We start from the raw sequence: 249,135 nt of genomic DNA, 5'->3' as shown, positions 1-249,135 counted from the left end.
ATTTAAACAAGAAGCTGAGAATAAATATAAAATAAGAAAGACAAAAGTCAGTAGGAAATTAGGATGACAGGAAGGAATAAAAAAAAAAAAAACACACAGAAGAAAGACTGTAAAGGAAAGTACCATACATGGTTGGAATTCTAAGTTTCCAATAATTACTCCCAAACTCCAGCAAGCCTCTGCTGAAATGGCCTCATTTTAGATAACAGGCAAATAGAAAGCCTCCAAATGACAGTCAAATAAATATATACATAATCCACTTTATCTGGATTGCCAAACAATAGTGACAATGTCTACCTATATAGACAGAGGGCAGGCATTAAAAATTACATGACGTGGGAGTTGACATGAACAATAGCCAGATATTCCAGGCTGAAGGGCAGAAAGTAAACCTCAGATCTGGGCCCATGCATTGGGAGAAGGAAAAGTAAGACCAAAAGCAAGTACCTTGAGTCATTCCTCCTGAGTCCCATTTCCTAAATTTAAAGTTGTTTCTTACAGATCATTGATTTCCCTCAAACAAATATTTGGAAATTGCTGACTTTTAAAATTTTGCATGCATTAACTTATGCTGTTTTTATCTTTTCTTCATGAATATTTTCTATCAATTACCAGGGAAGTGACCTGTGTTCATTAAATAATTAAGGCTTCCCCTAGATATTTTCTTGAATCAAATCTGTTCATCACCTGAGAGATTTCCACATTTATGTGGATGACCCATTCAGCACCCTTCCTTAACTTCTACCATGATGATCTTGATCATTGCTCCACTTCAGTCACCCAGTTCAGGGCCAGCATACCCTAGCTGTTGAAATACTAACATATATGTGTTTAGTTTGGTTCCTTTCAGTCGCTCAGTCATGTCCGACTCTTTACGACCCCATGGACTGCAGCATGCCAGATTTTATTGTCCATCATCAACTCCCAGAGTTTACTCAAACTCGTGTCCATTAAGTCAGTGATGCCGTCCAACCATCTCATCCTCTGTGGTCCCCTTCTCCTCCCACCTTCAATCTTTCCCAGCATCAGGGTCTTTTTACATGAGTCAGTTCTTCGCATCAGGTGGCCAAAGTATTGGAATTTCAGCTTCAGCATCAGTCCTTCCAATGAATATTCAGGACTGATCTCCTTTAGGATGGACTGGTTGTATCTCCTTGCAGTCCAAGGGACTCTCAAGGGTCTTCTCCAATACCACAGTTCAAAAGCATCTTCGGTGCTCAGCCTCCTTTATAGTCCAATTCTCACATCCATACATGACTACTGGAAAAACCCATAGCTGTGACTAGACAGACCTTTGTTGGCAAAATAATGTCTCTGCGTTTTAATATATAGTCTAGGTTGGTCATAACTTTTCTTCCAAGGAAGAAGTATCTTTCAATTTCATGGCTGCAGTCACCATCTGCAGTGATTTTGGAGCCCAGAAAAATAAAGTCTGTCACTGTTTCCAAGGTTTCCCCATCTATTGCCATGAAGTGATGGGATTGGATGCCATGAACTTAGTTTTCTGAATGTTGAGTTTTAAGCTAACTTTTTCACTCTCCTCTTTCACTTTCATCAAGAGGCTCTTTAGTTCTTCTTCGTTTTCTGCCATAAGGGTAATGTCATCTGTATATCTGAGGTTATTGATATTTCTCCCAGCAATCTTGATTCCAGCTTGTGCTTCATCCAGCCCAGAGTTTCTCATAATGTACTCTGCATATAAGTTAAATAAGCACAGTGACAATATTGTCAATATAGCCTTGACGTACTCCTTTCCTGATCTGGAATCAGTCTGTTGTTCCATGTCCAGTTCTAGCTGTTGCTTCCTGACCTGCATACAGATTTCTCAAGAGGCAGGTTAGGTGGTCTGGTATTTTTATCTCTTTAAGAATCTTCCACAGTTTGTTGTGATCCACACAAAGGCTTTGGCATAGTCAATAAAGCAGAAGTAGATGTTTTTCTGGAACTCTCTTGCTTTTTTGGTGATCCAGCAGTTATTGGCAATTTGATCTCTGGCTCCTCTGCTTTAACTAAAACAACGTGAACATCTGGAAGTCCATGGTTCATGTATTGTTGAAGCCTGGCTTGGAGAATTTTGAGCATGTGAGATGAGTGCAATTGTGCAGTAGTTTGAGCATTCTTTGGCATTGCCTTTCTTAGGGATTGGAATGAAAACTGACCTTTTCCAGTCCTGTGGCCACTGCTGAGTTTTCCAAATTTGCTGGCATAATGAGTGTGGCACTTTCACAGCATCATCTTTCAGGATTTGGAATAGCTCAACTGGAATTCCATCACCTCCACTAGCTTTGTTCATAGTGATGCTTCCTAAGGCCCACTTGACTTCACATTCCAGGATGTCTGGCTCTAGGTCAGTGATCATACCACTGTGATTATCTGGGTTGTGAAGATCTTTTTTGTACAGTTCTTCTGTGTATTCTTGACATCTCTTCTTAATATCTTCTGCTTCTGTTAGGTCATACAATTTCTGTCCTTTATTGTGCCCATCTTTGTATGAAAAGTTCCCTTGGTATCTCTAATTTTCTAATTTTATCTCTAATTTTCTAAGAGATCTCTGCTGCTGCTGCTGCTGCTAAGTCGCATCAGTTGTGTCCGACTCTGTTGGACCCCATAGACGGCAGCCTACCAGGCTCCTCCGTCCATGGGATTTTCAGGCAAGAGTACTGGAGTGGGGTGCCATTGCCTTCTCCAAGAGATCTCTAATCTTTCCCATTCTATTGTTTTCCTCTATTTCTTTGCATTGATCACTGAGGAAGACTTTCTTATATCTCCTTGTGTACTAGATGCTAAACACTGTCTGCCCAAATTCTTCCTACCCATCTGCCATGCCCCTCTGTTCCAGTGGGACCTCTCCAGAACACTCCACAGCCCAGCAATAAAGGGAAGATCCTTGATTCTGAGGAACAGCAGGACACAGCTCCAGTTTCAGGGGCAGCCTGATCTATCTATACTCGTCATGAAATGGTTCAAATGTGAGCCCTGTCCATGGCCACACACACAATTTTATCAATATCTGAGACTACTTCACCTCTGAAATGATACACCCCTAATTATACTCTAATTTATACTCTGATCCATTATTTTTCTTATTTTTTTGCTTTTCTTGGCCTGTTCTTCCACCTGAGTGAGCCTGCCACTCCTTTGAGTGTTCAGTTTGCTCTTAGATTACCAGCTTCTCTCCACCTCCACTTGCTTCACTTTTAAACTTGGTCTACAGTGGGCTGCCATCTATGGGGTTGTACAGAGTTGGACATGACTGACGTGACTTAGCAGTAGCACGGTACTATAACGCCATTGTCTCCAACACCCTCTTTTTATGGCCTTGTGCTTCTATCACATCTGCTCTGTAAAATGCAAATTAAGTCCACAGTCCATCTTCTTTGATCTTACAACCACCCACACTTTTAAGAGAGCTAGAGAAAACCAAATTCTAAGCGCACAGACCATTGTGTGCCTCCATGCTGCCTGCTGGCTCTGACAGTCCTTGGCCAATTTCCTTGTTCCTTGTTTTTTAGTACAAATTTTTAGCTCTCCCCTCTAGTGCCTACCCCACCTCTCAGGATAGACTCTTCACTTTCATCAGAGATTTTCCTTAAATTTTATAGAAAAACTTGATATTCTCTGGCAGGAATATAATCATCTTTATATACTGCTACCTCAGGCTTCTAGAATATTGGCCATTTGTTTAAGTATTTCTTTTGAGGGGCAAGGGAAGATATTTCCCTTTATTGTCCAAGACTATTCAGAAAACTAAGATCATGGCATCTGGTCCCATCACTTCATGGGAAATAGATGGGGAAACAGTGGAAACAGTGTCAGACTTTATTTTTTGTCAGACTTTTATTTTTTGGGGTTCCAAAATCACTGCAGATGGTGACTGCAGCCATGAAATTAAAAGACTCTTACTCCTTGGAAGAAAAGTTATGACCAACCTAGATAGCATATTGAAAAGCAGAGACATTACCTTGCCAACAAAGTCCATCTAGTCAAGGCTATAGTTTTTCCAGTGGTCATGTATGGATGTGAGAGTTGGACTGTGAAGAAAGCTGAGCGCCAAAGAATTGATGCTTTTGAACGGTGGTGTTGGAGAAGACTCTTGAGAATCCCTTGGACTGCAAGGAGATCCAACCAGGCCATTCTGAAGGAGATCAGCCCTGGGATTTCTTTGGAAGGAATGATGCTAAAGCTGAAACTCCAGTACTTTGGCCACCTCATGTGAAGAGTTGACTCATTGGGAAAGACTGTGATGCTGGGAGGGATTGGGGGCAGGAGGAAAAGGGAATGACAGAGGATGTGATGGCTGGATGGCATCACTGACTCGATGGACATGAGTCTGAGTGAACTCCGGGAATTAGTTCAGGGAGGCCTGGCGTGCTGTGATTCATGGGGTCACAAAGAGTCGGACACGACTGAGCGACTGAACTGAACTGACAGAGGCCCCATTTAGAACTTTTTTTTTTTCCTATTTCATCCTTCACTATCACCCCTTAGACTCTCCTCCATCAATGATTCTTTTTTTCCTCTGCACTGAGTCATTTCTCTAAGCTTGAAAATGTGCTCATGTCAATTAAGGAAGCGTGCTGAATGGGTCATCCACATAAATGTGGAAATCTTCCAGGATGATGAACAGATTAAAAAAAAAAAAAAAAACTCAAATTTTTTCTAATGAAGACTCTCCTGTTTCTCCTTTTACACAATTTAGTTATTCTCTCAGCTCCTGCTCACTCTTCCACATCCTAAGAAAGAGACTTTTGCCCAAGTCACTGAAGTCATTCTAGTTAAGGTCACCAATGTCTTCCCATATGTCAAATACAATGGACAGTTTTTGACTTGTACTTTACTTAACTTTTCTGAATCATGTAATACTGTTGACAGCTTCCTCTGCCTTAAGTTGCTGTACATTCTTAATCTATAATATCTTCTGCTTTCTTTCTGCATAACTATTCTTCAGCTTTATTGTGTTCATTTGTCAACTAAAGTATTTGTATTCTCCTGGATCCTATTAGTTCTTCTTCAAATGTTTCTCTCTCCAGATAATCTTATCTATTAAAAAGTTTTCACAACCATCTGTATGATAGTTTTATCTGTTTATGGAATGTCTCCAGCTAGCTAGTGATGATGACATTAAAATTAATAATACTTATTAATGTATTAACATTAATTAATAACTTTCAGGTGCTGTTAAGGTATTCCTATATTAACTGATTTACTTAACAAAATTCCTAATTTTGCCCCACTCTGATATCAGAATGATATCAGAGGGCAACTTGCTCATATCACATAGAAATTCAGTGGCAAAATAAGATTTCAAACCCAGCTTATCTGACCCCAAAGCCCATGATTTTAACCACTTTACTAAACCTGATGTATCCAAAATTTAATGCATATTCTTTAATTACTCATCTCCCTATATAATTCATTTCAACAAATATAGTCATCTAGAGCTAAACCCAAAACAGAAAATTAGAAGTCATGCTGGATTCCTCCCTCCTCCAAGCTTAAGACACAGGGCTGTACTAAATTTTTGTTACCTCTTCCCTGCATTCTTATCTAATGGTATTTAGTTCAGTGGTTTTATTACTTCCCTGCTGCCCCACTGAAGGCTTCCCTTGTGGCTCAGCTGGTAAAAAATCCACCTGCAATGCGAGAGACCTAGATTTGATCCCTGGATTGGGAAGATCCCCTGGAGAAGGGAAAGGCTACCCACTCCAAATTCTGGCCTGGAGAATTCCATGGACTGTACCATCCATGGGGTTGCAAAGAGTCAGACATGACTTGAGTGACTTTCACTTTCACTTGCCCCACTGAAAAAGCTTCATGATTGGATTATGCACATCCTTCTAGTCTTCATGTCCTCCAATTTATCTCTCTCTGGGAGATATTTATCTTCTTATACCATATATCTGATTGCATCACTCTTCTGATAAAATGAGTCCTAGTGCATTTACTGCCACAGTTTCTTAGAGTTTTGCATATCCCCTTGCATCAGATCACGTGGAGAGTCTGTTAGCAAGAAGAGGCTCAGGAATCACCCCAGGATTTCTGAGTTGGAACTGACAGTGGAAGGACCTAGACTCTGTGTTTTTAACAAGCTCATTACGTGATTCTTCTTCACCTAAAATTTGAGCGTGCCTTTCCTCCATATCAGGTGCAAACACTTCAGAATTGCTGCTAAGTACCACCTGACTCCGGCTTTTTGCCTTTTTTGGGTCTCAGTTCTTTCTGCTGCTGCTGCTGCTGCTAAGTCACTTCAGTCGTGTCCGACTCTTAGCGACCCCATGGACTGCAGCCCACCTGGCTCCTCCATCCATGGGATTTTCTAGGCAAGAGTACTGGAGTGGGGTGCCATTGCCTTCTCCGTCAGTTCTTTCTACTCCTCCACTTATTCTCTGCACTCCAGGTACGCCAAAATTTTTTCAGGCCCCCTCCTAATATCAAGCTTTCTCCAATGTTGGTAACCTCATATGTGTTGTGTCTTCTCCTAAATGCTCTTTTCAGGTTGCTTTGTGTGTGTTCATGTGAGTGTGTGGATGTTTGTGTTGTGTTCCTTGAGTCCTCATTAGACTGAATGTTTCTTCCAGGACAGTGTGAGCTATTTAGTCATAGGAACTTTGCATCTTGAAATCTTTAAAAGAAAATTCCAAGTTTAGATTCTGTGTAACACTGCATTATAGTCTGGGAAAACAGAATTAATGTGAATTTCATATGTGCTCAATAGGTAGATACTTGAATATTTTAGTAATTTCTCTGTGGTCCATGACTGATCATTTGATTGGCAATTCATATAAGCTAAAAAGCTTATATGAGGGAAATTTCATGTTTGTTGGTATGGGCACAGCAAATAAGCATACTAATAGAAATGGAATTCAAAAAAGCTATTTTCGTCCTCTACAGAAAGCTCTAATCAGAGAAAACTTGGAAGGAGTAATTGCATTGAAATCTCTCTATGATCTGTTTATATCACTATTTCCCACCCCTATAACATGAATAATCCAAGAGATGGAGGGATATGAACAGTTGTGTTTATGTGTGAGGTGTTGAACTAAGTATTACTCTTCACAATTTGACTGTAAGTGTGTAATCCTCCTTTTGTAGATGAGAAGACTGTATTTAGAGATATCAAGGGACTTGAAAGAATCACCAAGCTAAGAGGAGACAAACTTGAAATTTGCAGGTACCTTTTGTTCCCTTTCTTCTATTATACCTATGTTGTTTTATTTTGGAGTACATGTGTATGATTTTGCCTAAGAAAAAGTTGGTTCCGTTTTTTTAAAAATTTTTTCTGTGAAAAGTGGAAATATTCTATTGGGTTTTTCTAATTAAAAAAACAAAATACTCACCATGTAAATTAGATTATTTCTCCAAGTCCTAGAAAAAAAACATTCTTTAGGCCTTCAATAAGCACAGAGTAGAGTAATACACTGCCCATTATTTAGTGAGTGAGCCATTTGATGCTGACTGCCAGATTGGTTACCTGACAGGTGGTGACACAGGTGGAAATGAAATTTGGGGGCTACAATCAAGGATGTCCCCAACCCCTTCCATTCCCCTCCTTCCCAGCATCATGTCTTGTCCTGCGCCCCGTCTCCAGGAAACTGGGACAGCTGGTTATCCATTTCACTTCCCTGACAGTTGCAGGCTGACTGTTACCAAGCTGCGCCTTTGCTACAACAGTGTATTTTCTTTATAAGACTGATGAGGAAGAGAAAAAAGTACTGTGCATTGTTTCTCTTAAGACTCATCATACTGTGTGTGTGTGTGTGTGTGTGTGTGTGTGTCTCCCCCAAATCAGGGGAAACTATTAGGGGAGAGCCAGATCTCTTTAATGAGCCTAGAGGTAATGCAAAATTCATGTGCTTTCACCTGTGCCGGGGGAAGCCTGGTGCACAAACAAAAAGGAGGAGGTGGGAAGAGCTGGTTATTTACACTTTTGCTGAAGCAGGTACCCTGGCTGCTACTGGGCATCCTGACCCACTTGTTCATTTTTTAGGAAGAAGTGGATACTTTCAGTGGGGAAAAACTCAAGCATCAGATTTGTTCCTTGGAGCATTAATAAAAGGGCTCAGTTAGCTTCATCTCATTATTTTACTATGAGTATTGACTTTGGCCTAGAGTCATGTACAGATAAAATGGTGCAAGGGCTTGTCCTAAGTGATTACTCAGAATTACAAATCATTTCACGTGTAACTGAATACTGCAGTCTAGCTGGCACCCTGCCCCTTGCTTCTCCCCCCTCCCCTTTCTCTAATAGGAGCGCAAATCCAGCTTTGTCTGAAGAGGCAATTAATCTTATTCACTGAAAGCTGAATTTTAATTCACCAGCATGTGGAGGACATATTTGCCTATCACACAAAATTAGTTTAACAGAATTCAGAAGAAAAAAAAATATTGGAAGTCTTGGCATTCTAGGGGAGGCAAAGTATCTTGTAGGTGCATTCCTTTATTAGCCATCTACATACTAAGGATAAGCTCTTCTTGTAAAGATAACTTTATTAGGGTAAACTGGGTTTATTTTGTATTCAAGAGTGGCTGATAACATTTTATTTTTTATAAAGCAATCCACAAGACGTGTGTTTTGGAAGAAAATGGACATAAGGTAAGAAAGATAAATTTTAGTTTTATAGAGATTCTAAAAGGCTATTATTTTTAAGGGCACAGTTTAGAGATGATCAGAAAAAAAAGGGGACACATAAAAATCCTAGACAGCCTACATACATCCAAATCAAATCACAGGGGTAAGTAGTGAGGTACAAAGTAGACCGTGCCTTGGAGACTTGAGTGAAATCTGGTAGGCAAATGCTGGGTTTCTGCAGTGCTTCTGCTGTGCTGTGTTTTAACAGTTTTCCCCTGAGGAAGACCTCAGTCTTTTGTCTGAGGTTTGTTTCCCATGTAGACAAAGTGTTTGAAAGAAACAAAACAAAAAGACTTCCTGCAGCAGTTTCTTAATTCAAGAGATTTGGACAAGAATATGATTTAATGCATGTTCGTGCTTAGTTAGATATCAAATTCCCATAAGGTCAGAAAACACATGGGCTTGGTTTTGTACTTCTATTTAACACAGCACTCCTCAAAGACTACTTGAAGGTACAGGCAGATATCAAAACATGTAGCAGCTTCTCCCCAGTGCAAACAGGGAATTTAATAATTGTAAAAAGTACAAATGATCTTCTATGCCAAATAATTAATACAGTATAAATCTTCAAAGAGTTTAAAAGGTGCCATTGGTTTTTCTGTGGCTCCTTCTCCATTCTCCACTTATGACTGTCTCATACCCCTGGAATTAACCTCCAAATATGATTGTTTCCATTACCTCTTCCAAGGATGCACTGTTGAATACTTAATAATGAGATGAGGACTCAAGGAACAATGGAAATCTTCAAAAATTGTCCTAAAGTTCTGAGAGTATTTTTTTTTTTAAACTCTTGGTGGGCGTGAAGTAGGAGTGGACCAAGTACGGGGAAGCTATCAAATTAAGTTTGCCTAATGGGCACCAAACGCCATAGCATAGCTCTTTAAGCACAGGCTGTAAAGTCACAAGGCTTTATTGCCTTGTCAAGACATTTGCAGTGCTAAACCAGGCAATTATTCTTAAAGGAAACATTTAAAATCCAAGGTTTTTATATTATTACCAGAAAATGTTGCTTTAAGTAGTGTGAGTGTCATAAAGGTAGACTTTTGGAGTCCACATGTAAACACTGCATTATCTACATAATGTTTAGAATTTAAATTATGCAAAATTGGAACTTGGAGACATGAAACCCCAGAAACACATATTTGCAAATAAACACTTGCAAATATTCTAAGACTTGAAGGATGCACTGAAGGTATGGCAGTGTTTATCCATTACGTGATTTTTTTTTTTTTTTTTTTTTGGTAAACTCTGCCTCTCTGCTAGGTGCTTAAGCTTATTTTGAGAGGAAAGTCCCTCTTCTGCAATTCTTTTGTCTATTTTGTGGTCAGATTTTTAACTATATTACCTGGGGGGGTGGAAAATCAAAGATGAGATGAAATCAATGAAAAGGCAGAGCTTTCAATATATCTTGTTGCTTCTCAAAGTAAAAAAAAAAGTTCTATTTCCATTTCTCTTCACAGACATAACAAGAAACACACACCCTTTAGGGGAGGTTCTGGGTGATGCTCAACCTGGCTGTCTCACCTCAGCTTTGCAGGGCTCATTAGTAGTGTCTTTTTTAGTACAAAGATGAAGAAGCCCTCCATCTACACTCCTTTTCAATAGAGGGCTTTTCTCTCCCATCTCTTTCAAAAGACACAAGAGTCTGTTCACAATTCTTAATGATGCTCCAAATAAGTAGGTATATTTCCATGCAGAATCATTCCTTCAAAGCGTATCATTCTCTGTCTGGATTGTCCAGAGCATTCCCAAAGTCTGTCTTTTGGCAGCTTGTCTGTCAAGGTAAATTTAATGGAAGTTTTAATGAATATAGAATAAGTTTACTGAAGTCAAGGCTAGCTATGTTCCATGTATAACATTGTTAGGTAATTTCTATTACACCCACTGACAGATGGGAAACAGGCCTTAATAGTTTTTAATACATGTGTTATATACAATTTGCTCAAGGTAGAGAAGATCATAAAATTTGAACAAGGACCTTCGATTGCAGAGCCTATGCTTTAAGTTAGTTTGCTGTTTTGCCTTTTTATAAACTACAGAGAATACATAATTTCAGTGGTTTAAGAAATTAAGGTGTCAAAATGAAAATCAGAAAGCAAACTAAAATGAAGAGAGGAATTTCTTTCTGTCTTAAAATCCTAGACCCCATCTCTGTTATAGCAGTAAGTAAAGATTTTTAGATAATTGCTTAAGCCTCTTGCCAAGCAGCCCTAGGAGTTTAAAGGCCTCAGATAAGGATCAGATGCTGTAGTATTGAAATAAGATTCCTAGGTGCAGAGTAAGGAGCGTTTTTAAAATTCATTTTGAGGAATGTTAGGACGTTTTAGGTTGCAATTTGTCAGAAAACTCAACATATCTCAAACAGGATGGAATTTTTTTTAAAAGTGTTATATGCTAAGTCAGAAGGTATGGAATCTCAGGATTGGGTAATATAGCAGTTTATTTGCGTTACCAAGCATCCTGACCCTATTCCTTTTCCCACTCTGCTATCCTCAGCATAGCTGTTATCCTTGTTGGTCTCAAGATGGGCACTTAATCCCAGGTATCATATCTCCATATACCAGCACGAGAGCAAAACTGCAACTGTCTGTATCTTGTGTGTTTTTGTTGAACCTTTCCTAGAAATGCTTCCAAACTATTTCCCGGCACATATGACATATATCGTCATCTACAACTTGGCTGCATGTCTACTCCAAAACCAATTACTAGTAAAGGGAATGAAATGTACACACACACACTTTAATATGAGAAGATGAGGATGGAGTAGAGGAATTATTTTTCCTAGGAAAATAAGTGGCTTTATGCCAAAGTCCAAGTAATGATGAGTTCCCAGGATATTAATGGTTAAAATATAGTTCAGAGAGAGAAAGAGAGGGAGTTTCAGTGTGTACTGGATATTTCATTTGAGAGGCTTAATATCCTCAAGTGTATCCTAAGTCCTGTTCCCCCTGCATCTGTGGAGAGAGGATGAACAGGCAGCATGCTAAAGTTTGCCATCTATTCCTTCTGTCTTCTTAGTAAATATTGAGCGTAATGCCTCCATATGCTATGTGCTGTTTAGGTGCTGGAATGAGGAACAGTGGGAGTGAGGATAGAAAATAGTAAACAAGTCAGAAACGTGGATAAGACTCCATGTGAACTTCTGGGCCTTTGTTCTGTGGCAAATCAGGCAGGCTTTGCTGAGATCAGTGAACTGTAATGCATTAATATATGGTACTACTTTTTTGGGAGATCCAACTGGAAGCAGATGGAAGGGGATCATGCTCTCTGTTGTAGTTCCATGCTGTTATCATTTCTATAATTGAGTCCTCTTAGGGAGGAGCTTCCTAGTGGGCAAGATCCTCATAATCTATCTTCTCTACCTTTCTTAAGGATCTTCACGCCATAAAAGAGTTACGAAGACAACTCCTTTTTTAGGTAAATGTGGTTGTGATCAATTGTTTGGTTCCTTAAGACATATAGGAATTCAGTCCTTCCACCAAAGGAAGGCAAGTTCTGCCAGATTATCTAAGCAGAACCATATTTCTATTTAAAAGAAGACAACTTTAAAATAAAAAAAATATATATATATAAACTTCTGACTTATGGTAAAGTCTAAAACCTGCCTTTTATTCAACTTATTCCCTGAACCATTTTCAAGTAAAAATGCTCACATTTATCTAAAGAATTACTTTTAAAAATGTATTTTAAAAATAAGTAAACGTGTCATAGTACCTAAACATAACTTCAGAAGAGAAGTATGAATTTTTTGTTTGTTTCTTGTATCTTTTTTTGTTGGGATAAGTAAGTATCCTACAAAGGTGATTATTTTGAATACTCCTCTGTGCAGTTAAATAACAACAAAAAATGATTGACGTACATTGCTCTTTAAGCTAATGCTTCATATAAAGCAGGTTCCTTTTCCCTCTATATCAGTGCCTGGTTAATGATCCAGCTGACAGTGGTTGGAATAAAACTTGTTGGATGCCCAGCATTTGAGGAAATGAAATATGGAGAAATGGGATATCTATCATACTATCAGTAATTTTTTTTTCAGCAAGCAAAAGGTGAGTGTAGAGGGGGAGTGGGAGATGAACAAGAGGAAAGGTAAGGGAGATGAAGAAGATAAAGAAACAGGAATAGAAAAAAATAGGAGAAACATATATCTGAAATCTCAATGGATTATTATAAAAAGTACAAGGATAACTACAGAAGTCTAGATATTTGAATAAAGAGATAATATACAAGGTGCCTTTTGAGAATTAGAATTGCTGACAGAAGAATTTATACTGATGTTATACTTATTGTGAAATTGCATTGCTTCTACTTATTTCATAAAACATATGCCTTTAGGGACTCTGGTTAACATAGTTTGGTTGATTATTGTGTTGTTTTAACATCCTGTGGTGAAAGCAGTCTGGCAAACTAACCGCATTGCAGGATAGATTCTAAGGAAATTTACCAAAAGAAAGAAATCTGTCTGCTTCAACTCTGTTTATACTTGGTGGCTCTATTGAGAATATGGAGACAATTTTAAGAGCTTCAACTCTCTGAAATAATATTGAACATTCAACTACATGATGCTTGATACTTGTTATTGTCAACTTGTAAATATCATTCATGAAGCTCTGGTTTCTATTTTATACATGCTGGCTGAAAAGGTTAATAAAATATAAATCACTCTTCCAAGGTGCTTATAGTCTAGCATGCCAAATAAATATTTAGGCTTCTATAAGAGGAAACAAAAACCGTAAGTTATGCTTCTATGATTATTATGGATTCAGTAGGTCTTATAGATTTGTTTTTCTATCACCTTAACAATTTGAATGTGGCATATTACTTACTTAACCCTGAAGAACTTTTTTAGTTTCTTGACATTGGTCTGAAATATCCTGACCTGAGATTATCATAACAATAATTTAGGAGTGAACTATTGGCAGGGGAGTACAAAAGAGATTTTGCTTTAGTAAATTTGACAAAAATTTTTTGAGCCTTACACATTATTTATTAATCTTAGATCGGATATCTGTTACTCTAGCCCAGAGAGTCATAAAGACGTTGGCAAGAGGTATCTTGAGGGACTCTTGGACGGAAGTGTGTGGCCTAGATGATCTGTTAGATCATGAAGATAAAGGTCTTGACTGACCAAGAGGTTATTGCCTCTTTAGAGCAGGCCAAAGTTCTAATTCATCAGAACTTTGATTCCTAGAAGGAGTGCAGGGGGGGGAACAAGTTTTAAAATTAAGAGTTATTAAAGATGACCTGTTTATTGCTCTTCTGGGTAGAGAATGCATATTTATAAATTGCTTATAAGTGTGTTTTTAAACATTTTAGAAAAAACTAACATAAACAGCAGATCCCTATTAATGAATCTGCACCTTGTTTTTCTGAACACTGGCATTCTTTTATTTCATTGCTACTTTGGACTTTAAAATAAAAATAATATGCATAAGGGGCATTAATTATGTACCCAATAGTCATATAGTTCTAATGAAGATATAAATTGTTCACTAAATGTAGAGGGAGAAATCCAAATAAATTTCATATAACACAGGAAAATGAAAATGTTCTCATATTTTTTTAAAGATTAGTAAGATGCAAAGCACCCTAAATTCCTGTCTATTTTTTTCCTGTATCTTTGCCTTTCTCCTCCAAAGAGCAGGATCCAATGTGATTTCAGCCATGAATACATTTCCTCTTGTTTTTGTAAGGCTGAAGACAAAACACAGGTTAATATAGTAGATATGTTAGAAAATACAGCTGCTGCTAAGTCGCTTCAGTCGTGTCCCACTCTGTGCGACCCCATAGACAGCAGCCCACCAGGCTCCCCCATCCCTGGGATTCTCCAGGCAAGAACACTGGAGTGGGTTGCCATTTCCTTCTCCAATGCATGAAAGTGAAAAGAGAAAGTGAAGTTGCTAACTTGGGTTAATTTTGTGGGTCTATTTTTGCAAAAGAGTGTATTTTGAGGTGCTGCTGGTCTTTAAGAATATTTACTGAGGCTATGCTATGCTATGCTAAGTCACTTCAGTCGTGTCTGACTCTGTGTGACCCCATAGATGGCAGCCTACCAGGCTCCCCTGTCCCTGGGATTCTCCAGGCAAGAACACTGGAGTGGGTTGCCATTTCCTTCTCCAATGCATGAAAGTGAAAAGTGAAAGTGAAGTCGCTCAGTCGTGTCCGACTCTTAGCAACCCCACAGACTGCAGCCTACCAGGCTCCTCCATCCATGGGATTTTCCAGGCAAGAACACTGGAGTGGGGTGCCATTGCCTTCTCCGTTACTGAGGCTAAGTCCCTGTTAAATCAAAGTTTCATTCATAACTATGAAGTTCAAACATAGCATACCTTGGTGATGATACATAGTAACTATTGTGTAAGCATAAATTGGATTAATTGTCTAAGTTATAAGAAACAAAATATAGCTCAATTCAAATGAACAATTATCTATTTGAAAAGACATGGAAGTTTTCATGTGAGTGGCTGTTCCTCAATTATGTAGATGAGTCCAAATTTGTCCTGTGGCACAGCCACTAGACAAAAACACGCTAATTTTTATTTAACAATCTAAGTTATTTAGCTCCACCTGCCTGAGTTATAGCTCAATGAAAGGTAATCTTGAAGATGTTTTTCTTTTAGTTTCATGTTTGAAGTAAATACTATGAACCTTTTATAAGTGTAATGATTTTTTCTCTTAAAAACTCACTAATATCTAACTATACTAATAAACGCATAATGTATATTATTAGGTCTGAACTCTTGGTCATGGGTATCTGTGCATTTTAGAGATGGTCTGTGCACAAGTGTCATAAATGACCATTTTATAGATAGATAATGTTCTTAATCCATAACTCTTTATTGCTGATGGTTATTGCATTAGATGATGACCCATAGCTATTAAGAGTCAGTTTTTAATATCACAACCATTTAGAAAGGTTAATGGACTCGGTTTTGAGATTTAACCTTTGAATGCTTCAGGTTAAGAGGTTATATTTGTGCCAGAAAATATCTACTTATTTTCATTTCACTGTGTACTTTTAGTAGCGTGGTTAGGTCCAGTTACTGTTATTTACCAAGCAAACTGAAAGTGTGTGACGCATAAGATAACAAGTTTCTAGAGCAGTGAGATTCTTTCAAAATATACATTTCATATTTGGCTTTATTATTTTTCATTTAGACACAAAAATTGGTATGTGAACAGATGTAACCTAAATCAGTTGAGGAATATTTATTAAGGTTGTTCAAGAAAAAAAAAAAAACCAAGATTATAATTCATAGATTTCTTGACTAGTCTGAAAAGTTCACATGCATATAATGGGGAAACTGGTCATTTAGGAAAATCATGAATCCTTTCTGGATGATCCCTAACTATAGCCCAGAACTTTCAGAGGAATAAAATAGTGTCTATAAGGATTCAGATAATTTCACTTTAAAAATCTAAATAGGGTTCTATGGTGGTCGTTTATCACTTATTTTGCTATCCATTACCCATTTTCTTCTTAATATCACCCTATTGCCTTTCATTCCATTATTTGTTCATTGTGAGTAAGCTTTGTGGGATGAAATTACAGGCATTTCCCTTCTATTATGGAAGCCAGAAGCTGAATATATAAATATAGTAATGGCTCCCAGTGAATTACACTTTTTGTACCCATTCTGTTGTGTCTCCCCTCCACACTGACTCTAGGCATGACCATATGGCCTTATGTTTTGGCCAATAGGATATAAGTAAATATGATGCAAGCAGAGGCTTGGAAAGCGCTCATCCATTAGGTTACTGTTTCTTGTTTGCTCCTTTTAAAACCTATCCACAATGTGAAAAGGCTTATGAGGTATGAAGAGAGACCCCTGAACGAGTGGCTTCTTTGCAAAATTATGGAGGTTGTCTAGAACCAGACAATTCTCAGCTTATCTGCCTGTCCCCATTTTCTGTTACCTATCCTCTCATGGGCTCTCTGAGCTTCTTCACAGTTTGCTAAGAAATTACATTCTACTAATTTACCTAAAATTAGTTGCTAATGCAACCAAGAACCTGAAATAACATAGGGAGTTTGAAAATGCAAAGGATTACTTGAGAATAACATACAACCACCATGAACACCCTTAAACAGATTCACTTAGAAGTTATGAGTGGAACACATGTATGTTAGTTTGGGTTATAAATATTCCTTACCAGAAAGTGATTGATGGAACATTTTATGAGACAGACAGTGATATTAACACAACCACTTCTAGACTCAGGAATCTGAGTCTCCATTTCTCATTTACTTTTTATATACAATGTATGGATCTCAGTCTAGAAGTTACTCAAAGAATAATCACAGTATTTGAAAACTTTGTCCTAAGCAGTATTCTTTTTTCTGGTTTCATTTCTGTAATTGTTATAGAATATTGTATTCATTTAAGATGTACTGTGCATTCCCTCTTTATTTCTGTATTCTCTTGTATTGTTGGTGTGTCTGTTTTTCCCTTTGTCCCATGTTTCTGCATCCTCTTCCCCATATCATCAGGGAATTCTTTTATTGCAAATAGCGCCATCACGTGCCTCCCAGTGTGGTTCTGACATTCGTGGTGTGCTATTGCTTTCCTTTCAGGTTTACTCAGCTCGTCGTCTCCTTTATGCTATTGGACACTTGGTGTAAAATTCACATACAACATGTGAATTATCTTAAAGACACAATGCATTTTTTCCCATCCATAGCTCTTCTCAAATGCTGAACTGTGTAATTATTGATACGTGTTTCCATCTTTACCATTTTAGGGACAGTCGCTCATTGTCATTTTATTGCATCAGTTCTAACCTGGGGTTAATGGATAGCTAACTTGTGGCATGTGTGGATGTAGGCAATTTATAGTGAGAAGGTCCTGGTTCTTAAAGCTGGCTATCACCACAAAAAGGCAAAGAATCATGGTGCTACTGCCAGGCACACTGCTTTACAGGTTGCTGTTGTCAGTCACTAAGTTGTATCTGACTCTTTGCAACCCCATGGACTGCAGCATGCCAGGCTTCCCTGTCCTTCGCCATCTCCTAGAGTTTTCTCAACTCACGTCCCTTGAGATGGTGATGCCATCCAACCATGTCATCCACTGTCACCCCCTTCTCCTCCTGCCCTCTATCTTTCCCAGAATTAGGGTCTTTTCCAGTGAGTCAGCTCTTCACATCAGGTGGCCTAAGTATTGGAGCTTCAGCATCAGTCCTTCCACTGAATATTCAGGGTTGATTTCATTTAGGATTGACTGGTTTGATCTCCTTGCTGTCCAAGGGACTCTCAAGAGTCTTCTCCAGCACCACAGTTTGAAAGCATCAGTTCTTTGTGTTCAGCCTTCTGTATGGTCCGACTCTCAATCCATACACACTACTGGAAAAACCATAGCTTTAAGTAAATAGACCTTTGTCAGCAAAGTCATGTTTCTGCTTTCTAATATGCTGTCTAGGTTTTGTCATAGCTTTTCTTCCCAAGGAGAAAGCATCTTTTAATTTCGTGGTGGCAGTCACCATCCGCAGTGATTTTGGAGCCTAAGAAAATAAAATCTGTCACTGTTCCCAGTTTTTCTTCATCTATTTGCTATGAAGTGATAGGATCAGATACCATGACCTTAGTTTTCTAAATGCTGAATTTTAAGCTTTACAGGTAGATGATGTTTAATAAATGTTCATTGACTTGAAGTTAAATAATTTTCCAAATTTGGAAAATTGGTCTTCATTCTGGAACAAAAGAATCCATTGTTTCTGATATTGTATAACTACTTCCATGGTAAATGAAAAGTTATTCCCTTTTGATACACATATAAGCATTCAGTCATAAAAGAAAAGGGGCCATGAAAAGACAGAAGAGGAACATGAAATCTAAAATCCAAGAGAAAAAGAGGCCTTGGAGGTTAACATTTCCCTTTTCTTGCACAGCACCATGCCACCAAAGCTGTCACAACCTATTCAAAGACTGTAAATTTGGAATTTTTGTACATTAGAAGGTACATTCAACTGACAATGCTAGGAAATCCATTTTTACAACTTAACAATTTCTGTCAACGTTTAAAAAATGTTTTCTGTATCCATTTCTTGAGAGACTCATAAAGCTGACTTTTTGGAGTATTTTTGGTTTCTGGTGTTTGTTCATTCTTTAACTATTTTTTCCTTCCATTTCAAGAAAAAATGTTGGCCATTTTCTCACCTTCTTTGGCTTAGACTGCAATGCTAGATGATTCCAATACAATTAGGTGAGATTTTTATAGGCCCTCAAAGGCTAACAAAATAATAAATGTGGCAGTTCAAATAATAGCAATCATAGCAGGTCAAGCAAAAAAAAAAAATCCTTTGAACTGAAATTGACAAATCTTAACATCACCAGAGTCTGGAAATGCAACACTCTTTCCTTATTCTTAGTTTTTAAAAACTTTTCTTTTTTTAGTATTGCATAAGGATATTTTCATTCTGCCTCAATTACTACTGATGTCTTTTAAAATGTTCAATGCATAGATTCTGCTTACCAAGAACGACTCAAATATTACTGAAATATGAATTAGTTTCCTTGATTATTTTTTTTGACTATTTCAAGAATACTTCTTTGCCTAATAATTCTTATAAAGCGAGATGTAACAACTTTCTTTGAAATGCTTTTCTATTTGATTTTAAAAGTAATGTAGAAAATTAAACCACAAAAAGGCACAGTGGAATTAGTATTTTCCTAATGGTAACTAGCATTGTCCTTTTATTTTGTATCTTTCTCATCTTTTTTTTCTATGACTAGATATACATGTGTATATGACGTATATGTGACTGGAATCATACTTTTTTGAGTAAGGAGTATGAAACACAAATTTCTTGACAATAAATATAAAGGCTTATAAAACTTCAAATAGAATTTTTTCATAATTAAAAATATGACAAAAATCTATCAAATCGCTATTGTTTGGGTGGGAGTACAATTACTTCTTAGGTACAAATAGCTCTCACTGTTTTAATAGGAGCTTGTCAAAAAAATTAACTATGGCATATGTAAATTAGAGATTTCAGATGGCACTACAAACAATGTCCCGAGATCAATTTTAATATTTATTTTCCAAATAACTTTGCTTGCCTCAGTCGTCACCTGGCATTTTTTTCTCATGAAATTCAGCAATTACATATAACTGATTGAAATAAGCAAAAATAAAGCTCACAGCATTTTACCTTTTAAGCATAGTTTTATTCGTTTTTTTCATCAACCCTTAAAAATGTGACCTCTGAAAGATAACAACAAGACATGGTTTCAGAGCACACCATAGCCTCTCTCAGTCTCCCACGCTCAGTGCTAACTCTTTTGTTTGTACAATATTCTTTTATTCTGAGCAATATAACATTTTAGTTCTTGTAATAAATGCCTTCATGTGAAGCAGTTCAGCTAAGAGAATGTTATTAGACTGTGCTCCCAGGCAGTGCACCTCCGCACGATCAATACAAAGCTGGGCCTCAGCTCATTCCCTCTTTGCTTAAATTCCCTGCAAATGTGCAAGAGAAGCAGCAGAGGGTGTCATCAATCACAGGCCACTGTGACATATGCTGAAACCTGACCAGGGCCGAGATGTTTTAATAAGGCATCCATTAAAACCCTCAAATAAATTGCAATTTGAAAACAGAACATAATACCAGCCAAGTTTTCCTCATCCATCTTGTGGCATGTCATGTAATGTAATTGCGTTGTTAATTTATCCAAGAACTTTCTCAGTACACTGTTTTGTTGGCACCGCTTAATTTCCCCGTAGACCGTGTGTGTGTGTGTAGACGTGCACACGGGTGCATGTGAGACAGAGAAAGCAGAGTGAGCAACTGGAGGAGAAAAAAAAGAATCCGTGTTTATTTCTGTATGTTTGTGTGTCTGTTGGTTCCTTGGAGGAAATAAGTCATGTTTCTGCTTAGCATGGCATTAACCAGAGAGCTAGTCAGAACTTTGAAATCTTTGACGTTTTGTCAATGGCCCCTGAGCATCCTGTTACTGCCTCACCAGCTCTGGCCTACAGCAGGACCACTTTCCTCCCTGCTCAACTTGCCATGGGTTTATGCCCTTCCAGTGTGGGATCACTCAGAGTGCCTGTGGATCCCATCAATACATATCGATGAAAGTGTTTACAGGCTACTTAGGATCACCACACAAGACACTCAGAACAGTACTGATTTGGGTTCCCTAGCTCTTGGGTTATAAGTGAAAAGTTTTGACATGTGTAAGAAAAGTAAAAAAGTTATCAATCGAAAGGAGAGAATGAAAATGTACATCTCTAGTATATATCAAAGTGATTGCATTATGTATTATATATGTGTGTGTGTGAATATATATGCATGTGTTTAAGAGTTTAAAGGAAAGATGCAGGCAGGGGCTCAGATAGATTTCTTTGTCTTCTAAGCATAAATCTAAAAATAAGTAATGCAATTCTTCATGTAGGGCTGCATCAGCAGATTCTTCACCTTTATTTATTCTTCTTGGTTTTCTTAATCTGTTCTTTTATTTCTGTAAGAGAAGCCAGAGGAAGGCAGAGGGAGAATCTACCTCACACATTCCATCTAGATCTAGGATGTCACAGTAATCATGTCGACAGTCAAATATTAGTTTAGAAGTGTCAAATGTCTTTCCTAGGCCTACTGTTTTGAAGTGATATGTTGCTGAACTAATGACAGAGGAGACAAGACAGTGTGACGAAAGGGGGGAAAAATACACCATGAATCTACTTGTGTAGCTTTTGTCTTACAAATATTAGTGAGTAAAATAGTTGAGACCCAGTTTTTTTTTTTTAAATGATAACTAAATATAAATCATGCTAGTTAAAACATGAACAGCCACCTCCTCTCTATAGATCTTTATGTCTGAAGTTGCATTTTAAGTTGGCTCTAAGAATGTGGTGGCATTCTAATATGCAGCCTGCACACAGACCATTCTCCAAGGCTCTGCCTTATGACCATGCAAAGTATTAGATGATCACGGAATATGAAAGATGCCAGGGAAAGCCAAATTAATTTCTGCCTTCTGCTAATGGATGACCTTTGTGATTTGGATCAGGAGCTGAAATTCACTTAGTCAGAAAGGCAGGAGAGTAGGGAAAACACCTAAAATCATTTTCTCTCCCTATAGAGGAGATGCCTGCCTGCCACCTGCCCAATAAATGTCAAGTGGGTTATTTTTTTTTTTTAAATAAGCAGCCTGATTCAAAAGCATGGAATGCTTCGTTGAGACGTTCAGGGCAATAGGAGTAAGACTGCTTAAAAATATAAAATAAAAAAATTAAGCATTTATATATAACATAGAAGAAAGAAAAATATTAAAAATTAGACATGAGGATGGTTAGTTCTTTCCTAGGGACTTTGTTAACACCTCAGGGTTCTATGTAGATCCTTAAAGCTTTACTGAAATTTGAGCTGATTTATTATGCTTAGGAGAAATCATGTTTGGTTTCTTATAGTTGAAAATATTTTGAAGTTTAGCTGAAATTTGTTTGAAATTGGGAGTGTAATACCCCAAGCAACATTCAAGGGATCAAAACCAACAGGAACTGGAATATACAAAAACACAGTTTCTTTAGCTCCACGTGAGTCGAGGTTGCCAACTTTCACATGCTTCTAATGTTAGCTCAAGCTTTCTGGCAGTCCCATTGTAAGCTGCATTTCACAGACATCCTCTGCTATTTTGGCATTTTAATGTCGGCCTTACTGCTTTTTATTTCCTTGTCCAGGAATATAGTCATTTTAAAAACAGCATAATTATTATTGGATGTGTATATTTTTTAAGTTCCAGCTTGAGACGAATTCTTTCTTGCATTTAGCTACTACCCTTGAAATGCACAGAAGGAATAAAACATTAAAGACACCAAGGACATGGACCTTTAATTCCTCTTGTGTATTGCAAGGGCAAGAATGAAATGTCAGTTCCCAAGGTGATTATATAGTGCATGTTGGCAAGAATGGAATAATTGTGTCCTACCCAGGGTGTGAGAAATGTATACATGGGGAGATAAAATTGTAAGGGGGCAGACAATATAGGGTAAGCACATGTACAGCACAAAAGAATTCAATTGGGTGGATGACACAGGTCTTTGGCCTTTGTGGAAATCAATGAACTGCTGTTTAGGTGTCTTTTTCAAAGCACAGGGATGTTGAAAGGATAAAGCCTTGACTCTCTGATCCACTGAGGCTTGCTCAGTTAACCTTAGGATATTTTTAAGAAAGTTGATTTGTTTCTCTTTTTCCTTTTTCTCTTGGCTTCCTTGAACTGATTTACAATTCCTGCATCTATTGCCGCCTTTAGCTATGCGCTCCATTATTCAGCTACCCTTTTTGTAATTAAATTCTGCTTGAATTGCTTATAGGCCTAACCCTCCTTAACTTCTATTTGTGACCTCTTGTTTCTAAGTTAGTTAGTGACATTGTATTGGACACACCATGAATAACCTTTCCTGGCTGCTAAAATACCCATGTCTGAATTTAATTTGAGGTTTCTTTGTACAAAATTCCCTGCAAACTTGCATACAAATTCAAAGCCTGATCCATAAAAATCTTCTAGCAATATCATTCTAATTTCAGAAGCCTAGAGAGATGAAGCCATGTGTTATGTTATAAACACCCCAACAAAAGAACTGTGATCTTACCATGTTATTTTTTTCCCCAACGTAATTTTGTAAATGTTGTTGATTCTGCCTCACCATTTGGAGACTCTTGCATGTGTTACTCTTCCAAATTCCCTGCTTTAAAATTCCCTAGAGCCCTATAAGTGCTGGATTTCTTAAAGAAATAGGTTACCTTCACCCCTACCGCCCACACTCCCCACTCCTCCAAAAACAATCCCCATACAAAAGTGCCAATAAACTAACTCAGCCGCATACAATGATATTGTGAAGAAAACCTCAGGAGAAAACCATTTAAATTTCATGGCATAAATCTGAGCTCTTGGCCAACCTTCCGTTAGCAAGTAGCAAGCACAAGTCTCATGCTAATTCTCCACCAAACCTCGAGTTTTATGAAAGCTACATTTTATCTGTTTGGTTATTTGCAGTCACTCGAGAGTTGGAAGAGGAATATTAGCACCACTCACATTTTATTGTGGAAGTCACAGTACTTGGTTGACCCCCTTTTCAGGTCCTATTGAATTTCCTATACAAAGGAAATGAAAATGTTTTATATTTAATACAGCAGCACATAACGAAAGGCTTAGTTATTACACAGAGAGATGCAATTTTCTGCCTTTGTTTCAGCTATTACTGTGGAGCTGAAATTTCCAAGCACATTTTTTATGATTTGTTTATTGCTGACTTTAGAGATGACAGTGAGGGGAATGCCACCTTTATGCTACCTGAGCTACAGTTAAGGGCTTTCTGTTCGTACTTATTTATCCCACAAAAGAATGATGCAGCTTTTTATTGATGTCCTAGTTTTGTTGTTTTTTTTTTTTTTTAGACGGATCAATTTTAAAAAGTTAAAAAAGTGAGCTTGCATAAACCATGGATTGAACAGAGAGCATATTCCTGATTTCACTCCTATGTGCTCTGAGACTGTGAAGGGGCAGGAACTCCAGTTAGACTACTGGCATGGTGCTAAGCACGTCACCTTATGATTCAGTTATTACAATAACAACAGTGCAATAACAGGTGGGTTTCCCTGGTGGCTCAGATGCTAAAAAATCTGCCTCCTATACAGGAGACCTGGGTCTGATCCCTGGATTGTAAAGATCTCCTGGAGAAGGGAATGGCAACCTACTCCTGTAATCTCACCAGAATCCCCATGGATAGTGGGGGCAGGCGGGCTATAGTCCATGGGGGTCACAAAGAGTTAGATACAACTGAGTGATTAAGCACATTATTATAATTATTAACTTCTTTCTGTAGATGAGGAAACTTAGGTTTAGGGAGGTTTTCTAACTTGTCTAACATTGCCAACTGGGATTGGAACCTGATCTGTCTGATTCCAAAGCCTGTTCCTCCCTCTTTTTTTTTTTTCTGATACTGATAGTCATTCTATTTTAAAAATTTACTTTCTTTCCTGATTCTTTAACATTTAAAATTATTTTCTTTTAAAAAGCAGTATACAACACACACATACCCTTCAGCTAGATTCATCAATGCTGATAATCTGTTTTTTCCTTCCCTTCATACCACACACACATATTTAAATACATACACACATATAAGTATATTCATACACACATTTGTGTATTAATTCACATGGCTAAACCATCTGAAAGTAAGTTACAGTCACTATGATGCTTCAAAAAATAAAAACATTCTCCCATTTAATCACAATGCCATTCTGCATCATAAAAATAAACATTTATTCAATAACACCATCCAATAGTCTACATGCAAATTTTCCAGATTGCCCTCCAAATGATTTTTTTTTTTTATTATTTACTTGCATCAGATCTTAGTTGTGGCATGTGAGATCTTTGTGGCATCATGTGGGATCTTTCGTTGCAGTGCACAGCTTCGCTGGTTATGGCACTCGAGCTTCAGAGCCCATGGGCTCAGTAGAGTAGTTTCGGCATGTGGGCTAAGTTGCCCAGTGGGGTGTGAGATCTTAGTTCTCTGATCAGGGATCAAACTCACATCCCCTGCATTGTAAGGTGAATTCTTAACCACTGGGCCACCAGGGAAGTCCCCCAAATGACTTTTTGACCCTATTATTTTTGACCCAGGGTCTCATCAAGGAAGAGCTTGCCCTCTTTACTACTCTGTCTACAGCCTCTCCAGAATACTGGATGTGGAGTGAGATCTTTATAGGTTAAAGGAATTAAGTACAAAAGCTTGTGCCAAAGCGCAGCCATTATATTGATCTATATATTATCATAGTAGGTCTATATGTTCTAAAGGTCCTTTCTACTCTGATATTCACGAATCATGTGATGTTGTCACACTACTATCCAAAGAGTGGAATATTGGAATAGTTTGGTGATTCCCTAAGCTGTTCTACAGTTATTTATTCTCAGAATTACTTACAGCTTCCATGTTCAGCCTCTTGTCTTTACTTAAATGATTCTAAACCAGACTCAGCAAGACTGTTCTTAAATAGGTAACTCCTGACACTCCAGGATTCAAAACATCATTATTAAGGGATAATAAAAGGAAAAAAAAATAAGTAAGAAACGAGAAATGGAGGAGAAATAGGGAGAGAATGTAAAGAGGGGGAACAAAAAGTAATCAGAATCAGGTTGATTAAATTTATAATTACAACAACATAGCAATAAACAAGGCAAAACATTGAGTGCTTAGCATGCCTGGCAGAATGAGGATTTTCAATGTAGTGTTTCATTTAATCCTTAAAAATAATGTTCCAAAATAGGTTACTATTACCCTTTCACCATTTTATGGAAGAATTATTGAGTCTCACAAAGGTTAAGTGTCCTGTCCAAGGTCACCTAGATAATAAAACGCAGCTGTGCTCAAACCCAAGCTGAAGAAAGAGTGGGGAAGGTGGAGGTAAGGAATGGTGACATGGGCAGGGGTGAGTGGGCATCTTCCCCTCGTACTGTGCCCTCTCTCCCCTCAAGTTCTTAGTCATCATGTCCTGTCACTGGTCGAGAATCTCATTTTTTCTCTGTGTCTTCTACCACTGCTTTAATTCAAGCCAATGCCATCTCTTTACCGGATGCCTGCAATAACTCTTAATAGACTCCCTGCCACCCGTCTTCCTCCTTTAGTCTCTAATATGCTGGTCAGACGGTTCTTCCCAGTGATCTTTCTCAACATGTCACTCCTTTGATTGAAATTCTTTGACTGTTCATCACTTAGACTAGTGGTTGTTAACCCTGCCTGCACATGAAAATCCTAGAGAAAGCTTTAGGAAATGCTGGTGGCCAGGGCCCCACCTCAGCTTCTGATTTTATTATTCTGAGGGAGTAGGTCTTCCAGAAAAAAAAAAAAAAATACAAGATACCCAGGTAACTTTGAATTTCCAGTAAATATGTACTGGACATACTTGCAAAAACATACTATAAATTGCGTTTATGTAAAATCCTGATTTAACTGGGTATATTACATTTTTATTTGCAAAATCTGGCTATATGTTTGCATTTGTTGTGAGGAAACTGAACATGTGTGTGTGTGTGCGCGCGTGTGCGCTCAGTTGTGTCCGACATAAGTATTTTAAAAATTTCCCTAAGTAATGGCACCCCACTCCAGTACTCTTGTCTGGAAAATCCCATGGATGGAGGGTCCTGGTAGGCTGCAGTCCACGGGGATGCTAGGAGTCAGACACGACTGAGCGACTTCACTTTCACTTTTCACTTTCATGCATTGGAGAGGGAAATGGCAACCCACTCCAGTGTTCTTGCCTGGAGAATCCCAGGGACGGGGGAGCCTGGTGGGCTGCCGTCTATGGGGTCACACAGAGTCAGACACGACTGACGCAACTTAGCAGTAGCAGCAGCAAGTCATGTACAGAATGGAACCCACCAACTTATAGGAAAAAAATGTGAATGAAATAGTGTCTAAATGTCGTCTTATGGCATAAAAGACTCTTCAGACTTTGGCCTCTGCCTCTTTTTCAAGTTTCACTGTCCCCTCCCTAATCATACCTTACCTTCACCTTCCTAAATGCTATATAGTTTTATCTCCATATCTTTGCACATGCTGTCACCCAAGCCCAGGATTTCCTTTCTGGGCTGTCTGATGCATTCCCAGTCATGCTTTAAGACCAAAATCTGACTTCCTTAGGTGAAGTGAATTGCATAGCCTTCCCTACTCCTGCAGTTTTGTGTGTAAATCTACCATTCTGTCTATTCCTGCTACTAATAGTTATATGCACTGTTTATCTATTTTTTTTTTTTACTATGTACTGCATTAGTTTTGCAAATTAACATGTATTTTACTTTTAACTTTAGTGTATTCTAAGATAACAATAATATTAAATACAACATATACTAGAATTATATACCTTTTGCCAAGATTCCTTTCTTTACCTCTTACCTACCAGCCAGATGAACAGAACAAAGCAAAACAAAGCAGATTAGACAAACACTTGTATCCATGGCTTCAACATTTAAAAAGATGTTTATGTTTCTCATCTCCTCAGCTACCATTTCCTAGTGGCACTACAGTTTCCCTCAATGACATTTTAGTAGTAGTGTTAGTCACTCAGTCATGTCCGACTCTTTGCGACCCCATGGACTGGAGCTCACCAGGCTCCTCTGTCCATGGAATTCTCCAGGTAACAATACTGGAGTGGGTTGCCATTCCCTTCTCCAGGGGATCTTCTCAACCCAGGGATTGAACCCATGTCTCCTACGCTGCAGGCAGATTCTTTACTGTCTAAGCTACCAGGGAAGCCCAAATATAATGCAAGTACTATGTAAATAGTTGAAGACGAGTGGCAAATTCAAGTTTTGCTTTTTGGAATTTCATGGAATTTTTTTTTCCAAATATTTTCCATTCTTTGGATGAATACCATGGATATACAGATATTGAAGGGCCAACTGTATTTTCTTTTCTCTAAATATCAAATTCCTAGCAAATATATAATACCATATACAATTCCAAATTACAGTACGTTCACAGGTTTTTTTCTGTTTGTTTGATTTTGCTTTAACCTGTCATGTAACATACTGCCATGAGTCTTTGGATGTGGCATCTAACCAAAAAAAGCTACATATGGTCACTTTCTGTATGAGAGGTATAAATACATAAGGTGACAACATTTTTGTGGACAATTTTTAAAACATGATAAATAGCACTATCAACATTACTGATTTAAATATTATGTATACGTTAGAGATCATCTACATATCAATGCTTAGGTAAGGGGAGCACTAGAAAATAAATAACATTTGGGGGTTGTCATGTATTAGCTTATGTAAATCTTTGTTAAATCTAATTAAAATGTTAACCATACTTGGTATTATGTATTTTGATGTATTTACCCCACAGCTAACAATGTTAACATGTCAATAGTAAAATTCCATTATTTTGGATTCTATTATTAATAATAGATTATCATTTTGGAAAAGACTGTGTTGGGGTTACTTTTCATACTCAATGTTCATTTTACCAGATGCTGCCTTTTGGAGTTGGAAGCAGGAAGAAAGGTAGAAATGTGAGTTGTTTCATAGTCCGTAGGTTAAAACCTAACATAGGCGTTCTGTTGAGTAATGGGAAAAGAGCCCATTGAAGGAGGGAAGTCAGGTGGTCACAGTTGCACCAAATGTGTCATTTATGTTTGCATTTCCCATTTGGAAGGCAGGTTGGAATCTTCAGAGCAAGAGGATGGCCTTTCCTAGTTGAGCTCTGGGATTTAGAGAAGCTGCTGACAAAATTGGCTTTTGATAAATTTTTTGTTAACTGCTTTATGACCTCGCAGTGTTTCTCATCACTTTACATAGCAAACCCAAGTTTACAAAGTGACCCAATTTTTTATTGTATAGGCGTCACATATTTCCCTTCCTTGCAGCAGGGGAATAATGGCTTGCTTCTAAGAACTTTCCTCTGTCCTGTTTTCATCTGGAGTTGGATTATGGCCACTTTCTTCCTTGCACTCTTAGCTAGGATCAGGCTTCTCCTATTTGATATTAAGCCTTTCTAACTTCACTTATTGATTAAATGCCTGCCTCCTCACTAGGTGATGACCTCCTTAAAGACAGAGACTATCATTTCTTTTCTATCCCAGTGCCAAGTATTGTACTACCCCAAACCACGTTTTCACTATATTAGTTTGTTCAAAAGTTGACGTGTGACGTTTGCTGGAATACAAACTGCAGCTAACAATGTTACTTGTCATTAACTTGAAATAACAGATCAACAAATGATTGCATTTTAATTATGAGAATTTGAGATAGTCAACATAAAGTACCACATAAAATGCTTAGCAAAAAGCAAATACACAGTGCATACTATCGTTAATAGGAATAGTCAGAATAGTAGATGTGCATGCAAAACCCTGCAGGAAAAGTAAGGACTGTACATTTACTTTGGCTAGGGAAGTCAGATTTGGGTCTTTAAGGACAAGTGGGAGTTCATCAAACTCAAAGGAAATCCCAGGCTTGGGAGATAGCACATGCAAAGACAAGAAAGTGTAGAGCATTTAGGGGGATAGGTATGAGGTGTGGAGGGACAGAGGAGATAAGGCTTAGAGTCAGCAGAAAATGAAGACATGAAAACGGCCAAAAGGTACATGAATAGAAGCTGAACACCACTAATAATTGGCAAAATGCAAATCAGAAGGAGATACCACCTCGTACTTGTTAGAGTGTCAGCAAGACCAGAGATAACAAGCATTGGCAAAAAAGTAGAGAAAAGGAACTCCTGTACACTGTTGCTGGGGATGTAAATTGGTATAGCTCCTATGGGAAACAGCATGGAGGTTCCTAAAAAGAATTTTTAAAAGAACTACCATATATGATCCAGCAATTCTACTTCTGGATACATATCCAAGGGAAATGAAAACATGATCTCAAAGAGATACTTGCACTTCATGTTCATTGCAGCACTGTTCACAATAGCCAGGACATAGAAACAACCTGTGTTCACTGATGGATGAATGGATAAAGAAAATGTAGTGTGTATGTATAACAAAATACTATTTGGTCACAAGAAAGGAAAATCCCGCCATTAGCAACATGGATCGACCTTGAAGGCATTATGGCAAATGATATGTCAAAGAAAGACAAATACTGTAAAATATCACTTGTATGTGAATCTGAAAAAGGCAAACTCATAGAAAGCCAGTAACATGGGGTAGTGAGGTGGCAGAAATAGAGATATCAGCCAAAGGACATCAGTTATAAGATCAGTAAGTCCTAGGGAATCTAATGTACAGCATGGTGATTTTAGTCAGAAATACTGTATTATTATATACTTGGAAATTGCTGTGGGAGTAGACAAAAAGGAAATGGTAATTGTGGGACCTGATGGAGATGTTAGTTAATGCTACAATGGTAATTATTTTGTAATGTATAAGTGCATCAAATCTATACATTATATACATTAAACTTAACAGTGTTATGTGTCAGTTATATCTCAATGAAGCTGGAAGAAAAAAGGATGCAGGGCCGAAACTCTGAAGGACATTTTATGTCCTAATAGAAACTTTAGATAATACTTCATTTGTAATTTTTTTCTATTAGCCAGTGGTTTTAAACTTGCATGCCCACTCAACTTACTTGTGTGTGTTCATTCACTGTATGATTAAACACTGATCTCTTTCTAGATCCACGGTGTTTATTTTCACATGACCCATCTGCCTAATACTCTGATGGTTTTTAAAAATCTATTAAAATAATATCATTTCCATTTGCACAGTACTTCATGTCTTGTAGAACAGATAGTTTCCAAGGAAAAAATAACTTATTTTGATCCTCACAACAACTTTGTGAAATTGATAGGACAGGTTTCCAATTAAAAATTTTAATTATTTTCTGATTCAATATAACATGCAAGAGTACTAATAGTGACCATCTCCTGCCTTATTGTCCTTTCTTGTCTATTCTTTGCTTTTTTCCAACTTCATTGAGATATAAATGATATATATAAATTTGAGCATCTTTTTTTATCATTTTATTGACATATAATTGACATGCAGCACTATGTAATTTATGGTATATAGCATAATGCTTTTATTTATATACATAATGAAATGATTGCCACCATAAATTTAGTGAACTCTTAATATCTACTGAACTTTAATGCAAACAAACACAGACTATTTTATTTTCTTAGTAGTTGGTCTGAGAATTCTTTGAAGGGGAAAGTCCACATTTATTAGGGCCCTTCCAAGATGAGCCCCTTGAGATGAGCCTAAGACTTTTAAGTTCAGTCCAGTTTAGTCGCTCAGTCGTGTCTGACTCTGCGACGCCATGAATCGCAGCACGCCAGGCCTCCCTGTCCATCACCAACTCTCGGAGTTCACTCAGACTCACATCCATTGAATCAGTGATGACATCCAGCCATCTCATACTCTGTCGTCCTCCTCTCCTCCTGCCCCCAATCCCTCCCAGCATCAGAGTCTTTTCCAATGAGTCAACTCTTTGCATGAGGTGGTCAAAGTACTGGAGTTTCAGCTTTAGCATCAACCTTCCAAAGAAATCCCAGGGCTGATCTCCTTCAGAATGGACTGGTTGGATCTCCTTGCAGTCCAAGGGACTCTCAAGAGTCTTCTCCAACACCACAGTTCAAAGGCATCAATTCTTCGGCGCTCAGCTTTCTTCACAGTCCAACTGTCACATCCATACATGACCACTGGAAAAACCATAGCCTTGACTAGACAGATCTTTGTTGGCAAAATAATGTCTCTGCTTTTCAATGTGCTATCTAGGTTGGTCATAACTTTTCTTCCAAGGAGTAAGCATCTTTTAATTTCATGGCTGCAGTCACCATCTGCAGTGATTTTGGAGCCCCAAAAAATAAAGTCTGACACTGTTTCCACTGTTTCCCCATCTATTTCTCATGAAATGATGGGACCAGATGCCATGATCTTCATCTTCTGAATGTTGAGCTTTAAGCCAACTTTTTCACTCCCCACTTTCACTTTCATCAAGAGGCTTTTGAGTTCCTCTTCACTTTCTGCCATCAGGGTGGTGTCATCTGCATATCTGAGGTTATTGGTATTTCTCATGGCAATCTTGATTCCAGCTTGTGTTTCTTCCAGTCCAGCGTTTCTCATGATGTACTCTGCATAGAAGTTAAATAAGCAGGGTGACAATATACAGCCTTGACGTACTCCTTTTCCTGTTTGGAACCAGACTGTTGTTCCATGTCCAGTTCTAACTGTTGCTTCCTGACCTGCATACAGATTTCTCAAGAGGCAGGTCAGGTGGTCTGGTATTCCCATCTCTTTCAGAATTTTCCACAGTTTAGTGTGCTACGTACAATATATAAAGACTACGGATTTTGAAAGCAGGAAAACATACCACCTGTGTGACCAAGGAGACCTGATTCCTAAATCGGAATAATGATAGTTAAACAGGGGATGATCTCAAGGTTTAAACAGTGATAAAATATGTATGGAAGGTATTGGAAGCTAGCCTGAGATTACCCTATAGCATGCAATAAATCATAGCTACAATTACTGATGCAAATAGACTCATCTAAATTGATAGGAAATAGAAACTCACATACTGATGTCAAGAGTCCCCTGGAGCTGGAAGCCATGGTACATAGTAGTCCTGGGTAGAATGAAACAGTCTAGGTTCAGTGAACCATTTTTATGTCATTATTGCCCTCTACCTCCATCAATCTTTATATGTTCTCCACTCTTACATTTTCTTAGACAAGGATTAAAATCTCATTTACACTGAGGTTTTAAGATACAAGAGACTTACAGGGTTCAATGATATCTTTCTAGGGGTTGAAAGAGCATTTTATGGGTGATGAAAGTAAAATGAATCTTTGATCATGGAATTTCAGGCATCAAAAGCTGAGGCAGAGGGATTGAGAGAGAAACAGTTCAAGTTCTTGAATTCATACTAAGCTGATAGTCACTTACTCTACTTGTGCATAAGCTCTGCACAGTGCCTTTACTAAGATTACTTTCAGAGGGTCTTAGAGTCCTATCTGTTGTTGTTGCTCAATCTCTCAGTCATGTCTGACTCTTTGCAACCCCAAGGACTGCAGCATGCCAGGCTTCCCTGTCCTTCACCATCTCCCGGGGCTTACTCAAACTCATGTCCACTGAGTCGGGATGCCATCCAACCATCTTGTCTTCTGTCGTTCCCTTCTCCTTCTGCCTTCAGTCTTTCCCAACATCAGGGTCTTTTCCAATGAGTCAGTTCTTCACATCAGGTGGCCAAAGTATTATAGCTTCAGCTTCAGCATCAGTCCTTTCAAGAATATTCAGGATTGATTTCCTTTAGGATTTCCTGTTTGGATCTCCTTGCTGTCCAAGGGAATCTCAAAAGTCTTCTCCAACACCACAGTTCAAAAACATCAATTCTTAGCCGTTGAGCTTCTTTATGGTCCAACTCTCACATCCTTACATGACTACTGGAAAAACCATAGCTTTGACTATATGGACTTCTGTTGGCAAAGTAATGTCTCTGCTTTTTAATATGCTGTCTAGGTTGGTCAAAGCTTTTCTTCCAAGTAGCAATCATCTTTTAATTTCATGGCTGCAATCCATAGTTAGAGTGTCCTATAACCTAGCAATATTCATGCAAGATACATGTACTTGGGAGGCATGCTTTTCCAAAATTACATAGCAGATATAGTTTTAAGGAAGTCAGTTTCCTCATCTTCAGCATCCACATGAACTTTGTCTGATACTGGGTCTGTGGCTGAGGCATCACCCTGGTTCTTTTTTCATATCTCCCCTTTGACAATTGTCCTCTTACTTCATAAAAGAAAGTCATACCACTCACCAGTTTGGCCCCATGTGTAAAATGGTCCAGCATACCAATAAGGAATTTTTTTTTTTTAATTTTAAACTTTTTTTTTAATTGAAGGATAATTGGTTTACAGAATTTTGTTAGTTTCTGCCAAACATTCGCATGAATCAGCCATAAGGGAGGGATAATTTTTAATATGGTTTGTCTGTGAAACTTCCTGTAACCAAAGTGAAAGTGAGTTACTCAGTCATGTCCAACTCTTTGTGACCCCATGGACTACACTCCAGGAATTCTCCAGGCCAGAATACTGGAGCGGATAGCCTTTCCCTCTCCAGGGGATCTTCCCAACCCAAGAATCAAACCCCTGTCTCCTCCATTGCAGGCAGATTCTTTACCTGTGAGCCATCAGGGAATCCTAATAGTATGTGTATGTTAATCCTAAATGCCTAATTTATCCCTCCTTTTCCCCTTTGGTAACCATAAGTTTCTTTTCTATGTCCATGGGTCTATTTCTATTTTGTAAATAAGTTCATTTATATCTTTTTTTTCAGTTTCTACATATAAATGATATCATAATATTTGTCTTTCTCTGAGATAGCATATTCTAAGTATATTTGTAAAATAGGTAGCAGAGGTTATATCTTCTTCCAAGAATCTTGTCTTTTTCCCCTGAGAACTATTGTCAAAGAATGAATGAAAATCATCAGAGAGACCCTTGGGAGCAAAGCAGAGAGAAACTATGAGAAATATGAAGGGTTATGAGGTTATTTATAGCAAATCTTCATGCCTGATCTATCTTTAAAACTACTTACTTACCTACTTAATGTATCTTAGAGCTAGGATTTAGGAGTGAGATCTTCTAACAGGGCAACATAATAACATCAGACTTTTTTCTATTTAAAGTAAATTTAATTTGATTGATTGGTTAGACAGTGAGAACTGTCTTTGCCAAGTAGGTTAAATGGCAAACATTTCCAAAAAACGGTTTGAAAATCTTCAGCTCTAAGTTTTGACAAAAATATATTGAAAGCATTGATAACAGCATTGTATTTAAAAATATATTTGCAAAGATGCACTGAAATTAACTATATTTTAATTTCCCAGCCTTCTTTTGAGTGTATTAGAACTCACACAAAGTGCTTCAAAGTAAACAAGTAGCAGGAATAATTAATAGTTATTTGATAGGTATTGATAAAAACCTTCTTGGTTTACTTCCCAGAAACTGTGGCAATGAATAACTCTAATGACTGGGTGACAAAGCCTTTTGCAAAACAGGATGTTTATAAATCTTTGTTTTCAGTAAATTTGAAGGAGCACCTAGTCAAATTGTTAGCTGATAGAGCACTAGAAATACTTTTTGATGATAGGTCATTATATATTTTGGCATATAATTCAGAGGAATACCAAAAACTTGAGTGACAATGCTATAACAAAATTCTTTCCATCTACATTTACCTGTTTGTGTGCACAGGATTTTGCAGTGTTTGTATCTATAAATGAGGAAAGGAACAGAATTGATGCTCAACTCTGTTTCCTTCTGGCAGTAATATTTATCCATAAAAACATGAATCAATTGAAAATTAAACCAGCCCCATCCATCTCATTATGAAAAGCATTTCCAATGAAATTTATTATACATAATTATTATTCAGATTTCTATCTTATTTCTACTCTCTTCATCCTTTGTTTACCAGTACCAATAATATTTGTTATAATAACCAAACTAGAAATATATTTTTGTAGTCTTACACGAAAGGGAAATAAATAAGGTTTTAATTTACATACATTTTTTATTACAGAGAAGTAACATAGAACAATCAATAAAAGACTTTCACAATTAAAAATGTGTGTACTGAAAAATTTATTTGGGAAATTGGAATAAATGTACAATTTTAGAAGAAAGAGGAAGGCTATAAAACTCTCAATTTTTAAAAGCAATCTCATTTATTTTTTAAGTAGATTATGATAGGCTAAAATTCCAGAAGTATTTAGGGATTTTTTAATATGTCAGTATTAACAGAAAACCAGAAATTTTATACTTTGACTTTAACTTATTATGAAAAGTTTTAGATAACAACTTTAAAGAGATTTTCATAATTATTTCAGGAATCAAGAGAGCACAAAAAGAAAAAGAAAGAAATATCACCTTAAAGGGGAAGAGACAGTTGTGAAACAGAGCCATCTCCTTTTGCCTGTTAAATGAGGTTCTCTATCTACAGCCAACTGCTTGTAAAAAGCATTTCAAATGCCCTTTCTGCTATGAGAATGTGTGGTAAAAATGCACCTGGTAGCCATATACCAGCACATTTGTAAAGGTACCCAAGAGGGACGGAAAAAAAAAATTTCTGATGTCGTTATTTCACATTCAGATACAAATATTGCTAACGTAGAAGCTTAGACCCCAAGTGTTCATTGTTTAGAAACATAAACATATGAAGATACTTCCCTACCCAGTTCCTTTATCATTCTTTTCAAGTTAATCCAATGAACATGATTGATATAAAGTTAATGGGGACTTGGCCACAATCCAAATATACACTAACCAAGGGGAACCTGGGACGACACAAGGCTGATTCCACAGAAAATCCTTTGCTCCTATGAAGAATAGTTGATTTGGGGGATAAGGATGAGCAGCTAAATTTTATCCAATGTATTGGAAATGGTATTTTCATGAATACAGATGCAACTAGAAGTGGTCATCTATAAAGAGTTTAAAGACTGCATCAAGATACATAGCCTTGACTAAAGACAGATCAATGAACTAAATGATCATAATAATTAACATTCTTAAAAATAATAATAGGATGGAAGTTTGGGATTAGTAGATGCACACTACTAGGTACAGGATGGATAAGCATCAAGATCCAGTGTATAGAACAGGGAACTATATTCAATATTCAATAAACCATAATTGAAAAGAACTTGAAAAAATACATATGCATAACTGAGTCACTTTGCTGTACAGCAGAAATTAACACAACATTGTAAATAAGCCTCGATAAAATTTTAAAAAATAAATAATAGCCAACTATTTAAGGTCTTACACTGTGCTTGTCCTCAGTGCTTATCAATGCTGTTTTGAAAACATAACCCACATTACCTGACATAATTCTCATAATAACTCTAAGTTAGATGACTGTCACCCTCATTTTATAAAATGAGAACCCAAGGTACAGAAATGTGGAATACTTTTAAAAAAGGTCACACAGCAAAGAAGTAGCAGACCTGGGGTTTGGACTTAGTCTGTGCGGTTCCAGAGCCTTGCAGTTAACCCCTCATTTACTCATTACTTTAAGAAAATTCTGCTGAATAGACAAAGAAATTTATACTTCTTGAAGGTGGGTTTTTTAAATTATGGCAAGGGCAGATGGAGGAGGGGGTTTGGGATAGTTTGGACCTCTGCCTAGAATTAAACAGTCGCTAATTTTCTTTTGCTCTCTCCTGTTTCTAAGTAAATTGCTATGCACACTTATTTTATTATCATTATTTCTATCTGACATGCTGTGCAAGAACATCATGATTTAAAATATCTTAAAAACAACTCAAAGAAAGAGACTTAAAAGTAAAATGTTCAGAGGAAAAACAGATGGCTACTAAGTGCAAATTCTGAGTTCTTATATTTTTGTATGGGGAGTAGATGTGGTTGGTAAAAGGTTATGCTAATAAGCAAAATGTTCTTGTATTGTTATGAGCTTATTATTTAAAATCATTTCTGTGATCTGTAAAGTTGTTTAAATAGTAACCAAAGCAGATTCTGGCAAAATAAACTTCAAATATTCTTAGGAAGATGATCTGATTTAAGCAGATTGTTGGGACTCAATTAAAAACTCATCAATAGATGAAACAAGGGTGATTCAATGGAAGTCTGGCTATTTGCTCATATTTGAAAATAACAAGTGCTTGTAGAAATCTGAATTCCACGCTGAAGCTATTTTTAAATCTCAATAAACTTCCTGAGGAAAAGCTCAGTAAATAGGGCCAGGAAACTTGAATCCAGGATCCAAACTCTTGAGGCCTCTCTCGGTTGCCTTTGAACCCTGTCTTGCTGTACCACAGTGCAGCCACCTCCTCCCCTAACCCTTTCAATGGCTGGCAGGAGTCTCGACTTCATGCAGGTTCACGCCCTAGTTCAAGAGTCCCACTGTCCTCTTTTTCACCCTTTTCTGGATGACAACTGTTTCCTTCAGTTTTGGCTTTGGAAATAGTGATTTTGGATTAAAAAAAAAAAAAAGTCATCTGCAACCCCCCCTGCCCCCCCGCCCCCATACAATTCTACAAAAAGGATTCATCCTTATTCCTGGTCTGGCCTGGGTGTTATCCTCCTAATCCAGCTGTAGTGATGTATTGTACTGGCTGCCTGCCACATGCAGGATTCTACCTCAGGACATCCTTCCAGAGGCAAAAGGCCAGTCTGCCTGTTTGTCAGCAGCTGGTTTGACCAGCCTATCCCCTTAGGACAACAACAACAGTATATGTGTGTATGTTTAGAAACTCACATACACTCCATGTGTACTTGTGTGTGTGTGTGCATACACACACATACATGTATATAACTGTGCCATATATGCTGTGTTTGCATATATACATGTATATACATGTACTTAAAGTCCAGATGTGCATTTCATCTTCTATTTCTAATATGAAGTTCATATGCCTCCAAACTTACCCTTTGTCCCTCTCAGTCTAAAACAATGTTTCTTATCCTTCAGCGTACTCTCAGAGCACAGCTCTATCCTATATAGTGTTGACATGCTTTCACTTTGGGAATCTTTAAAGTACTAACATACCTTCTGACTTGCAACTGGCAGGTGTAATGTTAAACATTATGTTTTGTATTTCTGGGTTACCCATTCACACATCATTTTATTTTTATAGCAAGGAAAGGAAATACCAATCCAAATAGATATCAATATAAAGCTTAAATTTCCAGACCTGAAGGTTTAACATGGATTTCCCTCTACTCTATAAATCACTCTCCTAGATTCTACTAAATCTAGCTAAGCAAGCTCTATCAATATTTTGTCTGACAACACAGATGCAGTTTAGAAACAAATGAAGGAAAAAAGAGGTTACAAGTCCTGGAGATTCTTGAACATTTCTCTAAATCTCCTATGCAATTAGAGAACACAAATTTGGATAGATTTTAACAGATTGAAAAGAGAATTGTAATGAAGCCAGGATTTCTTCTAGAAGGATTTTGTTCAAAAAGGGTCTGGGATAACTGTGAACTAAGATAGCAATATGTTTTTAAAACAGGAAGCAAAAGTTAGGGACAGAAGAATGAAAAGATATATAAAATATCTCTTTCTTGGAAAAACAAGATTATTCAGATGTATAAATATACACTATTGTTTGGCTGAAAGTTTTACTTTCATTTTAGGTTCCAAGGATTGATAAACAAAAGAAATAACTTGTTACATGCAAATAAGGAGAAGCTCTATACAGTCAGCAAAGATAAGACCAGGAGCACTGTGGTTCAGATCATGGATTCCTTATTGTCAAATTCAGACTTAAATTGAAGTGAGTAGGGAAAACCACTAGACCAGTCAGTCAGTTCAGTCGCTCAGTCCTGTCTGACTCTTTGCAACTCCATGAACCGCAGCATGCCAGGCCTCCCTGTGCATCACCAACTCCCAGAGTTCACCCAAACCCATGTCCATTGACTCAGTGATGCCATCCAACAACTCATCCTCTGTCGTCCCCTTCTCCCCCTCCCTCAAACTTTCTCAGCATCAGGGCCTTTTCAAATGAGTCAGCTCTTTGCATTAGGTGGCCAAAGTATTGGAGGAGTTTCAGCTTCAACATCAGTCCTTCCAATGAACACCCAGGACTGATTTCCTTTAGGATGGACTGGTTGGATCTCCTTGCAGTCCAAGGGACTCTCAAGAGTCTTCTCCAACACCACAGTTCAAAAGCATCAATTCTTCAGTGCTCAGCTTTCTTCACAGTCCAACTCTCGCATCCATACATGACTACTGGAAAATCCATAGCCAGGATTACCAGCTGGAAATACCAGACCACCTGACCTGCCTCTTGAGAAATCTGTATGCAGGTCAGGAAGCAACAGTTAGAACTGGACATGGAACAACAGTCTGGTTCCAAATAGGAAAAGGAGTACATCAAAGGTGCATATTGTCACCCAGCTTGTTTAACTTATATGCAGAGTACATCATGAGAAACACTGGGCTAGAGGAAGCACAAGCTGGACTCAAGATTGCTGGGAGAAATATCAATAACCTCAGATATGCAGATGACACCATCCTTATGGCAGAAAGTGAAGAAGAACTAAAGAGCCTCTTGATGAAAGTGAAAGAGGAGAGTGAAAAGCTGGCTTAAAACTCAACATTCAGAAAACTAAGCTCATGGCATCTAGTCCCATAACTTCATGTCAAATAGATGGAGAAACAATGGAAGCCAGTGACAGACTTTATTTTGGGAGGCTCCAAAATCACTGCAGATGGTGACTGCAGTCATGAAATTAAAATCGCTTGCTTCTTGGAAGAAAAGCTATGACCACCCTAGACAGCATATTAAAAAGCAGAGACATTACTTTGATAACAAAAGTTCATATAGTCAAAGCTGTGGTTTTTCCAGTAGTCATGTATGGATGTGAGAGTTGGAGTATAAAGAAAGCTGAGTGCTGAAGAACTGGTGCTTTTGAACTGTGGTGTTGGAGAAGGCTCTTGAGAGTCCCTTGGACTGCAAGGAGACCCAACCAGTCCATCCTAAAGGAAATGAGTCCTGAATATTCATTGGAAGAACTGATGTTGAAGCTGAAACTCCAATACTTTGGCCACCTGATGCAAAGAACTGACTCTTTGGGGAAAAAATCCTGATGCTGAGCAAGATTGAAGGCAGGATAAGGGGACGACAGAGGATGAGATGGTTGGGTCGCATCAACGACTGGATGGACAAGAGTTTGAGTAGGCTCTGGGAGTTGGTGATGGACAGGGAAGCCTGGCGTGCTGCAGTCCATGGGGTGCAAAGAGTCAGACACGACTGAACAACTGAACTGAATGAAACAATTTCAATTTTATATAGAATATTATTTGATTTCATTTCAATATGTAGTCATTAAGAGAAGATAAATAGAAACAATATATAGAAGCAACAGCATATACATTACCAAATTGGGCTGACAACCTGCATCCAGACTTGAAGACTGCTGGGAAGTCCCTCTTTAACAGCATCTGGAGTCTCAGTTGGGAAAGGATCCCAAGCAGTGCATCCACACCCAAGGGTGAGACTTCAGATTGCAGTTTTGTGGGCTCCCGCTTATAATCCCAAGCCACACACTGGTATTATCAGTTTGCATGCACAAATACAGCTCTGGTTTTAACCTTTGCAATGCTGTTTGTTTCACCTCATGAGTCATACTGCTGCTGCTCAGTTGTGTCTGACTCTCTTTGTGACCTGATGGACTATAGCTCTCCAGGCTCCTCTGTCCATGGGATTTCCCATTCCAGGAAATACTGGAGTGGGTTGCCATTTCCTTCTCCAGCAGATCTTCCCAACCTAGGAATTGAACCTGTGTCTCTTGCATCTCTTGCATTGGCAGTTATTCAGCAGGCTGGCCAAGGGCTTAAGGGATTGCAAGACCCATTCCCTTTCTTATCTAAAGTGCTTCTTGATTTGCTGGTAACAGTTGGCATGCTATGGGCAGGCATGTAGTCCAGGAAAGGTCCAGGCTCGATCAGAATTCAGTCAGAGGCCTGCTCTCCTACTTTTGAAGCCTGAACAAGACTATCTCCATTTTAATTTCCCTACAACTAGAAATACTTTAAATATCAAGTCTTTGAATATTTAAAGTTATTTGAATAACTTTGAATGTATCAGGTGGCTCTAAAAATTTTGCATCTCAACACATAGTCTCCTTTTTTTACTGCTCTAAATTTAGCAACTCTTTCTGAGACTATAATCTTATGACGAATCATTTCATTCTGGATTTTTTCACCTAGAAATAATTTACTGCAGACTTTGGCTTTACTGAGGCACACTTTTTTTATGTTTAATTGGAGGATAGTTACTTTACAATATGGTAATGATTTCTGCCGTACATCAGCATGAATCAGCCACAGGTATACATACGTCCCCTCCCTCTTGAACCTCCCATTTTCCTCCCCACACCACCCTTTGAGGTTGTCACAGAGCACCAGCTTTGTATCCCTGTATCATATGGCAAATTTCCCCTGCCTATCTGCTTTACATATGATAATATATGTATTTCAATGCTACTCTCTTAAATCATCCCTCCTTCTCCTTCCTCCATTGTCTCCAAAAGTCTGTCCTTTATGTCTGCATATTCTTTGCTGCCCTGCAAATAGAATCTTTCTAGATTCCATATATATGCATTATATATGATATTTGTTATTCTCTTTCTGACTTACTTCACTCTGTATAATAGGCTCTAAGTTCATCCACTTCATCATAACTGACTCAAATGAGTTCTTTTTTATACCTGAGTAATATTCTATTGTGTATATGTACCACATCTTCTTTACTCATCTGTTGATGGACATCTAGGTTACTTCCATGTCCTAGCTATTGTAAATAGTGTGGCAATGAACATTGGGGTATATGTGTCTTTTTCTGTTATGGTTCCCTCAGGGTATATGCCCAGTAGTGGGATTGTTGGATCATATGGTAGCTTTAATCTTAGGTTTTTAAGGAATCTCCATACTGTTCTTCACAGTGGCTGCAACAATTTACATTCCCACCAACAGTGCAAGAGTGTTCCCTTTGCTCCACACCCTTCCCAACATTTACTGTCTGTAGACATTTTGATGATGACCATTTTAACCCATGTGAGATACCTCTGATACCTCGTTGTAGTTTTGATTTGCAGTTCTCTAATAATAAGCAACGTTGAGCATCTTTTCATGTGTTTATTAGCCATCTGTATGTCTTCTTTGGAGAAATGTATGTTTGTGTCTTTTGCTCATTTTTTGATTGGATTGTTTGTTTTTCTGGTATGAGGTGGTTGTATATTTTGGAGATTAATCCTTCATCAGTTGTTTAATTTGCTATCATTTTCTCCCATTCTGAGGGTTGTCTTTGCACCTTGCTTATAGTCTCCTTCACTGTGCAAGAGCTTTTAAGTTTAATTAGGTTCCATTTATTTATTTTTGTTTTTATTTCCATTACTCTAGGAAGCGAGTCATAGAGGATCTTGCTGTGATTTATGTCAGAGTGTTATGCTTATGTTTTCTTCTTAGAATTTTGTAGTTTCTGGTCTTACATTTAGGTCTTTAATCCATTTTGAGTTTATCTTTGTGTGCAGTGTTAAGAATTTCGCTATTCATTCCTTTATGCACAACTGACCAATTTTCCCAGCACCACTTGAGGAGACTGTCTTTTCTCTATTGTATATTTTTGCCTCCTTTTCAAAGATAAGGGCCCATAGGCACATGGATTTGTCTCTGGGCTTTCTATTCTGTTCCATGGGTCTATATTTGGAGGCACAAAGTTTGAATCTCATGCTCATGCCCCTTTTATACTCCAGTAATAAAATGAAACACAAGTTGTTATGAATGGAGTTTCGAACAGCATTTGAGGTGTTGGTTCCCAAAATAGTTCAGTTTGGGACAGAGCGAGTACTTTTAGGGAGAAAAACATGAAGCACTTTGAAGAACTGAACAATTAAAAATATAGAAATAGTTACCTATGTGTGAGTACAGTAGAAACACACAATACAGGATGATCAAAAGAGTGAGTCAAGGAAACTTGGAAGATACGAGGTTTTGATTTGGACATGATATCCTAGTCATATCCATCCTTAAGGCAGTTGTCTGTATAACGCAAAGTATCTCATTTAATCATACATAGTGAACTAAAATGGATTTGTCCAATGTCAGTCCATAAATTCTCTCTCCTGAAAGGCCTTCTAATAGAAGGAATCACTCCTCCTGTGCTAGTTCTGTGCTCTTTGCTTACATTCACTGTGCACACATCACCCTCTGTTATAACTTTGCTTTTTAATGGAGTTTTCCTATGCTTGACTTTGAACACCTTGAGGGCAGAAACTATCTGTGAATCTTAGTACTGTGTCTTAATCAAAATAAATGCTTTATGAATTGATAGATAGTTGATGACTAGGTAACAATGTTAAACTGAATACTTGACAGTAAAAGTTAAGACTTTAAAAAAGTATTTTATTGGCATTTGTTTTTATTTTTCTTTGTTTTTAATTGAAGGATAGTTACAATATTGTGTTTGTTTCTGCCAAACATCAACATGGATCAGCCGTAGGTATACATAAGTCCTCTCCCTCTTGAACTTCCCTCCCACCTTCTACCCTATTCGACTCTTCTATATTGTCACAGAGCCCTGGTTTGAGTTCCCTGAGTCATACAGTAAATCCCCACTGGCTATCTATTTTACATATGTAGGTGTATATGTTTCCACGCTACTCTCTCCTTTAGTCCCACCTGCTCCTTCATACCCTCCACACACATGTCCCCTGTATCTGCGTCTCCATTGCTGCAAATAGGTTCATCAGCACCATCTTTCTAGATTCCATATATATGCATCAATATATGATATTTGTTTATCTCTTTTTGACTTACTTCACATTGCATAATAGGCTCCTAGGTCCATCACACTATAGCATTGAGTCAAATGAGTTTCTTTTTATGGCTGAAAAATATTCCATCATATTTATGTACCTGGGCTTGCCTGGTCGCTCAGATAGTAAAGAATCTGCCTAAAATTCAGGAGACCTGGGTTCAATCCCTGGGTCAGGAAGATCCCCTGGAGAAGGGAATGGCTACCCACTCCAGTATTCTTGCCTGGAGAATCCCATGGGGAGTCTGGCTAGCTGTGGTCCACAGGGTTGCAAAGAGTAAGACACGACTTAGACTCAGATACAGCTGAGCACAGCTTCTTTATCCATTCATCTGTTGATGGACATCTAGGTTGCTTCCATGTCCTAGCTATTGTAAACAGTGCTGCAGTGAATATGTTGGTACATGTGTCTTTTTCAATTTTGGTTTTCTCAGGGTATATGCTCAGCAGTGGGATTGTTGGGTCATATGGTAGTTTTATTTCTAGTGTTTTAAGGAATCTCCACACTGTCTTCCATAGTGGCTGTATCAATTTACATTCCACTGACGGTGCAAGAGGGTTCCCTTTACTCCACACCCTCTCCAGCATGTATTGCTTATAGATTTTTTTGATGATGGCCATACTGCCTGATATGAGGTGATATTTCATTGTAGTTTTGATTTGCATTTCTCTGATAAAGGGAGATGTTGAGCATCTTGTCATGTGTTTATTAGCCATCTGTATGTCTTTAGAGAAATGTCTTTATGTCTTTTGCCCACTCTTTGTTGGGTTCTTTGTTTTTCTGATACTGAGCTGCATAAGCTGCCTGTATATTTTGGAAATTAATCCTTTGTCGATTGTTTCATTTGCTATTATTTTCTCCCATTTTGAGATTTGTCATTTCACCTTGTTTATAGTTTCCTTTGCTGTGCAAAAGCTTTTAAGTTTAATTACGCCCCACCTGTTTGTTTTTGTTTTTATTTCTATTACTCTAAGAGGTGGGTCATAGAGGATCTTGCTGTGATTTATGTCAGAGAGTGTTCTGCCTAAGTTTTCCTCTAAGAGTGTTATAGTTTCTGGTCCTATGTTAAGGTCTTTAGTCCATTTTGAGTTTAACTTTGTGTATACTCTTAGGAAGTGTTCTAACTTTGTTCTTCTACATGTAGCTGTCCACTTTTCCCAGCACCACTTATTGAAGAGACTCTCTTTGCTTCATTGTATATTCGTGCCTTCTTTGTCAAAGATGAGGTGCCCATAGGTGCATGGGTTAATCTCTGGGCTTTCTATCTTGTTCCATTGGTCTGTATTTCTGTTTTTATGCCAGTACCATACTATCTTCATAACTATAGCTTTGTAGTATAGTATGAAGTCAGGAAGTCTGATTCCTCCAGTTCCATTCTTTTTTCTCAAGATTGCTTTTGCTATTTGGGATCTTTTGTATTTCCATACAAACTTTTTGTTCTAGTTCTAGAAATTTTTTGTTCTAGTTCTGTGAAAAGTGCCATTAGCAATTTGATGGGGATTGCATTGAATCTATAAATCTCATTTGGTAGTATATTCATTTTCACAATATTGATTCTTCCAACCTAGGAACATGGAATATATCTCCAGCTACTTATATCTTTTTTATTTCTTTCATCAGTCTTATAGTTTTCTATATACAGCTCTTCTATCTCATTAGATAGGTTTATTCCTAGGTATTTTTTTTTTTTTAAATGATAAATGTGATTGATTCCTTAATTTCTCTTTCTGATTTATTGTTAGTGTACAGGAATGCAAGTGATTTCTGTATCTTGATTTTGTATACTGTGACTTTACTAAATTCACTTATTAGCTCTAATAGTATTCTGATAGTGTGTTTAGGGTTTTCTGTGTGTAATATCATGTTGTCTGAAAACAGAGTTTAACTTTTCTTTTCCAATCTGGATTCCTTTCATTTCTTTTTCTTCTCTGATTGTCATAGCTGCTGCTGCTGCTAAGTCGCTTTAGTCATGTCCAACTCTATGTGACCCCATAGACGGCAGCCCACCAGGCTCCCCCGTCCCTGGGATTCTCCAGGCAAGAACACTGGAGTGGATTGCCATTTCCTTCTCCAATGAGTGAAAGTGAAAAGTGAAAGTGAAGTCGCTCAGTTGTGTCTGACTCTTAGCGACCCCATGGACTGCAGCCCACCAGCCTCCTCCATCCATGGGATTTTCCAGGCAAGAGTACTGGAGTGGGGTGCGATTGCCTTCTCCGTTGTCATAGCTAGGGCTTCCAAAACTTTGTTGAATAATAGTGAGCATCCTTGTCTTACTACTTATCTTAGAGGGAATGCTTTCAGTTTTTCACTATTGAGAATAATGTTTGCTATGGGTTTATCATATATGGCCTTTACTATGTTGAGGTAGGTTCCTTTGATGGTGTTCTTTTTTTTTTTTTTTTTAAGAATATTTATTTGGCTTCATCAGAACTTTGCAGCTTGAGGTGGTGCTTGAGGCTATAGCATGTAGAATTTTAGTTCCCTGACCAGGGATTAAACCTGTATCCCCTGCATTGCAAAGCAGATTCTTAACCACTGAAACACCAGGGAAATCTCAAAGAGACTTTGGACTTCTGAGACACTTCATATCAGCTGTTTCACTAGGGCTTCACCTTATCACCTTTTCCTTCAAGTGCATTCAAGAGTAGTGATTCTGAACTTATACAACCGAATAAGTTGCTTTTTCCCTTTCTGTAAGGTTAGGAGTAAGAACCTAGAGAGTGTCATGCTGAGTGAAGTAAGTCAGAGAAGGAGAAATATCCTATGATATCCCTTGTATGTGTAATCTAAAAAGAAATGATACAAATGAAATTAGTTACAGAACAGAAACAGACTTAACAGACCTACAGGGCTTATGGTTGGGGGAGAGGAGGATGAAGGGGAGAGAGAGAGTTTGGGATGGACATGTAGACACTACTATATTTAAAATGGATAACCAACTAGGACTTACTGTATAGCACATGGAACTCTGGTCAATATCATGTGGCAACTTGGGTGGGAGGGGGATTTGGGGGGAGAATGGATACATGTATATGTGGGGCTGAGTCCCTCCAAAGACTTTTTTTTTTTATATTACTACATAAGGTGTCATGAAGTAATTTGAAGAATTTTATCCTCCTTGTCAAAATTAATCCCTCCAATGAGGTGAGGACCCACCAAGAAATGTTAATGGCTAGGTGAGAACTGCTAAATAGATCTTAGGTAAACTGTACAGATGCTATGAAATCTGACTCTATGAGTATTATTTAGAATATATCAATTCTGTTTTTTCTATCTCAGTAGTTTATGATATCCATCATAATAAAAAATCTTTTAACTTCTTTCAAACCAAAACTGAGGGGGAAAAAATTCACTAATCTTGGGAACTGACTTGTGTGTGTGTGTCTATGGCCACGCTGAGTGGCTTGCAGAATCTTAGTTCCCTGACCAGGACTTGAGCACACGGAGGTGAAAGTGCCAAGTCCTAATTGCTGGACTGCCGAGGAATTCACAGGGGTTGATTTTAGAAGTGATGTATAGAGCACAATAGCACTAAAGAACCTGTTTTTGACCTGTTAAGCCATTAAGTTGTTAGAGTTTTGTAATATTCATGTTTATAAAATCATGCCTTTGTTTATAATACATTTATTTGTAAAATATTACTCTTCATTTCTCTTGTATATTTGCTGCAAATTGGGGGGAAAATGGCAATCATTTTACTGGCAGCATCATACACTTTCATTACTATTGTAAACATCACTGTTGAGAACGAATATATCATTACTAATTATTGAAGATGCATGTTTCACCGAATGTTGCACAATAGTTAGCTGCAAAAATAATGAAAACCTAAGTCTTCCTTCCAGCAAAATACCCTAGTATAAATTATTTGACCTTCAACTGATTGGTAATCTGAAAGCTGTAAAGAAATCTGTAAGCGTTTTATAGAATTGTTTCCAAATAGAAAAAAACAACAATCAGGAATCAGAACTTAGTAAAATTCTCCACACTGCCTGCTAACTCAGTTTTTTTAATCTGCTTTACAGTTATTTCAGGTTTCTCCTACTTTCTTCAAGTTCATACTCCAGCCTTTCAAAGAATATGTTCAATTTATAATTCTGCCAAGGCATCTTCACCTCTCAAATCTTGATCTAAGATTATATCCTCTTACTCAAGGCAGAAAATGGCTACCTACTCCTTAGATCCCATGTCTAACCCCAAGCCAGTCCCTAATTCCCTCAAAGACTTCTGTCATAGTTCATATTTATCTTCAGCCTCAGCTTTCACCAGCACATTGATGTTTTTATTTCTTTCTTATTTTAAAATTTCTCTACCCTTCTGCATCACCACTTCACTTACCTTCACAGATAAAGTATTTGAAAGAACAATGTCTATTACATCCCTTACATTACCATCTCTTTATTCCTAAAACACATTGCATTATGGTTTCTGACACCATTAGTCCTAAAAAACTAGCTTCACCACCGTAGTAAGGACATTGTATGCTTTTCAATGGTTGCCCTGGCTATAATAGAACTGGAAAAAGTCACTCAGTTCTTGAAGATCATGCTTACTTTGGGCTATATGATTAGTGCTGACATTCTTTCCCAGTTTTTCTCTTACTTCAATGTGCTATGACCTCCTCTACTCATCTTTAAATGCTCTTCAGTCTCTATTTTTACCTTTCTTCTTACTATATAAGTTACCCTTCAATAAACCCATCCATTTCTGAGATTGATGGACTAATTGACTTCATAGATATATTTGTTGAGTACTCTCTGTGTGCCAGTAAGCTACATACCTCCATCGCTAGTCCTGACCTCATTTCTGACCTCCAAACCCATTTCATATTGCAGTCATCCTATTTCATAACAACATAAAAAAAGCCAAAAACCTCAAGCTATTAAGCCCTTAATGAATGCAGGCACAGAATAAAGATTCAAAAATTGCTTACTGCTGCTACTGCTAAGTTGCTTCAGATCAGATTAGTCGCTTAGTCATGTCCAACTCTTTGCGACCCCATGAATCACAGCACGCCAGGCCTCCCTGTCCATCACCAAGTCCCGGAGTTCACTCAGACTCATGTCCATCGAGTCAGTGATGCCATCCAGCCATCTCATCCTCTGTTGTCCCCTTCTCTTCTTGCCCCTAATCCCTCCCAGTGTCAGAGTCTTTTCCAATGAGTCAACTCTTCGCATTAGGTAGCCAGAGTACTGGAGTTTCAGCTTCAGCATCATTCCTTCCAAAGAAATCCCAGGGCTGATATCTTTCAGAATGGACTGGTTGGATCTCTTTGTAGTCCAAGGGACTCTCAAGAGTCTTCTCCAACACCACAGTTCAAAAGCATCAATTCTTCAGTGCTCAGCCTTCTTCACAGTCCAACTCTCACATTCATACATGACCACAGGAAAAACCATAGCCTTGACTAGACGAACCTTTGTTGGCAAAGTAATGTCTCTGCTTTTCAATGTGTTATCTAGGTTGGTCATAACTTTCCTTCCAAGGAGTAAGCGTCTTTTAATTTCATGGCTGCAGTCACCATCTGTAGTGATTTTGGAGCCCCCAAAAATAAAGTCTGATACTATTTCCACTGTTTCCCCATCTATTTCCATGAAGTGATGGGACTGGATGCCATGATCTTCATTTTCTGAATGTTGAGCTTTAAGCCAACTTTTTCACTCTCCACTTTCACTTTCATCAAGAGGCTTTTGAGTTCCTCCTCACTTTCTGCCATAAGGGTGGTATCATCTGCATATCTGAGGTTGTTGATATTTCTCCCGGCAAACTTGTTTCCAGCTTGTGTTTATTCCAGCCCAGCGTTTCTCATGATGTACTCTGCATATAAGTGAAATAAGCAGGGTCACAATATACAGCCTTGATGAACTCCTTTTCCTATTTGGAACCAGTCTGTTGTTCCATGTCCAGTTCTAACTGTTGCTTCCTGACCTGCGTACAAATTTCTCAAGAGGCAGATCAGGTGGTCTGGTATTCCCATCTCTTTCAGAATTTTCCACAGTTTATTGTGATCCACACAGTCAAAGGCTTTCACATAGTCAATAAAGCAGAAATAAATGCTTTTCTGGAACTATCTTGCTTTTTCCATGATCCAACGGATGTTGGCAGTTTGATCTCTGGTTCCTCTGCCTTTTCTAAAACCAGCTTGAACATCAGGAAGTTCACGGTTCACATATTGCTGAAGCCTGGCTTGGAGAATTTTGAGCATTACTTTACTAGTGTGTGAGATGAGTGCAATTGTGCAGTAGTTTGAGCATTCTTTGGCATTGCCTTTCTTTGGGATTGGAACGAAAACTGACCTTTTCCAGTCCTGTGGCCACTGCTGAGTTTTCCAAATTTGCTGGCATATTGAGTGCAGCACTTTCACAGCATCATCTTTCAGGATTTGGAATAGCTCGACTGGAATTCCATCACCTCCACTAGCTTTGTTTATAGTGATGCTTTCAAAGGCCCACTTGACTTCACATTCCAGGATGTCTGGCTCTAGGTCAGTGATCACATCATCGTGATTATCTGGGTCATGAAGATCTTTCTTGTACAGTTCTGTGTATTCTTGCCATCTCTTCTCAATATCTTCTGCTTCTGTTAGGTTCATACCATTTCTGTCCTTTATCGAGCCCATCTTTGCATGAAATGTTCCTTTGGTATCTCTGATTTTCTTGAAGAGATCCCTAATCTTTCCCATTCTGTTGTTTTCCTCTATTTCTTTGCATTGATCGCTGAAGAAGGCTTTCTTATCTCTTCTTGCTATTCTTTGGAACTCTGCATTCAGATGTTTATATCTTTCCTTTTCTCCTTTGCTTTTTGCTTCTCTTCTTTTCACAGCTATTTGTAAGGCCTCCCCAGACAGCCATTATGTTTTTTTGCATTTCTTTTCCATGGGAATGGTCTTGATCCCTGTCTCCTGTAAAATGTCATGAACCTCATTCCGTAGTTCATCAGGCACTCTATCTATCAGATCTAGGCACTTAAATCTTTTCTCACTTCCACTGTATAATCATAAGGGATTTGATTTAGGTCATACCTGAATGGTCTAGTGGTTTTCCCTACTTTCTTCAATTTAAGTCTGAATTTGGCAATAAGGAGCTCATGATCTGAGCCATAGTCAGCTCCTCGTCTTGTTTTTGCTGACCGTATAGAGCTTCTCCATCTTTGGCTGCAAAGAATATAATCAGTCTGATTTCGGTATTGACCATCTGGTGATGTCCATGTATAGAGTCTTCTCTTGTGTTGTTGGAAGAGGGTGTTTGCTATGACCAGTGCATTTTCTTGGCAAAACTCTATTAGTCTTTGCCCTGCTTCATTCCGTATTCCAAGGCCAAATTTGCCTGTTACTCCAGGTGTTTCTTGACTTCCTACTTTTGCATTCCTTCCAGTCCCCTATAATGAAAAGGACATCTTTTTTGGGTGTTAGTACCAAAAGGTCTTGTAGGTCTTCATAGAACCGTTCAACTTCACCTTCTTCAGCATTACTGGTTGGAGCATAGACTTGGATTACTGTAATATTGAATGGTTTGCCTTGGAAACGAACAGAGATCATTCTGTCATTTTTGAGATTGCATCCAAGTACTGCATTTTGGACTCTTTTGTTGACCATGATGGCCACTCCATTTCTTCTGAGGGATTCCTGCCCGCAGTAGTAGATATAATGGTCATCTGAGTTAAATTCACCCATTGCAGTCCATTTCAGAGTCGTGTCCAACTCTGTGCGACCCCACAGATGGCAGCCCACCAGGCTCCGCCATCCTTGGGATCCTCCAGGCAAGCACACTGAAGTGGGTTGAGATTTCCTTCTCCAATGCAAGAAAGTGAAAAGTGAAAGTGAAGTCGCTCAGTTGTGTCCGACTCTTCATGACCCCATGGACTGCAGCCTACCAGGCTCCTACATGCATGGGATTTTCCAGGCAAGAGTACTGGAGTGGGTTGCTGTTGCCTTCACCAGAACGATTGCTTACTGAAGGAATTAGTAAATTTCCCCTGACTCATCCCAGGAATTTCAGAATACTCAGAATCACAAGACTCAATATTAATGAAAGAGAAAGGGTCAACGTATATAAACACATGTTTAGTTATTTAACTTCTATGCAGAGTACATCATGAGAAACGCTGGGCTGGAAGAAGCACAAGTTGGAATCAAGATTGCTGGGAGAAATATCAATAACCTCCGATATGCAGATGACACCACCCTTATGGCAGAAAGTGAAGAGGAACTAAAAAGCTTCTTGATGAAAGTGAAAGAGGAGAGTGAAAAAGTTGGCTTAAAATTCAGCATTCAGAAAATGAAGATCATGGCATCTGGTCCCATCACTTCATGGGAAATAGATGGGGAAACAGTGGAAACAGTGTCAGACTTTATTTTTGGGGGCTCCAAAATCACTACAGATGGTGACTGCAGCCATGAAATTAAAAGACGCTTACTCCTTGGAAGAAAAGTTATGACCAACCTAGACAGCATATTGAAAAGTAGAGACATTACTTTGCTAACAAAGGTCCATCTAGTCAAGGCTGTGGTTTTTCCTGTGGTCATGTATGGATGTGAGAGTTGGACTGTGAAGAAGGCTGAGTGCTGAAGAATTGATGCTTTTGAACTGTGGTATTGGAGAAGACTCTTGAGTCCCTTGGACTACAAGCAGATCCAACCAGTCCATTCTAAAGGAGATCAGCCCTGGGATTTCTTTGGAAGGAATGATGCTAAAAGCTGAAACTCCAGTACTTTGGCCACCTCATGCGAAGAGTTGACTCATTGGGAAAGACTCTGATTCTGGGAGGGGTTGTGGGCAGGAGGAGAAGGGGACGACAGAGGATGAATGGCTGGATGGCATCACTGACTCGATGGACGTGAGTCTGCGTGAATTCCGGAGTTGGTGATGGACAGGGAGGACTAGCGTGCTGCGATTCATGGGGTTGCAAAGAGTCGGACACGACCGAGCGACTGAATTGAACTGAAATAAGCCTCAGATGAACACAAGGTGCATATTTTATGGCCTTGCATTTTAAACATATGTCAATTTCTAGTTCCACCTCTTGCCAACTAGGTAACCATAGATAAAGTACTTGATTCATTCATTCAACAACAAATAGGATAATAATACCGACCTTACAGAGTTTTGTGAATATAAAACAAGAATACGTGGGGTTCACCTAATACATAGTGCCTATAATTAAGCAGGTTCTCAGTAAATGGCATCTATGACTATTTCACTTATGTAAAAAATTCACCTGTGCAATTCTGACTTTGGCTCTAAATGACAAATCCTTACTATACTAGGTCCTTGAAAGCTTCAGAATGGAGTAAAAATTATTAAACTTTTGGGAGTTACCATTGGATTTTGTTGGTTATTTGAGAATTGTTGGCTGCCTATTTATTATATTATTATAATCTCTATTATTTACTCTGTAAAAATTTAAATAACTGTAATGGTAGTAATACAAATGATAATAATACCTTCTACTTATTATAAATATCCCATGGGTCTTTCCTCATGTTTAGATTATCTCTAATGCATGATAGAAACTACAAGGAGGTATTGTTGCTTAGTATTTTATGAAAGAGAAAAGAGGTTCAAAGAGATCAGTGAGTTAATGTCACATTTAATAAATGTGATAAGATTTTAGTCTGGCTGTTTTGACTCAAAGCCTGTGCTTTTTCCAACAGTATATCACATTGCCTCAGTGACTATTATGCTTCTCTCATACATCTTTACTCCACCTGAAAGACCTGATTCTGATAACTCTATTTTAAGCTATGTATGAGCTAATGGATTGTAGCCTGGGAGCCAAGATTCAGGTGGGTCAAGGTCTAATGGAATCTGTCCTCTAATCTGTTTCCAAACCCTTCTAACAACCCAAGCCTGGATTGTTCCATTGGTTTGAATGTTTTCTTGTGGGCTTCCAAATCTTGTGCCTTAGTAGCTCTGATTAACTAGGCCATGGAAATTCAAGGAAAGAGGCCCTTCATCTTTTTCTCCATGACCAGTTCAAGCCTTTTCAGGGACAGAAAGCACCATGCTAGATGAGTGGTTTAGGATTACAACATTAATCTCTGTTCTGGGCCAGGACTGGTGCAATAACCTGGCCCCTAGCTCCAAGTAGGGTTTTTATACCTTGCTTCCTTGAAATTCTCCAGGGCATGTTCCTCTAGGTCCCCAGATCACTGAACGCTTAATTTCCCTGATCTTTGACGTCACTAGGGTATGACCTATCTGAACTATGGTGTCCTGAACTTACTTCCTGGCTGTAGTGTGCCAGGACACACACAGCTTAACCCTTTCACTCCTAATCCATCACTCACTGAGTACAAAGGTCACTAGTCTGACAGTTGAAACATCTCATTCAGAGTCCCAAGTCTTTCATGGTTATGAAAAATTTTCTAATTTCTTTGTGAAAACTAGAATTAAAATAATTATAAAACTGTATATAGTGATCAAACTCTATATATTAAAAAAAAATCTAACCAAATTATAGATAAGTAACACATTTATTTTTATAAGGTAAGTTATACATGTTTGATATTCATTTTCACCATTTATGATAGCTAGAGTATAAAAACTGCTTGCATTTTTTCCTACAAGATTCTCATAGACATTTTCCATGCTAAGTACAGAAAGATACTTATTTACAAAGTATACCATTATTAGTCCCCTCTGTGTAAATTTAATAAGCAGATTTGAAAAGTTAATTAAAATATACTTTATAAACATATTTCATAACAGCACTTACTGCAATGCATGCTTTTAAAACTTGACTTCTTTAGATAATCTTGTTTTAGATAAGAAGACCTATGAGTGTGCAGTTAAACTAATTTTTGAGAAATCCCTGTATTCTGAGAAATCCCTGTGGATATAGAAATTTGATGACAAATGGTTGAAGATATGTTTTCTGTTTTAAATCCCAAGTAACAGCTACTTATATTAAAGAATATTCATTATTGTTTAGTTTGCAACAGTAAAACAGAAAATAGTCTAAATGTCTAACACACAGGACATTTTATGTTTTCAAAGAAAATTTAGTGTCAGTGACTTTTATTTTATTTTATTTTATTTTGCATTTTCCAAGTTTTATGTGAATAGCATAAAAACACTGTGGGTAGATATTAAAACACGGTACCTAGTAATGAATTTTTTTTTGCTTTATGATTTGATTTTTTTCAGTTTTGAGGATAAAGGGATATTAAAAGTCTGTATAGCTATGATCTTGTTTAGGAAGTCAAACCCAAACCAAAACAAAATTAATCAAATGAAGACTAGGATTTGTTAAAAATCATATCCATTTGTGCAACAAATGTTTCATCTAAAATTTCTCTACATACATATTTCAATCCCACCTAGTTATCTGGAATTTAGTCTGAAGTTAGCCAAGATTTAGAAGAAAGTTCTAAGATAAGTCTCCATTGAGTGACAAAATAGGCAAATTCTGACATGACTTAAAAGGAGCAGAAGAACAAAAACAAGTGCAGAAGTAGTAAGGAGGATGCATTATGTAAAGTGTTGAAAAAACAACCAGATGGTGTGGAGGTTGGCAGAATTCACTTGTTTTAAGGACAGTGTATAACCTGAAATGTCAGTGGCTCTGAGGAGCTCCATACTGGCAGGGCAAGGTTGACTTGAATTTATGAAAAGGTTCCTTTCCTATTGTTTCCAGGAATGATTATGATTTAAGTGCATATGATTTAACTACAGATCAACTGTAAATTTTATAAGCAGCATGATTCACTGAAAGAATGCATATCATGAGGAGCCTAGATCTTAAAAAAAAAAAATAACCGGAAAGAAAAAAATAAAACAGAACATTTGTTAAAATCATTTATGTATACTTTTATAGAGGTTCTAAATCAGCACCAACCTCCTTGACTTTGAAGTACATATAATGTGGAACAACATTCTATATAGTATCCTGCTTGAATTAAAGTTTAGGATTCAAATCTTAGCAATTATGTGTCTTAAATGCCTAGGACTTAGAGCATAATGTGCATACATCTGTTTTGTACACATGTACAGTATTAGCACATTTTGAACACATATTTTCATCTGGAAATTTAATAGGCTTCAAGAAAAATCTGGGTGTATAGGACAAAGAATGAGTGGAGAGGAAAGAGAGAGTTGAGAGCTAAGAAGGAACATATTTTTTTCTGGGAATTTTCACATGGAAGGTATAATATTATTTCCCTGCTGAGATCTTGTCATCCTTTCTTTTTATTCCATAAATTCTTCAGTCTATTCTGGTTGAGTTTCCCTTTGAAGGCCACCCAGAAGCTCTGACCTGACTGGCAATGGGGAGAACAGCTGACTTAAAGGCTCTCTCAGAGAAATGTAAAACAACGTGGTTTATACTACAGCACTAGGGACTCGGGTCCTTTAAATGGTAAAGATTACCAGACACAAGTCTGGAGTGTAAATAAGCTTTCAGACCTTTGTTTGCCTCTTAGCTCACCTTCTCTCTCTGTATTCATGGGATGCTGTTTCTAACACAGAAAAATGTTTTTAATGGCTTGATATAAGTTGATACATTTCTGAACACAATGATCGAGGCAATATTGAGAAATACTTCAAAGTGCAGCCTCCAGGGCCAGATGACCTGGGTTCAAATCCTGGCTTGGCCACTGCTTAGTTCAGGGAAAAAAAAAAAAAAATTGCCTCTCCATCTCTCAGTTTATTTATGGAAGTAAGAATTACAAGGCGAGTACATGTTTCACAGAGGAGTTTTGCAAATAAGCTATTAAATATAAAAGATCTGGAATATAGAGAGTCCTCAATAAACAGAGGTTTTTATCATGTTACTGTGTTTTCTATCTCTTCTCTGTTCACTGAGGTTAGAAATTCAGTCTGTGGCCACAAGTTTTACCTCTCTAGAAAGCATCTTGCAATAGTCACTTTCTTTTCATAATTGATTTGAGCACCAGATAACCTGAGACCATTTTGATAGTTAATATTTTCATGCTGGTTTGCTTTGTCCAGAGACAAATAGATATTTTGGAGGGGTGAGAAGAAAAAGAATACTTGATCAGAATGTCCCAAGGAAATATAGCATTTGCATTGCTGTGACTTCAGGGAAAGCTGGCAGCCGTTTTGGAGCCAGATCCAACTTTTCCAGAAGGCATTAGGTCTTAGGAAAGCCAATGCTGCTGCCAGCACACAGCTAGCTCTATTGGAAGCCTCTTTGATGACTCATACCTGTAAGGTTGCAGCTATTACTACTAAGAATCCACAATTTGGGTCAAAAAAAGTGGTTTCTAGAATTTTCTGGATAATCTAATATTACCTTTTAGTTTTTTATCACATGCATTATTTTTTTCATTACTTGTCTCAGAATTTATTTTAAAAATTTCTGTTTATCATTGAGAGCAGTCACAAGATAAAAGGATCTGTGTCATTATCTCAGAACTATTTCTAGTATGTTTGGAATGTAAAGGAAGGATTAAGAGATAGAAGCTAATATTTTTGTGAGGTGACTATATTCCATCCAATCCTTTTAATCTTCATAACAAATTGATGAGGGAACTCTGAGGGTCAGAGAGATTAACTGACTTGCCTAAAGTCTTCCAATTCATAATAGTCAAGTACATTCAGGTCTGCAGGACACTAAATGCTCTTTTCATCTCACCTTCCATGCCACCAGCCAACCCATCAAAAAGTCCTGAGTCCTAGATCTTCAAAAGTCACAAATCCAACTACATTTCACCAGCCCTATACTATACTCCTCTAAACCTTTATCATCTCTTGCTTGGGTTACTGCAAGAGATTCTTGGCTGGTCTCTGCTCTACCTGTGCTCTGTCAGCGTCTATTCAACATAGAGCTCCAGTAGAACCTTATCTTGATCAGAACAAAACCCAAAGCCTTTCTTCTGGCATGGAATAGCCTACATAATTCAGCTCTTGATAAGTCCCTGACTTCATATCCTGCAACTCTCTCTCTCAAATAGTTGACCTCTTTGTGTTCTTTCTATCATATTCTTTTTTTATAATAAATATTTTGATTTGCTGCTATGGGCTAAATTTATTAAAAATGTTACAAACTTACTTTCTGATGTCAGATGAAGACAGAGGATAGGAATGATAAATTTGAGGGTGCTGGGGTAGAGAGAGAAACATTTTCCCTCTACCTTAAAAGATAGAGGCTATGGAGAATGGTAGGAATGGATTCTGCTAGCCTTGAGACAGAGGAAAACAGAAAGATGTAACATTTTAATCTTTGTATTCTATAGCCAATGAGTCTACTATAAAAATGCATGACATTTTTCGCACTCAATTTTTTAATCAAATATCATCATCATTAGAGAGGACTTTTCTTACCATTCTGTCTTAATAAGTATGACTTGCCATTACTCTCAAACCTCCTACGTGCTTCATTCTTTACCCCAGTTTTACTTGATATTGCTTTAACTTGCTTATGTGCTCATCTGTCTCAGCCACTAGAATGTCAGCTCCATGAGGACAGGGACTTGTCTGTCTTGCTCAGAATGGATCCCAAGTGTTTATAAGAGTTCCTAGCACCTGGAGGTGATCAGTTATATGAGTAAATGATCTGAAAGGAATTTGGAGTGAGAAATGGGAACGACAAATGGGAACCAAATACTTAATTTCATCTAGATGAGTTAAGGGAGTTGCTCAAGCTCAATGTCTTGTTTATGGGCAGAACTAAGACTAAAACCTTCTCAGTTCATAGTGCACTGCTCTCTATACTGTAACAAGATACTCTCTTTATAATAATTTAGTATATTAATAGCATAAAGATAAAAATTTCAAAAGTCTCTTCTGCAGTAAAAATGTCATCCTTATTTTTAATAATATTTAAATTTGGAGTTCATACTTTAATATTTAGGGTACTTAGGATGGCTTCATCACAGAATATGTCACAGAAAAAGGAAATAGAAAATTCATGGCCCTCCTCAAACATATAATCGGAGAAGGCAATGGCACCCCACTCCAGTACTCTTGCCTGGAAAATCCCATGGATGGAGGAGCCTGGTGGGCTGTAGTCCATGGGGTCGCTAAGAGTCGGACATGACTGAGTGACTTCCCTTTCACTTTTCACTTTCATGCATTGGAGAAGGAAATGGCAACCCACTCCAGTCTTCTTTCCTGGAGAATCCCAGGGACGGGGGAGCCTGGTGGGCTTCCACCTATGGGGTCACACAGAGTCGGACATGACTGAAGTGACTTAGCAGCAGCAGCAGCAATGTGAATAATGTATAATGTTATGCCCTCTCTATAATGACAAGAGAATATGAAAGAGGATATAGGGATAAATGAGTTTTTTATTAGTCTGGCTTTTCTCTAGAGAGCAACTATAAACTACTTTGATTATCGTCATCATCATAACCACTACCATCTATTGAACACTTGTTCAGCACTGAGCATTGTACTAGATATCTGACAAGTATTTGAATCTTTAACTCTCTCAATAATTCCACATGCTCAATTTATTGGTATAGAAACTAAGGCTCAGAAAGGACGCATTACATAGCCAGGAGGTGACAGAATTGTATTCAGATTCAGTATCTGACTGCAAAGCTTTAATGCATCCCACTATTTCATAAGATAAAAAATAATTTCTTCTTATGTGTCCTCCCAAGCACCTCAGTGATAGCTATATCATAGATGCTTAAAATATTAAAAATAAAATTTAGAGTTCAAAAGACCTCTAGAGATCATCTTTCCTAGGAAGGAATCTGTGACTCACCCTTTGGAGTACAACTTTGAGGAATATCGTATTTCTTTAGAAACAAAATTGTCCAGAGGATCAAGACCTCTTCACTGTTTGTTGTTTTTCACTTATACCATGGCCCTTTTGTGTTGACTGGTATGAACAAGATGCTCATAAACATGTTAAATTATAAATATAGTTGAAAATATTGGATTGTATCTTGAATGTCTAGGTCATTTTCATTTAGTAGAATCCCAGTTCACATCCTTCTATCTTCCACACAGAGTAACCCAGAAAGCTTAATCTCAATCAGAAAAAAAAAAAAAAAAAATTACTGTAAAATTGCACCCTCACCTCAAAGACTCACCCTTTGTAATGGGTCAAATGATGCCAAAAAGTCTACTTATGTGTTGTATATCTATTTACCCATATATTATACATAAGCACATACACATAATATGACAATACACCCTATGTGATATAAGGACTATGTAAATCAGAATGGTGAAAATAAATCCACTTAAAATCTTAGGCAAAATTAACATTACAAGAGAAGTGTGGTGACATTCATAAGTTCATATTTGCTTTCCAAAAATATTCATCCTGTAAATTGTAAAAAGCACTGGCCCAACCAAAAGATTATATACCAGGTAGGGATGCCAAATGCAGTTCACACAAAGCAATTACAGTAAAAGTTGTGAGTTTTACTACTGCTTGGGGAATACTTTACACATTTACTCTTCCTCTATGAAAGAAACTTGTGCTATGAAACCACTGGCTTCTCTATGCAAATGGAAAATGTAGGATACCTGAGGAAAGGGTTAAAATTCAGTTTAATTTCTATGTGAGCCTGGTCAAGTAATTTTAAAAGTCAAGCAGATGTGGGAGAAAAGTAAAATAAAAGGCTTCTCATTTCTGAACAGGCTCTCCTTAGCATTTTCTTCTTAGGGTATAATCTGATTCATAGCGGGAACATACAGTACAGTTAACATTCAACTTTAATTGCAATGAGGTGACAACAGACTGGGTAATGAGTTGTTTATGAGTTGTAGATGTGTTTACAATGAGTTGACAATGTGTTGGATAAAGTGTTCTTCTAAAGTTGTAGATCTATTTACAGTGAGCGGTGGGGGATGTTCATTAGTTGTCGATTTGTTTGTTTACATTGTTTTCGATTTGCAATTGCTATGAAACAAATTGCACACTGATGAAGGATGATTGTTTGTGCGCCTTAATGATTTACTGGAGTAGCTTGTCTGAAAAAGTACTTAACTCGGCCTCATCTGTCAGTTTCTCCTGCAAAAGCTCCGAGTCACAATAGTTTTATTAGCATAGCATGGGCCATTTGTAAGAACATTATGCATCTGAGAGATCTCAGGACTTTGCTATTCAGCCCATTGTATTTGGGCCAGCAGACCTGAACTGAATTCTTTATGCTCGGCACACATTTATATCTTTCGTAGTTATAACATGATTAATAGTTGGTTCTCGAACTCCCAGCTACAGAAAGAGTTTTACAAGTCTTTTGTAACTTAAGGTACTGCTAATTTTTAATCTTATCTTTGATTCCACTAACTTCCGTAAAAAACCCCTTTTAAAAAGACCAGACTGATTCGAGGGTTACAATACAATTTAATAAAATATATTTTAACATATTGAGGGACAAAGAGTAATTATGGCCCCTATATTTAAAATTTCACAAGTTTCCAGTTCAATCTGCATCAATATGTATTATTTTTACATTTTATGCGTTTAATAGCTTTTATTGATAGAAGGGAAGAAAAAAGAAACTAAACTTTATCCATGTCTTTATCATCTCAAAATTCACTCCATGTCCCCTTATACATGAGTAGACCCATGTGTATTCATATATGGGAGCTGATGTACCCTGAGCCTCATTTATATTCCTTTCATACATTACAATAAATAAAGTCATATTTTAATAATTTGAGTGGAAGAAGTTATGAGTCAGATTTCCTGGGTCAAGCCCAACTAAACTGTAGTCTTCAAAGCATCAAGAATAAAATATTATGGTTAATTCCTGGAATTGTAAGAAGAAAAGTAGAGCTAAAATAGAGACAAAAGAAGCTACTAAAATCAAGAATAATATGAATTTAATAAATGGTAAATAATATTAATTTCAAATTTTCAAAATATATAATATATACCTTATTCACTCTATATAAAGGACACAAAAGTAGATTATTTTTATCCCCATTTTACATATAAAGCAACTGAGACCATAAATCTATGTTTTTATGCAAAAATTGATTTTTAAATGCTGGCTTTAATTTTTTAAAATATATGGAGCAACTTCTTATGGAATATCCTCATTTTATATGTAAAGTATGTCATATTATAGAAGCCCAGTGCCTTTTTGAAACTGTAGATCTAGAAAGTACAGGACTGGATTGTAAACCCAAATATTCTGATTCCAATCTGATGTGTTTTTGTCACCCCCTGTTTTATTTTGTTTTTATTATTCAAGAAGTAAAATCTCAAAACATGAGCCAACACTTTTTCTTGTTTAAGTCATAGATAGGGATCTAGTGTTTTCTTTTTCCTCCTGCTGCTGCTAAGTCGCTTCAGTCGTGTCCGACTCTGTGCGACCCCGTAGACGGCAGCCCACCAGGCTCTGCCGTCCCTGGGATTCTCCAGGCAAGAACACTGGAGTGGGTTGCCATTCCCTTCTCCAACTAGTATGTTATTTTGTTATATTTCATTGGCCTCTATTTGAGAGTATTTACTTAAAGAAAAATTAGGAAACTTGATGAAATTCCACAAAATTGATGTTCTTCTAAACTCTGGACCCTCACTTTTAAGGTACCCCAAACAGAAGGACATATTAAGTCTAGTTTTTATGTTTCATATGAGGATCATGTTTTGCTTCCATACCTGAAGTCAGGTTCATAGACATCATTTTCCATGTTTAATAAGGAAAATGAAGACATTTTAATTGCCTAAAAACTTTAGTAGGTATACCAATCAATTATTTCAAAAGATATCATCCAAAAGGTCCTACATGCTAAATTAAACTTTTGATTTCCATATAGGGGTCCTCTCTCATTTACTAGCATCAGTGGTGCCAAAGAAAACAGAGGAGACTATATTTTCCCCTCTCAATGTGCCATTTACCACTGTGAGCCTGAAAAAATAAATTCTTACTGCTTTCCAACATGCTGACCCTAAAACAAATCTGTCATTGGAAACTAAAGAAAAGGCACTGGACGAAGTGCTGAGGTGTTGCTTCCAGCGAGTCACGTTAGCATATTCATGTAGGAAAAGATTTCATCTTGGAGGCTTCTGTTCATCTATCCAGATACTTTGCAAGTAAAAATGCATGAAATTTAAACCAGCTTTTCACATGGCCATTTTTTATGGCAGGCCATTTCAGCAGTGTAACAGGGGTAGACACCTATAAATGTATAATGTGATGGATTCAATTGTAATGCAGCCTGGATACATATGGAGGTGGTGTTTGCCCTTCAGTGCAAATCCATTTTTATGTCAAAAGGAATCCATTGAAATTAATAGGGCATTATCCAAGCAATAAGTAACACTGTATATACAATGCAAAAGTTTTTAGCAGAAAGACAAATTTTCTCTAAATAATGTGAACAATTTACTGTGCAAAGAAATAGTAAGTTCATGCATAAAGAATAATGCATTAAGAAACAGTAAAGCTTTTAATATATTTAGAAGAAAACAGGCAGATAGATGACCAATATCTTTAACCTTTATTGGAAAAATATCAACTAGCAAAATGTATTTCCTAAACCCACATTTATTTTGGACACAATGTTCAGGTTATTTTTTAAAATATTAGCGAATGCACTCATGTCACTGTGTATACTTTCACTGCATAATGCAGTTTACTTTGCTGACTGGGAAATTATCTCATTCATTCATTAAAGAAATATTTTGGTGCTCCTATCATGTGTCAAAAAATATGTTAAGAGAATAGACTAATAAACAAGAGAGACATGAGTATTACATTCATTGTTTAAAGGGTGAACATTTCAACTTCTGAATATGATTTCTGAACTTTCCTCTGAAGCATTATTTTTAATATTGAATTATTCCTGTGTGTCTCTTGACTATTTTCATATTTCACCTTCTTATACACAGTTTTTCTTTAAAATGATATGCTCTCATACTTTGTTCTTAAAGTAATTTTTATCACTTTATCTACTGTTCGATGTGCTCTATTTTCCTTTTCCCATTACCAAGAAGTGTTTTCTTACCATAAGGAAGATAACATGTCCAATCCTCAGCAGGCATTCCATACATATTAATTTCTCCACCCCACCCCCAATATGAACTACTTGTTTCTTAATTCCTCTTGCGCTTTATGTAATTCAATGAAAAATCATTAAAGGGATTTGAGAACTGGGTTATATTCACATACAATCAGTAATTTTTACTTTTGCTGTCAGTATAAAGTCATGATAGCCAGTGGCCACGTACCAGATCCAGGAGTCACTTGGTTAGGAAAACTTGGCAAATATTATCTATAGCAAACAAGTGCTCAGGAAAAGGAAGGTTACAGACACTCAAGAATGGGAAAGGTCAGTGGCTTTGGCTAAGTACTGAATCTAGCTGTTAGATAGGGTCAAGTAGGAAGCCCAGTCTTTATCAGGAGATCCAAACCATATGAGGAAAAACACAAAATATTAATTGTCACAAATAAGCCAGTTTGGCACAGGATCCTGAACCTGAAGAATCAAAGAAACGATAAATTCTCCCAATGTAGATTGATAAAATATCCAGTATCTCAGAGCTAACGGCACATAGGAAGGAGGGACCCTAGGAGGAAGGAATATGTTCTAGGCAGCAGGACAATAGATTATAGCTGAAGCTCGCTAAACATTCCTTTTAAACAAACTATACAGATTTATGGGTGTGATCTGAGTGAGGATAGACAGATATACCTCACTTTCCTTCTCAAAGCTAAATAAGGACTCATAAGATGTGTGAAGTGTCCATCACCTGGGCCTCACATGTATTAGGATCTTACCAGCTCTTTAAGCATTGAGCTCCATGGCAGGTGCTTTTAGGAATGAGGAGACTGGGCGTGAACACGTTCCAGCCTTGTTAACCTCCTGCAATTTGTCGGTGTTGTTTGGTTGCTAAGTCATGTCCAACTCTTTGTGACCCCCTGGACTGTAGCCTATCAGGCTCCTCTAGCCTTGAGATTTCCCAGGCAAGAATACTGGAGTGGGTTGCTATTTTCTCCTCCAGGGGATCTTCCTGACCCAGGGATCAAACCTGCATCTCCTGAATTGACAGGCAGATTCTTTACCACTGAGCCACCAGGGAAGCCCTTGATTTGACTAACATGCAATGTATTTTCAACTATTTTGTTGTCGGGAGATTGCTTTTTTGGAACCCTTTAACTACAACATTTGTTGAGCTAAATATCAAATATTATTTAGAATGAATAAAACTTATTATGTACTGGGTAAAGGATAAAATGGATACAGCCTTACTTCTTTGAAAGAGGAGTTATGCCACCTGCACTCTTGTGGGCCATGGACTGAACAATGGGACCACTGGCTGATTCAACCAATTCATGCTCAGCAAAGCCCTGATAGGGCTCTGCTCATGCACAGACATGTATTTGCTCTAGCTCTCAGACCTTTCTAGCAAAGCTGTAAAAGAAGTTTATGTGACATTTCCTACACTACATAGGACAATTGAAAAGAAAAATTATCCACTCCCAATAAAATGATATTATACACAGCCCCAAAATGTCCATGAGGAGTACACAATGCGCAAGACAGATCCTTTGCAACAGTCTGGATAAAAAGTCAAAGATGCGTCATTTTAGAAAAAGGCAACTTGTTTTTTCGTTTTAAAGCTGTGTTAGATAGAAGTGGTTTCCCTGCTGGATGAGATGTGAGAAGTTTAATACGTATGAAGGAAGAGAGATAGAATTTAGTTCTAAGTCCCCCATTTGCACAGAGCTGTGTTGTTCAAAGTAAGTTTAAGAATTACCTGGAGATCTTATTATTATTGAAAAATAATAGAGAAAAAAAAGAATAGGCTAAAGAAAAAAAAATAGGCATTTTCAGCTCCACCTTCAGTGATTCTGATTCAGTTCTTCTGGACTTTAACTCAAGTATCTGCATTTTTGATAAAGCACTTTTCAGATGCTATTTTAAGGTAGATGGTTTGTGGGGTCATATTGTAAGAAATTTCCCTGGTGGCTCAGATGGTAAAGTGTCTGCCTACAATGCGGAGGACCCGGGTTCAGTCCCTAGGTCGGGAAGATCTCCTGGAGAAGGAAATGGCAACCCACTCCAGTATTCTTGCTTGGAAAATCCCATGGACGGAGGAGCCTGTGGGCTACAGTCCATGGAGTCGAAAAGAGTCGGACACGACTGAGCAACTTCACTTTCTTTCTTTTTATTGTAAGAAACACCAGCCTAGAGTCTTGGTGGGGTTGATTCCCACCTGTGAGCAGTGCAGGGCACACTCTTTACAGTGGTTTGAAGAGGCTTCCTAAAAGTCTCACTAATGGGTATTGTTCTAGAAATATTTTTAGTTCTATCTTAGGAAAGGAAACACTTGTAACCACACAAATTTTCCCAAATGAGTCAACGTTAAATTCTTTATTGAAAATATAGAGTGAGGTTTCAAGTGACAGCAAATCAGAATTAGAGAAAAAAAAGATATATCATTATCCCCTTCTAATAATGGAGACCTCAATAAGTACAATATTAATAATAAAAAAGCCAAGTAGATTTTCAGGGATTTTACTGCAAGAAGAAAGATATAGAAGTAGAACAGACTATTTATTTGAATTTTCCTATACCCTTTAAATATCAGCTATCTTGATGTTACAGAGACTGACCTTTTAAGAAGTGAAAAGGCACCAAAATGCTATACACTATATTGAAGCAGTTTATCAAAATGTCACCCAACAGTTGATGCCAATTGCTAACAAGATATTGTGTTTCCTTATTTAATTGGCCAGCTTACCTAATTATGGCTGTCTTTGGATATCTATTGATGGGCTCTTTAAGAGAAAAGAGAAAGCATCATTTGAGGCAATTTCATGTAAATACATGAAAAAGGGAGGTAAAGTAAAAGAATACTTCCAATGAGAATTATTATTAGATAATAAAATTTACCTGTTTGCATGGATTCCTAATTTACAGAAACACTTCCATAACATATCTAACACAAACCTGGATAGCTGCCAATTACCCATGTGGCTATAACTTTCAAAAGTTATCTTGGCATATAACTCAGCAGAAAAATAGGAAGTACCCTGGAAATTACTCACAAAATGTGAATTCCACATGTCAGAGTCAGTGAGCTTTGGATGAACTATAAAGAGTTTTCATTATTTAGGTCTATGAAAGCAAAGGAAACAGAAATATATCCAATAATGTAATGCAACGGAACCAGGAAATTTATAAGAAGGTTTAATCTGTGGATTTAATTTAAAATATTGGGCCAGGTTCAAACTGCATGTTAAAAACATTATTCCTGGCTATAGTGGTGATCATTTAGAGGTCAGGAAGAATAAGATGTCAAACTTCCCGAGTTTTTTAGACAAAGGACTTTTAGTGAGCCCTTTCCCTTAAGCTTTCCTTGTTCTTCTCTTATGTGGACATGAAAGACAAAACCTTAACACATTCCACAATCCATGGAGAGACTGCCCCGTGCCACTTATCTTAAATACTGTATTAATTTTATTTATTACCCCTATGCTGAAGCTTTAGTTAATTAATTGGGATTAGGTCAAAACATGCTCTGTAAAAATGCTAATAAAATATTTCAAATCACAGAGAATTAGACATAATTATATCAAAACTCTGCCCTGGATGCTATCACCATCACAGTATTCAGCTTTGGGAGATAACAGAAAACATCTTAAAACATGTCTTAGAAGCCTCATATTTCAGATCCTCTTTGGATCACAAATTACTTGAGCTTTTGTGGAGAAAATACTGAGTAAATACACTGTGTTCCTCTAGCTTGCTGACTCATGCAGACTGTACCACTGGTTGGTTCTTTGATTTGTCTGACTGTTTTAGAGCAGTCAGAAGCACAGGTGGGATAATGGAATTTCACGTTGGGTTTGTAAACACATGACCAAAAGTCAGAAGATAAACACGCCAAAGCTACTTGAAAATACTGTAAAACCGACATAGAAGGTATCCATGGGTTGATGTCTCAGATTATTAAGGATAAAGAATTTAATCAAAGTAGCATTTCTTAATCACTGTAAAGCGTTTGCCTACAATGCGGGAGATCTGGGTTCAATCCCTGGGTTGGGAAGATCCCCTGGAGAAGGAAATGGCAACCCACTCCAGTACTCCTGCCTGGAAAATCCCATGGACTGAGGAGCCTGGTAGGCTACAGTCTATGGGGTCGCAAAGAGTCGTACACGACTGAACGACTTCACTTCACTTCACTTCAGTACTTTTTCTTGAAAGTCACAATGAGAAAAAACACTCAAGTTAACACTTTAAAACCAGTTACCAAAATTCTGATTAGAAGTATACATTTGCTTTAAAGTGCCCTGAATATTAACATATTGAGATAAAACTATTTAAATGAAAACACAAAACAAAATACAAAACCCATGGTGTGCTGTGGTCAACTCCAGCAGCTAAGATGCATTTGGGCCATGACCTGAATGAGTTGAGCAACTGCAGTGACCCAGTTTATTTCATTTCTGAAAAATGTGTAGTACTAAACCTCAAGAGAAAATTAAATGACATAAACAAAACCAGTTAAAATTGTGTAGGGTGCTAAATTAATGACGTAACAAAAACAGCAACTGCCTGAGGACATCCTTAGAGAGCATGGAGGCTTAAAGCTTGGGCCCAAGGCCATCATACAGCCTGTTACACCTTCCCTCGTCTGGAAGGCATGATAGACTAAGAATTTACAGAGACTTTTCTCTAAAACTACCTAAGAATGCCAACTGCTACTGGAAAAGGTCAGTTTTCATTCCAATCCCAAAGAAAGGCAATGCCAAAGAATGCTCAAAACTACCGCACAATTGCACTCATCTCACAGGCTAGCAAAGTAATGTTTAAAATTCTCTAAGCCAGGCTTCAGCGATATGTGTACCATGAACTTCCAGATGTTCAAGCTGGTTTTAGAAAAGGCAGAGGAACCAAAGATCAAATTGCCAATATCCGCTGGATCATCGAAAAAGCAAGAGAGTTCCAGAAAAACATCTATTTCTGCTTTATTGACTATGCCAAAGTCTTTGACTGTGTGGATCACAATATACTATGGATAATTCTGAAAGAGATGGGAATATCAGACCACCTGACCTGCCTCTTGAGAAACCCATATGCAGGTCAGGAAGCAACAGTTAGAACTGGACATGGAACAACAGACTGGTTCCAAATAGGAAAAGGAGTACATCAAGGCTTTATAGTGTCACCCTGCTTATTTAACATGAGTACATCATGAGAAGTGCTGGGCTGGAAGAAACACAAACTGGAATCAAGATTGCCGGGAGAAATATCAATAACCTCAGATATATAGATGACAGCACGCTTATGGCAGAAAGCGAAAAAGAACTAAAGAGCCTCTTGATGAAAGTGAAAGAGGAGAGTGAAAAAGTTGGCTTAAAGCTCAACATTCAGAAAACAAAGATCATGGCATCCAGTCCCATCACTTCATGGCAAATAGATGGGGAAACAGTGGAAACAGTGTCAGACTTTATTTTGGGGGGCTCCAAAATCACTGCAGATGGTGACTGCAGCCGTGAAATTAAAAGATGCTTACTCCTTGGAAGGAAAGTTATGACCAACCTAGACAACATATTAAAAAGCAGAGACATTACTTTGCCAACAAAGGTCCATCTAGTCAAGGCTATGGTTTTTCCAGTGGTCATGTATGGATGTGAGAGTTGGACTATAAAGAAAGCTGAGTGCCAAAAAATTGATTCTTTTGAACTGTGGTGTTGGAGAAGACTCTTGAGAGTCCCTTGGACTGCAAGGAGATCCAACCAGTCCGTCCTAAAGGAGATCAGTCCTGGGTGTTCATTGGAAGGACTGATGCTAAAGTTGAAACTCCAATACTTTGGCTGCCTGATGCGAAGAACTGACTCATTTGAAAGACCCTGATGCTAGGAAAGATTGAGGGCAGGAGGAGAAGGGGACGACAGAGGATGAGATGGTTGGATGGCATCAGTGACTCGATGGACATGGGTTTGTGTTAACTCCAGGAGTTTTGATGGACAGGGAGGCCTGGCGTGCTGCGGTTCATGGGGTCTCAAAAAGTTGGACATGACTGAGAGACTGAACTGAGACTGAGACTTTGGAAATCAGCATTTTGCTTGAACCTAAAATTTTCTTTGTTTCCCCCATAAGTATAACCACATATAGGTTGCATTGTAAAAAAGAAATAGTCATTCATTTATAGATAAAACTGTTCAAGTTTTATAAATTATTTTATATAGTTAAAATGAGATCATTTACACATTGTGGTTCTAAAAATGGTGAATTTATTCAAACTAGTTCTTTGAACATGGTCTGGGTGCAAAAATGATATTTCTATCTGTCTTTAGTAGTAAGATTTTGTATGTTGCTGCTACTTTTCTAAAAAATTAAAAAGAGCTAGTAGCTTACTTAATAGTTTTCAAATATTCAAATTAACCATGAAAGCAGCTTCAAGATGAGTTAGCAAAATATAATATTATTTAAAAAGAGTTAACCCAGTTTACGCAGTAGAATTCCAACCTCCTGAAGACCCTGGGTGGGGCTGGGGGGGCATATAAATAATACAGTTTTTTATAGAATAGGTATGGAATGGTGTTATGGACTAAACTGTGATGCCTCAAAATTCTTATGTTGATACCATAACCCCCAGTGTGACTATTTGGAGATAAGATCTTTGAAGGAAGCAATTGAGGTTCAAACGATGTCATAAGAGTGGACACTAATCTGATATGATTGGTATCCTTATAAGAAGAAAGACATCAAGGATGTGCAGGACATGTGAGGACACAGATAAGTTGGCTATCTATAAGCTAAGGAGAGAGGTGTCAGGAGAAATAAAAACTGACTTAGCTTGATCTTGGACTTCCAATCTCCAGAACTATGAGAAGAACAGCTACATTTAAGCCACCTACTTTGTGGCAGCTAAAGCCCACTAGGATGGATTTCATGTTGCATTGATTCCCATGTAGTCACAAATGGCCATTTCCCCCCCTTTTATCCAGTATGTGGCGCCTCTTGTCATGCCTTCCATGCCGTGTCTTTCACAATGTGGTTGGTTGCATTTTTATGGCCATGTGATAGCAGCTGGTGCTTTTGTCTTATCTCCTGTTGTCTCCACATTGACTATTTGAATACCAAACTCCTAAGCAGCTACAGTGATGGCCTGGGCTGCTTCCACAGCCGTGACCCTGAGGAGATGGAAAATGTCTTCTAATTTATGGAATGCAATTTGACACCAAGTCCATAGTGGGGCTTCCTGGTGCTCTGTTTGTTTGTTTTGAGACGCTGAAGTGAGACATGATTTTTTATTTGCCTTATTCTAGCTGAACTCTCCCTAGAACTCTGCACCCAAAATCTGAGTAAAACCGGAATTTTATGTTTCCAACTTAAGATCCATCTCAGCACTGTGTTATAACCAAACCAAATGCTACTCCAAAGCATTAAAAATATTTCAGATCTTTAAAAAAAAATCAAGATTGAAATATAACATAGGTGCAATATAATTTGATATTTTTATGTATTGCAAAATGATCACCACAATAAGTCTAGTTAATATGTCACCAGAGAGTTACAAAATCTATTTTTCTTGTGATAAGTATTTTTAAAGTCTACTCTTGTAACAAATTTCACATATGCAATAGAGCCTTATTAACTATAGTCACCATGCTGTGCATTATAATCCCAAGTCATTTGTTTTTTATCTGGAAATTTGTAACTTTTTACCCATTTGCTCAAGCCCACTTTTTTTAGATTCCCCAGGTAAGTGAAATTATGCAGTACTTGTCTTTGTCTGACTTACTTCACGTGGCATAATGTCCTTAAGGTCCATCTGTGTTGTCCAAATGGGCAGATTTCATTTTTTATTGCTGAGTAATGTTTCTTGGTGTGTATGCATGCCTCATTTTCTGTATCCATTTATCCACTGATGGACACTTAGGTTGTTTTCATATCTTGGCTATGGTAAGAAATGCTGCAGTAAACATGGGGGTGCATTTTTTCTTCAAATTAGTGTTTTTTGTTTTCTTTGGATTAAATACCCAGAAGAATTGCTGGATCATATAGTACTTTAATTTCTGAGGCACTTCTGTGCTGTTTTCCATGGAGGCTGCAGCAATTTACAGTCCCACCAACAGTGCATCGGGGTTCCTTTTTAATCTGTATCCTCTCAGTGCTTGTCATTTCTTTACTTTTTGATAACAGCCATTCTGACAGGTGTGAGGTGATATCTCACCTTGCTTTTTGATTAACATTTGCCTGATGATTAGTGATGTTGAGCATCTTTTCGTGTACCTGTTGGCCATCTGTATGGCTTCTTTGGAAAATGTCTGTCTGTATTCTCTGTCCTATTTTTCAGTTGGGTAGTTTGGATTTTGTCTATTGAGCTGTATGAGTTCTCCATATTTTGGATATAAACCTCTTAGCAGATACAATTTTCAAATAATTTTTCCTATCTGGTAAATTGCCTTTTCATTTTGTTGATGGTTTTCTTTGTTGTGCAGAAGTCTTCTAGTTTGATATAGTCCCACATGCTTATTTTTGCTTTTGTGGCCTTTGCTTTGGTGTCAAATCCCAAAAAATTCATTTCCATAGACCAACATGGTTTCAGGTCTTACCTTCTAATTAATATTTAATTCATTTGAATTAATTTCATGTATAGTGTGAGAGATTGGTTCAGTTTTATTCTTTTGTATGTGGCTGTTCAATTTTCCCAGTACCATTTATTGAAAAGACTGTCCTTTCCCTATTGTAAATTCTTGGATCACTTGTCATAAAGTAATTAACTGTGTATGTGTAAGTTTATTTCTTCTGGGCTCTCTGTTTCACTGATCTGTGTGTTTGTTTTTATGCTAACACCATACTGTTTTGATGATCATAGCTTGCAATGTAGTTTGAAATATGAGCCTATAAAGACTTTAACTTTATTTGCTTTGGCTATGTGGAGTCTTTTGTGAATTCTAACAAACTTTTGAATTGTTCATTCTATTTCTGTAAAAGATGACAATGGAATTTTGATAAGGGTTGCGTTAAAACTGTAGATTGCTTTGAGTAGTTTAGACATTTTAACAATATTATTACAAGCCATGAACACATAATATCTTTTAATTTATTTGTGACTTCACTATTTTTTTAAATACATATTTTATAGTTTTCAGAGTACAGGTATTTCACCTTCTTAATTAAATTTATTCCTAGGTTTTTATTCTTTTTGATGCAATTGTCAATTGGATAATATTTTGAATTTTTATTCTGAGAGTTTATTAGCATATAGAAATGCAATAGAGTTTATATATTGATTTTGTATTTTACAATTTCACTGAACTTGTTGATTTGTTCTAACCGTTTTTGGTAGGATCTTTCTGTGTTAGTTGCTCAATCCTGTTTGACTCTTTGCAACCCCATGGACTATCACCAGGGTCCTCTGTGGATGGAGTTCTCCAGGCAAGAATACTACAGTGGGTTGCCATTTCCTTCTTCAGGGTTTTTAATATTTAATATGAAATCATATGCAAATAGTGGCAGTTTCACTTCTTCCTTTCCAATTTGGATGCCTTTTATTTAATTTTTTGTCTAATTGTTCTGGGTAGGACTTCCAATATTATGTTGAATAAAAATTTCAAGACTGAGCATCCTTCTTTGTTCCTGATCTTAAATGAAAAGCTTTTAACTTTTCACTTTGGAGTATGATATTAGCTGTATGATTGTCATATACAGTCTTTATGTTGAGGTATGTTCTCTCTATACCAACTTTGGTGAGAGTTTTTAATACATGGTTTTGAATATTTTCAAATGCTTTTCTGCATCCACTGAGATGATCAAATTACTTTTATCCTCAGTTTTGTTAATGTGGTGCACCACACTGTTTTTGCAGATGTTAAACCATTCTTGCATCCCAGGAATAAATCCCACTTGATCATGGCATGTGATTCTTTTAATGTATTGTTGAATTTTGTTTGCTAATTTTTTGTTGAGGGTTTTTGCATCTATGTTTTCTATGTTGATAAGGGATATTGGCTTGTAATTTTGTTTTCCTGTCTAGTTTTGATCACAAGGTAATGCTGGCCTCATAAAAAGGGGCTTGAAAGTGTTCTTTCCTTTTCTATATTTGGGAAGATTTTGAGAAGGATTGGATTAATCTTCCTTTAAATGTGTGGTAGAATTCACCAGTGAAGTTGTCTGGTTCTGGGCTTTTGTTATGGTTTGTTTTTGATTAATAATTCAGTTTCCTTACTAATAGTATGTCCATATTTTCTATTCATGATTTATTCATGGTAGGTTGTGTGATTCTAGGAATGCATCCATATCTTACAGGGTGTGTAGTCCCTCAGTATCAGTGATAAATCTCTTAATTGATTTCTGATTTTACTTGTTTTCTCTCTCTCTCTCTTATTGAGTCTTGCTTGTCAATTTTATCTTTTCAAAAACCCAACCCTTAGTTTATCTTACGTATTTCTACTCTTATCTCTGTTTCCTTCCTTTTACTCACTTTCTCACTTTGAGCTTAATTTATTCTTCTTTTTCTAGTTCTTTACGATATTAAGTTAGGTTGTTTACTTGAGATTTTTCTTGTGTCTTTGAGGTTACCATTTATTGCTATGAACTTCCCTTTTGGAACTATTTTTTACTACATCCCATAAGATTTTGTATGTGTATTTCCATTTTAATTGTTTTAAGATTTGTTTAATTCTTTTGAATTATTTGACCCATTGATCAGAAACACGATTAATTTCCACATATTTGTGAAATTTCCAAATTTTCTCTTATAACTCATTTCTAGTATAATGCCATTGTGGTTGAAAAAGATACTTGATATGATTTCAATCTTAAATTTATTAAGACTTGTTTGTGGCCTAACTTAAGATCTATGCTGAAGAATGTTATGTGCATTTGAGAAAAATGTATATTTTGTTACTTTTGGATGGAATGTTCTATAGTCATCTGTTAAAAACAATCTGGCCTAATGTGTTGTGTAAGGCTGATGTTGTCTTGTTGATTTTCTATCCAGATGATATATCCACTGATGAAAATATGGTATTAAAATTTCCTGCTATTATTGTATTGTAGTTTATTTCTCTCCCTATTTAGGCCTATTGATTTGCTTTACATATTAGGAGCTCCTGTGTTGCACATCCTCATATCAAACTGACCCCTTTATCAGTATGTATGTCCTTCATTGTCTCTTATATAAGTCTTTATTTGGAAGTCCATTTGATCTGATATAAGTATAGCTACCTCAACTTTCGTTTTGTTTTCATTTTCACGAAGTAATTTTTTCTTCCCTTCACTTTGTGTGTGTCCTTAATCTGAACTAAATCTCTTGTAGGCAACATATAGTTCTTTTCCTTTTTTAACCATTCAGCCACACTGTCTTTTGGTTAGAAAACTTAGTTCATTTACATTTAAAATAATTATTGATAGATATTTACTTATTACCCTTTTGTTAACTGTCTTCTGTTTTGTAGTTCCTTTGTTCCATTCCTCATTTGCTCTCTTCCTTTGTGATTTGATGATTTTCTGAGGTGGTATGCTTAGAATTCTTTCCCTTTTCATGTATCTACTACAGGTTTTTGCTTGTGGTTACTATGAGATTGAAAGTCTTTCTTGGCATGTGCTAAAAAAAAAAAAAAAAGATTAAAGGGTAAAAGTATATCACAAAATACACTATAAACCTTCCTAAAAATCTTTTCCACTCACTTACATACCAGAGTTTAATACCATGTGGCAAGTGCACTGTTTAATAAAGAGTTTACATAGTAGCCTGAGACCACTGTCTTAGAGCAGCTTCAAGATTGGCTGATATCTATGACCTTGGATTTCAGAAAGATTCCCATTACTCTTACTGATAATGATGGGTCACTATGCTTAAACTGTTTCTATAAACAATGTTTATGCCAAACACCTGGGTTCTTTTGGAGAGTCTGTAATTTTTGTACAAGTTAGGCAGAGAGTGCCTACATGACTCAGTTCAGTTCAGTCTCTCAGTCGTGTCCGACTCTTTGCGACCCCATGAATCACAGCACACCAGGCCTCCCTGTCCATCACCAACTCCCGGAGTTCACTCAGACTCATGTCCATCGAGTTGGTGATGCCATCCAGCCATCTCATCCCCTGTTGTCCCTTTTTCCTCCTGCTCCCAATCCCTCCCAGCATCAGAGTCTTTTCCAATGAGTCAACTCTTCGCATGAGGTGGCCAAAGTATTGGCATTTCAGCTTTAGCATCAGTCCTTCCAATGAACACACAGGACTGATCTCCTTTAGGATGGACGGGTTGGATCTCCTTGCAGTCCAAGGGACTCTCAAGAGTCTTCTCCAACACCACAGTTCAAAAGCATCAATTCTTCGGTGCTCAGCTTTCTTCACAGTCCAATTCTCACATCCATACATGACCACTGGAAAGCCCATAGCTTTGACTAGACGGACCTTTGTTGGCAAAGTAATGTCTCTGCTTTTCAATATGCCATCTAGGTTAGTCATAACTTGCCTTCCAAGGAGTAAGTGTCTTTTAATTTCATTGCTGCAATCACTATCTTCAGTGATTTTGGAGCCCCCCCAAAATAAAGACTATCCCCCAGTAAAAACTCTGGGCACTGACTTTCTAATGGGTTTGTCACTATTGATGTTGCAGTTTGTTGCTGGAGGAATTAAGTGCACTCTGCTTGACTCCATTCAAAGAGGACTCATTAGAGATTGTGGATGGTTTCCTCTGGACTTTGCCTCATGTGTGTTTTCTTTTTCCTTGTTTTGCTTTGTGTATTTTCACTGTAAAAGAGCACTGTCATGAGTACAACTATATGCCCAATTCTTCTAATAATCATCAAGCCTGGGAGTAGCCTTGGGGACAACAAACACATGTTCCAGTCTCTTTTCTTCTTTACCTGTTGAAACTTTAGCTGTGTTCTTCCATTTCTACAGTCCTTTTAAAACAAATCAACTGATTAAATGACATCAGCGAAAATGGAGTAGAAAACTCAAAACTCTTCTACAAAAGCAATGATTGGGTTTATGGAATCTAATCAAAATATAACTCAATCAGGAGAATGCCCAGTGAAGAAAGAATAGCTATGTTTCAGTAAGAGAGTTTTGTAGTCTTTAACTTAGTTGTTGCCATCATCTATTCTCCTTCAGAATGGATTAAAAAAAAAAGATCCAACTACATGTGTGTTAGTCACTCAGTCATGTCTGACTCTTGCGACCTCATTTTAGCCCAGCAGACTCCTCTGACCATGAAATTCTCCAGGCAAGAATACTGGACTGGGTTGCCATTTTCTTCTCCAAGGAATCTTCCCGACCCAGGGATGAAACCCAGTCTCCCATGTTGCAGGCAGATTCTTTACCATATAAGCCACCAGGAAAGCCCACCAGGGAAGTGAAAGAAATATGTGATTCCATTGTGTATCTGTGCATGCACATGTGCATAAAGCCATTACAATTACATAGCTCCAGAACATTTTCATTACCCTAAATGAAACTCATACCTATTAAGCAGTCAGTTCCCATTCTTCTCCTAACCCTAATCTCATAGAAACCACTGATTTTCATTTTTTCTCTACAGATATATCTAATTCTGTACATTTCATTTAGATGGGGCCATATAATATATAGCCTTTTTGTTCTGGCTTCTTAGCATAATGTTTTTAAGGTTTGTTTCTGTTGTATGTATTCTTTTTTAATGGCTTCATTCCCTTTTATGGCCAAATAATATTCCATTGTATAGACACATGATATTTTGTTTACCCATTAATCAGTTGATGGACATTGGGTTGTTTCATAGATATACTAAAAGTCATCAAATTGAACATTTAAAGCTGGTTAAAATAATAAAATTTATTTTTTATGTATTTTATCCCTATATAAATAAGTCAATTTAACTTCTCTTAGCTTCTTTCAGTTATTTTCTTCTTCTAATCAGGATTCAATAATCACCATAGATTTTTAGAAATCTAATAATATTACTGCTAACATTTTGGATTCAAATTCTGAGATATGCATTCTTTTTATTTTAATCCAATCAAAATAAACCTCAATAAAGTAGTAATGTCATCCACACTGAGGCTAGACCACATGCTAAGTAAGCAGCAGAACTGGGATGCAGACTAAGGAAGACCTGCATTCTGAATCATTTTGTTTATAATGATCTCTTCCTGGGCAAGGGAATAGTGGTGCAACTTTGTGTATGTTTAATACTTTTTCACACTGTCACACTATAAAGGCCCAAGATTTGGGTCAGAGAATAATCTGAAGGATCACCTCAGAGGTTTGGTAAAATTGATCATTCCTTTTTGATACCAAACGTCTCTGGAGCAAGTTTGTGTACAAAATGTCTATCGCCTCTTAGAGCGAACTCCTTCACTTGGTATAAACCTTGGAGGTGAGAGTCATTTGACCAATGGATTTGGGTTCTAAATTGTCTTAATTTAGGAGGCTATGGTCAGAAATATTGCACCGAACTGCTGTCAGGGATCCTATGGCTTTACTTTTGAAGTTCCCAGAATCACTAGGCAGGAATTTCAGAATTTTTTTTAAGTATAAAAATGCCCAACCACATGCCCAACCACATGTATATCAGAGAGAGAGTGATTATGTGGTGGGGGTAGGGATTTAGGGAAAAAGTTGAGACATGGGCTAAGCAGAGGGAGAATTTAGCCTTCTGTACTTAAAAGGTAAACTTAGACATACATTCTATATGAATAAATTATTCTGTTTTTTAAAGATAAATGGTTAAATAAGAAAAATGTAGGGAAAATATCAGGGCACAGTAAAAGCAAGTAAGATATAAAGGCTGGTGTGACTGGGATGCTTCCCTAATGGCTCAGGTAGGGACTGGGATAGAGTGCAGGCACAGACATTTATATAATGCATGACCTTGAGTAACTTATATGAATTCTAAGTTTCCTGATTTATAAACAATGAAGATATGAGAAATATGTATGAATATGAGAAATAACAAACTTGCATTCAAACACAATGCCTGGCATAAAGAAGATACTGCCCCTCAAAATGCACAGTATAAAAATCAAACTTGAGAAGGGGAGGCATCACTAACCTACGCCCAAGTTAGACACTTTCTCAGACCATGAGGGCCTAAGTAGGATGCTCTTTAATGAATACTTATCATGGGAGACACAGTGATACAAAGAGTGTGAGGGACACTTTATACAAAACACACAAAAGTAACTCATGTTAAGAAAAGTGGGAGATGTATGCTACAAAACCTGCATATCCAATAAGTGCTTTAGAGGAGAAAGCTATTACGTCCAACTGGGGAATCAGGAAAGGCTTTCTAGAAAAAGTGGAGAATATAGATAGGCTCAAAGTAGTGAGTATTGCAATTGAGGCCACTACTTGCACAAATAATAAATGGTGAAAAGCAAGAGTCTTGAGTAGTTGATTTTGGCTAGAGCTGGAAATTTTTAAATGGAAGATAAAGAGGCAAGGAAGAAATGCATCTCAGGGCAAAATTCCGGAGAGTCTTTCCTGCTTGGCACGTGTTCAGGCTTTATCAAGAAAGCAGGGCTGAGAGCTTGAGCTTCAAGTATCAGCGAGTTGAGAAAAATGGTAAAATGGGCAAAGACTTAGCACATGGGATACCCTTTCATAAACTCAGTATTCTATACATCTGACCTTGCTCAATAGGATCCCATGAATCAGATTTCTGCAGTCACAAGAATTATTTTTAAACCTGCGATGCTCGACTAAGAGTATACTTGGGTTACAATTGAATATATAAATTGGATGCTGAATTAGACATAATCTCTTCCATTCCTGAGATTTTTTTTCTCCTATGAAGCAAATATTTATAATTGATCTTTCCTTATTTTTATTCACGAGCTCCATTTGGCACCCGTGTGAAATTCTGGTGATGTTTCTGTCACTTTTAATGATGCAGCTGAAGTGAAACATTTACTTGGTAAAATCTGTAATTAACCTCTCCTCACTGCTCTGCCTCCTGAAAGTGTGTCCACAGGGCAAGAGTGTGGTTCTAGAAGGCTGAAGTAAACTATGTAATAAAGTTTAGAATTAAAATCTGCCTCTTAACTAATTAAAATGGTTGTGTTTTCTGTTTGTTTTCTGTCCGTGCATCTCTCTTCACTTATGCTGACTGTCATTATTACTAATTTCAGTTTCTGTAATCTTTCTTCTCTCTTATACACAGTTTATAAACCAGCTCTCCTGTTTCCATGTCAATGGGAGAAAATACAAGTACAAATAATACAAAGGTCATTTGCTTTTAGTTTGGGAATATTTTGTTAAAAGAAGACATACTGCTTAATTTTATTTTGCTTAGAAACATGTAAATATTTATTAACATTGTCCAAAAAATATCAGCTGAATCATGGGACAGTGTAACAAGTACATAGATTAGGTACTCTGCTGTGAGGCAAGGTGGACTGCTGCTGCTGCTAAGTTGCTTCGATCGTGTCCAACCCTGTGTGACCCCATAGACAGCAGCCCACCAGGCTCCTCTGTTCCTGTGATTCTCCAGTCAAGAATACTGGAGTGGGTTGCCATTTCCTTCTCCAATACATGAAAATGAAAAGTGAAAGTGAAGTCGCTCAGTTGTGCCCCACTCTTCGCGACCCCATGGACTGCAGCCTAAGAGGCTTCTCCGTCCATGGGATTTTCCAGGCAAGAGCACTGGAGTGGGTTGCCATTGCCTTCTCCACAAGGTGGACTAGCCATAGACTAATAACCACTACAGAAAAGTCACTAAGTAGGTAAATATTTAAGAGCTAATCAGAAATTTATGTGCCAAGACATAATATTACTTTATTTGGATGACTATTTTTTTAAACATGTAGTTAACATATATTTGACATTCCCCTCTCTAAATAGAATATGATAGACCTCCAGTTCTGAACCATCAGATATGGAAAAGTACTGAGAGTAGATATCCACATGCATCTGCCCAACTACCTAAGAGATACTGTCACATGAATATTATCTTATTATCTCTAAATCATCTTGTCTGAAACTGAGCAAAGCATTGTCTTCCTAAAAGCTACTGGCAGTTTCCATCTCCTGGGTATCCAAACTTCAGATCACTTTGCATTATTTTCCCTTTTCATCCATCTGTGCTGAAGAGGCACTCCTTTTGCATCTAAACTTGAATTCAGAATCAACAAATGTTGTACTATGAAGTATAGATAAGGACAGGGTTTCCAGTTCCACATGTAGGGAGTTTAGAGATTGCTACTCCACCCTAACAAGTAAAAAGCTGAACAGACTGAAAAATCAACAACTCTTCTAGCATCTGCATAAGATGAGAACAAAGTGAAAACAGCTCCCCCCAAAACTGGAGATACCAACAGGTGAATACATGGACTACAACTTAATCAAAGCAGACACTCATAAGTAGAAACCATTGAGGTAATGACAGCCAGGTAGGAAAAGCTGAACTGTAATTTACAAATTCTGAAAGAGATGGAAACACCAGACCACCTGACCTGCCTCTTGAGAAACCTGTATGCAGGTCAGGAAGCAACAGTTAGAACTGGACATGGAACAACAGACTGGTTCCAAATAGGAAAAGGAATACGTCAAGGCTGTATATTGTCACCCTACTTAGTTACGTGCAGAGTACATCATGAGAAATGCTTGGCTGGATGAAGCACAAGCTGGAATGAAGATTGCTGGGAGAAATATCAATAACCTCAGATATGCAGATGACAGCACCCTTATGGCAGAAAGTGAAGAGGAACTAAAGAGCCTCTTGATGAAAGTGAAAGAGGAGAGTGAAAAAGTTGGCTTAAAGCTCAGCATTCAGAAAATTAAGATCATGGCATCCGGTCCCAACACTTCATAGCAAATAGATGGAGAAATAGTGGAAAGAAACATTGGCAGACCTTATTTTGGGGGGCTCCAAAATCACTGCAGATGGTGACTGCAGCCATGAAATTAAAAGACGCTTACTCCTTGGTAGGAAAGTTATGACCAACCTAGACAGCATATTAAAAAGCAGAGACACTACTTTGCCAACAAAGGTCCATCTAGTCAAGGCTATGATTTTTCCAGTAGTCATGTATGGATGTGAGAGTTGGACTATAAAGAAAGCTGAGTGCTGAAGAATTGATGCTTTTTAATTGTGGTATTAAAGAAGACTCTTGAGAGTCCCTTGGACTGAAAGGAGATCCAACCAGTCCATCCTAAAGGAAATCAGTCCTGAATATTCATTGGAAGGACTGATGTTGAAGCTGAAACTCCAATATTTTGGCCACCTGATGCGAACAGCTGAGTCATTTGAAAAAAGCCTGATGCTGGGAAAGATTGAAGGCAGGAGGAGAAGGGGACAACAGAGGACGAGATGGTCAGATGGTATCACCAACTCAATGGAGATGAGTTTTAGTAAACTCTGGGAGTTTGGTGATTGACGGAGAGGCCTGGTGTGCTGCAGTCCATGGGGTCACAAAGAGTAGGACATGACTGAGTGACTGAACTTACTGAATTTACAAATTATTAGAAGTTCAGTATAAATAATAACTCTGAGTTAAAAACTCCATGGGAGACTCCCACAATTTTGTGAGATCTACCTCCAGGAGCTTGACCAGGTTCCCACAGTGAATACTAGAGAAAAATCCTCTCATGCTTCTGTAGAAGGGGAAAGGAAACCATTTGGAAATGTATATTATAAATATAAATATATGAGATTGTTTATCAGGGAAATACAGATGGTCAGCCAAATGAGAAAACATAAATTATATCATTTCTTATATAAGTGATACAAAGTAACCTATAATCTTGGATATGTGATGTTCTATGTGTATGGAGCCTAAGAAATGAAGGTCCAAGTATAAGAACTGGATATTACTTTTCCACCACACACATATAATCTCCACAAGCATCTCTATTTTGTTGAGTGCTGTATCCCCAGTCCTTGGTGCAATGTCTGATGCAGAATAAACACTCCTGAATTGTTGTCTGACTAACTTTCATGAATAAATCACTGTCTGGTAGGAGCACAGACCACTCTTGATGGTTCAGTCATTATGGTTGACAGCAAAATCCATGAAAACTGAGATGGAAAATCTAGAGACCTAGAGTAACACAGTGAGAGTGAGATTGGTGAATTCTGTAGTACACTGGAGAAAAGTCTTGAGGATATAATTCACTTGACCCAAGATAAACATTACTTTCTATGTTATAGACACAGTGTTCCCAGATATTTTGAATCTTTAGTAAAAGTTGGCCTTCAGGATTGCTGTTTAAAATATCCTAAAGCCTTAAGTGCTGACAACTCATTTTTAAAATATTTAAATACGCTGCAGGCCCATAGTATTTCTAATAGTATGAATTTTGTTGACCACTTCCCATGGTGTCATTTAGTGTACTTCTCTTCTCTGTCCTCTGTATTTCCTGATTAGTGGTAGTTAGGTCTGGAGGTTTGACTGAATTCAGGTTTGACTTTTTTTCCCCCGGTAAGAATACTTTTGGTAATGTGCATTTCTGTCAGAAACCGCATCATATCTAATACATATATTTTTTTAATCTGATGTTTGCATTAAGAGTTGAAAATGGTGATATTCTAAATCTATCCTTCCTTCTTCTATTAGTTGAAACATCTCTATCAGGGAAAACTTTCCTTGTCAACTCAAATAACTTTGCACCGGACATACAAGATAAATGCTTCCTTTCCATTTTTTTTTTATCAGTTTCTAAAATAAAAAGTTATTTCCCTGGAATGTTTCTAATACTAGAAAAGACAAATTAGCTGTTTTAATATTATCATGGTCTCATGGATTTAAGTATAGATTTATGCATTAGTTGTCTTTGCATGATGCTCCTTATTGATGCTCAAAATGTTCTATGTAGGAAAACGGGAGCCTTTTTCAGTTGGTTTCTGAAATTTTTGTTTTAATATGACTCTAATAATGATGAGGAATTTTATTTTCTAGTGATGAAATATTTCACTCAGACTGTCAATTTTCTCGCTTATCACTATGACCTCTTTTATGAGTAAATTTGAGCATCTTTTCATATTGTTAAACACTGTTTGCATGTCATTTATGTTTATTGTCTCTTTATATATAAAGTTTTCCTTTCTCTATGGTTGTTGATCTTTTGCTAATCTCTTTTTAGAAAATTAAAGGATTGTTTTCATCATGTTTAGGCAGGCCATCAAAATGGAACATCGTGGCCCCAAGCTGAAAGATAATATTTCCATTACATATCTTAAAAAATGACTCAGTATTTGAAAAGTACATAGAGATCATGTAACACATTCCAGTATAAGACTGCTTCAGTAATTCTGCTCCACAGAAGAAACCAAATTTGGCCCAACTCTACTGTAAAACTACTACTATATGATTAAAATCTGAACTAGCTTCTGTCTTCAATGGCTTCAACTCTGACATTTTCCTAAAAATTCTCAAAATAGGTCAGATCCCTGTGCCTGTTTCTCACTCAGTCTGAAGTTCTGTAATGCCCAGTGGCCCCACATTTCAAGCTTGTCAGTGTATCCAAAGGAGCACATGTTCTCAAAGATTGATTCAGGCAAGCCAAACCCTTTAGAGGTTTTTAAGCTAGAATGAAAGCTCATTCTTTTACAATGAGGGGGGGCATGTAAACACACATGCACACACATTATATATACACACATACATATGTGTTTAAAATCATTGACCAGAGTATACTTCTTTCTATCCCCTATTTCAGTAACAGAGTTCTAAAGGGTCCCAGATCAGATCAGATCAGATCAGTCGCTTAGTCGTGTCCGACTCTTTGCGACCCCATGAATCGCAGCACGCCAGGCCTCCCTGTTTATCACCAGCTCCCGGAGTTCACTCAGACTCACGTCCATCAAGTCAGTGATGCCATCCAGCCATCTCATCCTCTGTCGTCCCCTTCTCCTCCTGCCCCCAATCCCTCCCAGCATCAGAGTCTTTTCCAATGAGTCAACTCTTCGCATGAGGTGGCCAAACTACTGGAGTTTCAGCTTTAGCATCATTCCTTCCAAAGAAATCCCAGGGCTGATCTCCTTCAGAATGGACTGGTTGGATCTCCTTGTAGTCCAAGGGACTCTCAAGAGTCTTCTCCAACACCACAGTTCAAAAGCATCAATTCTTCGGCGCTCAGCCTTCTTCACAGTCCAACTATCACATCCATACATGACCACAGGAAAAACCATAGCCTTGACTAGACAGACCTTTGTTGGCAAAGTAATGTCTCTGCTTTTCAATATGCTATCTAGGTTGGTCATAACTTTCCTTCCAAGGAGCAAGCGTCTTTTAACTTCATGGCTGCAGTCACCATCTGCAGTGATTTTGGAGCCCAGAAAAATAAAGTCTGACACTGTTTCCACTGTTTCCCCATCTATTTCCCATGAAGTGGTGAGACCGGATGCCATGATCTTCGTTTTCTGAATGTTGAACTTTAAGCCAACTTTTTCACTCTCCTCTTTCACTTTCATCAGGAGGCTTTTTAGTTCCTCTTCACTTTCTCCCATAAGGGTGGTGTCATCTGCATATCTGAGGTTATTGATATTTCTCCCGGAAATCTTGATTCCAGCTTATGTTTCTTCCAGTCCAGCGTTTCTCATGATGTACTCTGCATATAAGTTAAATAAACAGGATGACAATATACAGCCTTGACGAACTCCTTTTCCTATTTGGAACTAAAGGGTCCCAGGAGGAAGCAAAGGACATACACAAAGTGGGTACTTGAAAAACATATAGTTGGAGGTCTCTTTAAATAGATGTGATCAGGACTTAGGGATGATGAGCTGAAGAAGAATCCAAGAACTATCTCAGCATAATGGTCAGTATTCCTGTATTGGCCAGGAAGGTCAAAGGGAGCTAGCTGTGACCAAAACCTGGCACGATCTGTAGCCTTTGAAGAGAGGCCACCTGACAGAAACTACAGCTTTAGGCCAAGGACTGCACCTTGACTTCTCCTCCAGACTCCCTTCTCCACCTGGAACACTTCCACCTCTATCCCACTGAGACCAAGAAGAAGTTTGAATTACACAGAAGTCCTCATATACAGGCTGAGGAAGGTAGCATCCTGGGAAACAGAGCAAGGCAGAGAAGAATGGAACCTGGATCTGGAGGGGCAAATAAAGTTTGTTCAGTTCATTGAGGCTGAGCCCATGGAAATCCTAAGTGAATATTTATTGATGACATGGAAAGGCATAGACAATGCTTCCTTTCTCAAAAGGCTTCTGTCCTTTCACATTCAATATCCCTCTCTCTGACACTGTTCTTAAATGTTTGTAGTCTCCAGCTTATCTGTTTTCCAGACTTCTTTCAGACCAACACATCTATGCTCACACCTTTCTTTAGGTCTCAATATGACTGATTCTTTTCTGGTTTCTAAGTTCATTACATTAGAATGAACTTAGTTAAACCTCATCAGCTAAAGTTGAGGTTGCATGCTCATTACGTAAATTGGGCGTAGGCATTCTCAAGACTTCTTAGCCATGTATCACAGTGTCTTGGGTGATTTTCTGCAAATAGCTATTACAAACATTTGAACTTTTCTCTTAATCTTAGATCTCTATGTTCTTGTAGGGGGGAAGAGGCCCCCTTATAGATTCTAATATTCTTCTAATACTGTCACATACTTAAAGACCACCCTCTCCCCATTAACAATAGATGTTTATATCTGTATATTTATCCCATGGCATAGTTTAGTAAACAAAAACATTGACATGATAAAGAGTAGGTGCTGAGCCTGGCAATCTCTGCTCTAACTTTGTATGAAAGAAACAGAAGAGTTAGTAGTCTAATTACAGTGTCAGAATGCTGAATGCACCTGAAAATTATGCAAACCACAAATGGAAAGGATTTATTTGAAAATAGGTTTGGGAAGAAGGAATAAAATTATATTTTCAAAAGAATCACACAAATTTTATGTATTGAACAAAACTTACCTGAAAGACAGTAAAAACATTTTGCAAAGACAGACAGTGATTTAGATTTAATATTTCAAGCACAAATAAGTCCTAGGAACAAGGAAGTTCAGGGAAGCTTTTCTAAAGTTAAAATCTGTGTGATTATCCATGTTTCAGAAATGGTTAGGGCGTAACTTGTAGTGGGTAATATGGAGATGGGAAGAAAATATGGGTCTCTTTGTTGTATCTCATACAAAGGTGCTGATAAGAAAGAGGTAACAATAAATGACTGCAGGTGTCAAAGGAAAACAAAAAAGATGGTAACGATGTAGAAAATAATGAAAAATTAAGGAGTGGCAGATTGTGGAGGAGAAGTGTCAACTTTAATTTCTGACATATCCACCTTTAAGTTTTGGTATTTAATCTAATTGATGTTTTTCAGGACAAAACTAAAGCTTCATAACTGCAAAACAATACATTATCAAACTGAAAGCAGACACAATAAAGTTGGTAAAGTGTTTCTTTTGAGTATATGAATTCCCTAAAGCAAAAAAGAGAAACAAGTCTGTAAATATGCTTAGGAGTTACCAACCCTTATGGCAAAGAGTAATCAGAGAATAGCAGTCAGAGAACTAAGGTCAAGAGAGTAATTTATCATGGAAGTCAGGAATGGGAATGCAATGTCAAATGCCCAGAAGAAAAAATCATTGGTTTCCAAACAATAGACCATAAATATAATGCAGGCTTCCGTTTCTGAAGCTTTGTTTCCCGTACTAAATGCAACATTAAGATTTATTAAATACGTTGCATGCACATAAAATAATTAAGTCCACCCAATAATTACTTGGATGATAAATCAATCACCACAACATTCAGTATGGATTTTGCATTGCAAAGTCTATGAAGTATTACATGTAAGCAATCAAATTCTCCTGAATCCTGATCAATTAATACATTTGTTTTTTCTGAAAAAATTTAAGGAATTTGATATGTTACATTTTGAGAACATTTAATGTAAATAATGCTCAACAAATGAGAGCTACACCTGGATAATTTGTTTTGCTGTGGTGATTATATGATATGCTTCACATATTTTAGCTTTGGAAAAGGCAGTTTTGACTACAATTTTGTGTATGTATGAAAGTGTGATGTGGGTGTGTGTTAGATCATAAAACAGAATATGTTAAATTTCTCTTTTGGTAAAAAGATCTTGAAGATAAACAGTTGAGATTCTGTTCCTAGTCATTATTCAAAGAATGCTTGTTTAGAACTCAATTCTCAACATATATGTTTCTGTGTGTGTGTTTAAAGGAAGAGTGTCCTTCAATAAGGTTTTCCAGAACTATATTGTCATAAATAGCAATATAGATGTAAGTGGGATCAAGCTTCATTTGAGAATATCAAAGACTATATCAGGAAGCCAAGTGCTGTTAGATTATTATTCAGCATACTAAATAAGCATCCATTGTAAAGTACATACACTGACTAGAATTGCTGCTTCAATGAAAACAGTATGGAAAAGTTAATGAATATCACAGTCTTCAATATGGAAAATATTCCAAAGCAAGATTGGAATAAAACTCATTTCCAGCCAGGTTGAATTAAGGATAGATGTATGTACTCAAATATAAGTTATATAATTAAGCCCATGTACATGCTTCTGAGCTTATTAGCCTATGAATGTCAGTCTCCTATTAGTTAAAAAAAAACAGATTTGAGGAAGTTAGATCATAAGCTATAAAGGAAGGAGAGATTCACATACAATATTATTGTCTCTCTCTCTTTTTTTTTTTTTTTTTTTACAAATAAAACTATACTTTTAGAAGCATGGTTCCAGTTCTTCACCTAAAGGTATTCTACTTTACAGATATTTGCATTCTTTATTATACACTAAAAATGATTTTTTTGTTTTTATAAGTTCAAAAATAAAACACATTTAAAAGGAAGTTCAAAAATTTAAACACATTTAAAATTTGGCATCTGAAAGACTGAGGAAAAAATTTTTTTATCTTGAAAGGAATGTGTGAAATTAAAAGTCAGTTTCTAATGCCCTGTGTTAAGATTTTATTGCCATCTACCATTTTTATTTGTGTTGTCTACAATGAAAGTGGGAAGTTTCATTTATAAAGTCATGTTGTTATCTTGCTGCTGGTAACATACATTGATACAGACAGTTTGTAAAGCAATTTGGTAATATATACAAATGACCTTAAAAATGTTCTTGACCCAGTAATTTTAATTCTGATGAACAGTTCTAAGGAAATAATCCCAAACATGCAAAATGCTTTGTATGCAGATGTTTATTGCTCTACAGTTGTGGAAACCTCCAGAAATAATGAAGAGAGCAAACAATAGAATGATTAAGAAAACGTTTACATAGAGTCGGTAGAATTGTATTGGTCATTAATTACTATAGGTTTAAATACCAGGCAGTAGCTTCGAAATTCTTATGATTTAATAAATTTAAATGATAAAAGCACTATAAACCAGCATCAAAAATAGTGATTTAATAGATTTGTGTTGATGAATGAATGAATGATCAAATGAAATGACTGCAGACATATCAGGCACACTATTGTTTCTAGGCACTTCTATCAGTAGAGGTAGAAAAATTAACCACTAACTTATTGTATAGTAAATTCACTACAAGTTGGGGACAAACACCAAAATGAAATTTGCATAAATAGAGAAAAGAATAATTAAATATATTTTTTCAGTCTTCAATAAAGTTTTGGTACTATTTTTTACTGCTAACATAAAATTCTAAAACAGTTTAAGTTTTATACACACATCATTGTCAACAAAAAGTCATTGATGGCCTTATACTTAAATGAAAAATTCTTTTTATATTTATTTTTCTTTTATTATTGTGGCATAATTGACATATAACACCACATTAGTTTCAGACATACAACATTTATATATATTGCAAAATATACACAAATCATAGTAAGTCTAGTTATAGCGATCATCACTGTTGTTTAGTTACTAACTTATGTCCAACTCTTTGTCATCTTGTGGACTGCACCATGCCAGGCTTCCATGTCCTTCACTATGTCCCAGAGTGTCCTCAAACTCATGTCCATTGAGTTGGTGATGCTATCCAACTATCTCATTCTCTGTTGCTCCATTCTCTTCCTGCCCTCAATCTTTCTCAGCATCAGGACCTTTGCTAATGAGTCAGCTCTTCTCATCAGCTGGCCAAAATATCAGAGTTCTTCAGCTTCAGTATCAGTAATTCCAATGAATATTGTGTTGATTTCCCTTAGGATTGACTGGTTTAATCTCCTTGCTGTCCAAGGGACTCTCAAGAGTCTTTCCCAGAAACACAGTTTTAAAGCATCAATTTTTCAGTGCTTAGCCTTCTTTATGGTCCAGCTCTCACATTCATACATGATTACTGGAAAAACCATAGCTTTGACCATATAAATCTTTGTCGGCAAATGATGTCTCTGCTTTTTCATATACTGTCTAGGTTTGTTATAGCTTTTCGTCCAAGGAGCAAGCGTCTTAATTTCATCACTGCAGTCACTGTCCACAGTGATTTTGGAGCCCAAGAAAATAAAATCTGTCACTGTTTCCACATTTTCACCATCTATTTGCCATGAAGTGATGGAGCTGGATGGCATGATCTAGTTTTTTGAACGTTAAATTTTCAGCCAGCTTTTTCACTGTCCTCTTTCACCCTCATCAAGAGGCTCCTTAGTTCCTCTTTGCTTTCTGCCTTTAAGTGGTATCACCTGCAAATCTGTGTGTGTATTAGTCACTCAGTTGTATCTGTCTCTTTGTGACCCCATGTACTGTAGCCTGCCAGACTCCTCTGTCCATGGGATTTTTAGGCAAGAATAATAGAGTGGGTTACCATTTCCTTCTCCAGGGCATCTTCCCAACCCAGTGATTGAACCCAGGTATTCCACATTACAGGCAGACTTTTTACCATTTGAGCAACCAGGGAAACCCTTTCTGATATTTATCCCGGCAATCTTGATTTCAGCTTGTGATTCATCCAGCCTGGCGTTTCACACAATGTACTCTGCCTATAAGTTAAACAAGCAGGGTGAAAATATACAGCTTTGACGTGCTTATTTCCCAATTTGGAATCAGTCCGTTGTTCCATGTCCAGTTTATACATACTAAAATTGTTTTTCTTGTGATGAGAAGTTTTAAGATTTACTCTCTTAGCTCTTTTAAATACGCAGGTTTTATTAGCTACAGTCACTGTGCTGTACATTATATCCTTATAACTGGAAGTTTGTACGTTTTGACTGTCTTCACAATATCTCCCACTCCCTAACTCCCCAGCCCTCACTTCTGGAAACCTCCTATCTGTTCTCTGTATCCACGAGCTTGCTTTTTTGTATGTTATTTGGGTTTGTTTGTAGACACCAAATATAATTAAGATCATACAGTAATGTCTTTTCCCATCTCAGTAGCATAATACTCTCACTTTCAGGGGACACTTAGGTTATTTCTATATCTTGGCTATTATAAACAGTGTTGCAATAAACATGGTAATGCATAAATCTTTTTCACTTAGCATTTTGCGTTCTTCAGATGAATACCCAGAAGTTGAATTTCTGAATAATATGGTAGTTTATTTTCATTTTTGAGAGAACTTCATATATTCTTTTTCATAATGGACACAATTTATATTCCCACCAGTAATGCTCAAGCGTTTACTATTTAATACATCCTTTGCAACACTTTTCATTTCTTGGCCTTTTGACAATAGCCATTCTAAGTGATATGAGATGATATCTCATCAGGTTTTGCCTTGTATTTCTCTGATGAAAGTGAAAGTGAAGTCACTCAGTCATGTCCAACTCTTTGCGACCCTATGGACTGTAGCCCATCAGGCTTCTCCTCCATCAACGGGATTCTCCAGGCAAGAATACTGGAGTAGGTTGCCATTTTCTTCTCTAGGGGATCTTCCTGACCCAGGGATCGAACTCAGGTCTCCCACATTGCAGGCAGACTCTTTATCCTCTGAGCTACCAGGGAATCCCTGATGATGGTGATGTTAAACATCTTTTCATGCACTTGTGGCTATCTGCATGTCTTCATTGGAAAAATGTCTACTCAGATCCTCTGCCCAATTTTTATTCATATTGTGTGTTTTGTTAGCAATTGAGTTGCTTTTATATTTTGGATATTAACCTCTTATACATGATTTGCAAATATTTTTAGTAGATTGTCTTTTTTATTTTATTGATGGCTTTCTTTACTATGTAGAAGCTCTCTAGTTTGTAGTCCCATTTGCGTATTTTTGCATTCCTTGCCTTTGTCAAGTCAAAATAATCATCAGAAAGATCAATGTCAGAGAGCTTACTGTCTATATTTTTTCTAAGAATTTTAGGCTTTCAGGTCTTACATTCAAGTATTTAATCCATTTTGAGTTATTTTTGTGTATACTGTAAGATAATGGTCTAGATTTATTCTTTTTCATGTGACTGTCCAGTTTTCCCAACACCATTTATTGAAAAGACTGTTTTCCCATTTTATAGTAATGGCTGCTTTGTCATGACCTCTAATTTTTTCTATCTTAAGATTGCTTTGACCGTCCAGAGTCTTTTTTGATTCCTACAAACTTCGGATTGTTTGTTCTATTTCTATGAAAATGTCACTGGAATTTTGATAGGGGTTGCATTGATCTGCAGATTGCTTTGGGTAGTATGGACATTTTAATAATATAAAGTTCATTCCATCCATTACCAATGAATAGCTTTCAATTTATTGGTATCTTTTTCAAATTCTTTCATGAATGTCTTCTAGTCTTCAGTGTATAGGTCTTTTACCTCTTTGGTTAAAATTATTCTTGGATATTTTTTTGGATGCAATTATAAATTAGATTTTTAAAAAATTTTTCTTTCTGAAAGTTCATTATTAGTGTATAAAAATCCAAGAGATTTTGTACATTGATGTGCTATCATTCAACTTCACAGAATTTGCTGAATCTAATAGTTTTATGGTTAATTCTTGAGTTTTCTATATATATATTATCACTTCATCCACAAACAGTGACAGTTTTACTTTTTCCTTTTCAATTTAGATATCTTTTGTTTTCCTTCTTTTATTGCAGAGGCTAGAACTTTGAATATTATGTTGATTTAAAGTAGTGAAAGTGGGCATCCTTGTCTTGATTATGATATTATTGGAAAAGTTTGTAGCTTTACATCATTGAGAATGATATTATCTAAAGACTTGTCATATATGTCCTTTATTGAGGTTGTTCCCTGTATTCCTACTTTGTTGACTGCTTTTATCATAAATGGATGTTGAATTTTGTAGAATCCTTTTTCTTCCTCTATTGAGATGATCATTTGCTTTTGATCTTTCATTTTAACGTGGTATATTATCTTGACTGACTTTTGCATATTGAAGTATTCTCACATCCCTAGAATAAATTCCTCTTGATCATGGTGTGGGTTCCTCTTAATGTATTGCTGAATTCAGTTTGCTAATATTTTATTGAGGATTTTTGCCTCTCTCTTTATCAGGGACATTGATTTTTTTTTTTTTTTCCCCCTTGTAGTAGTCTTATCTGGTTCTGGTATCAAGGTAATGCTGACCTCATAAAATGAGTTTGAAAATGTTCTTTCCTCTTCTATTTTTGGGGATGAGTTGGGAAATGATAGCATTAATTCGTATTTAAATGTTTGGTAGAATTTATTGGGTGGTCCTGGGCTTTTGTTTGTGAGAAGAATTTGAGTACTGATTTAATCTCCTTGCTAAGAATCCATCTGTTGAAGTTTTCTATTTATTCATGATTTAATCTTGGTAGTTTGTATGTCTCTAAGAATTTATCCATATCTTTAAGGTTGTCCAATTTATTGGTGTATAACTGTTTATAGGAGTCTCCCCTGTTCCTTTGTATTTTTGTGGTAACATCTTTTCTTCCATTTCTGATACTGAGTCCTCTTTTTTTTCTTGGTGAATCTAGATAATAGTTTGTCCTTTTTATTTATCTGTTTACAGAACCAGCTTTTAGTTTCATTGATATTTTCTGATTATTTTTAGTTTCTTTTTTTGGATCTACTCATCTTTTTTTACTTATACTAATGCAGGGCTTTGTTCTTCTTTTTCTAGTTCTTTATTGTTCTAGGTTGTTCATTTGAGATTTTTTATTTCTGGAGGTAGGGGTTTACCTGAAGGAACTTCCCTCTTAGAACTATTTTGATGCACCATGTAAGTTTTGGTATGGTGTATTTCCATTTTTAATTTTTGAAGGTATTTTTTAAAATTTCTCTCTTGATTTCTTGACCAGCTGGTTGTTTGGTGACATGTCATTTGTAATCTCCACTTATTTATGAGTTTTTTAAAATTTCCTCTTTTAATGATTTCTAGTTTGGAAAAGATGCCTGATTCCTTGATATAATTTTAATTTTAAATTTTCTAAGGCTTGCTTTGTGGCCTAACATGATCTATCCTAGAAATGTACCATGATTACTTAAGAAAAATGTGTATTCTGTTCCTTTTAGATGGAATGTTCTCTCTCTGTTAAGTTGCTCTGGTCTAATTTGTTTAAGGACAAAGTGCCTTGGTATGTTTCTGTCTGGATGATCTATCCTTTTATGAGATGGGGTATTAAAAGCTCCTTACTTATTATATTGCTGTCTACTTCTCCTTTGTTAATATTTGCTTTATATATTTAAGCACATAAATATTTACAAATGTTATATCATTTTGTTGAATTGACCCCTATATCATTATGTAATGTCTTTTTTGTTTCTTATTTCAATATTTATTTTAAACTCTATTTTGTTTGATATAAGTACAGCTACCCCAACTTTCTTTTGGTTTCTATTTGCACAAAATACTCTTTTCATTCCTTCACTTTGTCCTTGTGTGTCTTTACATCTGAATGAGTCTATTGTAGGCATCATAAAGAAGGGTCTTGTTTTCTTACCCATTCAGTTACTCTGTCTTTGGACACTTTACATTTACATTTAAAGTAATCATTGATAGGTAAGTGTGTGTTTGTATGTGTGTGAGTGAGTGTGTAAGCATGCAGTCGTGTCCGACACTTTGCTTGCCATATGTTAATTGTTTCATGGTTGTTTTGTAGTCTCTTGTGTTCCTTTCTTCATGTTCTCTTCCTTTGTAGTTCTGTGATTTTATTTTTTATATTTGCTATAGGTTTTTGATTTGTGGTTACTGAGGGTCTTACATATAAAAACTTAAGTGAAAGCATGCTAAACTATACATTTCAGTCCCCTCCCATGATTTATGTTTTTGATGTCACATTTTACATCTTTAAAATTTGTGTACCTCTTTACTAATTATCGTAGTTACAGTTATTTTTTAGCTACTTTTAAAGTGTCTTTTAGCTTTTATACTAGCTTTCTAAGGGATTAATTCCCTGACTTTACTATGTATTTAACTTTATCAGTGAGATTTACACTTTTATATGTTTTTTGTTAGTAATTAGCATCCTTTCTTTTCATCTTAAGAAGTCTCTTTAACATTTCTTGTAAAGCTAGTTTAGTGGTGATGAACTGCTTTAGCTTTTGCTTATCTTGAAGCTCTCTCTCTCTCTTTTAATTCTGAATGTCAGGTATTCCTGGCAGAGTATTTTTTTAATAAGATTTATTTGAGTGTAGTTGCTTTACAATGTTGTTAATTTCTATTCTACAGCAAAGTGAATTGGCTATACATATATCCCTGCTTTGTTGAATATCCTTCTTATTTAGGTCACCACAGAGCATTGAGTAGAGTTCTGTGTGCTATGCAGTAGGATCTCATTAGTTATCTATTTTAAACATAGTATCAATAGTGTATGTATCCTAGTTGGATGTTTTTTTCTTTTAGCACTTTGAATATATTGTGTTAATTCCTTTTTGGCCTGCAAAGTTTTTGCTGAAAATCTGCTTATTATCTTACGGGGATTCCCTTGAACATAACAATATTTCTTCTCTTGCTGCTTTTAGGATTCTCTGTCTTTAAATGTTTACATTTTAATTGTAATACACCTTGATGTGGATGCCTTTTGTATTCTTTAGCTCTGTGACTTCTGTTTAGTACTTTCTTATATTTTATGGCTCTTTCTTGAACTTCTCCCTGTGCTCATCTATTCTTCTCCCAAGTTTAGTGGACACTTTTATGACCATTATTTTTAACTGTGTATCAATAAATTATTTCCAATTCATTAGGAAGTTTTTTTTTTTTATATTTTGATATTTTCTTTCATTCTGTGTTGGTTTCTCTAAAACAGCCACCTCTCCCACTCTTGAAGGACTCTTACTCCTCAAGTAGGAGATGAACCTTGTTCTTTAACCCTGCCCTACAAAATATCTGTGTGTGTTAGTCACTTAGTCATGTCCAACTCTTTGCAACCCCATGGACTCTTTGCCAGCCCACCAGGCTCCTCTGTCCATGGAATTATCCAGGCAAGAATACTGGAGTGGGTTGCCATGATCTTCTCCAGGGGATCTCCCCAACCCAGAGGACAAACCTGGGTCTCCTGTACTGCAGGCAGATTCATGACTGCCTGAGCTACTAGGGAAGTCTCCCTACATCTTGGTTGTCTCAAAACATTGAGATTGTCCAAGAAGTCTATTTTATTTTAAATGGCTCCCAGTATTTGAGGGTATGCCAAAACCTGCATGTGTCCCAAAGGGGAGGATCTCAGTCAGCACCTAGATTCAGACTGATTGGAAGTCATACTCTCAGGCAATAACTTTTAAAGAATGTATTAATATATATGTCTGTGTGGGTGGTGTTGTTCAGTTGATCAATCTTGTCTAGCCCTTCGTGACTCCATGAACTGCAGCATGCCAGGCTTCCCTGTCCTTCACTATCTCCCAGAGTTTCCTCAAACTCATGTCTATTGAGTTGGTGATACCATCCAACCATCTCATCCTCTGTCACCCCCTTCTCTCCTGCCCTCAGTCTTCCCCAGCATTAGGGTCTTGTCCAATGAGTTGGCTCTTTGCATCAGGTGGCCAAAAAATCAGAGCTTTTCAGTTTCAGCATCAGTCTTTCCAATGAATCTTTAGGGTTGATTTCCTTTGGGATTGACTGGTTTGATCTCCCTTCTACCCAAGAAACTTTCAAGAGTCTTCTCCAGCACTACAGTTTGAAAGCATCAGTTCTTCAGTGCTCAGACTTATTTATGGCCCAGCTTTCACATCTGTACATGAATACTGGAAAAAACATAGATTTGACTATATGGACCTTTGTCAGTAAAGTGATGTCTCTGCTTTTTAACATGGTGTTTAGGTTTGTCATAGCCTTTCTTCCAAGAAACAGGCATATTTTAATTTTATGGCTGCAGTCACCATCCACAGTGATTTTGGAGCCCCATTGACTCCCCACATATTTGCCATGAAGTTATGGGACTAGATGCCATAATTTTAGTTTCTTGAATGTTAAGTTTTAAGCCAGCTTTTTCACTCTCCTCTTTCACCTTCATCAAGAGGTTCTTTAGTTCTTCTTCACATTCTGCAAAGAGGGTAGTATCATCTGTATATCTGAGGTTGTTGATACTTCTCCTGGAAACCTTCATTCCAGCTGGAGTTTCATCCAGTCTGGCATTTGCATGATGTACTCTGCATATAAGTTAAATAAGCAGGGTGACAGTATACAGCCTTGACATACTCCTTTCCCAATATTGACCCAGTCCATTATTCCATGTCTGGTTCTAACTGTTGCTTCTTGACCTGCATACAGGTTTCTCAGGAGGCAGGTAAGATGGTCTGGGACTTCCATTTCTTTAAGGATTTTCCACATTTTATTGTGATCTACACCGTCAAAGGCTTTAGCATAGTCAGTGAAGCAGAAGTAGATATTTTTCTGGAACTCCCTTGATTTTTCTATGATCAAAATGATGTTGGCAAGTTGATGTCTGGCTCCTCTGCCTTTTCTACGTCCAGCTTGTACATCTGGAAGTTCTTGGTTGAGCTACTACTGAAGCCTAGCTTGAAGGATTTTGAACATTACCTTGCTAGCATGTGAAATGTCATTGTGTGGTAGTTTGAACATTCTTTGGCATTGCCCTTCTTTGGGATTGGAATGAGAACTGACCTTTTTCCAGTCCTGTGGCCACTGCTGAGTTTTCCAAATTGGCAGGTATGTTGAGTGCAGCACTTTCACAGCATCATCTTTTAGGATTTGAAATAGCTTAGCTGGAATTTCATCACCTCCACCAGCTTTGTTCATAGTAACTTCCTAAGGCCCACTTGACTTTACAATCCAGGATGTCTGGTTCTAGGTGAGTGAGCATACCATGGTGGTTATCTGGGTCATTAAGCCCTTTTTTGTGTAGTTCTTCTATGTGTTCTTGCCACCTCTTCTTAATATCTTCTGCTTCTGTTAGGTCCATACCATTTCTGTCCTTTCTTGTGTCCTTCTTTGCATGAAATGTTCCCTTGGTATCTCCAATTTTCTCCAAGAGATCTCTAGTATTTCCCTTTCTATTGTTTTCCTCTATTTCTTTGCATTGTTCACTTAAGAAGGCTTTCTTAGCTCCCCTTACTATTCTTTAGAACTCTGCATTCAGATGGATATATCTTTCCTTTTCTCCTTTTTCTTTTGCTGAGGAAGGCTTTCTTATCTCTTCTTGCTATTCTCTGGAACTCTGTATTCAGATGCTTATATCTTTCCTTTCTCCTTTGCTTTTCACTTCTCTTCTTTTCACAGCTATTTGTAAGGCCTCCTCAGACAGCCATTTTGCTTTTTTGCATTTCTTTTCCATGGGGATGGTCTTGATCCCTGTCTCCTGTACAGTGTCACGAACTTCATTCCATAGTTCATCAGGCACTCTATCTATCAGATCTAGGCCCTTAAATCTATTTCTCACTTCCACTGTATAATCATAAAGGATTTGATTTAGGTCATGCCTAAATGGTCTAGTGATTTTCCCTACTTTCTTCAACTTAAGTCTGAATTTTATCATAAGGAGTTCATGATCTGAACTACAGTCAGCTCCCAGTTTTGTTTTTGCTGACTGTATCAAACTTCTCCATTTTCAGCTGCAAAGAATATGATCAATATAATTTTGGTATGACCACCTGGTGATATCCATGTGTAGAATCGTCTCTTGTGTTGTTGCAAGAGGGTATTTGCTATGACCAGTGCATTCTCTTGGCAAAACTCTGTTAACCTTTGCCCTGCTTCATTTTGTACCCCAAGGCCAAGGTCTTGTATGTCTTCAAAGAACCATTCAACTTCATATACAACCATTCAACTTGTGTGTATACACACACAGTTCTGTGGCACCACAAGTATAAGCTCACTAGCCACCAGAGTTGGCATTCTATAGGTGTTTACTGGCTATAAACAGAAAAATTAAGGCACCAGACAAGGGCATAATCTGCTTTCTTGGAGATATTGGTGAGCTGGAATAAGGCAGAGGGAGAGCACAAAGATTACATCACTGGTCTTTGTTCCCTGAGAATATCTCCTCCAGTTTCCAGATGTAGACCAAAGCAGAAACCTTCCCTTTAAGCTAAAGCACTTGGACCAAAAAAAGGCCTCTCACTGAAAGATGGGCTGTGTTTCAGTCTGCTATGTGTGCAGTGTCCTGGGGGTGTTACTCAGTCAAGAACTCTCTCCCTGATTGTCACAGTCCTTTGGGACCTGGGAATGGCCAACAGACCCATGTGATCAAGAGCAGTCCTGTGTGCAGCACCCACTAAATCTGGGTCACCAGCTCTAAAAACTGGGGCTGCAAATGCATGTAAAAGTTTTTCTCCAGGAGATACTTGCACTCTGGAGCATGACGGGAAGACTGTAAAGATGGTACCCATCTTCTGAGGTCTGAGGAGACCCCTTGTGTTACAGCTATGAATATATGCTAATAGATCTCTTTCCCAGAAAGACTAGGCTTCTCAGACTGTTTCCTCTTGCTGTGTCCTGGAGATGGTAGTCATTAATATTTAAAACTCTTTCTCGGTTGACTAGAATCCTGTGGGACCCTCATGTGTAATCCCTACTGCCCTCAAGAGTCAGAAGATCTAGGTGTGTCCTGAGGGTGTCAGCTACAAAAATTGGGTCCCCATAAGAGGGTACAAGTTCCTTTCTGGGAGTGTCAGCAAGATAGACAAAGGCAGAGGGAGAGTATAATGATGGGGCCTGCCAGCTTGTATCCCCAGAGATTACTGCCATTGGCCCTTAGATGTGTGTTAAATTAGATGCCTGCCCCTCAGGCCAACACTTTAAGATAATCATATCAACCCCTTTCACATAAAGTCTGGGTGCCTCAATTGGCTGCTTCTGCACTGGGCCCTGGGGGAGTGAATCTGAACTTGTGAGCCCTTTAAAAGCCAATTCTCAGTTCACGATAGCATTTTGTGTCTTCCGGACTTGAGCCTCGCTGGTTTTCAAAGCTAGACGTTTTGAATGGTCCTCTTTCAGATGCAGTCCTTAAATCTGGGAGTGCTGATGTGGAGTTCAAATCCAGCTCTTGACTTTGAGTTTCCTCCCAGCTGTGCTAGGAGTAGGCTTTATAGCGAGATTATGTGTCAACCTCTCCTTCCCACTTTGATATGGATTTTTTCTCATTTACCTGATGTGTAGAGAAGACATTCAGCTAGTTTTTAAGTTTTTTTCCCAGAGAAAATTGCTCCACATGTAGCTGTAGATTCAATGTGTTAATGGGAGGAGATGAGTTCATGATCTTCCTAAGGCACATCCTAAACCAGAATCCTATGAATGAAGATAATTTCTTTTAATTTCCAGAGTCTTTTCAAAATATGTCTCTTGTACATCTTTTGCCTATAAGAGAGGGAACAAGTAAAATATTTTTTGTATATAAATCTAGTGATAAACTGAACTATCTTCATCAAAGTCATTTGTAACCTCATAACTAAACTATGAGATATCTAATTAGGTAGACAGATCTATAGAGATCATTAGTATAAGAGGTACGTGTCCCGTTAGAGTTCTCCATCACTGACTTTTGTACTATGGATGATATCTTGTCTTTATGTTATTTATGTTTAAAAGCCCTGATAGTCACTGGATGATATTTTATTGGCCTGTTGTAAATAACATCTTGTCCAAGCGATTCTCTCTTCCATGAGAAACATGAACACATTTAGGAAACCACTGTGTATCTAAGGACCCAAACATTGCCTGAATATTCTAGATGCTACCAATATTATATCTGAAATTATAATATAGTTTCTATCAATAATCATTTTTGTTTTTTTGCATACTCAATATTCTAATTAGAATTAAACAATTAATCATAAAAGAAGTTATTCATGTAATCAACCTTGAGCTTCTCTTTCATTTGTAATTATAACTAGAATGACTATATAACTTTTTAGGCAAAATGAAATACTTTTAGAGTAAATGGAGAAACTGGTCATAATTATTTGGGGCCAGCAAATATAAACTGGGAATGTCCCAGGTAAGTCCGTATGATCACCTTAATTGTAATGGTTAATATAAATAAACTTACAAAAACTTGTTAACTTAGTAATTTTTAAAGTCTTTGGTTATATTAATTAAACTACAATGAAAATGGAAACCTAAAGACCAATCATTTTCTAAGCATATTTATGATTTAATTACATACTATTTTTGTTATTATGATGATTCTATAGGATGGTCTATGACAATATATCAAATTCTACTTATAAACCAATAAAAGTGTTTAAATCGTGAGAATATAAGCTCATAGAATCAGAGAGCATACCTTAGAACTTACCTAATGTTTTTAATTTTCAGATAGGAAAACAAAGATGTAGGAAATCAAAGTAAATAGCCTAATGATATATATAGTTTATTAATTGCAGAGCCAGAGATCTATCCCATGTTCCCTAATTCTTAGTTAAAAAATCAAGTTTTTGATCACACTACGGTTGAACTTTGAACAATTTGGGGGTTAATCCACATACATCTTATATATAGATGGTCCTCCATATCAACAGTTCCTCTACATTCATGGATTCAACCAACCACAGACCATGTTCAGTTCAGTTCAGTCATTTAGTCATGTCTGACTCTTTGCAACCCCATGAACCAGAGCACACCAGGCCTCCCTGTCCATCACCAACTCCCAGAGTCCACCCAAACCCATGTCCATTGAGTCAGTGATGCCATCAAATGATCTCATCCTCTCTCATCCCCTTCTCCTCCTGCCCTCAATCTTTCCCAGCATCAGGGTCTTTTCCAATGAGTCAGCTCTTCGCATCAGGTGGCCAAAGGATTGGAGCTTCAGCTTCAACATCAGTCCTTCCAATGAACACCCAGGACTGATCTCCTTTAGGATGGACTGGTTGGATCTTCTTGCAGTCCAAGAGATTCTCAAGAGTCTTCTCCAACACCACAGTTCAAAAGCATCAATTCTTTGGTGCTCAGCTTTCTTCACAGTCCAACTCTCACATCCATACATGACCACAGGAAAAACCATCGCCTTGACTAGATGGACCTTTGTTGACAAAATAATGTCTCTGCTTTTTAATATGCTATCTAGGTTGGTCATAACTTTCCTTCCAAGGAGTAAGCGTCTTTTAATTTCATGGCTGCAGTCACCATCTGCAGTGATTTTGGAGCCCCCCCAAAATAAAGTCAGCCACTGTTTCCACTGTTTCCCCATCTATTTGCCATGAAGTGATGGGACCAGATGCCATGATCTTTGTTTTCTGAATGTTGAGCTCTAAGCCAACATTTTCACTCTCCTCTTTCATTTTCATCAAGAGGTTTTTTAGTTCCTCTTCACTTTCTGCCATAAGGGTGGTGTCATCTGCATATCTGAGGTTATTGATATTTCTCCTGGCAATTGTGATTCTAGCTTATGCTTCCTCCAGCCCAGCATTTCTCATGATGTACTCTACATATAAGCTAAAAAGTTATCCATACCACTTGCACGCACACACACACACAAATCTGTTAAAGACATCAGAGAACTATTGAAGGAACTATGACATGAAATGAAAATATTTACAGAGATAGAGAGCTTCAAATATGAGCTTACATGTAGTCATTTTCCTTTGAAGGCATTTATTGATTCTATCACATGAAGAAAACTTGAGAATCCATATTTCATGTGGATAGAGAGCCACTGATGAGCCACAGAGAAATAAGCAGTCTTATGAGACTGGGTAGATAAAATTGGAAACTTGAGGGCTTAAGATCACAGTGAGAAGGAAGGGATAGAACTGGGCCTGATATACAGCTCGTTTTCCCCCCAGGATATTTGCTGAGTTCTGAAGCTACAAAGAACAGGAGAACATGAAACTAAGCAGAACATCTATAAAAAACAGAATTTTTTGCTGTATTGCTTTACTACAAAAAGGAGTGTTGAGTATAGAATACCATCCAGGAGGAGTGAGTGGGGATCATGGTGAACAGTTGCTCAGTTGTGTCCAACTCTTTGTGACAGCATGGACTGCAGCACGCCAGGCCTCCCTATCCATCAGCAACTCCCGGAGTTTACTTAAACTCATGTCCATTGAGTCAGTGATGCCATCCAACTATCTCATCCTCTGTTGTCCCCTTCTCCTCCTGCCCTCAATCTTTCCCAGCATCAGGGTCTTTTCAAATGAGTCAGCTCTTCACATCAAGTGGCCAAAGTATTAGAGTTTCAGCTTCAACATCAGTCCTTCCAATGAACACCCAGGACTGATCTCCTTTAGGATGGACTGGTTGGATCTCCTTGCAGTCCAAGGGACTCTCAAGAGTCTTCTCCAACACCACAGATCAAAAGCATCAATTCTTTGACAGTCAGCTTTCTTTATGGTCCAACTCTCACATGCATACGTGACTACTGGGAAAACCATAGCTTTGACTAGACTGATCTTTGCTGGCAAAGTAATGTCTCTGCTTTTTAATATGCTGTCTAAGTTGATCATAAGTTTTCTTCCAAGGATCAAGTGTCTTTTAATTTCATGGCTGCAGTCACCATCTGCAGTGATTTTGGAGCCCAAGAAAATAAAATCTGACACTGTTTCCACTGTTTCCCCATCTATTTGCCATGAAGTGATGGGACCAGATGTCATGATCTTAGTTTTCTGAATGTTGAGTTTTAAACCAACTTATTATGTTGGAGAAGGCAATGGCACCCCATGCCAGTACTTTTGCCTAGAAAATCCCATGGACGGAGGAGCCTGGTAGGCTACAGTCCATGGGGTCACTAGAGTTGGACACAACTGAGCGACTTAACTTTCACTTTTCACTTTCATGCATTGGAGAAGGAAATGGCAACCCACTCCAGTGTTCTTGCTTGGAGAATCCCAGGGACAGGAAGCCTGGTGGGCTGCCGTCTATGGGGTCACACAAAGTCAGACATGACTAAAGCGATGCAGCAGCAGCAGCAGCAGCAGCATTATAATTATATAATTGTAACCAATATAATTATATTGGTTAGAATATATCTAAAGAACAAAGAGAAACAATAATGTAAAGATTAAAGAACATAAACACATAGGACACGCTGAAAAATAAAGAACATATTATAATTGGAGCCCAAGTAGAATAAATGAGAAAGGAACATATACAGTATTTGACAAAACAGTACATGGGACATTTGAAAGTAATTTTCTTTTTTTTTCTTTTTATTTTTTAAACTTTTTTTAATTTAAATTTATTTTAATTAGAGGCTAATTACTTTACAATATTGTATTGGTTTTGCCATACATCAACATGAAGCCGCTACGGGTGTACACGTATTCCCAATCCTGAACCCTCCTCCCACCTCCCTCAGCTATTAATAGTCTGTATGTATGTGAGGAAAAGCAATAGATCACCTGAAATGTCTGACTCTTTGCAACACAATGGACTATACAGTCCTTAGAACTCTCCAGGCCAGAATACTGAAGTGGGTAGCCTTTCCCTTCACCAGGGGATCTTCCCAATCCAGGGATTGAACCCAGGTCTCCCGCATTGCAGATGGATTCTTTACCAGCTGAGCCACAAGGGAAGATCACCTAGGGGAAGATTAATTCTAACCATCCTAGGCGCTTCGTGGGTGGTGCTAGTAGTAAAGAATCCACCTGCCAATGCAGGGGATGCAAGACACATGGGTTTGATCGCTGGGTTGGGAAGATACCCAGGGGGACAAGATGGCAACATACTTCATGAATCTGGCCTGGAAAATTCTATGGACGGAAGAGCCTGGCAGGCTACATTACGTGGGGTCACAAAGAGACATGACTGCGTGTGCGCACACACACACACACACACCCACACACACCCACACACACACACCCATCCTAGAAAGCTGAACAACATTTAACTTTGTAAGCCAAAGCCTCTTTCCTGAAGTCTCTTGTTTCTCATGTGAGAACTTTTTCAACAGGCTGCCTCTTCTTAACTGACAATCTATGGCAACCCATTTCTAACATTACTATTTCTATACCCACATGTGTAAAGAATACATTTGGTGGTAAGATTTTAGAGTCCAAAGTCACTTATAAGAGTTAAAACAATGTTTCAGAAGGCTCATGTTAAAAAAAAAAAAGCAACAAAACACATGAGTATTTTCATATTCAAAAATATCTAGTTTTCCAGGAATATACCTTTTTTAATTTAATTCTTATTGGACTTTTGTGGTGGTTTAGTCACTAAGTGGTGTCAGACTCTGCAACTGCATGGATTGCAACACACAAGGCTTCCCAGTCTTTCAGTTATCTCCCAGAGTTTGCTCAAACTCATGTTCATTGAGTCTGTGATGCCATCCAACCATTTCATCCTCTGTTGCCCTTTTCTTCCTGCCCTCAATCTTTCCCAGCATCAGGGACTTTTCCAATGAGTCACCTCTTCTTATGAGGTGGCCTAAGTATTAGAGCTTCAGCACAAGCTGACTATTCAGGGTTGATTTCTTTTAGGATTGAATGGTTTGATCTTGCTGTCCAAGGCACTCTCAAGAGTCTTCTCCAGCACCACATTTTGAAAACATCAATTCTTCGGCACTCAGCCTTCTTTATGGTCCACTTCTCACATCAGTATATGATTATTGGAAAAACCATAGCTTTGACTATACAAATTTTTGTCAGCAAAGTGACATCTCTTTGGAGCCAAAGAAAATATAATCTGTCACTCTTTCCACTTTTCCCCCATCTATTTGCTATGAAGTGATGAGACCAATGCCATGATCTTAATTTTTTGAATGTTGAGTTTTAAGCCAGCTTTTTCACTTTCCTCTTTCACATTCATCAAGAGGCTCTTTAGTTCCTCTTTGCTTTCTGCCATTAGAATGGTATCATCTGCATATCTGAGGTTGTTGATATTTCTCCTGGCAATCTTGATTCCAGCTCATGACTCTTCCAGCCCAGCATTTCCCATGATGCACTCTGAATCTAAGTTAAATAAGCAGGGTGACAATATACAGCCCTGATATACTCCTTTCCCAATTTTGAACCAGTCCCTTGTTCCATGTCTGGTTCTAACTGTAGTTTCTGACCTGCATACAGGTTTCTCAGGATGCAGGTAAGGTGGTCTGGTATTTGATCTCTTGTTCCTCTGCCTTTTCTAAATGCAGTTTGTATATCTGGAAGTTCTCGATTCACATACTGTTGAAGCCTAGTTTGAAGGATTTTGAGGATTACCTTGCTAGCGTGTGAAATGAGCACAATTTATGGTAGTCTGTACATTCTTTTGCATTGCCTTTCTTTGGGATTGGAGTGAAAACTGACCTTTTCCAGTCCTGTGACCACTCACTGCTGAGTTTTCCAAATTTGCTGGCATATTGAGTGAAGCACTTTCACAGCGTCATCTTTTAGGATTTGAAATAGCTCAGCTGGAATTTCATTACCCTTACTAGCTTTGTTCTTAGTAATGCTTGCTAAGGCCCACTTGATTTCAAATTCCTAGATGTCTGGCTGCAGATGAATGACCACATCATTGTGATTATCTGGGTCATTAAAACCGTTTGGTTTTTGTTTGTTTTTTTTACAGTTCTTCTATGGATTCTTGCCACTTCTTCTCAATCTCTTCTGCTTCTGTTAGGTCCTTTCCATTTCTGTCCTTTATGTGCCTGTCTTTGCATGAAATATTCCCTTAGTATCTCCAATTTTCCTGATGTGAACTTTAGTCTTTCTCATTCTATTGTTTTCCTCTATTTCTTTGTATTGTTCGCTTAAGAAGACTTTCATATCTCTTCTTGCTAGTCTCTGGAACTCTGCAGTCAGTTAGGTATATCTTTCCCTTTCTCCTTTGCCTTCCAGTTCGCTTTTTTCTCAGCTATTTATAAGCCCTCCTCAGTCAACTATTTTGCTGTCTTGTATTTATTTATCTTGGGGATTATTTTGGTCATCACATCGTATACAGTGTTATGAACCTCTATCATAGTTCTTCAGACACTGCAATACAGTTCTTCAGACACTGTCTACTATATCTAATTCTTTGAATCTATTTGTCATGTCCACTATATAATCATAAGGGATTTGATTTAGGTTAAACCTGAATGGTCTAGTGATTTTCCCTACTTTCTTCAATTTAAGCCTGAATTTTGCAACAAGGAGCTCATGATCTGAACCACAGTCAACTCCAGTTCTTGTTTGGCTAACTGTTATAGATCTTCTCTGTCTTCAGCTGCATAGAATATAATCAGTCTGATTTTGGTGTTGATCATTTGGTTATGTCCATGTGTAGAGTCTTCTCTTGTATTGTTGGAAGAGGGTGTTTTCTTTGACCAGTGCATTCTTTTGGCAAACCCTGTTAGCCTTTGCCCTATTTCATTTTGTACTCTGAGGTCAAACTTGCCTGTTACTCCAGGTATCTCTTGACTTCCTATTTTTGCATTCCAATACCCTATGTTGAATAGGGCATCTTTTTTGTTGTTGTTGTTATTAGTTCTAGAAGGTATTTGAGGTCTTCATAGAACCATTCAGCTTCAGCATTAGTAGTTGGGGTATAGACTTGGATTACTGTGATGTTGAATGGTTTGCCTTGAAAATAAACAGAGATCTTTTTTTAATTGAGGGAAAATTGCTTTACAGAATTTTGTTGTTTCTGTCAAACCTCCATATGAATCAACCACAGGTATATATATGTCCTGAGATTGTACTCGAGTGCTGTATTTCAGAGTCTTTAGTCACAGTGAGGGCTATTCCATTTCTTCTGAGGGATTCTTGCCCACAGTAGTAGGTACAATGGCCATCTAAATTACATTCACCTATTCCCATCCATTTTAGTTCACTGATTCCAAAAATGCCAGTGTTCACTCTTGCTATCTCCTCTTCAACCATGTCAAGTTTACCTTGATTATGAACCTAGCATTCCAGGTTCCTATGCAATATTATTCTTTACAGTATTGGGCTTTACTTTCACACCAGACACATCTACAACTGAGCATCATTTCTGCTTTGGCCCTGCTTCTTCATTCTCTCTGGAGCTATTTTTCTACTCTTTTTCTATTAGTTTCAGTTATATAGAAAAGTGATTGAGTTATACATATATATATTGCAGTCTTTTCCAGGTTATTTTCCCATATGGGTTATTACAGAATATTGAGTAGAGTTCATTTTATATTTTATATATAGTAGTGTATGAGAAATAGATGGGGAAACAGTGGAAACAGTGTCAGACTTTATTTTTTTGGGTTCCAAAATCACTGCAGATGGTGACTGCAGCCATGAAATTAAAAGACGCTTACTCCTTGGAAGGAAAGTTATGACCAACCTAGATAGCATATTCAAAAGCAGAGACATTACTTTGCCAAAAAAGGTCCATCTAGTCAAGGCTGTGGTTTTTCCAGTGGTCATGTATGCATGCGAGAGTTGGACTGTGAAGAAAGCTGAGGTAAGATGGTTTTGCTACAAACTTCCCTCTTAGAACTAGTTTTTGCTGCATCCCATAGGTTTTGAACTTTCATGCTTTTGTTTTCATTTGTCTGTAGGTATTCTTTGATTTCTTTAGTGATCCATTGGTTGCTTCAGTTCAGTTCTGTTCAGTCACTCAGTCGTGTTTGACTCTTTGTGACCCCTTGGACTGCAGCATGCCAGGCTTCCCTATCCTTCACTATCTCATAGAGCTTGCTCAAACTCATATCCATTGAGTCTGTGATGCCATCCAACCATCTCATCCTCTGTCATCCCCTTCTCCTCCTGCCTTCAATCTTTCCCAGCATCAGGGTCTTTTCAAATGAGTCAGTTCTTCACATCAGGTGACCAAAGTATTGGAGCTTCAGCTTCAGTGTAAGTCCTTTTCAATGAATATTAAGGACTGACTTCCTTTAGAATTGACTGGTTTCATCTCCTTTCAATCCAAGGGACTCTCAAGAGTCTTCTCCAATTGGTTGCTTGGGTAGTGTATTATTTCACTTCTATGTGTTTATGATATTTATAGTGTTTTTGTAGGTGGTTCCTAATCTCATAGAGCTGTTTGGTTCTTTATTTGACTTCAGTTTTCTTAAATCTACCTAGGCTTACTTTATGGCCCAGCACGTGATCAATCTTGGAGAACACACAACATGTACATTAGAGGAAAATGTGTATTCTATGCTTTTGGACGGGATGCTCTATAAATATCAAGTTCATCTTGCCTAATTTGTCATTTAAGGCCTGTGTTTCCTTTTGATTTTGTCTGGATCATCTGTCCATTGGTGAAAGTGGGGTGTTAAAGTCCACTACTATTAGTGTGTTACTGCTGATTGCTCCTTCTATGGCTGTTAGTATTTACATTATCCATACTGAGGTGCTCCTATGTTAGGTGCATATAGATAGATAGATATAAAATTGTTATAGCTTCTTCTTAGATTGATCCCTTGATCATTGTGTAGTGTCCCTCTTTGTCTCTTGTAACATTCTTTAAATTATATTTTGTTTGATATGAGTATTGTTACTCTAGCTTTCTTTTGATTTCCATTTTCATAGAATAACATTTTCTATCTTGTTACTTTCAGTTAGTACGTGTCCCTAGATCTGAAATGGGTCTCTTGTAGACAGCATATGTAGAGAGTATGTTTTTCTATCCATTCAGCCTGTCTATGTCTTTTGGTTTGAGCATTTAATTTGTTTACATTTAAGGTGTTACCAATAAGTATGTTCTTATTGCCATTTTTGTTCATTGTTTTGGATTTGTAGGTCTTTTTTCTTCCCTTCTTATTTTGTTCTCTTGTTATTTGATTACTGTCTTTAGTGTTGTATTTGGATTGTTTTCTTTTGTGTCTGTGTATCTATTGTAGATTTTTGGTTTGTGATTAACAGGAGGTTTTGATACCAGTGTGTGTGTGTGTGTGTGTGTGTATACATACATACAAGATTGTTTAAAGTTGCTGGTCTCTTAATTTCAAATGCATTTCCAGTATCCTGCATTTGTACTCCCCTCACGATTGCTGATTTTGATATCACATTTATGTACAGATGTTACTTGTACTCTATGTTTGCCTCTATGAGTGAGCTTTCACATTTGTAATTTTCTTGTTTTTAGTTGTAGCTTTTTCTCTTTTGTCTAGAGAAGTTCCTTTAATATTGTTGTAAGCTGGTTTGGTTGTGTTGAATTCTCTTAGGTTTTGCTTGTCTGTAAAACTTTTGATTTCTCCATCAAATCTGAATAAGAGTCTTGCTGGGTAGCTGATAACTCAGCTGATAACCTTATGGAGATTCCCTTATATGTTGTTTGTTGCTTTTCTCTCGTTGCTTTTGATATTTTCTCTTTGTCTTTAATTCTTATCAGTTTGATTAATCTGTGTCTCACCATGTTCCTCCTTGAATTTATCCTATATGGGACTTTTTATGCTTCCTGGACTTGAGTATTTCCTTTCCCATGTTATGGAAGTTTTTGCCTGTTACCTCTTCAAACATTTTCTCAGGCCTATCTCTCTCTGCCTTCTTCTAACACCACTATAATATGAATGTGGGTATGTTTAATTTTGTTCCAGATGTTTCTTCAATTTAGTTACTCAGTCGTGTCTGACTCTTTGTGACCCCATGAATCGCAGCATGCCAGGCCTCCCTGTCCAGACTATCCTTATTCCTTTCCATTCTTTTTTCATTTTATTTCATAGCAGTGATTTCTAACAATTTGTCTTCCAGCTCACTTATTCATTTTTCTGTCTTATTTATTCTATCGATTCCTTCTAGTTTATTTTTTGTTATTGTATTTGTAATCTTGTTTATCCTTTAAATCTTCCAGTTCTTTGGTAAGCATTTCATGTGTTTTCTCAATCTGCACCTCAATTCTTTCTTGAAATCTTGGATTATCTTTACTGTCATTACTCTGAATTCTTTTTCAGTAAGATTGCCTATCTCCACATCACTTAGTTGTTATTCTGAACTTTTATTCTTCTTTCTGTAACATATTTCTCTGCCTTCTCATTTTGTTTCATTTTGTCTGACTTTCTGTGTTTGTGGCCTCCATTCCTCAGGCTGTAGGATTGTTGTTCCCATTACTTCTAGTGTCTGCCCCCTGGTGGATGAAGTTGTTTAGTCAGTCGCTCAGTCATGTCCAACTCTTTGTGACCCCACTAACTGCAGCATGGCAGGCCTCCCTGTCCATCACCAATTCCCAGAGTCCACCAAAATTCATGTCCATTGAGTCGGTGATGCCATCCAACCATCTCATCCTCTGTCATTCCCTTCTCCTCCTGCTCTCAATCTTTCCCAGCATCAGGGTCTTTTCCAATGAGTCAGCTCTTCACATCAGGTGGCCAAAGTATTGGAGTTTAAGCTTCAGCATCAGTCCTTCCAATGAACACCCAGGACTGAGTTCTTTTAGGATGGGCTGGTTGGATCTCTTTGCAGTCCAAGGGACTCTCAAGAATCTTCTCCAACACCACAGTTCAAAAGCATCAATTCTTCAGCGCTCAGCTTTCTTTACAGTCCAACTCTCACATCCATACATGGCCACTGGAAAAACCATAGCCTTGACTAGATGGACCTTTGTTGAAAAAGTAACGTCTCTGCTTTTAATATGCTGTTTAAGTTGGTCATAACTTTCCTTCCAAGGAGTAAGCGTCTTTTAATTTCATGGCTGCAATCACCATCTGCAGTGATTTTGGAGCCCCCCAAAATAAAGTCTGACACTGTTTCCCCATCTATTTGTCATGAAGTGATGGTACCAGATGCCATGATCTTCATCTTCTGAATGTTGAGCTTTAAGCCAACTTTTTCACTTTCATCAAGAGGCTCTTTGGTTCTTCTTCACTTTCTGCCATAAGGGTGGTGTCCTCTGCATATCTGAGGTTATTGATATTTCTCCCAGCAATCTTGATTCCAGCTGTGCTTCCTCCAGCCCAGCGTTTCTCATGATGTATTCTGCGTGTAAGTTAAATAAGCAGAGTGACAATATACATCCTTGACGTACTCCTTTTCCTATTTGGAACCAGTCTGTTGTTCCATGTCCAGTTCTAACTGTTGCTTCCTGACCTGCATACAGGTTTCTCAAGAGGTAGGTCATGTGTTCTGGTATTCCCATCTCTTTCAGAATTTTCCAGTTCATTGTGATCCACACAGTCAAAGGCTTTGGCATAGTCAATAAAGCAGAAATAGATGTTTTTCTGGAACTCTCTTGCTTTTTCAGTGATCCAGTGGATGTTGGCAGTTTGATCTCTGGTTCCTCTGCCTTTTCTAAAACCAGCTTGAACATCTGGAAGTTCACGGTTCATGTATTGCTGAAGCCTGGCTTGGAGAATTTTGAGCATTACTCTACTAGCGTGTGAGATGAGTGCAATTGTGCGATAGTTTGAGCATTCTTTGTCATTGTCTTTCTTTGGGATTGGAATGAAAACTGACCTTTTCCTGTCCTGTGGCCACTGCTGAGTTTTCCCAATTTATTGACATATTGAGTGCAGCACTTTCATAGCATCATCTTTTAGGATTTGAAATAGCTCAACTGGATGAAGTTGACTTAGAGGCTTATGCAGGCTTACTGGTGAGAGAAACTGGTGTCTGTCCACTGGTGGGAAGACCTGGATCTTGTCCCTCTTGTCAGCAATGGCATGTCAAGGAGTATGCTTAGAGCTAGCTGTGGGATCAGGAGGACTTTGGGCAGCCTCTCTGCTAATGGGTGGGGCTGTATTTCCACCCTGTTGGTTGTTTTGCCTGAGGCATCTCAGCACTGGAGCCTGCAGGCTGTTAGGTGGGGCTAGGTCTCAGTGCCAAAATGGTGGCCTCCAGAAGAGCTCACAGTGATGAATATTCACTGGGTCCTCTGTCAGCAGTGTCCTTGCCCCCATTGTGAGCCATGGCTGGCCTTTGCCTCCCCTGGAGACTCTCCAAGACCCACAGGTGGTCTAGCTCATGCTCCTAGAGTCAGTGCTTTGCTCTGGGTTCCAGTACACATAAAACCTTTGTGAGCCCTCTAAGAATGGGGTCTCTCTTTCCCCTGTGCTGTGCTTAGTCACTCAGTTGTGTCTGACTCTTTGTCACTCTGTGACCTATAGGCCACCAGGCTCCTCTGTCCATGCGGATTCTCCAGGCAAGAATACTGGAATGGGTTGCCATGCCCTCCTCCAGCGAATCTTCCCAACCCAGGAATCAAGCCCAGGTCTCCCTCATTGCAGGAGGATTCTTTATTGTCTGAGCCACTAGGGAAGCCCATCCTTACCTGTACTTCAGTGCAAGTCTGGTCTCCAGTTTCATGTTACAAAACCTATCACCTAAGGACACTTTACATTTGAGGGAAGAAACACCCTTGCATGCAGTTCTTAGATGAGCTCCCCATAATTCTGCTTTCTAGGAAGGAAGCTGCTTTAGTTAAGACAACATATCCAACAACACTTGTCTGTTAAATCTCAAGTTTTTTGAGCATGGGTCACCATGTTCGGTGTGAAGTGTCATGGAAGTGAATTCATTCTAGAACCATTTTTAAATAGAGATCCCATATAGCACTATTATTACAGCAAGTGTTTTTTTAACAAACAAAAAAGTTCCAAAGTGCTGCAGTTTGAACACCACTGTTATACATTTTTACTCTCTGGAGACTCCATCCTGCAGGAGCCCCAAGCAGGGCTGTCCCCATGTAGGTGTGACACTTGGGATGGGCTGCTCCGTGGGCTTCGCAACTCTGACCTCCCACACACCATCAGCATTTTTCCACTCAGAGAACACATGGGACCCTGAAAAGCCTGAGGTGCCCTGAAGCTGCGTCACAGCCTGGTCCACATGAAATGGCTGTGGGGTGGTCACTGGAGACTCCATGATGCCCTCCATGGATACAGCCCAAGGGGTCTTTGAAGGCCTTAGGAAAGGTCTCTTTCCTCTAATTTTATAGAATTCCTGCAGAAGGAAATGGCAACCCACTCCAGTGTTCTTGCCTGGAGAATCCCAGGGACAGGGGAGCCTGGTGGGCTGCCGTCTATGGGGTCACACAGAGTTGGACACGACTGAAGCGACTTAGCAGCAGCAGCAGCAGCCTTCAAAGCCAAGTTCTCTGGGGGCTCCTCCTAATGTCAGACTGCCAGGCTAGAGAGACTGACATGGAGCTCTGAACCCTCACTGCTGTGGGAGAACCCCTGTGACAGAATTATTTTCCAGTTTGTGGGTCACCCACACCATGGGTATGGGAGTTGATTATATCACAAAAATGCCTCTCCTAGTGTCTCACTACTGCTGCTACTTTAGATATAGGATATAGTTTTTGGTAGGTTCAAAATTTTTTGTCAATTATTCAGAGCTGTGATTTTGGTGTTTTCATGACAGGAGGTTACTTCAAGTTCCCCTTATCTGCCATTCTGTCTCCACCCTCCATCAGTTATATTCCTTTATGTGGCTAGATTCATTCTCCACTCTTCACCAATCTGCTCTGTCCTAGGGTCCACAAATTGAAGCCATAGGTTCCTACAACAAAGGTCCTCCGCAACATGGCATCAACCATAAGCAGCCTTATTTCCCACAATGCTTCAAACATGGTCTGTATTACAATAGGGCCATGCCTTTATGCCTTTTATTCTCTGTGTACATAATGCCTGCCTTAGCTGCATCTACCTGCTAAAATTAATTGCATTTCAAAGTTTACCTCAATCACTACCTTTTTCATGAAGTCTTCTATCTCATTACCCCAGTGCAATTTTTCCTTCCTACATTCTCTTTGAGAATTAGTATGGTAAGTCATAAAAATATGATTTCTGGAATCACATAGAACTTAATTGAAACATGGCTCTATCATTTATAAGCTGTATGACTATGTTAAATGCTATGCTGGCCAAAGCACAGGGTACCCAGGAGGAGTACATATCCTTGGGAGCAGACAAAGGTCAAGGATGGCTTCCTTGAGAAAATGACATTTAAGCTGATAATTATAGATCAAATGGAACTGTCAAGCAAAGAAGAGAGAGGTGGAGGGAATATTCATCTGTAAGTTGACATCTAATAAATGTTTAAGGTGTGATTACTATGTAAAAAGAAAGCAAGTGAATACAGTGACCTAGTATGGGATATAGACATATCCAAGAAACCATACAAGCTTTTAAGAAGATTTGGTATGATATAGGAGGAAAGCATGTACATAATTTTCTGAGGCACCAGGAGGCATGTGATAAATACCATACAAGTGGTTAAGACAGTATACTTAAGAATTTAAAACAGGAGGCCTCATTGTATCTGGGGCAACTAAGAAAATCATGGTAAAAGTGGTAGCATTTGAGCTGGCTTTTAGAATAACTGAGTTGTGTAGTATTTTAAGAAGATTAATTAGATTATTGAGAAGGTGAATAGAACAGAAAAAAAAATAGGAAATTTTTGTGATACTAAAGAGATTTTAAAACTGAGCTTATCTGAATCCCTACAACAAGAAGTTAGAAGGACACAAATACCATGTAGAATGTGGGGTGTTAGGAACATCCTCATGGAGCTAAAAGAAAAGAAAATTAACATGCTGATTTTTCTTCTACTTTCAACTCATGCACCACTCCACATGGTATCCTCTGCTCTGCTTTGTGCCCTAGTTGTCTGACCTCTACAGAAGTGTCAGTCACTTGGGCTCCCTTGCACTTTGATTTCCGGCTGAGTTCAACCAATGGTAAATAACAGCAGGGGGATAACATGTTTGGGATATTTCTCCTTGCTCTCTGCCCACTTTGGCATCACTACTCTACAAACAGTTACCTCCCTCTATGACTCCAGCTCTATGAGCTCAGTTCAGTTTAGTCACTCAGTCGTGTCTGACTCTTTGCGATCCCATGAACCGCAGCACGTCAGCACTCCCTGTCCATTACCAACTCCCGGAGTCTACCCAAACCCATGTTGATAGAGTCAGTGATGCCATCCAACCATCTCATCCTCTGTCATTCCCTTCTCCTCCTGCCCTCAATCTTTCCCAGCATCAGGGTCTTTTCCAATGAGTCAGCTCTTTGCATCAGGTGGCCAAAGTATTGGAGTTTCAGCTTCAACATTAGTCCTTCCAATGAACACCCAGGACTGATCTCTTTTAGGATAGACTGGTTGGATCTCCTTGCAGTCCAAGGGACTCAAGAGTCTTCTCCAACACCACAGTTCAAAAGCATCAATTCTTCAGTGCTCAGCTTTCTTTATAGTCCAGCTCTCACATGCATACATGACCAATGGAAAAACCATAGCCTTGACTAGACAGACCTTTATTGACAAAGTAATGTCTCTGCTTTTTAATATGCTGTTTAGGTTGGTCATAACTTTCCTGCCAAGGAGTAAGTGTCTTTTAATTTCATGGCTGCAATCACCATCTGCAGTGATTTTGGAGCCCAGAAAAATAGTCAGCCACTGTTTCCCCATCTATTTGCCATGAAGTGATGGGACCAGATGCCTTGATCTTCGTTTTCTGAATGTTGAGCTTTAAGCCAACTTTTTCACTCTCCTCTTTCACTTTCATCAAGAGGCTCTTTAGTTCCTCTTCACTTTCTGCCATAAGGGTGTCATCTGCATATCTGAGGTTATTGATATCTCTCCCAGCAATCTTGATTCCAGACTTGGTTCCTATTTGGAACCAGTCTGTTGTTCCATGACCAGTTCTAACTGTTGTTTCCTGACCTGCATATAGGTTTCTCAAGAGGCAGGTCAGGTGGTCTGGTATTCCCATCGCTTTCAGAATTTTCCACAGTTTATTGTGATCCACACAGTCAAAGGCTTTGGCATAGTCAATAAAGCAGAAATAGATGTTTTTCTGGAACTCTCTTGCTTTTTTGATGATCCAGCAGATGTTGGCAATTTAATCTCTGGCTCCTCTGCCTTTTCTAAAACCAGCTTGAACATCTGGAAGTTCACGGTTCATGTATTGCTAAAGCCTTGCTTGGAGAATTTTGAGCATTACTCTACTAGCGTGTGAGATGAGTGCAATTGTGCGATAGTTTGAGCATTCTTTAGTATTGTCTTTTTTTGAGATTGGAATGAAAACTGACCTTTTCTTGTCCTGTGGCCACTGCTGAGTTTTACAAATCTGTTGGCATATTGAGTGCAGCACTTTCACAGCATCATCTTTCAGGATTTGAAATAGCTCAACTGGAATTCCATCACCACCACTAGCTTTGTTCATAGTGATGCTTCCGAAGGCCCACTTGACTTCACATTCCAGGATGTCTGGCTCTAGGTGAGTGATCACACCATCATGACTATCTGGGTCGTGAAGATCTTTTTTGTACAGTTCTTCTGTGTATTCTTGCCACTTCATCTTAATATCTTTTGCTTCTGTTAGGTCCCTACCATTTCTGTCCGTTATTGAGCCCATCTCTGCATGAAATGTTCCCTTGGTATCTCTAATTTTCTTGAAGAGATCTCTAGTCTTTCCCATTCTATTGTTTTTCTCTATATCTTTGCACTGATAACTGAGGAGGGCTTTCTTATCTCTCCTTGCTATTCTTTGGAACTCTGCATTCAAATGGGTATATCTTTCCTTTTCTCCTTTGCTTTTCACTTCCCTTCTTTTCAAAGCTATTTGTAAGGCCTCCTCAGACAGCCATTTTGCTTTTTTTGCATTTCTTTTTCTTGAAGATGGTCTTTATTCCTGTCTCCTGCACAGTGTCACAAACCTCCATTCATAGTTCATCAAGCACTCTGTCTATCAGATCTAGTCCCTTAAATCTATTTCTCACTTCCACTGCATAGTCATAAGGGATATAATTTAGGTCATACGTGAATGGTCTAGTGGTTTTCTCCACTTTCTTCAATTTCAATCTAATTTGGCAATAAGGAGTTCATGATCTGAGCCACAGTCAGCTCCTGGTCTTCTTTTCGCTGACTGTATAGAGCTTCTCCATCTTTGGCTGCAAATAATATAATCAATCTGATTTCAGTATAGACCATCTGGTGATGTCCATGTGTAGAGTCTTCTCTTGTGTTGTTGGAAGAGGGTGTTTGCTATGACCAGTGCATTCTCTTGGCAGAACTGTATTAGCCTTTGCCCTGCTTCATTCTGTACTTCAAGGCCAAATTTGCCTGTTACTCCAGGTGTTTCTTGACTTCCTACTTTTGCCTTCCAGTCCTATGAGCTCAGTGAAGCTGTTTTCTCACTTGCTCCTTAAGCAGTAGGGGTGTTAATTGTTTCTTCTGTTGCTAATTTCTGGGTTCCTCACCATTCTTCATTTTTTTCTTTTGGCCATGCCCATGCCTCTATAAGGTTGCCTTTCATGAGTGTCTTCATTTGAATGATCTGGGGAAAATTCTGTTTTGTATGGATAACCAGACTTACCCAATGAAACACCAATGGGTAAATAAGAGGTTTATAGAAAATAAACCAAATTAAAGAAAGCTGAGTGCTGAAGAATTGATGCTTTTGAACTGTGGTGTTGGAGAAGACTCTTGAGAGTCCCTTGGACTGTAAGGAGATCCAACCAGTCCATTCTGAAGGAGATTAGTCCTGGGTGTTCATTGGAAGGACTGATGTTGAAGCTGAAACTCCAATACTTTGGCCACCTGATATGAAGAGCTGACTCATTTGAAAAGACCCTGATTTGGGGAAAGATTGAGGGCAGGAGGAGAAGGGGACAACAGAGGATGAGATGATTGGATGGCATCACCGACTCAATGGACATGGTTTTGCGTGGACTCCGGGAGTTGGCCTAGTGTGCTGTGGTTCATGGGGTCGCAAAGAGTCAGATACAACTGAACAACTGAACTGTATTTTACTGTATTATCTCATACGTGTTTATTTACTGTACACATACCAATACTTTTTGAGGACAAAAACGTTTTGTGGTCATCTTTACTCCTATTTTTAAGTGTGAGGACTACACCTGGGATTGGAGGTGACTTGGTATATGAACAAGGGTGGGAAAATAAGAGAGGATAGGCATCAAAGCAAACTTGTGCCTACTTCATATTGTTCTTCAGTGCCATTTTTTACCTTGAGTTTGAGTTGTTGATTTTAGAAAAGACTGAGGGAGAGAATCAGGAAAACCTGGCTGGAGTGCAGGACTAGTGACTGCCTGATACTCCATGGATTCTGTACTATGTAATGCACTAAGCCGATGATTCTCTTTGATGGAGCAACACACACTTCCTTACTTGTTTGCTTTGTGTAATTTTTAGGACTCATATCTTTTGTGAAAAAAATAAGTCGTTTAGCATTAAATAGGAGAAGGCAATGGCAACCCACTCCAGTACTCTTGCCTAGCAAATCCCATGGATGGAGGAGCCTGGTAGGCTGCAGTCCATGGGGTCGCTAGGAGTCGGACACGACTGGGCAACTTCACTTTCACTTTTCACTTTCATGCATAGGAGAAGGAAATGGCAACCCACTGCAGTGTTCTTGCCTGGAGAATCCCAGGGATAGGGGAGCCTGGTGGGCTGCGGTCTATGGGGTCGCACAGAGTCGGACACGACTGAAGCGACTTAGCAGCAGCAGCAGCAGCAGCATTAAATAAGAACTCAGAAGTTCCATTAGTTTTTCAAGAGACCTATTTTAGCTTGTTATATAACCCTGTCAGACTTTCCTGCTTATGGCAGTTTGAGGACCTGGTGGCATTTTTTGGTCCCTTTTTACATTTTATCTACATCTTACACTCTGTAGCAACTTTCTGAACCTGGGAAACTTCTTTAATAATTCAGACTGATTAGCAAAGGCCTAGCATCCTGGTTCCTGTCCTGTCACCGAGAGAGGTCACTTCAGACACCTGGGAAGCCTGGAAACTCATGATGGAAGTAATGAGGCCCCCAAGAAACCCTGGAAAGAGGCTACAGCCTCTGGCACTTTGGAGTAAGGGGTAAATTCGTGCTCAAGGCTTCTTCGATGCACACGTGCAGCTCTGAGGGCATCTCAGGTTCCCAGAAACCTCCTGAGTTATCTCTGGTCTCAGACTGTAGCCTGGGAGCAATAGTTGTCCTTAAGTGACTGAATAAGAGTGTGTTCTCTCTCATGTCTCCTCTGCTGCAAACCAGGAGTGGGCAGGCCATCCTTCCTTCAGTCTCTCTAGTGGCTCTAGTCTGTGCCTTTCTTTCTGTATGATCAGTCTGGATTTGATCAAGTCTGAAAACCCTACATAATGTATGCCAAGCACATTCGTATTCATTTGCATGTAAATCATCACAGATGATGCTTTATAAAGATTTCTAAGATGCCTCTTAATAAGCGTTTTCAAACCTCTTTTATTTTTCTGTAAGCACTCTCTTTAATCTCAAGCTCTGGAAGGTTTGAATTTGGTTTGAAATGGCAAGCCCAGGAATTTTGAGTAGGTTCTGACAGTCCCGAGTTCTCCAAGTCCCACTTTTCGTCTGTCAGAGATTGACTCAGAATCCCTCGGCCAGACGGATGCAGAGTCCCAGCTGTCAACTCACGTCTCCCACTGGTACTTTATACTCATTGGCTTTAAAAACAGAAGTGTTTTCTTGTTTTAAATGTTCGTTTACAAACCATTTCTCCTCTCTTGAGTCTCTGCAATGTTCCCGCTGAGGCCTCTATGCTCCCAGGGGAATTTCCCCTGGTTTCGGGATAAATAAGGGGGGTGGAAGAACAACCCGCTTCTGATAAGCTGTCTCCGCTGACAAGCCCTTCCCCTCAGACCCATCCATTTAGATCAATGAACATTTCACAGGCTTAACCAGTTACCTTCAACAGAAGACAAGGGCATTATGTAACCACACATACAAAGGTATGCAACATTAAAAAATGCTTCCCACAAATTTTAAGTAGGAAAAAACGTGAGTTTCCTATCTTATGCAATTCCATAGGAATACCCTTATCTCATTCAATTCTTCTTTAAACCAGTCATTCACTTTGTTACTGTTTCCTTACAATTAAAAAATAATAATTCCACTAACCAACTCGTTTGAGCCTTATCCTCATTTGTCCTGTATAGTTTTCTATACGCATATATTCTATATTCATAAACACAAATCAAATATGCAACTGGAAATTTTCTCATTAGAAACATTTTAGGATGTTGTGTGAGTATTTATCTGAATTCAAACATATATGAAACTTGAGTTTTTGTAGGGTCACTGTTACAGTGGTTGTCTGTTATATTTGTGGTCCACAAATATATGCTGAATGAATGAATGAATGCAATGATTGAAACATATTTATGAAACACTTTATGATATTTTTAAAGTACAGTTTAAATGCTAGTAGAAATATGTTCTGTTTAGGTCTCTGAACTGGCTAGAACACAAGTAATAATGATTATATCAGTAAAAATAATTTAAATTATTAATCATTAATAATTATTATGTAGCTAATACTTTATGGCCCACAAAATTCTTACATATACAGTTTTATATAGTTTCATTTTTCATCTTGAGGTAGTGGTTCAATTTTTTGCAAGCTATATTTGTCTTCATGTTAAAAGGTATCCAGTTATCTTTTACTACCATTTCCAAGATGTAATTGTGGAATTATTGTTCCTTAAACCTACTTCCAAAATATCAAAGAAAGCTGATTGAGTTCACTAATTTACTGCACTTTCTTATATATGATAAAATACATGTAGAATATCCCCTTTCTCTTTCAACCCTAGTATATTGGTTCAAATACAGATCAGAATGCTGTAATAAAGAGACTCAGCAGTTGAGTGGAACAAACGAATTAGAAATCTATTGCTCTTTTGCGTTACAACTCAGAGCTAAACAGTCCGGAGCTGGAAGCTTCCCTTTCTCCACAGGAAATGTAGTGCTCAGGCTGCTGGATTCACCCTGTCATCCTCAGCTGACCCAAGGCAGCTTATCCTGCTCTTGCTATCTCCTAGTCAGGAGAAAGAAAGAATGCATTAGGGCAGTGTTTAAGGTCGAAACCTCAAAAGACCGTTTCTTGACAAACCTACTACAAGCACATAGTCATTAAGTTACATGTTACCTTAAGGCAGACTTGGAAATATGGTGTCTAGCTGACTTGCTACACGCCATGCTGAGACCCAGGGATGATGGGGAGGTTCTATAACTAAAATGAAAAGGGGCAAATGGACACTGGAAGAAAATTAGTAGTGTCTGTCACAATTTGGCCCAACTATCAGTGTATTTGGGGTATGTTTTCTTGTTTGGGAGTCAGGATGAGCAGGGGAGGAATCTGGAGAAAAACAAACAAACAAACAAATCCTAAGAGGAAACCAAAGGTAAGAACTTTGTCCCATAGTGTTCCTTCCATTGTTGAAGAAGAGGAGCAGGGCTGAGGATTGCATGGGGAAGGCCATTTGCACATATATCTGAGTCCTCGGGAAAGAGACAGCTAAAAAGTTTTTAACAAGAAATAACACTTTTCACCCAAAGTCAGTTCAGAAAGAGCAATGCAGAGTTAGTTGGAGGCAACCTTCCAGGGTCTCGAGATGAGGCACTATTGAGAGGTAGTTCCAATGGTAACACCTGCCTCAGTGGTACTGCGGCAGCATAAACGGCTTCAGGACTAGATTGCTGGGCTGGAGTTGGCATTAGCAGTCATGGGGCAGGGGCCACCTGGAGGTCCTGCCTCAGGAGAAGAAAGTAGTAGAGGAAACGACTAGGCACTGTAAATGTTAGTCGCTCAGTCATATCCATCTCTTTGCGACCTCATGGACTGTAGCCTGCCAGGCAAGAATACTGGAGTGAGTTGCCATTCCCTTCTCCAGGGGATCTTCCTGACCCAGGAATTGATCTGGTCTCAGCTCTAATTCCCAGAACCACCATGTTGGAAGATGGTTGTTGATTAGAAGGAATCCCTGGGAGAGAAAGTCGACTCTCAGCTATGAATAACAGTAAAAAGTTACTGTGATGTCATTGGAAAAGTCCTGTTTGTTTGTTTTTATTTACTATAAAAACAGTAAGACAAATTTACACCTCTGTCTACCTCCCTGCAGCAATGTTGACATATAATATAGTTTCTGCTTATCTTATGCCTAGGTGTTTAGTTTCACAAATTCAACAGTCTATAGTAATTGGGTACCGAAAAGTTAAAAGAATAGCATTTACTCATGACTATTTTCATTATTTAATGGACAATGTACAAAATAACCCAAAGGGTAAATGCATTCCTCAAATATATTAACCAGCAGTTTTTCTCTAAATTACAAATATAGGACTCAAAACCATCCCCTTTCTAAAATTGTTAAAAAAGCCAAACAAGAGCTACTTCCCCTCTTCATATATTTATAAAATGTCAATTTCTGTCTCTCGGTCCACAGTAACCCTATCTTCAAAGTGACAAGAGAGGCGTCTTTATGTAAATGCTTTGAACTATATGTAGTGCAGACTTCCACATAAGAGTCAAGTTAAAATTCATTCCACGTGTTCTAAAAGTACAGTACTCTAACAGATGAGTTTGGGTGGAAGCAAAATGGTTCAGCACATTTGATTTTCCACTGACTTGATATTTATGTTGTGTATTCAGTTGTTTTAAAGCATGACTAAAGAGTGTGAAAACACTATAGGAATCCATGGGTCCAGAAGAATTCTCTGCTTGGCTGAATTCCCTCAGCTACATCTATATGAATTTTCTAGACCTATTATTTTTTTTTCTCCAAGCCTTTTGAGTGTTTTGGGATTGCAGTGATTGAGGAAAGTGCTCATTGTAAATGACAATTTTCTATTTAAAAACCTTTCAGCAAAAAAGCTTCTTTCTTTTATACAGGTACAGGCTTCCCCAAAAATTTCAAGAGAAAGAAATGAAAAGGAAAATGATTTTTCCATAGGGCAGAAAGATGGCTCAAGGATATATTAGTTGACTTTTATATTTTTATTTCTCTCCTTAAAGCCAAGGAAGATTTCTAAATCTTGACAGTACACAGGGAGGGGGCCAGAGTTGGGGAAAGTAAGCTTGGGCAGTGTGGAATAGATTGTTAGAACTAATTGGCTTTATTTAGGATCAAACTCTGAGCAAAAATGCTGCAGGAGGCTCAAGTCTTATTGCCATTATTTTTACTTAGTATTGGCTTTACCAACTTCCCTGGTGGCCCAGAAGGTTAAGAGTTTGCCTGCAATGTGGGAGACCCAGGTTTGATCTCTGGGTCAGGAAGATCCCCTAGAGAAGGAAATGGCAACCCACTCCAGTGTTGTTTCCTGGAAAATCCCAGGGACCGAGGAGCCTTGCCCTTAGAATATTTAGCATCTTTCACTTGCTGTGATTCTTCCCAGCAAACATTGAACATTGCTGATCATGTGGTCAGCCTTGGATAAGACTAAGTATTAGATTTTCACTCTCCTCTCCCCTTCACCTCCCGCTAACACTCTGATGTTCTCACATTATAATTTCAAGATTTCTCCCTTTTCCCTTTTTGATGCTGGCAAAACCTGCTTTTCACTTGTATTAAAACTGTCAAAACTGCCCAAAGGGAAGAAGTATATGTTTTCCCACTGGTACTGAAAAGAGTGAAGAAGCATATTTTGGCAGTTTCAGTGTAGGTGTGAAATTTTCACACAGCTCTTCTAGGGAGGTACACAAGTCTGGCCCTGTTGGAGCATCTGATATTTCATGGATGGCAGTTTCTTTGAAAGGTATGGCCTAGGGCTAAATTAAAAGATGAGGATTTAGACTAGAAATGATAGCGTTCCGTTGAAACAATTGTCATTTACGTGAAAGATGCTGTTGCATATTTAGAAAACAAACGGTGTCCCTTTAAATTTTCCCGATGGCAAGTTTCATTGTAAAATAAAGATCTGGAGTTCTGCATCAAAAATGTAGTTTAACCCATAGAACCCATACCATGATGATGCAAAATATATTAGATTGTGAGGTATTGATTTTACATGAAAGCATATCAGTTAGTGAAATGCAGAAACCAATAAAGCATCACCATGGCTGGGTAGGAGAGCTCTAGATACAATTTATTTTTACACTTAAACCAATTATTGGCTTTGCTTCATTTTTTTAAAATGTGACATATTTTCTTAGGTTTCTAAATAAATTCAATCAAATCAATTACATCAACTTTATATCCCATATTAAGCAACAGTCTTATATTAGAGTTGACACATTTTGATTAGTACTGTAAAAGTACCAAAACTGGGCTAAATTCTCTGAATTTTTTCCCAAGGATTTGGTTGCCTGAACAAGAATATAAATATTGATTTTTATTTTACACACAATTTACAGATTGGCCCATTGCTGATTTTACCTCACAATTGAACAATAGAAATTTATTGAAATGTTTACTGCCCATCCTGATTTCAACACAGTTTTAGAATATTAGGTTAACAATCAAATTCATAGAAAAGTGAGCTGTAACTTTTAAATCAAATAGGATATATGTAACCAATCCTCTATACTTATACACAAGGGTATCTCAATACAATTGAATCCTATTTTAATATATTTAGTATACCTAAAAATTCATGATACATATAAGAACTAGCTATTTCTATTCCTAACAGAAAATATCTAAGAAATACTTTAGATTCAATCTCTTTTCAGTTCTTACATATTAGGTGATGTTGAATCTTCTCAAATTTATTTATATATATCCATAACTTTTTTTTTATTATAGAATCAATTTTTAAGATATGAGAAATCTCTAATGGAGCAATCTCTCAATATAACACTCAGCCTTTGCAGAGTTTTTTTTTTTTTTTTTTTTTAAGGAAAAACAGGTATATTTTATAACCACTCAAATTTTAGAAGTGGGTTCTTATGGGAAAATGAAATTCCCTATGATTTTTTAAGTTAATTCTGTCTCTGGAGCCATAGAGAATGAATCCAGTCCGTATGATTATAATGCAGGTATTTATTGATGTCTAACATTCTTTCCCTTGACTTTCTTTAGGCTTAAAGCCCTAGGTTTCTTTAGGCTATTGACCTCAAGTTTGTAATGTCTTATGGGACATTCATTAACTTTCTTCTCACAATTTTGAGTTCATTTCAGTCTTCATGTTTCCACCCCAGTGATTTCTCTCTCTTACCAATGTTTCTGTTATCAGATGCTGTTTCCTCAAGAAATTTAAGCCATTTATTCAGATCAAGAAACCAGATAAAACTCTGGTCCAGAATTCTGACAGTTCCCTGAACCACTATTTGGGTTCTCAGAACACTGTAGATTCTCTTGTCACTGTGCATCTCAGCATTCACCTAATGCAGCCATCAAACCTACAACTTAAAGACAAGGCAGGGAATTTCTCAAATGCTCCAAATACCTGCACATCACTACAGATTATGACTGCTTGAATTTAGGGAACGTTTTTTTTTTTGGCTGGGGAAACATTCCAATGGGATAGATTAATCTATGTAAACCACATAGCTCAGCTGAAACTGCTGTTCAGCATTCTAAATTGCCAGCTCCATCTCCTTTCTGCACAAAAATGCACATTTCTTCCTATAATAAAGATATTTTATAATAGCAATAAGGCAACTCCAGGGTGTGTGGTTATCACGAGATAATCATACCCTAGAGGGATTACAGACACTTGGCTGTGCCTCATGACACCCCATGTGTGTGTTTATCTCATGATAACCACACTCGCTTTTGTATCTTATTGCCTAATTATCCATTTCTAATGCAAAATACTAATTTTTTGTCTGAAACAATGTGTGCAAGGATGTATCGCTAACAAGCACATGAAGATATTGACAAACAATGCTGCTGTTACTCAATATTCACTTCTCATAAGAAAACTGATATACAAGAACATTCTGAGAGTGAGAGAACATTCCAATCCATTTTTGAATGAGCTGCTGCTTAAAAGGACTATGTAGAGGCTTCTGTTTTATCCATTAATACCATAAGATGAATTACACATTATTTTTCATCTTTTAGACTTGAAAACTAGAGAATAAGCAGGAATTTCAACCCTGAAAAAGTAAAAAGACACTAAGTTAATTTACTTCCAAAAAATTAGTGGCAGAGATTGATTTTGACTTATTGAGTTATCTAATTAAATTCCTTATGCTGCCTAGTCATTCCTTCACATATATTTCAAATGTCAACCTTTCAAATTGAAAAATATATGTTAAATTTTATACTTTACAGTAGTATGATTCATACAAGTCTATCAATCTTGAATCCTTTTAACTAACTTTTATAAAGTGAAATTATTGCCTATGTGATTATCTCCATTCTGCATAGTAATATTTATTATTTTTACATTATATTATTATGTAACAATTAAAGCCAATAGTGGTTACATGTACAGGTTTCCTATGAATCTGATGTCAGGAATGAACATTTTCAAATTGTATTTTCTAAAGTTTTATTTATAGATCTTTGACTATATTTGAGACCCCACAAAGATCATTAAGGACTCTTGTATTTCAGTACTTGAGTTAAATCCAAACTATTCTGAGTAAAATAAAGTCTCATTTTTGAGGACTTTTACAGAGGAAGTAATGGTATATTCTTAAAAGTTTATTTCATTTGTGTGTGTGTGAATTCATGTGGGCTTCCCTGGTAGCTCAGACAGTAAAAGAACCAGCAATGCAGGAGAACTTCATTCGATCTCTGGGTCAGGAAGATCTCCTGGAGAAGAGAGTGGCTACCCACTCCAGTATTCTTGCCTGGAGAATCCCATGGACAGAAGAGTCTGGTGCACTACAGTCCACTGGGTCACAGAAAGTCAGACATGACTGACTGACTAACACTTTCACTTTCACATATACATACTACCTGTATTTTTAATAAATATTCTTTCAGTACTTGTTTTCACAGAACATGACCATTGTTCTCAAAGCCACTCATATTTTCTTACAAACTCGGTTTCTTCTTCCTGATTTCTTAGTTCATAAATATCACTGGGTCAAATTTGCCTAAGTTTAATAAACCTGTTTTTTTTTTAATGTTTTGAACTCTCTGGTTCTGGGCTGTGAGACAAGCTGTTGCTCTGTCCCTGGAGTCCTGTTCCAAGGGCACATACTTGAACTTTGATTACTTTGATTTTAGGGATGGATTACCCATCTGCATTTACTAACAAAGACTGCACTAGATCTCAATTCATAAAAAACAGGTAAATACAGCTACAATGATTAGTTACTTGAAGGCAACATTAGATTGATTGTAAGGACTACAGGGTGAAAAGATACTTTAGAAGTTACTACTCTGTTAATAGATGAAAAATACAATGTTTACTTAACTCTCAATTATTCACTGGTACATAATTAACAGGAAACACTTATTGTTTTAGACACAGGAATATTTTTTAGAACTGAAGGGCATCTTCAGTTCAGTTCAGGCATCTTAGAGCACATCTAGTCCAATCACCGTTATATATAGTCAAGAAAATTTGACATTATCTATTCTATTTACTTGCTTTTTACTAAGAGCCAGAGAGGGAGATCTTTTAACTCAATATACATAATTACGTACACCAGAAATTGTGTGAGCCTGAAATTAAGCACACTTATCTAAAGCAAACCTTTTTTTAGATTACTAGTTCTGTTTCTTATTCTATCTTTCCTTGGCATGCAACTGGGGAACCATAAAGAGTTGAGTATTCTGAATAGGTGAAAATATAGGACAACATTCCAGGCTTTTGAATGACCTATATTTTCATTTCATTTTGTGAGTAAAAATTGCCAACATGTAGTTGGAGAAGATTCTTAGAGTTACTAGGTATTAGCCAGGGCTTCACTATTAGACACTAACTGCACTCTGGATACACTAGCACAATTCCGCTTTAATGAATTGCCAAAATCATGTGTAAGAAACCAAACCTTTCCTGGAAACCAATAAACACATAAAAAGAACAGTGATCTGAAAGTGAAATAAGACTAGCAAGATAAAAGCAATAAGAAAGTAAATTCTACCTGTGGGGTACATGCTAATATTAGTACTGGGATAAGAAAGGGAACTATGCCTTAGGTCCATGAAATAATACAAATAAAATTTTTAAAAAAGTAAGTGCAAAAGACTATCTACAAAGAAATGCTTCTTTGAAGAAAACCTAATGTAAAATTGATTTTAAAAATAGAAAAATGGAGATGATGCATAAATAGTAATAAAATGGAAAATATTAAATTTAATAGATTAAATGGAACTGAGAACTGTGAATTTCTTAATAACAATAAATTTGAAAATTAGAAAAGTGACACATTTCTAGAAAAATCTAACTTATTACAAATGACTTGAAAAGACATTGAAAAACTACATATTCTATGTTCATTAAAAGATTTGAAAACCAGAACCAGATGATTTTCCTGGATAATTCTACCATTCAAGGAACATACCATTTCAATCTTATATAAATTTTTTCAGAGGACATAAAAATAAAAGGTACTATAAATCATAATATAAGACTAGTATAATTCTGAAATAAAAAAGGGAGTTCAAAGTAGGAAAATCACAAGCCCGTTTCATTCATGGATTTATATGAAAATTTCCACAAAAACATAAAAAAAGGTGTGATTACATTTATTACAGGAATTTCAGTGTGATTTAATGCTATTAAATTTACAACTATAACTTACCATATAGGCAGATTAAAGGAAAAAGGTTATTTTATATTGGGGTGTATTTGATTTACAATGTTGTTAGTTTTAGGTGTATAGAAAAGTCATTTAGTTATACATATTGTTGCTGTTGTTTAGTTGCTAAGTCTTGTCTGACTCTTTTGTGACCCCACGCACTGTAGCCCACCGGGCTCCTCTGTCCATGGATTTCCCAGGCAAGAATATTGGAGTGGGATGCCATTTCCTTCTCCAAAGTATACACATACATAAATCTATTCTTTTTCAGATAAGTTATTATAGAACATTAAATAGAGCTCACTGTGCTATACAGTAGGTCCATGTTGATTATCAATTTTACATATTTAGAAGAGTGTATATATTAATCTCAATCTCTTAATTTATCCCCTCATCACTACCCTTTGGTAACCATAAGTTAACCATAAGTTTGTTTTCCAAGAGTGTGAATCTGTTTTGTAAATAAGTTCATTTGTATCTTTTTTTAGATTCCACATATACATGATATCATATAATTGTCTCTATCTTACTATGATAATCTCTTGATCCATCCATTTTGATGCAAGTGGTATATATGTATCCCATCTTTATCCATTCATTCATCCATAGATATTTAGGCAGCTCAGAATAACTGAGGCAGCCAGGTGTACAGAAAAGTGATTTAGTTGTACATATTGTAAATAGTGCTTCAGTGAAAATTGGGGAGCATGCATCTTTTCAAATAATGGTTGTCTCCAGATATATGCCAAGGAGTGGGACTGCTGGATCATATTTTTAATTTTTTAAGGAATCTCCATACTGTTCTCCACAGTGGATGTGCCAATTTACATTCCCACCAACAGTGTAGGAGGGTTCCATTTGATCCACATTCTCTCTAGCATTTACAGTGTTCACGTTTTGATGGCCATTCTGACCAGTGAGGTGATACCTCACTGTAGTTTTTATTTGCATTTTCTAATAATTAGCAATGTTGAATGTATTTTTATGTGCTTTCTGGCCATCTGAATTCTATAGATAGAGGAACCTGGTGGGCTACAGTCCATGGGGTCACAAAGAATCGGACAGAACTGAAGCGACTTAGTAAGCACAGCATGCCTTATTGGGGGAAATGTCTATTTAGGTCTTCTGCCCATTTTTTAATTGGGCTTTTATTTTGATATTGAGCTGCCTGAGCTGTTTACGTAGTTTGGAGATTAATCCTTTGTCAGTTGCTTTATTTGCATTTTCTTCCATTCTGTGGGATGTCTTTTCATTTTGTTTATTTCCTTTGCTGTGCAAAGCTTTTAAGTTTAGTTAGGTCCCATCTGTTTATTTTTGTTTATATTTTCATTGTTCTAGGAAGTGGAACCAAAAAGATATGGCCAACATTTATGTCAGAGAGTTCTGCCTGTTTTCCTCCATCTTATAATATCCAGTCTTACATTTTGGACTTTAATACATTTTGAGTTAATTTTTGCATACAGTATTAGAGAATGTTCTAATTTCATTCTTTTACATGTAGCTGTCCAGTTTTCCCAGCACCATTTACTGAAGACATTGTCTTTTCTCCATCATATATTCTTGCCGCCTTTGTCATAAATTGACCATAGGTGTATGGGTTTATTTCTAGGCTTTCTATATAGTTTCATTGACCTATATTTCTGTTTTGTGCCAGTAACTGTAATGCTTTGATTACTGTGTCTTTTTTCTTTGTTCTGTGGCAATGATGTCTACCATTCTGTTTTCAGCTTACTTATTTGTTCTTCTGCCTCAGTTATTCTGCTATTGGTTCCTTCTAGTTTATTTTTCATTTCAGTTATTGTACAGTTCATCTCTGTTCTTTAAATCTTCTCTTTTTAAATATTTCTTGTATCTTCTTGGTCTTTATCTTCATTGTTTTTCTGAATTAGCTCATCCTTAGTATCATTTGTGTGAATTATTTTTCAGGTAGATTGCCTGTCTCCATCCACTTCACTCAGTTGTTCTTCTGGGGTTTTATGTTGTTCCTTCATCTGGAACACACTTCACTGCCAACTCATTTTTTCTAACTTTCTGTGTCTGTGGCCCTGAATAGGCTCAAGATTATCGTTCTTCTTGCTTCTTGTGCCTGCCCCCTGGTGGTCAGGACTGTGTTTAGAGATGGCTGTGGGCTCAGAAGTACTTGCAGCAGTCTGTCTGCTTGCTGGTGGGGGGCGGGTGTTCCCACCCTGTTGGTTGTTTTGCCTGAGGTTTCACAGCACTAGAACATTTGGGCTGTTGGCTGGGGCCAGGTGTTGGTGCAATGTGAAAATGGCAGTTTTCAGGACGGCTCACACTAATGAGAACTTCCCAGAACCTCTACCTCCAGTGTACTTGTCCCTGCAGTGAGCCACAGCCACCCTCACCTCCCCAGGACAACCTCCAAGACCAGAAGGTAGGTTTTTCCCAGGTTCGCATGAAGTAGCTGCTTCAGATCTTATACTCACCATCCAAGAGTGGCATTTCTGTTTCCCCCAGTCCTGAGGAGTTACTGAGATCAAGCTCCAGTGGCCTTCAAAGTCAAATGCTCTGGAGGCCCCTCTCCCTGATGCCAAACCCACACACTGGGGGATCCTGACATAGGGCTCAGAGCTCTCACTCCTGTAGGAGAACCTCTGTGATAAAATTACTTTCCAGTTTGTGAGACACCCATTTGGTATCTATGGGATTTGACTGTATCGTAAATGTGTCCTTTCTACCATCTTGTGGCTTGTCTTTGGAAGTATTGTCTTTCAGTAGGTTTTCTGTCAATAGTTGCTCAGTTGTTCAGTTAATTGTGATTTTGCATGAGAGGATGAACTCAAGTCCTTCTACTTTGCCATCTTGTCTGGGGATTGATTCTGAAAAAATGATTTTATTAGTTGGTAAAATGAAGCTTATGAAAATCAATATTAATATTTTAATAAAATCTTTTAGCAAACTAGGCAAATAATACCTTAATGGTGAAACATAATCGTAACTTACTATGAGGATGGATAAACACTAACATTGATTTTTACGAACATTGTCCTAGAGTTTCTGGCCCACATAATAAGAGGTGGAAAAAAATTACAAGGTTTGGAAAAGAAGAAACAGAACAGTCAATAAACATCTGATTTAAAAGTTTCTCAATATAGACAACTATAGAGGATGTACAAAACAAAACAATTTTTGGAAGATTAGATGGATTAGTAAGGTTGCTAGATAAGATTATATAAAAACTCAGTAAGTTTGTACACAGTAGCAAAAAGTAGAATAGTTACAAAGTACAACAAAAAACAGATGGTAACTAGAAGTCTTAAAAATGGATGACTTTTATGAAAAATACACACAGATAGAAAATCTCAATAATAAAGGGTACTGGTGGGAATGTAAATAAGATACAGCCGCTATGGAGAACAGTATGGAAATGCCTTAGAAAACTAGGAATAGAACTAGCATATGACCCAACAATCCCACTACTGGGCATAAACCCTGAGAAAATCATAATTGAAAGAGATATATGTGCCCCAGTGTTCATTGCAGCATTTTTTACAACATCTAGGGCACAGAAGGGAGAAGGCAATGGCACCCCACTCCAGTACTCTTGCCTGGAAAATCCCATGGACAGAGGAGCCTGGTAGGCTGCAGTCCATGGGGTCGCTGAGAGTTGGACATGACTGAGCGACTTCACTTTCATGCATTGGAGAAGGAAATGGCAACCCACTCCAGTGTTCTTGCCTGGAGAATCCCAGGGACGGGGGAGCCTGGTGGGCTGCCATCTATGGGGTCGCACAGAGTCGGACGCGACTGAAGTGACTTAGCATAGCATAGGGCACAGAAGCAACCTAGATGTTCATTGACAAATGAAGGGATACAGAAATTGTGGTATATATGTGCAATGGGATATTACTCAACTATAAAAAGAGTCTGTCCTAATAAGGTGGATGAACCTAGAGCCTATTATACAAAGTGGAGCAAGTCAGAAAGAGACACATATTGTTATTAATGCATGTGTATGGAATCTAGAAAGATGGTACTGATGAACCTACATGCAGGGCAGCAATGGAGATGCAGACATAGAGAACAGACTAATGGACACAGTGCGGGAAGAAGTGGGTGGGAAAAAGTGAGATAGTAACATGGAAACACACATTACCATATGTAAAGTAGATAGCAAGTGGGAATTCGCTGTGTGCCACAGGGAGCTCAACCCAACTCTGGAGGGGAGGGGATGGGAAAGGGGTCTAGGAAGGAGAGGACATATATATATATCTGTGGCCGATTCATGTTTACGTATGGCAGAGGCCAGCACAATATTGTAAAGCAATTATCCTCCAAGGGAAAAAAAAAATAAGAGAAGCAGAGGAATCAGTGATCAAATTGCCATCATTCTCCAGATCATAGAGAAAGCAAGAGAATTCCAGAAAAACATCTACTTCTGCTTCATTGATTAAACAAAAGCCAAAAAAAATAGTAAAGGCGAGTACCATATTCATGGTTTATAAAAACTCAAAATTACTAAAAAGTATATGATTTTGATCATAATCCCAACAGATATTTTTTAATAGGATAGTGACAAACAGATACTAAAATATGCAGGAAAGGACTAAGACTGAAGAAAGGGAAACTCCTCCTGAAGAAATGATGAGAGCTGACTCTGCCTGACACCATAAAGCTCTGGCAATTAGGGCAGTATGGTACTAGTGCAGGAATAGATAAATGTGAGAGAAGAACAACCATAAACAGATATATGCATCTGTGGAAACATGATGTACCACAAAGGTGATTTTACAGATCATGGGGAAATGAGCAACTCTATTAAATGGTGCTGTGACAATTGTTAATCCATAGAGAAATAGCAGCATATAGGCTTACACAGTAAAATATAAGAAAAGAAGCTCCAAGTAGATTAGAATTAAATGTTCAATTCAAAACTTTATAGTTTTAGAATAAACTTGAGGAAATATCTTTAAAGAGTCAGAATTACAAAAGTTTTCTCTTCAGAAAAATACACACAGATGCTAACTAAAAAATCTTGATAAATATACTTTGATTTTAAATTTGCTTATTAAAATACAAACATGAAAAGATAAACCACAAACTGGGAGAATACGTAATCAAGGATTCATATCAGTATATCACAAAATCTACTACAAATAAAATATCCCAATAGAATAATGCTGGTAAAATTCACTAAAATGTTAAATTTCAGAAGGGAAATTAGTTTTAAGAGGAAAATGAAGTTTGGGGTCCTGCTGAGTTTCAAGGTTATAAGTAGACATTATGAATCAGTCTGACCAATAGACCACAAATTGTGGAGATGAAGGTTGCAGCAGGGGACATTTGCTAAGCTTTCTAACCTGGGGATGGGAGAGGGTCAGGGAGCTGAACAGTTTCTAAATCAGTCTCCTTGTTTTGGCCTTGTCTTGTATCTTGGCTCACAACTCTGTTGCCTCCACCTACTCCCAAACTCCTACACACCCAACCCCATTTTGCAGCATGAATTGACTTGCTTCTCACTGACCTTGTCTTTCCTCCTCCCTAGTGGATAATAAGAGTTCAACTTTATAATGTTTTGCTTTGTCAAATGCTATCTTTTTCTCTCCCATTAGCTGGAAATAATTTTTATCCTTTGTTGTTGATTTGGTAAAGGGTTAAGATAAATTCATGTCTAATAGGCCATAATTTCCTTGAAACCCTCTACTTGAAAGTTATATCTGAATTACCACTAGCCCTATCAGCTGAGGTCTTTAGGCTCTCTGGGCCCCAATTTTGTGCTATTACTGCCAACAGTGGTCTCTGTGTGCAAATTTTGGCTCTAGCACTTACTAGTTATTTTAGGCAAGATAAGCTATTTAATTTCTTAGCTGACATGCTCTTATCCACTAAATGAGGCTCTTGCTGTATAACCCACAAGAACATTTTAAGAACAAATAACATAAGTAAAATTACTGAGCTCTGTAGCATATGTGTATTATCTTCCCATTTCCACCAGGTAGAGTAGTAGTAGCACCTACAGCGTGACGACACCTTGACATTAATCGGCTATATGATTTTCCTGAATTTTCTGGGCTGCTTTCAATTAGAGATTGAATGTCCTTCCCTAAGGGACACAAGATAGAGAATTTGGAACACTGAGATACTTTCCTCTTGAGATTATGAATCCACCTTTCTTTTTTCTTTGAGGATTATCAACAGCGGCTTTTAACATAACTGAGAAAAGCTTAAATCAAATGAAACTGATCATCTATTTTTTTGAACCCCTCTTTGGGACTGCCATACAATATCTACTGAATTTGGCACTGTGGCCTGGATGACCAACAGTTTGGTGATCTGATCTCTGTCTCATTTCCAATATGCTAAATGTTATATTTTCAATCCCAATGCACTGCTTTAGTTCCTTTATAGGGAAAAAGAAGGGGCGAGATTGGTCCAGCCATGAATGAATATGAAATCTTGGGAGGCTGGACTCATAGTGAGAAAATAATGCTGGCATTAATCCACTTAGAATTGCACAGTGCTCCACCCACCCCAATGTGGATTGGTTTAACACCCTTTGTTGGTGTTATTTGGCCATTCCCTTCAAATGCTAATGACCAGCTAGTTTAACATCCTTTATTGGTGTTATTCGGACAGTCCCTTCAACTGTGAATGAATAGCTTGCTTTGTTTCCATAGACAGGGAAGCCAAATAACTTCAGGGCCTAGAAGCAAATTATTTTTCTGGTATAGACTGACCCTGAATGATGAATTGGGCTCTATGGTGGCTGTTTCACTGAAGACTGGGATTTCCCTACCCATCGCAAACCAGGCCAAAAGGAGCTAAACCATTTTCTCCTCATTATCACCTCATTAAGCTCCCCAAGCCAGTGCAGGGTTGGGGTAGAGGCCTGCTACAGGTAGCTTAATGAGTTTCTTATTTATAGGCCCCTGTGCTGTTATGCAAAAGCCTGTTATTCCCAGGCGTAGAGTATGGCGCTTTCTAAAGGGAGTTGAGAAATGCAATTATCAAGCATGTTAGTATGGGCCTCACACCACTTCTTGGCCACTTCATCAACAGTAAGTAAATATATTTGATCTGTAAAATTTGATATTGTGCTGTGGTGTTTACCCCAATTTTCTTGTCTTTTTTTCTTCTATCAACACAGAACAGATGCTGCCCCAGATGTGGAAGATGCAGATGTTTGCCAGTTTCAGAATAACTCCAGACTCCTCAGTTTGAGGAGAAATGTTGTCTCCCTCCCAAAAACGTTTAAATTTTTTTCTCCTGCCTTATATATGACTTGAAAGTCACATTTAATTAAGTGAAAAGCAGTTGCATTTTTAGTTACCACAGAAAGACAAAAAAAGTCTTGCATAATTAATATGCAAATATACAAATCAATGCTCCATATTTTGAGTCTTCAAAAAAAATCAATTTACTAAACATTCAGGCATTGGACATTTACTTAGCGCTATGGCCTGCTGCGATTCATGGGGTCGCAAAGAGTCGGACATGACTGAACGACTGATCTGATCTGATCTGATGTCTGGTATTGAGCAAGATACTGACAGGATGTAAAAAGTTAAAACACAAGTCATTGTCACAGATTAAAGAAATGTATCATCCGAAGAAGTCCTAGCAGTTGTAACTTAAATGTATATAGAGATATATGTTTATTCAGGTATATTCATATAAATGTGTATGTATATATATTTATCCACAAAAATATTAAAGGAAGCAGAAATTAATTTTAAAGGAAAATAAAACTTGACCAATAGAAAATAGGTCAAACAACAGGTATGGCATCTGTTGTCATATAAAAATATAGACCTCTGATGTCAGAGCAAATGCCACATGCTGCTGCTGCTGCTAAGTCGCTTCAGTCGTGTCCGACTCTGTGCAACCCCATAGACGGCAGCCACCAGGCTCCTCCATCCATGGGATTCTCCAGGCAAGAACACTGGAGTGGGGTGCCATTGCCTTCTCCGAAATGCCACATAAATGGACCCAATTAAAAGGGGGGAGAATCTGGCTGTATTCAAACTATTATAAACAGTTAGTTAAGCAGACACAAATAGTTCAAATATATGAATGCCTGTTATGGATAATATGAAGTATACAGAAATGCATACTATAAACCCTCTCCTCATCTTGTCTATGACTAAGCAGGGGTAAGGTAGGTACATAAAAGCAAATAACACTGTACAGAAAATAGCTCATTAGAGAAGTTAAAGAAAATGCTAAAATAAGTGCCAGGAGAAATTCTTCCAACTTAACACACAAAAGAAAAAAAGGAATGGATATGTTAAAATTTGAGTTTAGATTTAATAGGATGGGAAGGTTTCAACAGAGTGGTTGTTTTAATATTTCTACACAGGACAGACTTAGCAGCAACATGTGGTTGTTAGGAGCTTCAGTGATAGAGACTTGTCTTGAAATTATCTTTTCAGTGCCAGTTCCGTATTCTCACTTGGGTTTGAAAACGTGAGTGATTACATTGGGTTAGAAAACTTCAGGTGACTAACTGGCCAGAGGACATGGTTAAGAAAGTGGTTAAAACTCATTCAACTCTGTACTACTGCTACAAACAAAATCATCAAAGGTGCAAGATCTCAGGTCACATTCAGAAAATACGGATTAAATTTTCCTAGTCAGAACTTGAAGTATATGTATAATAGTACAAGATACACATTAAAAAATAGATTAAAGAATGAGAAAATGAGGACTAAAGAAAAGATGGATCAGTAAAGCAGGTGAGAAATTGCAGGCTTTGGTCTCTAGGCAGTATAAAAGCATTTTTTCTTCCTCTAATTGTTTGTTTGTTTGTTTTCCCCTAAGCAATAGGGCAGAATGACCAGATGGTTACTATAGAAGTGACTTGATGGATAGCTGGAAAAGGGAAAAACTGAAAGCAAGGAGGTCATTTAGGGGCCTATTCAATAGTCCAAGTTTAGGTGAAAAAATGAATTTATAGGTATGGTAAACAGACAATGAATTCAAGACGAATTCATCAGAGTTTAGAGTTAGAACATTAAGTTAGTAATTTAGTTTGAACACTGTCATGCTGAAAGTTAGTGCAATCAAAAATTTCAAACTTGGATAATTATGAGAATGTTGTCCTTGATTAACAGTGACAGAACTGTGAAAAACTACAGGTGTTTTGCTTTAGAATTTAGTAGTGAGAATGATGATAATTCTTTGGACAATTAAGGTTGGAAGTTCAGATATCTGTTATAAGAGAATATCCAGCAGGCAACAGAAAATTATAATGTAGTTTTACAAATAATTGCTGCAATTAGAATAAATGAGATTACTAAGACAATATAGAAAGAAAATGGAAAGTGGAAAAATCAATTAGGTACATTGTATGTGGGAAGAGAAATTTGAAAAAAATATGAAGAATCAGGATTGTGAGAACGACAGTGGATTAGTTCATTTTTGCAGTAGTTTATGAAGAGGAATATTCAAGAAATAGATGGTAAGCAGTGTCAAACATTCTAAAAAAAGTCAGGCTTAAGAATTGAGAAAAATAATCAAGGATTTGTTGAATAAGTGGTAAGAAACAGATGGTAAGAATTGAATAACTTAAGTTTTTAACTTTTCTCTATATATGTAAATATATGTTTATTTACATATATAGACCATTTCATCCCAAAGCAATAGAATGCATTCTTTTCAAATGCACATGGAACAGTTCTTAAGGTAGATCATATTTAAGACCATAAATTATGCCTTAATAAATTTAAGAAGATTGAAATTATATCAGGCCTCTTTTCCCAACCATAATAGTATGAAACTAGAAATAAGTTATGAGGTGAAAACTGGAAAATATACAAATATGTGGAGATTAAAATTCACTGATAACCACTGGGTCAAAGAATTAAAAGACAAACCAAGAAATACCTTAAGATGAATAAAAATAAAAATACAACATACCAAAACATATGGGATTCAAAAAAAAGCAATTCTAAGAGGGAAGTTCATAGTGATAAATGCCTTCATTAAGAAATAAGAGACATCTCAAATAACATAACTTAATGGCTCAAGAACTAGTGAAACAAGAACAAATTAAGTGCAAGGTTAATAGAAGGAAGGAAATAAAGATCAGAATGGAAGTAAATAGAGATTGAAAAGACATTAAAAAGATCAATGAAACTAAGAGCTGTTTCTTTGAAATGAGCATCAAAATTGACACCATTAACTAGACTCACTAAACAAAATAAAGGACTCAGAATCAGAAATGAAAGGATATATTACACCAAAACCACAGAAATACAAAGGATGAGAGAGAATAAATAATTATACATCAACAAGTTGGACAATCTACAAGAAATAGCTAAATTTCTAGATGCATACAACCTGGCAAGACTGAGTCATCAAGAAAGAAAAAATATGAACTGACTGATTACTAGCAAGAAGATTTAATCAAATTAAAAAAAAAAACTTCCCAGCAAATGAAAGCTCAGGACCAGATGACTTCACTGGTTAAATGTTCAGTAGAATTCAAACAATTAATAGAGAGTCTCTTCAAACTCTTCCAAACAAGAGGAAAAGAACACTTTCAACCTCATTTTACAAGACTAGATTACCCTCATACAAAACCAGACAAGGATGAAACACACACACACAAATTATAGGCTAATACCCCTGTGAAGTATAGGGGGGAAAAAAATCCTCAACAACTATTAGCAAATCAATTCAATAATACATTTAAAAGATCATACACCATAATCAAGTGGGATTTATCCCAAGGATGAAAGAATGGTTCAACATCCATGAATTAATCAATGTTACTTACCCCCATTAACAAAATGAAGGATAAAAATTACATGGTCATCTCCATAGATGCAGAAAAAGCAACTAAGTTCAACATCCATTTATGATAAAACCTCTCAACAAAGTGTGTATGGAGGGAATGTAACTCAACATAATAAAGCCCATATATGATAAGCCCCCAGCTAACATCATACTCAACTATGAAAAGCTAAAAAGGTGTCCTCTAAAATTAGAATCAAGACAAGGATGCCAACTCTCACCACTTCCATTTGACTTAATGTTGGAAGTACTAGCTAGAGCAATTAGGCTAGGGAGAAAAAAAAAAGCATCCAAGTTGGAAAGGAAGAAGTGAAACTGTTGATTTTTCAAATGACATGATATATATTCAAAACCCTGAAGACTTCACCAAAATAACTGTTAGAACTAATCAACACATTAAATTCATAGGATATAAAAGCAATATATGGAAATCTGTGTTATGTCTATATACTAAAAATGAATTATCAGAAAGAAATTAAATTGCATCAAAAATCATGAATATATAAGAATAATTTAGCCAAGGAGGTGTAAGATCTGCACAAAAATTTAAGAGGAAATTATAGGGGAAAAAATGGGAAGATATTCTGAGTTCATGGATTGAAGGTTTAATATTGTTAAAATCAGCCAGGAATATATAGTGGGAGAAACGGAGAGTATCTTCAATAAATGGTGTTTGGAAAATTGGAAAACCATGTACAAAGGAATAAAACTAGACCATTATCTTATATCATTACACAAAAATCAATACAAAATGCTTCAAAGATTTGAATTTAATACCTGAAACCATAAAATTCCTAGAAGAAAAATAGGTGGTAATCTTCTTGACATTGATCTTGAGAATGATTTCATGAATTTGACACCAAAAGGCAAAAAACACAAACTAAACAAGTAGGACTATAACAAACTAAAAACTTGCACAGCAAAAGGAACTATCAACAATGAAAAGGGAAACTCCTGAATGGCTGAAAATATTTGCAAATCATATATCTGATAAACGGTTACTATGCAAAATATGTAACAGAACTGAATACTAAGAAAAAAATTTAAAAAGTGGGCAGAAATTCAAAACAATGAAGTAACACCTAACAGTGGACAGAATGGCCATCATTAAAAGTGTACAAAAAGCAAATGTTGGAGAGGTTATGGGGAAAAGAGAACCCAAGCACTAGTGGGAAGGAAAATTGGTGCAGCCAGTATAGAAAAAAGTATGGATGTTCCTTACTTTTTTATAAAAATACAAATAGAGTTGTCATATGACCCAGCAATCTCACTTCCAGCTGTATCTGGAGGAAACTCGAATTTGAAAAGATACATGCACTTCCCTGGTGGTTCAGAGAGTAAAGAATCTGCCTGCAATGCAGGAGACCTGGGTTTGATCCTTGGGTCAGGAAGGTCCCCTGGATAAGAGAATGGCTACCCATTCCAGTATTCTTGCGTGGAAAATTCCATGGACAGAGGAATCTGGTGGGTTATAATCCATGGAGTTGCAAAGAGTCAGACACAATTTAGTGACTAACACTTTCACTTTTCACATTCATAGCAGCACTGTTTACAATAACCAAGACATAGAAACAATATAAATGTTTATCAACTGAGGAATGGATAAAAATAGATGTGGTTATACACACACACACACAGGTACAATATTACTACTCAGCCATTAAAAAAAATAATGTCATTTGCAGCAACTTGGATGGACCTAGAGATTATCAAACCAAGTGAAATATGTCAGAAAAAGACAAATACCATATGATACCACTTATATTTGGAATCTAAAATATGACAAATGAATTTATCTACAAAATAGAAACAGACTCATAGAGAATCAACTGGTAGTTGCCAAGGGGGAGAGGGGTGGAGGAGGGAAGGTATGGGAGTTTGGGTAGCAGACACAAACTATTATATACAGAACGGATAAACAAGAAGCTCCTACTGTATAGCATATGGAGCTATGCTTAATATCCTGTGATAAACCATAATGGAAAAGAATATGAAAAAGAATGTATGGAATGTGAAGTCAAGTGGGCCTTAGGAAGTATCACTATGAACAAACCTAGTGGAGGTGATGGAATTCCAGTTGAGCTATTTCAAATTCTAAAAGATGATGCTGTTCAAGGGCTGCACTCAATATACCAGCAAATCTGGAAAACTCAGCAGACTGGAAAAGGTCAGTTTTCATTCCAATCCTAAAGAAAGGCAATGCCAAAGAATGTTCAAACTACCGCACAATTGCACTCATCTCACACACTAGCAAAGAAATTGCCAAAATTCTTCAATCCAGGCTTCAAGAGTATGTGAACCATGAACTTTCAGATGTTCAAGCTGGATTTAGAAAAGGCAGAGGAACCAGAGACCAAATTGCCAACATCTGTCGGATCATCGAAAAAGCAAGAGAGTTCCAGAAAAACATCTACTTCTGCTTTATTGACTATGCCAAAGCCTTTGACTGTGTGGACCACAATAAACTGTGGAAAATTCTGAAAGAGATGGGAATACGAGACCACCTGACCTGCCTCTTGAGAAACATATATGCAGGTCAGGAAGCAACAGTTAGAACTGGACGTGGAACAACAGACGGGTTCCAAATAGGAAAAGGAGTATGTCAAGGCTATATATTGTCACCCTGCTTATTTAACTTATATGCAGAGTATATCATGAGAAACACTAGGCTGGAGGAAGCACAAGCTGGAATCAAGATTGCCTGGAGAAATATCAATAACCTCAGATATGCAGATGACACCACCGTCATGGCAGAAAGTGAAGAAGCACTAAAGAGCCTCTTGATGAAAGTGAAAGAGTAGAGTGAAAAAGTTGGCTTAAAACTCAGCATTCAGAAAATTAAGATCATGGCATCCGGTCCCATCACTTCATGGCAAATAGATGGGGAAACACTGGCTGACTGTATTTTGGGGGTCTCCAAATTTACTGCAGATGGTGATTGCAGCCATGAAGTTAAAAGACACTTACTCCTTGGAAGGAAAGTTATGATCAACATAGACAGCATATTAAAAAGCAGAAACATTACTTTGCCACCAAAGGTCCAGATAGTCAAGGCTATGGTTTTACTAGCAGTCATGTATGGATGTAAGAGTTGAACTATAAAGAAAGCTGAGAACCGAAGAATTGATGCTTTTGAACTGTGGTATTGGAGAAGACTCTTGAGAGTCCCTTGGACTGCAAGGAGATTCAACCAGTCTATCCTAAAGATCAGTCCTGAGTGTTCATTGGAAGGACTGATGTTGAATGTGAAACTCCAATTCTTTGGCCACCTGATGTGAGGAACTGACTCCTTTGAAAAGACCCGATGCTGGGAAAGACTGAAGGCAGGAGGAGAAGGGGATGACAGAGGATGAGATGGCTGGATGGCAACACTGACTCAATGGACATGAGTTTGAGTAAACTTCGGGAGTTGGTGATGGATGAGGAGGCCTGGTGTGCTGCAGTCCAAGGGAGTCAAAAGAGTCAGACATGACTGAGCGACTGAACTGAAATGAATAACTGAATTGTTTTGCTGTATGTTAGAAATTAACACAATATTTCATGGCAGAAAGTCAGGAAGAACTAAAGACCCTCTTGATGAAAGTGAAAGAGGGAGTGAAAAAGTTGGCTTAAAGCTCAACACTCAGAAAACTAAGATCATGGCATCCTGTCCTATCACTTCATGACAAATAGATGGGGAAACAGTGGATACAGTGGCTGACTTTATTTTGGGGGGCTCCAAAATCACTACAGATGGTGACTGCAGCCAAGAAATTAAAAGACGCTTACTCCTTGGCAGGAAAGTTATGATCAACCTAGACAGCATGTTAAAAAGCAGAGACATTATTTTGTCAACAAAGGTCTGTTTAGTCAAGGCTATGATTTTACCAGCAGTCATGTATTGATGCGAAAGTTGGACTATAAAGAAAGCTGATCACTGAATAATTGACGCTTTTGAACTGTGGTGTTGGAGAAGACTCTTGAGAGTCCCTTGGACTGCAAGGAGATCCATCCAGTCCATCCTAAAGAAAATCAGTCCTGACTGTTCGTTGGAAGGACTGATGCTGAAGCTGAAACTCCAATACTTTGGCCACCTGATGTGAAGAGCTGACTCATTTGAAAAGACCCTGATGTTGGGAAAGATTGACAGCAGGAGGAGAAGGGGACAACAGGAGATGAGATGGTTAGATGGCATCACTGACTCAATGGACATGAGTTTGGTTAGACTCCAGGAGTTGGTGAAGGGCAGGGAGGCCTGGCGTGCTGCTGTTTATGGTGTCGCAAGAAGTCAGACACAACTGAGCAACTGAACTGAACTGAACCACGTGTTGGCAAGAAAAGGAAACCATTATGCACTGTTTGTGGGACTGTAAGTTGTTGCAGCCACAGTGGAAAACAGTTGGATGTTCCTCAAAAAATTAAAAAGTAAAACTACCATATAATCCAACAGAAGTATACCTAATAGGTATTAATGACTGAGGTATTCAAAATGGTGTGGTCAGTCACCTAGAGCCAGACATCCTGGACTGTGAAGTCAGTGGGCCTTAGGAAGCATTACTACAAAGAAAGCTAGTGGAGGTGATAGAATTCTAGCTGAGCTATTTCAAATCCTGAAGGATGATGCTGTTAAAGTGTTCCATTCAATATGTCAGCAAATTTGGAAAACTCAGCAGTGGCTATAGGGCTGGAAAAGGTCAGGTTTCATTCCAATCCCAAAGAAGAGTGGTGTCAAAAAATGTTCAAACTACCATACAATTCCATTCATTTCACATACCAGCAAAGTTATGCTCAAAATCCTCCAAGCTTGGCTTCAGCTGTATGTGAATCAAGAACTTCCAGATGTACAGGCTGGGTTTTAGAAAAGGCAGAGGAACCAGAGATCAAATTGGCAACATCTGTTGGATCATAAGAAAGCAAGGGAATTCCTGCTTCATTGATTATGTGAAAGCATTTGACTTTGTGGATCACAACTGTGGAAAACTAAGAGATGGGAATACCAGACCACCTTATATATCTTCTGAGAAACCTGCATGCAGGTCAAGAAGCAACAGTTAGAACCTTACATGGAACAACCAACTGGTTCAAAAATGAGAAGAGTACAACAAGGCTGTATATTCTCACCCTGTTTATTTAACTTATATGCAGAATACATCATGCAAAATGCTGGGATGGATGAATCACAAGCTGGAATCAAGATTACCAGGAGAAATATTTACAGTAGAATTATTTACAATAGCCAATGTATGGAAATAACCTAAAGCCTGTCAATGAATAAATAGATCAACAACCTCAGACATGCAGACAATATCACTCTTATGGCAGAAAGTGAAGAGAAACTAAAGAGCCTCTTGATAAGCGTGAAAAAGCTGGCTTGAAACTCAATAAAAGGAAAAAAAAAAAAAAAACTAAGATCATGGCAAATAGAAGGAGAAAAAGTAGAAGTAGTGACAGATTTTCTTTTCCTGGGCTCCAAAATCACCATGGATGGTGATTGCAGCCATGAAATTAAAAGATAAGCTTGCTTCTTAGAAGGAAATCTATGACAAACATAAACAGCATATTAAAAGGCAGAGATATCACTTTGCCAATAAAGGTCTGTATAGTAACAGCTATGACTTTTCCAGTAGTCATGTATGGATGTGAGAGTTGGACTATAAAAAGGCTGAGGGCTGGAGAATTGATGCTTTTGAACTGTGGTCCTGGAGAAGATTCGAGAGTCCCTTGCACTGCAAGAGATCAAACCAGTCAATCCTAAAGGAAATCAGCCTTGAATATTCATAGGAAGGACTGCTGCTGAAGCTGAAGCTCCAATGCTTTGGCCACCTCAGTGGCCAACTCAATGCAAAAGACCTTGATGCTGGGAAATATTGAAGGCAAAAGGAGAAGAGAGTGGCAGAGGGTAAGATGGTTTGATAGCATCACCAACTCAACGGACATGGATTTGAGGAAACTCTGGGAGATAGTAAGATAGGGAAGACTGGAATGCTGCAGTTCACAGAGTTGCCGAGATTTGGACATGACTTAGTAACCGAACAACAACAACATAATCTAGCAATTCCACTCCTGGATGCTTATTCAAGGAAAATGAAAAACACTTACTCAAAAAGCCTTATGCTCGCCTGTGTTTGCTATAGAATTATTTACAATAGCCAATGTATGGAAATAACCTAAAGCCTGTCAATGAATAAATAGATAAAGCAAGTGTGGCATATGCATGTAGTGGAATATTATTTGGCCATAAAAAGAAGGAAGAGTTGACAACTGTGACAACATGGATGAACTTGAGAGTATGGTATGTAAAATTAAGTCAGAGAAGGACATATGCCATATGATCTTAATTTTATGTCAGTTTTGAAAAGAAAACTCATAGAAACAGAACACATTGGTGGTTTGAGGGGACAGAGTGTAGAGTTGGTGAAATGAGTAAAGGAGATCAAAAGGTATAAACTTCCTGTTGTAAAATAAGTCACGGGGATATAATGTACACTATGGTGATTCAAGTTAACAATGTATTACATATTTACAAGTTGCTACGGGATTTAATTAAAACAGGACAAAATGAAAAGTATAGTTAGATAATCAAATTCAATTCACAAATATTACTAATCGCCTTTCATGTAAATACTAAACATTACACTGGAAAACCAAATTCTGTCAGACTGCAAGTTAACAATACGCTAATCACAAGAAACATACCTTAAATTTTAACATAGAGAAAAGTTAAAAGGATAAAAAAAATTACCAAACATTTTCTTTTGGAAAGTTGGTATAACTACACAATTTAGTATCATTCTAAGTAGAATTTAAGACAAGATATAGTACAAAAGGAGCATTTAATAATGAGGGGTCCTAGATAATCTAGGATGATATAATAATTCTATATTTACTTTGGCCACCTCATGTGAAGAGTTGACTCACTGGAAAAGACTCTGATGCTGGGAGGGATTGGGGGCAGGAGGAGAAGGGGACGACAGAGGATGAGATGGCTGGATGGCATCACTGACTCGATGGACGTGGGTTTGGGTGAACTCCAGGAGTTGGTGATGGACAGGGAGGCCTGGCGTGCTGTGATTCATGGGGTTGCGAAGAGTCAGACACAACTGAGCGACTGAACTGAACTGAACATAGACTTAAAAAGCAAAAACTGATAAGAAAAAACAATCCACAATCTTAATAGGAAATTTTAAAACATCTCTCTCAATAAGTGATAGAACATGAAAGGAGAAAATAAATACAAATTTTGAATACCAAGATTTGTTCTAATTGATAGATATAGAATCCTATATCCAATAGCTTATAAGATACACTTTATTTTCAGGAGTAAACAGAACATATACCAATACAAAATATTCAAATTATATAGAGCATATTCTTTGACCATAATTATAATCGGTAGCAAAATGTCAATGTCAAAATAACCAAAATATTTTGTTTAAAAAAAAAGCATGCATTAATGAAGAAATTTTTTAAAAAGATTTTTTGGAAGATGAATACAAGTAATAATCATCTGAAATATAGGTTTTATTGTAAAGGGGGAAAAGTACAAATAGCTTTAATAAGAAAGAAAAATAGGGTATTCCTTTTGAGGTATAGACATTACAAAGATTATTCAAGCATATGATGAACAACTTATCAATATATTTGAAAAATTAGATGAATAATTCCCTTGAAAAACATATTGCCAAAATGGACAAAAGATAAAATGAGAAAACTTCAAGTTTGATATCTTTTAAAGAAACAGAATATTGAATTTACAATCTTTCCACAAGGAAAATGGGCCCAAATATCTTTACAGATAAATAATTTCAAATATCTAAAGAAAAAATAGCACCAAACAATTCTTTTCAAGGATAGAAAAAGAATGCTTTCCAAGTCATGAGAATAGTATAACAGGGTGACCAAAACCTGACAGAACATTAAAAAACTTGCATATAACCATGTTAACATATTACAGGAAAAAAAATCCTACAATTTCAATAGATCCAGAAAAGTCTGTGACAAAATCCAAGACCCCTTCATGATTTAAACACACATACATCAACCAACTCAGCAAACTAAGAAATCATAAGGAACTTCTTTTACAATAAAAAAAAACCTAGAAACATAATGCTTCTATTAAATGCTATACTAGAGGTCCTAGTCAAGAAATAGAAACAAAAGTTACAGGGAGCGCAAAACTTTCATTTAAAAGTTTGAGTTGTAATATAACAGTAATGTATTGCTAAGAGAGTAGATCTTAAATGTTTTCACTACAGAAAAATATAGTAATTATATAAGGTGATATAGGTGTTACTAACCCTACCACCATGATCATTTCACAACATATAAAGATATCAAATCATGCTGTACACCTTAAACTTATACAGTGTTATATGTCAATTACATCTCAATAAAGCTGGAAAAAAATAAAGGGATATGGAATGGACATGTGGAAATAAAACAGCAATTATTTACACACACAAAAAATGTTTGTTTTCCTGAAAATGAAAACAAAACAAAACAGGAAAACCAACAGGATTAATATCAAGTGAATTTACCAAGATCCCTGGCCACAAGGTACATTTCTCTTATGTACCAGCTGCAGACATTTAGAAAATGGAACTTAAAAGCAACACGGCTTCCAAGAGCATAAAATAAAATACTGGGAATAAATCCACATGAAAAACATGAGAGTAAAAAGACATGAAAGTCTTCTGCACAGAAGATGATAAAACATTTCTTAGAAAAATTAAAGAGGACTGAACAAGTGGGAAATATGATGCATTTATAGATGAAGATTATAATTTGGGAAAACTGATACCCAATCATTATCTTAGAAAATTTTATTTTGTGGATATCAACATTCTAAAATTTTTATGGAAGCACAAAGGACCAAAACAACTGAAATAAATTCAAGAACATATTCAGAAGATTTGCATTACAATTTGTACTACCGCATATAAGACTTCTAAATCTACATAAGTTAGAACGTTCACTAGATGGTCAAGACCAAAATCAGATGAATATATTCTTTGTAGCCGGAGATGGAGAAGCTATATACAGGAAGCAAAAATTAGATCAGGAGCTGAATGTGGCTCAGATCATGATCTCCACATTGCAAAATTCAGACTTAAATTGAAGAAAGTAGAGAAAATGACTAGGCCATTAGGTATGACCTCAATCAAATCTGCTATGATTATGCAGTGGAATTGACAAATAGATTCAAGGGATTACATCTGATAGATTGCCTGAAGAACTATGGATGAAGTTCATAACATTGTACAGGAGGTGGTGATCAAAACCATCCGTAAGACAAAGAAATGCAAAAAGGCAACAGTTGTCTGAGGAGGCCTTACAAACAGCTGAGAAGAGAAGAGAAGTAAAAGGCAAAGGAGAAAAAGAAAGATATACCCATCTGAATGCAGAGTTCCAAATAGCAACGATGGATAAGACAGCCTTCCTAAGTGAACAAGGCAAAGAAATAGGGGGGAAAAGTAGAATGAAAAAGACTAGAGATCTCATCAAGAAAATTAGAGAGGGGGAGGAGCCAAGATGGCGGAGGAGTAGGACGGGGAGAACACTTTCTCCCCCACAAATTCATCAAAAGAGCATTTAAACGTCGAGTAAATTCCACAAAACAACTTCTGAATGCCGGCAGAGGACATCAGGCACCCAGAAAAGCAACCCAACTCTTCGAAAGGAGGTAGGAAAAAATATTAAAAACAAAACAAAAAAAGAGACAAAAGAGGGAGGGACGGAGTTCCGTCCCGGGAAGGGAATCTTAAAAAGAGAGAAGTTTCCAAACATCAGGAAACCTTCTCACTGCCGAATCTGTGCCGAGCTTTGGAAGCACAGAGGGCAACATAACAGGGAGAAAAAATAAACAAACAATTTAAAACTCGCAGATTGCGAGCCCTACGGTAACTCCCCCAGCAGAGAAGCAGCGCAGACGCCTGCATCCGCCATTAGCAAACCGGGGCTGGGCAGGGAGGCGCGGCGTGGGCTGCATCACTGAGAGTAAGAATCTGGCCTGAATACCCTGAGCGCTATCTGAGCGAAATAATTTGGGCTAGCAAACCAGACTGTGGGATACCTACCACGCGAAAAGCCAGCCCTAACCTAAGACCGCCAGGCCCGCGCACGGAACAAAGGACTGAACAGAGATAGCCGGCTGCAGACCTTCCCCCTCCGGTGACAGGCAGCCAGAGCCCGAAGGGGGCAATCGCAGCCCCAGAGAGACATTATCTATAAAATTGTAAGCAGGCTTCTTTGCTAACTAAAACTTCTTGGGGGTCTGGATGGTCAACATCTGCCTGAGAAGGTGCGCCGGTTTTACATCCAGATAACCGAGTGGCGGGGAGGCGATAAGTCGCAGCATTGGCGCTCGCCTGGGAGGAGCAAATTGGCGCTCGGACCTGGGAAGAGCACAAAACGCAGGCCCAACTGAGTCTGCGCCTCTGAGGACTACCCGAGTGCCTGAACCTGAGCGGCTTGGACCTGGGAGGTGCATGCAGCCCAGGGCCAGCCTCAGATTGTTCCCGGCGGAACAACCTAGAGTCCGAGCAGTGTGGACAGGGAGGCTACACGCGCCTTGAGCGGGGGCAGACCCAGGGTGGCTGAGGCACTGCGAGCCCACGCCAGTGGTATTTGTTTGCAGCATCCCTCCCTCCCTCCCCACAGCGCGACTGAACAAGTAAGCCTAAAAAAAAAAAAAAAAGTGTCCTCCACCGTGCCCTTTGAGTCAGGGCGGAAACCAGATACTGAAGAGACTAGCAAACAGAAGAAGATATAACAGAGGGAAACGCCTTGGAAGCTACAGGCAATAGATCAAAACCCTGTGGTTACTACGGACTACATAGGAAGGGGCCTATAGATCTTGAGAAATATAAATCTGACCAAGGAACTAGCCAAAAATGAACTGAACCCACAACACCCACAAAAAAAAAAACCAAAAAAGTCCTAGATATATTTTTATTATTTTTACGATCATTTTTTTTTTTTTAATTAAAAAAAAAAATTTTTAAGTCCTCTATTGTTCCTTTAATTTTCACTTTTATAACCTATTACTTTGCAAAAAAAAAAAAAAAAAGACCCTATTTTTTTTCTTCTTCAGCAAACTTCATATATATATATATTTTATAATTTTTTGACCTTGTTTTTTTTTTGTTTTTTGTTTTTTGTTTTTGTTTTTTTCTTCTTTTCTTTAACATTGTATTTTTGAAATTCCAAACTCTACTCTAGATTTTTAATTTTCGCTTTTTGGTATATGTTATCAATTTTGTACCTATAGTTTTTTTTATACAATTTCTGTGACTTTTTTTTTTTTTCTTCTTCTCTGTTTCTTTCTCTTCTTCTTTTATATAACATTGTATATCTGAAATTCCAAACTTTACTCTAGATTTTTAATTTATGCTTTTTGGTATTTGATATCAATTTTGTACCTGTATTTTCTTTATAATTTTTGTGACATTGTTCGTATTTGATTGTTTGTTTTCTCTCTTTATTTTTCTTCTTCTTCTTTTTTTTTTAACATTGTATTTTTGAAATTCCAAACTCTACTCTAGATTTTTAATTTTTGCTTTCTGGTATTAGTTATCAATTTTGTACCTGTACATTCTTTATAATTTTCGCGACCTTATTTGTTTTTGTTTGTTCGTTTTTTCTCTCTTTCTTTTCCTTCTTCTTTTCTTTAACATCGTATTTTTGAAATTCCAAACTCTACTCTAGATTTTTAATTTTCGCTTTCTGGTATTAGTTATCAATTTGGTACCTGTACTTTCTTTATAATTTTCGCGACCTTGTTTGTTTTTGTTTGTTCGTCCTTTCTCTCTTTCTTTTCCTTCTTCTTTTCTTTAACATCGTATTTTTGAAATTCCAAACTCTACTCTAGATTTTTAATTTTTGCTTTTATGTATTTGTTACCAATTTTGTACCTTTAAGGACCCAATCTTCAGGACCCATTTTTCACTAAGGAGCGAGATTACTGGCTTGACTGCTCTCTCTCCCTTTGGACCCTCCTTTTTCTCCACCAGGTCGCCTGTGTCTCCTCCCTAACCCCTCTCTACTCTACCCAACTCTGTGAATTTCTGTGTGTTCCAGACGGTGGAGAACACTTAGGGAACTGATTACTGGCTGGATCTGTCTCCCTCCTTTTCATTCCCCCCTTTTATCCTTCTGGCCACCTCTGTTACCTTCCTCCTTCTTCTCTTCTCTGTATAACCCTGTGAACATCTCTGAGTGGTCCAGTTGTGGAGTGCACATAAGGAAGTGACTACTGGCTAGCCCACTCTCTCCACTATTGATTCACCTCATCTCACTTGGGTCACCTCTAACTCCCTCCTCCCTCTTCTCTTCTCCATGTAACCCTGTGAACCTCTCTGAGTGACCCTCACTGTAGAGAAACTTATCATCTTTAATGTAGATGTTTTATCAATGGTGCTGTATAGAAGGAGAAGTTTTGAAACTATTGTAAAAATAAGACCGATAATCGGAAGCAGGAGACTTAAGTCCAAACCCTGACTCCAGGGAACTCCTGACTCCAAGGAACATTCATTGACAGGAGCTCATCAAATGCCTCCATACCGACACTGAAACCAAGCACCACACAAGGGCCAATAAGTTCCAGGGCAAGACATACCAAGCAAATTCTCCAGCAACAAAGGAACACAGCCCTGAGCTTCAAGATACAGGCTGCCCAAAGTCACCCCAAAACTATAGACATCTCATAACTCATTACTGGACATTTCATTGCACTCCAGAGAGAAGAAATACAGCTCCACCCACCAGAACACCGACACAAGCTTCCCTAACCAGGAAACCTTGACAAGCCACCTGTACAAACCCACACACAGTGAGGAAACGCCACAATAAAGAGAACTCCACAAACTGCCAGAATACAGAAAGGACACCCCAAACTCAGCAATTTAAACAAGATGAAGAGACAGAGGAATACTCAGCAGATAAAGGAACAGGATAAATGCCCACCAAACCAAACAAAAGAGGAAGAGATAGGGAATCTACCTGATAAAGAATTCCGAATAATGATAGTGAAATTGATCCAAAATCTTGAAACTAAAATGGAATCACAGATAAATAGCCTGGAGACAAGGATTGAGAAGATGCAAGAAAGGTTTAACAAGGACCTAGAAGAAATAAAAAAGAGTCAATATATAATGAATAATGCAATAAGTGAAATTAAAAACACTCTGGAGGCAACAAATAGTAGAATAACAGAGGCAGAAGACAGGATTAGTGAATTAGAAGATAGAATGGTAGAAATAAATGAATCAGAGAGGATAAAAGAAAAACGAATTAAAAGAAATGAGGACAATCTCAGAGACCTCCAGGACAATATTAAACGCTACAACATTCGAATCATAGGGGTTCCAGAAGAAGAAGACAAAAAGAAAGACCATGAGAAAATACTTGAGGAGATAATAGTGGAAAACTTCCCTAAAATGGGGAAGGAAATAATCACCCAAGTCCAAGAAACCCAGAGAGTACCAAACAGGATAAACCCAAGGAGAAACACCCCAAGACACATATTAATCAAATTAACAAAGATCAAACACAAAGAACAAATATTAAAAGCAGCAAGGGAAAAACAACAAATAACACACAAGGGAATTCCCATAAGGATAACAGCTGATCTTTCAATAGAAACTCTTCAAGCCAGGAGGGAATGGCAAGACATACTTAAAATGATGAAAGAAAATAACCTACAGCCCAGATTATTGTACCCAGCAAGGATCTCATTCAAGTATGAAGGAGAAATCAAAAGCTTTTCAGACAAGCAAAAGCTGAGAGAATTCTGCACCACCAAACCAGCTCTCCAACAAATACTAAAGGATACTCTCTAGACAGGAAACACAAAAACGGTGTATAAACTCGAACCCAAAACAATAAAGTAAATGGCAACGGGAACATACTTATCAGTAATTACCTTAAATGTAAATGGGTTGAATCCCCAACCAAAAGACAAAGACTGGCTGAATGGATACAAAAACAAGACCCCTACATATGTTGTCTACAAGAGACCCACCTCAAAACAGGGGACACATACAGACTGAAAGTGAAGGGCTGGAAAAAGATTTTCCATGCAAATAGGGACCAAAAGAAAGCAGGAGTAGCAATACTCATATCAGATAAAATAGACTTTAAAACAAAGGCTGTGAAAAGAGACAAAGAAGGTCACTACATAATGATCAAAGGATCAATCCAAGAAGAAGATATAACAATTATAAATATATATGCACCCAACACGGGAGCACCACAGTACGTAAGACAAATGCTAACAAGTATGAAAGGAGAAATTAACAATAACACAATAATAGTGGGAGACTTTAATACCCCACTTACACCTATGGATAGATCAACTAAACAGAAAATTAATAAGGAAACACAAACTTTAAACGATACAATAGACCAGTTAGACCTAATTGATATCTATAGGTCATTTCATCCCAAAACAATGAATTTCACCTTTTTATCAAGCGCACATGGAACCTTCTCCAGGATAGATCACATCCTGGGCCATAAAGCTAGCCTTGGTAAATTCAAAAAAATAGAAATAATTCCAAGCATTTTTTCTGACCACAATGCAGTAAGATTAGATCTCAATTACAGGAGAAAAACTATTAAAAATTCCAACATATGGAGGCTGAACAACACGCTGCTGAATAACCAACAAATCACAGAAGAAATCAAAAAAGAAATCAAAATTTGCATAGAAACGAATGAAAATGAAAACACAACAACCCAAAACCTGTGGGACACGGTAAAAGCAGTCCTAAGGGGAAAGTTCATAGCAATACAGGCACACCTCAAGAAACAAGAAAAAAGTCAAATAAATAACCTAACTCTACACCTAAAGCAACTAGAAAAGGAAGAAATGAAGAACCCCAGGGTTAGTAGAAGGAAAGAAATCTTAAAAATTAGAGCAGAAATAAATGCAAAAGAAACAAAAGAGACCATAGCAAAAATCAACAAAACCAAAAGCTGGTTCTTTGAAAGGATAAATAAAATTGACAAACCATTAGCCAGACTCATCAAGAAACAAAGGGAGAAAAATCAAATCAACAAAATTAGAAATGAAAATGGAGAGATCACAACAGACAACACAGAAATACAAAGGATCATAAGAGACTACTATCAACAATTATATGCCAATAAAATGGACAACGTGGAAGAAATGGACAAATTCTTAGAAAAGTACAACTTTCCAAAACTGGACCAGGAAGAAATAGAAAATCTTAACAGACCCATCACAAGCATGGAAATTGAAACTGTAATCAAAAATCTTCCAGCAAACAAAAGCCCCGGTCCAGACGGCTTCACAGCTGAATTCTACCAAAAATTTAGAGAAGAGCTAACACCTATCCTGCTCAAACTCTTCCAGAAAATTGCAGAGGAAGGTAAACTTCCAAACTCATTCTATGAGGCCACCATCACCCTAATACCAAAACCTGACAAAGATCCCACAAAAAAAGAAAACTACAGGCCAATATCACTGATGAACATAGATGCAAAAATCCTTAACAAAATTCTAGCAATCAGAATCCAACAACACATTAAAAAGATCATACACCATGATCAAGTGGGCTTTATCCCAGGGATGCAAGGATTCTTCAATATCCGCAAATCAATCAATGTAATACACCACATTAACAAATTGAAAAATAAAAACCATATGATTATCTCAATAGATGCAGAGAAAGCCTTTGCCAAAATTCAACATCCATTTATGATAAAAACTCTCCAGAAAGCAGGAATAGAAGGAACATACCTCAACATAATAAAAGCTATATATGACAAACCCACTGCAAACATTATCCTCAATGGTGAAAAATTGAAAGCATTTCCTCTAAAGTCAGGAACAAGACAAGGGTGCCCACTTTCACCATTACTATTCAACATAGTTTTGGAAGTTTTGGCCACAGCAATCAGAGCAGAAAAAGAAATAAAAGGAATCCAAATTGGAAAAGAAGAAGTAAAACTCTATTTGCAGATGACATGATCCTCTACATAGAAAACCCTAAAGAGTCCACCAGAAAATTACTAGAAATAATCAATGACTACAGTAAAGTTGCAGGATATAAAATCAACACACAGAAATCCCTTGCATTCCTATACCCTAATAATGAGAAAACAGAAAGAGAAATTAAGGAAACAATTCCATTCACCATTGCAACGGAAAGAATAAAATACTTAGGAATATATCTACCTAAAGAAACTAAAGACCTATATATAGAAAACTATAAAACACTGGTGAAAGAAATCAAAGAGGACACTAATAGATGGAGAAATATACCATGTTCATGGATTGGAAGAATCAATATAGTGAAAATGAGTATACTACCCAAAGCAATTTATAGATTCAACGCAATCCCTATCAAGCTACCAACAGTATTCTTCACAGAGCTAGAACAAATAATTTCACAATTTGTATGGAAATACAAAAAACCTCGAATAGCCAAAGCGATCTTGAGAAAGAAGAATGGAACTGGAGGAATCAACCTACCTGACTTCAGGCTCTACTACAAAGCCACAGTTATCAAGACAGTATGGTACTGGCACAAAGACAGAAATATTGATCAATGGAATAAAATAGAAAGCCCAGAGATAAATCCACGCACATATGGACACCTTATCTTCGACAAAGGAGGCAAGAATATACAATGGATTAAAGACAATCTCTTTAACAAGTGGTGCTGGGAAATCTGGTCAACCACTTGTAAAAGAATGAAACTGGACCACTTTCTAACACCATACACAAAAATAAACTCAAAATGGATTAAAGATCTAAACGTAAGACCAGAAACTATAAAACTCCTAGAGGAGAACATAGGCAAAACACTCTCTGACATAAATCACAGCAGGATCCTCTATGACCCACCTCCCAGAATATTGGAAATAAAAGCAAAAATAAACAAATGGGACCTAATTAACCTTAAAAGCTTCTGCACATCAAAGGAAACTATTAGCAAGGTGAAAAGACAGCCTTCAGAATGGGAGAAAATAATAGCAAATGAAGCAACCGACAAACAACTAATCTCAAAAATATACAAGCAACTCCTACAGCTTAACTCCAGAAAAATAAACGACCCAATTAAAAAATGGGCCAAAGAACTAAATAGACATTTCTCCAAAAAAGACATACAGATGGCTAACAAGCACATGAAAAGATGCTCAACATCACTCATTATCAGAGAAATGCAAATCAAAACCACTATGAGGTACCATTTCACATCAGTCAGAATGGCTGCGATCCAAAAGTCTACAAATAATAAATGCTGGAGAGGGTGTGGAGGAAAGGGAACCCTCTTACACTGTTGGTGGGAATGCAAACTAGTACAGCCACTATGGAGAACAGTGTGGAGATTCCTTAAAAAACTGGAAATAGAACTGCCTTATGATCCAGCAACCCCACTGCTGGGCATACACACTGAGGAAACCAGAAGGGAAAGAGACACGTGTACCCCAAGACATGGAAGCAACCTAGATGTCCATCAGCAGATGAATGGATAAGAAAGCTGTGGTACATATACACAATGGAGTATTACTCAGCCATTAAAAAGAATACATTTGAATCAGTTCTAATGAGGTGGATGAAACTGGAGCCTATTATACAGAGTGAAGTAAGCCAGAAGGAAAAACATAAATACAGTATACTAAGGCATATATATGGAATTTAGAAAGATGGTAACAATAACCCGGTGTACGAGACAGCAAAAGAGACACTGATGTATAGAACAGTCTTATGGACTCTGTGGGAGAGGGAGAGGGTGGGAAGATTTGGGAGAATGGCAATGAAACATGTAAAATATCATGTAGGAAACGAGTTGCCAGTCCAGGTTCGATGCATGATGCTGGATGCTTGGGGCTGGTGCACTGGGACGGCCCAGAGGGATGGTATGGGGAGGGAGGAGGGAGGAGGGTTCGGGATGGGGAACACATGTATACCTGTGGCGGATTCATTTTGATATTTGGCAAAACTAATACAATTATGTAAAGTTTAAAAATAAAATAAAATTGGAAGAATAAAAAAAAAAAAAAGAAAATTAGAGATACCGAGGGAACATTTCTTGCAAAGATGGACACAATAAAGGACAGAAATGGAAGGTGAAAAGTGAAAGTGAAAATCGCTCAGTCGTATCCTACTCTTTGCGACTCCATGGACTATACAGTCCATGAAATTCTCTAGGCCAGAATACTGGAGTGGGTAACCTTTCCCTTCTCCAAGGGATCTTCCCAACCCAAGGATCAAACCCAGGTCTCCTGCATTGCTGGTGGATTCTTTACCAGCTGAACCATAAGGGAAGCCCAAGAATCCTGGAGTGGGTAGCCTATCCCTTCTTCAGCAGATCTTCCTAACCAGGGATCGAACCAGGGGTCGCCTGCATTGCAGGCAGATTCTTTACCAACTGAGCTATCAGGAAGACCTAACAGAAGCAGAAGATATTAAGAAGTGGTGACAAGAATACACAGAACTACACAAAAAAGATCATGAGCTGGATAACCACAATGATGTGATCACACACCTAAAGCCAGATATCCTGGCACGTGGAGTCAAGTGAGTCTTTGGAAGTTACTATAAACAAAGCTAGTGGAGGTGATAGAATTCCAGCTGAGCTATTTCAAATCCTAAAAGATGATGCTGCTAAAGGGCTGCACTCAATATGCCAGTAAATTTGGAAAACTCAGCAATGGCCATAGGACTGGAAATGTCAGTTTTCATTCCAATCTCAAAGAAAGGCGATGACAAAGAATATTCAAACTACCACACAATTGCGCTCATTTCACATGCTAGCAAAGCAAAGTTCAAAATTCTCCAAGCTAGGCTTCAACAGTATGTAACCAAGAACTTCCAGATGTAGAAAAGGATTTAGAAAAGGCAGAAGAACCAGAGATCAAATTGCCTGTTGGATCATAGAAAAACCAAGAGAATCACAGAAAAACATTTACTTCTGCTTCATTGTCTATGCTAAAGCCTTTGACTGTGTGAATCACAACAAAGTATGTAAAATTCTTAAGGAGATGGGACTATCAGACCACCTTACCTGCCTCCTGAGAAACCTGTATGCAGGTCAAGAAGCAACAATTAGAACCAGACATGGAACAAAGGACTGGTTCAAAACTGGGAAAGGAGTATGTCAAGGCTGTACATTGTCACTGTGCTTACTTAATTTATATACAGAGTACGTCATGCTAAATGCCAGGCTGGATGAAGCACAAGCTGGAATCAAGATTTCTGGGAGAAATATCAATAACTTCAGATATGCAGATGATATCACCCTTATAGCAGAAAGCATAGGAGAACTAAGGAGTCTCTTGATGAAAGTGAAAGAGGAGAGTGAAAAAGCTGGCTTAAAACTCAACATTCAAAAAACTAAGATCGTGGCATCCAGCCCCATCACTTCATGGCAAATAGATGGAGAAGCAATAGAAACAGTGACAGATTTTATTTTCTTGGGCTCCAAAATCACTGTGGACAGTGACTGCAGCCATGAAATTAAAAGATACTTGCTCCTTGGAAGAAAAAATCTGACAAACGTAGACAGCATATTAAAAAACAGAGACATTACTTTGACAACAAAGGTCTGTCTAGTCAAGGCTATGGTTTTTCCAGGAGTCATGTATGAATGTGAGAACTGGACAATAAAAAATGCTGAGCACCAGAGAACTGATGCCTTTGAACTGTGGTGCTAGAGAAGACTCTTGAGAGTCCCTTGTACAGGAAGGAGATGAAACCAATCAATCATAAAGGAAATCAACCCTGAATATTCATTGGAAGGACTGAAGCTGAAGCTCCAATACTTTGGCCACATGGTGTGAAGAACTGACTCATTTGAAAAGACCCTGATGCTGGGAAAGACTGAAGGCAGGAGGAGAAAGACAGAGGACGAGATGATTGGATGGCATCTCCGACTCAGTGGTCATGAGTTTCAGCAAACTCTGGGAAATAGCGAAGGACAGGGAAGCCTGGCATTCTGCAGTCCATGGTGTCACAAAGAGTTGGACACAAATGAGTGACTGAACAACAACAACAACAACTGGTACAAGGATAAACAGATCAATGGAACAGAATAGAGTCCAGATAGACTCGCAAATATGTAAGCACTTGATTTATAAAGTTACTGCTGAAAAAAGTTTCTAAACCGATGTCTGTAAAGTTGCCATTGTCTTAAAGGTTTCCCTCGTAACTCCACTGGTAAAGAATCTGCCTGCAGTGAGGGAGACCTGGTTTCAATACCTTGGTTGGGAAGATCCCCTGTAGAAGGGAATGGCAACCCACTCCAGTATTCTGGCCTGGAGAATTCCATGGACCATATAGTCCATGGGGTCGCAAAGAGTTGGACATGACTGAGCCACTTTCACTTTAAATGCTAATATATCTAATATTCATATTAGTTTGAAAGATATTGTCACACCATTTTACAAACAAGAAAAATACAAATTTTATCTCATTTTAAAGTAAATTCTCTATTTTTCTAAATATTGAGAGGACTTCACAATATTCTCAGAACAAATCAATTTTGACATTTTTTTAAAATTTTCATTCAATAAATTGACATTTTGATTATCATATTAGTCCCTAAATATATGTTAAGTGAGATTTACTGGCATATTATAATAAATTTAAAGAGATTATATGGACATAACTGAAATGATAATTAATTTCTAAGACATTGCAAAATCTCATTATATTAATTTCTATATTCACATAAGAACATCAAAATGTTAAGCTTATTTACCTCCAGAGAAAGTCTAAGAGGTTGGATCTTCCTAAATATGCAGCTTTCATACATAATACCATCTTGAAAACATTTGAACTTCCCAGAAACCACAGGGAAAGGAATAGTCCTTCAACATCTAAACCAACCACATTCCCTTTAGAATAAAATAATTTTCTAAGAAAATGTTTCTTTCTGTAACTACAATTAAAATATAAACTATCAGCCTTGCTCTTCAGTTCAGTTCAGTTCAGTCGTTCAGTCATGTCCGACTCTTTGCGACCCCATGAATCACAGCACGCCAGGCCTCCCTGTCCATCACCAATTCCCGGAGTTCACTCAGACTCACGTCCATCGAGTCAGTGATCCCATCCAGCCATCTCATCCTCTGTCGTCCCTTTCTCCTCCTGCCCCCAATCCCGCCCAGCATCAGAGTCTTTTTCAATAAGTCAACTCTTCGCATGAGGTGGCCAAAGTACTGGAGTTTCAGCTTTAGCATCATTCCTTCCAAAGAAATCCCAGGGCTGATTTCCTTCAGAATGGACTGGTTGGATCTCCTTGCAGTCCAAGGGACTCTCAAGCGTCTTCTCCAACACCACAGTTCAAAAGCATCAATTCTTCGGCGCTCAGCTTTCTTCACAGTCCAACTCTCACATCCATACATGACTACTGGAAGAATAGCCTTGACTAGACGGACCTTTGTTGGCAAAGTAATGTCTCTGCTTTTCAATATGCTGTCTAGGTTGGTCATAACTTTCGTTCCAAGGAGTAAGTGTCTTTTAATTTCATGGCTGCAGTCACCATCTGCAGTGATTTTGGAGCCCAAAAAAATAAAGTCTGACACTGTTTCCACTGTTTCCCATCTATTTCCCATGAGTGTAGCTATCTGATCTTTCCATACTTTTGTGAGAGGTTGAGGCAAACATTCTCTGAAGAGTCAAAATTGCTTCAACCTAGAGATAGAATCTCAGGGAGATGTAATAGGCTGACAAGAGAGACAGTCTTTTGGCAGCATATAGGTATAGCTGAATATCAATCACTGCAGATGGTGACTGCAGCAATGAAATTAAAAGACGCTTACTCCTTGGAAGGAAAGTTTTGACCAACCTAGATAGCATATTCAAAAGCAGAGACATTACTTTGCCAACAAAGGTCCATCTAGTCAAGGCTATGGTTTTTCCAGTGGTCATGTATGGATGTGAGAGTTGGACTGTGAAGAAAGCTGAGTGCTGAAGAATTGATGCTTTGGAACTGTGGTGTTAGAGAAGACTCTTGAGAGTCCCTTGGACTGCAAGGAGATCCAACCAGTCCATTCTGAAGGAGATCAGTTTTGGGTATTCATTGGAAGGACTGATGCTAATGCTGAAACTCCAATACTTTGGCCACCTCATGCGAAGAGTTGACTCATTGGAAAAGACTCTGATGCTGGGAGGGATTGGGGGCAGGAGGAGAACGGGACAACAGAGGATGAGATGGCTGGATGGCATCACCGACTCAATGGACATGAGTTTGAGTGAACTCTGGGAGTTAGTGATGGACAGGGAGGCCTGGCGTGCTGCAATTCATGGGGTCGCAAAGAGTCGGACACGACTGAGCGACTGAATTGAACTGAACTGAACTGAATATCAATGAAAATTTAGAAAATAGAACAGGTTTCTTTTCAGTTGAGAGTTACAAACAGTATTCTCTTGTATCTTCCTGGTGTCTCACAGTAAAAGGGAGATAATTTTGAAATTTCCTCAGCCAATAAAACATAGAAAGTATACAGTAACATGACAGGAACAAATGAAAACAGCTTGCATGATTTAAAAAAAAAAATCAAAGAATTACTAAAACAAAGAAATCACTATAATTATACAGTATTTGATTATTATTATCAGAAATAATATTTTGAAACATTTTTGTAAGTAAATCTCAAAAAAGTTTGAAAGCAGATTTTGTGGAGGCATTTTTCCATAAGCAATTTGTCATCTTAGGTTGTTTTGCCTACACTGTGGTCTCAGGCTCATATCCTAAGGGAAACATGTAGTGCTACATCTTCAGCTTGATATGAGCTCTAGTGCCTCACCATGGGGCTTCCTTGGTGGCTCAGCTGGTAAAGAATCCTACAATGCCGAAGATCTGCATTTGATCCCTGGGTTGGGAAGATGTCCTGGAGAAGGGAACGGCTACCCATCCCAGTATTCTGGCCTGGAGAATTCCATGGGCTGTAATAGTCCATGGGGTCACAAAGAGTTGGACACAAGTGAGTGACTTTCACTTTCACCTCCCCACGGAGATGGGTATTCTCTGCCTGCCAAAGGAATCTAGGGAGAGATGTCAGAGCAAAGGACTGATTCAGCACATCTGTAGAAACTGAGGCTAGAGTTTCCCATTCAAAATTGAATCAGAACTTGATGATAAGAAATTCACAAAGCTAAAGTTTGAAGAGAACTGACCTCGAAACAGATGCTGTGCAACAGATGTCACAGGGGCACTTCTAATCCTGGGGCTTGCTGCCACTGGGCTGCTGATACACATTATCCCTGTCAACTCAGTAGGATTCAGCGATTCAGGCAGAAATCTTGACTTGAGCTTTCACTCCACCATTTATTATAGGATCTTGGGTGAACTACTTTCCTTTCCTCTAAACCTCAGTTTCCTTAAATCCAGAATCAGGATTAAAACAGCTGTCATAATTATCTTGGGGGATTGTTCTGAAACAAAAATATAATGAGGAGCACTCCTCAGGACTTCTCTATAAACATGATCTTTGTACATAAGCTACTGTGGAACAGGTCTTGAGGTGGGGAAGAAATTGAGTCAAAACACCTGGGTTTAAGTTTTGAATCAATTACTAATACTCTGGGTCAGATGGAGTGATAGGCATTTAGGATAAAGAGGTGAGAAATTACTGGGGCTTCTTCAAGGTGAAAAGTATAGACTACATAATACCCATGAGTTTCCAGAGTCACTCCATGCAAAAGTATGTATGCACATCTACCTTGTTGAGTCAGGGCTGAACCCATGTGGTTTGCTTTGGACAATAAAATATGAATGGAGATCGTATTATTTCTTCCTTGCAGAAATGTTAAGTTTCAGCCTGTAGGTTGGCTCTCACTCTCTTACTTTTTCCATGCTTCTCACATTATGGAAAAATGTAGAGATCCCTCAAAAAAACACCCAGTGTATACATGGCTTGATCAAGGAATGCATTTTAAGGGCTCTAAGGTTTTACTATTTTTTTCTATAGAATAATCAAACTTAACTGATATAACAATGAAATGATACTTTCATGAAGCTAAATTTGTTCAATTTAAAGAACTGGACTTTATTCTGAGTTTATATTCTTCCTACATTTTTTTTCTGTGATAAAATATCATTTCCTGTATGAAATGATTTTCACTTTGTTAGGGGTAGAATTCCAAAATGTTGGAATTATGCAAATATTAATACAAAAATAAATAGATACAATAAAAATATACCATATGACTGCCAGTTTAGGAGAGATTAACCCCAGTTACTGCCAAAGTATGCCTTCGAAAGATTTGCTCATTAAGCCTATGTCATAGCACTTCAGATTTTCTATATGAGAGTACAACTCAATTGGGTTTTGCATTGGGAATCATGGTAGCTTTAGAAACACAGTCTCTGAATATTGAGACTACTACTGAGAGGATCTTCTATGGATGGAAGAGGTTATCAGATGGTGCGTACTAGGTGGCTGCCTTATTATGTAAAGGGATTTCAAGGCCATATTACAATTCACTACCTTCAAACACGTGCTCAAGGATTGTAAATGGTATAAAAACTGGTCTGTAATTCCTATATAATTAAAAGGCTTCTGATCGAATACCTGGGGAATCCCAGGGTCGGGGGAGCCTGGTGGGCTGCCGTCTATGGAGTCCCACAGAGTCAGACATGACTGAAGCGACTTAGCAGCAGCAGCAGATCAAATACCAAACAGTCCAAGACTCTTTGAAAGAGGTTTTGGACCAGAAGACTCAATTTTGAGAAAACAAAGATAAATTCTATATGTACATCACAGACTGTTATGACATCAACAGTTTCCCATAATGAGTGGATTAGACTGAAGGTGAGGAATGAAGAGAGGGAATAAGGTTGAAAATTGTCAGAGTGGGTGAACCTTGTCATTTGCCAATTCGGAATTATGAAGGCCTCCCTACAACCCTGCTGAGTCTTTGCACTGCTAATTCCTTGAGTTTTATTTTTCTTTTAGCCTTTCTTAGGTAGCTAATCAAAAACAAAACAAAACGCTCTCCAACATGCTAAACAACTGTTTCCGACATCAGAAAGCATCAGAAAAGACCCTAAACAGTTGTCTAATCCCAGAGGAAGATCTCATTTAAGTGGAGAAGTGCTTATAGCAGAAACCTTGGAAATTTCAGGGAGTGGTGTTTTATTGTCAGAACTTTCGATCAAAGTGCAGCCAAGATCCTGGGAGCATTAAATAAAAATTACCAACAAGCTGTCTTCAGTGCACTCCACTGAAAGGAAGGGCAAATGGGAGCAAGTAGTGTTTATACATCAGTCAAAACTCTGACAGCTACCCTGTGAAGTCTGACGGGCTGCCATGTACTCAACTACCTAAGATACTCTTAACTGAACCATAAAAAGACAAATAAATTAGTAATTGTATCCCTCCTGTCATTGTCCTTTTTCGTGAACTTCTCAAGCTGTTGGTTAACATTGTCTGGAATGATTTATCAATAACTTCTTCACTTTTTTATATAAGACAGAGACACTTGATTTTTTTTTCTCCCAATTTCTTTTTTGAATGGATTTAAGAAAATGATACGGATACTGCCAGTTTCTGGACCTCTCCTTTGACTTCCTGCTCTGCCTCCTCCCATTAGGAAATCAAACCGGTAAGATTAACATAATCTTTCTTGGAATTGACTGATCTTTTTAAATAGATCCCATGATAGACATGTGTAAAAATCAATAACAGACTCCTCATTTGTCAAAGCTAATGACTAAACTCATTTTGAAGTTCAATAGTGGTTACTGAAGAGTGGCCACACATTATATATCTAATCCTGTAGGTCCCTCCACTCATTCTGCCGAATGGAAAAAAGGGAAGCTTTGTTACTTGAGGCACAATATAAAAAGCTTGTGTTTCCATTTTATTTGAATACGTTCATTTTTCCTCCAAAGCATGACTATTTCTTGATTGTTCAAGCTAATATGTTAGAGAAAGAAAATGAAGAATCAATCTTAACCATTTGTAATGCCTCCTCCATTTTAAAACCAATTTGATCGTAAGTTCCTTCAATTATAATCTTAACTCCTTGAGGTTATGGGCCATGTCTTACATATTTTTAATATCCCCAGAGAGATGAACACAGCATTTGGGTCACAGGTTAGCACAAAATAAAGATTTGGTTGAATTAAACAGAATGAATTATCCAATATCTTGGTCCATGGCATAGCCATTATCTCAGACCAGTCATATCTACTATGAGAGCAAAAGAGGCAGATTTCTAGCAGACCCTTCTTTTGATAGATGCCCTGCATCACAGGGTCGTTTAACCAGTGTTTGTTTCTGAGGTGTTGTTACCTCCCACAAAACTTTCCCTCAATTTGCAAAAGGGTGAAAACTGACAAGTTTTAATATAATGCCCTCCTCCCTTTTAAGCATCATCTGATTACAGGTGTATGCCAGCAACAAAATATCTTAAAATCCAGAAGAGAGATGTGGATGAAACACATGTAGCCCCTAATGAACTAAGATTAGATTTTCTAGTTATTAATAAAGGCAACATCTTATATCTGCATAATGCTTTCCATAGTTCTTTACATATACCATTTCATTTCCCAACTCCATCTCAGGATACTTAATATTTCTTTCATTTCCCTAGAAATTCCAAATTGTGGTTTACTGTTTTGTATTCCTTATTTCATCAGTGAGTTGCCTTTTCCTGGGCTCCAAGCTGTATATTGCATTGCATGCCCATTGGACACAGCCATCTCATGGAATCAATAGGTCAGATACAATTTGAAACTCCCTAGGTAATGGATTTTAAAAACTGCTTGAGGGTGGGGGAGAGAGACAGGAGGAAAAGGAATCCACAGAAACAATAACTGAAGTGGAGTGATACATTCATGATGGGAGCTGGAGAACTCCTGTTCTTTATAATAGCTTCTCAGGGGAGAAGCAGCCCCTTTCCAGAAGGAGGTGTCCTGGGAGTAGCAGAGCCACTGCCATTCCATTCTTTTGATGAACAGAAACCTTATCAGTGCAATTCCCCTTGAGAGTTGAAGGGAGAAGGAAGGAGTTTAAAGACTTTTGAAAAATGTGGGTTGCAAGCAGAGGAAAGCCCCGCATTTGGCTGGTTCATTTGGAATATCTCTTGCAAAGGGGAGGATATCCTGCCAAATTTAGGGCCCTTTCAGAGCTTACAGATACTGACAGCTGATCTGAGCTCTGTGCATGAGTTTGTTCTTGCCAAGGGAGAGAGGGAGCAATGAAGTGAAAAGGTTGTTGAATGAATTAAATACAAAGTATAAAAACAAAAATGCTTGCCTACAACAATATAAATATCACAATGTGATATTTTCCGATTGCAGGTGTGAAATGAGGATGTCAAAGCATCAGTCATTAAATAATAAGTAGCATAAATCATTTTGACTTTAGAGTAAGACACAGACACCTTGCAGCTTCTAATTATTTTTCAAAGCTCAAAGTATTGCATGACTCGCTCTCTCTCATTGCCATGAGACTCGGAGATTGGAAAAATCGAGGAAGCAGGTGAAACTTATGTCTCACATCCTGTGTTTGTGGCATTTATGAGGCAAAATAGGCGTTTCCCCCCCTATTCATGGAATCCTCAAAGCCTTAATTAACTGATGGCATAGGAGGAGCAGTCTAAAGCCATTTCACGTCCAACAATAGGCTGTTTATATGGTACCAAAAAATCTGAGTTTTTAATGAAAAGCATTGTGGTGTTATTAATACCTCTCATTTTATTCTGTGTATTTTTAATATATATATGTGTGTGTGTGTGTGTGTGTGTGTGTGTGTGTGTGTAAACCACAGTGGCTTTATCAAATGAAGGGTCTGTTTCCTGCTCATGGCCATGTTCACCATGGGGTGGTGGGGGCTCTGCTCTTTGTCACCACACAGAGAGCAGGGCAGGGCTGATGGAAGCTCTACTGAAACATTTACCCCGTGGTTACTGAATCAGAGGACAGAGATGATAAGACTCATGTGCAGGCTGTAGATGTTTCACCTTAAAGTGACATGTTCAATTTACTCCTGTTTTGGTGACCAAAGCACAAATCATACCTACTTTTTTTTTTTTTACAGAGGCTTATTATGGTATAATTGATACACCGTAGAACTTACTGATTTTAAGCATGCAGTGATTTTTAGTAAGTTTACAGAGCTGCATGCCCTTTACCTCAATCCCATTTTAGAACATATTTCTCATCCCCAAAAGATTCTGCACATTCATTTGCCAATTCTCCACTCCTACTCTAGGCCCAGGCAACCAATGGTCTCCTTCCAGTCTCCATAGATTTTCTTTCTCTAGGCATTAAAGATAAATAGAATAAAATAAATGGCCTTTTTCATCCGGCTTTTTTTCAGTTAGTATAATGTTTTTAAAGTGCATTCACAACACGATGTGTATTAGTAACTGTTCCTTTTTATTGCTGAGTAGTATTCTACTGTACTAATATTTTACATTTTGTGTATCCTTTCACCCACAGATTGACATTTAGAATGTTTCCACTTTTTAGCTATAACAAATAATACTGCTATCTTTGTATACAAATTATTGTGTGGAAATATTTCCATTTTATTAATACAAAGGAGCATTTAATAGTGTAATAAGATGGGCAAATTTTTATTCTCCATTAATTCCTTTTAAGGAGACTGTAGTTTTTGAGAGACATGTGAATAAGAGTTAGGGTAGAGGTCTATTCGAACTTCCAACTTTAAATCCACTGCTGCCTGGCATCAAGACTTCCCCAAAAGAAAAGAAATCAGAGAATCTGGACACTTCCTCTGGGAAGAATGTAAGGAACAGGTAAGGGACAGTTGAGACACCAGATAAGGGACGGCTGAAAAGAAAATTGGGACAGGAAGGCAGCCATAGCTAAGATGGAAATTTTTAAATAAATTATGCACTGTGATATGCATATTGAACAACTAATTTTGTCGCTCAGAAACTCTTTGGTAACACCTACATTTTTCAGTAAGATTTGTGTGTAGGCAGTTCCTTTGGAAGGAACTCCAGTGGGAACTGACTTTTATGTCAGTGGATATAGTGGCCATTTTTGCTTTTGTACCAAAAATCAGTAGTCTCTTGTTCTCCTTTCTTAACAAAATCCAGATTTCATTCTGGCGTCCATCCTTCAATCACAGTTCCTGTGCTTGTGGAAGAATAACTCCATACAGTGCCTTCTGTTTTCCTGCCCATAGTTGGGGCTTCAATAGTGGGCATGTAATCTTGGTGGCACTAGTGATAAAGAATCCACCTGCTAAGGCAGAAGATACGAGAGACGTGGTTTCAATCCCTGGTTCTGGAAGATCCCCTGGAGTAAAAAATGGCAATCCACTGCAGTATTCTTGCTTGAACATTCCATGGACAGAGGAGCCTGGTGGGCTAGTCCACGGGGTTGCTAAGAGTCAGACACAACTGAGCATGTGCTATTCCTCCTCCTCCTCCTCCTAAACTTACCTGGTGTAGTCAGAATGAGGGTTAGGAACTTTGCTGGAATTCTAAGAGGAAAATCCTCTCACATGGGCTTGAACAAATGATAATGCAGCTCTGGTTGTGTCCTATGACCCTGAGGGAGTCAGGCTTAGATGAAGCTTATACTTGAATAGCAGAGCACAGAGGTAATGATGTGGGGATGTTGGGTTAACTAACCTTCACTTCTCAATTCAGTTTTCCAGATAGGTAATTCAGGAAAGCACCTTTAATATTTAAGCCTCTTATAGTTTGAGTTGGGATTCTTATTATTTGCAACATAAAGATCCCAAACTGACATATGTTTAGAGTAAAACTATACACAGTACAAGGTTGTAGTAGGCAGAAGCCATGGGGCCTTGAAATTATAAATTTTCAAAATTAGCAGATAATGTAAGCTGTGGAAATTTTCTGGATTCCAGGTCAATTTATACCCTGAAATCCAAAGGGCAGGAAGGCCCCAGCTGATATATAGGTTACATTCATTTCTTTCTCACAGTGTTTTTGAAACCAATCTGGAGTGGACAGTGAAGAGCTAAAAATACTTTGACCCATCTCTGTGTTACCTGGAGAGCTGTACTCTTTGATCCTATATAGCAGTAGGGACCTTCTAAATGGAGAAAATCAGAATGTGCCAAAGTGACAAGATTTGTTTCCCTCCCCAGCTGTCTGACTAAATGAGTCTCCTTGTCCTATTTATTGGAGAATCCTGTGCACCTATCTTAAGACCACACTTAACACCTGTACTCATCATGTGTTTACCTTCTTATCACGCAACCGAACTGAGAATCCTTGAGGATGAAGACTGTGCTACTACTCTATTTTTAGCAACTAGCAAAGCATCAGAACAGTACTGGGACACTCAGTAAATTTACATAACTAAATGAGTTTACACACCTATATTATTTCTTCAAAACCATAGTCTTTCTTATAAGAGACAGCCTCATTTGAGAGTGGAAAAAGAAACAATGCAAAAAGCTGTGATTGGTAAAGTTAATGTATTTCTCAGAGAAAGCGATGGCACCCCACTCCAGTACTCTTGCCAGGAAAATCCCATGGATGGAGGAGCCTGGTGGGCTACAGTCCATGGGGTCGCTAAGAGTCGGATACGACTGAGCAACTTCCCTTTCACTTTTCACTTTCATGCATTGGAGAAGGAAATGGCAACCCACTCCAGTACTCTTGCCTGGAAAATCCCATGGATGGAGGAGCCTGGTAGGCTGCAGTCCATGGGGTCGCTAAGAGTCAGACATGACTGAGAGACTTCCCTTTCACTTTTCACTTTCATGCATTGGAGAAGGAAATGGTAACCTACTCCAGTGTTCTTGCCTGGAGAATCCCAGGGACGGGGGAGCCTGGTGGGCTACAGTCCATGGGGTCGCACAGAGTCAGACATGACTGAAGCGACTTAGCAGCAGCAGCATTGTATTTCTACGTCAGCTAGTAACTAGAAAATCTGAATAAAATTTGGGGAAAAAAATTGTTTGAAGTCAGCAGGGAGCTTCCGGGGAGTTCACAACTTGAGGGACCAAAATTCTAGAGTTCACTGAGGTGATCCACACAGTCTGCTTTACTACTTTTCTCCTTGAGACATATGGCAGTTCTTAAGCAGTACAGGATAGAAGGCTGAGAAGCCAGGAAAAAAAGTAACTGCTAGGAGGAGAAGTATAAGCAAAGTTTTAATGACCTCATGGCATTAAGGAGACAAAAATTAGAATTAGGATTTAAGATAACCAGGACTTGAGAGACTAGCATCTTGGAGAAAAGAGAGGTATAGGGAAGTAAGCTTGACACTCCACGCTAGTTTCCCTTTTGAATAATTTGATAATTCTTAGTTGTGTGGTACAAAAGGCAACCAAAAAAACTCAGTAAAACTTGTGATTGTTCTCAGTGCTTCAAAGAGAAAAATGTGAGTTCAGGGCCCAGCAAATATGAAAGGCCCTAATAAACACTCTAGAATCTCAATTGGGGCCCCTGGGGGCCTTCACCCTAGGAGTTGAGGTGAAATAGAGGTAGGATTGATGATATTAGGAGCTCTAAGACTCAGCCTGAAATCAAATCTTTTCCCACTGTGTTTAGATGTCTACTCTACTCTAGTTGCTTACCAGAAAAAAAGGGAATCTTCTGTACTGAGAGATAACACCCATTGTCTGCAATTTCTCAAATACAAAGTCTGTCATTCAACAAAGATTACCTAACATACCAGTAAAGAGGACCCAAAGAAAACATTGACAATAGAAACAGACCTACAACTAACTAAGACACTAGTTGAAAATGACTGTGGTTAATTTGTTCAATAAAAATGGATAAAATGATGAAGAATTTCACTATATATATTTGTATATATATAATCTGTAAAAATATTTCAGTGAAAATTCTGAAACTGAAAAATGCAGTCACTGAAACTACAAATTTAACATTTGGCTCTAATATCAGGTTGGACAAAGAAAAAGAGATGAGTATAAAGTATCCAAACTCACACATCGAGAGTAAAAAAGAAGGAAGGTACAGAAAGTATCAATGGAGATAGATGGAACATGTAAGAAAAGGTCTAACTTATCAATATATGCAATTATAGTCCCAAAAATGTAGGAGACAGAAAATGGAGAGAATCAATTTTTAAAGAGAATGGGCAAGAATTTTTCAGACCTAACAGAAGTCATTATGTGAAAGATTCAGAAGTCCATGACCATATATATAAATATATATATGTATGAAAGTCATTCAATCATGTCTGACTCTTTGCAACCCACAGGCTATACAGTCCATGGAATTCTCCAGGCCAGAATACTGGAGCCTTTCCCTTCTCTAGGGAATCTTCCCAACCAGGGATCGAACCCAGGTCTCCCACACTGGAGGCGATTCTTTACCAGCTGAGCCACAAGATTTGGACAGAGGAGCCTGGCGGGCTGCCGTCTATGGGGTCTCACAGAGTCGGACACGACTGAAGTGACTTAGCAGCAGCAGAGGGAAAAATGCACAATGCCTTCAGAGGAGCAACATTAAGACTTATAGCTGGTTTCTCAACAGGAATGATATGATACAGAAGACAACAGAGTACTATCTTCAAAGTACTGGAACAAATTAAAACTTCAAGTTTAGGATTTTATATCTGGTGATGATAATCTTCAATAGGAAGACAAAAATAAATTTCTAGGCACACATGTACAGAGATAGCTTATCTCCAATATATCCCAGTTGAAGTAAATACTAAAGGGAATTCTTGAAGTAAAAGGAAAAAATGTTCCTATATTAAAACTCCAAGATGTAGGAAGGGATGACAATAAACAGATATGATTAAAATGTGGTATAATGACTGCAAAACAATTATAATGATGTCTTGTGAGATTTGAGATGTATTTATAATAGAATTGAAGTGCATGACACAAAAAAGCAATGAGAGGAGCACCCTAAAGGTTTTAGCATTACCTTAAAAGTGGCTAAAAATTACTAATTTACAAATCAGGTGAAATAAGCAGAAAACTAATATAAGATGATAGATTAAAAAATTAATAATTACATCAAATATAAATGGACAATAAATGGTAAAGTAGATTTAATTTAAAAAATATATATGGCCCATGTGAGAGGTGCATCTTAAATACAAGGATGAAAGTAGGGTGTCGAAAACAAGAATACCATGAAAACAATATCCAAAAGAAAGCTGAGTCAGACAAATATCCTAGGTAAGATTCAATATCAAAATTAAAGGGGAATATTTCATAATGATTAAGTTAAACCTATTTTTTAAAAAAACAGCTAAACCTATAAGAAAAACATAACAATTCTAAATTTTTATGTACCTAATAATGTAGCTCCCAAATATTTAGGCAAGATTCAACAGTAAAATAAAAGCAGGAATATTTTATAATGATTAGGAGTTTGATTTACAAGGAGAAGATACATATTCTAAGTTTTTATGTATTTTAATAATACAATTTCAAAACATATAGGGCAAAAAACAAAAGAAGAAATAGAAAAATCTGCAATCCTATTAGAAGACTATCAGTACTGAAAACATGCGACAATAAGCAGACAAACAATTCATGTGAAAATAGAAAATAACAAATAACAAAATTAACCTTACTGACACCCAGAAGGCAGTCCTGAACAATGGCAGGGTATTCATTCTTTTCAAGTGCACATGGACTTTTTTTTTTACCAAAATGGATCGTACTCTGGGCTATGAAACAAGTCTTCCAAAAATTCTGAGAATTAAAATTATAAAGAGCATGTTCTCCAACCACAGAACAATACGATTGTTTCAGGGGGGAATATGACTGGTGCCTACTCACTGTTGGTCACCACAGGAGTGGCTGAAACTAGATATGGTTGAAGCATAGACAGTCTGAAAAGGTGCCTAAGGATGCATCCAATAGGCTTGGGTTTTTCTGTGCACAAGTATTTTTAGGTGTTGGGGTGAATATTCATCATCTATTAACACTATCAGTTAATGGAAAAGGATAGAATAGCTGGACTAATCAAGGAGAACATGAGATTCATGCATAACACACACACTGCTCTTAGAATAGTGGGAGAGCAGGTAGAGTTTGGAATGGTTCACCAAAGCATATGTAATTCTATCACTCAGGTTAACTCTTTATTACTCTACCTTGTCTACTTGAGTGACTGTAAATGAGACACCAGCACCTAAGCTCTGCTGGATATAAATAGAACTGGACTGGTTCCTTTTACTCCCTCTTGCCTTTTTAAAAGGGGTTCCCTGGTAGCTCAGATGGTAAAGAATCTGCCTGCAATGCAGGAGATCTGGGTTTAATTCCTGGGTAGGGAAGATTGCTTGGAGAAGGGAATGGATAATGACTTCATTATTCTTACCTGGAGAATTCCATGGATAGAGGAGCCTGGTGGGCTACAGTCTGTGAAGTCACAATTAAGTTTGCCCTTTCAACCTTGGAGGCTTAGAAGGTATTTTTTGAAAGGTAGGGAAAGAAGTCTAAATATTACTAATTCAGAGTGTGGGCTATGCAAGTTTTCATTCTATTACATTTACTCAAATAATTTAGGGTTAATTTATGGAGACCTGACTCTTCCCACAAAGCCCATTTAATCTGTTTCCCAACCACCAGTTATTAATTTAAAAAATGAATAATTAAAATGTAATTTGAAAGGGCTGAAATAAAGGAATGTTTAACATGAAGGGAAGCAGAGAGAAGCTGGTGAGAAATTCCTTGAGGTTGTGGGAGCTGTCAGGGAAACTTTCATTTGAACTGAGTCCCAGAAATTGATTAGGACTTTATAGATGGGTCTGAGCTTGTAAAGGAAAAGAAGCTGGCTACAAACAAGGGCACAGGCATTTGGACATCATGAAACATTCACGGAATGGTGAGTCAGGGACTTGTCCACTGTGGGTACAGCATAAAGTGAATAATGGGAAGGAAGTGAGCAGAAAGAGATGTTGAGTGTAGATATGGAGAGTCTCACATAACTCATTAGCATATTTGCATGTTACTCTCCCTGTAAATAGAGTCAGTAGAGGTTTCTCGGTGGAGAAGAATCATGATTGAAGCAAAATTTTCCAATGATAATTCTAGTTACAGTAAGGAGGATAGAGTGAGGAAAAATTAGAATCATGATTTATAGGCAAATTTCAGAAAGAGATAAGAATTTAAATCTTAGCAGTGACAGTGGAAATGAGCAGAATGAAGGCTATTTGGGATCATTTTGAAGGCAGGATTAAAGAACTTGGTAACTAAATAGGGTGAGTGAGTGAAGAAAGTCAAGAAAAGTGTAGCATGGCCTCCAGAGTGGATAGAGATACTACTTGCCCACATGGAGAATCCAAGAAAAGGGTGAACTGGCCAAGGAGGTACCAGAAAGAGGTCTTGTGTCACAAAAGCTATACAGGTTACAACAGAGGTATTTTTTAGAAAGTGATGGAGTCATCTCTTCTAGGTAATTTATCCCCTAAGCTTAAGCATCATTAGAATGACTTTAACACGAAGTTTATATTGGGATATACATAGAGATTTTAAAAGATAGGGATGGTAGAATTGAAAAGCCATTAGATTGTAAATCAGAACTCATAGTCTTCATCAGCCATTTGGTTGACCTTGGAAAAATAACCTGATCTCCACAAGCAGCTATTTTGTAATTTATGGAAAGAGTAAAAGTGCTCTCTCTTCCCTTCTCCCACTGTGTGTGAGGATAATGGTGAACTTTTAGTGAAAACTACAAGTTGTAGAAAAGAGTCAGACACATCTGAGCATGTACTGAGAGAGATAAGGTGTAGAACAACTGATTCGGATAATATTTTGTCATTTGTTAGTTTGATAATTAAAAACAAAGACTTGAAACACACAGAACTCTGCTCAATGTTATGTGGCAGACTAGATGGGAGGAGAGTTGGGGGAGAATGGATACATGTATATGTATGGCTGAATCCCTTTGCTGCTCACCTGAAATTATTACAATATTGTTTGTAAATCTGCTATAGCCCAATGCTTTGCCAACAAAGGTTCATATAGTCAAAACTATGGATTTTCCTGTAGTCATGTACAGATATGAGAGTTGGACCACCAAGAAAGCTGAGCACCAAAAATTGATGCTTTTGAACTGTGGTGCTGGAGAAGAATCCTGAGAGTCCCTTGGACAGCAAGGAGATCAATCCTAAAGGAAAACAATTCTGAATATTTATTGGAAGGATTGATACTGAAGCTGAAGCTCTAATACTTTGGCCACCTGATGTGAAGAGCTGACTCATTGGAAAAGACCCTGATGTTGGGAAAGATTGAGGGCAGGAGGAGAAGGGGGCGACAGAGGATGAGACGGTTGGATGGCATCACCGACTCAATGGACATGGGTTTGAGCAAACTTGGGGAGATAGTGAAGCACAGGGAGTCCTGGTGTGCTGCAGTCCATGGCGTCACAGAGTCAGATACCACTTAGCAACTAAACAACAACAATACCTCCACACAAAATAAAAAGCTTTAAAAAATTTAAAACAAAAGACTTGATTGAAAACTTCTCAAAACATTTGCAGGGAAAGGGATTTAAATTCTATCGAAGCTTTAGTCAGAGTGGGGGTTTTCTCTCTGTAATTTCTGAATACAGCAAATCTTTCCTTTGCTCAAATATTAAATCTATGAGGCTACAAAAGTAACATTACACATGGTATACATTATAAAAACAAACTCTGAAACATTTGTCTGGGGCAAAATAAAAGAAACTGAAAAATTGAAGATGTCAAGCATTTTTACTTAATGCGAGATATCCCCATTATTTCTTTTCCTTTTAATAAAGTTCACACTTAGTTGCTCTCTTGAAAACCAATTCCTCCTAAAGCTTCTCTCTTCATCTTTCATATGACTTTTCTCTGAAGCTCTTATTTCTATCCAGGCAGCATTATTACATATCTTACAAAATCGAACATTAGAGATTAATTACATATGAAGTATATCTGATGGCTCTGGGGTTTCTCTGGGTACCAGTGAGGGCTACCCACTGGTGTCATAAAAGCTGTGTAAATTTAATTAAAATGTAGCTATTTTATTGGGTTTACTATGCAAGTAGGGCCTCTGGTCTATAAAGAAAAAAATAATTTAAAGGAACAAAATACTTTGTGGTGAGGGACAGGCAGCTAAGAGCAGCTGAAAAGAGAGGAAAAGGCTGACAAAGAGAGAGAGAAAGTTCCCTGAGGAATAGTCACTCCTTCCAAATTCACCAAGCCTCTTTCCAAGCACTTCAAGTCAGAGAAAATCCCAAGTGCATTTTTCAGCCCTTCTTGGTTGTTTATTCAGAAAGCCCCAGGGAATCCTAAGCAGATACTTGTCTACTCCGTGGTGATTCATTTGGCATTTCATTCTCCCAAATAGCTAAATGATCCATTCTACCCTTACTTCTCAACCTCATGGACTGTAGCCTGCCAGGCTCCTCTGTGCATGGGATTCTCCAGGCAAGAATACTGGAGTGGGTGGCCATTCCCTTCTCCAAGGGATCTTCCCCATCCAGGGATTGAACCTGGGCCTCCTATATTGCAGGAAGATTCTTTACCACCTGAGCCATCAGAGAAGCACTTTTCCCTGGCACTTCTCTAATACTGAGTAAACTTGAAGAGCTGACAGTGTCAAATTCAACATTGAGAGTCTAACCAGGAGACCCATTCACAACTTCTAAGCTTCACTGTATACAGCTGTGAGGAGTGGGTCAGGGGTTTTGAGTCTCTGGAGGGATAACTTTCTCTGAACGCCCCAGCAAATTAGGCTGTCTCTATTTTGCATACAAATATACAAAATACTTTGCCCGACAAAAATTCATATACTCAAAGCTATGGTTTCTCCAGTAGTCATGTATGGATCTGAGAGTTGGACATAAAGTCTGAGCATTGAAGAATTGATGCTTTTGTACTGTGGTGTTGGAGAAGACTGTTGCGAGTCCTTTGGACTGCAAGGAGATCCAACCAGTCAATCCTAGCTATTTCATTGAGTTTACTATGCAAGTAGGTCCTCTGGTCTTCTGAATAAAATACTCTGTGGCAAAGGGATAGGCAGCTAAGAATAGCTGAAAAGAGAGGAAAAGGCTGACAAAGAGAGGGAGAAAGTTCCCTGTGGAATAGACTCTCCTTCCACTTTTGTCAAGCCTCTTTCCAACTGCTTCACGTCAGAGCAAATCCCAAGTGAAATTCCTGACTATTCACTGGAAGGACTGATGCTGAAGCTGAAGCTCCAATACTTTGGCCACCTGATGCAAAGAGCCAACTCAATCAAAAAGACCCTGATGCTGGGAATGATTGAAGGTAGCAGGAGAAGGGGACGACAGAGGACAAGATAGTTGGATGGCATCATGGACTCAAAGGACATGAGTTTGAGCAAGCTCCGAGAGGTGGTGAAAGACAGGGAAGCCTGGAATGTTGCAGTCCAAGAGGTCTCAGAGTCAGACATGACTGAACAACTGAACAATGACTATTTTGTATTCAAGTAGATAGTGGCCACAATGTGTTCTAAAAGTGGGAAGCAAACATTCTGTAAAATACCTCTATAAAAGTAGCACAGGACCTGTGCTAATCCATTTGGAGGAAGTGTGTAATAACAGTAATGATGGCTAACATTCATTTAACGTTCAGTTCAGTTCAGTTCAGTCGCTCAGTCGTGTCCGACTCTTTGCAACCCCATGAATCGCAGCACGCCAGGCCTCCCTATCCAACACCAACTCCGGAAGTTCACCCAAACTCATGCCCATCAAGTCGGTGATGCTATCCAACCTTCTCGCCCTCTGTCGTCCCCTTCTCCTCCTGCCCCCAATCCCTCCTAGCATCAGAGTCTTTTCCAATGAGTCAACTCTTCGCATGAGGTGGCCAAAGTACTGGGGTTTCAGCTTTAGCATCAGTCCTTCCATACTATGTGCATATTTAGCATACTATGTGCTAAATATGCACATAGTATGTCTAGCCCTCACACTGTACCACCACACTGTAGCATAGAGAGTATAAGTTTTTAAATGAGATGGAAATGATTTGAATGCTGGCTCAGTTCCTTTCTGGCTCTCTGAATCTGTTTCTTTCTAAATTTAATATTTGGCTGGCAAGTTCTAAGTAATGCTTAAAGATTGAGCACACGCACACAAACATCATACATTCTCACACACACACACACACCCCTCTGTAACACATTATCTGGCACAAAATAGTGATGGGAGTTCCATAATATTAGTCTTAGTCTTCAGGAAGACTATTTGGATCTTAATATTATTTTGAAAAAAATTCTCTAAGGATGGGAATTTTGGGATTTGGGGATTTCTCCACTGGTTCGTGCTGCTGCTGCTAAGTCGCTTCAGTCGTGTCCGACTCTGTGCAACCCCATAGACGGCAGCCCACCAGGCCCCCCGTCCCTGGGATTCTCCAGGCAAGAACACTGGAGTGGGTTGCCATTTCCTTCTCCAATGCATGAAAGTGAAAAGTAAAGGTGAAGCCGCTCAGTCGTGTCCGACTCCTAGTGACCCCATGGACTACAGCCACCAGGCTCCTCCATCCATGGGATTTTCCAGGCAAGAGTACTGGAGTGGGGTGCCATTGCCTTCTCCGGTAGTAGTTCCTCAGATCAGATCAGATCAGTCGCTCAGTCGTGTCCGACTCTTTGCGACCCCATGAGTCGCAGCAAGCCAGGCCTCCCTGTCCATCACCAACTCCTGGAGTTCACTCAGACTCATGTCCATCTAGTCTGTGATGCCATCCAGCCATCTCATCCTCTGTCATCCTCTTCTCCTCCTGCCCCCAATCCCTCCCAGCATCAGAGTCTTTTCCAATGAGTCAACTCTTCTCATGAGGTGGCCAAAGTACTGCAGTTTCAGCTTTAGCATCATTCCTTCCAAAGGAATCCCAGGGCTGATCTCCTTCAGAATGGACTGGTTGGATCTCCTTGCAGTCCAAGGGACTAGCAAGATTCTTCTCCAACACCACAGTTCCAAAGCATCAATTCTTTGGCGCTCAGCCTTCTTCACAGTCCAACTCTCACATCCATACATGACCACAGGAAAAACCATAGCCTTGACTAGATGGACCTTTGTTGGCAAAGTAATGTCTCTGCTTTTGAATATGCTATCTAGGTTGGTCATAACTTTCTGTTCCTACCAGTGTTTAATTAATTTTATATTATAGTTATTTGTTCTATCCAATACAAAAATATGGATCATGTGAAAGAAATCATTGTATTTTGTTAAGAAAGTCAGCATTTCTCTCATTTGGAATGCACCAGGATACCCTGAATTAGAACACCTCTTAATCCAGTTACCGTGGTGTGTGAGTAAAAATAGGGAATGGGTAAAAGAAATGTATTTCAACATTAACTCGATGTAGGGGTTCCAGGTCAGGGTGTGATGTAGAAAGATCCTGAACCTACCTCCTCCTATAGACACACTGAATCCAGAGCTACATGTGGAAAATGTTTCTCTGGGGAAAAAAACTATAAAAACCAGCTAAGAAGCTCCCACCCAGAGTTTCTCTCTGAGGACTGAAGGATTTGAAACCCACACTGGGCACCCCAGCTTTTAGGACCTGCACCTGAGAGATGAGATCCCCAAACATCCAGCTTTGAAAACCGAAGGAGCTCATTGTCACCAGACCCAAGGCTATAGGGAACTGGAGAAATGACTGTCACGGGGGCCTTGTGCTCAGGCTCTCTCCTCCAGAGCTCAGCACAGGAGCAGCCTATTGAGAGGTACCCAGACTTGTGTCAGAGGCTTATTTGCTTCATCTAATCTAGCACACACCTAGGGGCCTCCTGGGGTACCTCTGGGGAAGGAGGCTGGCAGGCACCATTTTTGTCCTCTTTGCTCACCAGTACCACCAGAAAGGAGCTTGTGCCCGCCTCTGCTGCCCCACTTTTGTGTCTTCCACTGGTGACACCTCTAGAGCACTCGGTTCTGAAGGCCAGTGGAGACTACGCTCGTGGGTCCCACAGGAGAATAACCAACAGAGAAAGATTCTTAAGTGACGACTACCCTCAGAGCACCCCAGGAGGAAACAGACTCAGGACCCTAGTCTCTCTGTAAAAGGACTTCTAATAGCTTATCTCCATAGTGGCAGGCTTCTGATTAAACACAGGTGGGGCTTCCCTGGTGGCTCAGATGGTAAAGAGTCTGCCTGCAATGCAGGAGACCTGGGTGCAATTCCTGGGTTGGTAAGATCCCCTGGAGAAGGAAATAGCAACCCACTCAAGTATTCTTGCCTGGAGAATTCCATGGTCAGAGGAGTCTGGCGGGCTGCAGTCTGTGGGGTCACAAAGGGTCCGACATTTCTGAGCGACTTCTACTTTACTTTGGCTGACTTAATACTTTGCAGAAATCTCCAAGTGCAGGTGATTTGTTTTGTTTTGGTTTGTTTGCATCTCCCTTCGCTGGGATCCAGAGAATGTATATCTGATATCTCTGGAGGGTGCTTTACATGCCTCTAGGTAAGCTTACCTTCCTGCGTCCCATGGGGCTGTAACAATTAGACAGCGAGTCTCAGCCAGCTATCAGTCCTGGGGCCCTGCACAGACAGCACACTGAAACACATCCTCAGTATTTTTGCAAAAGAGGCCTTTTGCTTGTCCAAGAGCTTTGGCTTGAGAGGAAGGCTTCTGTTTGGCGCACAGCTTGGGGCCTGCACGGGTGCACGCTAGGGACAGGCAAGCCCAGCTCTGCATGCTCTCTCAGCTGCCCTCAGGTCTTTTCCCCTCCCTGAAAAGAACTCAACAAACATACACCAACATACACAAATGTCTAATCATTGTGTTCTACATCTGGAACTAATATATCAATTAGACATCAATAAAAAATAAATAGGTTTCCCAGGTGGTCCTAGAGGTAAAGAACCCATCTGCCAATTCACGAGACATAAGAGACTCAAGTTCAATCCCTGGGCTGGGAAGATCCCCAGGAGAAGGGAATGGCAACCCACCCCAGTATTCTTGCCTGCAGAATTTCACAGAGAGAGAAACCTGGTGGGCTACAGTCCATAGGGTCACAGAGTCGGACACAACTGAAGCAACTTCGCATACACACACACACACACAAAAGAAATAAAATTTTAAAAAATGCAATTAGGTCTTACTATGACATTCTTTTTTGATCAGAATTACTTTTGTCCAGGATATTTTTTTTTCTTTTGTTCTTATAGCTGTCATCCCCAATCCTGGCAAGTCTGTGTAGTCTCCTCTGTCCTTTTTTCACACATGTAATACACAGCAGTCACGAGGAACTCTTGTCCCGTGTGAGGTCAGGAACTGTCCCAACTCGGAAGGCTCTGGAGTAAGGACTGAGGGGTGTGGGTGTGGGCAAGACTGGAGAGAGGAACTGAGGTAGGGTCTTTCTGCTCACACTACAGATGTTGATGTAGTTGGAGAAAGTGGTCAAGTCCCTCTGAATTATTCTCTGCAATTCTTAATTCTCCATTCTTGGATATTCCATTTCTCAAACTTTTACTAGTCTCATTTACTCTATTGAGGCCATTTTTAAGTTATCTGTACCTTAAATATTGGGGAAGTTATTATTTTTAGCACATCTAAGTCAACAGTGACTCTCAGAAGCTTTGATTTATTTTTAGGAGGACATATTTAGGACACAGAAAAGATTACAGTTATAACTTTTTCTAAATGAATTTGAAAACTCCAAACTGAGACTCTCTCATTGCAATTTAGTGTTCGTAAGTAAGTGTTAGTCGTTCAGTTGTGCCCAACTCTTTGCGACCCCATGGACTGCAGACCACCAGGCTCCTGTGTCTATGAGATTTTCCAGGCAAGGATACTGAAGTGGGTTGCCAATCCCTTCTCCAAGGGATCTTTCCGACCCAGGGATTGAACCCGGGTCTCCTGCACTGCAGGCAGATTCTTTACCGACTGAGCTACAAGAGGGTACAAAAAAGCAGATCTTTCCTTCTCCCCCGCTAAAAAGCTCACATATAAAAAAACTAATTAAAAACACACAAAGTAAAGTGTCAGAAGAAAATAGTTTCCACGAGCTTTGTGTAACTACTATTTTCCACTAGGCACCATTTCTTTAATTTAGATATGAATTCAAGAACACATCATCTAAATTTTTAAAATTATATGATTTTATCTGAAATAAAAAGCAGTAAGCATCTGGCCATTATACCACAGTAAAATTACATTTTGTATTATTTCTCTGCCCAAATACATATATAAATGATCAATAAAATATAAACATAGAGCACCAAAACACACAGCCAGATTAAAAAGGAAAATAACTTTGCAAAGTAAAAGCTTAAAAAATGCAAATCAGTGAGAGTCTGAACTCCCAGTCTTGCTCTGTTCCAAGGTAAGAAGCAGGTGATGATGAGCATTCTAACATTCTGCATTGTAAACAAGACTGCTTAGAGACAAGGCTTTCTGGATAAAATAGGACTGAAAAAAAGTTGCTGGACGTTAGCTAGAGCTAAGGCTTTTTAACAAGGCAGGCTGGGAGTGAGAAGGTAGATACATTCTTGCAACAAGGCAGTGGTCAGAGAAGCCTAGATACCAGGCTACTGACTGAAGCTATATTATCCTCAGTGAGTGAGATAGGAGCCGCATTAGGTCATCACATACTCTTGGACACATATGGGCTGAGGATGGAAGGCTGGGTAAATGCTATGCTAAACCATCTGCGACATAGATAAAGGGACAGAACAAAATACAAGTGAAATTTCTCTCACAAACCAAATTCCAAAACAGGAAAAGACCTAACCCTGCAATAGATGCCTGGTGCCTTGCCTCCATCTCCGTCCTCTCACTGCCTGAGTGTCCACTGGTGTGACTTTTCAATACTTGCATTTTCTTTCCTTTTGCCCTGCCAGCTTGCAGGATGTTAGTTCCCTGACGAGGAATCAAGCCTACACCCTCAGCAGTGAAAGCGTGCAGTCCTAACCACTGGGCTACCAGCGAGCCCTGCATTTTATTATTTTAGTTTCCCTACTGTCTCTGAGGCCTGCTTTGCCCATTGGTCTGATAAACTAGAAGTGGTGTATAGCTAATGCCTTCTAGGCACATCTTTACACTGACTAAAGGAAATTTGTGCATAAATGTTCTCACAATATGAGTACGATAACTCTGAGAGGTCTATTGTACACTCAATCCCAAAATTTTCCTAGTGGAAGTGACCTCTAGTTACACACAGGGGTCCTGACTTGGCGATGCCTCGTTTTATTGCCTGTTTCCTTCCCTGTCTCCCTTCTCCATTAATCTACTGTCTATTGGTGTGACTTCACTTTCCAAATAAACTAGTTGTGTTCAGTTTTGTTTTGTTTTTTCCTCAAGGTCTTCTCTACAGAGAATACAAACTAAGGTGGATGCTGAGAAGATTAAGCCACAAATATTAGCTGAAGAAACCTATATTGTCTCAAGAAGTTAATATGATGAAACAGTCTGAAAATCTTTAAAATAAATGTTTAGTGCCCACATATAAGTGAAGTATAATTTCTATTTTAAAAAGCAACAACATGAAACAAACAAATAAAAAGGCAGACATGAGGCAATCAACAAAATATGAAACAAATTCTATTAAAAATGCTGGAAAGGAGTTATGCAGCCTTCATAATCAAACACTAAATGATGTAGTAACTTGGCACTGGAAAAAATTAGTGAATTAAAAGAGACATTCACCCAGAATGCAGCATGCAAGATAACAACAAAAAGGAAGGCAGGTGGGGTAGAAGATAGGAAAGTCATGGAGGACAGATTGTGATGTGCAGTCCTAATTTCTATCATATTATAGTTTCAGAAGAAGACAACAGAGGAAATGGCACAGAGGAAATTATTGAAGAAATGAGAATTTACCAACTGTCCTAAGATCAAAAGTGGATTCAAAGTAATAAGCAGGGTAAATATAAGTATATAGTTTAAAAACTCTGGAACAGCAAAGTTAAATTGCAGAATAGACAAAATTATTTTAGAAGTTACCAGATTGAGGGCAAGAGGAGAAGCGGGGGACAGAGGATGAGATGAATGGATGGACATGAGTTTGACCAAGCTCCAGGAGATGGTGAAGGACAGGGAGGCCTGGCGTGCTGCTGTTCATTGGGTTGCAAAGAATCAGATATGACTTAGTGAGCAGCAAAAACATGACAGAAAGGGTTGATACCCTACAAAGGAATGTATTTGAACTGACAGCAAACTGTTCAAACATAATAAGGACAAATATCATATGACATTGCTTGTATGTGAAATCTAAAGAAAAGTATACCAATGAGCTTATTTATGAAATAGAAATAGACTCATAGACATAGAAAAAAAATTTATGGTTACCAAAGATGAAAGGTGGGAAGGGATGAATTAGGAGTTTGGGAGTAAAATATATACACTATTGTTTATAAAATAGATAACCCACAAGGGGCTACTGTACAGCATAGAGAACTATATTCAATACCTTTTAATAACATATAATGGAAAAGAATTTAAAAAGAATATGTATGTATTAATGCATATACATACATATATAGCAAAGTAACATATATATATATATATATATATATATATATATATATATATATATATATCAGATCAGTCGCTCAGTCACATCCGACTCTTTGCCACCCCATGAATCACAGCACGCTAGGCCTCCCTGTCCATCACCAACTCCTGGAGTTCACCGAGACTCACGTCCATCGAGTCAGTGATACCATCCAGCCATCTCATCCTCTGTCGTCCCCTTCTCCTCCTGCCCCCAATCCCTCCCAGCATCAGAGTCTTTTCCAGTGAGGCAACTCTTCGCATGAGGTGGCCAAAGTACTGGAGTTTCAGCTTGAGCATCATTCCTTCCAAAGAACATCCAGGACTGATCTCCTTCAGAATGGACTGGTTGAATCTCCTTGCAGTCCAAGGGATGCTCAAGAGTCTTCTCCAACACCGCAGTTCAAAAGCATCAATTCTTCAGCGCTCAGCCTTCTTCACAGTCCAACTCTCACATCCATACATGACCACAGGAAAAACCACAGCCTTGACTAGACGAACCTTTGTGGCCAAGTAATGTCTCTGGTTTTGAATATGCTATCTAGGTTGGTCATAACTTTCCTTCCAAGGAGTAAGCATCTTTTAATTTCATGGCTGCAGTCACCATCTGCAGTGATTTTGGAGCCCCCAAAAATAAAGTCTGCCACTGTTTCCACTGTTTCCCCATCTATTTGCCATGAAGTGATGGGACCGGATGCCATGATCTTCATTTTCTGAATGTTGAGCTGTAAGCCAACTTTTTCACTCTCCTCTTTCACTTTCATCAAGAGGCTTTTGAGTTCCTCTTCACTTTCTGCCATAAGGGTGGTGTCATCTGCATATCTGAGGTTATTGATATTTCTCCCGGCAATCTTGATTCCAGCTTGTGCTTATTCCAGTCCAGTGTTTCTCATGATGTACTCTGCATAGAAGTTAAACAAACAGGGTGACAATATACAGCCTTGATGTACTCCTTTTCCTATTTGGAACCAGTCTGTTGTCCATGTCCAGTTCTAACTGTTGCTTCCTGACCTGCGTACAAATTTCTCAAGAGGCAGATCAGGTGGTCTGGTATTCCCATCTCTTTCAGAATTTTCCACAGTTTATTGTGATCCACACAGTCAAAGGCTTTGGCATAGTCAATAAAGCAGAAATAGATGCTTTTCTGGAACTCTCTTGCTTTTTTCATGATCCAGCGGATGTTGGAAACTTGATCTCTGGTTCCTCTGCCTTTTCTAAAACCAGCTTGAACATCGGGAAGTTCAGGGTTCACATATTGCTGAAGCCTGCCTTAGAGAATTTTGAGTATTACTTTAGTAGCGTGTGAGATGAGTGCAATTGTGCAGTAGTCTGAGCATTCTTTGGCATTGCCTTTCTTTGGGATTGGAATGAAAACTGACCTTTTCCAGTCCTGTGGCCACTGCTGAGTTTTCCAAATTTGCTGGCATATTGAGTGCAGCACTTTCACAGCATCATCTCTCAGGATTTGAAATAGATCAACTAGAATTCCATCACCTCCACCAGCTTTGTTGGTAGTGATGCTTTCTAAGGCCCACTTGACTTCACATTCCAGGATGTCTGGCTCTAGGTCAGTGATCACACCATCGTGATTATCTTGGTCATGAAGATCTTTTTTGTACAGTTCTTCTGTGTATTCTTGCCACCTCTTCTTAATATATATATATACATATATATAAAACTAACACAACATTGTAAATCAACTATATTTCTATAAAAAGTAAAATGTAATAGAGATCAGATGATAATGAAAGGATATCTAAAATTCTGAGGGTACTAATTATTCAATATTATAGAGGGAAAATATTGCATACAAAGGCCATGAGTGCATAGCACTAGCAAGATATACAGAGGCATAGGCTTATAGAAAAAAATCACAAGCTTAGTAACATCAATAAATGTGTTCTCCTCAAAGCCCATTATTCCATAAGGAGACTTGAGTCAGACACTTCTTGAAGCACCATGGACAGTGTTCCAGCACAGCAGTACTGACTTCATTCTCTTAGATGATTTATTAGGAAGTTGAAGTAGAGGGCAGGGTGGCAGAGAACCCCTAGGCAACACCATACAAATGGGCACTTCCTGGCTCAGATGTGGCTTTGTCAGATGTTTCTCTCCTCTCTCTCTCTCTCTCTCTCTCTCTATATATATATATATATATATTTATTTATTTATTTATATATATACATACACATACATACATACATGTGCATTCATGCTAAGTTGCTTCAGTCATGTCCGACTCTGTGACTCTATGGATTGCAGCCTGCTAGGCTCCTCTGTTCATGGGATTCTCCAGGAAAGAATACTGGCCTAGGTTGCCATGCCCTCCTCCAGGGGATCTTCCCAACCCAGGGATTGAATCTGTGTCTCCTGCAACTCCTGCATTTCAGGCTGATTCTTTACTGCTGAGCCTCCGGGGAAGCCCACATACATACACACACACATATATTTCAGCCACACAAAGACCAAAATATTTACCATTCACAGATTCCCTACTACCACCTGACAAGCCATACTCTGAAACTACTGTTCTACTGATTTTCACCTAAACATATGGACAGTTTTGCTATTTTAATGTATTGATCAGCTAGCAAGAATTCTCAAGGTGAAAATGGAAATATGAACCCAGAGAGGCAGGCAGAGAACAGAAGCCTACTTTTACTCTGGGTCTTACTAAACCTGGGTCATCTTGAGGCCTTAGTTTTCAGGCCTTCAAAGGACCTGAAAGATGGTAACCAAAGCTTGTTTCAGATGAGTACATAGGTCTAAGACCATGCAAGGTATATGCTCAGTGTAAGGGATGATGGGAAATAAACTGCCTTCCTTTACCATTACCAAGTGAATACACATTATTAAAAAGTTGGAAAAGGATAGTTAAGTGCCAAGCCCTTCAGGTATGTAGATTCCACACTCAAACTGCTTTTAATTACCTTTCAAATAATAGTGAAAGCAACATGTTCTCATTTTATATAATACAGCTAGCCCTTCCATCATAAACAATCATGCTAACCCTCTCCTTAAAATAAAAAGAGGTCTAAAGTCCAAATTTGCTAGATTCTTTCTGGAGGATGTTTTTGCTTTTCTAATCAGTAACAATTCTACCTTGGTATTCTCTAACTTAAAATTAAATGATAACTCTAACCATAAAAATATGCTTTATATAAAATACTAGGGAAATGAATGGTTTCCCTCTGAAAACAACCTAAAAACTATGTAAGTGACTCCTACACATCAGGAAAATGAGGGGAAAAGTCCACATCAAAGTGCATAGGAGAGGCAAAGATAAAATCTTGCTATAATTCTACCCCCAGTGCAGTGACCACTACAAGAAGGAACTCAAATCACAGAGCTTCTCCCTGAGGAGGGACAGGTTTGAGTCCCACTTTGGATACTTCATCTTTTAAGAACTGCACTTGAGAGATGAGCCCCTAAAACATCTAGCTCTGAAAGCCAGTGGGCTTGAATCTAGAAGATTTAAAAGGTCATGGTAAATTGAGAAATCATTCTTAAAGGGCTCATACATGGATTCATCTTCCCAGGGCCCACTGCAGAGTGTTTAAAAAGCATCAAGACTGTATGTGAAAGAAGGGTATTTGCTTATCCTAAAGCACCATCCTGAGAGCCAGGCATCTAATTTAACAAAACACTAGACTGCATCTAATTTAACAAAACCAACTGTGGTCCTCTCCAGGGATGAAGGCTGGAAGGTGCTATCTTTGTACTTTCCCTTAGACGTATTGCAACTCTCTGGTACCTCCAAGAAAGGAGCTTGGATCTCATCTGGCACCCTGATATTTGTAGCTGCCACCAAGGATACGTCTAAGTCATCTTTACGTTGCCTACAAAAGGTTCACTTCAAATGTGAAAACACAGGGACTGAAAGTGAAAGGATGGGAAATGATATTCCAAAAAAACGGACACCAAAGAAAGCTGAAGTAGCTATACTGATATCAGACAAGAGAGATTTTGAAACAAAGAGTTTTATAAGAGACAAAGAAGTTATAACATAATGGTAAAGAGAGCAAACAAGAAGATATAAGATCTTAAAATATTTATGTATCCAACAAAGGAGCACCTAACTATACACAGCAAATACTAACAGACCTAAAGGGGGAAATAGACAGCAATTCAATTATAATAGGATAATACTCCATTTTTATCAATACATAGTTCAATCACATAGGTATTAGTTGAGAAAACATCGGCCTTAAACAACATATTAGACTAGAAGAACTTCACAGACATACAAAGAACATTTCATCCCAAAACAACAGTATACACATTCTTCTCAGGCAATCATGGAGCGTCGTCTAAGATAGATTATATATTAGGTCACATAAAAGTCTTAATATATTAAAGATGATTCCAATTATATCAAGTATCTTTTCCAACCACGATAGTATGAAACTAGATGTCAATTACAAGAAGAAAACTGGAAAATTCACCAATTTGTAGAGCTTAAAACATACTACTGAACAATCAACAGGTCAAAGAAGAAATCAAGAGAAATTAAAAAATTTGGAAACATGGAAATACAATTCATCAAAACATGTGGAATGCAGTAAAAGTAATCGCAAGACAAACATAATAATGAATGCCTATTTAATACCTCCAGAAATAAGACAAATCTCAAATAAAAAACCTAAACTGACATCTCAAGGAACTAGTAAAAAAAAAATAAGATATAAAAACCAAAGTTAATGGAAGGAAATAACAAAGATCAGAGCAGAAATAAATATAATAGAGATTTAAAAGATAAAAGAAAAGGTCAAAGACTAAGAGGTAATTCTTTGAAAAGGTAAGTAAAGTTGACAAATCTTTAGACTCACCAAGAAAGCAGCAAAGAATCATATAAATTTAAAATTTTAAAAATGAACATTACACCTGAAACCATAGAATACAAATAGTTGTAAGAGACTAGTATGAACAATTATATACTAACAAATTGGACAACTTTGAATAAATAGACAAATTACTAGAAAAATACAATATACCCAGACCAAATTATGAATAGAAAATCTAAACAAATTGATTACTTGTAAGGAGATTGAATTGGTAATCAGAAATCTCCCAATAACAACAAAAAGTCAAGGACATGAATCACTGGTAAATTCTACCAAATATTTACAGAAGAATCAATACTAGTCATTCTCAAACTCTTCCAAAATATAAAAGAAAGAACAGTTCAAAATCATTTCACTAGGCCAGCATTTTCTTGATACAACAACCAGACAAGGATAACACACACACACACACACACACAAACACACACACCAGATTGCAGGCCAATATCCCCAATGGAAATAGAGACAAAAATCCTCAAAATGAATATGATAAAGTATTAGAAAATCATACACTATGATCAAGTAGGATTCATTTCAAGGATTCAAGAAAAGCTCAATATTTGCAAATCAATTAATTTTATATACCCTATTAACAAAATGAAGGGTAGAAATCATATAATCTCAATAGGTGCAAATAAAGCATTGACAAAATTTAATATTCATGTACAAAAAAATTCTTAACAAAGTAAAAGCCATATATCACATGGCCACAGCTAACATCATACCCAATGATGTAAAACTGGAAGCTTTTCCCCTAAGAACAAAAACAAGATGAGGAAGCCCACTCTCACCACTTCTATTGAACATAGTATTAGAAGCCCTAGGAGGAGTAACAGGGAAGAAAAGGAAATAAAAGCCATCCAAATTGGAAAGGAAGAAATGAAACGATCAATATATACAAATGACATGATGTCATATATTCAAAACCCTAAAGGCTTCACTCAAAATTGTAAGAACTAATCAACAAATTCCAAAAAATTACAGGATACAAAATCAATATATAAAATCTGTTGTATTTTTATATAGTAACAAACAGAGAATTTTAGAAAGCAATCACATTTACAGTTGCATCAAAAATAATAAAGTACATGGGAATAAATTTATCCAAGGAGATGAAAGACATATACACTGAAAACCATAACAGATTTATGAAAGAAACTGAAGAAACAAATAAATGGAAAGATAGTCTGTGTTCATGGATTGGAAGAATATTCTTAAAATGTCCACACTTCCCAAAGCAATCAATTGACTCAATGCAATCCCTATCAACATTTCAATAATACTTAACAAATATAGAACAAATAATCCTACAGTTTTTATGGAACCATAAAACAACCTGAATAATCAAGGCAATGTTGGGGTAGAATAACAAAGTTGGAAGCATCACGGTCCTTGATTTCAAACTGTATTGCGAAGCTATAGAAATCGAAACAGTATAATACTGGCATAAAAACAGACACTGAAATCAATGGAATAGAATATAGAGCTCCAAAATAAACCCACACATATATGATCAATTAATTTATGACAAAGGAGTTAAGAATATACAAAAGGTAAAGGAATGTTTATTCAATAATATTCATTATAAGTAACAATTTTTTGTTATCGATCAGCAATATTTGGAAAACAGGACAGCTACAAGAAAAAGACTGAAACTGAAACACTATCTTTCACCATATAGAAAAATTAATTTAAAATGGATTTAAAACCTAAATATAAGATCTGAAACCATAAAACTCCTGGAAGAAAACAGGGTAGTAAACTCTTGACACTGATCTTGGTGATGACTTTTTTTGGTATCTGACACCAAAGGAAAGGCAGCAAAAACAAAAATAAACAAGTGGGATTACATTTAACTTAAAAGCTTCTGCACAACAAAGGAAACCATCAAGGAAAATGATAAGACAGTCTACTGAATAGCAGAAAACATTTGCAAATTATATATCTGATAAGGGGTTAATTTCAAATCTGTATAAATAACTCATACAACTCATTAGCAAGAAATAAACCATCTAATTTTAAAATGCGCAGATTTGAATAGATATTTTCAAAAGAAGACATACAGGTACGGGGTACATGAAAAGGTGCTTAGCATCACAAATGATCAGGGAAATGGATGTCAAAGCCACAGTAAGGTATCACCTCCCATCTGTTAGAATGGCCATCATCAAAAAATATAAGAAATAACAGGTGTTTGTAAGAATCTACAGAAAAGGAAACTCTCTGCACTGTTGGGAGTTTCGACTAAAAGAAAAGATGTATAACTTGAGAGTTGCGAGTTAAGTTTTATTTGGGGCAAAATGAGGACTGCAGCCCGGGAGGCAGCATCTCAGAGAGCTCTGAGAGACTGCTCCTAAGCGGCAGTGGGGGAAAGTCAATGTAAGTGCTTCTCTAGATAGGAGGAGATGCAAGGATTGAGATCATAAAATCTGTTCCTAAACACATCCAACTATCTAAAGATTCCCTGGAGCACAGAGTGCCTCCCTCCTCCCTGAACTCCCTCGGATTGTTGAAGGCCACAGCTATAGCAGCATGGGGTTCAGTCTCCATGGAGGCAGACGGCAGATGCCTTTGTTGTTCAGTTGTTGGCAATGCTCTTGGTAAGTGCCAATTTGTAGTTGACAGTAGGAATGTGGATTGGTGTAGCTTTTGTGAAAATTGTATGGAGGGTCCTCAAAAAATTAAAAATAGAACCTCCATATGATTCTGAAATTCTACTTTTGTGTATATATCTGAAGAAAATGAATATTCTAACTCAAAAATATATACATATCCCCATATTCATTGCAGAATTATTTACAATAGCAAAGATAAGGAAACAACCTAAGCATCCATCAATGGATGAATGGATAAATAAATTATGGTTTATACCTACCACGGATTATTTTTCAGCCATAAGACATAAATGTTGCTAATTGCAACAATATGGATGGAACTTCAGGGCATTATGCTAAATGAAATAAATCAGACAGAAAAAGACAAATACTATCTGATTTCATTTATATCTAGAATAAAATTTAATGAACTCTTGGAGACAGAGAATCAGATAGGTGGTTGCCAGAGGCAGGGGTTTGCGGTTTCTGAAAAGTGTGAAGGGAGTTAAAAACTGCTATTTTTCAATTACAAAATAAGGCATGGGGCTTTAATGCACAACATAGTGATTAGAGCTAACAATATTTTATCGTATATTTGAAGGTTGCTAGGAGATTAGAACTTAAAAGTTCTCATAACAAAAATAAACAAATTTTATAATTTTGTATGGTGATGGATATTAACTAGACCTATTGTAGTGGCCATTTTACAATAGATAAAAATACTAAATTATTATGTTGTATATCTAAAACTAACCATATGTTAATTATAGCTCAATAAAAAGTACATATGAGAGAAATTAAAATACTGTTAACAAACAGGCCATCTTAAATAGAGATAAGATGTTTTAAGGTCCTTGTATTGTGTAGGAAATAAGTAAACCTTAAATTAATGCACTCTAAAAGATAGAAATTTGATGGTATAAATCAGTTTACTAAAATTAGAGGATTTTAAAAATGGAATGATATAATGTATTTGATCTATTCATAAAAAGGCAAGATGGAGAAAATAAAAACAGTGGATCAAATAGAATGCACAAAATAAAAATATCAGTCACATAAAATATGTGATTACATTTAAATATTTAAAGAGCTTTGTTTATTTGTTTATTATAGTACTATAATATTTATTATAAGTATTATTTATTTTAATATTTAAAGTCTAACAGAAATGAAAATATTAAAAAATATATGATATTTATAGAAGTCAATCTAAAATATAAGGATACAAAATGCCTGAATATACAAAGTCTAACAGGACTGAAAAAATTAAAAGCTATATGATATTTACAGAAGGGCAATCTATAAAAAATGCTTTAATATAAAAGTGTTAAAAACTAACAAACAGAAAAAGTCACAAATGTAGAAAACAAACTTATGCATACCAAGGGGGAAAAGGGGGGGAGGGATACATTCAGAGATTGGGACTAACATATTCACACTACTAAATATAAGATAAATAACTAATAAGAATCTACTCTATAGCACAGGGAACTCTACTTGATACTCTGTAATAACCTACATGGGAAAAGAATTTATAAAAAAGTGGATACTTCTATATATATACAACTGATTCACTTTGGCTGTACAACAGAAAAACATTATAAATCAACTATTCTCAATAAAAATTAATTTAAATAATGAAAGTGTTAAAGAGCATATAAGTCACATAATTATCCAAATAAACTCCTCATAGATATGTTGTACCAGACAAAAGAAACTTTAAGGCAGCAGCTGCTGCTGCTTCTAAGTCACGTCAGTCCTGTCCGACTCTGCACAACCCCATAGACGACAGCCCACCAGGCTCCTCCGTCCCTGGAATTCTCCAGGAAAGAACACTGGAGTGGGTTGCCCTTTCCTTCTCCAATGCATGAAAGTGAAAAGTGAAAGTGAAGTTGCTCAGTCATGACTCTTCACAACCCCATGGACTGCAGCCCACCAGGCTTCTCCGTCCATGGGATTTTCCAGGCAAGAGTACCGGAGCGGGTTGCCATTGCCTTCTCCGACTTTAAGGCAGAGGCAAATGATAAAAATTCACTTTATTAAAAATGTATAAGAATTCTAAGCTTTATGAAGCAAATTATATCATGTAAAAACTGACAAAACTACAGAGAGAATCTGATTAATTCACCATCATAGTTGAATATTTTAATACATATTTCTTAGTAACTTACAGATAAAATAGGCCAAAAAAATCAGAAAGAGAATCTGAAGAAACAAGCAACCTTGATTTTATAGACACATAGAAAATTATACACTAAAAATAGAAAAAGAAAAATAGAAGAAAATTATACACTACACCGGTAACAGATATTCCTTCTAAGCACACAAAACATTTATGAAAACTGATTATAAACATAGCCTTAAAGAAATCATAACATCGCTTCTCGGACTTTTGGCTAAGATCAAGTGTAGTATCTGTTCTTATCAGTTTAATATCTGATACGTCCTCTATCCGAGGACACTAAAAAAAAAAAGAAATCATAACAAATTTGTTTGACCATAGTGCAAGGAAATTAGAACTAATAAGAAAATGATACTAATAAAACAAAACCCACACTGTACTTTTGAAAATTAATGAGTGCCTTCCTAAATAAGGCATGAGTTAGATCACAGGATTTTAAAAATATTCAGAATGGAATACTGAAAATACTTAATATTATAATTAATGAAATACAGCCAAATTAGTACCTTTTCATAAAAGAAAAGAAGAAAGTCTCAATCAGTGAGCTAATTACTTACATTTTATATCTTAGGAAAAGAAGTGGGGGTGGGGATTAAAAGAAGGAATAATACATAGCAATAAAAAAGAGAACAAACTACTTACTATTCCTTCACAACAATCTGGATGTCTCTCATAGATATAATGTTGATTAAAAGCAACCAGGTGCAAAGGTTATGTACTGTATGGTTTTATTCCATGAAGTTCAAGAGCAGACAAAATGAATCAGTAGTGATAAAAATGACAGAAATTTTCTCTGAAGAGAATAACTGAAAAGGGGCACAAGGGAACTGAACTGTCTGAAATGTTCTGTCTCTTGACCTGGATGGTGGTTTCACAGAAATATTCGTTTGTAAAATGCATTTGACTGCATATTTTAGATTTGTGCACTTTATAGTATACATGCTATACCTCAACAGAAAGGCTTAAGAAAACAATGAAAAGTAATTTCGGATTGAGACATATACACTATTGCTACTATGGATAAAATAGATAACTAATGAGAACATGCTGTATAGCATAGGGAACTCAATCCACTGTGGTGACCTGAATGGAAAGAAGTCCAAAAGGGAGGGGATATATGTACCTGGACGGAGGAGCCTGGTAGGCTGCAGTCCATGGGGTTGCTAAGAGTCGGACACGACTGAGCGACTTCACTTTCACTTTTCACTTTCATGCACTGGAGAAGAAAATGGCAATCCACTCCAGTGTTCATGCCTGGAGAATCCCAGGGACGGCGGAGCCTGGTGGGCTGCCGTCTATGGGGTCGCACAGAGTCGGACACGACTGAAGCGACTTAGCAGCAGCAGCAGCAGCATGTGTGCATGTATGGCTGATTCATTGTGCTGCACAGCAGAAACTAAAACAACATTGCAAAGCAACTATATTCCAATAAAAATTAATTAAAAAAATGAATCTAGAATAGAGACAGTAAAGCCACAAGTTTTCTAAATAGAAAATGAAATATACAAGCATTAAAGTAGATTGACCAAGAAAAATGAGAGAATAAAACAATTTTAAGATAAAAGAGTATACAACTTAGATGATGTATTTAAAAGAGAAAATGTGAACACTAAATATAACTTTTTAGCATTACACTTGAGAACATAGATGAAATTAATTTTTAGAAAAAGTAATGAGGAAATAGAAAATCTGAAGATTGTATAATTAGAGTTGTACTAAAAGTTCACTTTGGTCATACGCTATTGCCAAATATTAAACAAACATTCAACCAAAGCCAAGGCAAAATTCAAATAAAATTATCACAGAACAAATTTCTGGAATATAGTAGTAAATCTAAAATTTATTTGAAATATTTGTTTCTGATAGCAATTATAGTGTCAAACTTTCATAATTGGCTAAAGAACAGTAATTTCTTTTTAGGGTCAGTTGCCATGTAGCCAAGCTACTATATAGTAGTGATACCAAATATGCTGTTTTTCCAACTGGCATATTTAAAAACATAACAAACTTCTTTATAGCTGGCTGAATATAACAGAGGAAAAAGTTTTTCATAAAATATTTTCTAGTAGTAAATTCACATGTGGAATTTAAAAATTGGATAAAAATTTTTTAAAGAACTTCTTATACTATTAGCTACTAAAATTTGTAATGAATCCTTGACTATCATTTTACAGATATTTTCTTTTACATTTTTAGACTCCATAAAAACCCTAAGAATCATCTTAAATTACATCCAAGCCAAGTTTTATTAGCAAGAATAAAATTTCTCTAGCATATTATTTTCTTCATATTATTTGTTTATTTATATGTACACTCATGGATTAAAGTTTGTGTTATATTGAAGTTTTATTTTTCATACTATTTATAGCTGATAACATTTATATTCTATTTATAATCCATTTGTTGATGGGAATTATGACAAAATAAATAACTTTCAAAGTTTAGGATTAAAATATAATCCAATATCCACTGTTCCCCCTTATATTAATACTTAACTTTTTAAAAGCATAATTTGGATCAAAATAATCTTATTAAATTCATATAGTGGCTTTATTTTAATATATATTCAGTTCAGCCGCTCTGTCATGTCCGACTCTTTATGACCCCATGAATTGCAGTACGCCAGGCCTCCCTGTCCATCACCAACTCCTGGAGTTCACTCAAACTCACATCCATCAAGTTGGTGATGCGATCCAGCCATCTCATCCTCTGTTGTCCCCTTCTCCTCCTGCCCCCAATCCCTCCCAGCATCAGAGTCTTTTCCAATGAGTCAACTCTTCGCATGAGATGGCCAAAGTATTGGAGTTTCAGCTTTAGCATCAGTCCTTCCAAGGAACACCCAGGACTGATCTTTAGAATGGACTGGTTGGATCTCCTTGCAGTCCAAGGGACTCTCAAGAGTCTTCTCCCACACCACAGTTCAAAAGCATCAATTCTTCAGTGCTCAGCTTTCTTCACAGTCCAACTCTCACATCCATACATGACCACAGGAAAAACCATAGCCTTGACTAGACAGACCTCTGTTGGTAAAGTAATGTTTCTGCTTTTCAATACGCTATCTAGGTTGGTCATAACTTTCCTTCCAAGGAGTAAGCGTCTTTTAATTTCCTGGCTGCAATCACCATCTGCAGTGATTTGGGAGCCCCAGAAAATAAAGTCTGACACTGTTTCCACTATTTCCCCATCTATTTGCCATGAAGTGATGGGACCAGATGTCATAATCTTCATTTTCTGAATGTTGAGCTTTAAGCCAACTTTTTCACTCTCCTCTTTCACTTTCATCAAGAGGATTTTTGGTTCCTCTTCACTTTCTGCCATAAGGGTGGTGTCATCTGCATATCTGAGGTTATTGATATTTCTCCCGGCAATCTTGATTCCAACTTGTGCTTCTTCCAGCCCAGCGTTTCTCATGATGTACTCTGCATAGAAGTTAAATAAGCAGGGTGACAATATACAGCCTTGACATACTCCTTTTCCTATTTGGAACCAGTCTGTTGTTCCATGTCCAGTTCTAACTGTTGCTTCCTGAACTGCATACAGGTTTCTCAAGAGGCGGGTCAGGTGGTCTGGTATTCCCATCTCTTTCAGAATTTTCCACAATTTATTGTGATCCACACAGTCAAAAGCTTTGGAATAGTCAATAAAGCAGAAGTAGATGTTTTTCTGCAACTCTCTTGCTTTTTCGATGACCCAGCGGATGTTGGCAATTTGATCTCTGGTTCCTCTGCCTTTTCTAAAACCAGCTTGAACATCTGGAAGTTCACGGTTCACGTATTTGTGAAGCCTGCCTTAGAGAATTTTGAGCATTACTTTACTAGCATGTGAGATGAATGCAACTGTGCAGTAGTTTGAGCACTCTTTGGCATTGCCTTTCTTTTGGATTGGAATGAAAACTGACCTTTTCTAGTCCTGTGGCCACTGCTGAGTTTTCCAAATTTGCTGGCATATTGAGTGTAGCACTTTCACAGCATCATCTCTCAGGATTTGAAATAGCTCAACTAGAATTCCATCACCTCCACTAGCTTTGTTCATAGAGATGCTTTCTAAGGCCTACTTGACTTCACATTCCAGGATGTCTGGCTCTAGGTCAGTGATCACACCAACGTGATTATCTGGGTCATGAAGATCTTTTTTGTACAGTTCTTCTGTGTATTCTTGCCACCTCTTCTTAACATCTTCTGCTTCTCTTAGGTCCATACCATTTCTGTCCTTTATCGAGCCCATCTTTGCATGAAATGTTTCCTTGGTATCTCTAATTTTCTTGAAGAGATCTCTAGTCTTTCCCATTCTGTTGTTTTCCTCTATTTCTTTTCATTGATCGCTGAGGAAGGCTTTCTTATCTCTTCTTGCTATTCTTTGGAACTCTGCATTCAGATGCTTATATCTTTCCTTTCTCCTTTGCTTTTCACTTCTCTTCTTTTCACAGCTATTTGTAAGGCCTCCTCAGACAGCCATTTTGCTTTTTTGCATTTCTTTTCCATGGGGATGGTCTTGATCTCTGTCTTCTGTACAATGTCACAAACCTCATTCCATAGTTCATCAGGCACTCTATCTATCAGATCTAGGCCCTTAAATCTATTTCTCACTTCCACTGTATAATAATAAGGGATTTGATTTAGGTCATACCTGAATGGTCTAGTGGTTTTCCCTACTTTCTTCAATTTAAGTCTGAATTTGATAATAAGCAGTTCATGATCTGAGCCACAGTCAGCTCCCAGTCTTGTTTTTGCTGACTGTATAGAGCTTCTCCATCTTTGGCTGCAAAGAATATAATCAATCTGATTTCGGTATTGACCATCTGGTGATGTCCATGTATAGAGTCTTTGCCGAGGACCAGCCCCGGCTGATCCAGGGTATTCGAAGGGGAGACGGCGTCGGCGACCTATTCAAATGGTAATTAGAGATATAAAGAGTAATAGAATGAGGATAGCTCAGTAGGAAAATTCAGTGGAGAAAAGAGGCTGAGTAGCTTGGTTTACGCAGAAAATCAATATAACCCATGACACCAGGTTAGCTCTGACCATGGAGGCCGCAGGCACCCTCTCAAATAGCAGAAGGTGCCCCACCTTAGACACCTTCTCGAGTGGGTCTTAGAAGCCCAGGCAAATAAGTGGTCGCAGAGGATATCCACGGTCCAGATGGAGACTTCAGCCGGAAGTTAAAGGAAAGAATGACATGGGGAGACCAAGCATTGGTGAGCAAGGCCCATAGCTTTATTTTTAACAGGGGCTTTTATACCCTAAGTTACACATAGAGGATAATAGGGGATGCAAAGTCAGCAGTTTTTGATCCTTATCAAAAACCAGGGTTTCTTTCCTGCAAATTTATCGTATACAAATGGTTTAGGTGATTTACATCATCTTCTGGCCAGAAGGCCTACTAACATTTTATGACTCTTGACAAGGACTTATCAACAAAGACTTACTTTCTCTAAGAGTAATTATTTTAAGGTTTGGCGCCATCTTCCAAAGATAAAATTGCATTCCTATAGGATGGATGTGTAATGGGTTTACAACAAAGGAAAGAATTTATTACCTTAAGGGTCTAAAGTTACTAACACCAAGGCCACTACTTATTTTTTCTACATACCCACTATTAATTAATACACATTCAAGGATACAATTCAGGGGATGTGAAAACTTGGCAACAAGCATTGACTCATCAATGAAATCCTTTACTAGTCTTATTCTGACAGTTTCTAACTCTCTGAGAGGCTCTAAGCTATTTGAATATCTTAAGCTTCCCGTGCCTCTGGAGGCTAGGAGACTGTAAACAATCGTATGCATAGCTGCAGGAGTCCGGGTAAACTTGTCAGGCGAGTTAGAGAGCCATCTGAGGGGTTTGGATTTAAACACTCCAAATTGCCCAGGAACTTTATTAATTGGAGCTGTAAGTTAACTCTTTGACAGAGAGAGCGAGATGGTGGTAGGGGACAGCCCCCAGTAAAGTCAGAGGTGAGAGCACAAAGCAATAAAGTAGGCAGACTCTGGTTTTTTGGGGGAAGATACTCGAGAATATCCGGGGAGACTCCCGAGGCTCGATCCTGCCTTTGCGTATGCCGAGCCTCCTTCCTCACGACCTTTGTCACGAGCGGAATGTCTCTCGCCGGCTCCTGGCAAGTCTTCTCTTGTGTTGTTGGAAGAAGGTGTTTGCTATGATCAGTGTGTTCTCTTGGCAAAACTCTATTAGCCTTTGCCTGCTTCATTCCATATTCCAAGGCCAAATTTACCTGTTACTTTTACTTTTATAATTTACTGTTACAAGGTGTTTCTTGACTTCCTACTTTTGCATTCCAGTCCCCTATAATGAAAAGGACATCTTTTTTGGGTGTTAGTTCTAAAAGGTCTTGTAGGTCTTCATAAAACTGTTCAACTTCAGCTTCTTCAGCATTACTGGTTGGGGCATAGACTTGGATTACTGTGATATTAAATGGTTTGCCTTGGAAATGAACAGAGATCATTCTGTCATTTTTGAGATTGCACCCAAGTACTGCATTCCGGACTCTTTTGTTGACCATGATGGCTACTCCATTTCTTCTAAGGGATTCCTGCCCATAGTAGTAGATATAATGGTCATCTGAGTTAAATTCACCTATTCCAGTCCATTTTAGTTCTCTGATTCCTAGAATGTTGATGTTCACTCTTGCCATCTCCTGTTTGACCACTTCCAATTTGCCTTGATTCATGGACCTGACATTCCAGCTTCCTATGCAATATTGCTCTTTACAGCATCGGACCTTGCTTCTATCACCAGTCACACCCACAACTTGGTATTGCTTTGGCACCATCCCTTCATTCTTTCTGGAGTTATTTCTCCACTGATCTCCAGTAGCATATTGGAGATGTTAGTTCTTAACTATTTGAATGTTTATATTGATGGCGAATGCTAGGTTGGGTCTAAAAGTTGTTTTAGCATTCATCATTAATATAAATATTCAAATAGATATAAACATGTAAGAGGAAAAAATAGCTAATATATAAGGAAGAAATATATATTTCTAGAATGCTTATCTACATTAAGATTTGTACTTTAATAGAAAATTGAATATCAACTTGTTTGTATTGAGACAGTTTTTCCTCAGTAGATGCATGGAAATGGTGCCTGACCACATGATCATTGATCATGCATAAATTCTAGTTTGCACATTTCTTATCAAAGTAGTATTTGTCTTCTGAGGTTTCCAGAGGTTGAGGAAGAAGCTAAATAGTGACTTTTAACCAAATATTAAGACTGAGGTCAAATTTAGCATATATGTAAATACTAGTAAAACAAAAATAAATAACAACAAAAAACCCTCCCAAAAAAGAAAACACTAGTCTCAGATTTTTCTAAGTCTATCTAGTAATGAAGGAACAAATAATTCTAAAGTTACACACACAATTAAGGAATACAGAAAAAGAAGAAAACTTCCACCATATTTTATGAAACAGAACAAATGATGCAGAAAATAAAGAAGTATAAAAGATATAAGTATTGGAAAAGAAGAAAATGTATATTATTGACAAATAATTTGATTGTCAACACTCTCCCAAAGGAATCAATAGGTAATTTGTTAAAATTAAAATTTATATTAACAAATTTCTTAGATATCACATCAATTTCATTTCTGTTTACAAAATGCAAAAATTAATTCATAAAATAGCAAGTATTTATAAAAGATAAAAAATAAAAGGATAAATATTTTTAAAATGTGCAAACCCATTATGGAAAAAATATAAATTTTACTGTAAGAAGTTCTAAAAATAGAGATATATTATAAAATTATATCACTTAATATTGGAAAAATGTTAATTTTCCCCAAATTAATCTATGGATTCAAGTTGATCCAATCAAAATGCCAATAGGGTGTGTGTGTGTGGAAGAGGAGAGAGAGAATGAGTCTGGGAAATACTTGAAAACTGATCTAAAATTTATGAGGATGCATAAAGGGACAAAAATAACACATTGTTCCTGAAGATGATGACTGTTAGGGCAATTGTCTTAGCATACATCCAACCTTAAAATAATACTGTACTATTTCAGACAATGTGGTACTTTTTAAGGGATATAGCAATTAAACAGAACAAAAAATCTTGAAATAGAGTAGAGCTATGAATATTTGATTTATGGCAGAGTTGGTATTGTAGGTAAATATGAGATACATACATTTTTCAATAAATAACTTGAGAGACACCTGGTTATACAAATGAAAAGAAATTTGGTTCTTATGTCATTCCATAACTAAAAATCAACTCCAGGTGAATTAAAGCTTAAATTATGAATGCAAAATTGATGAAAATTTTAGGAAACAATAAGAGAATGTTTTTCTGTCCTCAAGGTAGGGATGTACATTTTGAGCAAGATACAAGAAGTGTTCAAGGCAAGGAAAAAGTGATATTTTCAACAACATGAAAATTAAAACCTTCTAGTTCATCAAATTATACTAAAAAGTGAGTAGACTTGGAGGAAATACTTGTATTAATAGCACAAAACAATCAAATGATTCAGATCTAGAACTCTAGTGAATCACTAAGAAAAAAGGCAATCCAAAAAAGGCAAAAGATTTTGACAGGCACTTCCCTAAAAAGGAAAGTAAAAAAGCCAACATGCTTTAAAAAGATAAACAAATTCATAAATAACTAGAAAATATTGTTTCTGATTTGATTGAGGAAAAATTTCTATACACTGCTGGTGGGAGTAAAAATGGGTACCAGCAATTTTATCGGAGAACACAATGGCACCCCACTCCAGTACTCTTGCCTGGAAAATCCCATGGATGGAGGAACCTGGTAGGCTGCAGTCCATGGGGTCGCTGAGTCAGACACGACTGAGCAACTTCACTTTCACTTTTCACTTTCATACACTGGAGAAGGAAATGGCAACCCACTCCTGTCTTCTTGCCTGGAGAATCCCAGGGACAGGGGAGCCTGGTGGGCTGCCGTCTATGGGGTTGCACAGAGTTGGACACGACCAAAGCGACTCAGCAGCAGCAGCAGCAGCAATTTTATAATAAAAAGCACTTTGGCATATATACTGGAATTGAAAACCACTCTCACCTGTGACTTAAAAATTCTATTCCTAGATAAAGGAATATATAGAGAATATAGATATAGGAATATAGAGAAACTTCTGTATGTGAAGAAACATTCATATAATTCATATTCTTTTATAGTAGGAAAATAAAGCCTAGAAATGACTCAAATGCTATATCATATTTAATGCAATGGAATACTATACAGCAGTGAAGCTATGGGAAACAAGATAAATAATTCAGCAGGATAGTATTGAATGACAGTAAATCACAAAATATGACTGATAAAGATATACATTGTACAATGTGTGTTTACATTATCCTAAGTTCAAAAATACACGACAATAAATAATACCTTGTTTAGGTTGTAATATGTGTGGTAAAAAAAATCACAGAAAATGCTTACATTAACCCAAAAAGAAAGGAATAGTCATTATTTCATGGTTGAGAGGATTTTGAATAGGGGTGGAACACCAAGGGACATTCAAAGGACACACAAAAGCCTTGAAAGAACATTCCATATCTAACTGCTCAAAACACAGATGCAAGAAACAATGACAAAGTTGAATTCATAATATTAAAAGCTATGTTCATGTCAAAATTACTATAAACAAAGACACTAAAAATAAAAATATTCGTAATATATCTTATAGGTAAAGGATTGATCTCTAATATTTTAAGAAATCTTTAAAATAGAAGAAAATAGAACTAAAAACCTTAATAGACCAATTTGCCAAAGATATAAACAAGACAAGATTTTGAAAGCTACTAAAATAGTTCTTCAATATATGAAAAGATATACAAACACCCTCACAAGAGAAAGTAAATTAAAATCACAAGGAAACAATCAGATTAGCAAAAATTTCCAAGTATGAAAATACACTCTTTTAGAGAAAGGCTGTGGAGAAACAGGCACTCATAATTTGCTAGTGAAAAGATCAAGTTTTCTTATAGAAGATTTGGAAATATCTACCAAAACTATTTGGGCTTCCCTCATAGCTCAGTTGGTGAGGAATCTGCCTGCAATGCAGGAGACCCAGGTTCAATTCCTGGGTTGGGAAGATCTCCTGGAGAAGAAACTGGCAACCCACTCCAGTATTCTTGCCTGGAGAATCCCAAGGAAAGGGATTCTGGCAGGCTACAGTCCATGGGTTCGCAAGAGTTGGACACGATTTAGCAACTAAACCAGCACCACTACCACCAAAACTATTTACCTTTAATCTACTAGTGCCATTTCTGGGATTCAGCCTAAAGATACATTGCTAAACACACACACACACACACACACACACACACACACACAAACTTGCATGGACAAAGCTCTTTATTGAGCATTATTTGTAATTTCAAAGGACTATAAACAATGCGATTGCCTATATATAGGATAGTTGTTGAATAAACATGATTGTATTTTGTTTCTCAAGAATATTATGCAACTGTGTAAAAGAATGAGAAATACCTGTATTATTTTATAATGCTATGATAAGAAAAAACATAAAGGAAAGATATATGTAAGAAAAAAAGGTGGAATAAGAAAATATGCCTATGTCTGCTCATATATGCAAAATTGAGGGGTGAATTAAAAACTACAGATACAGATGACCTACACGAGATGGATGGAATGGGCAGATAGACATTTCTCTGAGTATACATTTTTGCATAGTTCTCATTTTTGGAATCATGTTACAAATATAACTAACAAAAATGTATATAACCTGAAAGGATAAGGGAGAAATCTCCAAAATGAGAAATAAACAGAACCAAATGGACCAAACTCAATCTCAGGTTAATAGCATAACTACAGTGAGGGGGAGTGGGGGACATAAGTATTTCTGCAATAGTATTTGGGCTACATGTCCTCAAGCTAAAGACAAAAGAATTATAAACAAATGTTAAACCCTCTTGGTAATCTTCTTTTCTCCTACAGAGTTATGAATAAGCAATTTTGAAATTACTTTCTATGTAATCTAGGATTTAGTAACATAGGTAAATATACTATGGACAATGAAAGACAGATAGCTCATTGTCCAAAGGAAAACAAATATGGAAAGGGGAGAAGCTAGGATAAACCCAGCAGAATTGGGCTGAGATTAGAGTTATCTGAATGAACCCATGACTACATGTGTGTGTATACATATAATACACAATGAACTACATATTTGTGCATATACACTGAATTATGTATGTCCATATATATCCTTGGGGCTTCGCTGGTGGCTCAGATGGTAAAAAATCAGCCTGCAATGCAGGAGACTCAGGCTCAATTCCTGGGTTGGGAAGATCCCCTGGAGAAGGGAATGGTGATCCACTCCAGTATCCTTGCCTAGAGAATTCCATGGACAGAGGAGCCTGGCGGGCTATAGTCCATGGGGTCACAAAGAGTTGGACACAACTGTGCGGCTACATTTTCACATATGTGTATCCATACATATCTATTTCTCTATCAATCTACATATGTGCCTATCTACTATATATAGATTGATAGAGAAATAGATGTGTGTATATGGGTTTGCACACACATAAGGAGAGAAAGGGCTGTGTAGGTGGATATGTGATATACATATGTATACACACATATATCTCCTAGTTCTGTTCACCAAGAGTACTAGTAGTAACTGGAAGCAAAAAGCATGCCTTGTGTTCAGAGCTTTGTTTCTAAGTACCATTCTCTTCACTAAAGAAAAGAGGCTGTCTTTGAGGAATGGCTGATTTCAGGGCTGAGGAAGTACAAACACGTGAAAAGATGCTCAACATCACTCATTATCAGAGAAATGCAAATCAAAACCACTATGAGGTACCATTTCACACCAGTCAGAATGGCTGCGATCCAAAAGTCTACAAATAATAAATGCTGGAGAGGGTGTGGAGAAAAGGGAACCCTCTTACACTGTTGGTGGGAATGCAAACTAGTACAGCCACTATGGAGAACAGTGTGGAGATTCCTTAAAAAACTGGAAATAGAACTGCCTTATGATCCAGCAATCCCACTGCTGGGCATACACACTGAGGAAACCAGAAGGGAAAGAGACACGTGTACCCCAATGTTCATCGCAGCACTGTTTATAATAGCCAGGACATGGAAGCAACCTAGATGTCCATCAGCAGATGAATGGATAAGAAAGCTGTGGTACATATACACAATGGAGTATTACTCAGCCATTAAAAAGAATACATTTGAATCAGTTCTAATGAGGTGGATGAAACTGGAGCCTATTATACAGAGTGAAGTAAGCCAGAAGGAAAAACACCAATACAGTATACTAACGCATATATATGGAATTTAGAAAGAGGGTAACAATAACCCTGTATATGAGACAGCAAAAGAGACACTGATGTATAGAACAGTCTTATGGACTCTGTGGGAGAGGGAGAGGGTGGGAAGATTTGGGAGAATGGCATTGAAACATGTATAATATCATGTATGAAACGAGTTGCCAGTCCAGGTTCGATGCACGATACTGGATGCTTGGGGCTAGTGCACTGGGACGACCCAGAGGGATGGTATGGGGAGGGAGGAGGGAGGAGGGTTCAGGATGGGGAACACATGTATACCTGTGGTGGATTCATTTTGATATTTGGCAAAACTAATACAATTATGTAAAGTTTAAAAATAAAATAAAATAAAAAAAACAAATGAACTTAAAATGTCTCATTGTGGCAGAGAAAAAGGAAGTTCTCAAAAATGATGGAGACACATCTGAAAAGCCCATATGATTACAGTTAGGTGCATTGAGTCTCCAGCATTTTTAAAATGGTTTAGCTATAAAAATGTCAGATTTTGAAGTATTATAAATCCAGAATATCCCCTTTGTATCTCCTTCCTTCCCTTACCAATGGGGCCTTGCCATGGATTTAAAACTGACAGGAGCCAGAACTGAACTGATGCAATGAATCTGGTACAAAGAATTTTGTTACAAAAAATGAAAACTAGAATTATGATTTAACATTGAGAACTGGAGCTGATCTAGGAAATTATCCTTCTTAACTATTACATAAACTACTGGTGCCTCAGCATCAGCTGGGGACTGGCCAGTTTTGGTAGAGAACCATCCTCCCAATTCCAGTACTCTCCTCTGATTACACTAAAGCCCACTGCCCATCCCATTATGAACCCTACAATTTTACAGGACATGAAATAAAGTTACTACGTTTGTCTAACTTCACATCACTAGATCACATCAGAGCCATAATCATAAGAAAAACCTATTAAAACTGAAATAGAATTGCCTTTCTCACTTGGGGCCATTACTATAAGGCTTCCTTGATCATCACTTTACCAACACTGCTTATTCTGTTTTGTCATTTATGTCCAAATAGAAGCCACCAAGAGTGAACAGAGCTGATAGAGAAAGGAATTTGGAGATGACATGTCTTGGACACACAAGTAATTTATTCTTACACATAAAGTTGTAACATAATAAGTGGAATCATGAATTCTCAAATCAGGAAACCCTGGGTTCCATATCACTTTCACATTTACATTTGTGTGACCTCAAGGGAGTTACCTGACTTGAAAGAAACTTGAAAGCCTGAAAAGATCTTTAATGACTCCACTCCTCACCCACCCAAGTCATAAAGTGGCTACTCTATCAGGTGCTTAGAAAAAGCTTATTTTTTCTCTTGCTGCTGCTGCTGCCGCTAAGTTGCTTCAGTTGTGTCCAACTCTGTGTGACCCCATAGACGGCAGCCCACCAGGCTCCCCCGTCCCTGGGATTCTCCAGGCAAGAGTACTGGCGTGGGTTGCCATTTCCTTCTACAATGCATGAATGTGTCAAGTGAAAGTGAAGTCGCTCAGTCGTGTCCGACTCTTCGCGACCCCATGGACTGCAGCCTACCAGGCTCCTCCGTCCATGGGATTTTCCAGGTAAGAGTACTGGCATGGGTTGCCATTGCCTTCTCCAATTTTTTCTTTTAATTCTCCCTTTATGCTCACTCACTCAGTTGTGTCTGACTCTTTGAGGTCCCAAGGCCTGTAGCCTGCCAGGCTCCTCTATCCCTGGAATTTTCCAGGCAAGAACACTAAAGTGGGTTGCCATTTCCTTCTCCAGGGATCTTTCTAACCCAGGGACCGAACTCATGTCTCCTACATTTCCTGCACGGACAGGCAGATTCTCCACCGCTGAGCCACCTAGGAAGCCCCGGGGAACCTCCCTTTACCTCTGAGCAACAGTCTTGTATAAATAAATCTTAGCTTTGGATGCAGCTTTTTGAAGGCAGTTTAAAACTAAAGCATCAAAAACATAGCAGAAGATTTAAAACACTGAACCTCTTCCCCTACATTTCAAGAGTTACTGTTTTGTCTCCATGTCTCTTCCCATTTCCCTAAACTAGAATCTTTTTGCCATTTGGGATTCGATAAATTTGTGAATATATCCAAAATATTTTCCTTAGATGTTGTAAAATAGACTATGTTCCTTAAATATCAACTAGAAAGGGAGCTATTACATTGTACAGGCACCTCGATTTGTGTTTCTCTAAAAATTAAGAAATTCTAATTTATCTGAAATTTCTTTATTCATACAGCTGGTTACTATGTGGTAGGGAGCACCAGTTAAAAAAACAAATAAAACAATCACTTAGGGTCAGAATCCCAAATTGTTTATTACAGAAATTTCAGGAAAGAAACATTTACACAAAGACAATGCTACCTTAGTTCTCCTTATGGTAATAAGATTATTCTCCTCAGCCAAGCTAATAAGTTAATACCATCAATATTTCCCCAGCTCACCATTAGATTAAGTATCTTTATCTTCCAATTAACCTGCAATTATGTGTCTTAATATCTGACATTCTCTTGGATTTTGGTTAATCCATACAATGCCAATATTTAAAGATAGGGTCCCCAGGTCAATCAGCTAGAAACCATTCCCAGAAGTTGATGCTAATCAAATTTGTTCATGCAATTCAGTGACTGTATTGCCATGATAAGTTTTAGAACAGATGTTTGACACTAAAGAAAGCTCTTTAGAGTAGAATTTAAATCCCTTTTCTGTGATAATGACAAAGGTTATTAAAATACACTTTTTTTGGCGACCTAATTAAGGCACTCGATCAAAAACAATAAAAATAGCAGCCTCCTTATAGCCTTCCTAAGAATGAGGTTTCTCAGCCCCTCAGTGTAACCCTGATGAAAGCACAGCGTGAGAAATGGATGAAATTATGATCTAGGCTGAGAAATTAGCCTTAAGCACTTGTTAATAAAGGCAAATAGAATTTTACAAACCAACATATAAACTTTGTGAGGTTATTTTATTGCTTTCTGCACCAAGGTAGATTGATATAATTATCTCCCTTATAGTCTTATTTAATTCATTTTTTAAAATCTTGGTTGATGATAGGAGGTCTAAAAATTAGAACAGATTGAATCTGGCTATTCTTTTAGCTCTACGCAGTTTGATCCTCGATTAAGCATTTTTTCTCTTGAACGAAATACAAATATTCTACACCCCCTACACTCACAATTTTCTGCAATAAGAAATTATTATGCTGATTTTCCTATAGTATTCCTGTTTTGAGGTGAATAGTGGAGAGCGCACACACGCGCGCGCACACACACACACACACACACACACACACACACTCACTCACTCTTTTTTCCTCAATGTCCAAAATTTAGCATTCTATTAAACTAGCAATTTCATATTTAAAGTAGGCATTGAAATATTAAGTGCAAAACACTTGAATTTGATTGCTTCTCTTACTTAATTGAAAACTGGAAAACTAAGGAACATTGAATAAATAGTCTAAAAGAGTATCTTTCTGAAAAGCTAGTCTTTCCCCTAAAATGTTTTGAGTATGAGGCATTGATTAGATTTTTTTAATCTTAAAATTTTTTCAATCCATCCTCATATAAAAATTACAGGTGCCAGTAAACTTATCTCACATGCCATTATGATGAATTTCAAGTGTATTCTCATTTGTTCTCTGTAGTTGACATTTTGAATAAAACTATAAAAAATCTCAAATTTGAATATTGTATGGGTTAATCAGAAAGTTTTCCAGTACTGCTAGCATTTTTTGTTGTTGTTTTAATATGATATTGGTTTGGCCAAAAGGTTTGTCTGGTTTTTTTTTCTGAAGGATGGTATGGAAAAACCCAAACAAACTTTTTGATCAACCCAGTATATTCATAGAAAGCTAGACTCAAGAGTATATCACCATAAAATTATCATCAGGCTAATAAAGCTCCTTATAGCATTTACTAATCAAAACGAAGATATGGTCCCTTATAGACTAACCCTTCAGACAACATGTGAACTAAAGTTTCCCTGCATGGTTCATAATCTTTTCAACCAGGTATGAAATGCTATAATAAAAAATAAATAAATAAATTAGTGACAGTCTTCACTGTGACATCCCATGGTGAAAATGAAATTCAACTTTCACTAAAAAAGTCTCTTTACCCCTCCACTATCTCCTCTACAGATTCTAAACCAGAGCTATTTGACAAAAGCTGTCAGAACGTATGTGAAAGAGCTGTGCCAATAGCACATCTGTGAAAAGTTAAAATAGGCTGTATCAATTAAAGGCGCATAACCACAGGTCACCGTATTCTACTTCCAGGTAGAGTTAAAGTCAATCTTTCCTTTTAAGGATATTAATGATGCAAGTGTTCATCTGCACACCAAGCAAATTCGCTGCTGGCTTATATGTTTAATGAAAATTTCAGAATGAGGGTGAAATCTATATCATTAGTAAAAACAAATTCTATAAAACACAATCTTGTAAATGAGCTGTAGCTTTAAAAACATATACTATTGCCTATTCCAAAAAGGACCTTCCCAAGATCAGATGCCTATTAGAAACCAGAAATGTTAGACATCTGTTGCTGTGTTGCATGAATGCAAAGACAGAGATATATTAATACCATATGTGAAGGAATAGGATTCCAAAATCCAGCTTTGCTGGTATTTCACAAAATAAGTTGCCTGGTTTATAGAATAAATAAAAATAAAAGATATATGTCTTAAAAAAAAAAGAAACCTCCTCTTAAAAATTAAGCAATACTTCTATCAAATAAAATGTGTCTTTATATAGGCAAAATATTGTAACAGGTTTTTACAAGTGGCTTCTTGAAGCAGAGCACAATTATAAGTACAATGTATATTCAAAGGCAAATGCATGAGAAAATCCTACTAGTAAAAAGTGACTCCTGAGTCAGACGCTTGGGGTGGGGGGTGATGAAGACCAAAGCTGAAAGTGGATGTCATTTTGTTTGTTATTATTCTGGCAGTTTCTGACCCTTCTTAAGTTCAAGGGTGATCCAAATTTGCCTCACAGAGCACAGTTTACTCTGTGGTCCCCCTCATAGGTCAACAGATGGAGTACCATTAACAAGCTGTAGTATTGACTCTGCCTGAGACCTATCAGCTTGGATTGTGACTGAAAGTTCAGTGACTGGCAAACCAAAACAAAAAGTCTTCCAATGACCAAAAGAAAGCCCCAAGTTTTGAGGAACGGCATTCATTCTTCTGACAGAATAACTACATCACCAATTCTTTCACGACACAACAGGGAAAATATCAACCTTCTCATTTACAAGTCGCACTGGTGGCGGGGCTGGGGGGTGGGGGGTCACATTTAGTAATGAGAATTGGATCCTCTTAGGAGGAAAAAAAAAAAAAAAGCAAAACATTTGAATTATCTTGGCAGTGGTCAAAATGAGGAAGTGGCTAAGGCACTATCCAATTTAGAAGAGCTCACTAACCTTGTAAAGCATTGATTAATCTAACTAATCTTATGTAATCACATTGCTTCTGAAGTAATAACTAAGCCTATCTTTAAGAAAGGAGAGGGTGGCTCCCTTAATCAGTTTATGCAATAATTTCCCAACAGGAAAATAGTCTTAAGGGGTAAATATCTCAGGGAGTAGATGCAGTAACTAGATCTAGAGTCAGTAGAAGCAAGAAGTCTATACTCATGAAATTAAGGCCAATATATTACTAAGGGACTCTTCTGGAAATGAGACAAAAGGAGGAATCACTGCCTTCTTAGGGTGTGTGCAATAAGGTCTCTGCAGGAAAAGAGAAGGTCTCATGAGAAAGCTTATGCCCTAAGGACTTTGAGACAATTCCATCTATTCCCAGGGACATGGAATATTTTCTACCATCATTGTGGAACTTATAGGAGAACATACTTGCAAAGAATCAGCAAAAGGATCACAGAAACAGTTTCATGCCAGTGCCCCAGGATCATAGTCATCAGGAGACGGGAAGTATGACTAAAGTCCTTTCAGCAGAAGTTCATACCAGGAAAGAATCATAAACTCTAATTATGCTCAATGTGACCAAGTATACATGGCAAGTAGCAAAGAGAGAAGTCAACCTGCTCTCCTTGATTAATTTCACAGAGCTTTTCTTGACATGTTACATGATGTACAACTCAGCTTTTCAGTACTTATGCTGAAGTAACAAACCTCTCAAATATCAGAGATTTATACCAACAAAACAGTGACTGCTTAGGTTAGATGTTGGCTGGAGATAGCTGACTATCTCTGCTCAGCAACTCTAGTGAGAGAGGTATCTTCTTTCTGGGTCTGTGCTGAAAGAGCCGTTTCTGTCAGAGGTAAGCCTTCTTATTGCAGTGGACTAACAAAACCATGTGGTGGCTCTTTAGATCTCTGCTTTCGTTTCATTGTCCAAGTAAGTCATATGTGTCAACTACAAACTGGCACTTGTCAAGAGAATTGCCAGCAAGTGAACAACAGGGGCATTTGCCATCTGCCTGGATGGAGGTTGAACCTTGTGCTGCTGCAGGTGTTGACCTTCAAAACCTCCTGAGGGAGTTCAGGATGGAGTGAGGCACTCCGTGCTCCAGGGAATCTGGTGGGACCTGACTTTAGACAGATATTTTCAGGAACTGATATCATAATCGGAGAAGGCAATGGCACCCCACTCCAGTACTCTTGCCTGGAAAATCCCATGGACAGAGGAGCCTGGTAGGCTGCAGTCCATGGGGTTGCTAGTGTCGGACTCGACTGAGCGACTTCATTTTCACTTTTCACTTTCATGCATTGGAGAAGGAAATGGCAACCCACTCCAGCGTTCTTGCCTGGAGAATCCCAGAGACAGGGAAGCCTGGTGGGCTGCCATCTATGGGGTCGCACAGTTGGACACAACTGAAGTGACTTAGCAGCAGCAGATATCATAATCCCAATCCTTGCTTCTCTTCATATCTAGAAAAGCACTAAATCCCTTCATGATGACATCAGCTCCTCATGGCTAGCAGAAAACCTTTTGTAAAATGAGAACTTAATTGTATTGAACTCCCCCTTCACCAAAATCTCATATATAATGACCTTCCCCCACTGCCTCTGGAGCAGTCTCTTAGAAGTAACTGAGGCACTGTCTGCCGGGCTGCAGTCCTCATTTTGCCCCAAATAAAACTTAACTCACAACTGTCATGTTATGCATGTTATTTAGTCAACATACAGCTGCATCTTCACAGCAGGTAATAAGGATCACACAGCAATGGACAGGGATGAGTAATGCTTTCACAAGGAGGAGAGAGAGTATTGGGGAATAGCAACACAATCTTCCACAATGGGAACTTTGGGTGTGAACAAGAATCATCTTGACTTTAACAACTGGACACACAAATTTCAAAACAATCTATGGGCATAGAGATGGGCAAATAAACAACCGAGATATTAGGAACAACTTTTTAAAAAATACTTTAAAACAAAGAAAATATCTGATGAATCTACAAGTAACTTTTTCTTGATGTTAGATATTATGTCATTCAAAGGATACTTCTGAGAGTAAAGAAAGTTCAGGTAAACTCAGACGAGTTCCAGTCACCAAGAGAGACCACTGACTTAACCAAGTCAAGTTGAGTGATATAGACTCCACAGTCTACACTAGGCTAATATTAAAGACTTAATTAGCTATAACCTAAATGGCTGTCTGGGGAGGCCTTACAAATAGCTGTGAAAAGAAGAGAAGTGAAAAGCAAAGGAGAAAGGAAAGATATAAGCATCTGAATGCAGAGTTCCAAAGAATAGCAAGAAGAGATAAGAAAGCCTTCCTCAGCGATTAATGCAAAGAAATAGAGGAAAACAACAGAATGGGAAAGACTAGAGATCTCTTCAAGAAAATTAGAGATACCAAGGGAACATTTCATGCTAAGATGGGCTCGATAAAGGACATAAATGGTATGGACCTAACAGAAGCAGAAGATATTAAGAAGAGGTGGCAAGAATACACAGAAGAATTGTACAAAAAATATCTTCATGACCAAGATAATCACGATGGTGTGCTCACTGACCTAGAGCCAGACATCCTGGAGTGTGAAGTCAAGTGGGCCTTAGAAAGCATCACTACCAACAAATCTAGGGGAGGTGATGGAATTCTAGTTGAGCTATTTCAAATCCTGGAAGATGATGCTGTGAAAGTGCTGCACTCAATATGCCAGCAAATTTGGAAAACTCAGCAGTGGCCACAGGACTGGAAAACGTCAATTTTCATTCCAATTCCAAAGAAAGGCAATGCCAAAGAATGCTCAAACTACTGCACAATTGCACTCATCTCACATGCTAGTAAAGTAATGCTTAAAATTCTCCAAGGCAGACTTCAGCAGTACGTGAACTGTGAACTTCCAGATGTTCAAGCTGGTTTTAGAAAAGGCAGAGGAACCAGAGATCAAATTGCCAACATCTGCTGGATCATCAAAAAAGCAAGAGAGTTGCAGAAAAACATCTATTTCTGCTTTATTGACTATGCCAAAGCCTTTGACTGTGTGGATCACAATAAACTGTGGAAAATTCTGAAAGAGATGGGATACCAGACCACCTGACCTGCCTCTTGAGAAACCTGTATGCAGGTCAGGAAGCAATAGCTAGAACTGGACATGGAACAACAGACTGGTTCCAAATAGGAAAAGGAGTACATCAAGGCTGTATATTGTCACCCTGCTTATTTAACTTATATGCAGAGTACATCATGAGAAACACTGGGCTGGATGAAGGACAAGCTGGAATCAAGATTGCCGGGAGAAATATCAATAACCTCAGATATGCAGATGACACCACCCTTATGGCAGAAAGTGAAGAGGAACCAAAAATCCTCTTGATGAAAGTGAAAGAGGAGAGTGAAAAAGTTGGCTTACAGCTCAACATTCAGGAAACGAAGATCATGGCATCTGGTCCCATCACTTCATGGGAAATAGATGGGGAAACAGTGGAAACAGTGTCAGACTTTATTTTGGGGGGGCTCCAAAATCACTGCAGATGGTGACTGCAGCCATGAAATTAAAAGACGCTTACTCCTTGGAAGGAAAGTTATGACCAACCTAAATAGCATATTCAAAAGCAGAGACATTACTTTGCCAACAAAGGTTCGTCTAGTCAAGGCTATGGTTTTTCCAGTAGTCACGTATGGATGTGAGAGTTGGACTGTGAAGAAGGCTGAGCGCCGAAGCATTGATGATTTTGAACTGTGGTTTTGGAGAAGACTCTTGAGAGTCCTTTGGACTGCAAGGCGATCCAACCAGTCCATTCTAAAGGAGATCAGTCCTGGGTGCTTTTGGAAGGACTGATGCTAAAGCTGAAACTCCAATACTTTGGCCACCTCATACGAAGAGTTGACTCATTGGAAAAGACTGATGCTGGGAGGGATTGGGGCAGGAGGAGAAGGGGACGACAGAGGATGCGTTAGCTGAATGGCATCACCGACTCAATGGACATGAGTTTGGGTGGACTCTGGGAGTTGGTGATGGACAGGGAGGAGGCCTGGTGTGCTGTGATTCATGGGGTCACAAAGAGTCAGACACGACTGAGCAACTGAACTGAACTGAACTGAATGAGTTGAAATATTAAATAAAAATATATCTTACTCTGCCTAAATTTCAGGTTAAAAAAAGCAAATAATAAAATATGTTGAAGGAATTGGCATGTTGTCTTAGTTTATTAGAAATTCCCCTAAATTCCCTTCATCTACACTACACTAGATGGTGGTGACCTAGGTCTTGGGGGGAAAAAAAATAGAAATGAAATTCCCCAGTAACCATACGTATAATCTATATCACTTTAAAAGAGGAATTTAGATGAGGATCTGCTTCAGAAAATTTGAAGCCACTTTTTAGAAATTATTTTTAAGCATTAGTTTTAACAGTTAGTCAGAAAATGCAATAAGCTACTCTTCCCTCTGGGCTTCCCTGGTGGCTAAGTTGTAAAGAACCTGCATGCCAATGCAGGAGCCACAGGAAAAGCGGGTTCAATCTCTGAGTCAGGATGATCCCCTGGGAAAGGAAATGGCAACCCACTCCAGTATTCTTGCCTGGGAAATCTCATGGAGAGAGGGAGCCTGGTGGGCTACAGTTCTTGGGGTTCCAAGAGTTGGACATAACTTAGTGACTAAACAACAACAACTCTGTTCCCTGAATTTCTAGTTAATCTAATTTTATGTTCTTAAAGCCTAACAGAAATAGGTTAGCATATATTCATAGAAGTGTGAAAGAATTTATTATTTACATCAGACATTTGGTCATTCATTATTAGAAAGCTCTTTAAGACCTACCAAATGTGATAGTCTGTTTCCTAATTTGTAAAAGGAAATTAGGTCTTGTAAGTACCAAATGAGATAATTATGCAAAGGTTTAGAACAGTACCTGACACCAAGAAAATACTTGATAAATATTGGTTATTTTAAAAATAATTTATCCATCCATTTAACAAACATTACAGCTGATTCTTACAGTCAACTGGGCCAGTTGTTGGCAGAGGCATGAACATAAATGAGTGAGCAGAAAACTTGAACTGAATGTAAGAGAACTTTCTGTTCTCCTTGAAATTATCTTTTCTAAAAGCTCCTTTCTCAATAACATTTCTTAATCTGGACAACTGATTATTTCTCAACCTTAAGCAAAATGTTTTAAGAAAAGGATTATTAGAAAATCCTGCTAAATAGATACAAGTAAAAACTAAACATTTTGTATAAAACCACTATAATTCCCTAGTGTCCTTTCTGGCAGATAACTGCTTCTAAACCCAATACTTTAAGAGCTGTTTATTTTCATCGAGAGAGAAAGTAATCGTAAGCAGTAAAAGGCAAATGCATTTAACTAAAATTTAAGAAGCACATTTTTTGTCTGAAGTGATTCATTCTTCTCTAAACTAGAATAAATCGATGGACTATGTTGACCACCTACCTACTTTTATCGGAGGCACAATAAGAGGATTTTAAGATGAATAAGGAAACATTCCTTCCTTCTGGAAGCTTAGAATCTAATCCAAGGGTCATTTTCCTATGTGCAAATTTCCAACTAGAGTAAAATTTAAATTACTTGCAATTCTCTGAACCTTTCATGTTCTCTTACAACCAGGGGTGTCCTGGTTAACTTGCTTTCTGAAAACAAATTAAAAACCTCTAGTTTGTAATGTTTGTCAATATCCATGATATATATACTCCCAGCTTGCTTTCAAACAATCAACAGTTGAACAAATAGCTCTTAAAGTTCCTGAATATTTCACAGTAACTCTTGTGAGGCTGCACAGCCCAGCTCAGCATCCTACTGTGCCCACCTCTATGCCTTCTGCACTAACATAGCTTAAACTCCCTCTTCCTTCCAGCCTGGATAATTTCTATACAAATGTTAAGCTCCTCCCTGTGCCCCCTGCCCCACCCCCATGCTTCCCTGGTGTCTCAGATGGTAAAGAATCCACCTGCCATGTGGGAGACCTTGTTCAATATCTGGATTGGAAGATCCCCAGGAGAAGGGAACAGCTACCCACTCCAGTACTCTGGCCTGGAGAATCCCACCGCAGAGGAGCCTGGCAGGCTACAGTCCGTGGGGTTGCAAAGAATCAGACACAACTGAGCGACTTTCACTTTCACTGTCACACCATTTGCTTCAGTATGTCTTTCCCAAATCATTTAGTTGAGGGTTTTGTTTTCTTCCTGTATTCTTTATTTCTCCTCCAGGGCTCTGGACTCAACACAATACTTATCAACACTGTATTGAGAACACTTCTTTGTGTTTGCAGTCTTTTCCAGGGAACTGTGTCAGAATCTTTGACTTATCCCTAATTTCTCGCTGCTGGGCACACTTCTTTCTAGTTAGATTACATCAACATGTGTATGGAAATAAACACCATGGCAGATGTACCATATACCACTGGAGTTCAAATAAGAGGGATACCAAACAGTGATCAGGAAAACTCTCATGTGACAGATGACACTTGAGGACAGGTTTCAAAATGTGTAGAAGTCCCAGGATAAGGCTATGGGGCATCAGGGGAAAATGAATCATCCAGTAAGAGAGGATTGTCAGCTATATGAGCGAAAGTTTAGTAAGAATTCAGTCTGCTTGAATTCAAAGGGTTGGGTAAGGAAACTGCATTTAATTTGGTAAGCAATGGGGAATTACATAATTAGATATAAACTTTAGAAAGACTGTCTGACAGGAGAGTGAAGGAGAGACTGTTATAAGGAAAGAAGAGGTAGAGGAACATATGAAAAATAAGGAAAATTTAAATTTGGGGTTTTTAATGAAGATATAGATTAGAAATGTTGAATTTGAGAGATGTAATGTAGCTAGAAATCACAGAGTGGAGGTATATCAGCTTCAACTTTTTTCCTTTCAAAAACAAATCAATAGTAAGCAGACAGATCAAACAACAGAAAGAGTGAAATTATATATTTCCCTGGCCTTCAAATCATCTCTTTCCCTCTCTCTTTCAACTTTAAAAAACCTTTAGCTCTGTATCATAAATGAAAAATTCTTTCTCTACCACAGGGGTGGTAGTAATAACCAATACCACTCTCTTTACTTTCAATATTTCGGCAAAAGAAAATGTATATACTTATTAATATGAGAGTGATTTTTACATTTAAAAAATGATATACAAACTGTCATGCTTTGCATGTCCCAAGTACTATGGAATAAATTTTTTCCATCAGTTCTTTAAAAGCATTATGTGAAATGAGATATCATTATATATTGGTGAATCTAAAAATAAGTTTATAAACAAAAATCAGAATCATGAATCCAGCTCTAGGTTATAAAAGCCAGATGACATAAGTAGTAATTCTCCTGTAGCATACCACGTAATTACTAACAAACTCTTTTCCTTGACTTGATCATAAACTTGCTCTTCAACGCAAATCTATGTCCTTTGTTTTAATCTCTAACGAGTAGGCCACTTCTGAATTACAAAAACCCCCAAACAAGGGGTGCTCTATCTCAATTCTTACTACATCTTTGGAAACTATCAACGTAGGAAGGCTGCCTTTCACAATGTTTTCTCTTGTCAATTATTTTAATTTTTCAAGTTTAGGATTATGACTAGCTCCCAGACAATAATGGATGAGTTTATGATGTCATAAAACTAAGATATATATCATGTGGATTTCTTTGGTAGGGGTATATATTAAATAAAAGGACTCTAATAAATCATTAAGGCCTAATGCCTTTACACAAATCACAAAACCCTGGATAAACAAAACTAAAGCCTGCTGGTACTTAGTGCTAGTATAATTTCTACCAGCTTCCCTATTTCCAGAGTAGAAAGAAAATGAGGATTATCGTGGATCCCTCCTGGCCTAAAGCTTCTTCAGCTATCACCTCCTTTTTGACCCTACTTTGGTTCTATATCATATGTATAGAAATATTCATTACTCAATATGTCATATGGCACTGAAATGATTTTATATCTGTTTTCTCTAAAAAAAATGGGAGGTTGTCATTTTGTTTTTGTAGATCTCAGTGCCCTGAACAATGCAGAGCCTAGCACACAGTAGGCCCTCTATAGATGCTTGTCAAAATGAACTAGTGTGTGCTCACATTGAGTTTTTGCTGTTTCACATTTATGCATTTATAAAACACAGCCACTTTTGTAGACCAATTACCCAAAGTGCTAGGGAAAAATATGGACCATTCCTTTATGAAATCATAAATGCTCATTAGTAAACTGGATGATACTTAAAAGGCAACAACATAATGTGAAGTGTGGCGATATACAGACATCATCTTAATGCATAGCCTGGGTGTAGAAATTTTGAGGTTAATGCTGGATTTTAATATATGGATAAAACATCAATAGGAAAGAATGCACCAATATCTTTAAAATGCAATTAAAGATGTATTTGTGTCAAATTGCTGCAGTGAGCTCAAGTTAGATAACAGTGAAAATTTCAGTTTGTATCATCCTATCAAAAGGTCCTAGTATGAGGGCAATCCTGAAGGCTATGCTTTTAATCACAAGAGATTGTGGTAGAGAAATGTTTTTTCTCTACCACAAAAGGACAAAAGCATAATAACTCTTTCTAACAGGGATGTTGAATATCAAGCCCAAGAAAAAACTCAAGGAATAAATTGGACAGTTAATTCAGTAAATGCACACCTGCTGAAAAGATGAGTAGCCATAGAATCAAGTATGTAAAGATACTGCCTCCTAAATAGGTTTTGAGGTTTCCAGTAGACAGTACTGTAGATAATATTTCCCTTACAATTAGGCCAACAGGGTAACTAACTGCTTATCCTATTAAGAAGATAACCATGCTATCCAATGGATACTATTCAGGGGGAGAAGGAGAAGAAAGGAGCCCCCTTCTGGGTAGCACTTCTACAGCACAATTCATTTGTGTAAGACCCAGTTACTCATTCAAAGCTAGTATTCAAATCACCATTCTTAATTAAAACTGTTGGCTGTAGTGACTAATCTGTGGATGGTTTTGAGTTGCTGCCAAAGATATATTTCCAGGAGACAGGGGAATGGGGGAGCAAAAAATAAGCTTTATGGGAAGAGAAGCTCTTTTCCCATAAATGATAAATCAATCCATTATATTTGTGATAATCAATGCCCTGGATCCTCTTCATGTCATGGTGGGAAGAAGGAAAACCTTAGTGGCTAATCATTATTAATTCATTCATTGCACTAATATTAATCATAAAGAGCTAATGTGATATTAATGTGACTGTAATGCAGGCTTCAACAAGAATTTCACTCTAGAATAGAAACACAGTATAGATTTTGTTTTCTAACTTAGTTACCCAACAAGTGCTTTTTAAAGATTTTAAGGGAAGAAGGAAACATCTGACAGGCTCTTGACCTGAGTATGGAACCAGGGGGAATTATACTGAGGGTTCACTCATAGATTTCCTGGTTGGCATAAGGGTTGTCTGAGTCAGTCAGCACTTCTGACGTTGAAATGTTCTTCCAGGAAATACGTGTTGCTGACTGCTGGGGCAGCAGTCGCAGCACAGTCAGGTTTCTCGGAATAGAATCTAATCCCTAATGGTGCCTGTCATTTCTTGAAAGGAGTTCGAGGGGGGATGAACAAGTAGGGCAATAAAGCCTGACTTCCAATTTTGAATTTAAGAACCTTTTCTGGAATGACTTTAGTCCAGTCTCTTCAAACGTGTAATAGGATTCACTTCTGAAAAGGCAAAAGCAATCTCAATTCAATAGAGTCAGTGCTTCAGAAATCAAGGAAAACGTGATCAATGTCCATTCCTCCTGTCTTAGCCCTAAGGCAGGCCACCATCTTATTGGAAAAACTCAACAGCTGGGTGATCTGGCAAACACTTGGGGCAGTAGAAGCGAATAAGGTCCAATACAATCTGACTCACCTCACTTATCTCTTACTGCTTGCATTAAAGGAGCAGCTAAGAACTCCTCACATGAATCACATTGTTTCTCGCCACCTTGCTTTGTTCACGTCAACTTCTCTGCCTAGAAGCCCCTTCTTTCTGATCCACAGACTAGCTTCCTCCTCCTATTTTAAAATTCCAGTCCAGCATCCCTTCCTCCAGGAAGCCGTCTCTGCTACTTCCTTCTCCTGAGTCATTTCTATGCTTGCTGAAATTTCTGGGTGCCCATTTATTGGAATCCATTCTTCCCCTAAACATGAATTACTCAACACGTAGGTGTATTTCTTATTTATTCTTTCTAACCTCAGCACTTAACTGAACACCTGCCACATAGTAGAGAACTCAAAAATGTTAAATGAGCAAATTACTGGAATACATGAACAAGTATGTTAACAATATGTTTGAATATAAATCTTTCATTTTAAGATTTATGTCATACTAGGCACATCAGTAAGTGCTCACATAATATTTTCCAGCATACGTCTTCAATCTGTTGACTGTTTTACAATTTCTTCATCTTTTTTTCTTAGTAATCCCTAATGTCACCCTTTTTCTAATTCCGACAAGTCTCTGCAGCCCAGGGTAAGGTTACACTACTATTAATTTCACCTTTTCCAAATTTCATCTTTTCTTCTGATGGTTATGTTTGGGAGAAAAATCTATGGATGTTTCTTCCTGATGTAATCTATGATTTCTCCATCTACAAAACTGAACAACTAATATTAGAACTAAGCCTTGTGATACGGTGTGACAGACCAGAGGTGTTGCTGTAAAGTCACGCTACTAAACATCAGGCCTCTTCCTTTTTCATACCTCTGACAGATTTTGATGTATTTTGGAACAAAATAGAAAGAGGGATAAAAGAGAGGGATAAACTATTGTTCTCCTTCGGGTCAGTGTTCTCCTAATTTTCAATTATATATGTGTATAACTTCCCACAAGTTTATAATTTCATGGATCCTCTTTAGGCTCCTCAAATTTGACACCTCTAAAAATCTGGAGATCCTCAAACACTTTTCTCTGTTCCCTATGGAAGTCACTCATGGTGGCACTGTCTCAGTGATGGAAGGCTAGAGGTCTTAGTCCATCATGACTTCCTTTCAGTTCCTAAGTGTGTGCATCTGGAGTGCTATCACTTCCACTTTCAAAATCCCTTTTGAATACTTCCTTTCTTTCCCACCTCCAGGGCCTCTGTCTTCTCATTTTTCATTCATCTTATGCAGTAGCTCCTGAACTAGCCCTGCCTTCCAGGCTCCCCTCCCTCTTTCATGTCTTCCCCACTCAAAAATAGTTATTTAATTACATCATGCCCCTGCTTAGGACCTTTAAGATGCTCAGTATAGGATTAACTCTGAAGTCCTTAGGGTAATACTCATGGTATTTTCCAATCCATCCCCTAAACACACTTCCAAGTTCATATCATGGAGTTGAAACTCATTCTCTTTCCTCTGGTCACATTTGGAATTTCAGTAGTTTATACTGGCTCAGTGGTAAAGAATCTGCCTGCCAGTACAGGAGATAAGGTTTGACCTCTGGGTGGGGAAGAACCCATGAAGAAGGAAATGGCAACCCACTCCAGTATTCTTGCCTGGAAAATCCCATTGACAGAGGAGCCTGGAAGGCTATAGTCCACGGGGTCACCAAAGAGTCGGGCATGACTCAGTGACTAAACAACAACAAATAACAAAAGTTTATACTGAGGATGGCCTGGGAAGACAGGAATCAATTATTTGTAAAGGGCCAAGGATTATGCTGGGTCTTGTGTGTGTTGTCTCCTCCTATTCTACAAGAACTCCATGAAGAGCCTATTAACTTCTATTTTAAAAATGGAACAGCAGCAGCAACAAACCATGGCCCAGAAGAGTTCCATTCCACGTTTCCTAAATGACTGAGGCGGCATTCAACCTGAGATCCACCTGTCTCTACGGTCTTTCTGCGATACCATGCTGACTGGAATTCCTCAGAAGTGCTTTTTGTCTGCACTTGTATGCTCTTTTCAAGGGGATTTTCTTCTCTCTGTAATATCTGTGTCCATTTTCCCTATTCTACCTGTTAATCTGTTTATATTTAGCTTTTAGCACCTATATTTCATATAATTCTTTTTATGAAATTTGCTTCATTTTCTTTTCTCTCTTGATGCTTCACACATAAATCTGTCCTATTGCTTATTTCATTCAATTGCAATTGTAATTACCAAACTGTGCCATTTTCAATGTCAAGGAGAACATCTTACAAGCATTTCTTTGGAATCCCACACCTTATATAAACATCTGGCACATAAGAGCTTTAAATATACTTTAAGGTAAGTGTGAGTGAATGAATGTGTTTCTAAAATGAAGGTATGAGGTTCATATCTTTCTCTGAAAATTCAGATGTAAAAGACATAAATTTCATTTATTACATTTCTAAGCCAATTTTTGACCATATTAAATCTTCCTCCAAGTCTCCATCCTACTGGACTGATGATAAATTTAATTTTGTCAGTTTGGAAGTCCTCAAATCTACAAATTTTATGAGGTGCACAAAAGTTGGCAAACAGAATAAAAACTCTTTTTTTAAACTCCGTTATGGCTGCCTTAGGTTTTTCCACTTTCCAACCTACATGTCCCTGTGGACAGGTCATCCTGCTAAATTGTGTCAAGCCTCAACAGGGCAACTTTCCTGAGGTTGAGAAATCTAGTACCCGGAGTCATCACTATATGCAGGACTTGGTCATCCCGCTCTGAGTTTCTGCCCCTGCAGCACACTTGTTCTTGGGGAATATACACGCTCTCTACCTACTTGCACAGTCCATCTCCTCCCCAGTCACGCTAGAACTTGCCTCTACCACTCCCCTCAACATAACCCTTTCATAGAGGTAATGAGCTGAAGCTTTCAGAAAAAGAAAAAACAAGCAAGAGTCAAGGTTTGTTCAGTTGACTTCTGCTTTAGACCCCAGAACACAATCACTGAATGAAGTAAGCAAACACAGAGGCCTTAGCTATTTTCTTTAAATGAGAGAATAGGGAAAAGGGAATAGATGTTTGAGAGCGCTTATTCTTTCTTATTCCTCTCAACTGTGAAAGCACAAGTTCATATCTTAAAAACATATCTTGCCATAATGTCTATACACTTGTTTAGATACCGTGTTGTATATCATTTGAAGGGGAATGGCTGTCCAGTGTAATAGTTTAAACGTGAACTCTAGAGCCAGTACTTTATATTCAAATTCCTGTTCTAATACTTAACTAGCTTATCTGTATCTCTATTTACCAACTTATAAAATACAAATAATAACAGCACCTTCTTCATGAGGCTGTGTGACTGCTAAATCGGTTCATGTATACAAAGTCCTTACAATAATGCCTGGCACATAGCTAGTTCCATATATGTGTAAATTAACACTTCTGTCACTGTATTCTTTAGTGAATAATCCAGTATCTTGTCTCAAGACATTTTATCTCTGATAGCTCTTCTAAATACTAGTTCAAATTTCCAAATGGATGCTGAAACTATTTCTAAGTGTTTGCTGACATTGAAACTCACATATTAAAACCAAAACTATCATTCCATCCAAACAAACTCTATTCTCATTAACTTTATTATTATTATTATTTTTTTTTTACTTTTCCAAGGCCTTCAAAGCAAGTTAGTGAATCCTACTGAATCTCTAATCACTTCCATTTTCACCATCACCACTAGTTGTGACCTAATTAGAGTAAGCCCTAAATATTGCTGGGTTCCACGTCCAAGGAATCAACCACATATATAAAACATTCAGATAAAAGTCCAGAAAGTTCCAAAAAGCAAACCTTGAACTTGCCAGCCTGGCAACGACTTACATAGTATTTACAGTGTATTTACAACCCCTGCTGGGCTGCCGTCTACGGGGTTGCACAGAGTCGGACACGACTGAAGTGACTTAGCAGCAGCACATAGCATTTACATCATATTAGGTATAAGAAATCTAGAGATGATTTAAAGTATACAGGAGGATGTGTGTAGGTTATATGCAAATACTATGCTATTTTATTTAAGGGACTTGAGCATCCACACATTTTAGTATTTGAGGGGTCTTGGAGCCAATCCTATATGGATGCAGACGGATGACTATACATACATATCAGATGAAACAGTATATGAATTTCTTCTAATTAGAAAGTATTTTAAACTGAATGAAAATAAAAACACAATATTATCAATTTGTAGGATGTCATTTAAACAGTACTGAGGGGAAAACATATAATACTAAATACCTATATTCTGAAAGAACACTCTCAAATTAATGATTGCATCTTTAATAAATTATAAAAAGAGAAACACAAAAGGCCTAGAAAAGTCAAAATAATCTTGATAAAGAACAGAGCTAGAGGAATCTAAAAAAAAAAATACAACAAACATGAATAAACCAAAGAAAGCCAATTTACAGATGTGAAGGACAAACATGATTATCAGTGGGGAGAAGAAAGAAGAGGCAGTATAGGATTAGGGGGGAAAGAGAGTTATATGAGATTACATGAAATCATCTGTGTGAAACTTTTGAAAACTGTAAAGCATTATAGAATTTAAAGAATCTTTTATTCAGTTAAAATACCATTAAAATAAAAACAAAGTTAAACCAAAGAGGAGATAAGTGATAATAGAGATCAGAACATAAATCAATTAAATAGAAAACAAAAACATCAATGGAACAAAATTCTCTTTCTGTGGAATCAACAAAAGTGATAAACTTTGAGTCAAAACAGGAGTAAAAGAGAGAAGCACAAATGACCAATATCAAGAATGAGAGGATGATCTTCACTACATGTTTGACATATTAAAGTGATACAAAGGAAAGGTTGTGAATAATTCTATGCCAGTAAATTCAATAATTCAGAGGAAATGAACAAATTCTTTGAAAAGCACAAACTACCAAAGTTCAAACAAGAAGAAACAGATAACCTGAACACCTGTATATCCATTAAGAAATTGATTTTTCTGTTTAAAATATTTTTTTCTCAAGAAAATTTCAGGCCCAGATGGCTTCACTGATGAATTCTATCAATATTTAAGGGAGATAAAAATACCATTTTTATACAAATTCTTCCAGAAAATTGAGGAATGCTTCCTAGCTTATTTTATGAGTCTATCACTGCCCTTATATCAAAACCAGAAAGAAACAGTATGAGAAAAGAAAACAATACCAATAACTTCATTTACATAAAGATATGTTTAAAATTACATAGATCTAAAATTACAAAGATATAAAAATATTCTAAACACAAATTTAGCAATTCAAATCCAAAAAAAAAAATATATATATATATATATAAAGGGGATAAAATGAATCATGAAAGGTAGGGTTTATTTCAGGAATGCAAGTGTAGTTTAATACTCAAAAAAAACTCAACATAATCTACTGTATTAACAGGCTAAACATGAAAAACTACTATGATCTTCTTATTAGGCATAGAAAAAACATTGAAAAAAAATTCCCTTGTGGCTCAGCTGGTAAAGAATCTGCCCGCAGTGTGGGAAACCTAGGTTCGATCCCTGGGTTGGGAAGATCCCCTGGAGAAGGGAAAGGCTACCCACTCCAGTATTCTGTACTAGAGAATTCCATGGACTGTATAGTCCATAGGGTGACAAAGAGTCAGACATGACAGAGCGACTTTCACTTCACTTCACTGACACCATCAACATACCACTTAGCGGTGGGAAACTGTGCTTTCCCACTTAGGAACAAGACAAGAATGTCTTTTTCAACTTTATTTAACATTCTCTTAGAGGTTCTAGCTAGTATAACAAGGAAAGAAAAGGCATCTAGATTGGAAAGGGAGCAGTAACACTGGCTTTATTCACAGATGACATGACTTCCTATGTAAAAAATCCACTGGAATCTATAAAAAGGCTACTAGAACCATTAAGTGAGTATAGCAAAGTGATAGTTTACAAGATCAATATTCAAGTAACAATTTTATTTTTATGTATTAAGAACAAACAATTGGAAATTAAATTTTAAAAACTACCATTTACAATAGCATCAAAAATATAAAATATGTAAGGATAATTTAACCAAAAATGTGCATAATCTGTAGCCTGAAAATTACAAAATGTCCCTGCAGAAAGTAAAGGTGATCTGATTAATTAGAGAAATTTACCTTGCTTATGGATAGGAAAATGCAATCTCACCAAGATGTCAAATCTCCCCAAACGGATCCACAGATTATCTAGACAGTGGTGACTATTTTAACTTCTCTTTGACAAGGATACTCATGTCATGAACATGCATCTGTCAAAATATACCAAATTTTACACTTTAAATTTGTGAAACTTCTTTACAAGGGCTTCCCTGGTAGCTCAGCTGGTAAAGAATCTGCCTGCGATGCAGGAGACTCCAGTTCAATTCCTGGGTCAGGAAGATCCCCTGGAGAAGGGATAGGCTACCCACTCCAGCATTCCGGCCTGGAGAATTCCATGGACTGTATAGTCACAGGGTCGCAAAGAGTTGGACACGATTGAGTGATTTTCACTTCACTTCTTTACAAGTTACTAATAACCTTAGTAAAGTTGTTTAAAAAAATTACAAAAACCTCTCCAATGCTCTCCATAGTTCTCATGTGATAAAATGAGAGCTTTTTAGTGGGAAAAAAAATGAGCTTTAAGGTTTTCCTACCAGCTAAATCACTTTCACTTCTTTGAGTATGGGTTCTCCCATCTGTAGAGCAGACATAATGTCTGGCTGAAATGATTGTTGTTATAAGTAATTATAACATCCTATTTAAAGTGTCTAGGATAGTAAATTATATCTAGTTTTTAAAATACCTTAAATGCAAGGTAACAAGTGTAAACAATCATCAGCGATTGCCTTAGAGACCTGTCACTATTTAAAAAGAAGAGACCAGGGCATAAAAGAACTGCTGTACATTCCTGAGTTCACATTCTGCCTAGGGCTCATTCTGAGTTTATGGCACTTAATAATTTATAGAACCTTATGCTACATACAATTTTAAAACTTGTGAATGATCACAATGAAGTCTGTGATTTGGTAACAATACCTGAACTTTCATACCCTTTCCTAGGCAAGTATTTGTTCACAAAATTACAACCTTATCTATTGAGAGGTAACTCTTGCCATCGACTTTTTAAAACATGTATGAATCTCAACCTAAAACAAATTTGTTAGACCATAAACGCCATTTGAAATGTACAGTTTTTCTTTAAAACTTAACATGTATCTCTGAACTTCAGCAGTTGAGTATAACTAGGTTTACAACTATGGGCGAGACCATAACATTTCTAGATCTCTGTTTCTTCATTTTTATAGAGCAAGGCTCGGATTATATGACTTCCAAGATCTTTTTCTGCTTTCAAAATGAATTGCTGGGATAATATATGATGAATTATTGGAATTCTTGAGGATTATGAATTAATCTTGGATATTTTGAAGCATATTGTTGAATATTTAATTTTATAACAATCATTAAAATACATCTGTGTTTTATCAGAGCATTATTACAAGCTTATGGAGATATTTTCTTTTTTGGGTAATTTGGATCAGCAGAAAATTCAGAGCTCTCAAAATTGGAGAAAGACTGGATCCATTGATACCACCTTCATAAAGTCTGAAGAATATCATTGTTTTAAAATAAATGTCAGGGAATAGGGCCAAAGAGTGGTATGGATTGGATTATACTATACTTACATTAATTGCTATTTTTTTTCTTTTTCAAGTATACACATTGAAAAATAGAAAATATTTTTTTAGTTTGTTGTACTTGGAATATTTACTTCAGAATACTCAGTTTTACTCTATCTCAGAAGATGACAGGTTAAAGTGTATTCATATTAAAGCTGGATTTCTCAATAGCCTGCATTTTATTTTGGGTTACAAATTTTGGAAAAGAAAATGAACATTGGGAAATAGGATTGATTTGTGTGTGTGTGCACATTTGTGTGTTACTGCCAAGATTTTAAAAGAAAAATAATAGCCAATAAAATAGGCAATTTTGTTGTCCATTTGTCTCATACCTAAGGTTTTATCTTTAAAAAGCCATTGTTCTTTGTCTACTTGCCTAATACATGTATGTGTGTATGTTCTGGTAAAAGCTGTAAATATGCTTTGCTGAATATAATGCTATAGGAATTCACAACAGAAAATTTAGACATAATGGTGTCTCTACTACTTTAAGAACAATATCAGGGATAACGAACTTGCATATTAGTAAACAAAAATACTCCTGTACTCTTACATATCCACATTTGTATGTGGTATGTGTGTGTGTGTATATATATATATATAGAGAGAGAGAGAGAGAGGGGCACACAGACACATACATACACTGAGAATATTTTAAAAGAAACTTGTCAAAATCACAATAGAAGTTGAAGAGAGCACTCACAAAATTTCCAAATCTCTGGATAATACCCAGAATAATTTTTTTAAGAAATGGAAAAATAATTATAAAACATATTGTGTTAATAAATCAGAAAAGGCACTTGAGATAATCTCATAAAATGTTATAGCTTAAATAATGCCCTTCATCAGTATTCTTTGTTTAACATTTTATGTTTATTGATAAATGAAGATGCATTTAAATAATTCAAAGAAAACATTAGCTGCAAGCAAGGAATTAATAATTGATAGGACTGGAAGGACTCTTTTCACTTGGGAAATAGATAATATTAGCTTAATGTGGGGCTGTAGGAACAGAGGAAATGTAATGGATCTGCCTGCTTTAAACTGATGATGGTTATTGTGGCTTAAAAGTTGCTACAAAGGCAAAAGCGGGACAGCTCGGCAAGTGCAATAGATTTCACTCATAGGAGCTGACAGTGCAAACTGCGGTCTGATGTGTCAGATTTATACACGGGAGGAGACCTAATGATCATGACATAGACTAAGGAGATAGGAAAAAAAATAAAATGCGCGTTAACCATAATTGGAAAATGGAAAGAAAAAAAACCCTTTGAACATATCATGATGTTAAAAATAAGAAAAGATTTTACTTTTCTCCATCACTATGTTTGAGGATGGAGGCCAGTTAGAATGTAGCTACCTTGCTTTTGATCAGACACCCATCATAAGGTTTGAGTTAGATTCTCACGGCAATTCAGTCAGGGGCTCCAGCTGCACATGTGCAATGCCAGCATCTTTGGAGGGTCATGAGAGATGAACACCCTCAGAGAGAAGAGACACATATGTTGGCTATTTTCATCTCACCTGTATTTGTCCTTCTCCAAATATTAAAGAAAATTGAGTCATACACATCTGGGAGCTCCAGAGGCCATTAATTTGGCTCAGTCTTCTCCCTCTCCTCTTTCACTCCCACTCTCCGGGGGAGAGAGTTATTTTTGAGTGTGCCCAGGTAAAGTCCAGATTACTCCCTGGTAATTCATCTTTTCCATTGGGAAGGATGCCTCAATTTTCTAATCTGGCATAATTTAAATGTATGTCTTTAATAGTTATATTTAACCCATCTTGGCCCAAAAGGACCTCTAAATACAATCAGTCATTTAAGAAATCATCCCTCAAATTTGTCACTTTTGCTTTAGAACATTAAAAACATTTAGAACATTCCAAAAAAGGCAAATTTGGAATTAGTTTCAAAAAATTATCTCTTTGCTAAAATTTCAGCCACTTATAAAGTCTATGATGTGGAATTTCAAGTTTTTGTACACACTCAATATTAAGGAAACAACTATACATATTTTGATTAAATCTTAAAGATCAACATCCTTCTCTTCTCATTCCCACTCTTCACACAAAACTCAGAAAAGAAACCATATAAAGAAAGGAAAGGCAAAATAAATCTATATTTCCCCCCAAAGTTCAGTTTCTTCATTTGAAAAGGAAAAAGAAGTACAATAAAGTCATATCCTCAGACACCTCCCCAGGGCCCAGGCAGGCTAAATAAAAGGGTGAAGTGAGCTAGATGAAGAGGGGAAACCAAAATGAAGAAAGAATGAGCAACTAATGTTGCTTAAGAGCTCTAAGTTATTGCCATGCACAAATATGGATTAAGTATTGCAATGTATTCGATTTTCAAGAGAAACAAGAAACGTGATTTTTATTCTCTGTATGGCATCTCACAAGCTTGAAATGTGAGACCAAATTCAAATAACTTACTTGAATTGGTCCATGTTATACAGAGCAAATAGATGTGCCAGCATGACCATAAGTCAAGGGAGTGAATCCAGCCAGAAACTCTGGTGCATATTGAATGGGCCTCTTGCCTTCTCATTAAGGCATGAACTCACTTCCACTAGAAGTCTCTCATTTGTGCAGACTAAAATCTCTCACTTTCATCATTGCTTTATTTTGGAAGCCAGTTTTCCTGTGGTCAGCAGACACCAGGCTAATTAGAACTTTATGTGACTGCATTTTCAAAGTTTTTCTTAAAATTAAGTTTTAAACTGATTATGAAGAATATGTGCTTAGTCTTAAAAGCCCAGAAATCATCCATAATTCCACCATCTCAGAGCAACCACTCTTAGTAGTTTAGTGTATTGCTTTTTCTTTTACTTTCCTATATATGTGCATTAAGTTTTTGTATATACTCAATTCTATCAATTCCTGGGTCAGGAAGATCCCCTGGAAAAGGAATAGGCCACCCGTGACAGTACTCCTGGACATCCCTGGTAGCTCAGATGGTAAAGAATCCGCCTGCTATGCAGGAGACCTGGATTCGATTCATGGTTTTGGAAGATTCCCTGGAGGAGGGCATGGCAACCCAGTCTAGTGTTCTTTCCTGGAAAATTCCCAGGAACAGAGGAGCCTGGTGGGCTACAATTCACAGGGTTGCAAAGAGTTGGACATGACTGAGCAATTAAGCACAGCACACAGCAAGGGAACATTACATAATTTCTTTTGGTTACATCTTACAGATTTAATTTATAGTATATAGTAACTAAATTTATAATGTATATTTAGTTCTGTTGCAACACTATTTTTCAACATTATGAGTTCTGGTATACATACTAAAAGCACTTCTAGAAAAGGATATTATTGATTGCATAGCTTTTTAAAATTTTTCTAAGACCTAGATCTGATTCCTTAATAATTGGAATTGAAATAATAATAATTGAAATACTACTCAGACATAAAAAAGAATAAAATTGATAGTTACAAAGACATTAATTGACTCAGAAGGTATTATGCTTAATGAAATGAGTCAGACAGAGAAAAACAAATACTGCGTGATATCACATGTGGAGCTAAAAAAATTAAACTAGCAAACTTAACAAAAAGAAACAGACTCACAGATATAGAGAACAAGAGATAAGCAAGATAGGGACAAGAGATTAAAGTATAAACTCACTGCAGATGGTGACTGCAGCCAGGAAATTAAAAGACGCTTGCTTCTTGGAAGAAAAGTTATGACCAACCTAGATAGCATAATCAAGAGCAGAGACATTACTTTGCCAACAACAGTCTGTCTAGTCAAGGCTATGGTATTTCCAGTAGTCATTTAGGATGTGAGAGTTGGACTATAAAGAAAGCTGAATGCCGAAGAATTGATGCTTTTGAACTGTGGTGTTGGAGAAGACTCTTGAGAGTCCCTTGGACTGCAAGGAGATCCAACCAGTCCATCTTAAAGGAAACCAGTCCTGAATACTCATTGGAAGAACTTATGTTGAATCTGAAACTCCAATACTTTGGTCACCTGATGCAAAGAACTGATTCATTTGAAAAGACCCTGATGCTGGGAAAGATTGAAGGCAGGAGAAGGGGATGACAGAGAATGAGATGGTTCGATGGCATAACTGACTTAATGGACATGAGTTTGAGTAAACTCCGGGAGTTGGCGATGGACAGGGAAACCTGGCATGCTGCAGTCCATGGGGTTGCAAAGAGTCGGACATGAATGAGCGACTAAACTGAACTGAACTACATATAAAATAAATAAACTGCATGGAAATATTATAAGGTACAAGGAACATACCCAATATTTTATAACTATAAATGGAGTATAACCTTTAAACATTGGGAATCACTATGTTGTACACTTCAAATTTATATAATATTGTAAATCAATTCTACCTGCATTAAAAAATATTCTCCTAAAACCTAGATCTGATATCTAAATAATTATCTTTGTTGAGGCCAATAAGTTTTATGCTAACCAATGAGGAAGCAAGTTAGAATTGGTGTAGGTCATTATGGCATGTTATGGACAAACAGCTTACAGATGTACAGGACAAATTTAAGATCAATTAGGGAACAATGACAAAGAATGTTCAAACTACCACACAATTGCATTAATTTATCATGCTAGCAAGGTTATGCTCAAAACCCAAGTTAGGCTTAAGTACATGAACTGGGAACTTCCAAATGTACAAGCTGGATTTAGAAAAGGCAGAGGAGCCAGAGGTCAAATTGCCAAGCATCCGCTGGATCATAAAAAAGCAAGATAATTCCAGAAAAACATCTGCTTCATTGACTACTTTAAAGCCTTTGACTGTGTGGATCACAACAAATTGTGGAAAATTCTTAAAAGAGATGGGAATACCAGACCACCTTACCTGTCTCCTGAGAAACCAGTATGCAGGTCAAGAAGCAACAGTTAGAACCAGACATGGAAGAACAGACTGGTTCCAAATTGGGAAAGGAGTACATCAAGGTTGTATACTGTCACCCTGCTTATTTAACTTATATACAGAGTACATCATGTGAAATACTGGAATGGATGAAGCACAAGTTGGAATCAAGATTGCCAGGAGAAATATCAACCTCAGATATGCAGATAATACCACCCTTATGGCAGAAAGTGAAGAGGAACTAAAGAGCCTCTTGATAAAAGTAATAGAGGGGAGTGAAAATCTGGTTTAAAACTCAACATTCAAAAATCTAAGATCATGGCATCTGGTCCCATCACTTTATGGCAAATAGAAGAGGAAAAAGTTGAAACAGTGACAGACTTTATTTTCTTAGGCTCCAAAATCACTGTGGATGGTGACAGCAGCCATGAGAAAAGATGCTTGCTCCTTGGAAGAAAAGCTATGACAAACCTAGACAGTGTATTAAAAAGCAGAGATATTACTTTGCCCACAAACATCCATACAGTCAAAGCTATGGTTTTTCCAGTAATCATGTATGGATGTGAGAGTTAAAGAAGGACCATAAAGAAGGCTGAGCACCCAAGAATTGATGCTTCCAAACTGTGGTGTTGGAGAAGACTCTTGAGAGTCCCTTGGAATTCAAGGAGATCAAACCAGTCAGTCCTAAAGGGAATCAGTCCTGAATATTCATTGGAAGGACGGATGATGAAGCTGAAACTCCAATATTTTGGCCAACCCGGATGCAAAGAACCAACTCATTGGAAAAGATCCTGATGCTGGGAAAGATCGATAGCAGGAAGAGAAGGGAATGACAGAGGATAAGACGGTTGGATGGCATCACCGACTCAATGCACATTAGTTTTGAGCAAGTTCCAGGTGATGGTGAGGGACAGGGAAGCCTGGCATGTTGCAGTCCATGGGGTCACAAAGGATTGGACATGACTGAGCGAATGAACACAAAAGGAGATCGCTATTAGTCAGGTACTCATCTCCATTCTGAGCTTTCCTATTTCTTAATAATATGTTTATTGATTCACCTATTCTTTAATCCACACATACTTTCATTTTTCTGGCTTTATTTTTAATCTTGCTTTTGGTGTTCTAGATGTTGTACTATGTTCTAGCAATACAGATACAAATATGACACAAACCCAAACTCTCATTAACTTTTTTAATAGAGGACACAGTTAAGGAAATGTATGACTAAAATGCCATATAAATACTAGAAGTGAAGACCTCAGAGACTTAAAGATTTCATTCTTTTTCCTTTGATATATGTTTTTAAGTTGTAAATGCAAATCTTTAATTTTTAGTCTCTAGTTACTAGTTTTGAAATTTACTACTCAGCTCTTGATTATATATTCATTATCATAAGCATTAAAAAACACTTACAAGTTCCAGTTAATTTATGTTTCTATACATACCTTACAGAATATCCATAGTCTCTGTGCTCAAAGAAGTTGCATTTTAGGTAACAGTGATGTTAAATGGTACTGATTCTAAAGTCGACTCCTTCAGACTTTTACAATTTCCAAACTTTTAGAATTTTAAATGTATTATAAAGAATGAAATGACCAGTTAGTATTGTTTTATACAAGATTTACTTTGTTGCCTACTTAAGTGTCTTAGCTTGTACTGATAGGAGAGGAATGCATTTGTTCCAGCTGAGAACAGATACAGGTTAACACTTGGAAAGCCTGTGCCCAAGAGCCCAGTAACTGAGTGTCAAGATTGGCAGCTATATAAACTGGGGATGGCTAGAAGTGTGAGCCTGTTTTATTCTGTTCAGGCTGCTACGCCCAAATGCTACAGTCTGGGTGGTTTATGAACAACAGAAATTTATTTCCCATAGTTCTGGAGGCTGGAAGTCTACATCGGATTTCCAGCATAGTCATATTCTGGTGAAGGCCCTTTTCCAAGTTGCATACTACCAACTTCTCAACTTCTCTGTGACCTCATATGGTAAAAATAGGGCTGGGAGTGACATGGGGTCTCTCTTATAAAAGCAATAATCCCACTTCAGGAGGGATCCACTCTCATGACTTAAGAACCTCTCAAAGGTCCCACATTTTAATGCCATCCCACTGGACATCAGGATTTCAACTTATGACTTTGAAGGAGACAAAAGCATTTAGGCCATAGTAGAGCAAGAGCGCACAGTGAGAAGATCAGGACTAAAAGAGGAAATCAGATAGCCAGACCTCACCAGGTAGTATGGCGGACTCTGTAGGGGGAGTAGGGAGTCCCCCTGTAGGGACTCCAGGGCTCAGATACCATTCTGCCTGGTTACTGAGTACCACCCTCCACCAATTTTTTATTCAGCTTGCAGCGCTTTCTGTACCTTGTCAAAAGAACAAAAAGCACAATTTGGTTACTGGTTTTAGAACTTCCTACTGTTGATTATGTAATAAAATTTGATATTAAATATGATCTGCAGATAAAAGTTTCAGAAGCCCAGACATTTGCTGTGCCTACTTATTTGTAAAGCAGGCATAGCACTTCCTAAGAACCATACTTACAAGCTGTTTTAAGAACTATCCGTACTTAAGGAGTTTGAAATTTAAAAGCTTAACTTAAATGTTAAATAAAAATTTAACTTTTTATTAAGAATATATTCAGAAATAAACCCACACACACATAATCAGTTTATAACAAAGGAATCAAGAACATAAAATGCAGAAAGGACAGTATCTCCAATTAAAGTGTTGGGAATATTGGACAACTACACACAATAAATGAAACTTCACTACTACCTCACACCAAATATATACAAAAAAATGGATTAAAGACTTGAGTGTAAAACCTGAAATCATAAAATTCCTAGAAGAAAACAAAGGTGGTAAGCTCCTTGACATTGGTCTCTGCAAGGATATTTTAGGTTTGACATCAAAAGACAACAAAGGCAAAAATAGATAAGTGGGACAACTTCAAACTAAAAAGTTCTTCACAGAAAACAAAACCATCAACAAAATGAAAAGGTAAATATGGAATGGGAGAGAATATTTGCAAATCTTATATCTGATGAGCGTTTAATATCCAAAATATATAAAAATGCAAACAACTCAATAGCAGAAACAATCCAGTTTAAAAATGGGCACAGGATGTGAATTGGCATTTTTCCCAACAAGATATACAGATGGCCAAAAAGTACATGAAAAGATGCTCAACATCACCAGGGAAATGCAAATCAAAACCACGGTGAGCTATCACCTTACAACCTAGAATGGTTATTATCAAAAAGTCAAGTAATAACACATGTTGGCAAGTGGGTGCCAGGAAGGGAGCCCTCAAGCACTGGTAGAAATGTAAAGTGATGCAGCCACTATGGAAAACAGTGTGGAAATTCCTCAGAAAGTAAAAATAGAACTACTGTATGGTCAACTTCTGGGTATTGATCCAGAGAAGATGCTGATGCAGCCACTATGGAAAACAGTATGGAAATTCCTCAGAAAATAAAAATAGAACTACTGTATGGTCAACTTCTGGATATTTATCCAGAGAAGATGAGAATACTAGCTCAAGAAGATATGCACCCCTGTATTCACTGCAGCATTATTTACAGTAGACAAGATATGGAAGCCGCATGTGTCTATCAATGCAGGAATGGATAAAGAAAATGGGGGATACACACATTTATTATTCAGCCATAAAAAAGCAAGAAATCTTGCCATTTACAACTACATGGATAAAACTTGAGGGGATTATGCTAAATGAAATGTCAGACAGAGAAAGACAAATATTGTATGATCTCGCTTATGGGTGGAATTTAAAACACGAGTTCACAATCATCACCACCACTCCCACAACAATAGAGCTCATTGATAATGGAGACTGATCTTTCTCAGGGAGGTGTAATAAGTCAGGGGCTGCAAATACAGCATGGGGACTATACTCGATAAAACTTGTATTGTGTATTTCAAAGTTGCTATGAGACTAGATCTTAAAAATTCTCACCTCCAGAAAAAAATTTTCTAACTATGCGTGGTGTTGGATGTTAACTAGATTTATCATGGATGTTAACTAGATTTATTATGGTATTATTTCACAATATATGCAAATACTGAATCAATACACATATAGGCACCTAATATAATATACACCTAAAACTAATGTACAATATTTCAATTATACCTCAATTCAGAAAAGTTTATTAAGCCATCTCAAAGTCCCATGGATGGTAGATAGTAAAAAAACAGCCCCCACCTTCTGCTTACCTCCAAACTTACTGATGAGAAAAGACATGTGAAACAAATGGAAAATAACACAAGACAAGGAAAAATTGCATCATTAAGGTCTAATACCTCATTCTACTCACTGGAACTTCTCTTTACAGAGACATTTGGTACATAAAGAAATTTGTTCTAGTTAAGCCATGGTAAACATCTGAATGTGGTAAAGTTGTGAAAATACTCTTACCTCGGTTCTTTATTCTTGGATGATTTCAAACTGATTGAAAGTGGTCTGTTCTACAAGCAAATCCTCATTTCTCAGCTCTCACTTTGCCTGGTGGGTTAAGTCAGGACATGTTAGGTTAACTTCTGCTAGCAAAGAGGAAAGAAAGATAAAGGATAATACACTAAAACTGAAGAGCAGAATTCAAAGCGATATCAGAAATAACCAATCAGTGGGAATGCACTGAAGTAACTCTTGAGTTGAATTCCCTACAGACATAAGGATTCCTCACACTGCACACACTAAGGATGGGCTAAGATCACAGGGATCGTCTGAGTTTGAAATCCCAAGTAACTCAGATTCTTGCTCACAGCTGCTCACCAGTCCTTTTGTCTACATTCAATGGTATGTATGTGTGTGTGAAAAAATCTCAGTCATGTCCCACTCTTTGCCACCCCATGGACTGTACCTGCCAGGCTCCTCTGTCCATGGGTTCTCCAGGGAACCCATGGACAGAGAATACTGGAGTGGGTTGCCATGCCCTCCACTAGGGGATCTTCCTAACCCAGGGATCAAACCCAGGTCTCCCGCATTGCAGACAGATTCATTACCGTCTGAGCCACCTGGGATAGTAAGCATGTATATAACGATGGGCTGCAGAAACCGCAGTGGCAGAAAGCAACTTTCTTCTCCAGCCAACATGAATCCTCTCAACACAACATTTAGCTGGATGAGCCAGCAATGACAGTAGACACATACATCTAGGATTTTGTTTTTTAAACTATATATACTGCTTTAAATAGCATGATTACAGCTGTTAAGTGATGCCTCCAGACTGAAGAGGACTGCAATGAGAAGCACCCTAGCCAAGAAGCATGGGAGCAGCATGCTTTTCTCATTATTGCCAATTAGTAAGGACAGAACATATGGTCACTTCACAAAGGTGAGTTACCCACCAACAAACAGGAATCCCAGCCAAGTTTCCCAGCCAGATTCCTTCTTTTAAATTCATTTATACTATTTCTATTTCTTCTTCTCTCTTGTTTTGAATTATTGTTTTTTTTTTCTTTCCTAATGGGGGCAGGATATATCTTAGGACACTCATCTCCAACCAGGAAAATAACTTAGGAAATAAGTGCTCAGAGTGACACCCTACCCGTAACCTATGGACAGTGAACAGCTAGCAGCTATAACTAAACAATGTTGTCCCTGGCAATAGAACAGGCAGGCCTGGTATCAATTTGGTTCTAATATTCAGTAGTTGGGTGGTCTTGGGGAAGTCATAGAACCTTATTTTACCCAAGAATCTTCAGCTATAAAATGGGTAAGCCCCATCTCAAAGTCTGCTGTAAGGATTAAGTAAAACAGCGGCTCCGGCAAGACCAGCGCTATGCCTGCCTCTGGCATGTAATCAAGAAGGACTGTTATTGATATTAATCTTAAAATGGCTTTTTTCTTTTTTTAATTTTCTGGTGACAATACAGAGCTTCAGAGAATTCTGACTGTAACTAAGGGGCCTTAAAGTGAAAGCAATTCCATTTTCTTTTCTCTAAAATGAAGAGAGCTCCTAGAGATGCCCAGCCCAGCAGTCCCTGCTCCCTCATGGCCCCACTCCCTTCCCTAGCTGAAGAGTTAGATCACACTCACCTTGATGGCACCCCAGCAGATCCAACCTTTGCCATTGGGGTTAATATTCATTGGCACCAGCCCTTCCACCAAGTAGCTGAGAGGGTCAGAGGAGAAGGAAATCCTTTATTTGGTTTCCAGAGGCCACTGATGACCCAAATGACTACAGCTGGGAACATTCCTGGGGTCCACTTTTAGCTGTTCCTGCTTATCTTCCTCCTTACCTGGAACCTTTTGAATGCTTCCATTTCTTTAGACTCTCTGCCTATATCACTATTCTCCACCCTCCCAATATATCTTTGAAGACGTTGCTGTTTTAAGACTGAAGATAAAGCACCTTAAATTTTTTTTAAAAAAGGTTGCACTTTTGTTTGTGTGAGATAGAGAGACACATTGTTTGTTCTTTGTAAAAAGCTTAAACAAGGTAAAAAAATGTCCTTAGAAGGCATCGACCCACTCCCATCCTGCAAGTTCCTGGGGTCAGATATTTATGTTCTCCATCCCCATCCTCCCCTTGTTAACAAAAAGGAACAATTTGAAGAGAAAGTATATATAATAATTACACTAAAAAAATACATTAAACAATATTAAAACCCCAAATAAGAAAAATTTAGCAGAATTGTCAGCACCATTTACCCTATTTTCTGACCCCTCTACCCTCTCCCACTCCAACACCCCTCTCCTCGCCTTCTCCCACACCTTCTGACAGAGTCTCTCACTCCCACAAAGCTCTGGTCACGTGACTCACCTTTGGTGGCTGAAGGAGACCTCAAATGGGTGGGCTGGGTGAGGACAGGGGCGCAGAACACTGGAGGATGGGCTGGGGAGAGGGGAGCATCAGGGAATGAGATGCTAAGAAACAGGCACCGAAGACTACCAAAGACTACACAAGAATTACACAAAATAATCGACCGTCTGAGCTACCGGGGAAGACCCTAAGCAAAAATACCTAGTACAATTCCTGTTTCATAGTAATACTTAGCAGACCAATAAAAGTATCGCAGCAAGGTTTCTCCAAGGTAATGTAACCAAACCAAGCTTGGGTCCACTCACTGGCACACAGTGAAGCCAATCTCCTGAAGGTTGTGGTGAAGGAAAGTGCCGCGTTCAGTACAAGGCCAGGCAAGCAGTAAGTGCAGCTCAGGCTCAAAAGACTCGAACTCCCCAATGGCTTTCAGGTTTTTAAAGACAGGGTGAGGGAGAGGGTTTCAGGGTATGCGATCAGCTAATGAACATTCTTCTGATTGGCTGGAGATGAGGTAATTGGGAGTCAACATCATCAACCTCATATGTTCAACTTCTCCCACCTGGTGAGGCTTTCAGTATCTGCAAAACAGCTCAAGGGTATGGCTCAGGATATTCTCTATAGTCTTTGAGGAAAACTAAAGGCGCTTGACTTGGTTGAATGGCTAAACTATTACTGTTTTGTCTTGCTTGACTCTTTTCCTTTGTGTCTGCATTTCCTCACTTCTGTGATTACATTTGCTCTTTGGGATTGCAAAAGGCCTAGGAGGGTACAGTTTTTCTACAAACAAGGTGCATGCAGAGGATATGGAGGGATCTGTCCCAGGAAGGCCTCATGGGGTCTTGCTTGCTTACAATGCCCCGTGTTTTGATACTCCTCAATCTTAAGAGAGAACAAGTATGGGACGAGAAAGGGAATAACATTTTGAATAGAGTGGTTAATCATAAACTTTGCAGAGCAACTCAATTTTAGGGAGACTCAGTTTCAGTAAATTCTGTTAAGTCATTAAGCTGTGTCTGACTCTTTGAGAGCCCATGGGCTATAGCCTGCCAGCCTCCTCTGTCCATGGAATTTCCCAGGCAAGAATACTGGAGTGGTTTGCCAGGCCCTCCTCCAGGGGATCTTCCCAACCCAGGGTTCAAACACTCATCTCCTGCATTTGCAGACAGATTCTTTACCACTGAGCCACCAAGAAAGCCCTTCAGTAACTTCTACTCATGTGTGAATGTGTAATGTAGACATGGAAAAACGAAGGCTAAAACATAAGAACTCTGTCATATTTTAGGGCTTCCCTATAGCTCAGACTGTAAAGAATCTGCCTATAATGCAGGAAACATGGGTTCTATCCCAGGGTCAGGAAGATCCCCTGGAGAAGGGAAAGGCAACCCACCCCAATATTCTTCCCTGGAGAATCCCAAGGACAGAGGAGCCTGGTGGGCTACAAAGGCTACACGGGGTCACAAAGAGCTGGACACGACTGAGAGACCAACACACACACACATGACGTGCAAAAGCTTGCTATAAATAATTTCACAGTACCATTGTTCCTCATCTTCTCCAATCATGTTACAGTCTGTACAAACAAAAGAGTGGAAAAAAAGAAAAGAAAAATACAATATTTACTTATACAATCATCCTTCAGGTACCTGTAGGGTGTCTGTTCTAGGACCCCGGGATATGCAAATTTGAAAATATTCATTTCCCTTATATAAAATGGCATAGTATTTGCGTATAACCTATATACATCCTATGTATACTTTAAATCATCTCTAGATTACTTATAATATCTAAACAATGTAAATGTTATGTAAATAGTTGTAAATACAATGTAAATGCTATGTAAATAGTTGCCAGGCTGGCAAATTCAAGTTTTGCTTTTTGGAACTTGCAGGAATTTTTTTTTTTTCTGAATATTTCCAATCCACAGTTGGTTGAATCTGCAGATGTGGAAGTCACAAACACAAAGGGCTATGCTATTCAAGGTTGTTACCAAATACACACACGTGCACATGGACATGCACACACACACCAAAGTAAAACACTTTAAATGATGATGAAATTAGGGTAAAAAAAATTAGGGTAAAAAGACATAAACAAAACAAAAAGTGAAATTAATTTATGGACTGCTCTTTGTAAAATTTTCTTTCTACGCTGGCTAGAGGAGGATCACAGGTTTTATTTTGAGCTTGCATTATAATGGAATAAGGCAGCTCGATTTTAGCCACCCAGAGTTATTCTTGCCTCTCACACGTTCAGTATCAGTAGAGTTTGTTTTTATATTGGAAGCTCCAAAGCAAATATCACTATCTTCCAACACAGAATATAGTCTACAGAATTTCTATTTGGTTAAATTTTTATAATGCTTAATTAAAAATATTCTGCATCCTTTAGAAAAATGAGACTGCATGTAGAACAGTTGCAGTCTGAGACGGCCAGAAGCAGGGAGAGGAGAATGGAGCTCAGCTAGCTGAAAAGCATACACCCCCAAGTTCTGCTCAGCTCTGCCCCATGGAAATGTGGGCCAGTGTGGCCAGCATTTATTGGTAAGTTCTTTCAATTCCAAAGATTACTTAGTTTGGTTTCTCAGATCCACTTTTTCACTGGGCAATGAGCCTAATTTTTAAAAAGTAAGTAGATATAGAAGATGATGATAAAATCAACATTCCAAACAGAATAAAAAAGTGTCACTTCTGTGTACTAAGACAGTAGAAATTAGATGAAAATAATTTTTGAGTTTACAAATAAGTATTGGGGAGGATGTGGAGAAAAGGGAACCCTCGTTCATGCTGCTGGGACTGTAAACTAGTACAGTTGCTATGGAAAATAACCATTCTAAAAAGTAAAAACTAATTCAAAAAGATAATGCACCCCAATGTTCATAGCAACATTATTTGCAATAGCCAAGATATGGAAGCAACCTAAGCATCTATCAACAGATGAGTGGATAAAGAATATGTGATACCACACACACACACACACACACACACACACATAATATTGCATATGCTTGCATGCTAAGTCACTTCAGTTGTGTCCAACTCTTTGCAACCCTGTAGACTGTAGCCTGCCAGGCTCCTCTGTCCATGGAATTCCCCAGGCAAGAATACTGGAGTGGGTTGCCATTCCCTTCTCCAGAGGATCTTCCTGACCCCAGGGATCAAACCCACATCTCAGGTCTCCTGCGTTGGCAGGCAGGTTCTTTACCACTGGTGCCATCTGGAAAGCCTACAGTGTAATGTTGTTTGTGAATGAGCGCTAAATTGCTCCAGTTCATGTCCGACTCTATTATTCAACCATAAAAGAATGACATTTTTGCTATTTGCAATGATGTAAATGGACTTAGAAGGTATTATGCTTAGTGAAATATGTCAGACAGGGAAAGCCAAACACTGTATGTTATCATTTATATGTGGAATCCAAAAAATAAATCAAAGGTGTTTAATAAAATAGGAAAACACACATAGAAACAGAGAACAAACTAATGGTTACCAGTGGAGAGAGGGAAGGGTGGAGGACAAGATAGTGTTAGGGGACTAAGAGACACTAATTACTACATATAAAATAAATAAGCAACTAGGAAATATTGTTTAGTGCAGAGAAATATAGCCATTGTTTTATAATAACTTTAAATGAAGATAATCTGTAAGAATATTGAATTACTCTGTTGTACATACACCTGAAACTAATATTGTAAATCAACTATTCTTCAATGAAAATTTTAAATAAAAACAAAATAAAATAAAATAAAATAACAAAAACAAAGATAGTATATATTAAAAAGTAAAAAAATTTTTTTTGAGAATGCGCCCTTCCTTGACATGATTACTAAGGAGACAACAACCAAGAGCATGCATTAATAGAGAGCTTTTAAGTTTTGAAAGATGCTTTCCTTCACTGGGATTCTCAAACTTTTTTAGTAAAGAAGCACAAACAGCAGACAAAAATTAATGGTTAACACTGAAGATCCAGGAGTAGAGACCAAAGTAGGTCCTCAAAAGTAAGAAAATTCTTTGAAATCTTACATTTCATCTCAAAAGTTCATGCAAAATTCATGACATAACTGTGTTTATTTTAATTAAAGGTCCAAATTCAAAACAATTTCAAGTATTCTACAAAATCTTATAATAAAACTGATGCCCTGGGAAGATGCAGTGTGTTTATCCTGTGGTTTCAAGGACCTGTCACCACTGCTATATGCCTCCCAGAAGGATGGGGAGCCCATTTGAGAGTCGGGCAGCTGTATAAATTCCTCCAAACCTCATAATAGCCTTTATGTGGATGAGTAAGTGATATTCTTGTTCCTTTTAGCAGATACAGAAAGTTAGACTTAAGGAAATGAAACGCTTACCTCTTGCTTCTTGTTAGTGATGACTGTGGACCTAAAATCCAGGTCCTTTAATTCCATGACTTCTTCCCATTTGGAACCTCCAAATTCAGTTTCTACCAAATTTCAGTCCACACTTTGTGTGGCTGCTATTACAACTTGAGGTGGTCTTCCAAAGCTTGGAGATGCAACTTTTATCTAAAGAATTCCAGGCAATGAGACAGTTTTGTTAATTCTGTTTTATTTTCAAAATGTCTTTGTGTCTGATAGAGGATAGTCAATATGTATGTCAGGAATTTGATGTGCTGAGAAGTTCTGCTTTTCCATACATTTGCTGTCTGCTGGTTTTGTTCACAAATGTGAAGCAAGGGAATAATCTCTTGTGTTGCAGTAGTGGCTGTGTTATAGATTGCTGACAACAGGTAATGAAAATTGGACCTATTCTTTTAGACGACTGGTATTAAATGGAATGGCTCTTTGAGAGGTACCAGTTCTTTCTAACTGGTGGTCTTTTGAAAGAGGCTTTTCCAAATGTGTTTGCCTTCTGAAAGAGTACTGGATGCGGGCAGTCTATCACCCTTTCCAATAGAGAAGATGGATTAGTTTCGACTGACTCTGTGTAAGAAGCTTGGTTCTGGTCTAGCTGGCAAGAGCATAAAGCAAAGTAATTACTTGAAAGTAAAAAGGAAAGAAAAGAAAAAGATAGACATTGTATCCAGTATCCTCCCTGTTTACGTAGGATTCCAAATTTCTTTTGAATTAAAAAAAAAAAATCTTTTTAGGGCCAAAAAATAAAATTCCATAGTATCCCAGTGGAAACCCCTCCAATAGTGGTTTGGGTGTTAATAGTGGTGTTCATTATTTTTCCTTTGAAAATATTTATCGAAATCATAGTAATTAATTTTATACCAGACTCTCAGAATCTACATGGACTCTTGAGACAAGTGAAAGCATTAACTATAATGGAAAATGTGAACACCATTCATTTCTTGAGACAACTGCTATTTAATATCTGAGCTACCAGGAAAGCCCATTTAATATATAAACTATATTAACTCCATAACCCCTTCTATAGTGGTGAAATTCTAGATAAACAGTTGTCAAGTAAATATATGTCATAAATATATAAAATGTTAAAATGAAATTATAAAATATGATTGTTTTATAGTTTTCAAGGGAGCAGAAGAGCAAACAAGTAGCTTAAAATCTCAAAACATTTTAGTTGGACAATCTAGTTTATATAAATACCCTTGAAAAGCAATTAAGAACAGGGAATACAGTTCCTAATTTATAATTATCAGAAGTGAGGCAGAGGTTTCATGACTTTTTCAAATCACCTATCATAGGCTTATTCAGAAATAATGTTATAGCTGGCTTATTCACACACTACCAAGAATTTTAGAATTTGGTGAAATAAAAAAAGAAAGAAATATGTAAGGGCATTGAAGGAAGGGGGAAAAAAAATGCTTGAATGGATTAGTTTTCTTCTCAATGATTACCCTTTCCCCAGTTCTTCAGGATTAAAATTTTTAAAAACATTTTTATATTCAAGTAACTATCCAATACCATACCAAAAAAATGCTTCTTAGAAAGCAGGTCTCAAGAAAATACACTTTTCCATTTTTAAATTGTTCTTCATGATTCACTGAACTTAGGCTCTTTCCAGTGGCAAGCTCTACTGAATAGGAAGATAGCTGGAGAGGGATTCCACCCTACCCACAGATATTGGGCAAAGAGACTTATCGTTGGGTGACAGCTATGTGAAGAAGGACTTTAGACAGCATCCGCCTGTGTCTGAACACACAACATGGCAGTCAGGTATGCTTCTGCACAGGACTTAGAATCTGTGAGGAAACAGATAATTTCTATACAGTCCAAGCCCTCAATACTCAGGTTTAAAAGCATGGGATTTTCCAGAAATCACAGTTTTGTTGTTTAGTTGCCTTTGGGACCCCATGGACTGTAGCCCTTCAGGCTCCTCTGTCAATGGGATTTCCCAGGCAAGAATACTGGAGAGGGTTCCCATTCCCTCCTCTGGGGCATCTTCCCAACCCAGGGATCAAACTTGAGTCTCCTGTATTGTCAGGCGGATTCTTTACCACCTAGGAAGCCCAGAAATCACAGTAGCATGTGTTATAGAAGTACTCTAGGGAGAGCATGCTGAAGATGGTAGGGAAATTATTCAGCAACTACTACTGCTTAGACACTGACTGATTGTAAAAAACCGCCAACTGCAGGAGGGTCCAGGAGCTCCCTTGCTGATCCAAGCTTCAACTCTTAAGTCTGGATTGAGAAAGGTCAGAGAGTCTTAAGGGGCTGTGGTTGTGAAGGGGTAAAGCAGTAGCTATTTAACAAGTATATAAAAATATTACAAGGTTGTAGTTATTAGTACAGCTATGTCAGTTCATGCCACTGAATAGCAGCCCTAGTATTATGCTGTAATATTATTGCGTGATTTGTTTTCTACTTTGGTTAATTTGTAATCTGATTTTAAGTTTTCAATGGGAAAATGCATTCTGAGTTCTGTTTGCTACTTACACATTCTACTTTACTATATATACACATG

At 37.7% G+C, this 249,135-nt stretch overlaps 2 long non-coding RNA genes and 1 pseudogene across 21 annotated transcripts; 2 read left to right on the top strand and 1 right to left on the bottom strand.

Moving 5' to 3' along the window:
* The first annotated feature begins 6,117 nt into the window (after positions 1 to 6,117).
* Positions 6,118 to 137,238, top strand: LOC147364805 (uncharacterized). 9 transcript variants are annotated; one of them, XR_015135016.1, is made up of 4 exons: positions 6,118 to 6,397; positions 7,093 to 7,171; positions 8,553 to 8,593; positions 76,891 to 78,041. It is a non-coding gene; the product is annotated as an uncharacterized LOC147364805 (long non-coding RNA). The 9 variants fall into 9 exon arrangements; XR_015135012.1 differs by lacking the exon at positions 76,891 to 78,041 and adding an exon at positions 73,681 to 74,797; XR_015135013.1 differs by lacking the exon at positions 76,891 to 78,041 and adding an exon at positions 56,639 to 57,116.
* Positions 121,885 to 242,723, bottom strand: LOC147364803 (uncharacterized). Of its 12 annotated transcripts, XR_015134998.1 has the most exons (7): positions 242,554 to 242,723; positions 242,249 to 242,320; positions 241,522 to 241,597; positions 239,899 to 239,985; positions 231,981 to 232,102; positions 229,083 to 229,213; positions 129,535 to 132,503 (listed from the first exon to the last, which is right to left on the bottom strand). It is a non-coding gene; the product is annotated as an uncharacterized LOC147364803 (long non-coding RNA). The 12 variants fall into 12 exon arrangements; XR_015134997.1 differs by lacking the exon at positions 231,981 to 232,102 and having other exon boundaries at positions 242,554 to 242,716; XR_015135003.1 differs by lacking the exons at positions 129,535 to 132,503; positions 229,083 to 229,213; positions 231,981 to 232,102 and adding an exon at positions 121,885 to 122,058 and having other exon boundaries at positions 242,554 to 242,709.
* On the top strand, positions 195,560 to 195,672 carry LOC147364804 (U2 spliceosomal RNA; annotated as a pseudogene).
* Positions 242,724 to 249,135: the final 6,412 nt, after the last annotated feature.

Source organism: Bos grunniens, chromosome 10 (genome assembly GCF_055505025.1).
Source record: "Bos grunniens cultivar Pamir isolate PY7600 chromosome 10, Bosgru_T2T1.0, whole genome shotgun sequence".
NCBI classification, from domain to species: Eukaryota; Metazoa; Chordata; class Mammalia; order Artiodactyla; family Bovidae; genus Bos; species Bos grunniens.
The sequence above is the reverse complement of the archived record's forward strand: the minus strand, read 5'-3'. Positions and strand labels throughout refer to the sequence as shown.